A 280,665-nucleotide genomic window follows, 5' to 3' on the forward strand; every position below is an offset into this window, starting at 1 on the left:
GAAGGGGACAAAGAGCTGCCCTGCCGCCGGGGAGAGCGACCCCTGTGTCAGAGTCCTATTGTTCCTCGTATCTCAGACTATGCTGGACTCTGGTGCCCCCGGGAGGGAGAAGGGGAGCTGTCCTCCGGACCGTGGGTACAGTATTTGTCTATCTGGGGCGGGGCAGGGCGGGCGGGGTGCGCGGGCCGGGGAAGGGGCTCGGCGCCCATTTCCGCGCGTCTCCTTTAAGGGAAGCCCTGCCCCACCTTTCCCACCTTCCCCCTCCCCGAAGCCGTACCTGCATTTTAAAAGCTCCCTGTAGCCCTGGGATTGGCCAAGGCCGCGTCCTCCGGGCGCAGAAACTTGAACCGCCGGGAGGGGGGTTGGAAGCCCAGGGGTGGACTGTACCATCTCGGCGGCGTCCCCTGCGCGCGCCCCGCCCCTCCCACACACCCCCGGAGAGGCCCAATCGGACGGGCAGGAGGGCGGGACCGCGGCTCGAACGCGCCTCTGGCAGGGCGCCGAGCGGGCGGGCGCACGGAGCCGGGGGACGTCGGGGGCTTGTGGCGCCTCTACACCCGCTCGCTCCCCCGGAGGCGGGCCCGGGCCGCGGCGCCCCGCCCCTCCCCGCCCGGAGTGGGCGGGGCGGCCGGGGCTCCGGGAGCTGGGCGGGGGGCGGGCCTCCGCCTGCTTCGCTTCAGCCGGGAGAGCACCCGGCACGGCGGCCGCCGACGCAGCTGCGGTCCCCGCTCGCCGAGCCCCAAGACGCGCGGGTTCCCGGGCCGCCCGGGCGGGCGCTGCGTGTGGGCGCGCGAGGCAGTGCAGGGCGGGCTGCACGCGCCCCCGGCCGCCCCCCGCCCGCGCGCGGACCGGCCCAGCGCAGCACCGGCGCGGGGAGCGCCGGCCGGGCGAGGGCGCGGGCGATGCCGCGGTGACGGCCCCGCCATGGCTAAACCCCCGGCGGCGACGGCGGCGTCGGAGGAGCTGAGCCAGGTGCCGGACGAGGAGCTGCTGCGCTGGAGCAAGGAGGAGCTGGCGCGGCGGCTGCGGCGCGCCGAGGGCGAGAAGGTGGGCCTCATGCTGGAGCACGGCGGCCTGATGCGCGACGTGAACCGGCGGCTGCAGCAGCACCTGCTGGAGATCCGCGGCCTCAAGGACGTGAACCAGCGCCTGCAGGACGACAACCAGGAGCTGCGGGAGCTCTGCTGCTTCCTCGACGACGACCGGCAGAAGGGGCGCAAGCTCGCGCGCGAGTGGCAGCGCTTCGGGCGCCACGCGGCCGGCGCCGTGTGGCACGAGGTGGCCCGCTCGCAGCAGAAGCTGCGCGAACTCGAGGCGCGCCAGGAGGCCCTGCTGCGCGAGAACCTAGAGCTCAAGGAGCTGGTGCTGCTGCTGGACGAGGAGCGCGCGGCGCTGGCGGGGGGCGCGGGCGGCGCGGGGGGCGGCGGCGGCGCGGGCTCCCGCAGCTCCATCGACAGCCAGGCCAGCCTGAGCGGGCCGCTGGCGGGCGGCGCGGCGGGCGCGGGGACCCGCGACGTGGGCGACGGCAGCAGCACGTCGAGCGCGGGCAGCGGCGGCAGCCCGGACCACCACCACCACGTCCCGCCCCCGCTGCTGCCCCCCGGGCCGCACAAGGCCCCCGACGGCAAGGCTGTAGCCACGCGCAGGTCCCTGGACGACCTGTCGGCACCGCCGCACCACCGAAGCATCCCCAACGGCCTGCACGGTAAGGACAGCACGGGCCGGGCCGCGCGGGGCTCGGGGCCACAGCCTCTTCCTCCGGGGGCGGCCGCCACTCCAGACCCCTTCTCCAGCTGGCATCGGAACCCTGGGCAGGGAGATGCCGCGGCCACCCACAGTGGGGCTTTGGGTGGTGTTTTTCTGGTCAAGTGGTGGAGGTGTCCCTGCCCAGCTCCTAATCTGCAGCCCGCCTGGGACCTGCCAGACCCCAGAAAAGTTTCTCTTCTGCGGAGTTGTCATTATCAGTGTCCAGCACCGCAGGGCTGGCTGGGGGCACTTCATTCCAGCCTTGGAGATCCTTGTCTGGGAGCGGGAAGTTCTTCATGGAAAAACTTGAAAGGTCCTCTGAGCGCAAGAATTTCCCTGTAATTTGGAGCAACAGGCGGCCCCCAAATCTGAGCAGCGGCCAGTGTGTGCCGTGGCTGGAATGCCACCTGGGCTTCCCCGGCCCTGTCTGCAGTGATGGGAAGGAGCACAGGCAGCCGGGTTGAGAAGGGGAGGCAGCTGGGTCAGAGGACCAGGGCTAAGAGGCTTCCTGGTTTGCTATGAGTCCTGCACTGCTCAGGGTGGAGGGAACTTTCTCAACCGAGGCTTGGGGACTTTCCAGGGGGATATGTGCTTGGAATGGATCTTGGCTTTTCTTCTCTGCCTGCCTCAGTTTGCTTATCTGTAGAATGGAAATGATGGTTCCTGCCTTGGGGATTTGAGGTGGAGATAAAGCCCCTGAAGGGATTTGTAAACTGTTGGTCACCTTATAGGAAGTGCCACGGTGGTCACTGGGAGGACCTTTGACCTTAGGAAAGCCCAGGTACTGTCTTCCATGCCTGAAACTGTTGGGCCCAGTGCAGAGGGCCCCCAGCTTGGTCTGTGGAGCAGAGCAGCCGGCTATCTTGCCCAGCCCTCAGTCAGTCCCTCTCCTCCCCACTGCCCCGCTCCTCTCCTGCCTCCCTGTTCTTCCACATTTTTGGTGGCTTGGCTCCCAGTTCTGGTGGCAATTGCTGCTGGAGGTGGAGATTAAACAGCCCTTTCTGGCTCTTTTAAAGCCTTTCCTCGTTCAGAGAAAATGTATCTAGGCCTTAAATGACTGTGCTTCCCCAGGTGACAGCCTGAGCAGGGGAGAGACGCTGGGTCTTTGGTTTGGTGGCCAAGTGGCCTCTGCAGGTGCCCTGGAGTGGGGGCTGCGGTGGGCACTGGGCCGGTGGAGGTGGGATGCTAGGCCAGCACAGTTTTTCCTAATACCCTCCCAGCTTGTGAGTTCAGGCCAGGACTGGGCTGAGAGGGGTATTTTGTTACTGATTAGCAATCTACCGCTGCAACTCTGGTTTCTCTTTGTTACTCTGTATCCACCCCACCTCCCACCACAGGCTCCTTAAGGCCAGTCTGGGTAGCTCAAAAGTTAGGTGGTTTAATTTGTTGGGGTTTCAGGGTCTGGGGAGTGAGGTCCCAGTCCCAGCCTCTCCAGCCTTGCCTCCTTGGGGGCTTTGGGAGGGCCAGATTTCTGGGCCCCAGTTTCCCCAAGTACAACACAGAGGAGGGGATTGCTGCAGTCCTGGGCCTGGGAAAGGAAAGGGTTCTGGTTTTCAGCTGTGTCATAGTGACACTTGGCCAGAGTGATTCTCTGCAGGGCACTGAAGTGCTTGAGTGTCATAGCGTAATCTGCAGGAAGTTCTGTCGTGTTTTGGACCGGGAGACGTGGCCCCTGTCTGGCCCAGTGTTTCATCTGCAGCAGTGAGTGGTGCAGGACTGGGGGACTGGGCTCCACCTGAGGGTTTCCACCCCACTGCGGGGCGGGAGGGTTGAGGTGTAGGGTTTCTTACAGAATCCATGCCCCTCCAAGTCCCACGCACACTTGGAACAGGACTGCTGTAGATTTTGTGGTGGCAAAGCTTTGCTTTGGGGCGAAATAAAAATTCAGCGTCATCATCACAAATTTCAGTTACAGATGGGGTTGTTATTGTTTAGGTTTGTCCCTTAAAGTCGTGCGTGGCCTTGAGATGTTCTTCCAACAATATGAATACGATACCTAGAAACAAGGAGAGGCCCTTCTCTTAGAAACTACTTTTCTGTACTCAGACCTGTAGTTTAAGTTGAGTGAAGAGTGAGCTGGAGATGAGAAAGATAATGAGCTTCAGTCGGATGGTGGAGAAAGTGGAGTGGGATAGCGGCTGGTGCCTTACGGATTTCATCTCAACTCATCCTCACAGGAACCCTGGGAGATAGTATTATCCCCATTTTACAGACAAGCAGGTGGAGGCTCAGAGAAGTTCTGAGTGTTGCCTGGGAAGACAACTGAGATTGGAAGTGTCTCAGTTCCAGTGGCCTGGGTGGGGCTGCCTGGGTCACCTACTGCTCATACCCTGGGCTGGCTTGCATCTCTGGCCTGTTGTCATTTTGGCTGATACTGTTAATCAGCAGAAACTGGTAACTCCCTATTCTTGGTTCCTGACCCAGGTTTGCCCTCGTTCTCCCATCCTGGGAAGTGTCACTTCCTTATCGGTGACCACTAAGCAGATGGCTGATAACCCCATTAGCCGGTGAGGTCAGTCTGTCTTGCCTTCAAATCTCCACTCTTCTTGTCTTGGCAAGTTACTTAACTTTGCTGAGCCTCTCTGCTCTTCTTCTGTAAAGTGGGGCAAAACCATAGTGCCCCCTTTGTCCATGTGAGGTCCTGGGATGCCAGGAGCTGCACGCAGTAGGTCTCAACAGTTGTCAGAATCGTTGTCATTCGTATTTCTTCCAAGACTCCTCTTGAAAAATGATAGAGACCCCTTTGGGGGCTTGCCAAACAGACTTCTGTGTTCTCTGCACAACTCTGTCTGCTGTTTAGACAGACAGCTCGCCTGAATGTTTGTGACCAAGCCTGTGTCTGGCTGCACCTGCCGAGGAGTGGGGGAATAGTGGCCCTGTGGTCCTCTTGGGAGCCACGAAGTACCTGTAGCCCTGCTGGGTGCCCTGGAAGGCCCCAAATGGCTGTGGTGGGAGGTGGCCCATCTGTATTCAAGACAGTCCCGGGCTGGGGCTGGGCCTGGCGGGCCTGTGAATGCATATGCAAATAGGCCTTTCTCCCCGCTGTTTTTGATGGAGGTCTGGGCTGGGCTGACTGAAGTCTGGACTAGGGTGCTCTTTGCTCTAATCCAGCGAGGCAAACTGAGGCAAGTGAACCCCAAACACCAGAAAATCAGGTTTGCCTCCGTGAACTGATGCAGTTTTCAAACAAAAGCATTTTCAACAATTTCTCCCCATCTGTCCCCCATCCTGGGTGCCTCACCTTCATCCAGCTCTCTCCCTGCATGTCCCCTCCCACCAGCACCTTGGTTCACTCCCCTTCAGCTAACCTAGGGACACCGGGGCCTCCAGCAAGCCTGTGTAGGGGCATTGTTTACTTTTAGAAGTTTGGATTAAGAATTTGAGCTTCTCAAAATAAGATGAGTTTGTTCTCTTGCTTGTATTTTTGTTGGTTTACAGGGAGGATAGAGCGAGGGTGGTCTGGGCCTTTAAAAAAAGACAGAGCGTTCCCTGAATAGGTCTTTTATGAGGGGCCTCCCAGCTCAGCGCCTCCTGGGCAGGACCGGCTAAGGCGGCTTTTCCTAAACCCAGCCAGGCCCAGGGAGCAAAGGTCGGGGAAGACAATGGGGTGGGTTAGATAAGCCTTCCCCGCTCCCTCCCCAGCCTGGCCTGGACCATCCATCATGGGCACTGAGGTGCTGGGCCCCAGGGTCACGCACAAAACGAGGGCTGGCTCTGAGGAGCTCACAGGCAGGTGACCCAGGGGAGGGCCAGGGTGTGCCCAGCACTTCACAGTTTACCACAAAGAACTTCCCAGTCCCAACTCCATTCTGTTCAGAGCTCCCACATTGGTCTCATATTGTAGATGGGGAAACTGAGGCTTGGAGAGGTGTGCTGACTTGCTGCGGGTCCTGTGGCACTCAGTGGGGGGCCTGGGATCAGTCTTGGGTCTCCTGTGTCAGAGTCTGGGCCTGCTGCCCTGTGCCTGCTGCCCCTCTGGGCTGGGACAGTCTGGCTGTGTTGGACTGGGAGGGACTCCTACAGGAGGCTCCACCAACAGTGGGCGGCCTCCCCAGAGCTTGGTCCTTGGCGGGGCCCTGGTGACCTGTAGGTGGACACAGGGAGGGTGGGGAGGCCTCCAGGGGCGGGACCTATGTGGCAAAGGTGTGGCACCTCTTTTCGGGAAGCCAGACCTGAGCCTTGGTTCTGCTCTCCTGTTTCCTTGCATGAAGCAACACGGCACACAGAGATCCAGAGACCCATCAAATGGGGATGGGGGGGGGGGAGCGTCAAAGGTCTCCATGCACCGGGAGTCGTTCCTCACTTCCTCTTGTGTTTTCATTCCCTCTGTTCTCTGTGCCAGGCTGGCGTCCCTCTGCTGTGGTGGCCCCAGCAGACCCCTCACCCTTGGCCTGGCCTTGGAGCTCCTAGGACACAAACTTGGTTTAATATCGTCCTTGGCGCAGCACGATTAGCAAGGAAATCCTCTGTTGCTCATAATCTGTGTTTTCCACCCATGGGGACTTTCTGCACCGTGCCTGTCAATGTCATCAGCACAGGAAATTGGAATCCTGGGACCTTAGGCGAGTTCTGGAACCTCTGTGGGCCTCTGTTTCTTCCTCTGCAAAGTGGGAAGCCGTTACCAGCCTTTGGGTTGTGAACTGCACAGCGTAGCTATCTCCCAACATGCTAATCCCCCTCCTCTGGGCTGGAACTCTCAGCGCTGGGTGTGCCTGGGGCAGTGTCTCCTGCTAGCTCCAGGTCAGAGGGACCTGGGTGAATCCTGGCCTCCCCACCTGCTTGTGAGCGTGGCAGCTCAGAACCTCTGCACCTCAGTTTCCTCTTCTGTGTCCTGAGGATAATCACACCCTGGTTCTAGAGCTGGGCCCTATAGGATGGATTCAGTGACCCTCCACTGTCACTTGGACCCCTGCAGATTTGCCTCTTTGGGGTGGGGATGGGGTTTCCCCGACACATGCTTATGAGGGGAGCCCCTTGCGCCTCCGTGGGTCAGAGCCACATGAATCCTCGTCTAGTTGAAGGGAAGGGAAATGGCATTGCAGCGGGAACAAGCAGAGTAAGGTCTATAAGTGGGACTGGACCATGGGTGCTGAGAGCCCGGAGCCTATGAGGTGTTCTCACAACGTGTGTGGGGAGCTGGGGAGGCACAGAGACTGGAAGCCTCCTCACGTGAACAGAAAGACCTGGAATGTTGAGCCAGGAGAAGAAAAGCCATGGGGCCGGGGAGCTGCTGCCAGGTGGGGAGGGCTGTCGGCCTCAAGTGTTAGCGCTGTGTGCAGCCCCCGGAGGCAGAGCCCCAAAGTTCCAGTAGTTCAGACCTCAGCGCCCACAGACAAGACAAGAGTGGTCTAGTTGGACTAGGTTGCATCTTGAGGTGGGGAGCTCCCCGTTAGGGAAGGTATGCAAGCACTGGCCTGGGCACCTGGTAAAGGGCATTCCTGAGCCCACTGCGATGGGTTACCTGGACAGCTCTGGGAATCTGGTTGTGCAAGTAGAGAATAGTTGGGAGGCGGGAGGGCAGGGCTGGGTTGTTGGGGGAATTTGCCCTTCAAGCAGGGAGGGCTACATCAGCTGGTGTTTATTGAGCAGTTACTCTATCCAAGTCCCGAGTGCTATGCACACAGTGATTCATGTCACCTGGCTCGGGGAGTGGCGGTTCAGGAGCATTAATCTGGGGTCCATCGTGGTGTCGGCTGGGCTGGGGGCAGCAGGGAAGGAAGCTTGGGGCCTCTGAGGTGGCCGTGGTAGTGACAGTGGCCAGGGGAGAGAACCTCTGCAGGTTCTCAGACCAGGCAGGTCTGCTCCAAAGCCCTGCCCCCAACCTGTCTGCCTCCTTGTGACCTTTGACCTTGGGGGTCAGTCAGTCCTGAGCTGCTGGGGGGCTCAGGTAGAGCAGCACCTGTGGACGTTGTGCTCTCTTTGTCTGCAGCCTCACTGTGTACCCGCTCACAGAACAGTCACGGCCCATGGCTGCTCTGCCCACACCTGCAACCTGGGTTCTGGGTATCTGTGCCCAGGATCCATGCAGGGACCGTGATGGGATTTCAGAGCTGGGAAGGAGGCACTTCCATCACCCTGGAGCAGAATGACAAGGGAACCCCAGTGGCCTCCCCAAAGGTTTGGCGACAGAGAAACAAACGTGTCTGCTAAAGGAACATGATGCTCCTTTTGTCATGGAAAGTCAGGAATGGTCCCCCTCCTAGCAAAGGTCACTGTCACATTCCCCTGTCCCCGCAGGCCAGCAGGGGCAGGTGGGTAGAGGGTTCTGGGGCAGGTCTGGAGCTAGGTCCCCCAGTGATGCATGCCTGCTCTTGAACAAGTCACTGCCGATCTCCAGCTCTCTGGGGAGCAGGGCAGAAAGATCAGGAGTTTTATTGATTCACCTGTAAATGTTCTTGGGCTCACCCTGCATATGATGTTTAAATGGAGGTGTGGGGCGTTAACTAAAGCTGAGGCTGGTGGCCCTGGGAAATAGATGTGGGTCTGCTTCCCTTTCCCCGTTCCTGCTTCCCCATCAGCCAGAGGCTTTCACCGGTTGGCGTGTGTTATTTCCTGAATTTGAAGATGGGCGTCTTCCCTTCTCTGTTGCAGTGTAGGGTGTGTCTTAGAATCAGTGTGTGCGCTTGCTGTAGGGTCTTCCCCTCTGTCACTCTGGAAAAGCTGTTGTTAAGTATGTGGGCATCTGTGGCTGATGGTATCTTAGAATGGAGGAAATGCCGTGCCTGGGAAAGCCGGAAATCCCAGAGCAAACTGCATGGAGCCCTAAGGGCACTCACGGGAGACTAGGCAGGGAAGGGGACCTGCCCCAGGCTTGGCCACGTGGGTGCTGGAGCCCTCCCTGACCGCCCGCCTGGGCCCTCTCTGAGCTTGCAAGGCCAGGTCCCTTGTCCACTTGATTCCCAGCCTTGGCACAGAGGGGTGGGTTCCACCAATGTCTTCTGGGTGGAATGAAACATGCCTGCTCCCTGCTGAGAGTTACCATGTTTATATCATCGGCTTCCCACCACGGTCGCTGGGCCCTGGCCGCCATTGGGATCCCGGCTTCTGCTGAGGAAGAGGCTCAGGGCCGTGAGGCAAGTCCTCCAGGTCATGTGGGGGCAGGGCCAGGAGCTCTCGTCCATGTGACCCTGGAGCCTGCGCCCACCTGTTCATGCCCGGGTGGCTGTCTCATCCTGGTGTGACTGTTCATCATGACCTTTTCACTCTCAGGAGTGCCCTGGTTTTGCCGTCAACTTCTTCATTGTGCTGGGAGCTCAGTGGGTGGGTGGCTGCAGTTGGGAGCTGAGATGGACCTCGAAGGTGGAGCAGGTTACTACCAGCAGAAGAGAGCAGTGTGGGGAAGGCCAGGCGTGGCAGAAGGAACAGCTGGAGCACAGGCACATCTGGCTCAGTGGGGTGATGGGGGCTGGGGGATGCAGGATGAGGGGTTGGATAGTGGGTGGGGCTGGGGCAGGTAGGGTCTGTGTACTCCCACTGCACCTGCGTCTCCCCCGAAGTCCCTGGGTTGGGCTTTTCCTCAGGCTGGGGGCAGTTCCAGCTGTGGCCTTTTCTGATGGGCTTTTCCAAGGGGATCCAGAGTTATTTGTTAGGGGTCCACTCAGAAACTCGATCCTTTGCATAGCAACATCCCCTCTCTTTCTCCCTATTTCCTACTTGATAAATACACGGGTGGATTATCTGCTGGGCTTGAGAGTGGCCCTGTCAGCTGACGTGTTCCCCACATCTGGGGGTTTTGGGGGTACGGTATGTCACCCAGTGCTGTTCTGTGGATTGGACAGCACAGAACCAGTGGCTTCAGCCCACTGGTGACCTGTGTGCAAGTCCCTTCCTTTAACTGGGACCTCACCTTCCCATCTGTAAAATGGGTGGCTTGGATGGGCTGTGCCGAGGGTCCCAGCGACCCTAGTAGCATCCTCTGGCCCCTTGACCCACAGTTCCTATGAGAGACAGAGCCACAATGAAAGGGCCACCTGCCCTGCCCATCCTACCTTTCATCGGTCACATTTGTGGTCCCGCCAGCCAACTCTGTTTTGTATTCCTGGGGATTCTCCCCCCACACCCTCCATCCCAGGTTTAGTTTCTTTCTTGGTGGTTGGTCCTCAGCTTGGGGCAGGTCTCAGGATTGAGTACCTGGGGTGGCGGAGGTGGGGTGGCTGCCTGTGGCGCACAGGTACTGCTCTGCCCAGCGCTGGCTGAGGCTGAGTCCCCTGTGTGGCCAGCCTGTCCTTGTGAAGGGCCACACCGAGAGCCCCGATGGAATTACCTGCCTCTGTTACCTGATCGCCTCTCACAGGACTGGGTAACAGGTTTGGTGCTAGGGAGAGCGCTGAGCTCCGGTTCCCAGGGCGGAGTTTGCCCAGGACAGGGCTGCCTGTTCTGGACTTGAGGTTCCTCCGCCTGCCGTCCTGTCTCTCCCCCAGCCCATAGCCTTCTTCAGGGCAGGGTCCTGTCCTCCCGGCCCGTAGCAGGTGCTCGGTAAATGCTGGCGAGGAATGGGTAGCTGGGAGGCGCTGGATGAGGGACTGTCCCTCTTGTTTTAAACCCGACAGCGGTCAAGCCACTTTGGCCACCTGCCTTTCTTTTTTCATTTGCTCCATTTGGCACCAAATGGCCTTCAGCTAGTTCTAAAAAAATCAGACCTCCCCCCGAGTGGTAACTTGCACACCCCACTTCCCTGTTTCCATTTAACAATTACTAAAAAATACACACTTGGTTTTACCCGAGGTTCCTAACCGTGGCCGCATGTTAGATATTACTCGGGGAACTTTAAAAACGCCATGACTGGACCCACCCCCAGGGTGGCGTTGGTGGTTGTAGAAGCTCCCTGGGGTCCTGCTGGGTGGCCAGAGCCACAGTGGGAAACTCCGCAGGGGCCGCCCAGGCTTCAGATGGCTTGTCAGCAGGTTAGCCCGAGGCGAGGACGCTGCCCCAGGCTGGGGCATCACAGAGCCTGGCCGGCCCAGGCGGGGAGGCTGGTGTCAGCTCACGTTAGCAGTGAGGGAGAAACAGGCCCGTGTGTGGTGTCCCCTCGCCGACCTTTGCCGCGTGGATGCCCAGAGAGAAGGCGTCACTGTGCCCAGCGGGGGCTGCCAGGCAGCAGCGGAAAGCTGGGTTTGAACTCCGCGGCCGTGCATTTCCCAAGCACCTACCCCAGCCCTGGACACACCCCGGCATGCTCCCCCACCTCCTGCCTGGGGAGCTAGAACAGATTGCCAGGCATCGCCAAGGAGACACCGGCCTTCACCACCCCCATTGGGGGGTGCTGGGACGCCCCAGACGGGGTGGGGGCCTTTTCAGGATGCATTCAAGGGGACAGATGGAGGCAGGGCCGGTGGCACCGAGATGGCAGCTATGGAGAAGAGTCGACCCATTTCCAAAAATAGCCCATCCACTGTCAGGGGAAGCATCTCTTTGTCTCCCCAAATCTGCCTTTCCGTCGTCTCCCAGGTTGTAAGGCAAGAAGGAGGGGCGCTCTTGTCTTGCAATCAGAGGCTCTGGGAGCACCCCGCCCCCCGTCCCCCACAAGGGTCCGATTGTATGCAGGCCCTGAATGCGCTGGCCTGTCACCGGCTCTTCTCCCTAATGAGCCCGCTCTGGGAGTGGCCCTTTGTGGTGGGTTCCGGCCATGCTGCCTGTGCAGGGATCTCAGAAGGCTCGATTTCCTGGTGGCCTCACATCTCTAGCTGGTGGGACAATGGGAAGCTCCTGCCCTGCCATTTCTCCTTTTTCCATGTTTTACTATTTTCTGGAATGTGCACCCACCACTTTTATCCAGGACAGAAAATTAAACAGCAGGTTCCTCCCTCTTTCAGTGCCTTCTGTCCTGGCTGGCCAGGGCCTCTCTGACCCCTCCCCGTCCCCAGCCCCTTCTGTGGGACCTCCCCCCACCATTGTCTTCTTCCTCTTGTTCCTTTGGGCTCTCCTGGCTCCTTCCCCTGCAAACAGGCTCATGTTTCCTAGTCCAAAGAGGATAAACAAAATCCTCTCCCTGTGGTCATCTTGCCCATGCCCCCAGTCTTCCTCCCTTTACCACTGAATTTCTCTGAGGAGCACGGGGGGCCGAGCCCACCTGCTTCCCACCCATTGCTTCTTGGCCCTGCGGGCAGTCCCGAGCCCAGGAAAGGCGGCTCCAGCTTGGTTCCCCGGCCTCTTCTTGTCCTGACCTCTCGGAGTGTTTGATGCCCACTCTGGGCTTGTCTTCTAGAACAGGGCCTCTCTCATAGCTGCTCTGGCGCCCTCTCCAGCCCCCTCCTGCCCTGTGCCAAGCCCCCGTCTTTCTCTACCTCTCGCTCCTGACCTTGAGGCCCATGTTCCCAGTGTCCTACTGGCCACTGTCCTGTTGACTCTGTGCCCTCCGCCTTGCTGGCGGCCACCCCCACTTCAAGTTTCCTGGCTCTAGCCCTGAGCTGTCCACTAGCCACAAGTGGCTGCTTCAGTTCCGTTTAATTAAGATGAAGTAACATGAAAATTTCAGTTTCTGAGTCACACCAGCACCCTTGCAAGTGCTTCGCACCTTGTTGACAATGCAGCGAAGGAACACTTCCATCATTCCAGAGAGTTCTGTTGGGCAGCACCAATCTAGACAATTCCTCGCTGGGCTGTGCAACTCTCACTTGTCTGCACAGGAAGCTTTGACACCGGAGCATGGTGTCAGGGGTCCCTCCCTCCCTGCCAGCCTCCCTGGACCTCAGCACTGGCTGCAGGACCTGCTTGCCCCAGGCACACAGCAGGCCCTTAGGGCTTCTGCATGCAGGACTGCCCTTTCCTACCTCCCACACCCGCTGAAATCCCAGCCTTCCATTGAGGCTTAGGCCAGCCCTTGGAGATGGACAGTCACAGGATGTGTGACCAGTAGCCCTCGTCCACTCGGCGTCTGGAGGAGCCTTGAGCCAGGCTCTTGGTGGTTGCTCTGCAGCCGTGGATGTCACTTCTGCTGGTGGCCGTGTGTGTGGGCTCACATGGATGTGCAGGAACCCAAGCTGGGAGAGGCCACGTGGCTCCAGGGGGCTCCAGAGGTCTTCCCTGCTGCGCCCAGCCCCCTGCTCCCGGCTGCCAGCTCCTTATCCTCAAAATGAGGCCAAGAGACCTGCAGGATCAGAAAACAAAGAAAATGGCTCTTAAAACCATGGGGTGGGGCGGGGCGGGGTGGGGCAGGGCTGCAGGGGAATGGACGCAGGCCAGCCAGCACTCCCTCCCTTCCCTCCCCTCCAAGGGAGGGGGGCATCCTAGAGAGGCTACAGACCTGTCCTGGCTGGGCTGTTACCAGCTTTGAGCATGGCTCCCCTCCTGCCCTCTGCGCTTGGGTTCTCCAAGGTGGTGGGGGCTGTGGCAGGCTGCCTTGCCTCTCAGGGTTAAATGAGCTGCCTGGGTCCAGCTGCGGGTCATTACTCCAGCTGGTTCCTGGCTGATGAAGCCATTACGCACCACACCTGGGGCTCTGGCCCTGGGCTTGGCCTCACTGTCCTGCACCTCCTTGTGTCCTGGCCGTTGAGCCTGCTGCTGCTACTGCTGTGTGTGTGTGTCTGTGTCTTGGGCAGGTCATGGCGACCTTGGGGAGGTCACAGAGGGATGGTGTGGAGAGACTCCCATCCCTGCCTCCTGCAAGGGCCTGGGTGAGGCGCTGGCTCCCTGGGAAGAGGGGCTGGTGTTCAGGCTTCCCTGCCCCTGGGGCTGGAGGGTCAGAGGAAGGCCCCTTCTAAACCACCGTGCTCTGGAAATGCAGTGACAGTGCTGATGGTGGTGGGAGTGTGGTGGGTGGGGTTATCCCTGAGTCAGTGCCCTGGAGGTCCCCCCTGCTCCTTCTGCCGCTCCCCACCTCCTGGGGGCATTTCCTGGCCGAGGCCGGGGTTTCCTGTGGCCGTCTCTGCGGCCTGTGCCCATCTCAGAATCCCTCCTGCTGATGGGGTGGGACGGAGCACTCGGGTGTAGTCGGGAGGCTCCACGGGTGCTCCCTGCCCTCCTGCCCCAAGGTCCCCACCTCCCCAGGCTGGTGCTGCTTTCATCTTGCGTCTCCCCCTGCAGAGTCCTTAATCGCTTTCCACGAGTTAAGACCTCGTTCTCCTGAGTGCCGGGCAGGTTGTGGGCAACGTGATCCTGATCCGCTCTCAAGTGTGTGGGGCTGAAATGCTGTGGGAAATGCGGGATGAAAAGACCCCTTGTTTTTGGTGCAACCCAAACTCTCTGAGCAGGGGGGAGGCAGAGGGGGAGCAGCTGCCCCACCGGGTCTGCCCTCCTCCCGTGTGAAAAAACGGGGCACAGGCAGGGTCACAGGGACCTCCTGGCCTGGGGCTTTATTTTGGGGGTCGTGACAGGAGGGAGACCCCTGGGCCAGCTCAGGGCCTCCTCCGGCCCCTGGGTGGTCCCTGCTGCCTTCAAAGCCAGCTGTGCCCTCCTCTCTGCTCTGACCCATCAGTGGGCATATGCTCAGTGGACACCTTAACCGGGGCCGTGATAGGAGTCAGGAAACCCCTGGGCCCTGCAATGACTGTGCACTCATGATCTTTCTGTGGACACGACCCACAGCTTTTCTCAGAGGTTGAGAGTGGTCTGTGGCCCAGGGAAGCCCAAGAACCACAGTAAGAGGGTTAGTGAGCTTCCTCCCTGAAGCCTTTAAAAAATAAAGATAAATGGCCTTAATGCCTGCTCCCGGCCAGGAAGCCCCATGCGGGGCGCGGAGGCGCCCAGCAGACTCCACAGGTCTTCCTCCCTCGGCTGACCGGGCCTCTTGGACACTTGACAGTCGCAGCTTGTGCCTGTTGTCCGGGTTTGGGTGGCATGCTCTGGCTCCCCCCCCCCGCCCCGCCTGCGTCCTCAGAGGCCACACCTCTTGTGTGTCCTTCCTGAAGTTGTTCGCGTTTATGTGAGGGTTTTAGGGTTGGGTGGATGTTTTCATGCAAACCTTTGCTTCCTAGACTGCTCACTCCACATCCTTTCCCTTCTGCCTTGATCTCTCCCTGTTTTCTCTGGGCCTCAGTTTACCCATCTGTGAGATGAGGCATTTGGACCAGATCCACAGGGGCTCAGAGACTCCGGAGGAAGATGGGAAAGTTCTAGATGCCTGGGTCCTCCCTGGGTATCAGCCTCGCCCAGGCGGCAGTTCCCAGCCTGGCCCCTTCTCCCATCCAGCCAAACCAGTGCCTTTTGGGGTTTTTAGACATTCCTGCTGCCCTGGGGCTTTCAGGACCCACAGTGGCCCAGTTTCTACCCTCGGGCCCTCACCTTCCAGGTGCTCGCCCAAGTGGGGGAATGATCTGACCCAGAATCACAAAGCAGCAGCCAGGAGGGATCATTTGCCACTCCCCCCACCCCAGGCTTCGCTTCCCCAGCTTGCCCCCCATAGGCCTCACGTGCCAGCTCCCCGCGCTGCCAGCACAGCAGCCGTTGCCAGCGGGAGCAGAATAAAAATGAGAAAGCCTTCTAATTTTCTTCTTTTGAATTGCAACCTTGATCCTTCCTCCCTACTCCTACAGACCAGGCCTCTGGTGACTTTTGAATAGGTCTGTGGGCTCCCTTTTCTCTGGCTAAATATACATGCATTGGCGCCTTAATGAAAATGACAGGCTTGGGAGCATCCGAGGGAGGCCCGGGGGCAAGGAGAGGGTGGTTCATGGGCTGGACTGATGGGCCAGTGCCCGGCCAACGACGTTTGACTCTGAAAGGTGCTAATTTACTTGCATGCCAGCTGCTGTTTTTGGGGCAGGCTGGCTTTGGGTGCAGGGGTGAGTCCTGTGTCTAGCTGAGATGCCCGTCTTCCCAGCGTCATCCCCGCTCGGCCCTCAGTGGTTTGCTGATTGGTAGCTGGAAGAGGCCGGAAGGATGGTCCCAATCAGAGAATGAGGCCGAGGAGGCCTGTGCAGGCCCCAGGTGTGCAGAGGGGGCCTCGGGTGAGGGGTGGGCAGAGTGAGCCGGGAGGCTGAGGGGGGATGGAAGGGATGCTGGTCTGGGCTCGCAGCGCTCTCTGCACGGATGGGGAAGCAGAGGCTCACAGACGCGGTTTTGTTTATTGTAGCAGATATCTCTGAGACCTCCTGTGGTGTGGGACGCCAGATGAGAGTGACCGGCTGCTGCCCTGTCCTACTTCTGCACCTGGGAGTGAGCCTACGGGGGAGGTGGGGTTAGCCTACCACCACCGTAGGGAAATGGGGACGGGCCCGGAGATCCTCTGGCTGCGTGGAGTGGAGGGCAGTTCTGCTGCAGGTGCGCCTGCTCTGCCATGACCTCCTCCTGCCGAGCGCGGGGCGCTCCGGGCACCCAGACCTCTGGGCCTGTGGCTCTCCACCCCGCCAGGCCCACGGCCAGTCCAGTGTGGCCTGGGAGACCCTCAGGCAGGGGAGCCGTGAGTGGCAGTCTGATCTTGTTGAGGCGCTCAGAGGGGATGGGCCCTCCCCTATGCCTCCCCCTCCTCCCCTCTCCTCCCTGCTCCTGTTCCCCAGCTCTGCTTTGTGGCCTGTAAGGTGGACCCTTGGATTAGGGGTCTCTAAGGGCCGCCTGATAGGAGGTTGGAATAAATCCATGTTTGTCGTTCTTGGTTTTTCCTAATAAATAGAAACGAACAAACACAACCTCCCTCAGAGGCCTTGATGAGACTTAGTTCTAACCATTAACATCAGGCTCTGGGGGCCGGCCCCGTGGCTTGGCGGTTAAGTGCACGCGCTCTGCTACTGGCAGCCCGGGTTCGGATCCCCGGCGCGCATCGACGCACCGCTTGTCAGGCGATGCTGAGGCCGCGTCCCACACACAGCAACTAGAAGGATGTGCAACTATGACATACAACTATCTACTGGGGCTTTGGGGAGAAAAAGGGGAAAAAAAAAAAGAGGAGGATTGGCCATAGATGTTAGCTCAGGTCTGATCTTCCTCACAAAAAACAAAAAAAACCCATCAGGCTCTGAAGCTGTTTTTATCAAGATCCGTAGAGGACGAGCGGGGAGAAGGTCTTGGAAGGGAGAGTGACCGATGGCAGTGGGGTGTCGGGGCTGAGGGGGTCCTGCTCTGAACTGGGCACTGGGCGCCGTGATGGCCTCTCCCGAAGCAGGTGGCTGCGTGGGGTAACATGCCCGGCGCCCTCCTCCTGTGGTTAGATTTTACCTTGTGAAACCCTGGTGGCCGGAGCCTCCATTGGGCGCAGGAGGGGCGTCTGTGGGAAGGGCAAGGCCCCAGGGGAGAGGCTGCCCGGGCGGGGGGATGGCCGGTGGACTGTGAGGGGCTGGTGGGCCTGGCTAGGCTCTTGGCCACTGCTCTGCGTACTCCTGTCCTCTTGGGACCGTCCCTCCCACCCCTGCCCACAGGAGCGAGCAGGACCCTGGGTCAGAAAGGCAGGGGACCCTCGCAAGCTCTGGAGGTTTGCCTGTGGCTGTGGGGCTTGGCTGTGGTGTGTCAGTCCTGAGGCTGCCTAGTACGATTTGGTCAGGGGACCTGGACAGGCAGCAGCAGGGATGGTGGAAGGGGCAGCCAGTGGGGGCCGGGGCTGGGGGTGCCTCACTGCCGCGTCACCATTCCCCTCGGTGTCTCAGACAAGGAGATGCTTGTGAGCGAGAGAGTGACGAGTTGGCATCTGGAAATGATGCGTCATTAAGGAGCTTGCTTCCTAAAAACGTGTGTGTTTGTCACTAAGGGGCTTCAGGAGGAGGGGTCTTGGGGCTGCTGGGGTCTGAGGGGAGGGGGTTGGTATCGGCCCCATGGCACAGACAAGGAAAGGAGCCCCCACGCCCATGGGCTTTCACAATTGCCCTTCATCCCGGTGCCTCAGTTTCCCGCCTATGTCCTGGGTGGAGAGTGGAGGTTTCGGTGGTCCAGCACCCCAGGCCTTCTCAGCTCCGTGCTGTGCCGTCTCCAGCGGAGGGCCCCCAGCTCTGAGAGGTGTTAGCGGCAGCCGGGACCTGTCCCTGTGGTGCCTGCTGACCACTGCGTCCCTGCTCCCCCAGGCTGCACCCTGCTTGCCCTGCTTGGGGGACAGACGGGGTTTGGTGTCTCTCTGAGTTGGCTTGTGTGTGTGTGTGAGGGGTGCTGTTGTCAGTGGGAGCGCTGGAGGAGGGTCAGGGGCCTGGTCTGGCCTCACTGTGAGACTTTGGCCAGGCCCACCCTCCTCGGGTCTCATCTGTAAGGGACCCCTGAGGTCCCCCAGCCCTGCCCGCCTCTGGGCCTGGGTGTCATGTTAGGTCGTCATTACCACTTGGTCTGGGTGCCACCCAAGGCAGGCAGGGGCAACTTGGAAAGAAAGTCCATCCAGAGTGGAATGGCAGCTCTGTACAGAGAGGTGGAAGGAGGCCACTGGGTGGGCAGTAGGCCTGGCCCCTGTGCCCTGCACAGGGCACTTCCCAGCCTCGGGCCTGAGGTCCAAGGGAGAAGGGGCTCTGGCCCTGGCGTCTTGCCCACCCCTCTGCCGTGCTGGGCAAAGGCCACTCACCGGGCGGGTCCCAGGTGAGGTGGTGATGCAGTTATCTGACCAGCACCCTGAGGGTCTGTGCCGTCTGACAGGGTCCAGAACCAGGGTCTCGCACCTGAAGTCTGGTCATGGGTCTACGTCCGGGTTGTGCGATCCCAGACAAGTCATGCAGACCCACGTGCCTTACCTTCCGTCTCTGTTAGCTGGAGTGACTTCATCCGTTTCAAGTTATGGGCTGTTGAGGATGGAACAAGACAGGTGCGTAGTAACAACAACAACAGCAGTAACAGTAATAGCTAAGAGATACTCAGCACTTTCTGTATATTCTTTCATTTAACCCTCACAAAGCAAAGGCATTTATGTTTTCCCCATTTGATGGGAAGAGGAAACCGAGGCACAAAGAGGTTGAACAGCGCAGGGTCCAGTGTAGGAAGCGCAGAGCTGGGATGGATCCGCAGCACTCGTGCCCTGGGCCCGCGTCCCTAACCACGACGCTGTCCTGCCTCTCTTTGCAAAAGCGGCATTTTCCCCATCAGTAACTTTTTCTTCTTCTAAAATGACTACCTGCTTTTTATAGAAAATTTAGAAAAGTAATCACCTTGCACCCCAGTACCCAGATGGCCTCTGGGTACCATTGGGCTGTCTCTGGGTACCACTGGGATGTGGCCAGTTGTGACATTGTTATCAGTAATTGGTGGGTTTTCTCACTTCCCATGGGAAGACTGGCTGTTGAAATGGGCGGGTTAAGGAGACAGTTAGGAACATTCTAGTTTCGAGTGTGATTTTTCTCTTCTTCGTGGGCAGTGGGGTAGTTATGTGAAAGTGGAGCACCAGCAGAATGCTCGTTCTGGAGTTTCTTGGCTCCAAACGCATCAGGATTTACTTTTGCAGCGTGCCCACGTTAGATTTCTCCTGGTGCCTTGTATGCCCCAGATGTCGTCTCTGCCTTTGGTTTGTTCTGAGACTTGCAGCCCCCCTTGCCAGCCTGAGCTCAGCCTTCCTAATTTATCCCGGGATCCCCTGACAGCAGCTCTGGAGGCTGGAATGGCTGCTGATGTGTGAACTCCACTGGGGGTTGGGGAGCAAGGTGGCCCCCTCCTTTGTGCTCTGTGGGAGGAAGTGTGTACAGGGAGGCAGGGGAGGATGCTCACCCGGGGGTGGGGGACACCCCTCCAGCTGCCATCTCACCTGGTCTTTTCAGGCCACAGGCTCTAACCCATCCCCCAGGATTTATCACTGCTGGAGATGCAGAGTATTGCTTGCCCCTAAATAATCCATTACTCATGGAAAGCTTAGAAGACACTGAGAAGTTCAAAATTGAAATTTAAAAATCATCTAGAATCCTACCCTCCGGAGAGAACTGATGTTAACATTTTGTTCTGTTCTTAGAAGAGGAAATGCGGATTCCAAAGCGGGATCTATACACAGCTTCTGTTAACTTGCTGTTTTGAAATAATTCTAGAATCACAAGAAGTTGTAAGAGTAGTACAGAGGGCTGCCTTGTCCCCTTCCCCACCTTCCCCCAGTTGTGACATCTTACGTAGGTATAGTGCCTTGTCAAAACCAGGAGGGTGACATTCGCACAACACGATGACCAGACTACAGCCTTAACTCACATGCGCCTGTCTTTCCATGCACTCATTTCTCTGTGTGTGCATAGAGTTTTATGAAATCTTATCCCATGTATAGAGTTGCTGTACACACTTTTGAAAATAAATTTTGCTGTTTAGAACCGTTTTTAGACTTATGGAATCATTGGGAAGATAGTATAGAGAGTTCCCATAAACCCTGCACCCGGCTTCCCCTGTTACTAACTTCCTGCGGTGGTGGTATGGTACATTTGTTACCATTAATGAGCCAACACTGATACATTGGTATTAACTGGATCCACCCTTTAGTCAGATTTCCTTAGCTGTTACCTAATGCCCTACTTCTGTTCAGGATCCTATCTAAGACACACTTTTTACAAAACAAATTTGGCCACAGTGTGTTCCTCCGGTTTGTGATCCCACCTTCTTTCACGTGGGCTCGTTGAGATTATCTTTCATCTCACCCACTGTTCTTTGGACACACAGGGGTGTCTTGCTTGTTCTGTCAAGGGATGTCCCTGCTGGGCACCTTCAGGAGGGATGCTGTGTTTGGTCTTGGCTTCCTCTGTCCTGTCAGCCCCTTCTGGAGGGCAGTCCGAGGGGCAAGTCTGACACCCCCTCCATGTAAGGAGGGGACACAAGCCTCTCCCATTTGCTCCCCTGGCCGCCACTGGTCCTGCCCTCCCCGCTCCCCAGGGGCATCACCTGGGACAGCTGAACCCAAGAGAACGCGTGTCTATGACAGACCGGATGAGGTCACGCAGAGGGGCAGAGCCTGGCAGTGGGATGGGGGAAGAGGTTAGGGCTGGCTCTGCCCGCACTGGCCTCGCGAACTGGGGCAAGTCCCGCCACCAGCGTACGATGACGCAGCCCCAAGATTCTCGGGTTAGCATAGTGACTCGCATCTGGGGCCATTTCCAAAGAGTCATTGTCCCCCACCCCCTCTGTGGCCTTCCGGGGCCAGGCCCTGAGCAGCGGGTCTCGCCAACAGGATGTTTCTCCAAAGCCCATTGAGAAATCCCTCTGGAAATCCTCCTACGGCCCTGGCGCAGACAGGCGAGAGAACTGAAGACAATGGGGACGAGAAACAAAAGGCGCGATTGTGGGGCTGACTGGCAGGGTCAGTGGACGCCTGGGCCAGGGCAGGCAGACCTGTTGGCAGGTCATTGGGTTTCTGCCCACCAGGAGGGTGGCCGTGAGGGAGGGGAGTCGAGGCCACACCCCAGGCCTGAGGTGCTCTGTCCTGCCCACAGCTCCCTCCAGACGTAGAACTTGCAGTTGAATTTCAGTGGCCGAATCCTTTGCAGGCGGGGTCTAGACACCCAGCGGGTCTGAGCAGCTTGGCATGGGCTAGTTGGTGGCCTGCTTATGGGGCCCCGTCCACCCTGCCTTGCCCAGGTCTTTGCCCTGCTGAGGGTGGTGGTTTCTGGTGACCCCGTGCCAGTGTGAGCGTGGTCCTGTGATCGTGTGGCATTGGGTGTACCTGCTGTGTCCATCCCTCCCGGTGTGGGAATTTCATCCTCACACGGCCCCCTCTGCTCCAGTGTTCCTGGAGCTGGCCTTCCAGCTGGCCTCTCTGTCTCCGGGGTCTCCACTGTCACTCTGGTCTTCCAGAATATTCTTCTTGAAACATAGTCCCCGACTCTGCAGGGACCCTCAGGCTCAGCACGGAGTTCAGGCTCCTGAGAACAAAGTTGGAGGCACTCTGTGATCTGACCCTGACTCCTTTTCCATACCTTCTTCCATCTCTTCCGGAAGCTTCTGTGACCCCAGGCCAATAGCAGTTCCTGAATACCATCCCGGCATTTCCATACCCCGCTTTGCCCTGGCTGTCTTCTTGGCCTCTAATTCCCTTCCCCTTCCCTCCCCTCCCTTGGAAAATACTGCTTGTTTTCAAGCTGCCGTTGAAGTCCTACCCTCTCTTTTCACATTGCTAACCACGCCCTCCCCCAGTGTCCCCCAAATCCCCTCTTTCCTTCATCCTCAGTGCTTCATGTGGCTCTCTTTGAGATGTGTCTCATTCTGTCTGGGCTGTAACTGTTTCCACGTCACCCTCTGCTGTGAATTCCTGGGACAGCGCCATATCTTAACTGTGGTTGACCTGGCACCCACTGTCTGCCTGGAGAGTGCCCATGGGTGACCAGTGGGTGCTGGGGACGCCCTTGGCAGGACAGGCAAGGCTAATGCCGAGGACCACGCCCAAGCTGCCTGGCCTCTCCTTCCTCTGGGCCCGGGGGGCCAGGCCTGCTGCTTCCTTTCCCAGTGGCTCTGGCCGTCTCAGTGACCGAGTTCCTGGAAGGTGTCTGCTCTCCAGCAGTGGCCCCAGGAATGTGAGGCTGAGAAGGAGGGGCCGGCCCTGCCCCAGTGACTCACTCTGAGGTGGATGTGGTTCACTATGGTGGCCACTGCTGGGGTCACTCGGTGCCCTGCCCCCCAGGCTGGGACACCCAGAGCTGTGGGACCAAGTGAGATAGGGTGGGCAGGGAGGTCTGGCCTCAGGCCACCTCTGGGCAGACAGCTTGGCCACCTGCTGTGTCTCAGGGTCCTCATTAGTAAGATGAAGAGAGCCATCAGCCCCCCTACTCCTGCGTGGGGTGGGGGGGGTCAGGAGAGGTGACACAGGCAGGAGTTGGTGTGTGAGCCCCTCAGTGGGGTGGGGTGGGCAGGGCCCTGAGAGTCACCAGTGGCGCTCGTGGGTTCTGGGGGCACCCTGGTCAGCCTTCAGCAATCCCAAAGCTGTGTCCTTGCCTTTCCGGCCCACCCTGTCCTGTGTTTCTTCCTTGAGCTGTTTGGGGCTGGGTTCCTGGGAAATGGGGGTGAGTCAGTCAGTGGGTCCTGTGGGTCCTGCGGGGTGAGCTGGCAGGAGCCTGGGATTTGGGGCCCCCTCGCCTGCCCCTGACCCCCGGTTCTCCTTGACTGTGGAGTCAGCCACCAGCTTCTTGGATTAACTGAGCCGCAGACGAAGATGCAAGAAGCCGAGGTGGGGGCGGCGCATGGCCTCTTTCAGCATTCACGTAGACCAGGCTCCCCGAGAACAGGGCCCAGGTTCCCTCGGACCTGCCCTGGGCCCTGCATGGGGCCAGAGTGAGGAACGGGGCCCTTGGTTTGTAGGGGAGCCGAGGAGATTGACTTGGGGAAGACGCAGGGTGGGGCAGGAAGGAAGGGGCGAGGTGTGTGTGTGTATGTGTGAGTGTGTGTCTACATGAGTGTGAGTGTGTGAGAGAATGTGTCTGTGCGAGTGTGTGAGAGAATGTCTATGTGTGTGAGAATATGTCTACATGAGTGTGTTTACAAAAGTGTGTCTACGTGAGTGTGAGTGTGTGACAGAATGTGTGTGTGTGAGAATGTGTGTCTGTGTGAGAGAGTGTGTGTGTGAGTGTGAGTCTCCACAGCCTGCCCGTACAGCCGGTACCTGCTCCTTTAGTCACATTCAACGGCTTAAAAGCATCCGTCCCCACGGCTGCTAATTTTGCTCTCGACCTTTAGTTAAATGCTCACAACTGCTGGGCCCTTGGCACGGTAGTGAGTGTATCACGTGTAATTGGGGAAGAGGACCATTTTGTTTCTTTTAATATCATTGCTGCCTCCCCACCCCTCCCAAGAACAGAGCTGACTTCTCTAAGCTCTTTCCCAGGGTGAGTGTTTAATAATCCACTGGGTAGTAGGACTGCGCCCACGGGAGGTTCTAGGTGCCAAGCGGATGCAGTCTGTGTCCGTGTTGGCGTGTACATGCTCACAGTGCCCTCCTTCCGTCCATACCCCCTGCTGAGTGTGGAGGAGGGCGATTGCGGACCGTCACCCCCTCGGTGCCCTGGGCAGGGGTCGGGAGCAGCACCGAGAGCCCACAGCCCCTTCTGCTCCATTGTGTATGAGCCCTCATTGCAGGTGAGGACACTGAGGCTCGGGGCATGGCGGGAGCTGCCCAGGTCATACAACAGAGGCCTGTCAGACCCGGGCAGCCCTGAGCCCTCAGGTGCCTGTGGGCTGCCTGGTAGGCCGCGTCCTCGCTGCGGAGTCCCCGTGGCACCCCCGTGGCACACCCCTGGAACCTGCTCGACCAGTGGAGGAGGAGCGCGGGGGACGTGCCAGGGCCGCCTCGTGTGCCTGGCTGCCCACTTGCTGGGCAAACTGCCCCCTGTCTCTGAGCCTCAGGCTCCCCAGCTGTTGAGTGGGCTCAGGGACCCTCGGGTGGTGCTGCATAGGTCGGGACATACGCCCTGCACACAGCGGGTTCTCAGATGGTAGCGACACCGTCTTTTATCCAATTGTGTTTATTAAGTGCCCTGAGCAGGAGGGACCAGCAAGATGCAGACTTGAAACCGGGAGGAGACAGGCCAGGGTATAATTTCTGTGGGTGTTGGAACCCGCCCCGCTCGGTACAGGGGCAGCCGCTTCCTCTGCTGATGTCTGCTGTGACACATGAGGCCTCTGGGCGGCCGCAGAGCTGAGGGGGAGTGGTGGAGCTGGGGTTCCCGGGGCATATGCTCATTGGTGCCCTCTGTGCGCCCAGCATGGGTGGGGTGGGAGAGCTCATCGGTGGGTGTGGGAGGAGCTCTGATGAAGGCATCCAGGGCGATGGGGTGTGGAGGGTGACGTGGAAAGAGTTGCTGACTTGCTGTGTTACCACGGGCATATGGCTTACCCTCTCTGAGCCCCAATTTCCTGCAGAATGACTGATAGTCTGTCCCTCCCCACCCAGTCCCCACCGTGTTGTGGGGTGAGAAGATTGTAAATCCCAAAGAGGCCTCTCCAGATAGCCCTCATCAGGAGCCTGTTCTCACCAGGTTGGGTGGGAAAGGGCTTGGGGTGAATGTGGGACTCTAGGGGTGCTGCAGGTGAGCTCTGTGACCCTTTGCACCCCTCATGCCTCTGGCATCCCTGTATGGACGTGGGCCTTGGTTCCTTGTTGAATACTCCCTGATCTCACCCAAAGAAGACATACAGATGGCCAACAGGTACATGAAAACGTGCTCAACGTCTTTAATCATCAGAGAAATGAGGTTCTGGAGGTGAGGCTGCCAGGCCAGAGAGGCAGGTCCCACAGGTGAGGTTCATGTCATGTGTGTGGACGATGCCATCTTGTCCCGGGGTCAGTGCAGTACCAGGCAGAGTTGGGGGTGAGCCTTCCGGGAGCTCCTTCTCCTGGGCCAGCTTGGTCCTGTGCGTCAGAGTAGGACACCGTGTGCCATCTGGCTGGCTCGTCCATTTGCAGTGACCCTTGGGACCACGCTTGCTGTCTTGGGGCCTCTGGCCCCGGGTTTTAGATGTGGTCAGTGGGAGAGGCTAGCAGCCACGCTCTGAGTTTTACTACGGCATCTAGAAATCCCCACCAAATATCGCAGCTTGACTTTGTGATCTGTCAGCCCCCGGGACGTGCCCTGGGACCCCTTTGTGGGGTTGTGGTTTCCCTTTGGGGATGGAGGGAGGTGAGACCATCAGTCTAGCCGTCCCTAGGAGAGGTGCATGGACAGGAAGGTTTGTGGGGTGGGCAGCCAGTGAAGCTGGTTTTCCTGAGGGTTTTCCTTTACAGCTTGAGTTCTGGATGGAATGGAGGGGATCATCTTGGTTCACAGGTATCTGATTTGGCCTGGGAGGTGACTCCCAGCCCCCTGCCCCCAGCCAGCAGCTGTGAAACACAGATGGTCTGTGAGGGTCGGCCTGTAGGGCAGCATGCCAACCTTGGGTCCTGGGTGTCCTGGGCCCCCTTGTTCCAGAAGCCGCCTTCCCATGGGTTTTGTTTGATCTCTTATGGCCTGTGAATGTCCTGGCCACTCAGGGCAGGGCCAGGAAGCCTGGAGTGGGCTGGGAGCCTGCTGCAGGGCCGGGAGTGCGAGTGATTGCTGTGCACGGAGCACGGCTCAGAGGGCCCGAAGCAAGTGGGGGTGTGCGGTCTGCCACTTTGTTGTCCATTTAAGAGGAAGAAAGGCTGCTGTACAAACGTTTGTGAATGGATTCCTCTAGTGCTGGCAGCATGCACTTTTGTAGTGCTTTGAGCTCTACTGAGTGATTACTGGGTGCTGCTGCCTGCCCAGCCCTGCGCGGGTGGCACTTCCATGACAGACGGGAGCGCTGAGTCCCTGCAGGGTGAGCGGCGTGCCGGCAGGGCCCTGATGGCAGAGGGGGGCCCAGGATCTGTGCTCCTGAGTCACGGGGCCTGAGGTCTTTGCCACTCCCCTGCACAGTCAGGGCCGACTACTGCCTGCTGAGCATCCTAATCCCTGCCTGCTGGCGGAGAGTCAGGAAGCGGGCCCCACCCCATGGCTCCTGTGTCAGGGAACTCGGGCAGAACAGGCTGAGCCTGGGGGTGGTGCCAGTTAAACAGGAAGGAGGAGGCACCCATCATGCCCGGGAGGCTGGGTCTGAGCCCCATTCCGGATGAGATCCAACAGGCCACCCTCTGGCTGCAGGCCTGACCCTCCAGGAAGCCTTTCCTCCCTGTCGCTAGTTGAAGCCATTTGCTCAGTGACCTTGGCAGTCACTCGCTTCTTGGGGGCTCTGGGTGTAAAGATGGGATGACCCACGGGGTGGCCAGTGTCCCACTAAGCAGCTTCCATGGCCCGTCCCTGGGTGAGGACCTGACTCGTGACCCCATTAACCTCCAGAATCCCCCACGACAGGCCCTCTCTTGTTCCTGCTTTGCAGATGTGGAAACAGGTTTAGGAATGTGCACAGGACACGGAGCTATGAGTGGTGGAACCAGCAGGCAGACTCCTGCCCGCCCGGCTGGTGCACCCCTCGGGGCAGGCATGAGGACCAACCAAATCATTTCATGCTGACAAGCCCCTGGCTGGTGCTTAGAACCCAGAGGATGTGCCAGCAGCACCAGTTGCCTCCCTTCTCTGCCCTTATCTCCCTACATTCCCTAAATTCCAGGCCCAGCCTCCCTGATGCCCCATCACGTGCCGGGTGAGCTTCCGGGCTCCTTCGTCTTTATCCCCGCACTGCCTGGGTCTGGATTGAAGTTTGTAGGATTCTCTGTGGTTCAGCCTGGGAGGAGCAGGGGGAGTGCCTGGGGCTTGTGTCAGGCCCTGGTGGGGGGAGAGAAAGCCGTGGTCAGGATACTGCACAGCCAGCATCTCTGCCGCCCCTGATCCAGGAAAGATCTGACTACTTCTACTGTGGAGCACAGAGAGAAATCCCCAGGATCTTCACTTCTTCATTGAGCTGCCCGGGGGGCAGGGCTCCCTAGTGCTTGGCTGTGGCTTCGAGGTGGTGGGAGGTGAGAGGGCACAGCCAGGGAGGGAGGAAAGATCAGATGCTCATGTGTCTCAGAATTGGACTCCTGTACAAAGCTGGCAGCCGAGCGTGCCCTCTGTCAGCGAGGATGTCCAGTCACAGTCTCGGGTTCCAAGTGGCAGCTCCTGAATCCAGCCATCCCATCTGTCCTTCATATCCCAGGATGATGAGGAGAATTCCAACAAGGCGGGATCTGGGAATCCCCCTTGGACAGCCTTTATTTGCATATCGGCTGTAGGGCGCTTGTAGAGACAAGAGGTGTCTGCAGCTGGGAGGCAAGCATTAGTGTTTCCAGAAATCTGAGGCTCAGAGACTGCAGGGACTTGCTCAGGGTCACCCAGCAGGTGCAGTGGGCACTACAGAGGCTCGTCTGTCTCTGTCCCTCTCCCTTTTACGGGGGAGGCGTAGAGGGTACTGAGGGTCTTGTATGGGGTCGTGGTGAGGGGTGCATTTGGGGACAGTGGCTGTAAAAACTAAGTCCTGCTGGAAGGCTGCCATTCCCCACCTCGCAGCAGCACATGCCTGCCAGGTGGTTGTGGAGGGCAGAGGACCCTGTGTAATGGGGGCATGGTGCTGCGCAGGGCTGATCAGAGTGGTGGGATTGGCATCAGTCGGGGCTGAATGCTGCTGCTGAGGGTCCAGGAGGGAGGTGCAGGCTCCTGGCTGCACATGTTCCTTGGAGCCGGAACAGCCGAGCTGTGGGGGCCTCATCACTGACTGTCTGATGCCAACAGGGCCCTGTTTAGCCTGCTCCTCTGTGGGGAAACTGAGGCCCAGAGCAGGAGGAGGGGCCTTGAAGGCTATGGCCTGAGCTGGTGCCTGCACGCTGGTGACAGCTGAGGGTCCCGTGCTTATATGTGAGACCAAAGCACCTTCATTGTGCTCAGCACAACTCCCCTACGGGGTTGGAAAATGAGGGCCTGGGAGCAGCATCCCTTTCTCAGTCTGTTCTAGCTGCTGTAACTCTCAGTCTGTTCTAGCTGCTGTAACAGGATGCCACTGACTGGGTGGCTTATGAGCAACAGAAATTTATTGCTCACAGTTCTGGATGCTGGACGTCCCAGATCAAGGCGCCAGCATGGTCGGATTGTGGAGGGCCCGCTTCCTGGTTCACAGCTGGTGCCCTCTTGCTGTGTCCTCACCTAGTGGAAGGGGCGAGGGAGCTCTCTGGAGCCTCTTCTGTAAGAGCACGAATCCCATTCCTGGGGCTCCACCAGAAGGCTTAAGCACCTCCCCAACGCCCCCCTCCTAACACCATCACCTGTGAGGGTTAGGAGTTCAATATAGGAAATTTGGGAAAATGCAAACGTTCAGACCATAGCAACCCCCAACCCACAAACCAGGCAGAGCCAGCTCCCTGGGGGCTCCCATTAGGGTGTCGGCCACCCATGGCTCCTTCCTCTGCAGGGAGCACCCAGGGGGTCTCTGCACTGCTGGTGTTCACTCTGGGTGGTCGCCGAGCTGTGGGCGTGTTGGACAGTGGAGTAGCAGGGCCCAGCTGAGGATGCTACAGGAGACATTAAGTGGTGTGTGGGCTGTGGCCGTCTCTGCCTGGCCTCTGGGCTCCCCCAGAAACAGTGGCAGCTTTACTTATCCCCTTTGGCACCAGGCTCCATCCTTGGTCTTTACACGTGATGTCTCCCGTGGTCACCATGACGTCTCCAGCTCTGAGGTTGCTGTCATCCCATCTTGTACCCGGGGAAGGTGGGCTTAGAGGTCCAGTAGCTTGGTCAGGGCAGTCCCGAGGCCATGAGAGAAGAGGGATTGGAACCCAGGCCTCCTGCCCTTCACCCTCTGCAGGACTCAGGGCGTGCGCTCATTGCCAGCTGTTGATTGATTTCATGTCAGGTCTGCTCCTGGGATGCTTCCAGGAGCAAGACATACAGAGGTCTCATTGGGGAGACAGACAGACTAGCAAACAGATCAGCGGACAGGATGGTTTCGTATACTGGTGCGTGCTGGGAAGAGCGTACAACAGATGGTGGCAGGGGTGGTGTCTGGGAGGAGGGCCACCTGGACTGGGGCTTGGATGATCAGGAGCAGTCCCTGGAGGTTTCCCAGCTGGGGGAGCATGTGGAGGCTGGGGTGGGATGAGCCTGTGCTTTCCGGGAGCAGGACAAAGGGCACTGTGGCTGGAGTCTGGTGACCCAGCAGGCAGAGGGGGCGGAGCTGTTGGCCTTAGGATTTTGTCTAAAGCTCGGCAGAGCTGACATCATCTCATTTACACTTCTCGCTGCTCTCGGGTTTCCTGGTGGAGGACGGGCTTGGGGTGGGGTATGGGTGCCCAGATTGGAGGCCCCTGCAATGTCCCAGTAAGGCCACACGTACAGCTTTCAGCATCCTTGTGAAAAGCGGGGGGAGGAGATGTTAGTGATGGCCTGAACAACCCCAACAATCTGACCTTCGGACTTATGTGTTATTTCTTGGAAAAAACAGTTCATTTCTGAAGGAGGTGTGGCAATCCCCCGGTGTTGGAGGAATTCCCAGGGAGGGCTGTAGCTTGGCCATCCGCAAACGTTGCTGGGGCCCCCCAGGCTGCCTGTGGTGGGGCCAGGGTCCCAGAAGCCCACCTGCTTGGTTCCTCCAGGGTCCACTCCCCTGTGAACGTGAGCCCATGGGCTTGGGAGAGTATGTAGGGAAAGTGACTCCTGCTATTGACTTCCAGAGACTTCCAGGGGCTGGGTTAGGGTTGGGTTATAGACAGCATGTGGGGAGCCTCTGGACCTCATGCTCCTGGAGACACCCTTGTGGGGCTGGGATGCCCACACTGAGCAGTTTCTAGCTCCATTGCCTGTGCCGCTCACCCTTGTCCCTGTGGCTCTGGGCCAAGATAAAGGGGCAGGAGGCTGGGCAGGTGTGAGGTTTCCAGTCACCCACATGTCAGAAGACAGGAGGGAAGGGGTGAGTGGGATTTGTTCTAATCAGCGGGGCGGAGCTGGGCTCATGCAAACAGTCGCAGGGGCCTGGAACCTGGCCTCTGCTGGCCCAAAATACTTACCCCTGCCAGGCCCCAGACAGGCCACAAATTACCCTGTGCCTGTGATTCAGTTTCCCGTCCACCTTTCTCTCCGAGGAGTTCCTGGCATCATAAATCTTGCTGCAAACGGTGGGGAGGAAAGGAATCCGAGGTGCTGCAGAGCATGCTAACATCCCCGGTTTGATCTTCCCTGCGGCGGAGGCTCCGGTTTGCTCCCCTCCTGAGCGTCCCTCCCAGGGACGCTCTGTACCACTGCCTTGGGGCCATTCCTTCACTCTTCAGAGCTCCTGCTCATCCATCAGATAGGCTGGCGGTGCAGCTCAGGTGTGCGAATTCAGCACCGTGCGTACAGGAGGCACGTGGTCATCACAACACGCCCTGGGAGGGGTGGGTTCCCACGTGGTAGTTCTGGACAGCCTGGTCTTTGGTGGCCCCCATATCCTCCCCCATGGCCGCATCGCTGGTTGACCCTGCATTTGTGAGGAGAAGGCCTGGTGGCCCCTGTGGCTGGGCTTCCTCTGTCTTTGTCTTTGTCCCTCCTTCCTGTGTTTTGGGGTGAGGTCTCCGTGGCATGGTTTGCTGGACGGAGCGTGTCCCCGGCAGTGGGGCCACCTGGGCAGAGGCCGGGACGGCAGGGCGAGGGGCTGAGGAGGGGGTGGTGGTGCGAACCTGTGGCGCCAGCCTTGCTGCTTGAAGTCCGGGAGGCAGGAGGGAAGGAGGCCCCTTTCCATCTCCTGGGACCACCCAGACTGCTTGCCAGCCCAGGCCAGGGCATGTGCCCACTCCGCTGGGCCTCTGCCACCTCTCTCCTTTTTTGCGTTTTCCCTTCCATTTGTTTTCAGGCCTGGTCTTTCTGCTTTTCCTCCAAAGCCGCATATGCCGATAAGGTCTGTGTTTTCTGTCGTCAGTGGCTGAGAAGATTAATGTCTAGATGAGGTGCCTCTGGCTCCAGGGGGATCCCTCATTCCCAGGGGCCTGCGGGGCATATCTCGAGGTCCTGGAACGCATGCTTGTTTCTCCTGCCTTGCCTGGTGGGTTATGGCCCCACGCCCTCCTCTGACCCTCCCTGCTGGCCCGTCACCACCTAAGAAGTCTCAGCTTGGTATAACTGTCACAACCTCCCCCTCAAAATAAAAGAGCATATAAGACCCAGTCCCCAGCCCCTGCCGCCCTGGACTCTACCTGGGCCACTTGTGGTCCCTGCTGCTTCCTCATCTGTGAAGTGGGGTTGATAAGGGAGCCGTATCGTATGGTCAGTGAACAGTAAGGGGCCAGGCATGCAGGCCACTCTGAGCCTGGTAGGAGGAAGTTTTGTTCAGGGCTCTCACCAGGGTTCTCAGTGGTCCCTAGTGTTGGCTGCTGTGTGGCCTTGGGCTGGCCCCTTAGCCTCTCTGTGCCTCTTTCTTCATGGGTCAAGTAGGGGAATGCTAGGGCCTTCTTTATTGCAGGGTTGTGGTGAGGCTGATTGGGATGAAGTGTGTAAGGTGCTCAGGTGTGTAAGGAGCGAGGCCACGAAGGCCGCACATGGATGCCACTCCCTGTGGGGGTGATTTGGTCTTAGGAAGGCACATTTCCGGTCCCATGTCAAAAGTCCCCTATTGGGAGCAGTCCCTGCCCTGCAGATCCCATCCTACTCACGTTGTGAGCCGCCCGATTAGGGCCGGCCCTCGGCTCCACAGTGGGTGTCCTAAATGAGTCTGTGTCTCTGTTCGGAGCCCTGCCCTGGGACAGTAACCGTAATAACGATGGTCACCACATCTCAGCACCCTCTATGTGGTACCTCGGAGGTGTGGAGGACTGACCGAATGCCTCAGGCTGGACTGAGGCCACCTGGGGTGGTGTGGGATCCTGATGTGGCCTGGGGCAGCTGACCTGTCTCTTGTCTTCTTGGAGCCTCTCTGGATGGCTGGCCTTGGTTTTTGTGGCTGGGGTTGTCCCAGCACCGGGAGCCAGCCTGTAATTGCTGAAATCCCCAGCAGTGATGTGCCGCCCTGGACTCGCGCAGCATTTTGGAATACCGTCCTGTACCGCTGAGCAAATGCCTCCTGGCCCAGCGGCCTGTTTACTCGGGGACATCAGCGCTTCAGAAACCAGAGCCCTGTGTCTGTGGTTCCCGGTTCCTGCTTCCTGGTTTTAGGCTCCTTGCTGTAGGGAGCCCCCTGGGAGTTAGAATTTGGATCTTCCTTTGTGGATAAGGAGATAGGTCGCATGGTCTTTGTTAAAGACAGAGGTTGTATGGCTGGGTTTCAGGGCAGGGGCTGGACAGTCAGGCCTAGAGCTGGGATCTGACCTTCCCGCTCTGCCCCTGCCCCCCAGCAGCAGCCTCTCCCTCCCGGATCCCCCGGGACCCTCAGTCAGCCCAGCCGTGTTTCTGAGGCCCATGTTCCTGCTGCTGTGCCAGGCACCAGCCTCCCCAGGAAAGAGAGAGCCCTGCCTGCCTTCCAGGACCACGTCCAAGGTGGAGCGAGGGCGGGGACCCCCCAGAAGTCTGTGGGAACCCCTCCCCCACCCCCAGATCATTTCTAGTTCTGTCTGTGATGTGGTAATCCTCCCTTTGTTGACAGCCTGACTGAAGTCACGTTTTATCTGCCCTTTTCTCAGAGCCTGTGTCTGGCTTTTGGCCAAACCACTAATAATAATGCAACTCCCAGTAATCCTTACATTTGTGGGGTGTGTGGCCCGGCCTGCCCTGTCCCTCGGCCCCAGGAAGGCCCACTCTCGTCATCCCTGAGGGACCTGCCCCTGCACCCCTGTCAGCTGATCCGCGTCCCCCTTGGTGTTGGCACAGGGTCCAGTGGCCACCTCGCTCTTGAGCAGCGTCCTCACGTCCTTGTCCAACTCGCCTGCCAGCCCTTTAGGGTGCTGTCCTCTGAGTGTTTGCATATGTCTAGGGGAGGACCTCACCCCACAGAGAAGCCAGGGAGGCAGGATGTGCCTCAAGACACCTGGGGCAGAGGTTCCAGTGTGAGGAGGGGCAGAGGAGTTAGAGAAGCATCCAGGGGACCCCAGCCCAGCCACCCCAGCCCCTCAGGCGTGCACATACCTGGCTCGCAGGCCTCCACCTTGGCGCCGGGGACCTGGATGCTCAGGGTGCAGCAGCACAGCAAAGAGGCAGCAGGCCTTTCCTGCTGCAGCTCTGTTGAACAGCTGTGGATGCCCCCAAATACACAAGACTGGCCCTCCACTCCCAGCAGAAAACAGGCTAAAAGCATCCAGGTGGCAGAGGCAGGACTAGATGCTGGGACTCTGGGACCCTAGTCCTGGGCCGGCCCTCCCCAGGCAGAGGCAGGAGGGGACAGAGGCTGGCGCAGTGCCCCAGTTTGGACGGGTCTGGTCCAGTGGCCCTGTGCAGGCTAGCCCCAGGCCAGTGAGGCCAGGAGTTGGGGAGCGAATTTGTGGGCAGCAGGGAAAGGTCACAGATGCAGGCCCTTGAGGCCACCTGCCCCCGTCCTAAACGAGCTTGCATCTGTGGTGTCCTGGGCCAGGGGAAGAAGGGCTCTTGTGGAGCTCTTCATGAAAGCCCAGGTGCCCCGACGGGGCCTTAGCACAGGTGGCTCCTCTCCTGGTCGCCGTCCCCCCGCCCCGTCCACCTGGAGAGCTTCTGTCACTGCTGCCGCTCCCTGGGGTGAGCTGAGGCCCCCCTCTGCTGCATTCCCGTGGGTCCCGTGTGCGGCCGTCTCATCAGTCACCGTGCCGTGTCCCAGTGCCTGGGCCGGAGCGGGCCTGCAACGTGACTGCACGTGCGGGAACAAAAGCTCTTTTCCAGGGATCCCGTGACTGCTCCTGTCATCTCATCCTCACATCAACCTGACCGGGAGTTGGGGCGGGGCTGCCTTCCCCATTTCTGACGAGGGAGCTGAGTGGAGGGGGAGCCAGGCTTGGGCAGCTTGGGCACTTGGGGCAGCTCTTAGTGTGGCTTTGGGAGGGCAGAGGGGTGTGGGGTCTCCAGGCCTGCCCTGCCATGTGGCATCCTGGGTGTGTTAGATGTTACAGCAGCTCCCTGACCTCCGGAGGCCGTGGCCTGGAGAAGTTCCAGCTCATCTTCTGCCTCTGCCACCTCGGGGATTGGAGCCACCTGGGCCCCTTCCCTTAGCAGAGGGTGAGGGACGGCGAAGTGACCGAGGAGCCCCATGAGAGCCTACCGCCGCCTGCGGGATGCAGGCACCCTAGCTGGGAGGGACAACATGGTGTGGTGTGCCGTACTGGACTCCTGTCCCGGTGCCAAGGTGGCTGCTGGGCGTGGGGTGGGGTTTGCTCAGAGGCCTTTTTGGGGCAGTAGGTGGGCAGTGATACCACAAGGCTCCCCTACTATAAATGGGTACAGAGTTCATAGGGCCGGGCAGGGGGAAGGGCATTTTCGTCTCGGGGAGCTGAGGGACGGACCTTGGCACCTTGCTCATTCTCCAGGAAGGTGTAAACAGGACGCCACACCTACCTGGAGTGGGGGGGGTGGGGTGGGGGATGGGGAAGGGAGGCAGGAAGCCTTAGGTTAGTGATGAAGAGCCCGGCTCTGAGTGAGTCAGCCCTGGATTCAGTCTTAGACTCACCAGGTACCATTCTGAATGATGTGGAAAGTTTACACTGCCACCTGGAGCCTCAGTTTCCCCATCTGTAAAATGGGGCAATGATAGTGTGCACCTTGTGTGTCTGAGATAATTCGTGTGATGTGCTGGCAGAGTGCCTGGTACGTAGTAAGTGCCAAGTAGACTCTGGCAGTGGTGGTGATGGGCGTGAGCGAGCTTCCACGCAATCGGTGCTCAGGAAAGACCAGTTTCGTTTTAAAATAGCATTCAGTATGAACGCACAGCCAGGAGAATGTGGATCCCTGCAGCCTCCTTCCCCTATCCCCCTGACCCTCTGTAAAGTTGCCCCTCACTGTCGGAGTGGTCTCCATCAGTCTGCCTCGGCTGGACGCAGCAGCCACATGGCCATCAGCTGCCTTCCTTAGCCTTGGGGTGGGCGGGCCACCAGTGTGCCCTTCATGTGTCATTATGCCTCTTCTTTGGGGTCCCCCCCAGCCTGGCCTACTGGACGCCTGTTTATGTTTGTGGCTGTTCCAGTATCTCTTCTGCTTGGGTTGGGACGCCCAGTTTAGGCTCCTCCGTTAATGGAACAGCCAGACAATGGTTATTAAACAGCGGGGGCTGGCGGGGCGGGCGCTGGCATCCTGCTGGGCTCTCACGTCCAACCCATGGGGGGAGGAGGGGACAGCCCTTCCCAGCTGCCCAGCCTGGGCACACTCGCCCCCCTTCTCTCTGGGGCTACATAAATCGTGGGGACACACACTGCCCTGGGTCAGTGCACGATCAGTCTAAGTGTTAGGTCCCAGTTATTCTAGAACTTAGCTTGTCCCAGGCTAGTGCTACTCAGGTTTTGCATTATCTCTCTTAGAGGGTCCTAGGTTGTCTGACTTGTACGGGGAGATTGAAGCCCCTTCTCCACGTTCCTCCCTCTCAGCAGAGTGTGGGACATTGCATGTCAGAGAGGTGCCAGGCCTGGTGTCAAATCTCGTCCCGGCACTTGAATGCTCCATGATCTGGGAGGTCGTCTTAGAGCCTGAGTCCTGGGTGGCAGTGGAGGAGGGGGCCACTGTGAAGAAGGGGAACAGCATGTCAAAGCACACGGGGCGGGTGTAGAGGCCACTGTGCTGGCTGGTTGTGTGGGGGTGGTTGATTGTTGCTTATGCCTCTTCCCGGGGCTCCTGGAGGCCCCTGGTGCCTGGCACGGCCCTTCCAGCTGACATTTCAAAAACTATCTGCCACCCGCTCACCGGAAGGTCTGCGGAATTTAGAGGGAGCCCCCGGCTCAGCCCCTCAGCGGGACTCAGCCACCCTTCCTACTTTAATTTCCTTCTCCCTCTGGGCCCCTCTGTCCCCTGTGTCAGGGACTCTGGCCCAGCAGGTGGCCTTTGGGGCTGGGGTTTTCTTGTGACCACCCCTGGTTCGTTTTTTTTTTTTATGTGAGGAAGATCAGCCCTGAGCTAAGATCCATGCCAATCCTCCTCTTTTTGCTGAGGAAGACCGGCCCTGTGCTAACATCCGTACCCATCTTCCTCTACTTTATATGGGACGCCGCCACAGCGTGGCCTGACAAGTGGTGCGTTGATGCGCGCCCAGGATCCGAACCCGGGCCGCCAGTAGCAGAGCGCACGCGCTTAACTGCTACACCACGGGGCCAGCCCCCCACCCCTGGTTTTTAACTGCTGGACCTTCCGTGGAGACAGAGGGGTGTGCTGAAGCCATGCTCTGTGTGCAGGCTTGTCGTGTTCACGTGGCCCTGCCCCTCCTTTTGCAGTTGTGTTTGCCTCGATTGGCAGGCAGATGTCTGTCCCAGGCCACGCGATGCTCTTGGTGGAGCATGGAGCTCTGTCTGGGACTGCAGGCAGACGACCTGGGCACACATCCTGGCGCCCTCATTTGCAGAGTGAACTTGGTCACGTGGACTCTCTCTGGACCTCAGTTTCTTTATCTGTAAGGTGGGAGGACTTGATGTAAGCTGGTCAAGGGGGTTGTTGCAAGGCTCTGAGGAAGTGATAAATGAGCTTTGTAGCTATAAATCTTCAAGATCTAAAGAGCCACAGAACATCCCAGCTGGGGTGTACATTTGATAAATGGACACATACCCCGCCCTGAGATGGTGAGCTGCTGAGGGCAGGAGCCATGGGTGCTTCATCCTCGAGTGAGGCCTGGGGAAGGTGGGTGGTACACCTTCGTCTCTAGACCCCCGGTCCCCCCCCCCACAGCACCCCTTCTCACTGCCCACCCAGGCCTACCCTGCACCTTGGCTTTTTTTTTTTTATAATTTTATTTATTTTTTCCCCCAAAGCCCCAGCAGATAGTTGTATGTCATAGCTGCACATCCTTCTAGCTACTGTATGTGGGACACGGCCTCAGCATGGCCAGAGAAGCAGTGCGTCAGTGTGCGCCCGGGATCCGAACCTGGGCCGCCAGCAGCGGAGCGCGTGCACTTAACTGCTAAGCCACGGGGCCGGCCCTGCACCTTGGCTTTTGAGTTGAGGCCCCCAGGATGCAGGGAGGCCCCTTAGCCCAGTGTCATGGGGTTAGCTCTCCCTTGGTGACTTTGTACCCACACACTCCCTCCGTGACATTGTACCCGCACGCTCTGAGTCTTGGGGACCTGGTCTGGTCCTGCGACTGCCACTATCGTGCAGTGTGACCCTGGGAGCCACTTCCTCGCCCCGTGACTCACTGTCCTCCCCACCAGATGGGCAGGCAGCCTCTCAGCCTGGGGGGCTGTGAGAGGACTGTGGGCGGGCTGGGCCGTGGGAGGAGGGCAGGGGTGGTGGCAGTCAATGCAGCACATGGGGACCAGGGACCCCAGGAACAGGGTCCCCAAGTGGCTGTGCTTTAGTTTGAGCCAGCTCTCGTTGGCGAAACCAGCTTGGGGACAGTGCGCTCAGTGGCCCGTGACTAACCCCGAGTGCAGCCGCTTGGCTGTGTGCTCACAGGCCCCGGGCTGCCTGGGGAGGGTCTGCTTCCCCTTCTTTGGAACTGGTTGTCCCCTGCTGCCGCCCAGATTCCTGGCAGTTCCAGAGCAATATGTGGACAAGCGCACGTTCCTCAATGACCGTTTTCTCCTGCATCGGCCCCCACCTACCCTTCACCCCCACCCAGTCTCCCCCTAAGCCGACTCAGTCTGTCCAGAAGGTCTCAGATTGGCTGGATGCCCATCTTTCTGTAGGGACAATTTAATTTGGACAGTCACCAAGGGAACCTAACAGGCTGGACGTTGTTCCCAGTGTTGTGAGATGGGCCTGGATGAACGAGCAACCAGCCACTGCCTCAGCTTCCTGATGGCCTTAACCAGATGCTTCCCACCATCAGGACCCATGCTAGGCACCTTGCCACACCCGGGGGATGGATATACACACACACGCACACTGGCACACAAGTCCCTGCCCTCAGGAAGCTCACAGTCAGATGGTGGAGGCTGATGGGTGGGGGGCGTGTTACAGGATGAGACAAGAATCAAAAAGACCTTGAGGTGCTGGTGCAGAGGGCAGGTAGCTGGAGAGCATGCAGCCCCGGCAGGGCAATCCCAGAAGGCTCCCTGGAGGAGGGGGCCTCAGGAAAGCACTGACTCGTTCCTGCTGAGCCCGACCCTGGGGTGTACCTGGCCAGCAGCAGGTGGGCCCAGATAGGTGGGGTGTGTCCTGGGGTTAGCCGGGTCCTGCTCCCCCTTTCCAGCCAAGACATCCTGTACGTAGTGGGGGATTTGGGACAGAGGAGGTGCTTCGTGGGTAAGAGGACCAGAGAGCAGTGAAGAGGCAGCATGCAGAGCTCAAAGGCCTCCAACTGGCTAACTCTTTCACTTCAGAGAACAAAGAACAACACAGAAAACTTTTCTCCTACATGCTAATGGGAGAGGATACTCTCGTGCATGCTAACAGGCGTGTGAATGGATCCAGCCCCATGGAGGGCAATTTGGTAATTTTTAGGAAATTGCAAAGGCATGTCCCCTTTGGCCCAGCAGTCCCACTGCTGGGGATTTATCCTACAGATGAACTGGTGCATGTGCAAAACGGTGCATGCACAGCCTGCTCACTGCAGCAGTGCTTGTGATGGCCAAGTTTGGAGACAGCCCAGGGTCCACTGCTGAGGACTGGTGCCCGCCACTCCCATGCACTCTGGAGTCTGTCCTCAGAGGGAAGGTGGGACTCGGCCCGCCTGGTCTGGCTCATGCCCAGCAACGGCACAGCCCACCGGCTCCCGCGTGTGCCAGTCACAGGACCCCTCGCCCACGGAGAAGCACCCTGAGGATGCTGGCGCAGGGAGACCAGGGTGGCCCATGGGAGGGGGTGATTTATGTCTGCCTGCTGGCAAGCACTGCACTGCGCCTTCTGCCAGCGTCGGGGGAGCATGCTGCCTGGCGTCTCCCTGCCCGCTCTCTTGCCCTCCCCATTTCGTCCTGGTGTCTTGCAGATGCAGAGTTACCACTGAATCACTTGGTGCTTCTGCCTGTTCCCCTGGGAGGATGCACCTGCCCGAGGTACTCCTGATGGCCCAGCCATGTCCTAAGCCGCCTGTGCGCGTGGGCTGGGGACCAGGAGGCAGTCAGGGCAGGGGTGAGCTGGGCGTGGCTTGGGGCAGGTCCCACAACCCTGCTGGGTCCTGACAGGATGAGTGATTGGCTTGAAGAGGCTGTTCGCCACACCGCGCCATCTGGCGGGGCTATTGTAGACCACACAAAGGATGGAGCGCAGAGGGACAGGGGCCGGCCAAGGAGTGGACGGAGAAGCAGGAGGGAGGACGCCGGCCTCCCAGCACACACCCGGCTGGCGGGAGCCGGCCCCATTTGTTCCTGCTGTGGCCGTGGCTTCAGAGCAGAGAGCTGGTTTGTCACTTCCTCCGGGGCCGAGGGATGACTCCCCACCTGCCTGGATCTTCGGCTAGGATGCTTTAAAGAACTCCGGTTCTGAGCTGATTGATTGCTCTGCTAAGATGCAAAGGCAGTTTTATGTACTAGGTAATTAAGTGGCATTATAGATGGCTCGAGAGTAAGTGACTGCTGTTTTAATAATTAAAATAAATGACCCCTTGATTGCTCCCTAGCTCGATACTGTTTTCCCTCAGTGTCGAGACCCCGGAGGGAGACAGGGCATGACCGCGTGAGAGTGCATACCTGTGTGTATGTGCGTACGTGGGTGTGAGTGAGTGTGAGTACGTGCATGTGTGTGTGTGTGTGTGTGCATATGTGCATGAGTGTGAGGTGTGCGGGGGGAAGGGGAGGTCCCTTCACGATCTCTATTTTCCAGGGCAGCTCTCAGGCGTGCACATCAGCTGGAGTGGACAGTGCCCCATCCTGGATAAACTGCCCTGCCCACGAGGCCAGGCTGACCAGGGTGTGTTTGGAACATCGTCTCCCCTGTAGGGCAGCCCTGATTTACACCCCAGCTCTGGCCGTGTGTGGCTGTGCCCATCTCACACACCGCGTGCCGGGCATCCAGGGGCGCATCAGTTCTCCTTTGCCGATTGAGGGACATCGAGATGCAACTCTGTGTGGGCACTGGGTGAGGGCTTGGGGAGGTAGAGAGATGAGCCGGGCCTGCCACTGCCCTTGGGGCCTGTGTGACCAGTAGGGATGCCAGAGTGGCTACAAGGGCAGCAGAGACAAAATGGGGAGCAGGACCCGAGGCCTGGGGAGGGACCTTGCCTCGGCTGGCTGGAGCGTCTGTGGCTCTGCACATCTGCTGCCTGTTTGGGTCTGCGCAGGCCCAGTGGGCAGCGGGCCAGCGTGCCAGAGAGTGTCATGCTCTTCTGCCTCAGATCGTGCTTTTGTTTTGTGGACGCGTGACTTTCCCTAAAAGGTATGGACAGCAGAATAACGCGTCCTCACCCTCGTGGGCCCACACTGGGCTGGCTGCCTGCCGGGCATTGCTGGGAAAAGATGGAGATGAAGGAAGCAAGAGGCCCAGTCAGCGGCTCTTTGCTGAGGTCCTCACGTGGCTGCCCAGGAAGAGGGAGAGGAAGGAGGGGACACACACATCACTCGGGGTCAGGCCTGGTACTGGGCTCTCCACGTCCTGTGTCCTCCTGGGCGAGGACAGAGGTGCTTCTTTTACGGGTGGGAAAGTGGCAACTCAGGGACATTCAGGTGCCAGTGTCACCAGGCAGGGCTGAGCGTAAACCCCCTTCTCTCCTGCCCTCCTTTCTCCCCGCTGTCCATGCATCTTCCATCCATCCTCTCCGCTGATGTTTCCTCGGCATCCCTGTGTGCAGGGCACGGTGCCGGGAGCTTGTGGGTTCTCCCACAGCTGTGCCAGGCTGTGCCGACTCCACACCACCTCACAGCCCTTGCCCAGCCAAGAGCCTTGATGTGACATTGAACTTGCAGCCCAGGGTGCCAGGTCTTGCGCTGTGCCTGTGTGGCCAGCCAAGCACCAGCCTCAGTTTTTCCTTCTGAAACATGGGAGTGTCCGAGGCAGCTTCTTACCTTTGCTGTGCCCAGCTGTGGCCACGCTGTGATGCGTGGAGGGGTGGCAGAGGGAGTCTGTGGGACGTGGAACATGACTGGGCTGAGCCGGGCTCCCAGGCAGAGTCACGTCCTGCCCGAAGCAGGCCCTGCTGGCCTGGCACAGCCCAGCCCTTGGAGGGCGTGTGCTGCCCCGTCTGTGGGTGCCGCCCCGTCTGTGGGTGCCTTACCCTAGCACCCTCCCCTTTGCTGCTGCGAGCTCCTGAGGCAAGCCCTTGTCCTCGGACTCTGTGACTCCAGGACCCAGCATGGAGGAGGCACCCAGTGAGCATCTGTGCCAGGGTCTGCCCATCCGTGGGGCAGCTGTGGGTCCCCGGGGTCTGTGGTTCAAAGCCCCTACTTACTCTGACCCTGCCGTTTTAGGAGGCCCCGGCCGGCTCCTGGCATATCTTCCCTGAGTGAACAAGCGAGCGTCTTTTCCAGCCGGGTAAATGGAATACTGCCAGTGTGGTTTGGTTGCCAGAGTAACTCACCCAAGCTCGTGTCCCACTGCTCAGATCCAGAAACACCGTGGCTTAATTTTGCCTATCACAGCAGTGGCAGCTGTGGGAAGGTTGCTCTCGGGCGCTCCTGCTTCCTGAGGGACCCGGGGCTCTGGGGGGTGTCACTCTGAGTGGCCACAGCCTCCTGATGGTGCCCTGTGGGCGCCCCTCCCCATGGAGCTGGAGGCCTGGGTCCTGCCTCCCGTGGGGGGAAGGGAGGCACCTGCGGGCCCAGGAGGGAGGCCGGCGTGTGGGGCTGACCCGGTCAGGCCTGCCTCCCTGGAAGGCTCGGCCTCTCTTGGGACCTTGCTTCCCTTCTGCAGTAGGGATTTCTCAGGCTCCCACGGGCCCTGGCATTGGGGCAGAGCTGGGCTGTGGCTGTTAATTAACCAACCTGTGCCCTTGGTGGGGGTGTGCGGCCAGCGTGACGACTTTCTCAGCTCGGAGTTTCCCTGTGTGTGTGACCTTTCTCCAGGCTGTGGGGCTGGGGTGGCAGGGCAGGGGGCATGCTTTGAATTTTCTGAGAGCGCACCTCTCCTTTGCACCCCCATTCAGTGGCATCCAAAGGTCCATGTGGAAAGGGCCCAGGCAGGACCCTCGGGACATCTCTGAGCCTCTGCTCCTCCTCTCCAAAGTGAGCCTGGCACCGTCGCCTCAGGGGGCTGCTCTGAGAGTCAGAATTAGGGGTGTGGCATGCCTGTCCAGCGTCTGGCATTGGGGGGGTGGCTCTAGAATTTCTGCGTGAAGAGTTTGCCATCCCCATCCTGCCCCCGTGGTTTCATTCAGGTGCTTTTCCGGCACTGGTACCTTCCAGTGATCTCGCCGTGTGTGTGACTGTCACCATGTCACAGGTGGGAAAACCGAGACTCAGGGGGCTCATGGGCCGCCCTGGGGTGTCCACTCCAGACCCTCTGCCTGCCCCTTCTGCAGGGAGGCCTGACCCTGGCTGCAGCTTCTGAGCTAAGATTCCTCCCACGCTGCACGTGAGGGCAGGTGTGAGGTCTGAAGACCCTTCTGCTGGCCGAGACACGAGGGCAGCTTTCAGTGGCATCCGCTCAGGGCCAGCTCTGGGCTGGGAGCTCCTGGGTCCCCGTCCCTAGTGTCCGGGGCACATCTGCCCGAGGAGGCGTGTGGCCTGAGCCGGTTCCTACAAGCAGAGGCATCCATGGCTGTGTGCAGCGGGGGCGTGAGGCCCGGGTGCAGGTTTGATTTATTTATTTTTTAATTTCTAAGAGGATTCATACTCATTAGAGAAACTTAGAAGACATGGAAAAGTAGAGAGAAAACCAAGTGCACATTTAGCCCCATCTCTCAGACCCTGCTCTGAAGACTTTTCCCCCAAGGCTGAACCGCTTATTTGCGGCCCCGGGCGTGAGTGTTCTGGCTGCTGCTTATCTGGCTGTGTGTTCAATGTGGAATCTGGCTTTTTTCACTCAATGTTGCATCCGATGCTTTTTTCCTCTTGGTCTTTGTAAACCTCGTTGTTGTCCGCACAACATCCCTTCCAGTGGGTTAACCAGAATTTATGTGACAGCTGTGCCGCGGCTGGTGAGCGTAGGTTATTTCCTGGTGGCAGAGGCGGCTGGTTGTCTCCACGGCGGTGGTTTGGTCAGTGGTCAGCCTCCGGCAGGGTGGAGTAGCGATGGGCTTTGGGGCTGTGGTGGGGGCTCTGAGTTACCTCTGTGGAAGTCACTCTGGGAAATATGGCAAAATAGTGCTTAGGATGGCTAATGTGGTGACACAGGGTGACTGGAATTGACTCAGCAGTTTCCCATTTTTACCCTTAAAACTCTCTAAGAGAAGGTGTATTGTCTCCTAGGGTTGCCATAGCAAGTGACCACAAACTGGCTGGCTTAGAACAACAGAAATTTATTCTGTCACTGCAGGAGGCCAGAAGTCCACCATCAAGGTGTCGGCAGGGTTGGTTCCTTCCGGAGGCTCTGAGGGAGAGCCCCTCCTTGTCTCTTCCAGCTTCTGGTGGCCCCAGGTGTTCCTTGGCTTGTGGCCGTGTCACTCTAATCTCTGCCTCCATCTTCACACAGCTTCTTCCTATGTCTCCTTTTCTGTCTCTTATAAGGACACTCTCATGCATTTAGGGCCCATCCTAATCCAGAATGATCTCATCTGGATCCTTACCTTGGTTACATCTGCAAATACTCTGAGCTAATCTCATGTTTAAAGATGGACCCCAGATGACCCTTGTATTGCAGATGGGGAAACTGAGCACAGGCAGGGAGAGGCACTAGCCCACCTGTCTAGGGTCACAGAGTGAGCCAGACAGTGGCCGAGGGGCCAGTGTCCCTGGGTGGCTGGGGTGGCCTGTTGTCCCAGGCCACAGTCAGGGCTGCAGCTGGCGGGCTGTCCCCGAGACCACGAGCTCTGGTGGGGAAGAGCGTGCATGGCCTTGGGTTCCCATCCCGGCTGCACTGCTTCCTGCTTTGTGACCTTCAGTGAGTCATCTCGTCTCTCTGGGCCTCAGTTTCCCCACTTGTACATGGAAATAACTGCATTTCCCTCAAAGGGTTGCTGTGAGGATCAGATAAGATAACAGCTAAAGTGCCTCCCATGGGGTCTGTGGATGGTGGAGAAAGTGGGTTTTCTTCTCTTTTGAAGTAAACTCATACTTACAGAAATGGGGCAGGAATAGAAGACTGCCCCTCTGTACTTTCACCCAGAACTGCCGGTGGCCTCGTTGCCCCCTCCTCTCTCTGTACGTGGACTGCTTTTTCACCTGTACCGTTTGAGAGAAATTGGAGTCAACACACCCCTTTTCCCCTAAATACTTTGGTGTGCGTTTCTCAAGAACAAGGACTTCCACTTACGTAGGGACAGTATGGCCATCAGGAAGCCAGACACTGACACACTGCTTGTTCCCACACGGTGCTTTAGAGCAATTATCTTCCAATCCAGGGTCACACACTGTGCTCTCGTTAGCCTTCTTTCATTAGGAACCGTCTTCTGCCTTCCTTTGACATTTCCTCGACGTTTTAAAAGAGGACCGACCAGCTGCACATCTGGCTCTGTCTCACGCTGGGCCACGATTGGATTCAGACGGTGGGATTTGGGGCAGGAACAGCCCAGAGGGGGTGCTGTGTTGTTGGCACGTGCTGCCAGGAGGCACCTGTTGTGTGCCCACAGTTCTCCCCACTGTGCGCTTAGTGCACATATCTTGGTAATTAATAAATAACCTGTGGGAGGGGGGACTATGCAGGTGTCTTGATCCTCACGCATGCTCCCCCGCTAGGTTAGCATCCCCTGGGTACCACTCTGGCAGTGGTAATGGCGACTCTTTAACTTCTTCCATCCTTTGACACTTAGCAGTGACATTCTTCTGTGAGGGGCCTTCCCCTTCTCCCTCACTGGCCTGTGTATGGACACAAGGATTTTTATTTTATCCAATGCAGTTGTAATCTCTGGCTCTTATTATCATTGTCATTGTCACCTTGCCTGGGACAAACAGCTGGCTGTGCGCTGGGGAGGAAAAGAGAGTTGGGGTTTGATGTGCATCTTCATAGGGTCACTGCTGAGCCTGGGGGTCAGGCTGTCTGCTCTTGTCCTGGCCAAGCTGCTGACAGCCTGTCGCCTCAGAAAAGTTGGTGAACACCTTGGGGTCCCCGGTTCACCCCGATGTTAGGAGGAGAGGTTAGGACAGGCTGACCTTTAAGGCCCTTTTGCCCCGACCCCCGAACCCCCCTTGCAGTCACCTCCGGGGCCTTGTGCTTTCCTCTCGCTGAGACCGGGTGTTGGCTGTGGGGCAGTTCCTGGCAGCTAGCTGTCACCTGTGGGAGTGCTGACACAGACGGAGGCTCCTTAGCACCCCACCCGGCCCACCTCACTTCCCTGTGGTGTGTCTCCAGCAGGGCCCTTCCTCTGCAGGAGCGAGGCCTGTTTATTCTCGTTAGTAACCAAACATTGACCTCATCCTGGCACCGCTCTCCTGACTTTCTGGTCTGTTCTCGTTCATGTCTTTTTTAAAGAAACACGGCTGCGTGGGCAGGCGTGGTGGTGTGCTGCGGTGAGGGGCCCAGGCCCACTGTGCCCAGCATACCCGCCTGTGCCCACCTGTGCCGGAAGGGCCCTTAGAGGCTTTCAACCCCCTTGTTGTACAGAAAGATGTTCTGGATCCCAGAGAAGGGACAGGAGCTGTCCAGGGTCACACAGCAAGTGGTCGCAGGGCAGGACTTGGGCCCAGGCCCCTGGTGCGCAGACTCGCCTCCCCTCCCTGCAGGCGCCCTGGGCGCCCTTTACAATGCTGAGCTTCACTGGTCATCTCTCAGAGTCCGAGGTGGGTGTTTGGTCCTGGGGAAGGGCTGATGCTTCCTGCTCTGTCCTGGGGGAGCTTCCAGGATTGAGCACAGGATGTGGGGGTGTGACAGTTGCCAACCTTCTCCAGGCACCAGGCTTGCTGTGTGACGCGGCCCTGCAGGGACTTGCAAAGGGACATGCACCCTTCAGTCTAGAAGGCCTCCACGGCGCTGGGCCCAGCACATTCGGGTGGAGGGACTTGCCTCCTGGGGCGGGCTGGGGCTGGGGGTCTCCCCACACTGGAGGCTTGGCCGGAGGCACCATGAAGGAGCTCATGTGTGGGGACAACCACGGTCACCTTCAACAGAGGGCTGGGAGTGAGGGCACTGAGGAGCAGGGGGTGAGGCTAGGGAGGGTGCCACAGGGGAGTCTAGGCGGGAAAGCAGTGGGGCAGATTCTCAGCAGGTGGAACGAGACCAGTCCAGCAGCTGCGGTGGGCCACCCTGGGGGAGGCATCCAACGCAGCTTCCTCTGCAGGATAGCTCTGAGAAGTAGGCCTCCCTCTCAGATGGTGATGCTCAGGCTGCAAGGGAAGTCCCTTGTTCCAGTGCCACGCAGAAATTCAAACTCTAAGCTTTTGTTTATAAAGGTCTGGAAGAACCTGTGAGAAGGTAGTTAACCGCCCCCCAGATTCCTGAGCTGCAGTGGCCTGGCCTGGGCGTTCCAGAATCCTCCCAGCAGCCCAGTGAGGGGGCATCATTCCTCCCATTACAGATGAGGATGCAGAGGCTCAGAGATGTTTAGTCACTAGTGCGAGGTCACACAGCTGAGATTACAGAGAGGCCCGCTGACCCCTGGCCTCTCCTGACCTTCTACTCTGGCTCTGCCAGGGGAGGTCCCTCTCCTATTGAGATCAGATCCCCTGGCCCATCCTCAGTGGTCTGGGGTCACCAAGCGCCTGGCCAGCAGGACAATGGGCTCCTGGCCTGTCAGTCCTATTTTGGGCCACCCAGTGATGTCACGGTAGGAAGTGGAGGGTTTTCCAAGCCCTGCCCAAGGCGAGTAGGTGACCTTTGAGCCCTGGAAGCTTGGGCACCCCCTCCCTGGTGGGGAGAACTGTGCGTCCAAAGGGCAGTTTCAGCTGCATTTACTGGGTGAAAGGCCACCCGGCCTGAGGGTCACTCGGAGAGCTGAGCTGATGAGAGAAGGCAGGACAGGGATGGAACTGGGGTGAAAACTGGGCTGAGAGGCCCCCTGCACCCCAAACACCGAGGGCCCCCCATCAGCACCAATGCCTGCAACGCTAGTCCATCTCTGGATGGGTGTTGTGCAGGGCGTGTGCCTTCCTTTTGGGAGGCTCTGGGAACCTGATCCGTCATCCCCGCTGTACCGCGGGGACACTGAGGCTCAGGTGGGGACACTCCTGCCTGGCACATGCAGCCAGCCCGGACCTGCCGACTCCACCCCTGCGCTCTCCGCAGCACAGTGAGGATAGGCTCTGCCCGCCTCCTCTCTGCAGCTGTAGCGAGGGCTTGGCCCAGTCTGGGGCCGTCCCTGCCTTCCTGGAGCCAGCCCCGGTGACCTCGGGTAGACTGGCGGGCCTATTAGCTTTCTCAGAGTGGTTGGGTCATGTGGCAAGATTACAGCACACCCAGCGTCTTTGGAGGGACCATAGCCTGCCGAGTACAGTTAGCAAGCCCAGGCTGAGATCTTTATCCAGAACGAGGCCCTTGGGATGCCATATGGGAAAACTGAGGCCCGAGGTTGCGTGGAGAGTGCTGCTGAAGCTGGGACCTTTGGCTGGATTTCTTCCCCGAGCCACGCCACCTCTTCCTAACAGAAATCACGGCTCGCGCATGCATATGGCTTCTGTTGTTTGCGTTGCTGGGCGCCAGCTTTCTCCTTTTCAACATGCCCCAGGCGCGAAGGAGTTGGGCCTTCGCCATGGCTGGAAGGACACGCCCTCCCTAGGACCTCCGGGAGGCTGGCATCGTGAAGCCTGGCTTGTGGGTGATCACCCTGCTGTGGGTTTTATGTGAAATGGGAAGCGCATTTGCTGTCCCCAGGTCGAGTCTGTGTCATTTCTAACCGGGCGGGTCCTCGCCGCCCCGCGTAATTGCAGGGATGCTGACTCGCCGGGCTCTGAGTCGCGCCTCTGTCCTGCCCTCTGAGCCTTCTGGGTCACCTGGGCCTCCTGCGCCCATTTCCGTGGGGCCCAGGCATGGGAATGGGCTTGTCTAAGGTCGCAGAGCAGGTTGGGGAGAGAGGGGACCCGCTCTAGTCCCCTAACTCTCTGCAGAAGGGTGACTTCCTGCCCCTGCCAGCTCCTGATCCCTGTGGACCCCTCCTCTCCTCGCGGGCTCTCCACCTGCTGTGGTCGGACTGCTCCCACTGAGGGTGGTGGCACCAAAGGAGGCCCACTGCCAGGGATGTCTGTGAGGTTTTCCAGAGACAGCCTGGGAATCGGGCCCACGGAGGGGCATCTGACATCAGGAGTTTCCAGGGTCTTTTCTGGAAGGTCTGTTGTGCTGCTCTGACTTTCTTCCTTTTACTTAAAAGGCATTATTTTTTATTAAGTATATAAAAAGCAATAAGCTTAGAGAATAATGAGACAACTATTTATTCATCTGCCCACCTTTATCAGATTGTCACAATAAAGCATTTTAGCTTCAGATCCTTTCCTTTTAAGAAATAAAAGTTACAGGTAGAGTTGAGGTGCTCTGTGTGTCCCCTCCCCTCCCCTCCCCATAGAGAGCTACTGCCTGGGATTTGGTGGTTGTCAATGCCCTGCATAGATTTCTTTTCTTTTCTTTTTTTTTTTTTAATTTTTCCCCCAAAGCCCCAGTAGATAGTTGTATGTCATGGTTGCACGTCCTTATAGTTGCTCTATGTGGGACGCGGCCTCAGCATGGCCGGAGAAGCGGTGCGTTGGTGTGCGCCCGGGATCTGAACCTGGGCCACCAGCAGCGGAGCGTGTGCGCTTAACCACTAAGCCACGGGGCCCGCCCCCTGCATAGATTTCATTTCTCTTACTGGTCATATGTCCATTGACAATGTATGATGATGCTTTGCAGGTTTTCAAACTTTATATAAACTATGTCACATTTATATGTATCCCCAGTAACTTGCCACCCCATCATGTTTTCGAGTTGTATCCCTGTTGATGCGTGTCACTCCAGTTCGTTCATTTCTGTCTCTGGATAGTATTTCATCCCTTGGTTAAACCACAATTTATCTGGTCCTCTGGGAAGGACATTTAGGTGGTTTCCAACTTTTCACTACTTTAGCTGGTGCTGGGGACGCGTTCTTGTACCTCCTCTTGCACCTGTGCTGAGGTTTCTCGAGTGCGTGCGCATCTTCAGCAGCAGGAAGCCGTGCCAATTGCTTTCCGATCTGCTGTGCCAGCGGGCACCCCACGTGCTGTTCCCTGTGGAACAGTCCTTACGCACTTGCTGTCACACCGAGTTACCACTTTTCACTTTCTGACCATCTGATGGCCGAAATGGCATCTCATCGCCTTGATTCGGGTTTCCCTGATTACGCATGCGGTTGGGTGTCTTCTCACACATTTCTGCCTGTGACTCACCTTTCCTGTAGCCCGTGCCCATTCCATGTATTTCCTCATTGGTTGTAGGCATTCTGAGTGTGTTCTGTCTGATCCTTCTCTATTCTGGGACTTGCTCTCAGCCCTCCAGATGGCAGCCAGTCTTCTAACTGGGCTCATGGATCTGTTGTCTGTTCACACAGTCGGGGTTGACAGGCTTTCCCTTTATGATTTGTTTTTCTTGTTTCTTGATTAAGAAATCATTTCCTTCTATGCAGAAATAGAAGTACAATGATGTACACCTGAAATTTTTACAATGTTATAAACCAATGTTACTGCAATAAACAAAAAATTAAAAAAAAAAAAAAGATGGGCCGGCTCCGTGGCTTAGCGGTTAAGTGCGCGCGCTCTGATGCTGGCGGCCCGGGTTCGGATCCCGGGCACGCCCCAAGGCACCACTTCTCTGTCCAACGCGAGGCCGAGTCCCACGTACAGCAACTAGAAGGATGTGAACCTATGACATACAACTGTCTACTGGGGCTTTGGGGGGAAAAAAATGAATAAATAAAATCTTTAAAAAAAAAAAAAAAAAGAAAATCTAAATAAGAAAAAAAAAAAAAAAAAAAGAAATCATTTCCTACCTGAGAGCTCGAGTTGTTCTTTTCAATAACAGTTGCATTGAGAGAAAATTCACTTAGTTTACCTATATGTAAAAGTATACAATTCAGTGTTTTGTGGTATATTCACAGAGTTGCATAACCATCACGACGACCTAATTCCAGATCATTTTCATCGCCCCAGAAAGAGAGTCTGTACCTGTTGGCAGTCACTCCCCATTCCTCCTTCCCCTTGGCTCCTGCCACTGCTGATCTACTTTCTGTCTCTGTGAATTTGCCTATTCTAGACATTTCATATGAATGGAATCATACAATAAGTGGTCTTTTGTGACTGGCTTCTTTCTGTGGCATAAAGCTGTTAAGGTTCATCCATGTTGTAGCATGGATCAGAAAAGCCCAAGTTGTTTTTTCACGTGGAACTCTCTGACCTTCTTGGAACTGCTTCCTGTGTGTGGTGTGAGGTTGGGATTGAAGTTGACTCTTCCAGATGGCCAGCCAGTTGCCACAGCCCCGTTCATAAAACACTCTGTCCTTCCCCCACTGGCACAGAGTGCTACATGGGCCACATACCAGGTGTGCAGAGCTTCTCTGGGCTCCCATCTGCCCTTCCATGTGGCTTTGTTGTCTTTCCATGGAGTCCAGTCCACGTGGAGCTCTCTTCTCTGGGACTGCCACCACCCAGGAATCCCACCACCTGGCTCGTGATGATTTCATCTTATTTTCACTGCATCAGTGAAACACTGTGCAGATGTGATGTGCTGCCAGAGGTAACTGCCTGGAGCCCCCTCTTTATCTTGCTCCCGAGCCTTTGAGCCCCACCACTGCTGCTCACCCATAGCTCCTGCTGAGGCCTCACCTCCAGCCCATCCCCTGACACCTGGATTTTCCCTGTTTCCTGAGTCTGCTCCACCTGCCACACCTTCCACCTCTGCCCGCACCTGCAACGTCCCCTGGTGTCCTGCCTCCTCCCACGCCTCTCCTCTGTTCCTGCCTCCTCTCCTGGACAGTTGGCGCTATTCTGGCCCCACTAGCCCCTCGCTTAGGGCCTGGCTACTTGGTAGAAACTTGGTTGACACCTAATGATGAAAGCAAACCCCCATTTCTCCTGAAACCAGCCAAGGTCTCCCCTTGTTACTACCAGGGCACTTGGCACATGCATTCCAGGCTCAGTAAGTGTCTATTCCCCCACCCCCTTCAGACTTCAGTCCTGCACGTCCTAGCCTCATCATAATCCCTGTAGTTCAGTTGTGTTTTCGGGAGTTCAGCCCCACCAATTATTAGTCAGGGCCAGGTGGGCGTTGGGTCCCTTGGGGGTGGAGCCTGAGAGGTGGATGCTTTGAACAGCCACTGCTCAGCATAGATCAGGGGGTCCCAGCCTCGTATGTACATTAGACTCGTCTGAATGTGTCTAAAATGTATATGGACGTCCAGGCCCCTCTCCCAGAGTCCAGTTCTGTTGGTCTCAGGGGAGAAGAGATCAGATGTTAAAAGGTCCCCAGGGAGCTAAGTGAGTGTGTGGGCAGCACTGTTGGGGTGACTCGGCCTCTGTGTGGATAGGTGTCCCTGCCAGGCAGAGCCAGGGGTCATCTGCTCTCGGCCTCTAGCAGTAATTCTCAGTTGGGGTTGGGAAGGAGGGGACATTAACAATTCTGTCACCTGCTCCATTGCTTGCACACATAGGTTAATTTCTGGGTGTGAAAATTGAAGGCACAGTGTAGGTATAATATTTTACACAGTGTATATAGTATATTGTTTTTTTCCTCTTTTCCTCTGGTATGACACAGTTTCAATTTGGCTTGTCAGGTTTCCTAAGCAGTAGAAATGAGTTTGAGGTTTTGGTTTGAGAACAGCGGAGGCTACCAGGCAGATCCAAACCAGGGCCCGTCCTAAGTGAGGAATGGGACACGGCGTCGTGTTTGGCTGCTCCCCCGAGATTTGATTGCGGGTAGGCAAGCCTCATGGCCTTTCCTGGACTTAAATGCTGGTGCCCCCACAGGGGAGGGGGCTGAGCCGTTTCCTTCGAGCCCTGCGCACAGCACACCAAGGGGTGGATGGCAGCCAGGGGACACCATGCACCTCGTCAGAGGAGGCTGAGTGGCCAGCGCGGAGAGATCCCAGTTTTTATTAATGCAGTTGTTTGTCTTTCTCTGTGCCCGTTAATTTTCTTACCTCCGCAGGCTCTGGATGGAGAGGGGGGCAGGGCTCTGGTCACAGCCGTTGTTTCATCACTTGAGCTGGTGAGGTGGGATTTGAGGTTTCCATGATCTGCATCTCCCACCATGGAGGTGGGAAGTCATCGCTGAGTTTGCAGCAGGCTGTCTTAGCCGTGCCACCCTGCAGACCTCCGCGGGCAGCTCAGGTGGGCAGGCCAGGCTGGAGGAGGGAGTGACAGGAGCCAGCGTGCCCAGCCCTCCCAGCCTGCCTGGCTCGGTGCTGCCACCGCCAAGAGGTGTCCTCACAGGAACCTGATGCTCCCCTGATAAGCCTTCCTCAGCTCTGTCTTCTTCATCCATAAATAATACCTGTCTCACCTTCAGCCCGAGCCTCCCCGAGCTGCACTGTGTGCCAGGAGGCAGATGCTAATGGGTACCGGCTCAGGTGCTCCTGATCCTGCCTGTCACAGTCCCACCTCTGTACCTTTGCTTACACTGTGCCCTCAGCTTAGACTTGCCTTCCAATCCCCATGCCACTTGTCTGCCTATCAGAGTCCTACTTGCTCTTCAGTGCTCAGCTCAGATGCCGCCTCCTTCAGGAAGGAGTCCCTGATTTCTCCCCATCAGCACATCCTTGCTCTCTGCCCCCCTCACCCTTTTGCTGCACCTCTTCACTCCACTCTTTGCCCTTCAGCAAACGTGGTTATTCTGGCAGCTCCTTCATTAGGCTGAGAGATCCTTACAGAAGGGGACCATGCCCTTAGACAAGCATGTGTGACTGCTGGTCCTGCTGGCGCCTGGCTCTGTGACCTTGGGCAGACCCATTCACTCTCTGAGCAGCCTTTCTTTCCTCTATAAGACAGGTTTTCTGCTGCCCACCTGGCAGAGTCCCCAGGAGGATTAGAGGGTAGCAGAGTGAGTGCCTCTGCACTGAGTTGATAAGCAGCTTCCCGTGCCCTCCTCACAGCTACGTTAGGAACTTTCAGTGTTCCAGAGGTTTCCAACCAGCAGAGGTTTCCATCCAGAGAGGCCCAAGAAGAGACCATTCAGCCTCTGCTTGCTTTCCGCTAGTGATGGGGAGCTCACACCCCACTGGTAGCCTGCACTGTCATGATATTGGTAACTCTCCTCGCCAATCTCGGATTTGGAGACCCTCTGCTCTGCAAGAATTCCATCCTTTGGTGACCTCTGGGATTGCCTGGGGTCTGAAGAGTAGGGGCCTTGGCTTGGAACACCCTCCAAGGTCCTCTAAGAAGACAGGACCGTTTCCAGGCTCCGCTGGATCAGTGCCCTGGGCTTGCTGGGGGAGACCTGCAGGCGCTCATGTGTCAGAGGCGAGGGCAGCAGGAACGTGTAACTCCAAGACCTGCCGAGCCTGGCTGTGGGAAGGGCGGGTGGGCAGCGGCCACCTGGGGACTGGGCACTGGCCAAGGACTGGAGGCTTCCCAGGAGGACTGGGCGCTGCAGGAAGTGTGGCCTTTGCTGCCGTCTCACGCCCAGGGCTGCACTGAGCCAGGGGGAGGGAGGGAAGCCTGCTTGGGAAGAAGAGGCCGCTTCACCACCACCTGGTCTGAGATCGTCACTTCACCTCCCTGAGCCTCAGTTTCATCATCTGTACACTGGGGGCCGATTGCCTGCTGACAGGGAGAAAAGATGAGGACGAATGTGTGTAAGGCACACTGTTGGTGCTCACTGAGTGTGCATGGTTGTTGACGGCTCTTGCTAGAAGGACCTTGACTTGCTCCATCTCTGTCTTTGTCCACTCGGGCTGCTATAACAGAATACCACAGACTGGGTGGCTTGTAAACAAGAGAAATTTATTTCTCACAGTTCTGGAGCCTGGAAGTCCAAGATCAAGGTGCTGGCAGATTCGGTGTCTGGTGAGAACCCGCTTCCTGGTTCATAGACAGCCATCTCCCCGCTGTGTCTTCACAAGGTGGAAGGGGAGAGGGAGCTCTGTGGGGTCTCTTTTATGAGGGCACTAATCTTGCTCGTGAGGGCTCCACCCTCATGACCTAACCACCTCCCGAAGGCCCCACCTCCTAACACTGTCACAGTGGGCGTTAGGTTTCAACATGTGGATTTTGGGGGGGCACAGACATTCAGACCATAACAGTGTCCGTCGTGCCTGGAGCTGGTCAGAGCTCCCTGCAGTTGGTTCTCCCGGCTGGCGCTGCCTGTGTGACTCGGGGCATCACTGCACCTGTTTCCGTGCCCATGGTGGGATGGCGATACCTCTGCGTGGGGGTGAAGGGTCTGAAGTTACCTGTGGGAGGAACCGCTTGCTTGAGTCAGGGGGACAGCTCCACTTCTCGAGGGAGGCGGGAGGCACGGGTGGACACTGAGGCTCCGTGGTGCAGAGTGGAGGGCATCTCCTGGGCCCGCCCTGCTCGGTTTCTGTGTCCACGACCCACAGATATGTGCGGGCACTCGCCTGCCCCATGGAGGGGTGAGTCCTGGTGGGGAGGAGAAAAGAGAGAAGCCAGGAAGGCAGGCATTCTCAAGAGCTGCTTCATCCTCTGGGGCAGAGAGGGAAGGGAGCCATGGGACGATGAGGGTGCTTCTGTTTAATGAGGCTCTTCTGCCCGATTGGAGCCACCCGCGCTGACGCCGCAGCCGACCCCTCTTAATGAAGTGGACGGAGAGGGGAGTTTAATCAGCCGAGCAGCGTCGTGGAAATGTCAGCCATCTCTCAGCAGAGCCGCTGGGTGTGAGGCCCCACGGAGGAGGCCCAAGGCGTGATGTGGCTGGGTCTCCTGCTCATGACCTGCCACAAAGCCTGCCTGTCCCCGAGACCAGCAAGAACCCCGCTCAGCGGGAGAGGGCTAGAAGGGAGGCAGGGCTGGTGGGGACCCTGGAAGGGGCAGCAGCTGGAGAGTCAGGCTGGTGTGTCACTGTGTGTCACCGCCCCCCCACCCTCCAGCCTCCCTTCACTTCCTCTTGTGCAAAGAGGGAAAATCGTCCTTCTCCTGAGCCGTGCAGACACTGTTGGCACCCTGCCCAGCTCCCCGCGGCACTTCCTGCTTCCGTGCCCACTGTCTGCTTCACCTTCCCGCGCCTGCAGCGCTGCCTGGGAGCTTTTCCTGTCCCCTCTCTGGGTGGGCAGTGCTGGGACATTAATACCCCTGTCCCACCGGGACCAGCCCCCACCAGTGAGCCCCTGAGCAGGCAGGGTAACTCTGAGACCCCCAGAGCTCCCAGTGGATTGAAACCCCTGCCATCAGCTCCTTCTGTTCCCCGCCTCACTTCTCCACTCCCCCACCTGGCTTCCCGAGGTCGCCTCCCGCATCACTCACCTGTGCTTGAATCCTTGTCTCACCCATAGAAAGAGGAAAGCTCATCTACATGCATGAGACAGCAGCGTACAGTGCTGTGGAGTGAGACCTGAGGAGCGCTCGCCCTTAGCCTTCTGTGGCCTTGGCAGTTCCGGGCCTTAGGGGTTCCCCCGCAGGGTGCGGGGTACCGTGTCATAGTCACAGGCTGTGTGCTTCTCACTCAGTGTAGCTGCTGCTGGTGGGAGCCCGTTGGACTGAAAACCGACTCCTTCGGAGAAGCTAGTCTGACCCACCCGGCAGGATGAATTCCTGTTAGGTCTTCAGACCTTTTCTGAGGGCCTACTGTGTGCTGAGCTCTGAGCTGGGGGAGGAGGGGTTTCCAGGGGTGATTGGATGTGGCCTCTGGCCCCCAAAGTCTTAGTCTGGACTGAAGGTGAGGTGGGGCAACATTGCCTAGCCAGGGAGGAAACCAGGCCAGGAGGGGAGATGTGAGCTGGGTCCGGCCTCACAGCTGCCGAGAAGGCAGGGTCGTCTAGTGATCAGTGCCAGGAGCTGAACAGCGCCAGTGGGGAGGGGCTTGCAGACCCTGCAGGCTCCATGACTCCTGCCCACCTTTAGGCCGCCCAGGTCTCCACACTCCCCAGGGAACAAAGAATCGGTGACAAGGGGCACAGCAAGGGCTGATGTTCTGGCTCCTGGCAGCAGGAAAGTTTCAGGGAGCTCCCCCTGACCCCTGTGGAAGCTGGGTCATGAATCCCCCAGAATCAGTCCAGTGGGAAGGTCCAAGGGCACACCTTGGCCAGCCCAGCCCGGAGTCCCTTCCGTAGTCACCTCCCTCATTTTCCCCACCAGCAGCTGAGCCAGGAAATGACGCTTCCCTCCCTTGTGGCTCCACTCCTCATCACTGCAAACCCCGGTATTAATTTAATTACACGCTTGTCTTTGAGAGGCTGGGGCTTGGAGGCGCCCAGTGGGATCATGAGTTGCCCGAGGCTGCTGGGAAGGATCGTCCTGCTAGGGAGCCAGGACCTTCCCCGGGGTCTCCTGTCCCCCTGCCCCCCCCGCCCCCCCCCCCCCCCGCCAGGGTCCACCTTGCTCACATTCTTCCCCACTGCAGGGCACCTGCTCTGACCCACAAGTGACCAGGTATCTGGCTCCCCAGCTCCTGGCGGTGTGCAGAGCCTAGTTTGGGGAGCAGAGTGTGGGTTGGGGTCTGGCGTGGCAGGGGAGGCTCATCTGGGACTTCCAGGAGGCAGCCTCGAAGCCTGTTAAGCTCTGCAGGAATGGGCGAGCTTGGGGCTGGGCCTGGGTCTCGGGAAAGGCCCCCAGACCGGAGCTGGGAGAAGTGAGCAGAGGGTGGCTGGTGGGGCCCGCCTATCCAGGCCATCCTCCTGGCCACTCTTCTGCCTCCCTTGGACTAAAAACTTCACTGACATCAATGTGAAGGCTTTTTTTTTTTTGCAATGTGAAGGTGCAATAATTTAATCTGTTCTCCTTCTTTATAAAAGAAAGATTTCTCCCTATTCTAGAAGTAGATTATTTGAAAATTAACAAGAAATGGTGTGAATAAATAAAAAATAACTTGTTCCCTTATATGAGCAACATCACTGTCAATGTTTCCATGTGCCTCCTCCCTGAATTTACTTCAACGCATAGATGTTTTTAAACAGCAATTATATGTATAATTTTTTGTCCAGTTCTTTCCACTAGTGTTACGTGTTTTTTCGTATTGTTGAGGAGAGAAGCTCTTACCAAACATCGTTTGAATGACGACAGGGTGGAACTCTCTGCTATTGTTGGACAAGTGGTTGTTTCCAGTTTGGGCTGCTGTAAGGCCGTCTGCATTCTTCATAGTGAGAGTTGATTCTTTAGGATAGGTTCCATTGGAAGCACCGGATGATTTAAAATATTTTAAGACTCTTATATTGTTCTTTTGAAATTGGAATGAAAAAAACCAACAAACCCTGGGGTCTGAAGTGTACTTTGTTCTCTGCAGCTGCTTGGGGTTTGGGGGTAAACCCAAACAGACGAGTTGAGTGGGGGGAGCTCCTTGGTCTGGGGCCATGGACGTGGCCTCTGGTCTGTGCCCAGGTGTGGCCTGTTAGGAGGCCTGTGGGCTGTGGCCTGTGGGCCCTGAGGTCTGGTGCTGCCGGTGGGCAGGTGGGGTGTTGTTGGGTCCTTTGTGGCATGGCCTATGTCCCTTACCCTGGTGCTGGCTCTGTCCCTGCTCTTTTCTCTCATCTGCCGTCCTGGGACGTGAGTGTTGGACCCGGCTGTGGCCGAGGGAACCGCTGGCTCACACAGGAGCAGTGGCGTGCCCAGCTTGCTCGCTGTACGGTGAGGATGCTGAGGCTGGTCGGCATGTCTGTGGCCTCTGGTCCCAGGCCGTGACTCTGACTGTGCTCTGACTGAGAAGGGAAACGCTGCTAGCTCCTGGCTCACCCTATAGAAATGGCAGGGGGAGACAAAACCGTCCCCATAGCCAGGAAACTGGGCGGGCAGCATGCACACCTTTGGAATGGCTCTGCTGCTGTACAGGGCAGTATGTGAATTAGTGACCCGACTCAGGCCACTGGTCACACGCGTGGCTGGATCATCCACTGGGGTTCAGGGCTGTGTCTGGGAGTGCTGGCCTGTGGTGGGGCTGTGGTGAGCAGGGGGCCTGGCTGTGCCCGAGGACGGGCAGTAATGGAACATCCAGGAGAGAGGCTTGACCAAGAACCGCGTCTTCTTTCTGGGAGCCTCTGCCAGCTTCTCTCAAGGGCATGGTGCTGTCAGTTCTGCTCAGAGTGGCCAGATGCTCAGGGTGCTGAGCACTGACCTGTGGGGTTGGGCCTGCATGATGGGGAGAGGGGCTGGAGGGCTGGGCCCTGGATCCCCTTGCTCACTCGCCAGTAAGTGGGGACACTGCTCCTCATGGCCTCCTGATCTGGAAAATGGGGTGATGCCTGCCTGGCCTTTGCAGGGCTTCAATGAGGTGCCAGATTCAGGGGCTGCCGTGCATCACACACGGTGGTGGGGTCTCCCCTCCACCGCCTACCTGACCAGGGGTCGTGGTTTCTCAGGTCTCCTGGTCTTCCCTGTAAGGACGAGAGGGCTGGGAGGGTCTATGGAGTTTATAGTGTCCACCGTTTCCCACTGGGCATGCCAGGGAACCCTCTTGTTAACAGTGTGCAGGGCACACTAGGGTTGGGGAGTCCAGGCTGCACCCCGTCTCCCTCCCTGTGCTCAGAGGGGCCTAGCCCACCTTGAACACTGAGGCCTTTCCCGTCTGGCCTGTTTGCATGGGTGGGACGTGGGGACTCCTTGTCAGTTTTGGCTGATTAATGAGTAAACGGGCTGGGGACGGGCATGGGGGTGGACTATAGTGACTGCTGGCCAAAGAATGGTGTGAGCCAGGCCTTTTTAGATCTGGAGCCACCAGCCTGGCCCCACCAGCCTGGACAGGGGGGATCTGCCCAGCACTGGGCATGTGCACAGGGTCCGAGTGGGGAGGCCTTTGGGGTCAACCCCTGGGGTCCGATCCCACAGCGGCTGCCGCCCTGCATTGTGCCGTGAACAGGCCACGTCACCTCTTGAAACCTGGAGTCGTCAGCTGTGAGAGGGAGCTGTACGGGGCCAGGGGAGGCGAGGCTGGTGTGGGGAGCACCTGGCCCCCAGCAGGGCTCCCGGCAGAACTGCCCTGTGGCTACTGGTGTCATCCCTGGGGGTGAGGGTGGACCGGCCTGGCGGGGAGCTGCCCTTCTCCCTCTCTAGGAGTCTCCGCATTCCTGAGAGGTGACTGATGTGGACGGGAGCGGGGAGGAGTCGGTTGTGTAATTCCCCAGTAGTGAGTGTGTGGGGCCGGGCCACCCCCATTCCTGCCAGGGGCTGAGCCACTGCTCCTGGGCCTGGTCCAGGGCTGGGTGGATGGGGCTCCTGAGGGTCCTTCTAATGTACTTGGGGAACACAGTGACCCACAGCAGGCAGGTTGAGGGACAGACAGACACCTGTGCGGGCAAGCTGCCTCCCATACCTGGGGGGCGGCCTCAGAGGACAGCGTTGCTGATGGGCAGGAGCATGTGAGGCCTGGGCCAAAGGTCATGGCATTTTGGGAGGGGGCCACCCATGGCCCCATCCTCACCGGAACCAGTGGACTCCTCATCTGCCTGAGGGCTCTGTGGTGGAGGGGCATGACTTCTGTGTCATACGTGAGGACACGAAGGACCTGGGGCTCGTCTGGGGTTGCGCCAGCCGTGCTCTGGGGGTGGACAGATGCTTCATTATTCCCACAGTTGCATAATGGTCCCAGCTTGTCCTCTGGCAGCACCCAAGCCGCTTTGCCCACACAGGGGTGTTACAAGCCCCATGGGGTCCATTCCCCAAGTCCCCGGAGGTGGCGTGTAGGGGATCAGACAGCTGGCTTTGGTTGAAGGTCTGGTGCCTTCTGAGATAAAGCGTTGGCTGTGTGGTCTGGGAAGACCCTGCCTCCTGCTGGCGGGCGGGCAGGTACAGCAGGAGGAGCAGTGACCAGCCTGGGGCCAGGTGAGCTCTAGCCAGGTGCTCCTGTGGACAAGTGGTGCCTAGCCCGTCCCTGACAGGAGGCTGCAGACCACCTGGGGGAGGCGCCTGTGTGTCTGGTCTGGGACTTGACTTTCCTCCCACCTTTCCTCCCTCCACACCTGCATCTGCCCCATACCTGCACCTGCTGTGATGGTTTGGTCCCCTTGCCGGCCCTGCCCTAACCTTCCCTGCCTAACCTTCCCTCCGCCTCCCTCCCCTTGACCCCTCTGCCCTGGGTCGCCCTTGGCCTCCACCCAGGCAGGCTCCCTTGTCCTGGCCTGGAGTGACCTAGTCATCACTTTTCTCCTCTGAGCTGATTTCCGGTCTGATGGGGAGGCAGGACCAGGACTCTGGGTGGCTGGGGTGGTGGAATTTTGCCTGCTGTCGGATGTGATTATGAATCGGGGTCAGCGTGGCGAGGGAAGGTGGATTTCACCCCCTGCTGCATTCAGAAACTAGGGGCACGTGGTTGGAGTGTGTCTCCCTGGCCTGGCCTAGGGCGTGGCTCCTGACTGCTCTCTTCTGTGAGTCCTGCAGGAAAGGGGGTGGCTTACCTGTGCTGTGTGCCCCCTCTGCAAAGTCATCAGGCAGGGTGCAGCAGGGGAACCCCAGACGCTGACTTGGCATGCTTAGGAGCCTCAGTTTTCCCACTGTGTGGGGGGGGGGTTCCTTGGACCCCAGGTCCCGGGGCCAGCTGCCTCCTGGTGTGAGGGTCCCATCAGCGGGGTGTTTGGGGGAACGTGAAGCATTGCAGAGGCTGAAGGCATTGGCCCAGGACAGGCTGGTGAGGAAGCCCCTCACTTCCTTTCTACAGGTCCTGGAAACCGAAGCTCAGGGCCCACCGAGGGGGTGTGGGGGAGGTGGGCTCTCCCGCTGGAGATGGAGTCTGTGATGGTTAATGTGGCCCCCTCGTGTCGTTACAGATCCCTCGTCCACCTACATCAGGCAGCTGGAGACCAAGGTGAAGCTGCTGGAGGGTGACAAGATCCTTGCACAGGTAGGCCTGCTGTGGGCGCACTGTGGGGACCGTGCCTGCTGCACCTGAGGGCCAGCGTGGGCCCTGCCACCCCCCACCGCTCCAGTGCCACCCCGTCCCCAGCTTACCTGGGGCTCCCTTCCCCCTTCACAGCCGTAATCTCCCGCCTGCCCCCCACTCCCGCCCGGAGTCACCTCCTGGAACGCTGAGGACACAGACCTAATCCTCACTCCACGGCCTCCAGGGCTTCCCTCCATCACAGCCTGTCACCGTCTGCCCCTCCAGTGGTCTATGAGCTTCTTAGGGGCCAGCAGTGGGCCTGTCCCAAAGATGGTGTGGAACACACAATTGCTGGAGAAATGGGCTGCTTAGCTCCCCTGCAGACAGGCAAATCAAGGCCCAAGAGGTGGGCTGCCATGCCCTCACTCAGACCCACACAAAACCTCCCCATTCCTCTCCAGGCTGGGGTCCACCCTCCTCCCTCCTGGGCCTGGCCAGTGCCCACAGACAGATGAGGCCATGCCTCATCCCCAGCATGTCCCCAGACAGGGATGGCAGGTTAGAGACTCAGGGATGAGCGCAGTGCAGGGAGGAGGTGGTGCAGGACAAGAGGCAGAGCGGGGGGGACGGGCCTCTGTGCTCTTGCTGAGTGTGGCTGGAGCATGGAGGGGGCGTGACTGCCAGGACCAGGGGCCTTCCTTACTGTGGGTAGCAGTGATGGGAGGCTGTGGTCAGCCCTGGTTGGGGTGCCTGGGGGCCAGCTGGCTTGGCCAGCCCTCCACCCTCCCTTGTATCCATCTCTGGCTTAATGTCCCCTCCTCCTCCCCTGCAGTGCCCCTGGCCCATAAGCATCCAGCCGGGATGCCCAGAGCGTTTCTCTGGGAACCAACCCTAGGGAGGACTCAGCTGCCTGGCCCCGTTGCTAGGCAACCAGGGGGCTTGGTGCCACTGCCTGACTCCGGAAGCCTCAGCACCCTCTGCCTGCTGGGCGGCTGCTGGGAGGCTCATGGCCCCAGGCAGGGAGCACATGACCCGCCCCTGCACGGCCGCATGGACGGTTTCCACAGCCCTGCAGCACTCCGCAGAGTACGCCGTTCACGTTTGGGTTCCCCCTCTCTCCTCCACACCCCACGGCCACCACACCCAGACCCAGGTGTGTAGCCAGGCGTTGAATTGCAAGGCCAGGTTTATAACTGTATATGTCAGTTTAAGGTCCTGTTTGGCAGAAGAGTTTGGCCACAAGACGTGCTGGCCCCTTGGGGCTATGAGGGCGGGGAGGGGTTGGGGTCTCCCCTGGCTGTGGGCTGGGGCTCCTTAGACCCAGACATTACACGTGGGCCTGACCTGGGCCGGGAGTGGTTTACGGGAGAGTGTGGGTGGCTGCAGGATGTAGATGGAAATGATGTGGGTGGCGGGGGCACATGAGGGCTCGGGGCCTTTGGTTTGGAGCAGGTCCCCATCCAGCGAGTAGGAGAGTTGCCTACTCCAGCCACCGTGCAGCAGTATGAAGGCCAGGCACATGTTCCCGTGGCTGAAGCCTCGGGCTGGTGGGCTCAGCGGGCTTGCGAGTCTGTCCCGATCTGGCCATTCTTGTTACATTGTTCCCGGGGAGAAGCAGGCTGAGAGCTTAAGCCCCGGATTCAGGTTGCTGTTGGCAGTGTTGTGGTCCTGTCTCCACCAAGATGGGAGTCTCCCTGACCCCATGGCCCCTGCTGTCCTGGGCTACATTGTCCCACTGGGAAAATACCGCCCAGTTGCAAGTGGTGGACCTGGCTGTGGACTTGTGGGAAACATGTGCACACTCAGGCCGTGGAGTGGCAGCCTTTCCTCCCTGTGGGCACACCCTAGTCTCACGAGGGAGCCCTCCATGGCTGTGTCCACTTGCTCCACAGCCACATGTGCAGAGGTGGAGGTGGACAGGGGCCCTGTGTTTGGGGCATCAGGGAGATGCCCAGACGCCTCCCACCAAGCCTGCTCTGACCGGCTCCCGGGGGTTAGACCTGGGGCCTTGGCCTAAAGGCAGCAGTAGGATTCTATCCCCAACCTGTGCGCACGCCTGGGCCGGGCACGGATATCCTGATGGGGTCAGATGGGGGGATGCAGACCCTCGCCCGGACCCAGGCTTGCTGGCCGTAGGTAGTTAGATTGGGATTTCAGGACGAGAGTGCACCTTTGCCCGGCTTCTTGCTAGTACAGGAGAAGCGCTGGGAACTGAGACCACCCAGTGCAGAAATGTCCCAGCTGTCTGAGTTCTCTGGTGGAACTTTTATTCCTCCCACGACAAAGCCTTGTGGAGCCAAGCCGCTCTGGTGGTAGCCGTGTGTGCTTGTGTGTGTCATGGGGGACAGGACACCCAGGTCCCATCTCTGTCTTTTCCTCAGTAGGGACTCTGCTGGCGGGCCGCGGTCTTTCCCAGGGTCTCCCAGTGAGTGGGTGTCAGGGCTACACCCAGCATCTCGAGAAGGGGGCAGCGTGTGGTGCTGGGGCCTTGGCCCCCCGGGTGCATAGCCTGCCTGCCTTCGTCCCCTGGCTGCAGCAGAGGCACTAGCCCTCAGCCTACAGTCAGCAAAAGCACCCAGGGGCCAGCAGCATTGGCAGAGCATCTCCAGGGCCATGGATGGGGCTCCTGCTGCCCCTGTCACCTGCCGCCCCTGTCACCTGCTGTTGCCAGAGCTTGGCCTTGAGGGTGGGTGGGTGTTGCTGGTGTGGAGGAGGGCACTGCTGTTCTGAGCCATGCAGGAGAAATGAGAGACAGAGAGGCAGGGAGAGAAGGCTCTCCCCCCACCACCCCACAGGCCTGCTCAGGGCTTCCTGGTGGCAATTCATACCTCGCTTGCCTTTGGATTCCTAGGGTGGCTCATATGGCACCAGCTTAATGAGGATCCTAAGCCACTTCCTCTCCCCCAGTCTCCATTTGCTCGCCTGTAAAATGGGCACTCACTCACTGTGTGTGATTGGTCCCCTGCTGTGTGCACAGCCCTGGGGTGCAGGAGTGACAGGCAGAGGCCTGCCCTCAGGGGGCTCGCCATCCAGTCTCACTCTTGTGACTGCCTGACCACCTCCTTGTCCCAGCCAGCAAGACTCACGTGCACAAGGGGGCTGCTGGGGGACAGCAGAGGTGGAGAGAGCCTCCTGGCCAGGGCTCGGCCCACGATGAGAGTACTGGCCTCATTCTAAGGAGGTGCAGGGAAGATGGCGCTTACTTAATCTTCTTCCTTCTGGCCTCCTGCAAGTCATGGGCCCCCAGCTCGGGCACAGCCTCCTGCAGACAGCATTCCCCAGCCCCACCAGGTGGCTCGGCACTAGCTCTGATCTCTCAGCCTGTGGGCTGCCCCCCTCCCTTGCTGATAGGGTGTGGTGGTCCTCCCTTGGGGAGCCTGGCCCCCACCCCTGCTGGACTGTCAGCTACTTAAACACTGGGCTGCAGAGTCTGAGTGCTCACATCTGTGTCTCACATGTTCAGCATAGGTGGACTGGGTGGATGCATCTTGGGGAGCCCCTGGCTGCCCTCCACCCAGAGTCTTAGACCAAGAGGGGAGGCTAGTTCTTGCCCAGAATAAGGAAGGACTGCTTAACCAAGGGAGTGAGGTAGTGAGCATAGCATCTTGGGAGGTAATCAAATGATGAATGGATGACCATGTTTGGGAATCTTGAAGAAAGAGATTGGTGCTGTGGGTGGGATTCTGGCCTCAGCCTCACGGGCTCTGGCTTATGAGATTTTATGATTCTGGCACTTAAGTCTTGTCATTGAAATCATATTGCACAGAAACCTCCAGCTCTGTGCAGAGTGGGGAATCTGCCTGTTGGCGAAAAGCGGGAGAGAGCAATATTCTTCTTTGAACTATCTTAAGGGGGTGTGGCTTTGGGGTTTGGGTGGGAGGGCAGGGAGCCTCTGTGGATTCCCACTGCCCCACCCCCTCCCCCCATGGCCTCTCTTTAACTCCAAAATAGCTTTAATTAAAAACGTGCCAGAGTGTTCACTGACTAAATTACTGTATAGCAGCTCGTATTTTCTTTCTCATGTCGGCTTTAAAATTTCATCAACACAGCTGCTCCCTCTGCGATGATTCATCTTGAGCCCCCATGCACGTTATTATTTTTCCTGTGGATTCTCTGTGCCCGGCCAGGCTGAGATAGGGGTGGCTGTAATTGATGCCGGGGCCTCTGCTCTGTCTTTCCCTGGGTTCCTTCGCCCGCTGGGCTGATAAATGAAGTCTCCGTGTGTGCCCAGAAGCCAGCTTTACAAAAGAGCAAGAAGCAGGGCCGATGCTGCCTCACACTGGGCGACGGGTGGCCCTCTGGGGGAGTGGAGGCAGTGGTCCAGGCCAGGACTGTGAACAGCCCTAGCCCGCCACCTCCTCCTCGCCCCTGTGCCTGCTCTTTCCCGCATCCTGCCATGCCACACAGGGTGGCCGAATGCTCAGGTTGGAAGTGACCCCAGGATTTACACCCAGCACAGATGGGGAAACTGAGGCCTGGGCAGAGGAGGCTCTCCTAGCACGGGTGATATATTAGTTTGTGAGGGCTGCCATAACAAAGAACCAGACACTGGGCAGCTTAAACAAGTGAAATGTGTCGCCTCACGGTTCTGGGGGACAGAAGTCCGAGATCAAGGTGTGGGCAGGGTTGGTTCCTTCTCAGGGCCGTGAGGGAAGGGTCTGCCCCAGGCCTTTCCTTGGCTTATAGATGGTTGTTGTCTCCCTGTGTCTTCACATGGTCTTCCCTCTATGCATATCTGTATCCCAATTTCTCCTTTTTATGAGGACACCAGTCATATTGGATTAGGGCCCACCCTCATGACCTCATTTTAACTCAGTTACCCCTTTAAAGACCCTTCCCCAAATAGGTCGCATTCTGAGATAGTGGGGGTTAGGGCGGCAACATATGAACTTAGAGAGGGGCGCAGTTCAACCTGCAGCAATGCTGCTGTTGGCTGATGGTGTAAGAGAGTAAGTTTGGGCCCTGAGGGATCTGGGTTCAAGGAATCCCGGCTCCGTGACTGCCCTGCTGTGTGGCTTTAGGCAGACACCTTATGTCCTGCTGCCTCAGTTTCCTCACCTGTCAGAGGGGCTGACGGTGATGCCCACTGCATTGCACCCTGCTGGCCAGAACCCGCACCTGGGGAGTGCCTCGGACAGTGCCTGACTTCTCACATTTTCCTGGTCTGAGGACCCTGGAGTTTTCCAGGTCTGGCCGACTGTGCCCACCTGGCTGGTGGCTTGGGCCTGGCCGTCCCCAGGTGAACCGCTCCTCTCTGTCCTCCATCTGAGTGTTGACCCATCCGGGCTGGGGGAGAGAGGAACACTCTGCAGCCCTCTAAGCCCGTTGCTGGTGCCCCGATTCTGTTTCCCAAGTCCCCAGCGAGGATGGGCCATTCTGGTAGCGGGTTCCCTTGCCCCAGCCCTCGGAGATGGTGGCCTCATGGTATTTCTCTGGTGGTGCTCTCCGGCATCTTCCATAATGTGCAGCCTAGTTGACAGGCTCTGGGCTGTCCCGACTGTTTGGTGTCTGGGTTTGGCTGTCACGTCCCTGCCCCTGTCCTGGGCGGCGTGGTCTCTGGGGGGCTTTAAATGCTTCGTTAGCAGAACCTTAGAACCAGTCCAGCCTCTTCCTCAGCCAGGGAGGAAGCTTCCTCTTTCCAGCATCTGAGCAGACGGTCAGTCTAGCAACGTGGGCAGAAAGAGAGACTAGGAATTCCACCTCTGTCCCCTATGCCTGGGGCTTAACCAGTGTCCACTGTGAGCCACACGCTGGGCGAGAGTCAGCGTGGCGAGAGGCCCAGCCCAGGACTCCTGGTCCAGGCCGGAAGTCCTGGTTCAAATCCCTGAAGTGCCGCTTACCAGCTGGGTGGTGTTGGGCCAGTGGCTAAACCTCTCTGTGCCTCAGTTTTCCCATCTGTAAAATGGGGACACTAATGGTGCCTGCCCCAGGATTAAAGAGCAAGTTACAGAAAGTGCTGAGGGCCGGGGTTGGCTGGCCGTCTGGGTTGTGGGTCAGCCTCTGTGATCTTGCCTGTGGGCCACCTGGCATCTGAGGGTCCTTCTTGACCCCAATTTACTTGCAAGCACACAGAGACCCGGAAAGTTGGTGAATTGCTCAGATCCACCCAACTGTGGCGGGATTTGGATTCTGCAAGTCTACCCGCCTCCAGCGTCCCCTACCTCCTTCCGCGGAGGTCCTGCGGCCTGTCCCTTGCTCACTCCATCAGAACAAGCAATGGGCCTGCCCAGGGGACCTATGAGGGGGCGCTGGTCACTGTGGTGGATGAGACCCCGTCCGCGTGTTACCCGTCAGGCCCAGGCCGCGTGGTCCTGGGTGGTACACACACCTGAGTTCCAAAGATGGGATTTAGGGCCTGAAATTGCACGGGGGTCGGGGACATGGGGAATCTCCCTGCCTAATCCGAGGACCAGTTAGGAAGAGCCCTCTGAGCCTCTGGCCATGCAGCGGCCCCGTGGCTCTTAATGGCCTGCACGTGAGGTCTCTTAAAGGGAAAAAAACCAAATCTGTTGGTACCAAACAGATACTATTGTGAGGGACCTTGCTGGTCACTTTCGCCCTGAGGACAGAGCGGAGGCCAGTCGGGGTGCATTCTGACGCAGCCTCTCCCTGCTGGGGTCCTGGGGTGTCTCTGGCTCGAGGCCTCTGGGAAGGGCAGCCGGGTCCTGGTGTAAGCCTCAGGAAGTGGGAGTGGGTCCCTGTGCCCGCGTGCGGTGGTCGCGGTCAGTCCTTGTTGAATCTGGAGTTCCTAAAATGTGGGGCTCCTGTGGGGCGCCTTGGGGACTCCCTACCTGTGCCCTTGGGCCCCTCACTCTGGCCCAGCCGAGGTCCTGGTGGCTTTGGGGTAATGGGTATCCAGGGGAGGGGCAGCGGTGAGGGTCATGCTGGTGTTTGTGGTGACACCTTCTCTTCCCTTCCAGCTGCCCCGCCCCTACGGCCGCCCGAGAAGCTGGCTTCAGGTAGAGCTGTGGGGCTTGTTTGCAGTGGCGTTTGGGGGAGGGGGTGCTGCTTTGAGTGCTGTGTGGTGCCTTGTCTGCTCCGGGTCCCCCCTTCACTGCCCCCCCAGCACCCTCCCACCCCTTCCTGGGAGCTGACGGCCACCCAGGGTGCACTGGGCCTGCCTTAGGTTCTTCCTGGCACCTGCCCTCTCTCTGAGCTGGCGTTAGTCTCCAGCTTTACAAAATAGCAGGAAAGGAGTCAGGAGACACAGGCCCTTCTCAGTCCCCTCTTGCTGGGTCTCTCGGCTTGTGAGGTGGGCAGGGCCGGGCAGTGGAATCCCCACTTTGCAGGGAGAACGCCGCCGTGCAGGGTGGGAGGAGGGTTTGCCAAGGCTGCATGAGTTAGTGGTGGCTCCTGCTGGCCCAGGTCCTCGTGTGGGGTTTCCGGGGCTGCCTGGAGGAAGGAAGAGCCCCAGGGGGCCCAGTGCTGGGCTCCCACCCCCACCCAGCCGTGCAGCCCTGCCCCCCTCAGAGGTAGGCATTACTGTCCTGTGTTACGGTTTTGGAGACCAGGGCTGGTAAGTGTCACTCAGGATTGGAGCCCCAGCCCCACCCTGCACCGTGAGGGCCCATGGGCTGAGGGACGAGTCCAGAGTGGCTCGGGATGGCCGCCTCTGAAGGGGGTCCTGCCCTGGTCACTGCATGCAGATTGGCTGGGGCCGTGGGTCTGCTGGTCCCAGCGGTCACTTGCAGGCTGGCTGCAGTGGGGACACTGGGCGCCCCTTGTCAGTGCTCACCCTCAAGCCCCCACCCCACAGTCCTCGCTTCACCTATCAGGTGCTGCCTCCCTGCTGGAGTGCACACAGTAGGTGCTTCTGGGACACAAAACGGCTGTCACAGATGGTCCTGAAAGCCCTTTGGGAGCAGGAAGGAGGGGTGGGAGCCGCTGCCCCTGAGTAGAGCCCAGAAAGGGGCCGGCATGCAGCTGCTGGGCCCCCAGCAAAGAGCCCGAGTGGACGGCCGGGATTGGGTGGCCTCTGTCTCCGCGTCCTGCCCTCAGTCCTTTTCAATCTCAGCACCCCTCTGACAGTGGTCCCAGGTGTATCCTGGGGTGGCCCCAGGCTTCGCAAGCTGGAGCCCCGGGGAAGGCGGTGGCTGGGGTGCTCCTGCTGCCAGGAGCCTCGCTGCAGCCCCGCAGAGGCCTGGAGAGGTAGCCTGTCTCCCCTGCGAGTCCGCAACTGGCTCTGCGCTGAGCTGCACTGCGGGACAGCCCAGGACAGAGGCCCGGGGTTTCCAGAACTCTCGGGGCCCCAGTGGACTGGGGGCCCTGCAGCCTCCTGGGTCTCTCCCTGTGGTCCAGAGCTCTCATGCTGCCCTTGCGGGGGGGGGGGGGTGGGGGCAGATGGGGAGGAAGGGGCAATGCTGCGTCTGCAACACTCGATCGTTTCCTTCCCTTCGAAGGATTCGGGAAATCCTGTCCCAGCTCTGGGCAGGCTCTGTGTGTAAGGTCCCTCTCCCTGTGTCCTGAATGACCCACTTAAGGGAGGCTGCGTGCGCCTCCCCGCCTCCTGAACTTTCCTTAGCAGCACGCTGCCCCCAGGTGCAGGCCCAGTCACCCCGCAAGGCCATTTCTGCTCTGCTTCTCCTCAGCAATGAAAACCTAGGGACTTGCTTCTTCTGGGGCACCAGCACGGCAAATGCCAGGATTTTTAATTTGGATTTAAGTGCAATTATGGTTCCTCATTTCGATGCGTCATTAGTCACATTGCCCCTAATGAGAGATTGTGCATTTTTCCTGCCAGCTTTGTGGCTTGCTAATAAAGTTCTGCGACGTGCAAATATTGATAGACGATCATGGAAGGCAGGGGTGGGAATTGCGTGCTGCTAATTAAAAAACTCCCCCATGATCTTGCACACACCTCCTCCCCAGGAAATTATCTGGGAGGAGGGAGGAGACGACACAAAGCAGTCTTTTCAGTAACAGCACATGGGCTGCTTCTGAACCCACTTGGTCCAGGGCCAGAGAAGCTGTGGGGAGGTGAGACTCGGCCCAGCACAGAATCTAGGTGGGGTGTGGGGAGGGAACAGTAGCTCAAATCCCTGGCCATGTGGCCAAATAAATGTCAGTGTGTGTGTGGGGCCTGGCTGGGCCTTACACCTGGTCTCGTAACTTTCTCTCGCCAGCCTGGCAAGGCTGGTGGGGGATGTTCCTGCAGAATGGTGTCGGAGGGCAGGTGAGAGTCCGGTGGCACCAGGTGTGGACATTCAGTGTGTTTGGGTTTAGGACTTTCCATTGGAGAAGATTTGTGACTGTCACAAGACCTGGCCAGGAAAATAATATGGTTTGGGATCTTCACCTTTGAGTGGAGCTGGGGTGACCCCCCCCCCCGCCCCCACCTAGGGGATGTGAGCCAGGGAGGCAGGGGTGCCCTGAAGAGGGGGATCACCGTGGTTGGGGAGTGAGTGCTGGGCGAGGGTATGGGGTGGGGGCTGTGGCCTCTTTCTCTTTTTAGTGCCTGGTGGTAGGGGGCTCCACCTGATCGGACCCCTGGCTGGGCCAGTTTTTAATGCCTCTGGTTAACCCAGGCCATGATCGGGGCATCCAGTCCCATTGTACGTCCCTGGTGAGACTCTGCCACTCTTCCGGGGCCTCCGTGGGAGGGTGGGTCCCCCCACTTCTCCCCGCTCCATGCCCCTTGGTGACCTTGGCTCACACTCAGGTCCTCTGGGAGGCTGTGGGAACAGTTCTCAGCTGGCCTGCGGGTCTCTGGTCTGGCCGGCGGGCACTGGGGGTGTAAATTGGAGAAGTGACTGCTCAGATCTGTGCTTCCTGGTGTCCCCCTGGCAGCCTCCGTGGGGTGCCTCCCTAAAGGAGCCTTCACGCCATGTCCCACAGACTCGAACAGGCCACTGCTGTGTGGTCCCTGAGCCAAGGCCTGTGAGGCCTGGGGGTCTGATGGGGGTGGAGAGCAGAACCCAGGGAGTCGTTGAGGCTGGAGACCCTATGAGAAATGAGGGGCCTGGGCTGTCGGGAGGGGAGCAGGGCGTGTACAGATCCCCCTGAGCTGGGCAGAGGGGGCCTGATGACCTGGAGGAGGGACCCCAGGCGTGGTTGCTGCACCATCCTGCTTTTCCCCCTGGCCCCTGCCAGGCCGGCCTCCTCGCCTCCAGGGTTTGTTTGGGAAACTCAACAGCCTGGTGATTGATGGACATTCCGCTGCATTTTGTCTGCCCATCAGGGTTCCCTTGGTTCCTTTGAAATGGAAAAGGGCGGTTGGGCCAGAAATGCCACCCCAGGGTCCTAGTGACACCGGGGCCGGAAAGGCCTGCTTCTGCTCAGCAGGAGCAGGGGGCCTGCGTGGGACTGAGCGTGGCCCCTGGCCCTCTCCCGCTCTGGGTCCCAGACCCAGTTTCTGGGGGGGTTTGCTTTGCCCTGAGGGAAACACCTGAGGCCAGATATGTGTGTGTTCATTCATTCTTTCTTGCACTCATGCATTCATTCACGCCTCCCTCCCTCCTAAGCGTGCACTAGGCATTAGCTATGAGCCCAGCTTGCGCTGGTTCCTGTGGATACAGAGGGGTGAGACCCAGGCCCACATTTGGGAGCTCTTGTCCCACCGTGGAGGCTAATGGGTAACCTGCGCTAAGCACTGTGGCGGGCTCACGCTGCGGGGAGCCCCAGCACCTGTGGGAGGCGGGTGACTCTCCCGCGGACGCAGGCCCCAGGGGCTGGAGAGGGTGTTCCCTAGGCCTGATGTGCAGGATGCTGGAGCAGAGGAACGAGGGTCGAGGGTGGGAGAGCCCTGCACTTGTTCACTCATTGCTCACCTGTTCATTCAGCCGCTCAGCAAACGTTTATAAAGCATACAGCGCGGAGAAAAACGAAGCCTCTGGCCTGGTGGCGCCAGCACTTGAGTGGGGAGAGGGATGTAAAGAGCTGCTAATGGTGGCAGTGAGGACCGAGGAGGGTAGGCAGGGAGGGAGGGTGGGTGCGAGGGCAGGGCTTCAAGCAGGTGCAGGGAGCAGAGCCATCCGGAGGACCCGGCAGCGTCTCGTCCAGCTGAGGGAGCAGCGTCCCAGGTCGTGACAGGGACAGTCCTTGGTCCCCTCAGCCAGGCCCGTCACCTCTTACCTCTCCCCCTCTCTCCCTGAGCAGGCAGGCCCTGGAGAGTTCCGGACGCTTCGGAAAGGCTTCTCCCCGTACCACTCAGAGTCCCAGCTCGCATCCCTGCCGCCCTCCTACCAGGATTCCCTGCAGAACGTAAGTGCCCTCCCCCAGGACCCCACGGCTCCCGTGTGGAGCCAGCGCCGCCTCCGAATCCTTGGTCCACGTTCCAGTGGAGGGTGAGGCTCAGACCAGCTGGCGACCTGCCGGGGGTCCCGTGGACAGGCCGTGGCTGGGCTGGGATTGGGACCCTTGTCTTCTGCCCAAGCTGCTTCCAGGTCAGGCGGGGGCAGGGGGTCAAGGCTTGTGCTCACAGCCCAAGTGGCCCTCCTCCTTCCCCCACCTTCTTCCCCGACCCTCCCAGGAAGAGGCCTGGGCTCCCCACCCTCGGAGCCTTGTGGGGGCCCAGCGTGGTGGTGAGAGGTGGAGGCCTGACTTGTGGTGACATTGTGGGCAGTTCAGGGCATTGTCCGGAGGCCCTGAGAGCGGCTGCCCAGGCCCAGCTGCTGTCCCTCTGCAGCTCGTCAGCCTGTGCCACTCCACGGACACGGCAGGGAGAGGACGCCCGGCTGGTGCTGGAGCTGGGGGTGGGGGCTGCGGTGTTCATATGTGCGGGGTTGTGTCTTCAAATTATCAACAGAGGGCCTCCAGGGCTATCCTGGGCTCTGACCTGCCCTGAATGGGAAAGGGAGGGGCCGCGTGGGGCCGGCTCTCTGGGAAGTGGGTGCCCAGCTCGGCCCTGCTCCCCGTGGGTCCGTGTGTCTGTCATCCCTATGTGACATCTTGCATTCAGAATACGCAGATCTATAGAAGCAGAAAGGACATTAGTGTTTGCCAGGGGCTAGGAGGAGCCGGGAGTAGGGCTAGATTGCTAATGGGGATGGGGTTTTTTTGGGGATGATGAAAATGTTCTACTGGGATGATTGCACAAATCTGTGAATACGCTAAAATCCACCGCCCAGGAGCACTTACTCTCATGCGCCCTGTAGACGATGGTAACCAGAACCCCAGCGGTCACTGAGTATCTGCTGTGGGCAGTGCGTGCAGGGAGCATAAACCTCTCCAGGCGCATAAGCCCTCCAGCGAGGCAGGGACCCTGGCTGTCCCCATGGGACAGACCAGGAGCTGGGGCTGGCCCGAGGCCGCTCTGCAAGGTGGGCAGGTGGGCCTGGCCTCTCAGCCGGGGTCCTGCCCTCTGTCTCCCTTCCACCGCGGCCAGCGAGGACAGCCTCAGGGTGCCTTTGCAGACCCTCTCAGTGCTGGCAGAAGTGGGCCGGTGCCGCCGCTGGCTGCCGGCCGGCGCTCTGTTCTTTCTCTTCGGAGGCCTCACACCTTCTCCAGGAATGTAGCTGCTGACGCTGCGCAGGCTGCAAAGCCTGCCGATAGCAGAGAATCCAAATATTTATCCAGGAGCCCTGTGGCCGAACGAGGCTCCAACTGCTTCGTGATGAAGGGCTGTGAACAGCCGGTGACGCCTGCTCAGGGGCTGACTCCACTCCTCCATGCAGTCTGATCATCTGTGGGAATCCTGACGCTAATAGTTATGGAGTGCTGTGCGCTGAAGTCCTCTCCACGATCTGCAAACTGTGAAGTGCTGTGCAAACCTGGCTGTCTCCTGTGATGTGCCAGGCCTGTGGGATGTGAGCAGAGGGGGCTGAGTTGGGGCTCGCTACCCCCAGGCCTCTCTGGAGATAATGCCGCACAGGCTTGGCCTCTGAGGCCTCGACAGTGCTGATCAGTGTGGTCAGAGGGAGTGAGGGTTCTGGAAGGCTTCCTGGAGGAGGCCTTGGGAGGGGTTCCATGTACCTCACCTCCTTTCATCTTCTAGACTGCCCTTCTGCACAGTAGGGGCTCTCACCCCACTTCAGGGGGGAGGAAGCCAAGGCCCAGGGGGATGGGGTGGATTGCCAGGGTTGCATGGCTAGTATGTGCTGGTGCTGGGCCACCCTGAGCCTGGAGGCCAGGGGCCAGCATGAGGCTCCACCAGGGCTGGGGGGCAGGTCCCTGGGGTGGGTGGAGAGGGTTGGGGTGTCTTGAGGGAGGGGCAGCCTGAGAGGCTGCTGAGGCGGCAGTGGAGGGGCGGGGACCGAGGAGGAGGCTCAGATGCCCAGCTTCTTGGGGTGTCTATAGGGCATTGAGCCCTTGCTGGGCCCTGGAGTGCCTTTATCAGGCACGCAGGTCCATGGGGAGAGTGACGGCTTGGGTGGGGAGGACCCTCTGTGCTCTGATGCGGCCAGGGGCACAGGCTCTTTCACACCTGAGCGCGTCTTCTATAAGGCTACCCGCAGGTCCACGTGCCACAGGGTCCCAGGTGACTGTGGGTTGGGGACACCCCCTACCTGCCCGCCCTGCTGGCTGTCAGTGGAGGGGGCGATTTGTGCTCAGCAGCCTCCTGAGAGGAGGATCAAGTTTTTTTTTTTTATGGTGAGGACGATTGTCCCTGAGCTAATATCTGTTGCCAATCTTCCTCTTTTTGCTGAGGAAGATTGGCCCTGGGCTAACATCCGTGCTCATCTTCCTCTACTTTGTGTGTGGGACGCTGCCACAGCATGGCTTGATGCGTGGTGCATCGGTCTGTGCTTGAGATTTGAACCTGCAAATCCCAGGCCGCCGAAGCAGAGCACGTGACCTTAACCACTATGCCACCGCGCCGCCCCCGAGGATCAGATTTTTGACAGGCCCCTCGGGGAAGCTGGTCTTCCCACTTTTTTTTGTCCATTGACTTTATTTTTTAAGCATACAGTTCAGTGTTTTTAGTATCTTCACAGATTTGTGCAATCATCACAATAGAACATTTTCATCACCCCAAAAGAAACCCTGTACCCGTTAGCATTCCCTCCCCATTCTCCCCTCCTCCCAACTGCTGGCAACCACCAACGTACTTTCTATCTCAATAGATTTGCCCATTCTGGACATTTCATAGAAATGGAGTGATATAATCTGTGATCCTTTGTGACTGGCTTCTTTCACTCAGCATGATGTTTTTGAGGTTCATCCACGTTGTGGCACGTGTCAGTATTTCATTCCTTTTCATTGTCGCATAGTATTTCCTTGTGTGGCTACACCGCATTGTGTTTGTCCAGTCATCAGTGGCTGTACATTTGGGTTGTTCGCTTTTTTGTCTGTTGTGAATAGGGCTGCTGTGAACATTCGCGGACAGGTATTTGTGTGGACGGATGTTTTCAATTTTTTGGGGTATACACTGGTCTCCCCACTTTTGCACCAGCTCTGGGGCCCCACAGACCTGGGTTCGAGGCCCAGCCCTATTTTTACAGCTGTGTGGCCTCCGGTGAGTCATTCAGCCTCACTCTCATCTGTAAAATGGGGATGTAAAAAGGTCGTGTCTGACCAGAGGGTTGTTATAAACGCCCGTGGGCTGCGCTGCTCCAAGTGGGCGGGCGGGAAGCGGGAGGTGTCACTGGGCTGATCCAGACTGTGGTCCTCCCCACCGTGGCCGTGGGGCCCTCAGGAGTGTGCGGTGCTTGGGGGTGCCCTGGAGGTAACAGTCCTGACTGCGTTTAATCACTCCTTACACTTGTTATTTGTGTAGTGGCGGCTTCATTCACAGGATTCCACAGCTACACTCGCATTGGCAGCCTGGTGAGCTGGCCGGGACAGGGCTGGATTCCCCAGCCTACCCGGGCCACTCCTGGCTTCCCTCCTGCCTTTGCTCGAGGCAAAGGGAGCAGGAATCGGCCCCCTTGCAGGGCAGGCAGTTCTGGGAACCCCAGGTATAGACAGGACCTGAGGCGCGAGGTGCCGGGGCCTCCCACGGCTGTATGTGTGTGGCTGTCGCCCCCTGCTGGCTAATGCGGGAGTGCAGCCTTCTGCCTAAGGTTGGGCACCCGTGTGTGGCCGCCTACCACCTGTACCCCGTGCCCCCAGAACAGTCCCCACCTGCCGGTCCCTGTTTGGTTCCCCAACGTGACAGACCTGGCCTGGGCACCAGAGGCTGCTGGTGTTAGGAAATAGCGTCAAGCAGAATCCAGGGCTCTGCACACACCCTGGGACACAGGGACTCTTTCTGCTGTCCAGACAGGGAAACCGAGGCACAGAGTGGGTCGGGCTCTGCCTCGGGTCACAGCCAGCAGAACCTTGCCCAAGCCCAGCTTTCCCAGACCCCTGGGGCCAGCAGCAGGTCCATGCCAGGCGGGTGAGTAGGGAGAGTACAGGGGGGTGGGCTGCTGGTGGCAGAAGGTTCTGGGCCCTGAGGGTGCCTGCCCTGACGTCTGGCTAGGCAGGATTCCAGGGTGGTGGCCCCATCAGCCAAGCCCCCTGAATCTGACCTCTTGGCTCCTGTTAGCCCTAGGGGGCTCCATCTGTGTAGGCCTCCTTGTCTGTGAGCTCCTCCATGTGGCCCTGAATCTTGAGTCCAGCCAGGCCTCTCTGCAACCTGAGGCAGAAGCCCTGCACCCTGGCCCACAGCTGCTGGGGCCAGTGACCCTTTTTGGCGAGAGGCTGAGGGGCACTGGGCAGACGCTCGGCCTCTGATGCAGGTGGGCAAGGAGCCAGGAGGCGGGATCCTCTCCTCTCCTGGCCTTGTCTCCTGCCCCAGGCTGACGTGGAGCTGGGAACCTAGTGCCAGTTGGAGTGTTTCCTGAATGAGGTGGCATCCCCCGGGTGGCTGGACAGGGCTGGGAGGCAGGGCTCAGGGCTGGAAGAGATGCCCAGTTCTGGGAGTTCTAGGTCGGGGGAGGGAAGGCTTTGAAGTCAGGCAGGCTAGGGTTCGAGTCCAGGCCTTCCATGTCTCCCTGGGTGAACTGGAAAACAGATAATAGACGTTCTACGTGGGCTGTTTGGAGGAGCCCGTGGGATGTGGCTGGGGGCCGGGTGCTGCCCCTCTGCCCTGGCCCAGTCCTCACGCCCCTCCTCCACTCCCGCCTTTCCTCCTGCTGGGTCCTGGCCCCACAGCATCGGGGACCTCTCTCAGCTGCTGGTCACACCTGTGGCCGCCGCCTGGGAGCCAGCCAGGGTGAGCTAAGACGTGTGATTGCTTCCTACAGGGCCCAGCCTGCCTAGTCCCCGAGCTGGCCTCGCCCCCTGCCGGCTACAGCTCTGCAGGACAGAAGCCTGAGGCGGTCGTGCACGCCATGAAGGTGAGGCCCCCCGGATCCCTGGTGCACTTTGGGAGCGTGGGACCTCTGACCGCACATTTGCCCTCTCTGAGCCTGGGGGCATCTCAGCAGCAGGGCAGGGCTTTCATCGCTGTGTGGGGGCCTGGGTGGCCGTGACTGCCTGGAACACTGAGGGGGAGGGATTTGGAGGTGCCGGGTGGCAGCAGCAAGTGTGTCCCCTGTCTGCCATCCCTGCAGCTGAGGAAACTGAGGCATTAGGGAGGTAGAGGGCAGGCAGGCGGTCCCCCAAGGTCAGCTTTAGGGGCAGGCCTGCAGCTGGAACTGAAGCTCAGGTCCCCCAGCCCAGCCTCTCCTCTGCGGGCAGCTGCCTCCCTCTCAGGGCCCCTGGGTGCGGGTCCCGACAGGCGCTTGTTTCCCCTGGGACAGCTCACACACCTGGAGCGCATCTCCCACTGCTGCGCCCCTCATCTCTTCACCTGTCCATGCACCATGGACACCACACACGTGTGCATGGACACAAGCTCACAGGCGTGGGGGCCCGGTGCACGTCTGCACAGACACACCACACTTGCACCTGTGTGGGCCGTGACTGGGACACACACACACCCACACACACCCTACATGCATGAGCCTGTGTTGTCCTCGAGTCCTTGTGCCCGTTAATCATAAGCCAGGGGCTCTGGGTTGGAGTCCACCTGTGCGAGTGTGGTCCCCACCCAACCTGTCTGCCCTGCCCCCAGGTGACTTGTCCTCAGCTCTGCTCCCCGTGTCAGTGGTGACACGGGGATGCTGCTTCCCTTGTGTGGTGTCCACAGCGTCACTGGGGTGGGGGGAGAGGACACAAGGGAGGAAGGATGACCTGCCCCTCAGGTCTCTCCATGTCCCTGATGCCACGACCCTGGTGGCTAGGGGTCCCCAGCTTCCGTTTGCAGCAGGGGAAGCTGAGGGTCAGGGTGACTTGCCCGGTGGCATCTGCCCCTGACCCTGGGACCTGTTCCCTGCAGGTCCTGGAGGTGCACGAGAACCTGGACCGGCAGCTCCAGGACAACTGTGAGGAGGACCTGAGCGAGAAGGAGAAGGCCATCGTCCGCGAGATGTGCAACGTGAGGCGCTTCCCGCAGCCTTGGCGCGAGGGAGGGCATCCTGGGCCTGATCTGGGAGAGTGGCCACAGGCTTCCCTGTGTGGGAAGGGCTGGTGACCTGGAGGGCTGGGAGGAGGCACTGGAGCCTGGGGAGCCCTGGCCTGTCTTCACTGCACACTGCGCCCGCCCCCCCCCCAGCCCCCAGAACAGCGTCCCTGATCTCTGGTCTTGTTCGCCCCTGGTTCCCCGGTGTCTGGCTCTGGCCTCCCAGCTTGCTGGTGCCCCTGGTGGCTGCTGGCCGCACAGGTGGTGCTCAGACTGGAGGTGCAGGCAGGACCCCTCTCCTCTGTGGGCCCAAGGCTGGGGCTGCCTTTGCTTCTAGAAGCTGGGCTGCCTCTGGGTCTACCTGGGAGGGAGATCTTCATGCCTTGACCCACCTGGCTGATACGTGTCATTTCTTTGGACCGTTATAGGAGCCAGCAGGGAAGGGCGGTTCGGAGGGGCTGACCTGGGCCTCACTCGGGGTGGGGGATGTTCTGAACCCCGGCCTGTGCTGCCTCCTGGGTCTCTGGGCTGCACCGGACAGCTGTGAGGCTGAGCCTGCACGCCAGCGGTGACCTGCTCAGGATGGCAGGCATGGTGATGAGGGTGGACTTGTAAAGACCTGATCTGAGCGTGTCCTGGCCTCATGTGGCCTCAGTTTCCCCTCCCGGCCCCATGGCTCTTGGGACGTGGGTGATTTTGAAGAGCAATGAGGCAGTATGTGTGCACAGGCCAGTAGGTGGGCTCAGGGTAGGCCTTCCACTCACATCTCGCCCCTCCCTACAGGTGGTCTGGAGAAAACTGGGAGATGCCGCCAGCTCTAAGCCCTCCATCCGGCAACACCTGTCTGGGAACCAGTTCAAGGGGCCTTTGTAGGGCTGTTCCTCCATGGATGTGGACTGGCCCTGCCTGGGGGTCCCCAGGGGGAGTGTCAGGCCCCAGACATGGGCAGGCCCTCATGCCGAGCCACTGTCTTCTTTTTCTGTGGTGAATTGTACATAGGAAGCTGCCCACTGTGGCCCGGCTGCCATGGGTCCAACATGCTGACGGCCCGGTTTCCATCTCCCGCCTCTCACACACCAGCAAACTGGGAAGACGGGACGCTGCTGACTGTCCCCTGCGGCAGAGCGGCCTGGACAGCCTTGTTCCCGCTCTGGGCTCCACTGGCGAGAGACTGAAGGCTGCCTTACCCTGAGATGCCAGGGCCAGGAGTCATCCCAGGCTGTGCCCAGCTTTGATGGAGGGGCACCTCGTCAAGCCCTCCACGCCCCTGGCTGCCACCCGCACTGGACAGAGGCCACTGGCAGCTGGACCTGATGCAGGGGGCCCCACTTCTCGCCCACCCGCTGTGGCTGAACGCTGGCTCACCGAGCACTGGGTCCCCTGGAATATGGACCAGGAAACTCACCGTGTCCAGGGCTGGCTGGCGGCTCTGAGGCCCTTCCTCTGGACCCCGTGCCCAGGCCCCCTGCGGCCAGCTGCTGCTTGTTTTGAGAGTTGATGCCCCCACCCCCAAACACACACTCTCTCTGCAGTGTCCCCTCGCCCTGTGCCAGGTGGTGTCCTATCTTGGGTTCCTCCTGCCCAGTGCCTGAGGCATCTCCATTTCTGTGGTTCACATGACAGGCCAGGCCTGGGTGCAGGTCCTAAGTCACTCAGCCTCTCTAGGCCCCTGGTGGAAAAACGAGGTCTCAGAGGTTCTTTCAGCCGTGCTCACCGTTCTATGCCCATCAGCTTTAGTCAGCATTCACAGCACGAGCCGATGGGCTCCGCCTGCTGGAGAGGCCGCTGGGCAGAGCTGAGGCCCAAGCGGAGTTCTGCTGCCTTGCTGCCTCATCACGGGGGACGCTCACCTCCCCTCTCTGAGCCTCAGTGTCCTCCGCTGTGGAATGGGCAGCATAAGGCCTTCCTTGCAGGGCTCTGGGGATCAAAGGAGACCTTCAGTGTAAATGACCGTGTATAAACTGTAAGGAGCGATAAGTCGATTTTTGTGTGTGTGAGAATGAGGCCCAGGACGGGTAAGTGACCTGTGGCACATTACAGATGAGATCCCAGACCCCGGAAGGAGGGACGGCCACCATCAATGCTGTTGTGACCGGCGCTGGCGTCAGCTTTCATCCAGTTCCTCATCCCTCATCCGACTCTGTCACTCTTCCCACAGTACTTAGTGCTCCACGCAGTGAGCACTTGAAGAGCCCAGAGAGGTGCCTTACATCAGGGAGGCCTCATCGGGGCCAAGTGAGGGATGGGGTCCAGGCATGGGGGTGGAAGTGGCCACCCTGTCCCTCTCCCCAGTGGGGACTCTGAGTGGTTCCTGCTGTTTGCCATCGGCACCCTGGGGTTGTACACTCAGGTGAAAGGCTCGCGGCCCTCATCGTGCCCAGGGGATGCTAAGTGGGTGCTGCTGACGGTGACAGGTTCGTTCCTCTTGCCCTGGGTGTGACAGGGAGCTATGGGCTCTTTCTGGAAGGAGCTTGCCCTCAGGTCAGGTGGTGAGCTCCCTGTCACTAGGGATGTGCACTTGGAGCTGGTGAACATCCTTGGTCATGGTACTGGGCCACTGCTGCTCAAGTGGGCAGTGAGCTGGGGGGCAGAGGTCCCCTCTGGGTCTTGGAGTCCAAAGAACCACAGAGCAGCCCCGAGGGGGTAGGGGTCTGTTTTGGGTGGGAGCCAAGTCTGGGAGCCCATTTGTCATGTGTGGATTGGGTTGTCTTGGCCACCAGTGAACACAAGCAATAAGTTAAGGGCTCGTGGGGTCTGCAGACCTCCTGCGAACGAACCCAGGGAAGAACAGCCTCAAAGGGCCCTTTCCCCTCGGGAGGGGCATGACTCTGTCCCTAATGCTGCAGTGGCTTCGGGGGATCAGGGGGAGCAGCATAAGCTGGGTGCAGACGTCTCCTTTCCACCCTGCTCGTGTCCTTGAGCCAATGCTGCACGAGGATGGCTTTCTAGGACAGAACTGTACCTGGGGCAGTCATCTTGCTAATGTAGTAAGCTGTTAAAAAGAAGCCAGCAGCACCTCTGCCTGACCCCACACGCCGGGGACATTGGGCAGCTGCAGTGGGAGCCGACAGGCTGGGGAGGGTCAGGGGGCCTCACCACAGGGGCAGCCAGGGGCCAGCTCAGGGCGAGTCCCAGCCCTGCCACTAACAGAGCGTGCACGGGGGGACACGGGGTAACCCTGCCCCCCTGGAGCCTTAGCTCTGGAAGCTCATGGTGGGGGTGGGGTGGAGTGTTGCTGAACTTGGCGTCCTTTCATAAAGGCCCCTTTCTGTTTTACAAACTGATTCTCGATCCTGACGCCCAGTGTGACACCTGTGCTGTGGCTTCAGTTCCCACTGTGATGGATGCCACCCTTCCAGCCTCACCCCAGGTGGCCAAGCCCATCCTGGAAGCGGAATCTGCTGAGCACATTTTTTAGGGTGGCACATTTTTATCCAGAAGTTATTAGCTACACATCAGTGTTTAAAGAGAAAAAAGTGACCTTTCATTTTTTTTTTTTTTCCTTGACAACTTGAGAGGAAACAAAATACATACTACTGATTTTTTTTTTTTTTAAGATACAGACTAAATGCATGACTGCAGAGCGGTAGAGGTGTATATTTTTCATAATGTGGGGAAGTATTTGTGCTGCTTTCTGGAAACGGGCTGGAACGTCTGGTTCCTGTCCCCGGCCGGCAGCCATGCTCTATTTTCTGTAGAACGTGAGGCCGTAAGAACGGGCCAGCCCCTCCCCGGCTCCAGGCCGAGCTGGGACTCCTGTGCCCGTTTCTACCTTCTATTGAACCACTTTGGGAAGAGAAAAGAAATAGAACTTTTTGATAGTGTGGTAAAAACATTGATTTGAACTATTTTAGTAAAAGGAGTAACAGAATTGTGATAGTGTATACTTTGCGCTAGATAAATAAAGGCTCTTGGCAAGCCTCTGCGGTGGCTGCGCAGTGCTTCTTTGTCTTGGGCAGAGGGCTGTGGCTCCTGGGAGCACCTCAGATGGCTGTCCAGTGGGGCACGAAGCCGCTCCCTTAGCAAGACCCAGCCCCTCAAGGTGGATGGGGGAGACCCCCAACTGCTACTCCAATGGCCTCTATCTAGTCACAGGCCAGAAATGGAAAGGATTTCAAATCCAAACCCTGGTCTGACCTAGGAACCTGTGCTCTATGCAGGGACATTTGATGGTTCCAAACCAGTGTGAACTCAACCGATTCTTCCAAAGAAAGCCGGTGCAGGCACAGGATGTGGGAGGGTGCTGCCCTGAGAGATGAGAGGTTAGGGTTGGCTGGCAGTGGGGCTAGCTGCCAGGCCTAGGCCTCTCCCAGGCAGCGTTCCTCCACTGCCCACTCCTCGGCCCTCTGGGGCCAGAGGGAGATCTGCTTCTGGACTTCACACCCAGGGGGGCTGCTTTCCGCCTATAACAAAGGGGTAGTTTCACAACTGATTTTATTTGGCTAACTGACTGAGTCTCATTTGTAACCAAGATGCAATTCACAGTATGTTATTACATTCATACTTAAAAAATATATCTCTATGTACAGGAATTTGCAAATCGATGTAAATATACATTACTTTCCAAGTACATTTCTCCCCTTCTCCCTGGAGGAAAAAGAAAAAGGCCATCCAACAAGGCGACTCCTTCAGAATAACTTTAATACAAAGGAGTAAACATCTCTAAACCAATGCAGTGGCTCAGAAGCCCTGCTGGGTGTCACGGAAGAGAATGTCACAGAATGAAAGTGGTGACAACAGCTTGACTTCAGATGGAGCGGGACTATTTCAAATTGAGTATCCAGGAAAAGGAGGCACTGATTTCTAGAAGGAAATTTACTCCTTACTGAAGCTATTTATTGAGCCAATATGGCTGGTTAACCTTTTCACTAGTATAAAGGAACCCAGTGCAGGCCTCAGACAACACCAGCTGAAACCAAGGACACAGTCTGACCCCTAGGCTACCCTGAACGCCGCTGTCCCCGTTCTCCAGATGTGGAGGACCGCCCCAATTTCATTTCATGGGTTTGGTCCATTTCTTCCCATACTGCAACTGTTTAGCACATACAAGGTACCCTGCTGCTTACCCACTTAAACTGCTCTTTAAGTTGATTAGAAAAACTTTTGTTAAAAAAACAAAGGGAAAAAAGCGTCATGTTATCTCATCCAGCCTGCCCGCCCCAGCCCCCCGACTGGAGGCATGCCAGGTGGCGGGATGGGTGGGGGCACAGGTGGCTGTCCTCCAGGGGGGACAGCTGGAGGTGGGTAGCTAGCCGGCGGCAGGCCCAGGCCTGGAGGAGGGTGAGGTGGGACTGCGTGGGTGGGGGGCAGGCGTGGGGGTGGGGGCGGGAAGTTGGGGTTGTAGGTTGGTGGAGGTGGGGGGTAGCTGGGAGTGGGGAGGAATGGCAGGTGGTGGGAAAGAGGTGGGGGTGGGGGCACAGGCGGTGGGGGCGGGTTGGGGGGGTAGACGTGTGGGTGGTAGGGAAGGTGAGCTGGTGGGCCATAGGCTGGGGGCAGGGCGCCGTAGGAGGGGCCCTCGGTCTTCATCATGGACTGCAGGCTCTGGTAGCCCTCTCCGGACATGTAGGAGCTGGTGGTGGACATCCCAGTAATGTAGTTGGAAGGCGGCGGTGGTGGTGGCCGGTGTGGCAGCGGCGGTGGCTGGTGCACGGGGGCCGGGTGGGCCGGAGGAGGAATCTGGACTTTGGGAAGGTCACCGGCATCCACAGGGCCCGGTGGCTCGGCCTCCCCTAAGGCAGCCGCAAGTGGGGGCTTCCGGTCTGCAGGGAAAGACAAGTCACTGCCCAGCCCTACGAGGGCTCCCATGGCATTCCCAGGGCTGCTTGTGCAGGGGCGTGTCTGCTGCTTGCCGTGGGGTGGGGAAGCCCTGTGTCAGGAGCCCCACACAGCGGTTCTGACGGCCACCCCCCGGATTCCTGGCCCCCATTACAGCAGGTGGGTTGCTGCTGTTCCCCCAAGGCCATCTTCACAGAGGAGCAGTGAGCAGCTGTCACCTTCATGGTCAGACAGCAGAGGCCCGGGCCAATGTCCAGATGCCATCAGTGGATTCACACAGGCCTTCACCGCACCACCAGCTCCCCTGGGTCTCCCTCCCTCAGCCCTAACACACCAGCCACAGGCAGTCCCTGCAGTGCAGACCCCCTTCCACCCCAGGCCCCCAGCCCCCTCTTCCTAGTATGAACAAGTGCGGGGCCCCTTCTTTCTGCCTGCTCTGCCCCCAGAGACTGAGCTCAGGGCCAGGACCACATCGCATTACTGTGTGCAGCACTGGCATTTAGCAGAAAGCCTGAGGGCTGGTCAAGTGAATGATGTGGCATTGAGAAAAACAACGGACAAGTCTCTGACATTCCCAATGTAGCCACCAAAGTAGCAATTCTGGTTCTACTTTACTAAAGAGAAGCGAGATCAAACCCTGCTGCGTCCTCTCAGAAAGAACTCCTGAGACACCCCTGTGCTCAGAGCCCAGCACAGGGCTGTCCAGACACAGCCCTCACACTCCCTTCCTCCAGAGCCTCATCTCACACGGTTTTACCTGTGGTTCCCCCTCCTCATTCATGGTCAGACACCAGAACACCCCACCAGGGGTAGCCAAACACCGAGAAAGTGTGTCTCTCCCCAAAGCAGCCCAGAATTCAAAGACAAATCATAGGAGCAAGATTTCTGGTTCCAGAGAACACAGAAAAGGAGAAGTGAGGGAAATGAAGAGGGTTTCCAGTCCCCCAGTACTCTCCCTCATGTGCCCCCCAGAGCTCCATGCAGTCTTGGTTGTGTAGACACAGACATGCGACGGCCAGGGTCACGTGGGCAGTGGCGAGGCTGGGGCACCAGAACAGAGCCACAAGCCCACTGCTTTTCCACCCCCACGGCGCTGTGGTGTCCGCTGTTCCCTCAGAGTTATCACCAAAGTGAGCGCGAGCAGAATTTCAGGTTGGCTAGGACATCCTTCAGAACCAGACATGTCCCTGGGGCTGCCTGTGCTGACCAGCATACCCACCCACCACGTCAGAAGGTCAGACACGCCTGTGGAGACACTGCTTGGGCTCCAGGGCAGGGCCGGGGCCCTCTGGTTCCAGAAGCTGACCAGATACACAAAGTATGAAGCCAAGGCCTGTGCAGAAAAGTGCCCAGCACCCTGAATTCCTCCGTGTGTCCCTCCACGCAGAGGCACTCTTCCATCTTTAAGAAATCACCTCTTGTAACACGCAACTCTGTCGCCTCCTCATGTCACCAATGCATCTGCCCCGTCCCGTGACTGAACTCGGGACCAGCAGTCTCTCCTCAGCCCTGCGCTCCCTCTCCCCACACTCATTCCTGACATCCGACCACCACAGCCACCCTCTGAAAGGTCACTGGTGACCTCAACACCTCCTCCCGCCTCCTGTGCCTCACAGGAACTGTGGGTCTAGCTCTTCTTTTCTCCCTACACCATAGACTCCGGCTCCGTCTCTCATCTTCCCTTCCGTCTCCCCATCTGCCACAGACATCTACAAAACAGTGCGGGACTCTCCCCGAGAGCTCCTGCCACCCTGGCCCACCCACCCCTTTGCTTCCACCTCCACCTTCAGGCCCTCGGCTGGCAGGCTCTGCCCCACCACACTCCTGCCAGCCCAGCTGGCTCCAGGGTCCAGCCCGCTGCCCACACTGGGCGCTCCCTGTACTCTGCGGGGCTCCTGCCTCTGAAGAGGCCCTCTCACTGCCCTGGCTCCCCAAGTGCACCACACCTCTCCTCGGCTGGTGGTGTGCCGTGGGGCCCAGGGGCGGGGAATCTGCACCTGCTGAGGAGATGCTCCATAAATACTGATTGACCAACTGCAGGTGTTTAAAAGCAAACTTCATATTGAACTTGGGATTGTAGGATTTGTCCCAAAGTGCAAAACGATGCCTCTGTTTTCTCAAAGCTTATAGACTACCGTGACTGACTATAAACGGAAAGAAACCGAAAGAGCTGACACTGATGGGTTCAGAGAAGTCTCTGGAATATCTACCACCCTTTAGAAAACACACATAACTCCTGCCTTCTCCAGTTTAAGGCTTTGTCTCCCAAAACACTGCCACAGGGAAAGAATGACATAGTCTTTACAACTTTTCTACTCTATTTTAACTATGTCAAGGAAGCTTCCCAGTTCACTGTGTACCTGTTGGGAACTTTTCATTCTTTAATTTATTCTCCATGTGACTCTGTGAATAACTGCTTATTCTTCAAAATGTACTGAGAAGATATCCTGCCAACAGGAGGCAGATGCAAGAGAGTGGAGTCTAAGACCTACAGCAGTCCCGCCCGGATCTGGATAAATGTGCATAAACTTGCAGGGCTTTGCTTTCCTAAAACTGATTCTAAATTCACTTTTCCTGGGTAGTGTAGCATTTCCGGATCTGAGGAGTCAGAGAACATTCAGATATACTTAGAATTTACAACCTCAAAATACCTGGTTTGTAAAAAAAACAATTTTTGAAAGATCTTTGGCAATTACCTTCTTTTTAAATTTTGGCTACCAAGTCTCCCTCCAATAAACTTTTCCTAAGTCTGTCCTTCAAAAAGGCAGAGGGAAAAGCTGGCATTCCCAAGCTGCTTTCAGCAGACACTTACCTGGAGGTGGGTGGGCTGGAGGCAATGGAGGGTGAGTGGTCTCAATTTTGGGGATTTTAGGTGGTGGTGGTTCTAAAAAGAAAAAGTAGATTAAAAGTAGCAGTAGATTCATACCTCTTCCTGTGAATAAACATATCACAGAGAAGAAACAAACAATGTCCTGTTAGAAGAAAGAGCAGATACGACCAAAGCTTTAGGGAACGTGAGGAAGGCCTCAGCCACACCATTAAGTACTAATCCTTTTAAAAGAACTAAACAGATGCCCCCGCCCACCTGGTGCCCTCTAACCCCCTCTCAAACTGACATACAAAACTAAAAAAAAAAAAAAGACGAGAAAGGACATTACCTGCTGCTTTGTTCTCTTCTTTGGGAGAAACAACCTGTGACGAAAGAAAATACACAACTGTTAACCCAGACCCTGGGTGTATGGAGCAGAAACTGATTATGCAGGCACTAACACAATCATAACAACAAAACACGGCCTAGACAAAAATTATTTTTGGCCTAAAGTTGCAGGACAAACCCGGCACCTAACAGAGCATCATTTCTGCTTCCTTCTTCTTTCCCTTTCTCCAGTCGGACAGAACTACAAACTGTTTTGAAGAGTGCGTTCTGAACAACACCACGTGTCAGGCCCTCTCACGCACTGTCCTGAATTTGATGAGCAGTGTCTGCTGACGTGCGTTTACCCCACATGGCTTCCTTTGGGGCTGTGTATAAACAAATGGCTTCCTCCACCAGCCGGGTTGCTACAGTGGGGAGAAACTTTGACTCTATGTCACTTAGGGCACCGAACACGATAGAGTCAGAGAGAACCGGAGACACCTATTCCAGCAGTCAGTGTACAGATGCAGAAATGACACCCTGACGGGTTTTGGGGACCTGTAGGAGATGACACAGGCCGTGGTGGCTGGAGGAGGAGGACAGAGTCTTCCTGGCTCCCAGAGGCACGGCTCCTCTGAGCACATTAGTGTTCAGGCTCCCCGTGGACATGTAGTCAGAGGGTAGGGTCAGGTGCGTCACGCCCTGCATTGGTGTTCTGTGAGATCCCTCAGAAACAGGAACCTGCGCAGGCGGGCTGTAGCCGCCTGGAAAGCTGGCTCTGCCCAGGGCCGTCTGGCCCACTCACCACGGCGCGCTTCGCCTGTCGGGGAGGACTGGGCTGTGGGGATGGCTTCTTGGGCTGCTGGGCTGGCTGCGGCGGCTGTTGCTGGGCTGGCTGCTGCGAGTCCTTCTGCTGGGGCTGCGGTGGCTCGGGGCCTTGCGAGGGCTGTGACTGTGGCACTTGTGGCACTTGTGGTGTAGACTGGAGAGATGGGGGCTGCTGCAGCTGATGGGGTGTGTGATGAGGCATCTGCTGTTTGCCTTGTGAGTAAAGATCCAGGATCTGGTGGCAGATGTCTAAATGACAGGCAACAATTATATTTACCACAAATTGATATTTAAGTAAAATTTACCTAGGAAAAAAAAATCAGCCCATTTCCCTTCCAGCTACAATTCCCCTACAAAGACCAATAAGCAGGGATCATACCTGCAATTCACCTATCTCCGTTACTGGGCACAGCACTGGGGTGTATTTTTAGTTCACCAAAACTATGTGCTTGGACAGAGTGAACACTATTATTAAAGAATTTAATTAAAGATGCTTCTGAAGAATAGTTTACATACGCCTATTTGGGAAAATCCATTCTCAGGACTCAAGGTTCCCAGGAAAGAATGACCTAAATATGGAACACCCTTGCAGAAAGCTCAGCATGCCCAGTACCTTCCAGAACATCCACAGGGACATCTTGCACAAACTGCTCCCACCATCTCCTATACATGGGTTTGGAGGTCCATTCTTGTATTTCAAATTTGCACAAACGTCCTGCGAGATACATCACTGCCACTGCTATGATCTCTGGTTCCCACTGCAGTGACAAGGTCGTGCAGAGACTAGTTCAACAAGAAAAAGAGGTGACTTGACTTGCATGAGCAAACACTTAACGATTAACCCAATGCATGGAGATTAGGTGCCATATCTAAAGGTCAATTTGCTTATTCTTCCCTAAACATCACCAAAAAAAGTATTATAAATAGAAGAAGCAAGTTTTAAGTCTTCCAAAGGTATCGAAATAAGTTACTTTAACCACAGTTACTAACTTGTCCGTCCCTTAAAGAATAAGAATTCCAGCACATTCAAAAATTGCTGTCATGAAATACGAATGAAAATGGTTTATGTTCTACAAACCTCTGAAATCCTAGCCACTGAACTGTTTCTTCAAATGACAGCAACTCCACTCATAGGCATTCTGTTGCCCACGTGGCACCTCATTAGATCCCTGGGCTCTAAGAACATCAAGACTCTAAAACCACTGCAAGGAAGTATATTTGTGCAGAACCGAATGGGTTCTAAGCACTTAGTTGGCAAAATCCTCCAGTATATGGTTTTGGACTTATGTTTCAAACTGGTGATAAGATTTCAGCCTCTTACACTGCTGTGACATGGCAAGGCATCCTCTCTGCTGGGAAGCAGATGACCTGGACTTTAGCCCCAGCTCTGCTATTAGTTGGCTCTTCAAGGTGGGGCAAGTCAGTTTCCTCAATACAAAATAAGGGGTTTGGATTAAATGACCCATAAAGTCCCTGCCTATTTTAAAACACTACAATTAAGTCAACATTTGAACACGTGTACCTGTCATTTACAAATGTCCATGCCATTTGAACCAACTTTTGAATTTTGTTTTTATCACCTAGAAATAGGAAGAAAAGGTAAATTAGTGGTAATAGGGGGGGAAAAAAAAAAAGAATGCACATGAAGCAACAAGTATTTATTTAAAGTCTGCTGTGTGCTCAGCACCATCCCAATGCACAGCAAAAAGCTCCCGCCTGGAAACAATCGGGACCAAGTCCCGCCTCTTGTCCTCATCCACATGACCTACGCTGACCCACCATTTATGGAAACCTGGCTCAAAGGCTGATTTTATTAGGCTTTTTAAAAATCTGACTCATTTTCCTGCCTCATATCACTTGGCCACTGGATGACAGAATCTGTTTATACATAAAAGGAAACAGTATTAACGGCTACGGTATTGAATTATCAGCCAGCTGGGTCCCGGGGACTTGACACCCTGGGCTGTCTGCTTTCTTCTTGTGAGGAGCAAAATCTGAGGGTCATCAAATTAGTACAAAGACTTGATTTCAGAATGAAATAGTGCTTTAAATAACTTTTTTCCCCTTACCTTTGAGTTGTTTTGCATACTTGAGTAGAAATTGGTATGGATGTTCCACTTGTAAGTCAAACTTTATGGTCTGTAGTAAGATTCTCTCCAGAACCATTACTTCTTCCTAAAAATAAAATAATGAATGTTGGGGTAGTAAGTTCAATCACAGGTCTGAAAACAGCACTGAAAAAGTGAGCTTTCCTATTTATTCTCTCTTCAAGTTATATTTTAGCAACTATTTTTTGTTCCTTTTCTCCTCTTTCCCGCTTAGGCTTTTAACATGCTCAGAGACAATGATAAATTCTGATAAGAACTAAAAGTAGGAAGACGAAAAAATCAGAGTTAATTTTTAAAAAATACTGGAAACAAAATAAACATTCTTAGACATGTTATTACTTTCCATACGTATGAGTCCTCCTTTACAAAACAGACCTTTACTTTATAGGTAATTGAACTGAACTGTAGTTTCTTTCCAGACCTCCACTAAAAAAATGCAATCCCTGAGGAAATTACACGGAAAACTTTAAGCAAGAAAGAGATTATGATAATGGCAGCTTCATGCAAACTAGAACAGTGAGTTGTACCCGTTGGGGGGGGAAAAATATATATATATGCATATATATATGTATATATAGCGTGTGTGTGAATGGGGGCATTTCATTTTTGTGTTTAAATCTTTCATCTATCTGAAATAAGCAGTCCCATCATTTACTGAATAAATCATTTTCAAACCACATCCTAAACTATCTAAGCATACACACACACATAAAAGCTTTTCTGTTTATTGATCTGTTTGTCTACTTCTGTTACCAGGATCAAAGGGACGTAACATTGGAAGAGATAGTTCAATTATTACTCCTCTATTTCAAAAAGTTTCTTGTTTTTGCATGTCCCCCCTCCCCACCTGAATTTTAATATCATTTTACTTAGTACCATTCTAGAAAAAAATGAAAACTATTGATGTTCTGATTGGGAACTCACTGAATTTACAGAATAATTTAGGGAAATGGACACTTTTAACTATATTAAATGTTCACATGAAAAATTTATTTATTTATTAAAGTATTCTTTTCAGTCTGTTAGTAGTTTTAAAGTTCCTCCCTTCCTACCCCAGCATGGTTTCCACAAATTTCTTATAAGGTTTATTCCAGGTTATTTTATTTCACTGTTGCTATTGTAAAGGAATCTCCTCTTTTATTATACTTCCTAACAACTAGTTAATGTCCATAATAGATACTTCTTGAATTCAACCTCTGTACAGCCTGACTGTACCCAGTACTTAAAGACAATGTAAAATACAACCCAGACACTCTGTGCGGGAAGAACAATTAGTGAGACTCACTTGTTTGCATCAAAGAAAGGGCTGTGTAGAGGATTGACAGTCTCATCATTAACAGCTGTATAAATCCATTAACTCCGGGAAGAGACAATGTGTTAAGTAACTGGCTTTTACTTTGAAGTTTGGCATTACTTCACAGAATATAGAGATGATTCTGTCATGATTTATTATTCCAAATGGCATGGCAAGACCGAGGTTCTTCTACCCAAGTTTCCCAAGCTTTCTCTCAGGAAAGCTTCTGAAAATCTTAGAAACTTTCACACAGTATAAAAAAATACTGCTAACATTGGTTTTTGTTTTCCTGCTTTTGTCACCACCTGTTTCCCAGAAGTTTCAACATATCTTCTAATTTTAGAAACAATCTTTTTACCAGTGTGCCAGGCTGTAGCCCATATAATATTTCAAGATAGCCCAAGGCCTGCCTTCCCTTTGCATTTCAAATATTCAAGTAATGGGGTAATTATAGGTCTGTGTGCAAACACCATTCCTCAGGGAAGTGTTCCTCAGCCCCACACCAGCTGTCTGGGGGATCTGTCTAGGTTCCCAGGTTGAATGCCCTCATCGCATCTTTAAATAACTTGTTGGAACAAATAACTGTTGAATACGTGAGAAATTAATATAATGGGAGGAACCGTATGTTAAAGTAAAGCTAACTAAGGCAAAAAAGTTCCACATGATTCACAATCTTATTTCTCCTAATTGCTTATATTGCCTCCTCAAAATAACTGCCCTGCTCTCTTCTCGGCCAAGGAAAATGTCCCCCACAACGTCTTCACTGCTCCCAGACCCAGGGTCCTTTCCTTTGGGCCTGACACCCCAGATCATGTCTGGTGAGACCGCACAGGAAACAGAGGAGGGCAGGGTGCAAAGCCCCTTTGCCCGCTCTGGTCCGGCTGGGCCCTGGTTTCAGTCTGATTAGCGTGGCCATTCCCTCTTCCTCTCTTCTGGGCACTGGAGCTACAGAACTTCTACCTCACTGTGCCTGCACCGGGGCTCGGTTTCCTGACGTGATGGCACAAGGGGTAACAGGGGACTTCTCTAAGGCACCCTGCAACAGCACACACCAGCTGCTGCCGCGCCCTCGTCCTGTAGCTGTGCAGATCTCTGCGACGCCTTAGCAGTAACCACAGCTAATCAGCCACAAGCTCCATCTGCCCGCATGACCGAGACCTGACCAAGTACCACACTCTCCTATAACCGTCTCCCTGCTCTGTAAAAACCAAATACCCATGGGCATCGAAAACATTATCTGAGGGTTACATTACTTTTATAAAATTGCATTTTTATCATTGTTTATGAATTCCTAATAGGTTCACATTTTTATAAACAGGGAAATGGATTTACAAATAAGTTCAAGGGTCAGAGTTACCCAAAATGACAATACTTACAAAGTATTCATATTAATCACAACCACAATACATGCAAAAAGCCTCTGAGCCTCTGTTAATTCCTCAAAGCAAGGAGGAAAACTAGCACACACATTTAAAATACACACATATAAATACTGCTTGGCAGAGAGAGGGTAACTATTGTGGGTGGCAACACCAGCTAGTTAGGAAAAACGAGACCACAAATGGCGCTGAACTTCCTCATCTTGATTAGCTTTGCTCTAACTGGGATTTTGAGTTTCTCCCCATAACACTAGTTTGTCATTTATTCGACAAGTGTCTGTTGAATGCCTACTCTGTCCAGGCACTGTGCCACACAAAACAGACACGGTCTTTGCTCTCATAGACCTTACAGCGGAGAAGAGGAGAGTTCTTTGTGTGATTATTTGATTAAAATCTATCTAATTACGAGCTGTCATAAACGTTATGAAAGATAATTAACAGTGCTATAAGGGTTACAATGGGGGGAACTGGACAAGAATGGGGACGAAGGAAAGCCATTGGTCCCGGAAAGTGGTCTTTTTAGAACATAATAAAAGCATGTGTACAATCATTTTAGCACCCTTTCCTGACATTGGCAGGGGTTGTGGGGCAGGGACAGGATGGATGGATATGACCAATATTAATGCAATGCAGATGTTACTACTTTCCAACATTCTTGGGAAGCAAAAGACACAAAGCATATGTAGATGCATGTCATGTACATATAATATTGGTACTTTCTGTCTACCCAGAAGCTGGCTGGAGATGTGGCCCTGCCATCACTGCTGAACCTAAGAAGCCAAATTGCTTCTGGGTCTAATGGCAATGAAAGGATTTTTGCTCATATCCATGAAATGTGCTATTGCCCCGAAAGTGCTCAGAACACGGCTTGATACATGAGGAAGTGTTACATAAATGTAGGCTACATTATCTGCCCTCCTCTCTTACAGAAGCAAGGAAGGTACCTTCTGCATAAGGCCCTCTTAGGGACTCAGGGGACTGGCAGATACAGTGGCCACAGCCACTGTCAACAGAAGGGACTCTATCATTATGCTACCATGAAGAATCAAGATTTCAAGGCAGGAAGTTACAATTCTTACCTTTGGGTCATCTCCAAACTGGCCAAATTGTACATCATTTAATAAACTACGAGCAGTTTTGATGATATCTTTACATTTTTTTGGTGTTTCTTCTACCTTCCCAGCCAGAAAGAGACAACAAGCTCCTGTCACCTAAAAGAGAGACAAAAGCTCCTGAGATACTGTTATCAGAACTCACAGAGAAACAGAAGCAGCGATCTTTGGCCTTTACAATAAACTGGTCCCCCTCATTCTCCTACCTTCCTTTCTCACTTACTCTGACACCCTAAAAGCTTGAAGGAAATGTCACATACACATACACTCCTCCTCCCAATTGGGCTTCATAAATTATTTTAAATTTAATTTTCTGAAGAAAATATCATGTAAACAAAGTAGATGCCAGAAAGGAAAAAACTCACAGAAACCGATTTTCTTTTTTACATTGCAAACTTAACGATAATGACTCCCTGAACAGTGAGCTCTACTACAGCAAAAGCGCCCCACTAACCGCCTGTCCGGGGATCCATCTCCACACCACTGCCCACACTGCCTTTCCTTTCCCTCAAGCTGCCTGGGGCCTAGGCCAGTTCCGACATCACTGGCTCTTCTCACTGCTCTATCTTCAGCTTTTCTTTGCCCACTCCGACCTCTCCTACATGCCCCTCCCTCTACACAATCCTGATCATGTCAGATCTCAGACACTGTGTCAGGGGTACAAAGCCAATTCTGACACAGTCTCCTTTCTCTAGAACTTCACAAACTAGTGAGGAAGACGTGCATACAAAACTAAGTAAAGTCTTAGCAAAAGGAAGAACTCCCAACAGATTAACATCCTGTTAAGTCTAGTTCTGTCATCTTCTTCACGAAACCCTTCAATCACTTCATGGTTTACCTATTAAAGTCAAATTTCCTTAGCCTGGCATTCAAGACTCACTATGGGCGGATCCAGTCTACCTTTCCACCAGGGTCCCACCATTCCCTTCCTGCCAAACGGACCTCCTGAATGGCTGACATTGCACTGCATGCTCCTCCCAGTCTCTGGTCATGCTAGTTTCTGTTGGGAGTATTGCTCTAGCCCATCTCAGCACTTCTAAGCCCTACTTACAGTCAAGGCTTAACTTACTGCTGGCACCTCCCCACTAGCACCTTCCCTGATCCCTCCAAGACGTAACTAATCTCTCCCTTGAATGCTACAGCCTTCCTCCGTGCCACTCCTATGGCCTCACTCTTTACCATGTGTTTTGTACATGTCATTTCATCTATCCCCGACTGAAAGCTACCTAAGGCAGGTTCCCTGTCTGAATCTCCCACACAGCACATAGAGCACAGTGCATGTTTAAGAGGTAACTGAAGAATCAGTGATACGGCATAAAGAATATCTATTCCATCTTGGCCTTTGTTGAGTCTCAATTATAAGCCCACATTTATCTTGGGAAAGGTAACAAGGAAGTAAACTTTCACACAACGTACAATATGATTATGGTCCATACTGGCCCAAAGCAAAAAAAAAAATTGAATATAGTTAATTGGAAAAAAACAAAGCTCAAACTTGACTTTGTTTATATACAGTATGTAGCATATAAAAATAAATACTTTCTGGAAAATACGATAAGAAGACTACAATCAGTAGTAGTAGTAAACTGCATGGAAATAATAACGTGATAGAGAATTATGATAAAATTCAAACACTTACATATCTTGGGAATTGCTTGAAGGAATGAAACATATAGAAGCGATGAAAATAAATTATTCCAGTTGCCAGGGTATCATAGTGTCTGTTGTTCTGGTTAAGGACTTTAGCCAAGAATTTTTACAGGTTATGTTCTTAGTTAAATGTGGAAAAACAATAAAGACAAACAATAACAACAAAATCAGTGGTAAACACTATCAGTGGCAAAGCAGGCAGATGGAATCTCAGGGTGGCAGAATTCTGGTACAAGAATTAGCAAGTTGAAGTTTATGCTTTTAACAAGGCAAGCCTTCACCATCCTGTAGGACCACCTCCACTGTGATCACTGGGTGCTCATTTTCCACCTGGTGGCCACTTGCTCAATGGCTAAGTTTATACATTTAAACCATAAACAGGAAATAGAAAACTCCTGAAGAGCCAAGCAAACCAGAAATAACATTTAAATAACAAAGATATTTAAGAGGCATTTTAATACAGATATATTATTTTGTCTATAGTATCTAATTTAATTCTTGGTGGTGGTGGTGGGGAGCCTATCTATATTAGATTCCAAGACTCAGGATACAGTCCCAAACGCGTGCCCACATCAAAGATGAAGCGAGCCCCCTCTCGGCGGTACCGGGCCTCAGTGGCTGGATCGAGTCCTTCTAACTGTGAAGGTGTATGAGCCAAGTCTTTCTTATCCCAGTACCAACATGGTTTTGTGTGGTCCAGGTTTGCTGAGGTTACTGAAGGGCTTGAATTTTCTTTACTCTCCTTCATTTATTGAAGTAGACTTGTTCTTTCCAAAAGATTTTCTGAAAATGTTAGAATCCTAAGAGAAAGAGCAGCAGCAGCAAAGTTGGAAAGGGATACTCCACATTAATCAATCCCAACATTATAAACAATCTACAATCACAGACTGTACCTGATTTTGGATTAAAATTTCCCATAGAAGCACCACTACTGACAGGCAGTTAGAAGCCCAGGTTCACCTCCAAAGCCAATTTAACACCTAAGTGACCCACAGGATAAGTCCCAAATTTCATAGCTTAAAAGGAAGAGCATTTCCATCTCACTCTTCTTTCTGCCTTTTTTCACCAGACTCACTTCCCTCATGCTGGACTAGAGTCCATTCTTCAGTAAAACCCAGGCCTGTCCTGACCCCCTAAAAAGATTTACTTTACTCCAAAATTATCCATCTCTTCTAGCCAGCACCCAAATTTTCCTTTACTGAGTTTACTTGATTTCAGTTAGGTACTTTCACTTAGAAAAGCCAACAAATTGGACTCATTCCCATCTGCACTGAATTGTGCAATATGTTGAATCAGATATGAGGGAGAGTGATTTTGGGGGAGTGGATGGAGGGAGGGGTTTCACAAGGGAAGGAAGGAGCTCCTTTAAAATTTTCTTGCTTTCTCATCCTCTTCTCTTTCATTTTCATTCAGAATAAAGAGATTCTCTAAAAGCTGAGGAAAGAAAACAAAAAACAAGGACTCTCATCTAGAGGCCACTGTAATATGTAAATTGTTTGTAAACTGGATCAGAGAATAGAAATTTTCAAATAAGGCAGCAAAAGCATTCTAAAAGAGGCAGCTAGAACCAGGTTGGTCTGGTTAGCAAGAAAATAGCAGTTCAGTGGCCAGGCTTTGGGCCAGGGCCATCAATTAATCTGGAAGCCTAACTTTTCCTGTGTGCCTGCCTCATTTCTGGTGCCGTGGCAGGGCTGAGTCCTTTCTTTCTTTTTGCACTTGGGAGCTCTAAAGAAAATCGGATCTTTCCTCTAACAGGAAGAATTAAGTACCTGGAGAAAAGCAATCTTCTTAAACTAATTTGCACCTCTGTGTGCAATCGAACTGGGCAACAGTTGGGGGTGGGAGACGACCAGTTAACTAAAGCCTCGGTAAATACGAAGAGTTCATAATCAGATGCTCAGTAAATACAAAGAGTTCATAGTTAGATGTCATACTGAGATATCACGTCTCACCCATCAGATAGGCAAAAAATCCAAAAGTTTGATGATATACTCTACTGGCAAGGCCAGGGAGAAGCAGGTGATCTCATATATTGCTGGTGGGAGTACAAAATGGAACAACTCGCACAGAGGGGAATTTGGCAATACCTAACAAAATTACATGTGTGTTTGCTCTTTGACTTAGCAATCCCACTTCTAAGAATCTACTCTGAAAATACCATCACAAGTATGTAACAACATATGCACAAGATTACTCCCTAAAGTGTTATTTATAATAGAAAAAATTGTAAACAACTCATATGTCCATCAATAGGGCACTGGTTGAATAAAATACGGCACATTAACATAAATGGCATACCATGCAGCTATTAAAGAGACTAAGAACTTTAAGCACTGGTATGGAGACAGTTCCAGGATCAGCAAGAAGCAGGACAATGTACATAATATGTTAGTATCTACTTAAGAAAAGAGGGGAAATAAGAACAGACATCTCTATTTTTTTAAACTAATAAAAGAAATGGTGACCAATAGAGAATGGGGAAGAGCAGAATGGAAAGGACAGGAATGGGAACAACACTTCACTGAATGTATCTTTCTATGTAGCTTTGACTTTTTAAAAAACCTTTTATTTTAAAATAATTATAGATTTACAAAAGATTTGTAAAGACAGTATAGAGAATTTTGTATACTTTTCACCCAGCTTCCTCTAATGTTAACATCTTATATAAACATGGTACATTTACCAAAACTAAGAAATTAATTTTGGTACATTATTAACTAAACTATAGCCTTGACTCAGATTTTGAGTTTTCCCAAAAATCCCTTTTCTGTTCCAGGATCTAATCCAAGATGCTACATTGCATTTAGGCGTCATATTTCCTTAGTATCTCCTAAGATGTAGCAGTTTCTCAGTCTTTTCCTTGTTTTTCATGACCCTGCCAGTTTTGAAGAGTACTAGGTAGATTAAAATGTCCCCGATTTAGGTTTGTCTGACGTATTCTCATGAATAGACTGGAGTTTTGAGAAGAATGCCACGGGCTGGCCCCGTGGCTTAGCGGTTAAGTGCGTGCGCTCCGATGCTGGCAGCCCGGGTTCGGATCCCGTGCGCACACCAACGCACCGCTTCTCCGGCCATGCTGAGGCTGCGTCCCACATACAGCAACTAGAAGGATGTGCAGCTATGACATACAACTATCTACTGGGGCTTTGGGGGAAAAATAAATAAATAAAAAAATTATTAAAAAAAAAAAAAAAAAGAGAAGAATGCCACAGAGGTGAAGTGCCCCTCTCATCACATCACATCAGGGGGTAGGTGATATCAGAATGACTTCTTACTGTTGATATTAACCATGATCATTTGGTTAAGATGGGATCTGCCAAGTTTTTCACTGTAAGTTATTGTTTCTTCCTTTTCATTTTCTATTATTCCTTAGAAGTAAGTCATGAGGTCCAGCCCCTACTCAAGGATAAGGGAATTAAGCTCCACCTCCTGGAAGAAGTATCAAAGAATGTGTGGACATATGTTAAAACTACCACAGTGAATAGTAAACACTTGGGGGGAAATAGTTTGCAATGCAAAATACTATGCAAAGTACCTGTTTCTCCTTAAAGTTTCACCCATTAATTTCAGCATTAATCTGAGAATCTTGCCTGCAGCCATTATTATTGTAGTGTTCCAATGGGGATTTTCTATTTCCTTCCTTCCTTCAACTTTATTTGGAATTCTTTTGTAAGAAAGATCGTTCCTTCTCCTTCATTTATTCAATCATTTATTTATATTAGTATGGAATCATCAGTATTTATTTTATGCTTTGATTGGCTCCCGAATCTTTTTTTAACTTTGACTTTTGAATCATGGAAATATTTAACATACTCATCAACTGAACTAAAAAGAAAAAAGCAAATCCAAAAACTCAAAATAAACCCATTGTACACCAAACAGGCAACATAACCACACAGAAAACCATTATAAGTAATATCTGATCTTGTTCCATCCTGAGTGAGATATATTCTAAGGACAAAAAGAACTGCAAAGAAATCTTAAACCTCTTCAGCAATGCATTGTTAGTAGTTATGTTAACATGGTAACTGTCAAACCATTTTTTTGTATATTGTAGGATAAAGCAAATACATAAATGTTAATGGGATTAGGAATCAAGATTTTCAGTGCAAAGGAAACAAACATATATATATATGCACAAGATCAAAGGTTAAGAAAAAAACCTGTCATGTTACATTTTAATTGAAAATATCAAAATAAATCACGGTTAAAAATATAAACATATAGATCCCAGCTCTGTGCATTTCAAATACCTGGAAGCAACAACACTCTTATAATCAGGAACACATATAGTGCCCAAATCTTAGCTTTCCACACTACTATCCTCGAAAAGGAACCAGGTCTCCTCTCTTGCCTGGGGTGTGCTCAGACGAATGGAAGCTTATCAAAAGACACAGGAGCCAGCACTGACTCTCCCTGGACAAATTCAGGGAATCTGAATATTAAAAAGAAAAATGACTATGACTGATCGTAAAGAGTGAATAAACAATCCACGAGTCCATAGTAATATTAAAAAAAATTATACATACACATATATATATATATAAAATGAATCCACTTGGCTAGCTAGCACTGTTAATAATTATTGTGAAAAAAGTACCTTTACCTTAACAAGAATGATCAAGCTTGGCATCACTAATAGGGTGAAAACTTGCCATTATGTGCCTCCTGACGTGATGAGATAGGAAATAAATATCAACCACCTATGTAGTATTCTTACCGCCCCAAAAAGTTAACCTAAATCCAACCAAGCCTTTAGACCTAACTTCCAGTTTACAGTAAATACTGGGAGTAGAGGAACAAGTTAAATGGCACAATAAGGAAACTATGAGTCACATCCAGAAAGTGTGACACTCTTACAAGACAACTGACCTGGTCTCTCCCAAAAAGTCAATGTCATGAAAAAAACAAAAGATGGAGGAACCATCCTGGATTTAAAAAGACTAAAGAGGCATAACAATCAAATGTAACGTGTGAACCTTGTTCTCTATTAACATCAATTAGTCTTGCCTGTTTCTGAAGGACTGTGGAATGATCTAGTATCTTTTGTCTACAACTGATTTCTTTTGCTCAATATTATGTTTGTGGGGTTTATCCTTGCTGTTGCATAAAGCAGTATTCATTCATTCTCACTACCGTATAGCAGTGGTTTTCAACCAGGGGCGAATTTGCTCCTCAGGGGATATTTGGCAATGTCTGGAGACATTTTTGGTTGTTATAATTGGGGGGCTGCTACTGGCATCTAGTGGGTAGAGGCCAGAAATGTTGCTGAACGTTCTATAATGCACAGAACAACCCCCTTCAACAAGGAATTAACTGGTTCAAAATGTCAATAGTGCTGAAGTTGAGAAACTTGGCTATACAGTATTCCACTCTACGAATATAACACAATTTATTTATCCATTCCACTGTGGATGGACATTTGAAATGTTTCTGTTTTTTGATTATTAATAATAGTAATGAACATTCACGTACATTCTTGTAGAGCAGAAGGCAACTGGCCAATCGGCTGAGGGAATCAATATCTCAGCATATCTGTAATTTACTCATGGTGCACTAGCTGAGAATCTCTACTTTAAGATATATTAACCTAACAGTTCTCCATGTACTTATTCATTCAAATATTTACTGAGAATTTACTATGAGCCAGGCCTCAATGACACAGCAGGAAACAAAAGAGGCAAGGTCTTTGCCCTACCAGAAGCTTCCAGTCTATGGCAGAGACCAAGAAACAAATATATTGGTATTTGTAAGGGAGTGGTAAGTGTCATGAAAAATAACAGAGCATGGTAAGGGGAGAAAGTGATGAGGAGGAGCTGTTTAGAGATTTGCAGAAGGAAGACCAGTTAGGAGACGACAGTAGCTGTTCAAGTAATGCCTAAAGGAGGGCCTGTCCCCACACAATGGTAGTGGGAGAAAGAGGGGGCATTATAACTGGCTGTGAGGCAAAAAACGGCAAGAGATGATATCAAGTTTGCCTCACTGACAGAGAAGAGTGATACTAAAAACAAAAATGGGGAAGAGAGAGTTGGTTTTGATGAGGGGAGGAAAAGAAGACTTTGGTTCTATAAACATTAGGTCTGAAGAACTTGTAAGACGCTTGGGTGAAACTATCCATCAGACAGATAAGCAGGCCTGTTGAAATCTGGTAAGATTTCCTTGGGATTCATCTATATAGCACTGACAACTAAAGTCATGGTGAGGGAGGGAGGGAGAGTGAAGAAACAAGAGGCCTGGGGACAGAACTCGAGGAAGCAGGAAGAATCACCAAAGGAGAGAAAGGGAAGGAACGGTGAAAGAGGTAGGGAAATGCGCACCCTTAATTGCAGAGGAAACCACGGGATATCAGCTTCAAGCCAGAGGTGACAGTCAACAGTGACAAATGCTAAAGAAAAATGAAAGGACAAGGAATTAAGGAAAGGTTACTAGAATTGGTGATTAGTTATCAGAGATATTGAAAATTGATTGTAGCCATGGTTACACAACTCTGAATATACTAAAAACCACTGATTTGTACACTTTAAATGGGTGATTTGTACGGTATGTGAATTATATCTCAATAAAGCAGATACATACACATACGTAAACAGAAGAACCCTTTCAGAAGTGCATTGGGGCAGAAGGAAGACTACAAGGGGTGTTAAGGAATGAACAGGCTATGAAACAGGTTATTCCTGTTTTTTCTGCATAAAGGAGAATGAAGCATGTCCGAAGCCAGAAGATAAGGTGCCACTAGAGGAGGCTGAACAAGCCACTGAGCGTTTACTTGGCCAAGGGATAATAAAAAGCACAGTAAAAAAGTCAACCTTAAAGGAAGTTCTTTCTCTGAGACAGAAGGGAAGGAAAAGTCTGAGGAACATATTTAAAAAATCATTTAAGGGGAACAAAATAAATCATGAAAGAGTATCTCCATTTTCTCTGGGAAGTAAAGTGCCAAGGCACCTGTTGAGATGAAAGGGGCAGAGGAGGGACAGGGTTAGGACCCAAAAGGGATGAAAAAGAATCTCAGTCCAAAAGTGGATAAATCACAAATATATTCAAGCCTGACCTTGCTGTCATTGGCTAAACCCCATGCTAATAATCTAGTGTAGGTGCCTTCAGACTCCGCAGCTGAATGAACAATTACACAACACACAGTGAAAATAAACCTACATAAACAGAATAGAAACAGTCCTCTAAATCATTCATGCCCCTGAAAAAGTTCTTGCCTCAGTGCTACAACCCTTTTCCCTACTACTCTTTATTTTTTCACAAGACCCTAAAGTTATAAATTTTCTCATTAGCAGCTCATAATTACTGTAAAAATGACAGAGATTTAAGAGCTCCACAAAGTAAAAATCTCTCCATACACAAGCAGCATGTCAAGGTATTTCAGTAACATCTTTCAGGAATGTGCTTCAGATACATCATTTCACATGATGAAAGATTAAATGCATTTTCAACATTTAGAATTATGGATACTTACAAATTGGAAACAATAGTAAGGTCACTACTCAATTTTTTCACCCAGTACAGAAATTCCCTCTAAACAACAGTAATATTTGGTCACTAACTAACCTTCATTTGGCCATTTTCATTAATTGGACCTTAATAATTTACAAAGCAGCCTATGACATTGCTGGGTATCAATAATTGGTATGCATATTAATTCTTGTATTAGTCATTTATTGGTTTTTATCTGTTCTGTTCATCCTCTAGATCTGGTACATAGATGGGACAGAATAACAAACGAATGACATCTACCTTACAACAATTCTCTGTAGCTCCCACCTAGTTCCCTCAGGTTTGAAAATACCTTTCCCTTATCTATTGATTGCCTTTCAAATATGTGCAGACAATTTTCCATTCCCTCCTCTTCTCCAGAGTAAACGTTTGTCTCTCAACATGGTTTTTAGTGTTTCAAGATCCATCCTAAACTCTAGCAATCAAAATGGAAAACAATACTCTTTATATGATTTGCGTGGTACCTGGGGGAAGGGAGGTTACTAGTATTCAACATGACCATAGCGTTTGCACTGAGTTGCAGCACGCCTGCAAGCTATGTTTTCTTATCCTCACAATTTATCGCTGAGGAAATGGAGCCAAAGAGACATGAAGCAACTTGCCTAATTCACACAGCTAGTAAATGCCAGAGCCACAATTTGTCATTAGACCGAGATATACCACCTTCCCTCAATCTGGGGAAGATTCTATTTGCTTCTATAAATGGAACATTACATCCCAGAACCATTTTTGTCAAGTCAGGTCTTCCTCATGTCAAATATGTACAACTGAGTTTTTGTAAATTTAATCATTCCTGGCAAATTTACATCTTGTTAGTTTTGGCATATTATTTCAGCCTTTAAGAAGTCTTTGAATCCTGCGTATCATCTAACGTACTGGCTATCACTACAGGTTTTGAGTGTATTTATTACTTTAGAAGCATGCCTCACATATTTAAAGTTGGTAATACAAAAGCACTAACCAGAGTAAGGGCAAGACCAGAGCCCTGCAGCTTATCTCTAAAAACCTCTCTTCAGGTTGACATCAACCCGTTAATCAGCATTTTGGGTTTGGTAATTTGAGTGGATATATCCATCTAACCAGACCCTATCCAGTGTATATTTATTTCTTGCATCTACTAGGACAGGAAGAGAGATTATGTTCAGTGTTCTAAGGAAATATAAGTGGTTTCATGTCCAGCAATCCCCCATCCACCACCAACCAGTCTAGTAAACTTATAACAAAAGGGAACATGGTTTGTGTCACCTCGCTGCGGCGGCTGCTTTTTTTTTTTTTTGGTGAGGAATTAGCTCTGGGCTAACATCCGTTGCCAATCCTCCTCTTTTTGCTGAGGAAGATTGGCCCTGGGCTAACATCTGTGCCCATCTTCCTCCACTTTATACGGGACGCCGCCACAGCATGGCTCGACAAGCGGTGCGTCCGTCCGCACCTGCGATCCGAACCTACGAACCCCAGGCCGCCAAAGCCGAGCGCGCGAACTTAACCGCTACGCCACCGCGGGCCGGCCCCCTCCCCTCCCCGCTTTCTTTTTAATTGAAGCTCTGCTGGCTTGAGGGAATAAGCTCTCCTTTCTCAAGTAGGCACAAACTCTCTTTCTGCTCTCCCAACAAGATTCTAAAACAGATTATTAAGAAGTTCTAGCATCCAAGAGCCATGTAATTGCTCTCTGCAAAAACTGAGACATTTACCAGACTCCAGTCTTCTATCAGTAACTGCAGTTTTAGGATTCCTCAAAAGCTATGAACAATGATTGTACAATCTTATCTGCAAGTACTCTGGTATATTATTTATCTGAGCCTACAAATATGAATTAGATTTAGCCCAATTAGATATTCTTTATAATCTCCTCAACCGCCATAAACTTAATTCCTCTTAATTTTGTTTGCCCTTACCCAGTTTTAGAGAAAACAAACAGAAAACATTTTTCTTCCTTCTAGACACTCAATGAACTCACTGCTTTCAACCACGATCTCCTGAAATGAACTAGTTCATTTTGTAGGCTATGATCAATTTTTTTTTATAATTTTATTTATTTATTTATTTATTTCCTCAAAGCCCCAGTAGATAGTTGTATGTCATAGTTGCACATCCTTCTAGTTGCTGTATGTGGGACGCGGCCTCAGCATGGCCGGAGAAGCGGTGCGTCGGTGCGCGCCCGGGATCTGAACCCGGGCCGCCACCAGCGGAGCGCGCGCACTTAACCGCTAAACCACGGCGCTGGCCCTATGATCAATTTTTAATTTATGACGTCAACTTTAGAAATAGCATTTAAAATTTAAGGATCTCATTAGCCATTAGAATGCGTCTTTATCACTTGTTCGTGAAAACCACGTCTTCAAAATGGAACAAATGTTATGATGCTTTATGCAAGAATCAACTGATACGTTTGAATGCATCACAACATAAACAGAATGAGACAAAAGCAAAGAAACCCCTAAAATTAAACACTAATGTAGTCCCTCTGAAAAAAATAAAACAATCCTGGATAAATAATCTTGACTATAAATGTAAGAGTTAACAGGCAAGCATCCTAAGAACATCAACAACCTTAACCAAAATGTCTATCAATACCACCACTACCATCATCCTATCCATTCTCCATTCAACAATATAGACAGCTACTATACGTCATGCAGTGTTCTAGACGATGAGGATACAAAGCTCCCTGTGGAGCTTTCATTTTAGCAACATCATTCATACAAACCTTTAACGAGCGCCTACAATTGCAAAACACTGCGCTGGATATCTCTCAAGAGCAATACACAAGCATTATCAGGTTTACCTTAAAAACATAAAAGGCCATCCTCAAGTAATTGCTCTGAGAAGTCGTTCCTAACTTCAGATGATTTAGCGAAAGCTCCGTTTAATTGGCAAGGCAAATTCACGGAGCGTTACAGACCATGCTTTGTGCTGGTAACTGCCTAAAAGCTTTTAGATAACCTCTCGACTTTCGCTTCAACTTTCTAAAGAACACTGCCTTTGGTAAACCAAATAACCCAGGAGAGGGTCGGTAAGGACAACGTCTCGGCAAGAACGAATCTAATCGCGGAAGTGCCTTTTCCTCAATCCTACTCTCACCTTTGTTACACAGCTCCTCAGACTCCAAAGTCCGAGTACACCAGATGTGGAAGAATACCCAAAGTCTCAGGTCTAACCAGGAGTCGGTTGGGACCGACACACTGCGAAACAGCTGGGACGACGTGGGTAGTCTGTGGTTGCGCGCGCGTGAGACCCCTGCCCCTTCTCCCCATCTGCTAGAAAGTCCCCGAAACCTAGCTGCGCCTCACTGCGGGGGCCGCTACCTGTTCGAAGGTCCGCGCCGGCCTGCCTGCCCCGCTCCTGCGCCTCAGACCCTTCCCCGAAACCCGTCCCACAGCCCCGCCGTCGCCCGCTAACTTCGACCTGCACCGGGGGGTAGCGGAGGGAGGCGGAATCCAGCAAGAAAGACTCCGCCAGCGGACGGAAGCAGGCGGCCATACCCTACTGCGACCTCCAGGAACTCGGGAGGTGAGCGGCGCTGCCGGCGACCCGTCGGTCACTCACCCCTCGCCTCAGGCAAGCCCTTTAGCAACGTCTCTCCTTGCCGACTGCGGCCATCTTGGGCGTGGAATGTCGGGGCACTACGTCATCACGCTGCGTCCGCGACGGAAAACAAGCGACCGGAGGGCACCTGTCAACCAATCAGAAGAAAGTAGAGCTCTCAAACGAGGAAAGAGCCGCCAATCTCCTGCTGGTCCCTCCCCGCGGGTCAGTGGTCGCTGCGGGCAGGAGGAGGGGCGGGCCGGGGGCCCATCCCGTTGGTCCCGCCCCCCGGGGCGAGAGGGAATTCGAGAGCAACCGAACCTGCTAACGGAACTTGGGCGCGAGGGGCGGGGCCCTAGCGCCCGTTCTCCAATCAGCGCTCGGGTGTGGGCGCAGTCTAGCCAATGGTGGCCCAGAAGCTGGCTGGGCCGAGCCCGCCGCTCTGGCCCCGGAGCCCGCAGGCCCAATGGCTGAGGAGGAACCCGAGCCGAACGGTTGGGGGCGGCGGGGCGGGGCCGCGCCCATGCGTCTGAGCCGCGGGCCAATAGGCGGCGGCGGCGGCGGCCCGGGGGCGTGGCCCGGGGGCGGGCGTAGCCGGGTTGGGCCGAGGCGGCGGGGCCGTCTCAGGCCGCCGTCCCGCCCCTCCCGTCCGGCCTCCTCCGCCGCCGCCGCCGCCGCCGCCGCCGCCTGGGGCTTGGTTGAGGCGGACGGTGGGTGCGGGCCGGAGCGTGGCGCCGCCGCCGCCGCCGCTGCGCGAAGGGGCAAGTGGGCAGGTGAGTGCCGGCGGCGACCGGTCCCCGCGCGGCCCGCGAGGCACACTCGCGCCGCCGCCCCCAGGCGCTGCGAGGCGGTCCTCCGCCCCGGCCGGCGCCCCTCGGCCGAGGTCCGGCCCGCACCCCGGCGGCCGCTGCGGGCCCGGGGGCGGGGGCCGGTGTGCGTCCTGGGGCCCGGCAGGGAGGGCTGGCTGCGGGGGGCCCAGCGGGGTCGGAGGCGCCGCTCGGCCTGTGCCCTCCGGCGTTGGTGGCGGACACACTGCCGCTGCCCCGCGGCCTCTCTTGCGCTCGGCGCTCCCGGCCCCGCTCCCCCCGCCCCGGAGGTGGCGGCAGGTGCAGAGGGCGCCCGGCCCCTCGGCGCCCACCGGGTGGAGCCCAGGCCCCTCTCCCTCGCGCTCGTCGGCTCGGCTCTGCGTGCGGCCGGCGCACGCTCTCGCTTCCTTCCTCCCTCCCGTCACCCCGCGAAAGGCCGAGCGGCTTTCCTGTTCCTCTCTCCAAACCCTAGGTGCCGGCCGGGGTGCCCGGGGACTAGCCCCTGCTTCTCTCTCACTTTCCAGCTATAAAAACAGTCGTTGAAAATAGGTCATCTTTCTTCCCACGCGCCCTGGCCGTCTTCCACACGTTCAGTGCCCTACTAGGGAGAAGAATTCAGGGCTTTGGAGTTTGTCATTCCGGCATTCAACTCTTCCTCCTCGTGGCTCCAGCCTGGCGATGCAACTCCGCCTCTCCCATTTTGCACTCGGGGAGAAGGAGCCGATTAGCGGGGGCCTCACTCCCGCCGTGTGTTGACACGTTTAGGATCACTCGGAGGGTATTGTTTTGCTTTTCCAAACGAAGGATGTGATGTTTCAAAAGCAAAAATACTTTTAAAGTAGGTTGACAGGTTAATTTTGCTTTGAAGAACCTCCGAAGAGTTAATCTGTTAGCGATGGACCTGTCCATAGCTTGGTGGTGGTGGTTACACAGCTGTAGGTGTTTGTCAAAACTCGTAGATCTGGAGACGGGAAAGTGTGAATTTTATTGTATGTAAATGATGCCTCTCTGCCCCCATTTTTCTTCTCAAAAATGACCCCACTGGTATTTCGAAACTGAAATAACCAGTAAGAGTCTTGGAGATGTTTTTCTTACTGTTTTAAGTGAATGCATTTAACTCAAGAATATAGCAAAATAGGAGCAGCTTTACTCTCCACGGTTAAAATTTGGCAAGACTTGCTTGCACCATATATTGTGTCTGTACGGGCTACTATGCATACAGGCCTGCGTTACCAAATTAGTCCCAGGGGCTGCTGTGATTGATATTTTGGTCAAGTTCCAACAATTTAAGGAGTTTTACTCTGGCCCAAGAAAGTGGTTTGCAAAGCCCAGTTCTTGAACAGCTACAGAACAACCTCTTTACTGGGACCCCAAACAACCTCAGTTTTCAGTCTTCTGCTACCCCTTCCTGTCTGCCCTCCTTTTTCTCTCTGTATTCGAAATTATAAGTTAATATCTGAAATGAAACCCTAGTCTGAACGTGTAAAGTGGTTGCTGCTTCTCATCTCTTCTCCAGTTTGCTAACATCTCTCAGTGCTTTTTTCCCGGAATAAGAAGGATGTTGGACTTGAAGATTAAAACATTTATTCCTATGTTTGCTGTAGAAATGAAAGTTTCTGTTCATTTGTGTCAATAAGAAAGTACCGCTTATGGAGCTCCTCTTCTATATGGTGAACATTTAGGCCACATTTTAAATGATGGTTAAACTTTTGCTTTAGAAGCCACTGGAGAATGAGAAAACTGTAAAGGTTGTACTCAAATATTTTTCCATTCTAAAGTTGAACCACTGGAAAACTATTTTTGGTTTGAGAGCTCTGATAACCAGTCACAACAGCCTCCTTAAAACTTGATGCTTTCATATCTAGAAGAGAATGACGAGATGACAGCTAGAGGAAAGTGTCAACATAAGCACAACAGGGGCTTGCTCATAGTCAATAGTTAGTAGATAATTATTGAATTCAGTGAAAACCAGGTACATGGTTTGGGCCGCGTGGAATTTTAGTAAAAATAGAGTAAAAAATCTCGCCTCCTACCTCAGGGTTACTCGCATTCTTCTTTACTAGATGTTGGTTTAGTTTGCGGCTTTCCAAGTCTCTTAAAATGTTTGAATTACATCATCCCCTTTTTTCTTATTGCTAATCTGAAGTAGCTTTTAGAAATGTAACTAATAATACTGTGTCTTTTTTTGTGTAGCTTGATGAATATCTTTCACTGGAAGGTTTTTTCTCTTTAGAAACTGGCTGCTGTGTGTGGTGCTTCTGTTGGGGGTGGGGAGGAAGAGTTCCAAGTGTGTTTCCTCTCCTTGTACCTAAGTCGTGGGAATGGAGCCTAAGATTTTGTTCCCCCACAGAAGAATAAGAGTCATTTATTGCTATGGCATTAAACGTTTTTAACAGAACAGTGAATATATCTTTATTCTTGTTACTTTGGACGTTGCTTGTGGCCAGTTATTTGTTTTCTCAATTAGCTAGCGTTATATTTGGGCCCATTAATTTATCAGTGAAGAATATTTTGATTTGTGAGTCCTTTTTTCTCTTGCTACGGTCATAGCAGTGTTTATCTTGGATATCAGTTCATTCTGAGTCTTTTTAACCAGTTAAGAGTATTAGACTTACACCTGAAATTTATACAATGTTATAAACCAATGTTACTGCAATAAACAAAAAATTAAAAAAAAAACAAAAAGTAAAACCACCCAGAATGTCAATGCTCAGAGAAAAAAAAATAGTATTAGACTAAAGATTCTTGACTTTTAAATTTTCCTAGTTTTCACTTTTGTTGCATTTACAGGTGTACCTTCCTTGGCAAAATTGACTTCTGTACACTGGATTTCCTTATATTATTTTCCTGTTTATAAAATTGGAGATGTTAAATATTTTGATCTACAAATATAATTAATTTACATAATGTTTATTCTCCAACGAAAAAGAAATTTCTAACAAAATATTAATACACATGATATGTTTTTCTATTACAAAGGAGTTGAGACTTTTTTTTTTAAGTCACTTGGTAGTCTTATGGAAAAAAAGCCTAGTTAGCAGAATTGGCCAGATTAGAAGTCCTGCTTTTGGTTGTTCAAGTCATCCGGTAACTCAAGCCAGAGATTAGCTGTGTGGACTCCATTTCCAGTTGGGAGCTTCCTCTAGGTTTTGGAAATAAACAGATCATAAAACAAGAGGTACAGACACAGGTACTGACAATTTTCAACTGAAATAAATTTGAATGGAAGAAAAATGATTCCAAGTGATTATAAAATCCAAATACCAAAGTTAAGACTTTGAAATTCTTTCTTTTTCAAGTAATTTCCCAGTAGAAGTTAATTAATAATCAAGATAAGTCCAAACACTCTTGGCTGACAATGGAAGACAAGTCTGACTCTAAAGTTAAGATTTTGAAAAAGATCTGAGTGATACTGATTTACTAAGCCAGAGTAAAATTTTAACCTTTTACACCCTTAGCCTCAGTAATGGGAGTGCAGAGGGAGGGGAGGACAGAGAGACAGAGCAGGAAGAAATGCCTTCATTATTTTTTAGAAGGAATAAAATATTGTCTAGAGAATGTAGATAATCAGCTGTCTATATAGAACTTTTAATAAATATGCAATATTTTAGGCTCACGATCCTGAGTTTCACTTTCCACTTTGTTTAGGATACAGTTCATTAGAACATAACAAGATCTAAAAAATCCTATGACTAAGTGCTTTAAAGGTTTCAGTCTCAGAAAACAGGCATGACTCTTCAATATCAATAGTTTTCTATTAAGCACAGTTAAGAGAAAGTAAGGATTAGTGTTGAAAAATACTCCTTGAAATTGCTTTTACCATGAAATATTTACTAATGACTAATGAGGTTTTTCATTTGTTGATTGTAATGGTTTAGCATTGCTACATGTCGTGGTCCCCTGGTTGGTTTCTACAGTTCTTCCACCCATGACAAGAGTGTAGCATTGCAAAGATTGGTGTGGGATTTGTGGGATTGTGGGGAAGCTCATTTGGAAGTTTTGCTCATGTCCCAAATTTAAGCCGAGGCCACTCCTATGTTTTTGGACAAGGCCAGCAAAATGGCTCTGTACTTCTAAAGGGCAAAGAAATAAAACCTTTACATGGTATATTTTACTACTCTATGGGAATACTGTGATTTGGAACTTCAGAGCCTTCATAAGTGAGTTGGTTTTGGGCTGAATCCATGAAATACTATTATCAGTAAAGTTTGCCATCTAGGTGTGCTGGTGAGGCTCTGCCACCAATCGAGTCTGTCATCTCGCATAAATTGATTAACCTTTGTAAACTTCAGCTTTCTTATCTGTAAAGTGGGCAAAATAATATTTGTCTTTATCTATTGTGTAAAATGCTTTCCTGAGTTCCTGATATAGTAAATGCTCAAATGTTGCAGTTGTGATGAAGATGATCATGTTGGGGACCTGCCACAGGACACTATATGTGGCAGGGATGACATAGTTTCAGCAGCCCAGAAACAAACAACATGATGTTGAGCATGAATAACTGCATTTAGGTTCAAAAACTCAGTTGTTTAATATAGCGCATCTGTCTCACTGAAGATCAGTTTATGTAACAGAAGGTTTTGGTTGAATACCATCTTATCCTACAAGGCTATGGGACCATGTCTCATCCTTGCATTTCAGATTAGATGCTCAATAAATGTGTCCTGAATGAATGTGTAAATTCACTAGTTCACTTGGCTTGTAGACAGGGTACGCCAGACTTAGGTATATGAGTAAAATCTTCTAGAGTTGAGTTCTAGGAAGGCAGTAGTCCCACTGAGCTGTGCCCCTCTCAGAGCACATGAAGGGTTTTGTTGACTTAGGAAAAAAACATTCATTGAAGTATACTATATCTAAGTGGTTTTGTTTGCTTTTGAGAAGGACGTGGTGAGAGGCGTGTTAAATCTGGAGAAGAGAAGACTTTGAGGGGGACAGAAAGCTGTCTTCAAAATTTTGAGGGGTTGTCGTTTCTCTTCTAAAGGCAGGTCAAAGAGGATTAGGAGCTTTCAAACAGTGCAGTCCTGGAGTGGCTCGCCAAGTGGATACGCTGCCACAGAAGTGGGCGAGCAGCAGCCGGCGGCCACAGGAAAGCGTGTTGGGAGCAGATAAGCAGCCAGCAGCAGCTTTGGTCTGGCCCCGCGTCTGCCACTTGGTAGCAGCCGGGTGCATTTGGTACCAGGGATGACACGCTCCGCCCTGTCTCTCTCACAGGGTTTTCAGACTTGAATTTGGCAGTGGATAGCAAGGCACTTGGACAGCCATAACTGCTGCATTACATTAGATGTCGTTGTTTTAAACGTGTGGGGTTGAGGGTTAACACACATAACCCCAAAGATCTTTTCCACTCCTGATATTCCACAATTCTAGAATCTAGAATATTTATGTGAGGAATGTGGGTGATTTGAAGGTAATTTTTTGACAGATTACAGCTGTTCTTTCACACTCACGTTTTTTTCTTTTAGATATAATAGGAAATGATTATTCCTAATACCAAATGATTCTCTGCTTTATGAAAGGTTTTTTTTTGCAACTTCCTTTGAATAGGAGCCTCATTTTTAATTTGTTTATTTACAACTTAATTCAACAGTATTTTAAAATTAAAACTTATGTATTGAAAAGTCAATCAGAAATGGTTTAAGCATCTCTAAAATTACCGTGTAAATTAGTGGAAGTATGGCGAAAACCATTGTAGAGGGCAAGAAACATCTGTATTTTTGTTAAATCTCAAGTTTGTGTATATCTCTGTCTTTCTGTGACAGCCAGACTGTTCTGTATAAAGATTGAAATTTTACTTACATGCAACTTAAAGGTGCACATTCATCCTGGTGCTTAAGTAGCTACTGAGTTGAAATTAATTCCACCTTCTTGCCTGCCTGCCTGCCTAAACTTCTCCAGACTTCTGAGTTGCTGTGCATCAGTACCTCCTTTGATAGAGATTGAAATGATGGGTGCTAGTTAGCCACTTAAACTGGTATAAGTTAGTGTGGCTTGACCCGACTGCTAGGCCCTGCTACTGTGCAAAGAGAGAATATGTTTCTGATACACTAGTTTGAGTTAACTTGCTACTATGCAATGCGAGGACTATGCCTTATCAGTTTCTGTAGGAGAGAAAACATCACACAGTTAAATGCTTTTCAGATTAGGGGTGCTTTCATTTCCCTAAACCATCATCCTGTAATTTGTGTATTTAATTCAGAATGTAGTCATCTGATTCTAATGGCCTGCGAAGTATTTTAGTGAGATTGTTTTCTTCCTACACAAAGATTAGGCAGGCTCTCACACTGCCTTCAAGTGCATTTTACAGCTGGGGGCCTGAGGTAGGAGGAAGCCATAGGACCCTTCTCTCCTTTAGTCAATCCAGCTGTCAAGTTGGATAGATGCAGGATATATTGAAAAACAGATGCTGTGTTTGAGCTAAGGTTTCCTGGATAAATTGCCAAATAAGTGTAATCAAAAATGTTTATTCTAGTTGTATTTAGTTGAAAGCAATTCAGGAAAAATACATGTATACATCCTTTCCATTTAGAATTTTTTGTTGTGAGGAAGATTAGCCCTGAGCTAACATCCGATGCCAATCTTCCTCTTTTTTTGCTGAGGAAGATTGGCCCTGGACTAAGATCTGTGCCCATCTTCCTCCACTTTATATGGGACGCCGCCACAGCATGGCTTGACAAGTGGTGCGTTGGTGTGTGCCCGGGATTCGAACCTGCAGACCCTGGGCCGCCGAAGCAGAGCGCGCACACTTAACCACCGGGCTGGCCCCCATTTAGAATTTTTGAAAAAAAAAACAAAAAACCACACAGCTGAATTCCATCTCAGTCGGTTCAGTATGTGTGAACTATGCTTTGTAAAAATGGGTTAAGTATGCAGCGCCCTCCCTCACCTCGCCATCAGCCAAGTTCCCTAAATGCGCTTTTATCTTATTTCTCCTGACCTATTTCTTCCGCTACACAGATTATATGTAAGAGAGTCACCTGATTGGTCGAAGTGGTTATTGATTCCAGATGCCACTTGAATATTAGTCAGCAATTTAAATAATGGTTGAGTGTGCCTATTATTTTACTGTCTTCTAATGCCTATTTTATCTGTTAGGTGGAGAGATCGTTGATGGACTTGTTGAATAGTTTATGGTATTTTAAAGAGACAGATTTTGAGGATTCTGTAGATTTTTAAAGTATCTTGATGGTGAAGAAATGTAGATATGTGTGAAACTCCTGGCTTGCCCTTCCTTTTTATAGACGCCCCTTCCTTTGACTACCTATCATTGTAGCATCCATTTGTCTGTCAGTCCTGTATTGCTTTTTTACATATTTTCTTTTATCTTAAATATTGTTTAAATCCTTTTTTTTTTTTTTACCGTATACTTTTGTTTCTCTTCAGATAATTCAGTAAGAATTTGGAAATTATACCTGATTTAATTCTAAACTTTGGGGAAAAATCTTTCATTTAGCATTGAACCTTCTGGCTAATATTTTGAATTTAACTTGAGAGAGTTTGTGTATACACGTATTTAATTTAGCATGTCTTTATATTTCTCTAATGTAAATATTTGAAATAAATATTGAAAATAAATATTTGGTCTTTATAGGAACTTGAAGAATTTCTATTAGGTAGTTTTTTCCACTGAGAGCATTAAGGATGTTCTGGAGACTTATTTGACTGGTTCATTTGTTGAAACTTGGAATCTAGCCCCAGATTCAGCTGAAATCACAATAAAAATTATTCGTTGTGTGTAAGAAATTTTTGAATCATAGGTGAAAAGGATAGGTGGTTATTTCAAATCCATGATGTTGGGGAAATCTTTTTTAGCTAAAAATGGCAGAAGCGGGTTGAATTTAGGAAGCCACTCACACTGGATTCTAACATCTTCTCAAAAGGAGTCTTAAAATTTAGTCACCCTTCTTTAATTGTACTTTGTTCCCTGCTCCCCCTGTTGAGTTACTTTTCTTACGTATTTGAGGATCTCCGTGCTGTGAGTATGGTTTCCAGCCTGCTTGTCCTGTTGCCACAGGCCTGGCCTTCCCTCCTTTCGTTGTCTCTGCAGCACTAGTGTGGGCTTGGGCACTTGGACACAGGAGGGCTTGTTGAATCGAGCACACCTATGTTTAGAGTCCGCCTGTGTGCCGGGCATAATACAGGATTTCAGGTTGGAAGCTGTGGGGCCGCTGTTGGTGGCTGCGGGCTCTGAGCCTCCTGACACAGCTGTGGTCACTGCCGGCCTCTGCGGGTGTGGCGGGCACATGTGTGACGAGCAGAGCGCTGTGCGCATGTGCAGCTGCATGGGCCCCTGGTCACAAGCGCCCACAGAGCTTCAGAATGTGTTCGTGCTGTAGCTCTTCCTTTTCTGTCAGAAACGGCCTCATTCCTGCTTTCTAGGAGACCAGAAACACTTAAACAGTTCCGGATTTCTGTTTATCAGAGAGTTTCTCTTATGAAATTTAATGTCCTACAGCTTTTCGAACAATGAACTACGGATTCCCAAAAGAAACCATCTTTTATGTGTGAATTTTATATATGTATAAATTTTATTTATTTATTTATTTATTTATTTATTTATTTATTTATTTATTTATTTTTGCTGAGGAAGATTAGCTCTGAGCTAACATCTGTGCCCATCTTCCTCTATTTTGTATGTGGGACGCCATCACAGCACAGCCTGATGAGCGGTATGTATGTCCGCGCCTGGGATCCGAACCTGTGAACCCTGAGCTGCCAAAGTGGAGGCACAAACTTAACCACTATGTCACTGGGCTGGCCCCTGTATTTTTATTTTTAAGAGTTGTTCTAGTTCTTTAGTAGAAGTAGTGAGATATTTAGTAAATGTAAATGTCTCCTTTTTTTTATTTTATTTTATTTATTTATTTTTTTCCCCCAAAGCCCCGGTAGATAGTTGTATGTCATAGCTGCACATCCTTCTAGTTGCTGTATGTGGGACACGGCCTCAGCATGGCCAAAGAAAGTGGTGCCTCGGTGCGCGCCCGGGATCCGAACCCGGGCGCTAGCAGCGGAGTGCACGCACTTAACTGCTAAGCCACGGGGCCAGCCCAGTAAATGTTTCCTTTTGACTACTGTTTTTTTTAAAAATAATTTTATTTATTTTTTTCCCCCAAAGCCCCAGTAGATAGTTGTACGTCATAGCTGCACATCCTTCTAGTTGCTGTATGTGGGACGCGGCCTCAGCATGGCCAGAGAAGCAGTGCGTCGGTGCGCGCCCGGGATCCGAACCCTGGCTGCCAGCAGCGGAGCGCGCGCACTTAACCGCCAAGCCACGGGGCCGGCCCAGTAAATGTCTCCTTTTGACTACTGTTTTAATCACTGCTGGGAGAATGTATCAGTGGTTCCTTGCCGCAAAACCTTACTGTCGTGATGGGAAGTAAATATTACCCACAAGGAACGCTAATATATCCAAATATGATATCCAGAGATTTCCCTTCATTCAGCAAATAGTTGACGCTGGACTGTGTGCATGGCACTATCTATATTAGACCCTACAGATAATGGAGAGATGGGGGCTCTGGTGTCTTCCTGCCATGAGACAGTGGGTAAATTAGGCACATAAGTAAGGTAACCTGCAGTGGGTGAGGCTAAGGGGGCTCCAGAGGCGTGCTCAGGAAGTTTGGGGAGGGGGACCTTGTTGGTGAGGTGGGTTTAGCCAAGACATACACACATTGCCCAAGGGGTGAAGTCATGTAGGTCACAGTGATGGAGGAGAGAGGGTGTAGACCAGGAGGGACAGCCAGGCCGAGGGGCTGAGGGAAGGCAGTGTGCAGGGAACTAGGAAACGGCGACAGGAAGGCCTGATGCTTTGTGGGGTGAAAACAAATGTGGGGCTTCTGCCTTCAAGGTACTTTTAGTTAGGGATGTCACACAAATACTAGAAGAATTGGTGCCAAACCATATTGAATCCAGAGGCAAATGAATCTTACAGACATTGATGGCCCTAAGAGTTCTGAAGAATGGCTGCTGGGCTATAGACCTCCCAGCCTCCAGAAAACATGAGTTCTTAAAGTAAACTTAAGGCTCAGCAACACATCACGATGGCCTCTGATTCAGTGTGCAGGGGGCTGAGTGCTGTGGCGGCTCCCGGACAGAGCGAGTCCAGGGCAACTGGGAAGCTTTCCTGGAGGAGGTCACTGTAAACCCACTTTCTGGGTGGCAGATTAAGAGCTGGCCTGGATCTAGGATCCTGTACCCTAGGGAAGTACATTCACTAGGGACAAGGACAGGCCACCCCCTGCCCCCTCCTTAATTAAGAAGTGAGTTAACACCTATGTGGAAGATGCTTCCTGCCTAACTTGGGGCAGCTGCTTTCTCTCCATTAGGGCCAAATCTCTGTGGGAGGGAAACAGTCCAAAGAAAATTCCAAAAGGCTGAATCTCAAGGTAAGCCAAGCCTTTAGCATCTGTTAGTCACCTTGAACTTGACCCATTCTTACTGACTCTCAAGGGAGTGAGGGATGCATTGGAGGAGCCTGGAATTTCCTCAAGGCTATTGGGGTTGTTTTGGCTGAGCCTTAAAGTACAAAAAATTTTGTCAGGAGGAGACAAAAGGGTAGCAGAGGGGAGCTTCATTCCGGAAAAAAGGGAGAATGTGAGCAAATCCCTGGGGCTGTGTTGTGTAAAGGGATGATGGGCCGAATAAAACTGGACAGGGGAAATGGGATAAGGCAGTGAAGGGCCTCAAGCGCTGTACTAGAGAGGTTGAGTGTTACCCTGTTAGCTGTGGAAAGACGTTGCATTGAGCCAAAGAAGCATACATATTGTATAAGTCCATTTATATGAAGTTCAAGAATAGGCAAAAGTAAGCGATGGTAACAGAAGTCAAAATGACAGTCACTTCCGGAGATGCCTGTGGCCTAGAAAAGGCACAAGGGTGGCGTGGCCAGTGCTGATCTGTTGGGTACCTTACCCGAGGTGGTGGCTGTGCACACATACAGATAAACTCACCAAGCAGTGTACTTTACTGTTTGTGTTGCATACCTCCCTTTATAAAGGCTATCTGTCGACAGTGTCGGGAGGAAGGAGACAGGAGGCAGGGAAATGCATCAGGATGGGAGGAAGGGGCTGGAGGTGAGGGTCTTCACTGGGAGTGGCTTCAGTGACATTTCTATAAACATAGCCCCCCCAGGGCATTTGAAGATTACCTTCCATATGTCTGCTCTCCCAGGTGCTGATTTACTGATGTGTTTTGAAGTTTCACCTGTGTTATATTTCTACACTTATTGTTTCTGAAAGCCAACAGGTTTCTGGCTTAAGGAGAAAGAAATCTTGAGAACAATGTGAATTGTATTACTCAACTCTAGAATATTACCACCAAAGGAATCTATGATGTTTTCCTTCCTTCCTTCCTTCCTCCCTCCCTCCCTTCCTTTTTTAATGGAGAATCCATTTTAATGTAGTACAGATCTTCCCCGACTTATGATGGCATTACATCTTGATAAACCCATCATAAGTTGAAAATATCTTAAGTCAAAAATGCATTTAATACACCTAACTTACCGAACATCATGGCTTAGCATAGCCTACCTTAAACGTGCTCAGAACACTTACATTAGCCTAGAGTTGGGCAAAAGCATCTAACACAAAGCCTGTTTTATAATAAAGGGTTGAATATCTCATGTAATTTACTGAATACTGTACTGAAAGTGAAAACAGCATGGTTGTCTGGGTGCAGAATGGTTTAAGTGTATCAGTTGTTCACCCTCATGATCACGTGGCTGACTGGGAGCTGCGGCTCACTGCCTCTGTGTAGCATCACCAGAGAGGATCGTACCACATATCGGTAGCCTGGGGAAAGATCACAATTCAAAATTCGAAATGTTTTTTACTGAATGCGTAGGGCTTTGGCACTTTTGTAAAGTCGAAAAATCCTTAAGTTGAACCATTGTTAGGTCAGGGATCGTCTGTAGTTAATTTATATGTTGAAAACAGCGACAGCAAAAGTAGTGTGCTTTAGAAACCCTTTCTTGGCCCCACGTGCCTCTTATATATTTCTTTTTTCTCTCCTACGCTTTTAAAATTCCACAAGTTGAAGAATATGATTTTTTCCCATTTTTTTTTATTGTGCTAAAGTTGATATACAACATTATATAGATTTCAGGTGTACAACATTGTAATTCAATGTTTGTATACACTGCATAGTGATCACCACTGTGAAGTCTAGTTACCATCCATCACCGTACACTTGACCCCCTTCACCCAGTTCGCTCTCCCCCCAACCCCCTTTCTCTCTGGTAACCACCAATCTGTTCTCTGTGTTTATGAGTTTGTTTTTGTTTTGTTTCTTTAGTTTCCACATACAAGTGAAATCATATGGTATATGTCTTTTTCCATCTGACTTATTTCACTTAGCATAATGCCCTCAAGTTCCATCCATGTTGTCATAAATGGCAAGATTTCCTTTTTTCTTATGGCTAAATAATATCAGCCATAAATCTTCTTTATCCATTCATCCATTGATGGACACTTAGGTTGTTTTCATATCTTGGCTATTGTAATAATGCTGTGATGAACATAGAGGTGAATATATCTTTTCAAATTAGTATTTTCATATTCTTCGGATAAATACCCAAATCTATTGTGTTTTCAAATCATTGTGACCAGATATTTAATGGTCTCTCACATGGAGCAGGAATTAGACATTTTCTGTATGTTCTAAGGAGAAAGAAACGTGGGTCCCCAGGTAGAAGCCTCAGGAATACAGAATTTGACCTGATGTAAGAACTGCCCAGAAGAGAGAATGCTTTTCCCTGGGAGCTCACACAATGTCCTGTGCAGAGCATCTGCTGTGTGCTGAGTTCTGGACTAGAAGTTGGGGACACACAGAAATAAGACAGAGAAGGTGACCTCAAGGAGCCTGCTGTCTCGGAGGAAAACTGATGTGTGAGCAGGTCTTTCAGTGTAGTGGGCTCCAGTGGTACAGAGGAGGGAATATTACAGCTTGGAGGGTCAGGAAGGCTTTTAAAGTGATGCCTGAGCAGGGCTTTTAGAGAAAGCAAGAGTTACTGAACGAGTGACTCAAGCATTGCAGGTGAGGGGCGGGATGGGGGAGGTGGAGAGACATGCGTTCTGGGTAGAGGGACAGGGCTTGGAGGCATGTGATGATACCTGTATGAGGGCCTGGGCGCCATGGGTATGGCTGGAGCATGACATGTGGTGGCGGGGTGGCAGAATGGGGGCAGATTTAAGCGGCAGGGTTGGGCCTGGGCAGGGAGACAACGTAAGAGGCTAGTGTTACAGTCTAAGCAAGAGATGAATTCCAGAGGTGCGCAGGGGCGGGTGACCTGAGACGCTTGGGGGCGGCCACTTGGCAAGATGTTGTCAAGTGTTGGGTCTGGAAGGCCTTTCAGCCCTTGTGCACCCTGTGGTGCCCTGTGCTTTTGCCCTGCATTTAGACGGGGGTGGCGGGGCCGTGGCTGAGCACAGGCTTTGCAGTCAGAGAGATCTGAGTTCCACTTCTAGCTGCACCCTTACCTGATGTGTGACCTTGGACAAAGACGAGGGGCCTCACCTTTCTGAGAATGTCAACTAAAAGATGAGGATGGTGCAGTGGTTAAGTGCGTGCTCAAGATGAGGAGGGCACAGTGGTTAAGTGCGTGCGCTCCGCTTCGGCGGCCGGGGTTCGCAGGTTTGGATTCCAGGCGCATGCCCTCGCACCACTTGTCAAGCCATGCTGTGGCAACGTCCCATATAAAGTGGAGGAAGATGGGCACGGGTATTAGCCCAGGGCCAATCTTCCTCAGCAAAAAGAGGAGTATTGGCGTTGGATGTTAGCTCAGGGCTGATCTTCCTCACACACACACAAAAAAAAGATGAGGATAATGTCTACTGATGAGAGGGTCTAGGAAGATCAAATGAGGAGGTATATCTTAGCCCAGCCCCTGGCAGAGGGTAAGTACTGCATACAAAGTCGCTGCTGCTGCTAATACTTTAATTAATGATCGTTATCTCAGGACAGGTGTCAAAATGCCAAGGGGTGATGGGAGTTGGGGATACCTAACGGAAGACTTGGGGAGGTAAGGGGCTGTGGGCAGAGCGAAGAAGCCTGTTTGTGGCCCTTGGCTCCCTGACTGAGGGCCAGTGCAGAGCGGCATGGCTGTCTGGGGCTCCCTTTCCCCCAGGCCTACTAAGAGAAGGGGAGGGTCCCGGAGCTCCTCTTCATAGGAGTTCTCGAGTTGTTGAGAGCCTCACACCTAGGAGGTCTGGCCAGCAGGGCTGCAGGGAGAGGCCAGGCAAGCCCATCTCCGATGGCAGGTTTCTACGGTCTTCCTGCCAAGCTATGTGTGAAGTGTGATTCAAGTCCTTCTTTCCAGACCTACGGGTGGTGTTAGTTATTTTGGAGTCAAGTTCAGCGGTCCTCCACAGGGTAGATTCAGAGAGGGCCTGAAATGCAGAGAAGAGTGGCAGGTGCTCCATCATTGGCCGTGAGGAGTAAACACGGGAGCTGTTTTCTCCTTTCAGAAGCTAGTCGGGAAGTGTAGGAAAAGGTGCTTAAACTGTTCCTCCTCCTGCCCACCCCTCCATTTATTTTTTTCTGCTTTTGATCTCAAAACAGTTAACTAATTCCTTTACTTGCTGCAAGAATTTTAGGTATTTTTACCTGTTCCCTTTTATTCCAGGATACTGTGTATTGCGCACTGAGTATTGTGTACTCACAATGCTCTCTTGCACACTGAGTTTTAGAAGACTTCTTAGATACGTAAGTTACACGTTCTGCTTCATACCTTAGGTACATAAGAGAAGACACGTGTCATAGCCCTGTAAGGATGCTGCTTTTTGTTATTTTAGCACATGGCCCATATTTGCGTGGATTCAACTACAGTGGAATTAGTGATCATCTGTGTAGTGGGAGAATACGCATTTTAATCCTTTTATCCCATCACAGTTTTCCACACTACAGTAGTCATTTCTTTTTGTAAAAAACAAATGGGCCAGGGTATGCTTTTTGGTTCTCCCTTGAGATCAGGTGTAACGTGGGAGGGCTCCGTGGAGCCGCGTCGTGGTGTTTGTTGTTGATTAGTGTGTGGATTGCTCCAGCAGCTTTTTGGCTGAGTACTTGCTCTCTCTCCCTGGGTTGTCATCCTAAGGTGCTTCTCTCTCTTGGCAAATGCTCAGATGAGACTCCTCAGGCAGTCTTATTATCTCCACTGCTTCCCCGAGACTCTCCCCATGGGCTCCGTCATGCTTCCCTCATTCCTCTCCTTGCCTTTGAACTGCCTGCCCTTTCTTCACACATCCCAATCCCGTACTTGCTTCAAGACACATCTCGAGACCCACTGTTCTAAAATGTTTTCGGATGAATGTTATCTCATTGAGGTCTTTGCCCAGCATGCTGTGGGTGCATCCTATGTCCCACCATCTCATCTGCTTATGGAATGCTCTTTATTCCGTTTCATTTCTTATATGATAGAATAAGAATAATAAGGGTCATGGGTGGTTGAAGTGCCAGATTGGGAAGTGCTGGGAGACCTCGGTCAAGTCTAGGGTCTGCCATTGACTTCCTGTGAAACCCTGGGCAAGCACGTTGCATTTCCCAAGGAACCAAAGCAAGGAATTAGACTAACTCTCTGAATTTCTTTGAGCTGTAAAGTGTCTTGAACATTTGTACAGGAAGCCTGATCTGTTGCTTATGATACAATTACTGTTAATGGGAAATGACTCTTAAAGCAAAGTGGGGAGAGAATATATAGGTTTTTATGCCCATATGATAGTTTGTGAGTACATGTATGTATACATAACTTTTATCTCTGTAGTATCGTGGAAAAACATTTTAGTATACACAGTAAAATCTGTGTAATTTGAAAAAGAATTTTAGAGTAAATTTGCTTCTACTATAGTTTTTATAGGTGAAAAGGAGCAAACTTTTCTTCCAAAGCCTACAAAGCAGATTTTTTTTTCATTTGAGAGCCTCCAAATACTTATATTTGTTACCCATTTCTTTCTCTGGAAGGAAACTTCAGGATATGGCACATATGAGGTAGGATCCTAGCGTCTTAAGGCTAAGCCACTGCTGTGCACATTTTATCACATGGTTTTGTACTTTGGGAATGTAATGTTTTTCTCTCTGTCTTTTCTTTCTCGTCTCTGTAGTCAGAAAATGGGTAAGAAGAGTCGAGTAAAAACGCAAAAATCAGGCACTGGTGCTACAGCGAGTGTGTCACCGAAGGAAACCCTGAACCTAACCAGTGAGCTGTTGCAGAGTAAGTTCCGCTCCTGGCCTCCCTGCCGTTACGTGGGACATGTGCCTTCTCGCTCCTCTGCATCCTCAGTGCTGCGTGTGGCAGACTCACTGGTACAGTGGAGCCTGAAGTGAAGCAAACCTGTGTTCAGTCCCAGCTAGTCAGCCGTGTGACCTGGGCACGTCACAGAACTTCTCTAAGCGCAGTCTCCCCTTGTGTGGAAATGGAGATACTGCACCTGTGGGTACCTGTAACTGTTAACGAGGCTTGGATGAAATAATGAACTTAAAGCTTCCAGCACAGCTTCCTGGAACACGGTCTTCCCTGGGCACTGGTGGGCAGGGACAAACTCGACTACTTTTGACCGTGTGGCCTCGGACAAATGACTCAGCCCCTCTCAGTCTCACTGTTCATGTCAGTCAGTAAAGACTGTCTCGGGAGTGTCGTGAGGGCCCCATGAGTGATGGCGTGTGAGGGTGCGTCACGGGCTGTCAGGCCCCAGGTGAGCACAGCACGCCTCAGAGAGCAGACCTCTGGAGCTCTGCTCCCTTACTAGAGCGGCTCACTTTATTTCCAGTGATTCACCCATGGTTTTCTGATTCTTGCATGCTCAAGTTATGAGTTCTTGGTTCAGGGAAATTAAATATCTATTAAGTGCCTATACTTGCTTTAGTAAGTCAGTATAAACTGGTAACTTCTTTATTTAATTGTGAATTTAAATTGGTCCTCTGTGTGTTTCACATTTAGCTGTGCTCACTCTTTTAACTGACTACATTCGTCTCATTTTCTTTGCCCCTTATGTTTAGATTATGTGACAGGCTAAACCCCAAATAAAAATTTAGCTTTCTCTCCCTGCCAGAAGCAGGCAGCAGCCAGACTGGGGCAGGTCCCTTCCCTGAATGTCCCGTGGACCCCCATGCTCCCGCCAAGAGCAGTATGGGCCCCCGAGCACTGAGGTACTGACCACTACCACCTGTTTGCCCACTCAGCTGTGGCAGCCTGAGGACAGGCCCTGTCTTCTTGTATTCCAAGGCCTTAATCTTGCTGATGGAAGATTGAAGTAAGACTGGTTAACCTTAACAGTTACAAGTCAACACATAACTAGTTATTGTTAATTATTTACCACATACACTCTGTTCCTTGGAGAACAAAGGGCGCCAAGAGGTTTAGCATAAGCATGGGAAGGGGGCTCTTCTTTAAACTGATACAGTTAATTAAAAAGGAAAGAGCTCCTGATAGGCAGAGTGCCCAGGGTGCAGCCTTCTGAAACTACCAGCCCATCACGAGCATTGGTCTTTCGGTTCTGGCCCTACAGGAGAAGCTTAGCTTCTTTTTTAGCAGCGACTGTGCTGTCTCTTTTTGTAACTCCCCCAGAATGCTTAATATAGAGCCTTACACATGGATGTGCAATGTTTGTTGACTAATTGTCCTTATGTCCAATGTAACTGGTTCCCTTAGAGAGCCATTGTTGTGGGGTTTAACGAGGAAGAAATGTTGACTGTTAATATTACCTTCTTTTTACCATCTAGAAGAGTTTTCAAGGAAGTGTTTTGCATTTTAGATTTGCTTTTTAGATTTTCCTGTTTATAAGTGTAATCTGAGGAAAATTTATCAGAGCAGCAAAAATAAGGCAGATACAAGCTAGGTGCTCACACTTAGGTTCTGGGGCCACAGTTGAATCAGTGGCATTTGAGAGGATTTATATGCTTTGAAAAGTACACCTGATTTATACTTCTCACATTTATCTTCATGCCTGTGGTGTCTTTGTCCTTTAAAAATAAACCAACAGCAATTACACAACCCAAATCCTCTTTCTTCTGAAGACTAACAGGTTAAGTTGTAAGAAAGAAATGTTTGAGTACCGTGGCTTTTATGTTACAGAATGCAGTAGTCCTGCACCTGGCCCAGGAAAGGAATGGGAAGAGTACGTGCAGATCCGGTCTCTAGTCGAGAAAATACGAAAAAAACAGAAAGGTAAATTTTCTAGAAGGATAACCATATTTTAATAAAATCGTGTAGGGGCGTGGCATAAGTTAGAAAGGTTTTGAGAGCAGTAAGGTCTCAGTTTCATGCATGCCTCTCTGAAGGGTGCTTGTGAAGGGGCTCCTAGACAGGGAGAGACCTTGCACTGGGAAACGGTCAGGATCTCTCCCATTTCTGAGGTGCTGTTACCTACTTAGAAAGGGGTAAAAATGTTGAGCTTTAGGGGGAAAAAGTGTTGTTTCTGGGGCTAAAATGACACAACTTTTATTTATTTTTATTTTGTGAAATATATATTTAAATCTGTTTTTCCATACTGTGTTTCCGTTAGGATTTGAGGTCAGTACATAGTACCGTGTATGGTCAACATGCAAATATATACTGATTGGTTAATATCTTATCAACATTTACAGTGAGCTCAAACATATCTTGATTAAATAAGAGATGTAGTTGTATTTCCCAAGCTGTGTTTTACATGGTGCATTCAGTAGACGTCTTAATGATTCTCAGCCAGGCTGGCGATGGGGCCAAGCATCCATTTGAAAAAGCTTATTCAATATACCTATTGTTTTTGTTCTGGAAAGCACAAAAAGTAAAGATTGGTATGCAGGGCCACAGGGAAGGCGGAAGGAGAAAACATAATAAGGAGCCTGCATTTAAAAGGATGAGAAAAACCTTCTTAGACTGTTTTTATTAATTGTCATGGAAGTGAGTCCCAAGAGGGTTTGTTTTTTATTTGCTTTCTGAAGGAGTAGTTGATTGCTCCCCTATACACATCTGCAAACACGCAGTCTTGAGGTTAGATGGTCCCCAAATGGTCACCAAATGGTGACAGGTTCCTTTATAATGTGTTTGTTTGCACTAAATGGTACACTAGGCTAATCCTGGCTCTCCAAATCAGTAGCTGAAAAATTTTTGTGTGTCCTGAGTGTCTGTTCTGAGTAGAGATGGTTTATTACAGCTGACCCTAAAGTTAGAGCATTCGTTAGTTCTTGATAAGTGAAGAGTAAATACTGTCTTAGAACACCCCTAACAAAATCATTTTCCTTCATTTAGCAGACATGTTTGCATATCTAGTATTGCACAACTCTGTGCCAGGCAATCCCACTTCTCAAATCCAGTTGACCGTTAATTATATCGTGGTGACATGGCCACAGGCACCTGGGCTGGGTTCTGTGCCCAGCTCCTCATGTTAGTAAATTTCCTTTTCCTCTCCCTATATTCATCAAAAAAATAATGTTTTTTGTACACCTGAAACTATTATAATGTTATATGTCAACTAATATAAATAAAAAACAATTTAGGGATGAAGGGTTATGCTGTGAGCAACTTACTTTCAAGTAGTTTGGACCAAGAATGAGAGAGAGAGAGAGAGAGAGAGAGAGAGAGGAGCGGGGAGAGAGAAAGAGACAGACAGAGAAAGTGCATGTGTGGCAAGTTGGTGAATCGAGACCAAATCTATTTGAATGTTCATTCTGTTCTAACATTCTTGTAAGTTTGAAAATTTCCCAAATAAAGAGTTGGAGAAAAGTAAAACAAAACCAAAAAAATGGTTTTTCCTGTGCACGGCTTTTCATTTTTTTCAGTATTTCAAACATGCTGAAGAGTCCCGACAACAGTATAATGACGCCTGAGAATCTACCTCCTAATTGCATCCACGTCAGGGTCTCACTGGTTCACGTTCTCCTGTCCTCCTCTCCCACTTGCGGGTCTGCTTCCCTTTCCCCACTCCGTGCTTTGCTTTATCTTGTATTGGTTTTCAAGAAAGAAGACGTTACACATTTAGCTGAGGCCCCACACTTCCATCGCCTTCCCTTCTCTCCCCTCGGGGGGTCTTTGTCTTTACTGTGAATGTTTTTCTGCTTCATGTATAACCTCACAAAAATATATGATAGTAATTGGTATTTTTAAAATTTACATAGGGCCGGCCCCGTGGCTTGGTGGTTAAGTGAGCGCGCTCCACTGCTGGCGACCTGGGTTCGGATCCCGGGCTCGCACCGACGCGCTGCTTCTCCGGCCATGCTGAGGCCGCGTCCCACATACAGCAACTAGAAGGATGTGCAGCTGTGACACACAACTATCTACTGGGGCTTTGGGGGGAAAAATAAATAAATAAAATCTTTAAAATTTACATAAATGATATCATACTACTTGATTTTCTTAAAACCACAGTGTTTCATTTATTGGTTCATATAGATCCAGCTCATTTAAATTGCTTGGCAGAATTCTCTTGAGAGCCCTACAGTTCTGTGCTCCTAGAGTCAGGACTGTGGTTCTCATCCTTAGTCATGTCTCCTTGGGCACATATGTGACCTGCTGATTGTTATTTTCATGGGATTTTTGTTAGAGCAAATGTGCATGTGAGAGATGGCAGGTGGGACGTGAAGGGGAAAGCTGCTCTCTGTGTCTGCAGTGGTGATGAAGGCTCCCCTTCCCATCATGTCACTAATAGAACCTAACAGTCAATGTTCATGTTACGGAGGATCAACAACTACTTCTCTGTAACCAACGGTGGGGTTAGGATTTTAATTTGCCCTTCCTGTCACTAAGATATGTATTGTGAGTATCTGGTGATGAGTTTTGATTTTTTTCCAAGATTGGAGCATTATTACTATTTCAGTGTAGTTATGGTTTATTTTTTACTTTCTGAGAGCAGCGTGAATGACATATATCCTTAAAATAGCTCTTGTTTTCTAAAACTTGGATTGATGTAGGTCTGTCTGTGACTTTTGATGGAAAAAGAGAAGATTACTTTCCTGATCTCATGAAGTGGGCCTCTGAGAATGGAGCTTCTGTCGAGGGCTTTGAAATGGTTAACTTCAAAGAAGAGGGCTTTGGTTTGAGAGCAACGAGAGACATCAAGGTGAGTTTATAAACTGTTGGTCTGGGAGGTCTAAGTGTGTTTGGACTGTGATGTGGAGGACACAGGATGTAGAGAGAGATGCCCTAGGCTTGTTTTGAGCCTTGTGGGCACATAGGCAGCATGCAGCCAACACTCCCTCTCCCTGCCAGCAGTCTCCTCAGTGACCACATGGGCCTGGAAGAGCCTTGCCCAGTGTTCCAGGCAGCCCCTTCCAGCTCGTCCTCCTTAGGAGCCGTGCTAATAACCAGTGACTGGGGGCAAGTCAGTTCACATTTCTGAGCCTCTGTTAGGAAACTATAGAACATACCTCCCAGGATTTTGAGATTGAAATAAAGAGAAGGATGTGGGCTCAGGTGGTTTGGAGGGGACCTTGTTATGGATTGGATGTGGGGTGGAGTGGAGGACAAGCATGTTGAGGATGCTCACCTGTTTGCTGGAATGGATAATCGAGTGGTTGGAGGTACCACTTAGTGAAATGGCAGCACCAGGGGTGATAGGGAAAGAAGAAGAGAAACATATATCTGCTAAGAGACAGTTGCTTTTTCTCCACTCTTGGCCCTTCCTTCTGGATGAAGAGAGCAGCAGCACCCTGACATTCCCGGCCTCTCTCTGCCCGTTACTCGGGCCTGTCCTAGAGAGGAGGTGTAACTTAATCTGTTTGATGGTTTGGCGAGAAGGAACTGGGCTTGGCCTTTTTCTCGTTGGGAGCTGGTTGCCCATATGCATTCATTCTGCTATGCTCTCTGCACGCTGTAAGTTTCACAGGGGCAGGCCACCTGTGGGGATGCCTGCGGGGCTCCAGTTCTGCCTGTAACTAGGTGGGGGAGTCTGTCTAATTCTGGGATTCAGTAGGTGATATTTTGGGTGACCATCTGTTGTAGTCTTGTGTCTCTCTCAGTTGGTTTAGAACTTGGGTGGAGGAAATGAGTGTCATTTATTTGGGCCCCCTCAAACCTCCAGCAACATTTTTGATTAAGTTGTAGTTAACCTTTCATTGATACATTGAAAAACCATACACTGGTTTATTAGGTACCTGTTAAATATCTAGTGCGTGAGTAGTACCGTGCCTGTTATTACACCAGGCTTCAAAAAAAAAAACAAACAGGGTCTCTTCCTTCATGATGCTTATAATCTATGGTAAAGGACAAGACACACATAAAAATAATTCAAATAGTAGACATTGGTAAAAGGCAAGAGTAAACAAGATGCCACACGTCTTCTCTTGTATCAAATGAGAAGCATCATTAGTGTGGATGCTGCCCAAAATATTTTAGCTGTGGTTTGTCTTTACTGTGTGCATGGTTTTTTAAGCTTTTTTGAGGTATAGTTGATATACAAAAAATTGCACATATTTAACATATACATTTTGATGAGTTTGTGTTTTAAGCAATATAGATACACACATAGAACATAACCGAAAAGAAGCATCTCGTATTGCCAAAAAATGAGATAATATTTTCGACAAAAAATTAGTAACCAAAATAGATCTAATGGGCTTGTGCTTTTGCTGGTAACCATCATGCTTTAAAGACAAGCATGTAGAGGAAGGAATGTTATTCTGGCTTCACAAACTCAATAGCAGGAGCAATTCACGTTGACAGATTAGAGTTTTTGTCAGAGGTAAAAATTTTGTTTTGTTTTGTTTTTAGAACTTAAAAATGTAAGTACGGGGGGCTGGCCCCGTGGTATGGCTGTTGAGTGCGCGCGCTCCACTGCTGGCGGCCTGCGTTCAGATCCTGGGTGCACACTGATGCAGTGCTCGTCGGGCCATGCTGTGGCGGTGCCCCACATAAAGTGGAGGAGGGTGGGCATGGATGTTAGCTCGAGGCCCGTCTTCCTCAGCAAAAAGAGAGGAGGATTGGCATGGATGTTAGCTCAGGGCTGATCTTCCTCACACAAAATAAAAAAAAATAAAACTCTAAATTAAAAAAAAATAAAATATAAGTACGGCAAAGAATAAACAAATACCTTTGTGCTCTACCCCAAATTCTATTTGCTTCAAATTAAAGTTGCAAGTCCTTTTTTTCATTATTTGTCTTGACAACTCAGTATATATACTTAGTTTTTCTATTGGAAATAGGGTTTTAAACCATGCTTCTTCCTCATTTAAATATAACAAATACTTACATTTTAAAATATATTTGATAATTAGAAACAAAGTGCTGATGTGCAACCTTGTGTTTCGTGTGTGATTGGATTTCTGACCATAGATATGGTTAGATTGAAGATTGTAACATGTTTTGGTGATTTTACTATTTTCTTGTTTTTCCCCACCCCAGGCAGAAGAATTATTTTTATGGGTTCCACGAAAATTACTGATGACTGTTGAATCTGCTAAAAATTCAGTGTTGGGTGAGAATAATTTCTGACTGTTCAGTACAGAGTGCAAATGATAAAAATATATAAAATTTCATTTTGTTGAGCTAAGGACCATATTTGGTTATTTTCTCAACTAGTGAAATATTCCCTCAACTCCAGATGAAGTGTTTCCGTGCTCGTAATCTGACATAGTAGAAGAATGTCAAAAGAAAGGTGCACGGTACTTTAAATGTTACAAGACGTTTTAATTATCTCCCTAACTTTAATCTGTATTTTGAATGAATATCTTTTGAAGAAGTTTGTGGAACTTATGCTATTAACTTCTGGGTTAATTCAGGGCCCTTATATTCTCAAGACCGAATTCTTCAAGCCATGGGAAACATCACTCTGGCCTTTCATCTGCTGTGTGAGCGAGCCGACCCCAACTCTTTCTGGCAGCCCTACATTCAGACCCTCCCCAGTGAATATGATACTCCTCTCTACTTTGAGGAAGATGAGGTTCGGTATCTTCAATCAACTCAAGCTATACATGATGTCTTCAGCCAGTATAAGAACACAGCTCGGCAATATGCCTATTTCTATAAAGTCATCCAGGTGAGCAGCTGGTTACTTGTATGTTTAACAGGGTGGCAAGAAAGGGAAATTGATTGCATAAATGTTCCTCTTGACATCTTATTAAGGATGCTTAAACATTTTGCTTTTTAAATTAAAAGGCCTTCTGGTCTGTTGTTTCCATTTTTACAGAAATATCACTGAAATATGGTTTGAACGTATCTGACTTCATCAGTGTCCAGTGTTCATATAAGCAGCAGTTGTTCCTAAGTCATGAAAGTCAGTATGTTTTTCTGGAAACAAAAGATTACAATGAAAATTTAAAAGCTATAAAATGTATCTAGTACAAAAGGTGCTCTGTGTATAGATTTTCCAAGAAAATGAAAGTCCATTTGTGGGTTCTTCATCTGTATTAGTAGTAAAATATTGACAATTAGTTTCCTAAATTATGACACTGATTTCTTTATGTTTTTCGCAGTGTACTGTGTATTATATTAATTTTAATTGGTTCTAAGTAAAAGTGTCATTAAAAATCTTTATAAGACTGTGAACAAGGCCTCGGTGCCTGTGGCTGTGAGGAGTAGTTTCCTCTGGGAAACAGGAAGGACATCGTGGTTGAAGCCACCTTGGCCGGTGCAGTGTGGTGATTGAGAGGGTGGGCTCTGGAGCTGGCCTGCCAGGGTTCGAATCCCGGCAGCAGCACCTGGAGCTGTGTCGTTTTGGGTGAGTCTCGGTGCTTCCCCTCCCTCCCTGTAAAGGGGATACTACAGCAGCTGACTCCCAGGGTTGCTGAGCAGATGAGATGAGTTGGTCTGTGAGTTGGTCTGCGTCAGGCCCTCAGTACGGTAATACTCGTTATAGAAATGCTCAATTTATGTGGCTAGTTTGTTTCAGTCCTTCTGGCCGTGTTGTTAGGTTGTTTTGTTTTTCATTGTTTTAAATTGCTTCTTCCCCGTCACAGCAGTACCTTATGTTAGTATTTCCTAACCTTTTCTACTAAAAAACTCCTAGTGGCCAAGGATAATGAAGAATATTCCTGCAAGAGCAGGGACCAACCCCAAAGTGACCCATCGCAAGCTCAGAATCACTTCCAAGTCTCGTGTTTTTGTTGTTGGTTTTTGGTCTCTCATTTTTAAATCTTAAAAATTCATGCAAATATTTGTTTGTTGTAGTTTAAAAATCATGTTAAATGACGTACTGTCAGGTCAGATTGGCATTTTAGGGAAACAGCCCAGTCTCTCCTATGACCGTCCATGCACTGGATGTCCCTGGGGAACCCACGTTCTGGTGGTTCCAACAGGAGAAGCACGGCTTTACGTGTAATAAACGCCGTTATCCTGACAACGTGGTCAGTCTAGGTGTTTTCAGTCTAGGTTCTTTTTCACAAGAAGAAAATGTGACATTGACTTAACATTAGTAAAAATAGGCAGCAGAAGGGAATCATTACAAATTAAAAATACATCATAATGAGCTTTTGTAGAAAATTTCTTAATCGGTGATTTAGTTTAAGAATGAGATGTGCTGCTGTGACAACTAGGAAGGTATAGGCTGTGGAGTAGAAGATTTTTGCATAAGGATTCATGACAAAGGAAAACAGATTTAAGCAAAAGTTATCTTTTTAAAGATCATATTTTGAGTCTAGCTGTTTTCCTAGTTTTAGAATATTCTCATTGCTCTTTAATAATTATTCAGAGTAAACACAAATGTTAACGTTGTTCTGCTGTCAGTTCATTAGTGTCATGTTTTCTCACCTCAGTACCAAACCATGTATCTTTCTCGTGCTTTTCTGGGGGCAGATGTTGGCCTTTGCTCCTTTTAGTCGACCATTTCATCAGTGCATTATCACTCAGGGGAGAGAGTGAGGAGTATTAGCATCACTTCATATTTAACACTTTCATTACAGTGACCTGCCCTCACTTTGTTTTTTTTGGCATTTGTGGCTCTTAACCTTTTCCTGGGTCATGGGAACCCTCTTCCCAGAGAAATGCACATGTGCACTGTATCATAAGACACTTGCATACCATTTGGGGGGGTCCAAATTCCAGAACCTGATATGCAGTTTTTACTTATGAGTTCCCATTAAAAGTCATTTTCCCAGGGCCTGTACCAAGCTATGTGTCTGAACTGAAACCTGTTATTACTCTTGTGAGCTGACTGCTGGCTTGAAGGTGTGCCAGCCATGGCTTTTGGCCACTGTCTCCTGGTGCACTAGCAATGTGACAGCAAGCACGATTCGTTTCCATGTGTCTATGGTGGCGATCCTAAGTCCCTGGGAGTGGGGCATGGGAAAGTGTTAATAGTCAATTCAGCCTTACATCTTGCTTCAGGCTTTAGGATTTTTATTCTAAAAGAAAAGTAGCGCTAGTACCAACCTTTACTAATTGTAAATTCCTTTAGGTAGATTTCTCTGCATTGCATTTTTATTTTAATGTTGCTCTTTCTCTCTCTTTGGTTGTTGTTGCTTAAAAGCTAGAAAAATAATTTCCTATGCTCTTTCCTCGCAGTGTATTTCCTTAGTCAAGGGCTTTTTAGTGTGGCCACTCACTAGTTCAGATTACTTTTTGTCTTTCACTTGCTTTACCTGGTTCGTTTAAAATAGTCTCTCCAGGCCTCTTCTGGTGCTTCTCGTGGTAGCAGGGGCTTGGGCTTTATGATCTTTTAAGTTTTTTACATTGTGTTCTTCTTGAGATGTTCAGTATACAGTGTGTCCTTTAGGTGCTCAACAGAGGATAGTATGTAACCAGAAGCCTCAAACTCAAGGAGTTCTGAGGGCACACCTTGTATTAAGATGTAGTACCTGCTGGTGAAACTGTATTCTGCAGCTTGAGGGTTGAGGAATGCCAACACCCAAACTCAAGGCTAAATTTAGAAACTGTGGCTCAGCCACGTGCTGGGAAAGCTTGTGTGGATTGAGAACCCTAAGTGGTGGTAGAATTTCTGTCAGTTTGTGAAAAGGGGGCCAGGGAAGAAGAGGGGATTAATGGCGTCAGGCAGTTTAATGGCATTTAAAACTGTTTCGGGGTTTTAAACCCCATAAAAATACTCCTAGCAGATCAAAACATTCCAGAGTTCGGCTCCACGTTGGGACTTTGACATGGAAATATACGGCCAGTTTTGTCATAGAAATCAGTGAAAAAGTAGGATTTGGCTTAAACCTAACTTTGAAGTAGCGTAATTGTGTGAAAGTGAAGCAAATTATATAGACTTGACCTGACTTAACATAGTTAAATGATAGTACAAATATTTCTCAACATAGTTAAATGATAGTACAAATATTTCTCACCCATGTCAACGAGAAAGAAATTAATAGATCCTATGAATGAACTGTTTGTTTAATTGATAATCCCGTCTCATGGACCCAGGCACTGTGATGGGGGGGTACCAGCTTGTTGTAAAGGTTAAGAGCTATCTTAGGGACATGCACATTTCCTGTGTTGTTGAGCTTGAATATGATTTTTTTTTTTTTTTTTTATGGGGACGATCAGCCCTGAGCTAACATCCATGCTAATCCTCCTCTTTTTGCTGAGGAAGACTGGCTCTGAGCTAACATCTATTGCCAATCCTCCTCCTTTTTTTTCTGCCAAAGCCCCAGTAGACAGCTGTATGTCATAGTTGCACATCCTTCTAGTTGCTGTATGTGGGACGCGACCTCAGCGTGGCCGGAGAAGCAGTGCGTCGGTGTGCGCCCGGGATCCGAACCCCGGCCGCCAGTAGCGGAGCACGCGCACTTAACCGCTAAGCCATGGGGCCGGCCCTGATGTTCTTTTAAGTAAACACAAGTGTACAGAGTTTAACAGAATAGAGACATATCTATAAAATTACTATTTTTCCCTTGATCTTATAACTTAAGTGATTTGTCCCATCTCACTTGGATTTCCTCATTAGTGTTGATGGAACAATTTGAGAGGCGCAGGGAAAGGTGTGTAGATGGAAATGCTCATTCGAGCCTAAACTGACATGAATTTTATTTCAAGGCAAGCATCCATTGCAGCGAGCTTCCACTTCTCCTGCCTGACGCTTCAGGACGGGGTCAGGCCGTCTTAAGTTGGTATCTTCCTTGAACAGGCAACGTCTCCTGCCTAGCCAGGGCTGTAGTGACAGAGGATTCGAGCAACCTTACTCACAACTTGCTGACAACAGGACCCACCAAGAGGCAGAGGAAGATGTCACTTTCCGTTCTCGGCATTCTGTGGCAGCTGTGGCTAAATACAAACAGTTGCTTCTGCCGTTTCTCGCTGTTCTACTTGTCTCTGACGGAGCCTCACAAGAATAGCACAAGACGTTGAATTGCCAGGATAGATTTAGCTTCTGTTTTCCTAAAACTCACATCTACATGGAGAAATCTGAGCGTACATAAGACCTTCAGGAACAAGCACCAAATTAGAGTAGAAACCTCTGAGCATGAGCTTCAAGACACCAAGGCCCGGAAAAGCCCTGGCGGTAAACGTCAACATCTAAAGCTGTCTGTAGACGTGTGCAGCTACATGTAGGTGAGCAACACTGAGGGAGAACACGCACACGCACACGTAACCATCTCCTCTGGTGGAGAGGTTGTGAGCTGGTGCCTCCCAGCGCATGCATGGGTCGTGTTCCACGTCGTCCCTCCGCGGCGGCTGGGGCTCTCAGCTTCCCTGCTCTGCTGTTCCTTCCCCTCCGCTTAGAAACCTGTCTAGGAGTCTTCCTTCCCGCATAAACCCCCTGACCCTGGATTTCCTCTCCTCTTCTTGTTTTTAGCCCATTGTATTCTCTTGATTGTTTAATGAATTCACCTCATCTTTATTGTGTGTCTCTCGAGTGTGAGGTAACACACCTGGGCACAGGGACTAGGCTCCCTGGGGATACAAAGATTTTCTTTTTTTGAACCTTTTATTATGAAATAAAGTTTTTAGACTTAGAAAAACTTGCAAGCAGCACAAAGTTGAAGGCGTGGCTATGGACACCGCTTCCCAGATACCATTCTCCTGACCTCATTCCCACTTGAGTTTTCCCCAGAGGCAAATGTGTTTCATATGTGACGTTTCTGTTCTCAGCCAACTTCATGACAATGTCACATCTGCTGGCTGAGGGGTGAGGGGTGTGAGTAGCTGCAGAAGTGAGGAGGGAAGGAGCAGCATCAGAGGGGACAGGCGAGCCAAGAGGCTGGAGGGGTTGAGGTCAGTGAGCGGTGAAGTGAGGTTGAGTCCTTGGGTTTGTGGTAATGGACCTGGGTAGAGATTATGGGATGTGGAGGGAAAGAATGTTTTCTGTTTTCAAGTTGTTCATCTGAAATGGCCAAGGGGCCTTTCCGTGTGTCCTATAAATGTTGTTCCTGGTGTTCTGAGCCGTGGGCCCTGTGGGCCAGGCCTGACGGAGAAGGGCAGGGCTAAGGAGGGTGGGATTGGCTCCTGAGGACATCGTGGGGCACTGAGCTGCAAACAGAAGATACTGCTCGGCAACAGGACCCTCACTGGCACCGCCTCCTCTCTCCTCTCAGGGCTTTAATCCTCACAGTCACCCTGTGAGGGAGGTGTTAGTCTTCCCTTTGCAAATGAGCAGTCGGAGCTGAGGGGCAACCTGCCGGAGGCTGAGGGCGCCCATGCCCCGGACTGGGTTCAGAGCGATCTGCTAGACCCACGCCCATGTCCTTTAGTCAGTAAGGTTGTTTCTGGTCTTAATTTTGGAACCAAGAACCAGTCTGGTTTTAAGGGCAGAGCAGTCTTGTTTAAAATCCCTCTCTGGGGCTGTTATTTACAGAAAGCTGGGCGTGACTTGCTGACTGCGAGGCCCCTTGTCAGGACCGTCCCGTGAGCCTGCACAGGGCTCGCCTGCTGGCGATTTTCCAGCTCCGTAAAAGAATGTCCCTCCTGTCAGCCTTTAGTCTCATGCTTAGAGATGAGAGAGATTCATTCATGGAGGAAGCCATAAAGCCGCTTGCTTTTCCCCCAAGCTGTGATGAAGCTGGTGGTCCCCTCTTTATTGCTGCCCTTACCATTTCGACTTTTAATGATATAAAAAATGTGAAGACACTGGAATTTAGGAAGATCAGTGGAGGCTTGCATATTCTCTGGAGAGTTGCCAGTGCCTTTGTAATCTTTGTTAGAGCCTCTGGCAGTCTGGCTGAAATGCCCTGACCTGTGTCCTCGCTTGTCCCCATAGCTGGCCTTGCCCACTATTGATTTGTGTTAAGTGTATACGTGTCGTCCTCATTGTGTCCTTATTTCAGCTTTCTGATTTTGTAAATTATTCATCGAAACGTGTGTCTAATTTTTAATCATTTTCATAAATAAAGGCTGCAGATGTGTCATTTAAAAAATCAGATTTGTGTTTTTACCTGTTTGCTTGTTTTGTGTACTATTACAGCAATTCAAATAGATATAGACTTTACCTTCTGAGAATCTGGTGTTCTTTGTTTCTTTTGTTTTTTCCAGCCTTACTTGCACCAGCCTCTGGGGGACTCAAGAAATGAAACGCCTTTTCTCTATATTAATGGTTCTAACTGGGGAAAGCCGTGCTTGCCGTCCTGTTGGTGGCACGTGTTCCTGTCTTGGCAGTTGAGGGAGGACACCACTGGAGGACGTTTGGTTGTGTGCCTGTACAAGGGGACAGGCTTGGCAGGCCCGTGCTGTGTCCTCTTGTAGAACTTTCTCAGGTACAGATGCCAGGGTCTCTGGTCTGCGGTGTTTGCTCGTGCCACTGCCCTTTCCTGCCCTTGCCCGCCCCCTCTGGCTCTTCTCACTAGCAGCCCTCCTGTTGAACCACAGCCTTCCTCCCCTTTCTCATCTGGTTACCTGACTCGGGGTCCTGGGCCCCTTTAGAAAACTTCCCACTTTGCTGATCAGAGTTAGGAACAGATGTCCAACAAAGCGATACACATAGGTTGTCCCCCATCTCCTGCTTTCGTATCACCCAGGTGTGCGTGTTAGTAGACGCACCTATGTGGGTCATGGCAAACAGACCTAAAGGGACGAGCTCTTACATACGTGTCCCTAGTGGTAGAACTCAGAATGGAAGAGGATTCGCATTTATGACGATGCCTGCTGTGTGTCAAGCACTGTGAGAGCTTTCTCCCCTTTTATTCTTTTGGTGAGGAGGAGCCAGGAACTACTGCCTTCCCATAAGAATCTGAGACAGAATTAACCAAATTAGATTCAGAAGAAACCTCCAATACCAGATCCAGATTGTTGGTATTTTACTTCATGTCCGAGAAGTTAAGGCAGAGGTCCAAGATGGGTCTCGCTCCTAAGACAGTGTTTACTGAGCAGACGCCTCCATGTGCCAGTGGCCAGCAGGGGGCTTGCCGAGGCTCTTCCAGTCCTCATTGTTACCCCAAAGCTGCGCATCACGCTGTTTTACATGTGAGGAGACAGGCTGAGGGCGAGAAGGCTGGCCAGAGCTGCTGATGGAGAGTCAAGATTGAAGCCTGGATCCGTCCAACCCTAGGGACTGTGTTTTCCGCTTCCCTCTGTCTCCCCAGACCTATCCTTTTTACAATTCCTTCTTTCTCCCCCTCCAGCCCCACTTTACCAGTCCTGGGTCTTTCCCACAAGTCTGATCAATAGAATTTTTTGTGAAAATCCCCACAAGTTTAAAAACAAAAGAAGCTTCAAAAAGATCTTTCTTGAAACCTGCTTTTTTCCCCAGCTCCCCTAAGGTCTATATTTGGTGAGTACATTTCCTATAGCCAGCCCTGGTGGTCTGGTGGGTAAGATTCGAGCTCTCACCACCTCGACACCACCGGTCTGTCAGTTGTCATCCTGTGGTGGTTGCATGTTGCTGTGTTGCTGAAAGCTATGCCACCAGGATTTCAAATACCAGCAGGGTCACCCATGATGGGCAGGTTTCAGTGGAACTTCTAGACTAAACAGTCTAGGAAGAAGGACCTGGCCCCCCATTTCCGAAAAAATTGGCCACAAAGACCCTGTGAATAGCAGCAGAGCACTGTTTGATATAGCGCCGGAAGGTGATAGGATGGCGCAGTGAGACCGGGCAGGGTTCCACTCTGCTGTACACAGGGTCGCTAGGAGTTGGAATTGACTCAGTGGCACTAACAAACATTTCTTATCCTTGGGACAGGATTTTGGGGTTTTATTTTTTGTTTTGAATGTGTATGCTAGAAGAGGGAATCTGCTTATATTTTTTGAGACCTCAGATAAGTGCCCTTATGAGAACACTCTTCTGAGTTAAAGACACATTTGTAACCACTCATGTTGATTGATATTGATGCCCAAATTCTGTTCCTTCTCTGCAGAACTATGCTGTTTTTGTAATTTCTTACAGCCTAAATGGTTGAGGCTACAACCATCCTATGGCCACTCTTTGTATCCATCATCTGCTCTCAAGGAAGAAAACATTTGTGATAAAAGCTTGAAAAGGGAGTAGAGACAGTGTTGGAACCTCCATAAAATCAGTGATTACATTATTAATATGTAATTCTTAATTGGATTGGGACTGGAACCTCTCAGCAGCTGAATGTGGAAGCATAGTCAGGACTTTTTGCCCCTGCTGCATTTTAACACCAAGTGGAAAAGTGGATTAGCCCACCGTTAGGTGAGCTTGAGTGAGTTTACAGACCTGCGTGGAGTGAGACGGTGAGAGTGATCACCTTAACAGAAGTGGTAGGTCAGTGAGTCTTCTCTGACAGGCAGCAAGGGTGGGGCACGTTCTGTTGACATTCGTATATAAGATGCTGTTGATTAGACACAGCCACAAGTCCAGGCTTCCTGACTTCCTTGGATTTGAGAGCCCGCGTGTGGGTGGGTCTTGGCTGTTGGTATTCGTTGTGGATATTTGCTTTCTGCATTTGCTTCACGTGTTAACTCTACCTAGGATTGATATGGCCTGACCTCTGATTTGAAATTTGGTGCTTCATTCTAGCCGTGGTGGGTTTACAGCCCACTACAGGTGGACCACATTTTTACTGTCATGGAAATGCAGTTTAGCAATAAGTTTCTGCTGCTATTGTTCTTTTAGCAATAAAAAAGTGCCCACATCATATCATAGTTTTAAAAGTAGTCTTGTTAACAGCAAGTTCTCCCAACTCTGCCCTCCCATCCATTCAGTGCCCAGCTTGGCCACTTTGACTTTTCCATCGATGTTTCCGTAGGATGCAGTATACTCTAGAAGAAAGAACAATTCCTCATCTTCTGGGCCTGTGACCTGCTAGGTAAATCTGATCAGATTGAGTTGGAGTCTGAGTTCTCTTATCTGTAGAAAGGGGACGTGGATGCCTGCTGGCTGGGCTGTGTGGAAATAAAGAAGGTAATAGCCCTGCAGGGCCTAGTACACAGGTGCCCAGCCCTGCACCAGACTCAGCGGTGTTGGCCCAGCCCACTTCCAGGACCATCCTCTGGTCTCTGTAGACCATGGTCCCTGCTCAAGGTCTGATTTTGCAAGGCAGCCCTTCCCAGTGTTAGAAGACTGTAGTTAGAGAGCCAGCCACTCTTTATGTGGAGGCAAAATATGCCTCCCTATAACCTTCGTCTCACAGTTTTTTTCTGACTTTTAGAGCAAAAGAGTAGATTTCATCGGGGCCGGCCCGGTGGCGCAAGCGGTTAAGTGCGCGCGCTCCGCTGCAGCGGCCTGGGGTTCGCTGGTTCGGATCCTGGGCGCGCACCGACGCACTGCTTGGCAAGCCATGCTGTGGCGGCGTCCCATATAAAGTGGAGGAAGATGGGCACGGATGTTAGCCCAGGGCCGTCTTCCTCAGCAAAAAAAAAGAGGAGGATTGGCGGATGTTAGCACAGGGCTGATCTCCTCACAAAAAAAAAAAAAAAGAGTAGATTTCATCTTCTGCCGCATGTCCTCCTTTCCCACCCCATCTCCTCTCCAGCAGAAGCATTCATTCAGCAAGCACCTTCTCTGCATGAGGCACCTGCTTGGAATCGACGGTTTACAAAATTAATCAGGAGCTTAAATTCTGGGCATGTATAATTAATTCAGTAAAAAAGAATATTTAAGGGCACAGATTAAAAAAATAATGTGAAAGTTCAGAGAAGGGAGAGGGCTTTCAGCTGAGAAGCTTGAGGAGGATTTTTTGTTGTTGTTTTTAAATAGGAGAAGTGGCATTTGGAGAAGATAATTATTACTGTTAATGATAACCTGTGTTTGTTTTGGGCCTTGTAGTTATGAACCACGTTCATGTCCATCTTAGCAGATCATCATCACACTGTGACATGGGTCTGTCATTTTCATCCCGTAAAGGGGTGAGGAAGCTGATGCTCAGGGGGCAGCCTGGCCAAGGTGAAGGGGCCCGTGTCTGCTTGTCTCACTGGTACAGCCCGCGGAGCCCTGTTCATTATCGTCTGCGGGCATCCCCATGCTGCTGCTCCGGCGTCTCAGAGACGTGTCCTGGCATTCACTACTCTCTTACCTTGCTTTCTTTGTCTCCTAAATCTTATCAGTGCCTGACAGCATCTTATATCTTTCTTCATTTGTCTGTCTTCCAACTGGAATGTAAGCCCACTGAGGGCAGGGACTTTGTTTCCTTCTCAGCGAGAATGTGCCCAACACACAGGAAGTGCTCAGTCATTACTTGTTGAATGAATGAAGCCGTCAGCCAGTGGCGGAAACAGCCACAGACAACATTTAATAAAACTCTGGTCAGACATCGTGCATTACTTCATTCCATTCTGTCAGCAGCCCAGTGAGAGGTGTGAGTACTCTGACTTTACTGTTGAAGAGCAGACACGCCGAGGTCTCACGACTGGAGAGTGACCAGGCTGAGTCTCAAATCCAGAGCAGACTCCAGAGCCCGGCGCTCAGTCGGCATGCTGCACTCCTCCTGCCCACTTCAGAGTCACAGGACTCAGGCTGCATGTCACCTGAGCTCTGCTGCTCCGATCATCTGTTTGATGGCTCTTCTAGAATCTGCAGGGGCTCAGGAGCAGACTTCTGTTGTCTGTGTTCCTTAGCTTAATTCCTTTCTTTTTTATGGAGAGATTTGCCTTTTTCTTGTGTTCAGACAGCTTTTTTTTTTTTTTTTTAGATTTTATTTATTTATTTTCCCCCCAAAGCCCCAGTAGATAGTTGTATGTCACAGCTGCACATCCTTCTAGTTGCTGCATGTGGGACACGGCCTCAGCATGGCTGGAGAAGCAATGTGTTGGTGCGTGCCTGGGATCCGAACCTGGGCCGCCAGCAGCGGAGCGCGCGCACTTAACCGCTAAGCCACGGGGCCGGCCTAGACAGCTTTCTAATTTTCCATGATTTGTAACTGATCCCCAGCAATGATTCCATGATCACATTTCTTACTGTCGTATCTTATTTTGGAATTCGTTTCCTTCCAGTGATGACCCTGACACCCAGGCCAGGCTGCTGTCCTCTTTTCCAGAGGGTCTGTCCACTCTTAACTCCTCCAGTCTAGCTCTACGTGCAGAGCTAGAGAGATCTTTTTGTAATGTTAAGTCATATCGTGCCACTTGTTTCCCATCACGCTGGGATCACCTCAAAGGGCAGGGTGGCTGAGATGGCCCCTCCTCACCTGCTTCAGCCACACCACGAGGTGCCCCTTCCTCCTCTCATTACAGTTGCTGCCTCTGGCCTTGGTCAGTTCCCCAGTCTTGCCCAGCCTCTTCTGGCTGCAGGGCTTTGCTATCTGCTCCCTTCCTGCCAGGGGCAGTCTTCCCGCAGTTCTGTGACTGCCTACCTCCTTCCCGGTCTTCTGGGTTCAGCTCAAACGTCACTTCCTGAGCGAGGCTTTCCCTCACCATAAGGTGGATCTCCCTTATCCTCTACATCAGTGTGTTAGTGAGGGTTCTTCAGAGAAACAGAACTAATAGGATGTGTGCGTATATATAGAGGGAGATTTATTTTAAGGAATTGGCTCGTGTGATCATGGAGGCTGACAAGTCCAAAATTTATAGGATGGGCCAGCAGGCTGGAGACCCAGGAAAGAGCTGATGTTTCGGTTGAAGTCTGCAAGCCACCTGCTGCAGAATTCCCTCTTGCTTGGGGAGGTCAATCTTTTGTTCTATTAAGGCCCTCAACTGACTTGGATGAGGCCCACCACATTAGGGAGGGCAGTCTGCTTTATTCAGAGTCCACAAATTTAAATGTTAATCTCATCCAAAAACAGCCTCACAGACACATCCAGAGTATCGTTTGACCAAATATCTGGGCACATGGCCCAGCCAAGTTGACATATGAAATTAACCATCACAGTTAGCGTGCTGTTTATTTCTTTCATAGCACTTGTCACTGTCTGTAATTGCTTCTTATTTATTTATGTATTTATTTATTATCTGTCTTCTCCTCTGGAGTGACCTTTCTCTCCTGGCAGGAGCGTGGCACTGCTGCCGGCACAGTTCCTGTCACACAGGAGGCTCGGGTAGAGCTTGTTGAGTGGGGGATCAGATTGCTTTCCAGGTCTCTTCATGTAAGTCACATGGCCAGGGCCTCGTGGGAGGTGAGTGGCCGAAGTCCCACCTGTCCTCCCCTCCCCGGGCCGCGTACCCGCAGAGCTGCAGCCTCGCAGACAGACAGGCAGCATTTTCAGGTTTGTAGAAAGGTCCCTGTCAGACAGGAAACCTGATGGGATGTCCGAGGAGCCAGCATCCGTGAGGGCTGTCCCGAAGATAACAGAACACACCATCACTGCTGCGGACTTCAGGGGCCCCGGATGTCTGTGTCCTGTCCTTCCTTCCTCTGTCTTCCAGGAGGTGAAATTGACAGTGAAGGAAGAATGTATCAGATCCCCTGCTTTTAGCAGATTTAGTCTAACAGCTCTCCAGATCGCTGGTTTAGGTTCTCCTGGGCTATTGTATTTCTCTCAGTTAAAAGAAATATATACCTTCTGTATTCTCCAAAAGTTGGGGTGATGTGAAATATCCTTCTACAACATGTCGTCTCCCCCTCCCCCCACGTTCACTGCCAGGTCTCTTACACGCTCAGCTTCAGAGGGCTCTCTGCACATCCACACAGTGACATCTTTCCTTGCCTTCTTACCAGATCTCTTTTTAGATGGTGCACACCCTCCCGCTGCCGTGTTGCACTATGAGCCGTCTGCGGTCAGTTCTTCCTGATCGCGTGGAGCCTTACGCTACTCCAGTGAATTACCTCTCCTCTATGTGCTGACTCTGCGTGCTGATGTGTAGACGTCTGAGGCTGTACTCCTCCTGACCCTCTCTGACTGCTTCTGCCTGGAAATCACTGGGTTTCTTCACCTCACTTAACGACTATAGCAGAAATGCCCTGCAATTATCAGCGGTTTAAACCTGAATTGTATTTTTGGAGAGCTTTTACTTTTAGGCCCACCTGTGTTCTTTAGCCCTCGAGCTTTGTTACATGTTATGATTCAGGTAATTTTGTCCTTTCACAAATAACTTGATTCTTTCAGTTTAAAAGAAAAAGTTCTAAAAATTAGTAATTGAAAACATAGCATTGATATTGTGTTTATTTTTATTTACATTCAGTCTAATCAGGAAAAAAATAGTAGTAGGATTCATTTTTTATTTTTTTAAAGTAGGTCAAATAAGTACCTATTTAAAATATCTTCTGATAATAATGGAGTTTTACTGAATGTTCGTTTCTCTTCCAGTTCAGTGGTAGGTGCTATAAGGAGATAGAAAAGTAATATGAGGTCCTTGTCTTCTAGAAGTTTATAGTAGAGATGGGAGGAAAACAATTGGCAGGAAATGTTGAAGAGCAAAAATGGTAAACTGAGGCAGTGACTGCTGTCTGAACTCTGTGATACTGGGGGCAGTCAGGTGGTACCTGAGTTGGGGCTTGGAAGGCAAAATTGTCTGGTTGAGGGAAATACTGTCAGCAAAGGTCTGGAGTTGGGGATGAGCAGGGTGTATGCAGAGGGGCAGAGAAGACAGCCTAAGCCTAGCAGAGGCCACAGCCCTGGAATTCAGGGAGTTTGCAGATTTGCAGTGAGAACCTGCTCCCAGAAATCTGACCCGTGCATCTCCCTGGGATGCCTGCAGTTTCTGGGGCTCAGGCCAGTGTGGAATGAAGTGGCTGCAGCTCTAGCAGTTCTGTTTACTTGACACCTGCTCAAGCGGCTCAAACTCCCTGAGCCTCAGTTTCCACAGTTACAGCCTAGCCTGTCTCACTTACAGACTTGGGAGTGCAGCTGAGATATCAGTGGATTTAAGTGTATTTTTAAAATGTAAAGCATTCTATTAACATAATTAACCAGAGCGGGATTTGAACACCCTTCAGCCATGTCGAAAAGGAAAGTTCCTGTATTGGATGTAAGAGGATGAGACAGAAAGGCTTGTTCACAGGAGCTGGGATGGAGAGTACAGGAGAGAGGGAGGGAGGACAAAAATGTGGCAAGAGCCAGGCCTGAGAGCCTTCAGCAGCCTCAGGATTTCTGTCCCCCCTGTCCCGTCTGTCTGTCCGTCTGTCCGTCCATCCGGGAGCCATGGGGAGCTGCTCACATGATGAGATTGGCCTGGGCGTGCCTGCATGCCTCAGTATAACCTTGCAGCAGGGAGGCCAGAAGACCACTTAGCCTGAGGAATTGGAGAGTATTTAAAGGTTGGATTGACAGTATCTGTGACAAACGATGTGAACAGTTTGGGAGAGAGTTAAGGATGATCTTGAGGTTTCTGGAATAAATTGCTTTTAGGTTTACCTTCTCCCCCTTGCTCCTAAACTGACTTGAGCAACCTTTCTCTTTTTCAAACCTTGATGGTCTAGAAAGGAAATTTTTGATCCTAAATTTCTAGCTTATTCTAACTTGTTTAAACCGAAGACACACCAAAAGTAATCTTGTATCTGAGTTTTCAGTCCAGACAGGTTTATTTTGTACTTTGGAATATATATTTCAAGCAGAAATCTTTTGTATGCAAAAGTCAAGCCTGGAGCAAATTTTTATTGTGAAATTATAAGCTTGTGAAAGTGAAGGTTTTAATGGAAGTGCTCACTCAACCTTAACCATAGTGACACACACACAATAGCATGTCTGAACAGAAAGCTGTCAGACGAGCAGCTTTCAATTTAAATGTGTCAGTGATTTCAAGACCGACTCTGAGTTTTAAAATCTTTGTGTCAGTCTCATGTTTTTCCTTAAATGCTGTGAAGTCATTTAAAATTAATAAGCCAGTTTTTATTTGACAGCATTTGCATCAGAAATGCTACCATCAGCTTTGAAGTCCTTGCTCTTGTGTGGTCTTTTCATTAGTCTAAAGTGAGTTAGTGGCTGTGGTTTTTAGAAGCGGAAGGACATCGGCTTCCCATTGGTGGGCAGGTAGACTAACCTGAGGGACTACCTAGCTACAGCTACTGTGTCTAACAGCTTACACTTAGTCACCTGAATGTGGGCGACATAGTGACAAAGGTAGCATTTCAGTTAATGTAGATGTGAAATGGAGTTTCCCTGAGTTAGTGAAGTGTTGGACCAGGGTATATGGAGGACTTACGGAGAGAGATCCATTGGGAAGAATCAGTCTCTGTCACACACACACACACACACACCCACCCACCTACTCACGTCACACAGTGACATAGAGGTCTCACTGCATCCAGGCCTTTTCTCTCTGGTGTTTACCACGTGTTATCAAGCATCACTGATATCTGAGGAACGTTGTTAGGTGCTGGGACTGCAGAGAGCTAACGATGTGGTGTCTGTTTTCCAGGAGCTTTCAGTCTAGTGGAAAACCCAGTCCAGTACAGTGATACAATAGCAATTGTGGGGACCTAGCCCCGAGGCAAGAGAAACGGCAGAACAAGTGGGGGGTCAGGAGAGGCTGCACAGAGGTGGAGGTGGCACCTGACCCTGAAGAAGGTCCAGGAGTTTGCCAGGAGGAGGGCAAAGGGCACAGCATGGCCACTCATTGCAGCTCGAGTGTGGTGTGCATGGGGACAGAGGAAGTATGGGTGGAGAGAGAGACAGAGGCTGGAAAGGAGAGAACAGAATTAGCTCGGTAGCAGTTTACTCAGTGCCAGGATCTTCATTAAGCACAATTCCATTGAATTTTCACTACAGCCTTGCTGGTTTGGTAGTTATTATTCCCATTTGACAGGTAAGGAAATTGAGGCCTATTTGCTGGTCTGTCTATTCCAAGCCTTAAATTCATACCTAATTATTGGTCCACCAGAACTTAAATTCAGACTTGACTCTGAAGTATTTTCTCTGTCTGTCGTATCATGCTGACTTTGTCTTGTAACCATCAAGCTGCTCATTCATTCCATGAACATTTATTGAGTGCCTAGTGCTTAGTAAATCTGATTATTTCAGCGCAAGCTGTTGAAATAATTTAAGCAGTGGATCTGTAATCAGAAGTCTAGCTGAAATGGAAGCACTGCAAAGGCAGGGGTTCACCTGTGTTGTTCGGGTACCTGGGCCACTGATTGCTGGACGTGGTAAGAACTCAGTAATCAGTTACTAGATGAGAAGTACAACTCCTGTATGGGGTCAGGAGTAGGTAGTGACCGAGTTTGCCGTGTCAACACTTTCAACACAATTCCGGGTTTTCTTTTGAGGGTGTGGTAGGTACTACGTTCCTGGAGAGGCCACTCTAGGAATTAAAAGCACCATAAGAGCATGACAACGGACCAAATCAAATTTGCGTTAAGAAAAAGTCATTCCAAGCCAACCTCACTGACTTGTTTTTCTTTTGAATTTGAAGGGGGTACTTAATCTCAGGAGGATGCTCATCCTGGTATTGTAACAGAGAGTGCCATCCGAACATGGTTAGAGAGAGTTAATGGACGGCATCAGGCTGCAGCGAGGCCTCAGGCCCGTTTGCAGGCTCTCTTACTGGCCCTGGCCTGCCTAACCTCTTTGTCGGGATAGAGATGAGGACCTAAAAGGCATGCCGATCACATTTCTGGATGATGAAGAACTGAGAAGGGGACTTCCTCTGTAGACTAAGCCTGTGTTGATTCAGAAGGCTGTCTGACACCCTAGAAGGATGCAGTTTAACAGGAGTCATTTGGAGGGCTGTAGGTGTAGTGGGAAGACCGATGGCTAGACATCAGAGCCTGGAGTCCTGCTCTCTGTCAGTAGCTTGTTTTGTGACCATGGACTAGTCATTCATGCTCTCTGAACCTCAGTTTCCACCCTTACTAAAAAGAAGGGAAACCTGCCCTGTTTCCCTACAGGCGTGTGGATCCAGGTGAAAAATAGAAGGAAAGATGTTTTTAGATATAGGGCATTTTACAAATGCATGTTTTCTAAAAGAAGCTACCTGTCACTGCCCTTCAGGGGTCCTGAGAGGTGAGTCTTGGAGGAGGTGTGAAGCGAGCTGGATGGGCTGTGATGGTTCCTCGAAGTTCAGTGAACTATTGAGTGACTGTTGCATTCAAGGCACCAGTGGATGTAAAAGGGTCAAGCTTAGCCCGTTTTATCCTCATTCCCTAGTCCACAAGCTGGTGGGGGACATAAGATAAGTGGGTGAAAGCTAAATGACACTAAAACGTTCGAATAACAGTTTATGGCAGTAGAAGGATTTCACTGGTTGATGTGGGATTAATTACCAAAATTCTAGGTGAAAACTGGTAAGAGAACTTCAGAAGTAGAAAAGATTGAAGTGATTTAAGAGTTTACCACATAAAAAATATGACCTTACTTTAAAGGCAGTAAAGATCAATAATCGCTTCCAAACATTACACAGTACAGACTGTTTTCTAATAAGATTTATCTGCAGATTATCTCACACATCGTACATGGCAAGTAATAGAAAAAGATAAAAATAGTATGTATCTATTGATGAATTATATCATAGTAGTAATGAATAGGCTTTGACCACATCAGTTATTCTTTAAAATAGCCAGTGTTAATAGAATAAAGATATAATAGGAAAAAAGGTAGGGTCATCTAGTAACCATCCATAGTAGTAACCCCCTGTGTAAAGATGAATAGTTAGGGAAATTTTCTGTTGACTTTTTTTTGTAATTGAGATTTAACTTACATAAAGTACACATGTATGAAATATAGATGAGTTTTTATCCTAAGTAACAACCAAGATCAGGATTCAGAGTGTTTCTAGCACCCTAACGAGCTCCCAGGCTCCTTTCCCACCCTTTTCAAGAGGGAACACTTCCCATCTGTCACCACAGGGTAGTTCTGCCTGCTCATGAGCTTCCTATCAGGAGAGTCATCCAGGGTGGACTCGTTTGCCTCTGGCCTCTTTTGCTCAGTGTGATGTCTGTGAGATTCATCCGTGTTGTGGGTGTAGCAGTAGGTTATTCTCTTTTTATTGCTGTATAGTTTTCCACTGTATGAATATGCGACAATGTATTTATCCATTCTCTCCTTGATGGGCATTTTGGTTGTTTCCAGTTTGGGCCATTATAAAGGAAGCTGCTATAAGTAATCTTGTGGACATATGCATTCCTTTCTTCTGGGAGTTCTTTTGGGAGAAGAATTACTGGGGTATTGGGCAGTCATATATGTAACTTCAGTAGACATTGGTAAACCCTTTTCCCAAGTGGCTGAACCAGCGTCCACCCCACCAGCAGTACATGTACGTTCTAGTTGCTCTGCTGTCTCGCCACCAGCACTGTCTGTCTGGCATTCTCACGCGTATGCAGTGGTGTCTCATTGTAGTTCTGACTTCCATTCCCTGATGACTGATGGTGTTGAGTGTGTTTTCACTTGCTTATTAGCTACTTGGATATCCTCTTTAGGGAAATCTCCATTCAAATCTTTTACTTATTTAAAACAAAATTATAATAATATATTTTATTTAACCCAATGTACATGAAAGATTGTCCTTTAAATATATAATCAATATAAAATGATTAATGATATATTCTACATTTTTTATCATAAATCTTCAAAATCCAATGTGTATTTTTTAGGGGGGAGTATATTATATTATTAAGTTTTTTAATTGTAAAATATATGTAACATAAAATTTGCCATTTTGACTTTTTTTAAGTGTGCAGTTCAGTGGCATTAATTACATTCGTTGCACAACAATCACCACTATCTATTCACAAAACTTTTTCATCACCCCAAACAGAAACTTTGTAAATGTTAAGCAATAACTCCCCATTCCCCTCTGCCCTACATTGCCCATTTATAATTTGGTGTTTTTTCCTGGATATGTGTCCTTTACAAGCTATATGTTTTTGACTATCTCCTCCTAGTCTGTGGCTTGCCTAGTCACTTTCTTAATGATATCATTTGATGAACAGAGTTAATGTTCATCATTTTAATTAATTTTAATGAAGTCTCATTTATCAGTTTTATTTTTTAAAAATGGTGTTTTTTATATCCTTTAAGAACTCTTTGCTAGCCCAGGGGTTCTCAACTAAGAGCAGTTTGCCCCTCGGGGGATGGAGACGTTTTTGACTCTCACACCTGGGCCCGGGATGCTGCTACACCTCCAGTGCACAGAACAGCCCCACAACAAAGAATAGTCTGGCCCAAATGTCGATGTGCTGAGGTTGGGAACCCTTGTGCTAGCACAGCATCATGAAGATGCTCTTGTATGTTTGCTCCTGGAAACTTGATTGCTTCACCTTGCACGTTTAAGTCTATGGTCCATCTCTCTTTAACCCTTGTATATGTGGTGAGAAGAATTGCGAGAAATCTTGATTCTTCCACATCTATGCCCCTAGCCTTTTATGTAAAACAAAGCTCAGTAGGTTGATCATCAGGAGCTTTATATGGAACATAATAACATATAGAACTCAAAGTCTGGTGTTTGGTGATTTGAAAGCCATATGTGAAGCATGAAGTAAGTGGCCTGGCATTGGCAGAAACCGAAGATTTTGTTGTTGCTGCTGCTTTTTAACTTTCGGGTTACAACCATAATGAAAATTCCCGCACAAAAGATTCAATTCATAAAGTAAATTGACTCTAAAGTGTGCTGTTTTTATCAGACTGTTATCTGGTTCTTTGCATATAAGTGTCATGATTAACTAGACATTTGCCAGACAGAAGGGAGTTTGTTAGCTTTTCCATTGTAGTGCAGTTGTATTTCCACTTGTCAGGTCTTCCATAAAACCGACTACTTAAATATACAAATCCTAGTAAAATAGGTTGTGTTTTAGGATAGTTGGAAGAAGGGGAAAATGCTTTCAGAAGTGGTGTCCTTGAACCATGTGAACAGCTGTTCTTCAGGAGGATAGCAAGGATGGAAGAGTTATGAGGACTTCTTCCTGTGTTTAATGGTCATGTGAAGTAGGTTCATGGTATTTTTCTGTTGATATCTAATTTTATATAAGAATTTGTGGCCTTAGAGTGGTCGAATGGGGGAAAAAAATTACCTTGTCCAGTTTATGTTGTGGGATGGTAATTGCTCTGCTGTTGAAACTGACCCTGGCAAGGGGATCAGTTGGTCTAGGGTTTAATGCTTAGATTTTGCTTTATAATCCTGAGAAATACATGTTGGTCTTTTGGGGCACCACTGGTTCCCCCTTTTCTGCATTTGTATGAATGGTATGCACTAGAAAGAGTGCTGGATTTGGAATCAGAACATCTTGATTTGAATCACAGCTCTGCCTCTAAATAACCTAAGGGATGGCAGGTCGCTTAGCCTGTTTCCCCATCTGTTAAAGGAGGCACCGGTAACTGCCTTATGTTGGTCCTGAGAAGATTAAAGGAGAAGTGTGAGAGCACCTTGGGAAGTATCAATCTTCACATAAATGTAAGGTACCCACTTTGTGGGTCCACCCAGGTTTTTTTTTTAGTTTCTTAGTATGATATATGTTATATTTATATAGAGACAACGCTTCAAGTGGTTAAATGAATGGATTCGGAAACTTCTCCACTTCCTAGCTGGGGGACCTGGGGCACATTTCCGCTGGGCTGTAGCTGCTCTATCTGTAAAATGGGGGTGATGGTAGCACCTTTCTTACAGGGTTACTGTGAGGTTTAGATTTTCTAACATCTGTAAAATGCCCGGGACATTTTATGTGCCTGGCGCGTAGTAGCTACTCAGTGAGTGTTAATGATTATTTCTATCGTTACTGCTGGAGTTGATGTGGATAATAGTGAAATTTGGGACCTGCCTCAGTCAGACCTTTTCTGCGCGCAGTGACCAGTCTGCTGAGAACAGGTGTGAGTAGTTCCTGTAGTACGAAGTTCTGGTTGTCAGCACTGTGAGGTTCATTCGGGGTAAGGGGTCACGGAGGGTCTGCCCTGGGGAAAGACAGTGAATCATGAGACACATGCACAGCATTCACCTGCCTCCGCTGCCAGCAGATTCAGAAGTTCAGTCGTTCATTAATGAGTCACCTCCCTAATTTCACTAATTTCTGTAACAAGGCCATTTTAGCGTTAGCCCCAGGAAGGCTAAGAACAAACTTTCTTTGTTTTGTTTTTTGCTGAGGAAAATTCGTCCTGAGCTAACATCTGTGCTAGTCTTCCTTTATTCTGTATGTGGGTTGCTGCCACAGCATGGCTGACGAGTGGTTTAGGTTTGCCCCCCGGGATCTGAACCCACAAACCCAGGCCACCAAAGCAGAGCGTGCCGAACTCAACCACTACGCCATGGGGTCGGCCCCAAGAACAGACTTTTGTCACTTTTGTTTCCACAGCTCCTAGCCTAATGTTTGGCACGTAATAAATGTCTGTTGAATAAATTTTCATTATTTGTAGGTCAGATCCAAAACTATATTAGAGATCCTGAGAAAAAAGAAATATGGCTGGAGTTAGAGATCTTTAGATTACTTCAGAGAAAAAAGTAATGTGGCTGGAGTCTTTTGGCCCTGGTATCAGAGACCTTTTGACTTTTTTTTTTTTTTAAGTGAAATTCTTTTTTAAATTATAAACCATACGTATGTATAATAGAAAATATTAGAAAATACACAAGAGGCATACGGAAGAAAATTAAAATTTTATTTCTTCTATTTGGCAGGGTTTCAGTGACCCAGAACCTCTGTGGGCAGATCTGGACAAAGATGGGGCCAGAAGCCCTAGTGCAAAACTTGGCTCCTCTCAGGCTGCATTTTGCCTTCATTCATACGTGTGTGCATGTGTACATGCGAGGGGATGGGTTTAATCAGAGAGCAAAGATCTTCACTATTCTCCCCCTTGGTGGCAGCTGGCAGTAAACCCAGTTCCTGGATTCAACTCGAGCTAGCATAAGTCACCTGGGAAACTTGTTAAAAATGGTGTTTCCTGGGCTCCACTCTTGGGGTCTGTAGGTCTGGACCGAAGGGCCGGATGCAGCACATCCAGAGAAAAAGCATCCTGGACTGTAGGACTTTGGGAGAGAAAAAGAGCTATTGGAGGCTGTCCGGAATTTTACAGTTTCTTTTACGCTTCACAATTTTCATCTGTTTCAAAGAACAAAAACAGATGTATGGAAGTGCAGAGACCAAAATAAATCCATAAGCATAGAAGGTAGGCCTTATGGAGGCCTTCAGATGGCCTAATTTTCATAAGTAACTTATTGCAGAGACTCAGATGGGTTTCTATATTGGATTTGATGCTGCTTAAGACTCCCAGTGTAGAAGCAACTGTTTATCACATTTTAACTCGCCAGTGTCTTTGTACAGAGTATGTAGCATATGTTTCAAAGAACTGGGATATCTCCAAAGCTATAATTTGGGATTGAAATAGAATATGAGTTCTCAGGTGACTGAGTGAATGCTGAGCATAAGCAGGAGAAAAAGGGATAAGAAATTGTGTCACCACCATAATGACAATCATAAAACAGACCAAATGCCCCTCATTCTAAGCAAAGTCTTCTGCCTCCAATTTGAAGGGAATTGAAGTGTTTTGTCCACCTTTAGTTTCCTTGGCTTCTCTTCATCCTTCTCAGAATTTCCCCTTACCTTCACCATCCTCTTTTGCTTCAACTTTCTTTCTTTGTCCAGACCACCCCTTTCACCTGTGACCTTGGTAGCATGATGCCTACATGTCTTTGTTCTGTCACTCCCTCCCCCTCCCGTGCATCTTCTTCCACTTTTCCTGCAAATATGTTCATTTCCTCTTGCCTAAAAGGCAGAAAGGCACTAACATTTGTTGCGTTCCTGAGTCCTGGAGTGAAGATGCCATGGAGCAGAGGCACAGCCAACCCACGGTGAACCTGCAGTGAGAAATAAAACTGGGTTGTTTTAAGCCACTGAGGTTTCCAAGATAGTTGTTACTACAGCAGATCCTAGTCTGTTCTGACTGATACAGTGTACATGTGCTTGTGTGCACTTTTTTGAGCAGTGTGCCCAGGTCCGTGGTTAGTTTGTTTGTTTTTTAGAGGCTTAAAACAACACGCATTTATTGTCTCTCAGTTTCTATGGGTCAAGAATCCAGGCATGGCCTTGCCGGGTCCTCTGTTTCAGGGTCTCTCTCAGGCTGCAGTCAGCATGTGGTCTCATCTGAAGGCTCGACGGGGGAAGGATCTGCTTCCAAGCTCACTCACGTGACTGGTGGCAGGATTTGGTTCCTCAGGGCCTCAGTTTTTTACTGGCACTTGGCCAGAAGCTGCCTTCAGTTTCTTGCCACATCAGGCCCATAGTTTTTATCAGATTTGCAAACATCACCACCCCCCTTCTCCCATTCTCTACTTCCTCTACTCTCTGTTTTGATTCATCCTTTGGTAGATTACTTTCTCTAAAAAGACCCTCTTCATTATTTCCATTAATTTGCCAATGTCTACTAAATTTAAATCCTTTTTCCTGGAAGGATACTAACTTATTGATGCCTCTCAAGTGCCAGCAAACCTAGGTGGTTGGTGTTCTTCATTTGACATGTGAAGAAACTGACCAGGTGGGTAGAGGCTGCTACAGGGCCTCCGCCCTGTGCACTGCACCCTCCTTGCGGGGCCCCACTAGCTCCCCGCCCTTCCACCCACTACTTCCCTACGTGCACTTTTTCATGCCACAATCGTCAGCTGCTCGGTTTCCCCAAACAAGCCCCTCCTTCTCCTGCACTGCCATTTCTGGGACTCTCTGTCCGGGACACTTTCTACCTTCTTGCCTGGAAAAAACCTGCCCATCTTTAGAGACCTAACTGACATGCTCCCTCCTCCATGAGTCATTACCAGATCTCCCTCTTCCCTACAATGTCTGCAGCCTCCTCTGTAATTCCAACTCATGTCGTGTACTCCACTGTGACACACCATCTTTGCCATCTGCCTGCGACGATGTCACCTTACTCACTGGTTCCCCCCGCAGTGCCTTACACAAGCAGACACTCGGTAACGTTTGGTGAATCAGTGGATGAAGCTTCACTAGAGTGTGCTGAAGATGCAGAAGTGTACTATAGCACATCTAGGATGAAATTATACCGCTTTTATTACTTTACTCCTTTATTATTTTCTATGAATTAATAGCTACTTTGATAACATTTCTGAGATCGATCAAAACCTTTTTTTTTTTTAAAGATTTTATTTATTTTTTTTCCCCAAAGCCCCAGTAGATAGTTGTATGTCATAGTTGCACATCCTTCTAGTTGCTGTATGTGGGACGCGGCCTCAGCATGGCTGGAGAAGCAGTGTGTCGGTGCGCGCCCGGGATCTGAACCTGGGCCGCCAATAGCGGAGCGCACGCACTTAACCGCTAAGCCACGGGGCCGGCCCCGTTCAAAACCTTTTTTAAAGTTTCTTAACACCTGCTCCTTTTCCTACTTTTTTGCAGATATATTTCATCACATAGTTCAGAGTATCGCAGTAAATAATACATTTGTTGCATTATATTCTTTTTCTTATGGACCTATTTTAAGCATAGTTAGGAGGCTAAAAGATGGGATTATTTTGGCTGTCTTTACAATGGGTGCCTATTTCCACTAAAAGTCAGTGGGCGGACAGTTGAATCTAATTTCTGTCTTTCTGTCCAAAGATATGTTTTCCTTGTTAGCACTGTGTTCCCATTAAGTTACTGTGAGTAATTTGAAGTACTTACCTTTATTTTTCAAAGTGAAAGGTTAATTTGCCAAACGACCACACTGGGAAAAGTTGGCATAAGAATAGGAGCTAGACCAGGAAAGTGCCTGGGACACACCCATCCCCACCAAGCTCCGGGATTGTCCAGCTACATTTCAGAACCAGCCCCTCAAAGCCAGGCTATCCACCTGTTCACTGTGGGCCCGTCCTGCTGTGTCAGAGACATGACCATGGCATGGAGGAAGGGGGCACGTTTGTGTGAGGGATGAGGTGGAGTCCATAGAAATGAAAGCACACCTCTGCCACTTGGACGGAGCAAGGCTGTGAATGGGCACGAGGAGGCCAGACTGACCCTGAAGCCAAGGTCACGGCTAGGAGCTGCTTTTCCTGGTCTTGGCCAGACTGCTCTTCTTGTACTAACTCAAGTGTGCTTCCACCTTGGAGATGCCCCTCTTTTTTTTTTTTTTTCTTTTTTTAAGTAAAGGGCTGATTTAAAAAGAAATCTCCACGTTGGTCAGTGATCACCACAACATAGGCAGTCTCTCACTTTCTCTCCAAACTAAGTTTATGACTAATGGGGAAAACCTGAAGCAGGAGCTGTGCGCCTGTATTAAGCTCCAGAGGTTCAGCGGGAGAACCTCTGGCGGGGAAGGCGGGGGGCCTTCTCCCTCCCCTGACCCCTGCAGCCACCTGACCCCTGCCGAAGACCACTCCTCTGTGCTCTGCGCTGTTCCTCTTAGTCGCTGTCATCCCAGCTGCGTCTGTCTCTGGTCCCTGCCATCCACCACACAGGAAGGTACGTGAGGGCGGAGACCAGGCTGTCTTGCTCGTTTGTTTTCCATTTCCTGCATGGCATTTCACTCAAGAGTGGGCACTCTGTAAATATTTATTGAATGAATGAACGAGTGCCACCAAGCTACTCAAGAGCAATTATAATATGGTGTGAAATCAAGTGCTAGGTGGTAGTTTGCAGACTGCGTGTGTTAGAACTTCAGAGATCACTGGAGGTCACATGAAGGTTTAAAGGAAGAGAGATCTTAAACTGTCAGAGTTTGGCTAAGGGAATCAGTAGAAGGAAGGGTAAATTATTCTAATTTGGAAAGTAATATCATATAGTTGTGGAGGTTGGGGGAAGCTATTTTCCACATTAGGTTTTTTTTTCAGGGATAAATAAGATTACTTCCATAATTTGCAAATTTTTTTTTAGAAATTAAAGGATGAATAAAAAAACAATGGTCATTTTGCCGAGCATAGAGTCTTAATTGACAAAGCTAATGATCTAGAAAAACCTATGTTGGAAATGTCGCTTTATTCTGTGTGTCTGGAAGTGCAGATGGGAAGACAGATTTTTTCCTTTTTGCAATAGATTCATTAAGTGTCTAGGAAGAGGTTCTCTTCTACGCCACCTTCCGCAGCCTGAGTAGTTTGAGACTAAATCTGAACTCCTCTTGCCTCATGTCTCTTACGAAGGAGACTGTTGCCCTTTACTAACAAGGCGTCTGCCAGCACCTCGTCTGGAGTCAGATGATCCTCCCTGCAACTGGCATGGGTAAAGTCAGCATGGTGGGGATGAAAAATAACTGCTGACACTTAGTGCTTACTGTTTGCTGAGAGCGCTCCACTGTGCACAGAAACCTTAGGCGCTTGCTACAGGTCATCCACGATCATTGCTGACTCTGGCTTTGAACTGAGGCCATCTGGACACAGAGCTGGTGCCCTGACTACTGTGCTGGGCTAGGCTGTGCTGCTCTCCTGTGACAGAGAATAGCTCCCTGTGTCCACTGAGTTTAACACCCAGGTGTGTGTGTTGATGGCACAGTCCCTGCTTGCCACGGCCTGCCTTGGAAAGGTCGTCTGCTCAGGACTTGTTAGGTCAGCAGACCTGGTGGAGTGTTACTTCCTGTGGTCGTGCAGCAGTTAACCCTGCACATGAAAATTATTTCTAGTCTGGTTCTTTTTTTGTCTGGTACAGTTTAATTTAAAAGACGGAGAGAGTATTCAAAGTAAGCCTGGCCTTGCCGAGGTCGCAGTGCATCAGCCCTTGCTTTGGGCTGACTCACCCCTCCTGCCTTCATGGTGGGCACCCCTCCGTAGCACTCTCAAATTTCTCAATCTTGAGTGTACTGCATATGTGATCGTCACAACCCCACGTCCTCCTCACCATCTACTTTCTCAGCTCCCAGGCTCCTGAGCGTCATGAGGAGTGTCGGGTGACAGCTAACTCCAAGATGTGTCAGACCTTCCCAGCCTGGCCAGAGAGCTGCATCGTCATGTCTTACTGACTTCTGTCTCACTCCCCTGGGAATTGTTTCAGAGTCTCTTTAGCTCGGAGCTGCTGCCAGGCTCCCCCATCCCTCCGTCACTGAGGAGACTCAGACCATGTGACAGGCACTTCTATTTCCCGTTGTCTCCATGTCAGAGTTTCTTTGTGCCTTCACCTCCTTTTGTCCCTCTGAGATAGAACCCCCACCCCCAGTAGCTAAGGCAAGCCCCGTGGCCTGTGTCAGGAGCTCTGTGACATTGCTCTGCCTGCTGTCTCTTCATTTCTCTTCAGTCTCAGTCTTTCCTCCTGTCCTAGCTTCATCCCCTTGGTTTACAGAATGTCCCTATGCTTTTGAGATAATGCCCTGTCCATCTTCGATCTTTAACCACAAACATATCACTCGGGAGCCTGGGCCCTCCCCACTGCCCTGCCATGACAAGCCCTCTGTGGGTCTCGGGACCGCCAGTTCACCGACTCCAGTTCTGGTCTCACTGCCCAGGCTCCTCGCCTTCCCTCACCTTCTTACTTCCCTCTGCAAGCCCTTTTTCCCTGGGCTTCTCTCACACTGCCATTCCTGTCCTCTGAATGTAACTGTTCCCAGGATTCAGAACTCTGTCTTCAAAACCCAGGTCTAAAATCTTTTCTCACCTATGACTTATAGCCAAAAGTGTCTTATATCAAAAGATGACTTAATTCAATATGTTGGATTTCTTGCTTTCTGTCCCAAGTGAACTGTTTAATAATTATCTATTTTATAGGTAGTGCACGAAAGATAGGCACTGATTAAACTATTCTTTCATTGAAAATTTGTTTCCAGAAATTGACTGCTCCAACAAAATAGTATTATTCTTAGAATGTGAGATAGTATTTCCTCTTGAGAATCAAGAGTGAAATCCATTTCATAACTATTGATCAGTAGAGCGTTTAATTAAGAAAATATAAGGCAAAGCATAATTTTTATGGAAAAGGAAGTAGTGAGGTTCACGTTTTCTGGCTTGTGGTGCTCGGCTTTCACTTGGCTTGTTCTCATGAGACGGAAGCCAAGCGAAGCTGGGTGCAGTCCTGCACAATTTGGCCTTGCCCTTTTCCTCTTCTTGATTTTATACCCAGTTCAGTTTCAAGGTAGACTCTAACGTTATTTTACAGAAGAATTTTTCTTTATGACTTCTTTTTTTTCCTAAGAAATTTTAATACTAATGGGGAAATAGCCAGTAAGTACTGATGACATCTTAGTGCCTGTTTGGTTTTTTTTTTTTTTTTTGGTAAAACAGTGCCTGAAGGAGTTCTGGTACCTATTTTGGACTCAGTGAAATGAGAGAGGGAAATTTTTATCAATTGAAGATGAATATAAAATAATTTTGCTTAATCAAAAAGAAAGCTCTCTGCTACTCTACCCAAAGGCACAGACATTTTAAATTACATTTGGTTACTCAAATGAGTGTCTTGACTTACTGTAATAATATTCTATTTTGACTCTAATAAATTATCACCCTATAATTCAGTTCATTGCAGCTGCAAGGGGGGCATATTTACCAGTAAGGTTAAAATATTTGTTTTACTTATCAAATCTCAGAGTAGTATGTTTGAAAGTTCCCTTTTCAGGAGATACAGAAAAAGTAATCTAGACCTTTTTGAGCAATAGCTCTTCGTTAGCGACTTAATATTACAAGAAGAGAAGTTTTGTTACCTCTTTTTCTCTATTCCCTCAGTTGGGACATTTGTAATTTCGCTTTACCAACAGTGACCCAGAGCAGTAGTGTTGGGGATTTTCTCTTTGATTGGTACCTTTTGAGCACAATTCAAGCACGGGAAATAGAGAAAAGGAAGGAATATGAGTAGTTCTGAGGTAGAGGAGGGACCAGTGGTCCCATGACTGGCCATGTCCAGACTCTCCCGGCAGAAGTGGCCTTGGAGCTGTGTTCTCTGCCATGTGTTCTCACCCACCTCCCTGTGACCAGCAGCCGGATGTGGTGCAGCAGAAACCTTTACCCTAGATTTCATCATCATTGGGATTTACCAAAGTAAACTCACGGCAGCTGGTGACAGAGTAGCACATGTGAGGTATGAATTCATCTGATGTGCCTGAGAATGTGGATGTTTCAGAGGTTCACTCAATTGTGAGAATTCTCCTGAATCGCTAGGACTGATGTATTACGTCAGCATTTGGCTCTTCTTTATCAGAATCCCAAGTCTGATATATTCAGGTTCTCAGATTCCGTGGTGCACCCCTAGAGTTCATTTCTCACTAGCTACTCGTAGACTTCTTCACTTCCTTTAGGCTTTAAGGCAGAACATTTAAGCGGCCAAGGTTCATTTCCCTAACAACATGACAACTAGGAGAGTTGAAAGTAGCAAAAAGATAATGCCCGTGTAAGAACTGGGAGATAATCTTGGTTTAATGATTGATAGAGCTGTGGGGTGTCTTAGAGCCTGTTTAGAATTATCATGAAAATGATAGGAATTCCAGATAGTGGAATATTGTAAGTTGTTGGGACACCAGTGTAGCATAATTCTAGTGAAGAAAATACTGGAAAGTAAATTCCAAATATGGTCCCTATGTTTTAAAATGTAATGAAGGAAAGGAGTATACACATCTACAGGTATTTGATACATATCTGTTTTCTGAGACTGGGGCTCTTCAGTCCAGAATGAAGAGAGTTGGGCCAGATGATCTCTAAGTTACCATCTAGGTTTGAGATTTTATGACTGTAGATAGTGACTTGTAACTAAATATGGTATCCTTTCTGGTGGTTTGGGAAATAATAGATTCATAGTCTTAGTTTTGCTACTATTGCCTGCCTCTAAGCTTTATAATGTCCTTTAAAATATCTCTGTGCTGAATTTTAAATGAGAGCAATATTTGCCAAGCATTTTTCTAGAATTTCACCAAGAAAAAAATATATTTACTGGGGCCAGCCCAGTGGTGTGGTGGTTAAGTTCGCGTGCTCCACTTTGGTAGCCCAGGGTTCGCAGATTCGGATCCCGGGTATGGCCTTACACACTGCTTATCAGGCCATGCCGTGGCAGGCATCCCACATGTAAAGTAGAGGAAGATGGGCACAGATGTTAGCTCAGGGCCAATCTTCCTTACCAAAAGAAAAAAAAATTTTTTTCCCATATCAGAACGTATGCTTTATTTATAAAAATAGGACAACTAGTTATGCTTTGCCTTAAACTCCAGAAAACTATTGAAATAGGTCATTATCCCAGCCCCATTATTTATTAAGTGCATAAGCTGGGACATGCTGTTAGCTTATTGGTCCCTCAGTTTTTGCGTAGTGTAGAATGGGGCTAATAATAGTGCCTATTTCATAGTAATCATGATGATTAAGTTATATAATACACGTAAAGTTCTCAAGAGTTTCTTGTATAGAGTGCTTAGCAAATAGCGATTGTTAATATCTACCTCCTTCCTTCCTTCTCTCTCAGTCTCTATTTTTCTCTCTTTCTCCTGGAGATACAGAGAGCTTTCCCATGTACCAAGACATGGTAATTCCTTTTCTGGGACAAGGGTTTATACATTATATGCATGCTCTGAATGTCAGTCACCCTTTCAAGGAGATGGCTTTCACAGTGGCAGTCATAATGCTCTCCTCTTATAAATGAGTGGTAACTGTGATCATGCTAGCTTGATTAGTTTAGCCAGAGTCCAAAGTCTTTTTTTTTTTTTTTATAAGATCAGCCCTGAGCCACCATCCATGCCAATCCTCCTCTTTTTTGCTGAGGAAGACTGGCCCTGGGCTAACATCTGTGCCCATCCTCCTCCACTTTATGTGGGACGCCACCACAGCATGACCTGACAAGCGATGCGTTGGTGTGTGCCCGGGATCTGAACCCAGGCTGCCAGCAGCAGAGTTCGTGCACTTAACCACTACGCCACAGGGCCGGCCCTGAGTCCAAAGTCTTTACCCTGAATTGTTGAAATCTGCAACAGCTGAAATGAAAAATAAAATACTGTGAGCTGATGGTAAATAATTCTAGCCTGCTTTTTATATGCAAATGTGTTTTCCTGAAACAATAACCACTTTTTACCATTGTGTTTGTTTCTAGTTTCCTTAATGATAAGTTTGGGGAGTCGCAGGTACATGTGCCTTAGGAATAAGCATTGATCACTTGGCGGAATTGTCTTTTTGCAGACCGGAGAAGAGGTTTGATCATGGCTTAGAGTCCTTAAATTAATCAGCAGATTGAGCTTTTTTGGGCGGGAGAGTGTCAAAAGGCAAAGAAACAAAGGATTTAAGAGTTTAAAAGAAGATAGAAGTTGCTTGTCTGACCCCCTTTTCAGATGAGGAAAGGGAGACACGGGGTTGGGTGATCTGAGATGACACCACTCAAAGGTGCACACTCTGCTGGGGTGAGCCGGGGTGTGGTGGAGGGAAATGGTGATCATTGGGTACAGAGGGCTGTTGGGCCTGGTCCATGTTGCTCCTCATTGGATTCTTAAAATAGAGTAGAGGTTTCTCAAAGAAATGTATTTTAAAGATAGATTGGGGGGGAGGGGAAGAGAGAGAGAAGATTCTCTGATCCCTAGATGGTGGAAAAATATTCTATTCGTAAGAGATGGAAGATAGAAGAAAAGGGAACCCAAAGCTGTTTCTCTGGAAGCCCGTGGGAAGTGCCTCTGCGCAGCAGGGGTTCCCACCCTGGCCGGAGCTCTTGAAGAGGGACGCGGAAACAGATTACCCTGGGTTATAATCTGATCACAACCAGATTACTTGGTTACCCTGGTCCTACCTCTGTCGCCTTCTGGAGTCATGGTGGTTTGGGAAGTTGTCACCTCCTATATTCTCACTTGTCAATGGTTTAGGCCATTAGTGGATCCACAGAGAGGAAATCTCCTGTGTCCACTAGGTCGCAGCTCTCCTTGACTGTCCAGGGAAAAGGGCGGGAGACGTGTCTCCTTCTCACTTGGAAGAAGAGGATCTCTTTGAGTGAGGCACCATGTGAGGCCTTGAGATTCCCTGTGGGTCAAAAAAGACGTGGTCCCTGCGTCACTGAGTTTACCTCCTGTGGCCAAAAAAAAAATCAATGCGCGCGCGCGCGCACCGTGGCAAGCTGAGGTCAGCCTGGGAAAGAAGGGCACCAGGCTGGGAGGACACAGCACAGAAACCTGGATGGTTGGGGAAGGGGGACACTCTGGCATCATCTGTTTTTTTAAGTCACTTACCTGACTGCTGCTTGGCAGAACCCCCCGAGGATGTTAACGTGTCTTTACGTCCACCTTCCACATGGCGCCTAGCAGAGTGCCTTCCACTTCAGAAGCAGTCAGTAAATAAAATATCTAGTCCTAACCCATTTTCAGTTTTTTTCTGAGTCAGTAAATATTTGTTGAGTGAATAAATGATTGACAATCAAAAATGTTGATTGATTATGACTAAATTTGGTTGCTAGTTGATTGTCCGTCCATCTTCAGAGTATACAAATGGTAACCAATGAAGTTTTTAAACAAGCATATCTTTTGCAGTGTTTTAACAAATTTCAATTTAATTTGAACTGGATGTAGGTTATAGATTTCATTGTCTTCCATGGAAAAAACCAATTCTTCCATCTTAAAGTAATTTCATAAATTTATTGAACAATGTTGATATTTCTCCATTAATCTCATTTTCTTTTAAAAATTTCATTAAAAATTTTTATTATAAGGTAATACGCATTTGTTATAGAAAAATTAAATATATATAAGTGAAAAGCAAGCAATTTAAATTTAATGTGTATTGATGTATTTATTTGATGTTATTGAGTGAATTCAATGAACTTTATGATGAAAAATTCCCTGAGGAGTTGGATGTAATGTATGTTTAAAAATAAAAGTCTTAAAAATTGATTTTTTTCCTCAAGAGCCAAATACATGAACCATGCTTTGATTCTGATTTATGGTCATCAAAACTAAATTCTAGATTCAATAGATATTTTGCAATTTGTCATTCTGTTGAACTGTGGTATAGCCACTTAGGAAATGAAATACAAGCAGAAGGGTTGATTGAGCTACTAGAAATGTGTTGCCTTATATGCTGCTTCTAATTAGCCTCGTTTGGAGAGAGGGGGAACCTCAGTGTTTTTAGTATGAATTTTCCTTCTGCCCACCCCTCCTCCCCGTTCTGCTCTTTCTTTCTACCTTCCTGTGTTTCCTCCATCTGCCGTCTGTTGCTGTCCCCTCAGTGCTCTGCTTTCTTCTTCTTGTTTCCCTTCTCCCACTTCTCCTTCACTCAGCTTCCTTCAGGGGAACCCTCTTCTCTCCCTCTGGCCCCTTCCCTCTATGATTGGTACCATCTAGGCCTTCAGGATGCCTCTTTTCTCCCCAGTTTGCAAAGAACCTAACATTTGCTGAGACATAGCATCCACAGTGAGCTTAAGCAGGATGCCACAGGGCTGCCCTGCAGAGGAATTTCTCAGGTGGCATTGAAAGCACCCAAGATCTCTCGCCTATGTGAGATGGGGTCACATTTCCAAAACTTATGATTACATCCGCCCCCAAATAGTCAAATCTCAGGTTCTGTAACTGATTTTAACCTTGTGGAAATGAGAGGAATGGAACCATCCCTAGAGTTAGGTGTGTCTCTCTACGGCTAGTTTACCCTACTGTCCCTGTTAATATATGCTTACAAAGTAAAGCCAAATACAATCTTAGACATATGTTAGAAAACTCTAATTGCATGCTATTATGGTTTTTTATCAGAACAAACTAGATACAACTTCTAAGTTATATTTTGTCATTCCTGATACTATAGAGCCATTAATGTCACTGAACTACATATATATATTTCAAATTAACAATTGATTATATATTATAGCAGGCTATAAATTCTTTAAAATATAGTATTTAGGGGTCATTTTTATGAACTGAACCACTTTCCTTTTAGTATGTTTAATGCTTTATTGAAGGTGATTATTAAATGTATTCAACTTGATTTCCTTGTAAAAATTGGTCTAGGTAGAGATGAGTATTCTTTAGAAAAGTAAAGATCTGATTTTGAGAAGTGTTTGTATCTTGGAGGCGTTTATGTGTTGTAATCTTTTTTTTTCCTTAGAGGGATTGAATCTTTCTTTAGGTTAAATGTGTTTCTTCTGAGAATTGTTTTAGGAAATACCTCTCCATATATTTATAGAAGTGCTTATCTTTATTTTATTTTAAAAATGCTTATTGTTAAATGTTAAAAACAAAACAAAACAAAAAACTTTAACTCAAATGTATTTGTTCCTGTGCAGAGCTGTTAATGTTTCAGAGCTGTTTCACATACTAGATGTTTCTGAAATAGGAATTCACATAATAACAAATTCTGCTTATTTCGGTTCTCCACAAAGGTTTGTTGTATCAGCTTAAAATAGGCCTGCAGCTGATTCGTGTAACACATATTAACTGTTTATTTAGTTTAAGTACATGTCTGTATCTCTCATTTCTGATCAACCTGAAAAATTTGCATGCCGCGCAGCAGCCATCTTCTTTTATACTTTATTAAATATCTGTCAATTATAAATATCAAGGTTTTACATTAATGTCAAGATAGTACATCAAAAATTCATGGAATATGTGACTTTTTCCAAGGGTATTTAATACTTAATGCACTTGTGTCATTTTTCTTTCCAGAGATATTGACAGGTTTTATTAAGTGTTTGTTAGGGAGATTTCATTTTTATCAAGGGACTATAAAGAGAAGCTGTATGCTAAATCAATTTTTTAAAGCCAGAATATTGTTCATTTTTTCATCTTCAAACTCTTGTAATCCATAGGTTTTATTTAAATTTCTTCTTGGTTTATTTTTGTTTTATGTGAGTTGATAGTTCAAGACAGAACTTTAATAAGGATCAAATATGCTGACTGTAGTGGTTTTTAATTTCCTTAAGCATAGCTTCCAGACCCATGCAATATGGTAAATTCTTCAAAATGTCATACTTACATATTTAGCAATATTACTTCTTTTTATTGAAGCCAAACAAACGATTTTAGATATTAATCTTTCCTAAACATAGTGATTATTTTGTACTCGGTACCATATTACTGTGTCTCCCCTGGAAGGCCTCCCTTTGGTGGAAAGGGGAGTGGAAGGATGCCTCCCTGGCTGGCCTGGCGTGGCGGAAGGGGACAGGCATCCTCTTACAAGTAAGCTCTTCAGGGCTTCCCGCTGACTGTGAGCTACAGCAACTGTTCGTTTCTCCAACTTCGAATATTATAATGCTCAAGAAAGGGAAAATATCAGTCACTTAAAAAGCCCGAGGAAAATCTGTGGCTGGTTTCTAACCCTGTTTTTATGGGGGGGCGATGCTTGGGCAGCCCCATGGCACTCCTGTTGGGCCCCGGTGCCCAGAGACCCTGGCACTGTCCTCTTTCTGACACTGCCAGACAGACCCTCGCCCGTCCCTTATGTATCCACGACTTGGAAACAGCTATCACAGATAAAACTAATTGGCCACAGTGAGTAAGTTTCCTGCTTTAATTTACATTTTTGTTTTTAAAGTACAGGTTAGGATGTCTTCTATTGGAGAAGGCATGTCATCATAAACTAAACCCTTAGAGGATTTTCTCTGTGAAGTGAGGAATGTTCATTTATCCTCCTTATAAAGTATGAGCTTAATGACATTCATCTAAGAACAGTTTAGGAACATTCAAGTTACTTCAGATTAAAATTATAATTTTTGGAAAATGTGTTTTTAAACCTTAACTTGGTCTTCATCAGAGAAAAGGCTTAGTGTTTAAAAAAAAATCATCCTGTCCAGAGTTTAAATAGTGTTTGGAATAGACATTTTTTAATTCTTGTTCATTTTTTCAGGATATGTGAAAATATTTATTTTTAAAAATAAATGTTCTTTGCATGCAAATTATTTTCAATATTTGAATGTCTCAAGATCCTTGTAAAACTATTATATAGTAATTTTAAGAGGTAGGATAGATTGTTTTAGAAACCAGATTTTGCTTAAGTAACGCTGAAACAGTAGCCCCTTTAGATAAACCCAGTTTTGGTTTACAACAAGTTGCTGTGAAGGCCTTGCCCTGGGAAACAATTCAAGAACTCCCTGGGGGCCTGCCCCGTGGCTCAGCAGTTAAGTGTGCGCGCTCCGCTACTGGCGGCCCATGTTTGGATCCCGGGTGTGCACCAACGCACTGCTTGTCTGGTGGCGGCGTCCCACATGTGGCAGCTAGAGGGATGTGCAGCTATGGCATACAACTATCTATTGGGGCTTTGGGGAGAAAAGGGGGAAATAAAAGGAGGAGGATTGGCAATAGATGTTAGCTCAGGGCCAGTCTTCCTCAGCAAAAAAAGAGGAGGATTGGCATGGATGTTAGCTCAGGGCTGATCTTCCTCAAAAAAAAAACAAAACTCCCTGACTGTAGCCTATTCTACCATGACGCCAGTAGGTGGCGTTAGTGTCACAGTAGTGACAGCCCTGTTGAAATGGAAATTATTTGCCTTCCTCCATAGTGTCACATTTTTCTTCAGTGTAACTGTTAAGTGCATGTGTCTGTCGCAGAATAGCTTTTTATACCAGAATTACGTACGGGTAGGCACACCCTATTTTTTTAAGCAGATAAGAACAACTATTTCTAACAGATTCTGCAAATATTACATAACTCTACAGCCAAAATAATCTTCAAAATTAATCTGAAGAAAGCATTTGCACATTTTTTTTCTTGAGTTTTCTTTACGACTTCATCAGGACTGTGAGCGTGAACTTATATCTTCAGTAAGAAATATATATAAATAGTAGGAAGGGAAACAGTTTGGAGAATTAATTTTCCTTTTTGGTCTTTGAGGAGGTCGCCCTCATCCGAATAGTTTTCATAGAGTCTATTTAAAGGTCTTTGAGTGTTGAAAGATTCTTCCTCAAGTCATTTTGACATTCAGCATTCCAATTTTGAAAATTGTCATCTTTTCTTCTATTGAATGAGTCAGACTTTTTGTGGGGGGAGGGTCAAATTTTTAATACTTAGGGGATTTAGCATTGGAATTTACCAGCTTTCAAAATACCATAATGCATTCCACAGTTTAAATGAATTAAAATATTTTAAAATAAAAACAACCATGCTGTCCCACCTCCTAGAGTTTGAAAAGAGATGGGATATGCAACATTCCCAGTAGATCAGATAATGTGAAATTTCATTTTATTATAAGTGAAAGGAAATTTTAGCAACAGAATTCCTTCTTTGAAGTTCTGACATTGTGGTACTTCTTATCATCAAATTAGTTTTGGGTGGAGGGACATTTCTTATCTGCTGAATTTGTACCTTTATGAGAAAAAACCTGAACACTGTTGTAGTTGTTTCATAATTAAATGGAAAGCGTCTTTAAGACTCTTACAACATAGTCTTGCATTTCATTTGTTACAAAGAAGAGGCAGTAAGAAGCTGCCTCTCCCATCTTCCCTATGGTTGACAATGATACTGCTTTGTTTTTTTTTTTTAACCCCAGAGGTAGGATTTCCTTATCTTCCTGTAGCAGCTAGAAAATGCCCCTGGGCATTATGTTATGTTATATATTGACTTAAAATATATCTTCTTTAATTTCATTTTTTTTATCACAACATTTAAAAATTACGTGCATATATTTTTATATGTTGACTTTTCTTCCAAAGGGTTAAAACCAGGCTAAGGATTAGAGGGGAGAAGTGGGCACCTGGGAGCCCACACCCAATTGGCAGCCTTTTGTAATACATAATTTGCCTAAAATTGCACATGGAGCACCAGCTTTTGTTTTCTAATTGATTTACGCTTTGAGCCACTTTTACCTCCTCCCCTACTGTCCTGCACACGGTGCCAGCGAGTACATTACAGTGAGCGATGATAAATTACCTTGCACTTGTGATGCTAATGCGTCAAGGGTAAAACCTGCATCCTACATCTCCATGCATTAACAGTGGTGCAAAGATGGTCCTGCAGAATTTCATCTCTCTCTCGGAAGTCACCATTTGTTCGTTTGATCACTTACTGCAGTCTGTCCATCAGACTGTAATTGAAACTCAAGATTAAAATTATACCATTACAGCTTTTACTTTCTTAATTGAGACGAAGTTTTTAAGCACCTGCAAGGTCTAAGGTGGGGCGGGTGTTGTGAAGAGAGGATATGAAATGTATAAAATTTTCTCGTAAGTGGGAAGTTTTGGATATTTTTACCAAATGTTCTTTTGTCCAGAAAAAACAGTAGTCAGATATAAATATCCCGATCTCTATTTTATCATTATCTTATTTGTTTGTAAAATTTATTTTGTGATTTCACAAAACTGTATTTTTCTTGATTTTCTGTGCGTGAGCTGCATTTACTGTGTGTGTAATTGATTTGTATGTAACAAGTTGATTCCCATCCAGACAATTTAAGTCAGAGATAAATGAAGGAACTTTCAATTTATTAGAGTGCCTTTAATTGTTCCTTTTATTGATATAAGGAGATTTGAAATCTATTCACAAGGGTTGTGCAACACGTTATGACAAAAGACATAAAGGAAGGCCAGACGGACACCTAACTTGGGAGGCTCCAGGTTTCTGTTTGGATCAAATACTCGGTGTGTGAGTGAGCCTACCTTTTGTAAAGTCAGTCCACCTTAAATTTTATTTTTGTGTGGTGTCTGTGGGTTCTGGTATCGAAATATGAAGAAGCAGATTTATGGCGGCTGCTGGGCACAACAAATTAAGTTGACAGTGATGTATGAGAGCATAATAGCACGATGATCCCTCAGTAGCGCGGCTGGATGCCTCCTGCTTCATTTGGCTCTTGTTAGGATCTGTTAGCAGCTAAATAATGGAATTCTGCTGACTGATTTCTGTTTTCCCTTTTTCTCTTCTCACCTCTGCTTTCTAAAACTTCTAATTCCCAGACCCATCCTCATGCCAACAAACTGCCCTTGAAGGATTCTTTCACTTATGAGGACTACAGGTTGGTGGGGGGGTATGTGTGCCTGTGTGTTGGGGGGGCGGTGTACAGGATTTCTGTGATGCGTGTGTGTGTGTGTTGTGGGGGGGCATGTGTGTGTGTGGGGGGAGTGTGTTGGGAGTGGTTTCTAAGTGAATTTGGGATCTTGGAAGTGAGAAATGCTTCCGTAAGAAGTGACCTGTGTGACCATTTAAAGCCCCCAAACAGAGCTGGTCTTTCAAGAAGTCATCATGGACAGCAGGGATAAGTGTCAGCATTTTAATAGCCACGTGGAAATTACTGTTAACCTGTGGCGGTCCGGGATTAGTTGAGAGGTAGCCAAGTGATACTTGAGATTAACGTTAGTGTGGGGCGGTCATGATGATTTTTTTTCTTTTTAAATAGACGATTTTAGTGTAAAGTGGGGACTTTTTTTTGAACAAAAAGATTTAATTTACTGCACAATGTTATAAAAAATAGCCATCCACATTTGTAGAGTTCTTAGAGGATTTCTGATCAGAAAGGAGTTATATTGTTTGCTTTTCATTGAGGCTTAAAATAGGTACAGAGTCAGCATGTGGGTAGAAGAGGGTGGGGTCGGCTTGGGGCTGGGGTCTGGGCAGCAGTGACACCCTGGAGACCACCGTCCACAGCCCACCTTCCAGACCCTCCTTCTTCCTGGGAACATCCTCCCTTAATCAGTCACTCCTTGATTTCTTCTGGCTCCCTTTTCCTTCCATTTCCCCCTTTCTCCCCTTAACCCTAGATTTAATTTTAAATGATGGTGAAGAAGGCCAACTATCCCCTTTGGTACTTAGGAAAAGATTTTGAAAATTCTCGAGAACTCAGACAAACCTCAATTTCTGGTTGAGTTATAACTGTGAGGGGCTTTTAAGTGTTCTGACCATAATTCACTTTTCTCATTGTTACAGGTGGGCAGTCTCTTCTGTCATGACTCGACAAAACCAGATTCCCACGGAGGACGGTTCCCGGGTGACCCTGGCGCTGATTCCTTTGTGGGACATGTGCAATCACACCACCGGCCTGGTAATGACACCTCTGTGTTGTGTTTAATCAGGGAAGGCTGTGGTGGTCAGGCTTTAAAGTGGACATTCGACCTCCAGACCACTTTCCCCCCTTATCACCTCCCTCCAAAGGGAACAAACAAAACTGAACCGAGCCACCCCTCCTGCCTCCCACAAAGAGAAGCGGGTATTTTTTCCTCACTATGTTTACTTAATCCTGAAAAAACAAGAACCTGAATCTTACTTATGTATCACTTTCAAAAACCACAGTGAACTGCATTTATTTGCTAAGCCATAATTCCAGCCTAAACCTTCATTTTCTTATCATATTGAACCACAAACTAAATCAAAGTTTCTTTCTTCTTATTCTTTTTAAAATACCGACTTATTGAAGAAAGCTTTCTTTCTCGTTTTTCATTTTATGTTCCTTGTTTTCTTTCTTTGCTGACTATGTTTCCACTTAGGTTCGTTCCTCTGATTCTTACCTGTCCCTCTGCCTTCCCCCGCTGTGCTGACACACCCCGTGTGTTAACCTGCTTTTGTTCGGTGGCGTCCCTGCTCTCGCTGGTGCTGGGCGGGAGGAGGGTGCCCTGGCGTTGTGCTCTTGGCCTTGGGTACAGGATGCTCGGTGTCGCCAGACACGGGAAGCACTAGTCGGAGACATTTAGAAAATAGGGGCGTTTTATGACGACTGTTAATTACGACGACGTGTAAGAGGAGGAAGCCTGCTCCCTGTTCCCCAGCATTCTTTGGATTCCAGGCAACAGCGGTGGTTGACGGGCTCTCTGTGCTGAGACGGTTGTCTGGGAAAGACTCCCTGATATTAGTAAATAGAAATATGACCGACTTCAAAATATTTTGGATTTTTGAACATTATGCTAGAATACTGGTTTGGTTGGTTTTTGTTCATCTTTTCTCAGTGTCGGCTTTCTTTGTTATTATTAGCAGTATTATAAATAGACTGGAAAAATGCTGTAAATGAGTATTTCACATCTAATTCCACAAAATGGCCAGAACACATGTACTGTGTGCCAGACATTTAAGATAGAATACCCTGGTGCTAATTGGGAAGGTCTAGCAGCAAGTACTCTTACATGGTAGAGAAGGAATAGTTCTACTTTTATAATGATATTTTTCTTTAATTTAGATATGCTTAATCTAGTTAGCCACTTTAAGAAATAGTAACGTGTTTTATCATTTACTTTCATTAATGAATAAACTTTTATAGTCTTTGTTCTTGATTTTTTTCCTTTAGAGCTATTTTAAACTGATCATAAGATTGAAGTTTTAAAATTTTTCAAGTAGCTTTTAATATTTGACTGTAGTATTTTTCTTTTTTGAGAAGCTCATTACTTCCCAAACTTGATTGATAATTAGGGTTTATTTTTTTTATTTCTAAAATTTAAACAGCACATACTTTATCATAAACAAAGAACCAATTAAACAACACGGAAGCCTATGTAGTAACATGTGGAGGTTCCCTTCCCCACGGGTTCCGGCCCCAGCAGCCCCATGGTCCGTCCACTCGGTGCCTCCCAGCTAACTGGTTACTGGCTTAGTGCTAATCTCTCCCATCCTTTTGCTGTGCACCCTCACCGTCTCGAATATACACTGGTTTTTGTGTTGCTTTCATGTAAATGGGATTAAACTATTCACTTTTCTCCCCCTAAAAGTAAAAAAAGAAGTTTATCTCAAAATAAAAATAATGAATTGATGACAGCTACTAATTCTGTAGCTTCTCTAATACTATTGATGAAGTCTTTAACCTACCACAGTCCTGGCAAAAACATTGTAACCTTTAGAAGGTCTATACTGGACGTTAGTGCTTTTTCTTATAGTGGTTATTTTCCCTGCATACTGAACCCTACACCTTTGGTGGACTGTTTCCCATTATCATTATAAGACTTTATGGGAAATTTCGTCTGGCAGAACTTAAGACTCTATTTTAACACTGTGAAGTTGTATATTATATGTATTAACATTTAATCTCTTTTTTAAAATAAGATAGTTTAAATTAGGGCTCGGCTTTGAGACAGTAGATTTTCTTTTGTGTGTGTGTCTATTCTGACAATCGCTGTCTGTCTATTCTGACTATCACTGAGGGAGTAGACAGAAATTTGTAACCCAGCAACACTGCGTGCTTCTAACAGTGTCCCAAAAACCTGGTTATGGGAGTAGAAATGGAAGAATCAAGTCTGTGACAGTAATTCCAAACCAGTAGCAGCAAGGAAAAGCAGAGGAAAATAAATGATAGCCTAGGCCAGAGATGCTGGCGAATGTGAACTAATTTCCCAGCCAGTGCCACTCGGAGAAACAAATTTAGACAAGTTTATAAGGCATAGTACTGAGCTGTAAGAAATAATATATCTTGAGATTCTGCATGACTTGTTCAAAATTAACATTAAGGAGCAGGTCTCCTTTCTTGAGGTTGTTCAGTTCATACAGAGAAGGACACCTCTAGGTGGTTTATAGGCCACTGTGTTAGTTTTGATGGTAAAGTGTGTTGGAATAATCAGCCTTTGTATTTGAATATGTGCCTCTGTCAATCAGGATGAAAGGGCATTGGGAAATTCAAGCAGAATTGAGGGAGGCTCTTTTTCAAGGTTTTTCTGTTTGAGTACTGAAAAATCTAAAACATGTAGGCTTAGGTGAGGCTTCTGGTCTCACAGTGAAATCACAGGTTTTTACAGTAGCAGACAAGGCCCCTGCTCAACCTGTCCCCCCTACACCCCTGCACACATGGGTCTGGTGCCTGCTGTTCTCAGACACTAGGGCTCGCCCCCTCAGGGCCTTTGCTCTTGCTGTTCCTCTGCCTGCAGCCCTTGTCCCTCAGCTGTCTGCAGGACTGTCACAGCCCTCCTCAGGCCAGGCCCCCTGAGCACCCTGTATAAAATCGCTGCATCTCCCCTCCCGTCAGCTCTTTCCTGTCCTCGTGTGTTTCCCTCCATCGTCTAGATCCTGTATTTCTCCCTATTTACTTTTGTACGTTGGCGGCTTCCCCCATTCTCCGTCCTCCTGCTTGTGCTCCCATCCGGTCCCTGTGTAAGCGCACTCCGGACTGCCAGCCTTCCCGGGCGGGGAGCTCACAGGCCATTCCTATTCCACACTTCATTATCAAGGTCATGGTTGGGGGTCAGAAAGGTGAACTTGATGTTGGGCGGGAACTTCATGGAGCTGATTTTAATCTGAATCAAGTGTTTAAACTGTTCTGTGAGTGAAAATGTGCCCGAGTACCTGGCTTCATTTATTTCTTATTGCCTTCATATTTCCCAATGGTCTTTGCAGATCAGAAGTATGAAGGATTTCTAGATACGTGGTTAATAAACCATTGGTTCTGGGGATATTGGGTTTAAAGATTAGCGTTACATGGCCTTCCATCCCAAAATGCCATTCCTTAGACTCAAAAGTAATCTTTTGGATCCAAGCTGTTGATACCTTTGTTAGCAAGCAGCCCTTGCTGCTGTCTTGAATTTTGATTCTCCAGGATAGAATGAGGAGGTCAACAGTAATTAATGGGCGTCAGTAGGTAACCTGAGAGATTGAGGGGCTGCTCTGAGGGACAGGCTTCTGAGAAGGAGCTTTTAATATACTTTGGGGACCTCTTCTTTCCCTGGGGGGGGGTCATGCATCAAGTGAATATTCTCAAAGGCAACGTCAGGTCTTAGGTACAGTGTGCTAAGCACTGAGGACGCAGAGGTGACAAGAGGGGTCCTGGTCTGACTGACGGGCAGGTACACAGGCACTGGTGTTGGGTCAGGGGGACGTCAGCATAGGGGCTTGGGGGTACAGAAGGAGAGTGGGGGGAGACGAGGTGTCCCCAAAGAAGCCAGGGCTCAGGCAAAACAGGAGCAGAAGGTGGTTCCAGGCACAAGGGAGCCAGAACAGTGGCCCAGAGTGGCAGGCGAGTGGTTTGTTGAGGCCGAAGGGAGACATGGGCTTCCTCGTAAATTGACCTTGGTCTGAAATTTGGATTTTTTCTGAAGGCAGAGTGGAGTGCCACTGAAAGGTTTTAAACAGGATATTGACATTGTAATGTCACTAGGGATGCAAGAGGGGCAGTACTGGAATCAGACCAGTTGGAAGGTTCTTGCTAACGATAAGCTAGGCAACAAAGAACAAGGACCTCAGCCATGTAGGGGAATGACGGGGAAAGAAATGACCCAAAAGATGTTTAGAAGATAGAGTGCTGACCAGTTGAGGCATGAAGAGTTTCTTTGTGACCTGTGTGCCAACACCATGCCATTGCCTAGCCCCCACCTACAGGGGAGATGTGGGTTCTCGGTGTAGTTAGTGGATTTTCTGTATTTATTAGTAACGGGCTTAGAAATTCTCACAGTATAGCTCTCAGCAGAAAGTAAGTGAATAGAATATAACTAAGTTATTTATTTTTCCTTTGCTTATCTGAAAGTTTTAACTTCTCTAATTTCAGAGTAAAATATGTACATAATTCAGGAACAGAGCTTTTCTTTTTCCCTAATTTTTTATCCAGTGGAAAACACACTTCACTTTCTTCATGGTAAAACACTAGATAAAGCCGGTGTTTGCAAGTCGATTCGAGTTCTCAGAGATCCTGCTTCCGTCTCTGGGGGCTCAAAGGCAACAGCCTTGTAATAAATGATTATGTATGGTGGAGACCAGCAAGTGATAATCTATACAATATATTTTCCTAAGAGTACGTCCTTTACTCCAGATATGAATCTTCCATATAAATTTCTGGTGTAAATAGAATTAATTAAAATAACCAAGCAGTTCTTTGCCCAGTTTCATAAAGCAGGCAGAATGCACCCTTTTAAATACCTTTAGATCTCTTTTATCCTCTAATTGCCAAAAAGACCCTCATGAGTGAGAGAACTGTGTCCTCCTTTCTCGTGGCCAGATCACCACTGGTTACAACCTGGAGGATGACCGCTGCGAGTGTGTGGCTCTGCAGGACTTCCGGGCCGGAGAGCAGGTGGGTGTCATTTCCTAGAGTCTCCTACAGAATGTGGGCTAGCCAGTGGGCACTGAATTAGTATTGTGTTGGTAATTTTAAAATGGTATTTAACTTGGACAGAAAAATTGGGAACTTATATTTAGGATTGTTTTGGGACACATCGTGAGACCTAAACCTGTAATGAACATATTGTGCTTTGAGTTGGACCTTTGGGTCCACAAAAGAGAAAGATTTAAATGCAGTTATATGCACAATTGACCTAATTTTGTAACATTGTCAACTGAAAATAAACTTTGTGTTATGACAGTAGAACAGATTTTTCAGTTGTATAAACTGCATTGTTTTCATTTCTTTTTCTGTTGATTAGAACCTTCTTTATGAAGAGGCAATTTGTTTAAGTGGCACAAACATAAGGGAATCAGGAACCATAAGATCTGTCCTCTTGTACTTTCAAAATAGTCTGAATTTTTATCTAATAATTTGGGCGGGGGCAGGGTTAAGCTTTTCAGTAAGTTTGAAAATATGCATCTAAGAACACCTGCGCTCTACGTAGCAGTGTTACCACCAAACAGATAATGCAAAAAACAGACCTGATGCAGACCATTGACGTTCCAATTGAGCCAAAATGAAAAAAGATCTGCTCTTTCTGCATAAAAGTTCATAAACCCTCCTGCTAGGTGCAGAATTGCCGTAGGATCTAGAAATGGATTTCTGACAGACATTGCTTTAAACTCTTCTAGAAGAGACTCTCTTGTACTAAAAGGAAAGGAAGACTGTGGTGAATTTTAAAGTGCAGTCGTAAAGTAATAGTCTTGCTGTCCCTCGGAAGGACAAGAGGATTATGAGAGAGGCCTGGTGACCCCAGGCTCCTTTGTGTACTAGTGAGGCCTACGTGGGTGGCAGAAGCCAAGGCTCATCCTCACCCGTCTCAGACAGTTTGGGAGGTTGGGGAGAGTGCACACCTTGCTGAAACCTTGCCCTGCTCCACATGATGTACAGAATAGGTCTATGATCACTTTAGAGCTGTTCCATCTCGTCAGTGTAAAGTCGAATTAGATATATGAGAAGTGATCCTTTGCCCTGCTCTGTGTTAAGAACGGATGTTAAGTTTCTTTTATGTTCCTTTATTTTTTCTTCACTGCATCTCAGATTTACATTTTTTATGGCACTCGGTCAAATGCAGAGTTTGTGATCCACAGTGGTTTTTTCTTTGACAATAATTCACACGACAGAGTGAAAATAAAGCTTGGAGTGAGTAAAAGTGACAGGCTCTACGCGATGAAGGCCGAGGTCTTGGCTCGCGCTGGCATCCCAACGTACGTAGAAAAAAATGGGTCAGCTCTTTCCTGTGGTACTTGAACTATTTCCAGTTGCATAGTGTTTAATTGGTGTGTTAATAAAACTTCTCTACAGCAGTTTGTCTTAATCCCTTTATCCCTGTTACACAGCAAATTTAAACCATTGCAATGCATGGTAATTTACCAACGTTTTCAGATAAACATAATTGTGTCGTTGGGAGCATTCACAGTCAGTTCTAGGGGATATGGCCTGAAATCCTCATCAAGTTAAATAAATACTTTAGTATCGTTAATGTCATTTACCTTGAAAAGGTTAATGACCTGGATCAATTTGTTTCATTTAATTCTTTGCCACCGTTAGTTTCTGTAATGAAGTCATGATCCTCAGTGATTTCAAGAATTTTTGGTTAAATTCTTTAAGATTTTCTTGCATTTGAGGTAAAAATGATAAGACAAGAATTATGATTTATTAGTTCTCCAGGGAATGGAGGAACCATTCTTAATGAAAATGGATTATCCAGACCTTTTTTTTATTGAACTTGTCAATATTTGATTAATGATTAAAATGTGAACTCAACATAAATTATTGTTAGCATTTTTTAAGAACCATGGGTATGCTTAATTCTCTTAACGTGTTGTATGCAACCTGAGATTAAGGCTATTAGACTGTAAGAATTGCTGAAGAGATGGTTAGTGCCATACTCCTCGGTCAGCCCATGCCTGCTGCATTTTGCAAGGACTGAAAATTGTGCCTTCAGAGTTCAGATGAGGCGTTGGAATGACTCGTGCCAGCTCAGCTCCTTGAGGACGCACATGATTGTAGATTTAAGTGACTTCACTTTGGACAAGTAGGTAACTCTACAGCAGGGTGACTGATCTTGTTTCCCGCTTTTGTCAGCTCCAGTGTGTTTGCGCTGCATTTTACGGAGCCACCCATCTCTGCCCAGCTTCTGGCTTTTCTCCGAGTATTCTGCATGACTGAAGGTAAAGCACTTCAGGAAAAAAAAGATGTTGACTTTTTTTCCTTAAATTCATGAAATTGTAAGGCGTAGGGATTCAGGTTAAAGAAAAAAGTGCTTAAAACTAAAGACTTTTTGGGAGGAGGTAAGATGGTAATATTGGAGAAGGAAGAAATTGATCTGTTTTACCCTGGAAACATTTTATTAAATCATCTATATGTTGCCAATATTCATTTGTAATAAACAATTCTTCACTGCATTGGAAGAAAACTTAAAACATCTTGGATTGTCTAGCTAGATAAAAATTCTACTTTTTTAGATGGGAGTTTTTGATGTGCTTATTACCCAGGACTGTTAGAACCTGATTTCACTCACAGTGTACTACTAATGTCTTTAATTCACCCAGAGAAGTGAAGGATCGGTTGACACCGAAGTCATGTGATCAGCAATGGCATATGTGGGCCACAGGCTTCATTTGTTAACCCCCTCTGTATTCTGTATGTGAAATTGCCAGCAGGCCTTTCAGTGCCAGGTATCCTGTTAGAGTAAATAACACTGCAAACAGAATCGGTTTAAATCACAAGATATTCTTGCCCACAGCCTCTTGCTTCAGGCGCAGAAAGAGTTAAATATAGGTATTGAGCATCTACCTTTACGTTTGCTGAAGACAAAAGATTTGGAGTTTCTTATACTGAGAGTTCACCTCTTGTGGTTCTATTTTCATTTTTCATCTGAAAATGTACTCCTGCAAATCCTCTGGTCCTGAGGTTTCATTTTTGATTGTGTCTGTGTTGCTGTTGTTGTTAACGACCTCAAATCCTGTGAAAAACAGATTGGGCAGGAGTGAGTGAGTGAGTGAGTAACTGCTGAATTGAACAGACAAATAAGTTTCCTTCTGAAGGAAGCTGCCTGAGCACTAGGGAGGAGTGGTTTAGGCCAAAACAGTAAATCGTGGCCCCTGGAGGGGAGTCTGCTGGGCTCTGCTGTGCTGAGCTCCCCGACTGCACGTCTGGATCCAGGAGGAGTTCTGCCCAGGTCCAGGGCACGGCATCAGGGTGGAAGGGGAAGAACGTAGGCCCCTGACACAGAGGGCAGTTTAGACACCAGCTGCAAAGCCCGAGGAGGTGCGAGATGGTCCTTGTCCCTGATAAGCAGCCATGTTGCTGTGGACTCACTGTCACTCCTGTGAGAGCCTTTGGTGATTTTGTACTTTGGTAGTGGTTCATCAATTCAATTTAATGAACACGAGCTAAGGGTTAACTGTGGGCTTTTCTTGCATCTAGTATAGGGATACAAAATCGAATGTCACAATTCATATCCAGAAGGAATTTATAACTAAGAGAGATGATGGTGATGATGATCCCTGTAATCTGTGAGCACCCATATGTGCCAGGCATGATTCTCAATGTGGGGCAGACTTGATGTTAATCCTCATCAGCCTTGCGGGAGGTAGCGATTCCCACTTTACTGATGTAGAAACTCTAGTTCAAAGAGGATGAGTAACTTGCCCGCTGAGTTCACAAGTGATGACTGACTCGAGCCCAGCTCTGCTCACTCCAGAGCACAGGGAATCCAGCAGGGTGTTGTTCCTTCACTAGAGGAAAGACCCGGAAGGACTCCTGCTCTCGAAGCCCTTGGCTCATTTCTCCGAGTGTTCCAGACAGGTCGTGTGGCGACACTGTCTTATTCCCCTTCTGTAGGTTCTATTTCTCCAGTAATGTGAAACGGGTCCAGTTTCACTGCTAGAAAGCAGCAGAGAGAGAACGCTCTCCGTCTGCCCCTCCGCTTTCCAGCACTGACGGGTAAGACTTGGGTGGGTTGAGGAAGAAAATGAAAATAGGAACCTCAGTATCGGGGCTTCTACAAAGAGATTTCTACCACTAAGGAAGCATTTTTTTTCCATCTTCATTATTTTATACAAAGAATATAAACTGAAGAATCAAAAATCTAGAAATCCTGAATTTTATCATGATCTTTTGCTAACAAATGCAATTTAATAAATTTCTTTTTTGAACATTCGATTAACTTCTATTTTCTTAAAAAAAAAAAACTACTTGAATTATTTTAGGTCCGCTGATTCTCTTTAGTTTCTCTTTAGTCATAGAAAGACAATTTGTCATGTCAAGACAATTGATGTATTCTTGGAATTACTCTAACTAATACTAATAAAAGTTTGGTTTGCTGGCAGCAGAAGTTCTTCAATTTGAATTGTAAATAGTGACAGCTGTGGGGCATTTTGCTCTGAAAGAGATACTGTCGCATAATTACATAAGAAGCATGGGTATATTTCTTGAGCATGAATAGGATCGGCGTGTTTTGGTCTTTTGAAGATAATGTGCCAGGAGATAAAATGCTCAGAGCAGTTGCTGAATTCTTTCCTCTTCTTAAATATATTTGAACTTAATTGAGATGTTCACTTGTGTTTATTTGTAATTCCTATTTAAATCCTTGACAAGTGAGGGATATAGGCACATTTTTCATTAACTAAGATTTTTACAGTCCATTTTCTTGTTTCTTTCAGTTTGCGGCTTACTTTATAAGATGAGATAAATAGCTTTGTCAGGTCCACTACTGGAATAAGCACCAATCAGACTTAAATTTAGAAGGATCACTGGATTGTTGTGCTGGCTTTCATTATTAATATTTACATTGATGAGCTAAATGTCTCTTTGACCCAGTTGGTGTGGCTTACAAGAAGGGTGTTGTGAAAATAAGGAGTATGTCACTATAGATTGTCTTTAAAAAGTATCTTATGAGACTGTCTGAAGGCTCTCAGCGTCCCTCATAAAAACAGTGAGAAATGGAGTGCTACGCCAAGCTTGGTCTTGATTCCAAATCAAGAAGATCTCATCTCTTTTTTCTCCCGAAATTTCATTCTATCTCTGTCTTAGAGAGCCTAGGAATGGCTGGCTGATTGATCAAGGAGAGCTTTTAACCACAGGAAAATGACATTGTTGGAGAATATATTTTGTTAGGTGGACTGCTTGTTAAAAACGAGAAGTAGTGCTGTTTTCCCCCCTAACAGATGGCTGTTTGTATTTCTTGTAGAAGAATTGAAGGAACATTTGCTAGGAGATAACGCTATCGATAGAATCTTCACCTTGGGTAACTCTGAATATCCTGTTAGCTGGGACAATGAGGTCAAACTTTGGACATTTCTTGAAGATCGAGCCTCGCTTCTTTTAAAAACATATAAAACAACTATTGAGGTAATTAGACGGATTAAATGAGGATTTGAGCTTTGTTATGTTTTAAAAGATGTTTAATAAGAGATTCCTTCCTAAATGTAAATTACTGTAATTCTTTAGCAAAATCATTGTGTATTTGACGTTTTTCATTCAGCTTATTAATATTTTTCTGTTTAACATGTTTATACTTAACCAAAGAATCATACTGAGGCATTGTTGAGAAGATAAATTTTTATTTATTTAATACTTTTCTATAATTTCTAATTCATGTGATACAACAAACATAAGTTTTCATTTGTGGTTTCAAAGTTTACCATTGTGTCACTAACTTCAAATACTTCTTGTTCAGTTCTTCATTCATTCATTCAACCAAGTGCCAACCCCTGGGGTTCCATCAGAGCAGGAGACAGAGAAGGATTAAAAATAAGTGAAGTTCCCTGTCAGCTCTGTTAGAGCAGCATTTGATGTAGGCTCTTCTGTTTTGTTTTATGATAGTTTTATTGAGGTATAATTATATACAATAAAATTCACACTTCTATTTCGATGTAAGTATATAGTCATGCAGCCACCTCCACAGTGAAGTTCTAGAACCTTCTGTCACCCCCAAAATTTCCCTCATACTCCCATCCCCAGCAACAACTGCTCTGTGTTCTGTCACTGTAGTTTTGCTGATTTAGACTTCTTTATAATTAATTTTGCTCCTTTTCATTTTCCAGGAAGACAAGGCCTTCTTGAAAAACCATGACCTTTCTGTTCGTGCAACAATGGCCGTCAAGTTGCGCTTGGGTGAAAAAGAGATTTTGGAAAAAGCGGTGAAGAGCGCCGCGGTGAACCGGGAATACTACCGCAAACAAATGGAGGAGAAGGCTCCGCTCCCCAAGTATGAGGAGAGCAACCCCGGGCTCTTGGAGAGCGGCGTGGCGGACTCGCGGCTCCCCCTGGTCTTGAGGAACCTGGAGGTGGAGGCCGGCATGCAGGAGGCCCTGACCCTCCCGGAGGCCGTCAGCAGGGCAAAGGCTGCGGAAAACGGGCTCGTGAATGGCGAGAACTCTCTCCCCAACGGGACCAGGTCAGAAAAGGAAAATTTAACTCCACAGGAAAGTAAAAGAGCGACTGAAGACGCCAAAGAATCTTCTTCAGACAGCACTGAGGAGGTGAAAGAGTAGCCCTGAGCTCTGTTGGGGAATTCAGTTTAGCAAAAGTTTATGAACGGTCTATTTACGTCGCTGTGTTTCCTTGTTCACATTTTTCTTTCTGCAGAGAGGAAGATATGTTTTTGCTGCTTTATATAAAAATGATTTTTTTAAGTTATTTAAAAAATCTAGCTTCCCTTTTTGATTAAGATTGCCATCTTGCTTCTAGGCAAAACAAGTTATCAAACCACGACATCAAAGGGGGAAGAGGTGCCTTGGAAGATTTTGCAGACCCATTGTGGGCAAATGTATTTTCTTCCTGGGGAAGAATTCAGTTCCTCGATCAGCTGTGCTTTTGTGGGCCTGTCATCTTGACAACCAGAATTAAAGCCTGCTCTTCCTCCTGCCAACAGGACTTGGTGCTGGTGCACTGGGTGGGGCAGTTAGTTGCACAGCGGAAAACAGGCTTGAGGTTAGGAAACTTGAGAGTCTGGGCAAAATTTCTTTTTTTTTCTCTAAAAAAAATAACACCCCAGTACCAAAAGAAAAGGTAAGGTGGCAACCTTATTTTTAATAGTTTTAAATGTTGATGATAATCCTAATTATATAAGTACACAGACACATATATCTAGTGATTTCTAAAGATTTGTTTACTTTTCGTGTTTTGTTTTACTGTCTTAAGAACTTGTCCTTTCTCCTTGAATCAAAGTAGGACATGCCTCATCCTCCTAATTTTACACGTTGCCTCTGATTTTGAAGTGGTGCATTTGATATCCAGCGCTGGTGACGGAGTTTGCAGACACACAGTGGCCCATAGCTCTCCGTGGTTGTGTGCCAAGCGAGGTGGCTCCCTGACTTTTCTGGTTTTCACAACAAGCGAGATTTTCAAAGCTACACTTTTGAGTAAAAAGCCTTATTAAAAGGAACACATGATTAATATTTTTGTCTATTCCTTTTCTTCGGAGCGGGACAGGCCCTTTGAATGGAGCTTTTACGCAAACCATCCTACTTACCCACCGTGCAGTTTTTGAACCTGACCTGTGTCGTGTGCTGTGCTCGCCCTGGGGATTCAGAGATGGGTGAGAGGCTGCGATCAGCCCTTTTGCAGCCCGCAAGGGGGTGCCCCGGGAGGGCCGCAGGGCAGCAGGAACACAGGAGGAGGGATGCTTAAGTTTTAGGGGAACTAAAAGCTTGGCATGGTGTCCTGGGGTAGGGGTGGGATCCATCCCCAGAAAGCCACCAGTTTTCAGGTTACCAATTACCAGTCTTCCTTAACTACAAATTTCCACATTGTTTCTGATGTCCTAACTATTAAGCACATCAATTATTTTGAAAAATGCTATGTAAATTATTCACCAAACTGTTTTGGTAAACATTGCTGCATACAGTAATCTTAGGATACTCCCATGTTTCTCCTTGGAGAAGACACAGCTCTGCAGATAAATTGCCTAATTCTCTCCTGAGGATACATTGCCTTCTAGAGCTCAGCAGGTCACGGTAACCTGCTGCAGCAGACGCTAGAGGCAGGCTCATCCTTACATGAAGTCGGCAACGTTTACCTGCCTTGACCCCGGTGACTTTCCTGCCTTTTTGGTGTGCACACAGTCTAAACTTATTACTAAGAGGACGCCTGTGACGGCCAGCTCTCCGATGAGCCTTGTACCTCAGATGCTTTACCAAAAATATGAATGAGGCTGTAATTTCCAAAGGGCAAAAGTGCTGTCTCACTCAAGGAGTTTCTGCTCTGCTATAGAAGCTCTCAGGACTAGAACTTGCATGAGTAACTTGTCTGTAGATATATTTTCTCACTGGATTAAAAGTTTTCAAGTCTTGTATTAAATACGTCCTTTGAAAAAGTATATTCAGTTCAGATGTAAAATAGTGTCATGAGATGGGTGGTTTTCAAAATATTCTCTGGAAAAGACTGGAGTTCAGATGGAGCTGAAGGAGCCATGGCCTGGAGTCAGGATTCAGACTTAGTTCTCACAGCACCGCTAATGGGCGTGTAACCGCCACACTCCGGCCTCAGTTTCTCCATTTACTTGTAGGGTGAAGGAATGGTACTAAATTATCAAAAGTCCCTGCTTAAAAATTCAGAGACCGTTATATCCACTAATTCCCTGTCAACAGGGTCTATTTGTTAAGATTACTGGAACAAAAAGTGATTGTATAAGTTATGCTCCCACTCGAGGACAGTTGCTCTGTTTGCGACATGAAAATGACGCTCATAAGAACAGAAGTCTCTCGATGTCAGAAGACAGAGTATCTGTTGAACAACATTACTTTCCTAAGTTGGGGAGAGTTGCCCTAGGACCACTCTTCGAGGTGGCAAGGGCACAGCACACCTCGTGCCCTGTTACAGCTCGGCAGGTCCAGTGCCGCTTGCACAGACACTTGGAGCCGCAACTAAAGCATCTGAAAAGTAAGGAAAGTGATTAGATGGGCATTGAAGAACCCTCATTGCCATCTGTCATGAACATAGACCTTTCTCTTAAATCATTTTCAAGTTTACTTTCTTCTTAATGCTTTTGGATAAGAGCTGTTCGGGCTAGTCATTGGAGACATGCCAGCTTCTGCTTCTGTTTTGTTGGTTCTGTGTGTGATTTGTGTAAACAGTTAGCAATTAGATTTCACCAGCCTAGAAAAACTACCCCATTTTTCCATGCAAACTAGCAATTGATAGGTGATTTTCCCCAATAGTTTCTAGAATAAGCTCACTAAAAGATGTGTTTAATTTTCTTTGAGAGAGAAGGATAAGATATTAAAAATATTCCCAGATTCCCAGTATGCAGGGTTGTGCTAAATTAAGCCTTCACTTAAAAATGAGAGAATTAATTTTCTGTAAGTCATCACCTCTATTTTTGGGTGGTTAATATATAGATGTTGGAGTAAAAGAATAAAAAAAAAATCCAAAGTAAGTACCTATAAAATAGGGAATCATGGTTGGTGGTGGTTGGTTTGGAGAGTGCGTTTCAGAGATCCCGGATCTTAAAGTGTTAGCTGTAACCATGGTAACGGAGAGAAGCTTTTTATGTGATATATTGTGCCATGTTCATATTATTATTGTTCTGGCAAAATGAACCCGTTTAATAGGACCTAGCCAGTAACCTGACCCAAGAATTTGGCTCACTTTTATTTAAATGTCAGTTTCAGGCAGGTAAGAGTAGTCTCCGATAACCTCATTACGGGTCACCCTACTATTTTAATCAGCAGCACCTTCTATAATGTATTCCTAAAATTCTGTGTATAAATTGAATTTGAGTAACTCGAATTGTATTTAAATGCACTGGCGAATTTGTTATTTAAATGAAGCTGCAGCACTGGTCCTGGGTGTGCTTGGGCTAGAGGGAGGAAGCCTTAGTGGGGACGTGATCCCTGTCGTCCTGTATTTGAAGAACTGTCGTGTGAGGGAGGGATCGGACTCACTCCAGGTCTCCGGAAGGCACAGCCAGGGCCCATGGGTGGGGAGGCGGGTCCCAGCCGAGTGAGGGCGTGCTTTCTAGCATTGCCAGCTGGTTGTGAGGGAGGGCTCACCCTCACTGCTTGGGACATGGACACGGACAGGTCCCCGGCCCTTGGAAGGGCGACTCACAAAAAGAGGGTGTTCTAAATGTTGGGCACTTTAGTTTTATTAATGATTTTACAGAAGACCAGGGAGGCAGTCCACGTGGCTGAGAGTGCAAGTTCGGAACACACAGACCTGGGTTCCAGCCGCACCCCTGCTTCTCTCCTGCCTGTGGGACCTGAGGACAGTCCTTGGATGTTTTTGTACTTTCCTTTAGGGTATCTCGTGCTTCCTGCCTCTGGAGGGTACTGGGAGGACCAAATGAGATAACGCATATATAAGCTTCTGGTACAGTGTCTGCCGCCTCTTAAGCATTCAGCAAATGTTAGTTATTACTGTTTTCTAAGTCTGAGCCCCTCCTGGGAGGCAGAAAATGTTAGTGGGACTGGAGATAGCAAAATTACCCCTGCTCTGCAGGCAGGCAGCTTGCGTCTGTCCACTGATGCGGGATCTTTAGACCCGCACTTGGCCACAGTTGTGTTCCTAGTGCAGTGCCGGGTTCTGTGGGTAACTCAGCAATTCCTAAGAAACCCTTGCTGCCCTCGAGGTGGTGTGACAGCCACTTGAACAAATAACCCGGGCAGAGCATGCCACCTGTCATGAGAGAGGGGTGGACAGCGCACTTTGGTACTCAAGGGAAAAAAGCCTGGAGGAAGTGGCATCTGGGCTTCAGGGGTTTGTTTGTGAGCAGTGGGGTGGAGGCCGGAGTGCCAGGCGTGTAAGGAGGGACCAGGATGTTCAGGCCTGGGGAGAAATCCTGCAGGAGACTGAATCCTGAGCACTGTTCTGGGGGCCAGCGACCCGCAGGGAGAGCTCCTGTGGAATTCCACCTGCCCTGTAGTGAATAAAGCTCTTTAGGTGGAAAAATGGAGCGATCACCAGCTCCTTTAAACACAAATGCCACCACTGGTATTTCCCTTAGAAACAGGATAAAAAGGCAGAGAAGCCTGTGTTTGTGGACTCTTTAGCATGATCTATGGAGCTGGGAAAGTTAACTTGATTGTGACACTCATATCAGGCTGGGCCCGGGCTCAGGCATGCCGGTGTGTGTGTGTGTCTACGTACCCATAAGTATATTTTATATATAAACACGTATACACGCACATAGATACGTACATATGTATCATATACACAAATGTACATGTACGTATGTACACGTACATGTGTGCAGATAAAATTTTCTCAAAACTCATATTCTTCAGTTTCAGGCAACAGAGAAGTTACTCGGCATGGTTTAGGCCGGACTTGACAACAGTAGTGCAGGGTGTGAATGCTGGTGCAAGGGAGGTGCTGGCTCATGAAAGCTGGGCTCTAGCGGTTCGTCTTTGAATTCCTAGTGCCCAGTGTAGTGACTGCACTGAGTGCGCGCTCTGAAGAGGTGTCTCTACTGACAGAACAGTCAGCCGTGGGAGACGGCGCCTCTGGAACGAGGACTGACCTGCTCTGGAGGAGTTCCAGGCTGACATTAAAACCTCACCCCTCTCCTCTGTCGCCGTTCTCCCTTTCCTGTTTTCTGCTTGTTCTACACTAGCTCCTCAAGAGTGTTATAGTAGAAAAGGATCAGGTGGCTGAACCTCACAGCATCCTTTTCCATCTTAACAACGCACGGTTCTAGAGGAGCTGCTTCAGGATGGCAGAGTCTGCTCCAATCCCCAAATGCAGCCAGAGTCCCTGCGGATGGTTGCCCTCGGGCTCTGCATGCCATCGGGCGGGTTGGCCTCATGCTCCTGTTTCCTTCCTGTCTGAAGATTGTGCCGGTACCCCCAGGAGCTCCCCATCCCCATACTCTCTCCACCTTTCATCACGCAAAACTTGCTTTTGCGAGAAGGAACTGATGAACAAATTCTCCCTCCAGTGTAAATGACTGGTAGGACTCCGGGATCCTTCCAGAGTATTTGCATTTGAGCCTACAATCAAGCTCTTTTCGCTCAGAGAAGAAACAGCTCATCCGAAAAGCATGGGCTTTGAAACCAGGCAGACCTAAGTCGAATCCTCACCCACCACTTTCTTCCCCCGGTCTGTGACCCACAGCAGGTTTCTTAATGCACAGGGCCTTGGTTTTCTTAGCTGCAAAATGGAATAACCACACAAGGTTGCTGGGGGGAGTAGCTGGGACAGTAGATGTAAATCCAGCATTGTGCTGGGAGCAGAGGAGCTATTCAATAAATGGTTCCCGGTGTGATTGAATGAATGATGGCAGTAAGCCTGCGAACAACTGACGGTAGAACTAAAAGGCTTTATATAAAGGGGGTAGGTCTCCTCATCAGCCCTGTGATGTCAGTACGTGGACCTCAGTTCAGTGTGCCGCTGTCACATCCACCATGCGCTGTCAAGACTTGGCAGAGATCTCACACTGAAAATATTTATTTACTTATTTCATACATATATATTTTTAAGTATGAAGAACCATCAAATGGGCACCTCTGAATTTCTTGGCTTTAAGTTTTCAAGTCAATCTTACAGGCAACTCAAAAAAACCCTCCCCTAAATGTAGATGCAAATGACAACTGATGGAACAGAGACAGAGAGAGAGAGAGCAGTGAGAATCGTGTGCCACCCTAACAGACCTAATTTGGGAAATAATACTCTAGCTGACTCCAAATCATGTTGTCGAATGAATCCTGAAATGATTCTAGAGACAGTTACTGCTTTTTCATGCAAAAATTACAAGAAAAGTTTTGTTTTATTTTGGTCAATGGTAATTGTCAAAATAACCAGCTTTGGGCTTCTGTTATCTAATGAATTAAGTGTTACACCATTAAGACTGCAGAGGAATTACCGTCAGGAAATTCGGTCAGAACACTCCTTGGATTTTAAAAAGACCAGAATGGGTGTTTTTGAAAAGTTGTATCAGGAAAAAAGGAAAACAGAATTGTATGCCCCGCTTGGCTCTTCTGCGCAGATCAAATTAAGGGCATGTTAATAACCTCCTTCCCTTCTCACCATCCATCCTCTGCCCTTAAGGAGCAGGTGGTATAATAGAAACACTGACACAACTGGAACTATACAGCTAGCTCTAACAAAGGTAGTGGTTTACATAAAAGCCTTTACAGTGTTATTGTTGCAAGGCCTGGGTGCTGAGCGGGTTCTAGGGTGGGGAGCAGCCTGGTTGTGTGCGTTTTTGCCGCATGTTTAGAAGCTGTGGGAGCTGCTGACTCATGCGCCAACGACATTAACAAGAGCTACCAACTCGGCACAGAGTGTTTAAGGGAAAGGGCCTGGCTATTTTGCATAAATTAACTAGGCTGAGCACTCAAAGTGCCAGAAGACAAGTAACGTGGCTTTCAGCTGGTACTTTGCGTTGACAGAGAGGCTGTCTCCTTCAGGTACTCACTCAGTGCCACTCAACATGAGTTGGCTGGGATAGGGGGCACAGGGTGAGAAAAGGCATGCACGGGACACTTGGTTTCCGCTGAAGGTTGGACACAGCACTTTGTCCAAGTCTTCGGGAGGCTCGAACAGCAGACTTAAGATCTTCAAGGTATGGGTTCTTCTCCCAAGAACCTAAACAGACTTGATCTGCTGCTGTCTCCTGCCTCCCCTAGGTGGCAGAGGCAGATGGAAAAGCCCTATTTCACAGATGACAAAACATAGGTCCAGTCTTGGTGTTGAGCCGATGGGAAAGTGAGACGCAGATGGTCACAGGGTCTCCTCCCAGTTTTTCTTCCTTAATGTGCTTTGAATCAGTGACGTCCATTGATTCACCCCGCAGTTACTGAAGTATCTGATGATGTGCTGGGCGCCGTACTAGGTTCTGGGGGTACAAACGTTGCATGAGACAGGTGCTTGTCGACAGAGCTAATGGAGGACTAGGATTGCCTCCCAGCCCATCCTGGAGGCTGCAGAGGGCCTCCCAGGGGAAGTTATGCCCAAACTAGGTCTTTATGTATGTTCCTTTTTCTGTTCTTAACAGAAAAGAGGCCAGAGTTTTTAATCCCGCAGTATATAAAATTGTGGATTACCTGTATGTTCTTTCGGTCTAACTTTACCCCCCCCAAACACACACCTACAAAGGTTCATTTCTATTACCAAATAATAGAGAATTTAAGTCTCTGATTTCTTTTCACAACTTCACTTAAGTGCTTTGAAAACATGCCTCAGGGAACTAGGATCATCTTCGTGTTTATAGATATTACATTTCCAGATTTTTTGAACATTCTGGGATCTTCCAAATGAATGATGGGGTTATAAGAGGAGACTCCAGCATCATAGCTTTGGGGTGACTTGGTAAATGACAGTGAAATCCCTTTTTTTTCCTTGCTGAAACAGACACCTGTTATGAGACTGGGGTGTGAGAGCCTGAATGGTGGGGATTTGTCCCTTTTCCCCAAACTGGTCTGCAAACACCCATCCCCAAATGACGGCATTTAAAAAACCACCTGTTAATCCTGTTTGGGGTTGACTTGACTGTCTACCAGTAACAGGAAAAATCACCCATCTACTTCAATCTATATTAAGTGAACAATTAACGAGGAAATGAGAGGATCCAGGCTCAGTGATAGACCACATCTGGGCATAAAAGCTTGTCTTCTGTTTCCACCTCATTCCTGTGACAAGTTTTGTTGTTTACTGCCCAAGCTGCCTTTGGTGGAAGAGGCTAGGCTCTCTGTCCATGAACATTTCAGTGTCTAGAAATCCAAACGAACAAATATACCTCCCTAAAACAAATATAAAATGACTCCCATAGGCATCAAATGATTCTCCAGGCTCTCTCTAAGGAAGCAAGAATTTCCAGCAGCAATTAAATTGCATGATTGGATACAGGGAAAATGTTATAATTGCTACCAGGTAGCAATTTATTAGGATAGATGTTACTTATGACACGTGTCAAAAAGGTCAAAGTTTATACTTCCTTGGACATTAACCTAATCTTTGAAACTCTAAAAGTTACACTTTTTGGCCATTAATTTTTTTTACAAGCAGAGATTTTGACAATTAACCCAGTTAATAAAGGTCAAATTTCAATTTTTTCCAATTTCTGGAGCACTTAACTTATTCCTTTTTGAAAATGGGGAGATAGAGGTTGATAAATAGTTATTAAATGAATACAAGGATGTAGTTCTGCTGTCAGGGTGATGATTATAAAACAGCTGATTCTGGAAGAATAGAATTGCTGTGTATCTGATGGGAAGGAAAGTAGATTACAAGCCGAGGAAATAGAAAAATTAAGCCCAAATAATGTGTGCAGTTCGTAGGATAATATGAGTATTTGGGCTTGTTAAATCATCTCAGGATTCTAGTCGTTCAATTATGTAGACTTCAGGCTTCAACTATTGAATCCGCACATTTTAAAATAAGTAATTTCTGCAAACTTGCAACAAAGTACAATGTGAGTTCAGAACCAAAGTGTCACCCACTAGGCTGCATCCTTCAAGTGAAGCCACAGACAGATGGGCAGACAGAACAATCAAGGCAGCTAAGTTGCTGTGACCAGAGGCCAAGGGCGAAGCTGAGTAGGGGAGAGCACTGGACTCGCCTTTCTCCACACCACCACCGGCGGGCAGCCCCCCAAGACTGGACCACACCAGTGTGGATGAAGGGAATTTTATCATCTATTCATGGCATGGGAAGCAGCAGAGACAGTCCACAAAGCCCTCCTCTGCCACCCAGACAAGACAAGCTTGACCTTCTTTTCCACCCCCATCAAAACCAAACCACTCACCTGCCTCCTTCCAGCCCTGGGTCCCAACTTCTGGAAAGCCTTGATGGAATCCTCATTCCCCTGCTCCATTTGCGCCCCCTGGTGGCAGTGCCTGCTGGGAGGAAACGCCAGCCAGGATGCTGCCCAGGGAAACGAAGCCGTTTCTTGCATCCCACTTCCCCTGAGAGCGGGTACCTCCCCAGACCAAGCTAAGAACCTGATCCTGAGGGGGGGGTTTGCACTGGGGGTATGTTTGGGGTTTATTGTTGTTGCTGTTGTGTTGTATAAATAAAGGCTTCTCGGTACAGATGTGCTCGATGTTAAGGAGCTAGTATATAAAAACCACATCTACATTGCACCTATTTACCCAACAAATACCTACCATGTGCAAGCAGGCGGCACCCTGGCCCTTCCGCCCGGTGCCCGCTGGTCCTGGATGTCTTCCCCACCCAGCTTCTTACGCTTGAACTTTGCGCTGAGGCCGTGCCCTTCCGCGGCCCGTTGCAGCGCCATAGCTACGCTGATTCCACTTGGCAGCTGATATCGGAGGCCCTGCTCACAGCCAGGGCTGTGTCTACCAAGCTCAGTGCCCGCTGTTCCTTGCACATCATAGGTGCCCAGAAAATGCTGAAGAAAAGGGAAGTCCGAGCCATTGAGCTCAGCAAGAGGGCTTGAAACTGTTTGTGAACAACAACAAAATTAGTCTTTTAAAAAATATATAATTTGGGAAATTGTTAGAACGGTAACTTGGACTAGAATGCATTATTCCCAACAATTCCACCAACGTTATGCCTGTGAACAGTGTGGACAGATGCCGTGATGGATAGAAACACCGGGTGATTACGTACTTTCAAGAAGGATAGATCACTTTCCCAGAGATTTGTAGTCGGAAGACAAAAATGTGACTCGGTTTACAGAACTCGGGTTAGCAGCAATTCCCGGGAACACATTGCGCGCAGTGAGTGCCACCTGCGTGGGGACACCACGGAAAGGAAAAGCAGGACTGGAGCAGCATCTGCCAATCCCGAAATACCCCCAGAGGCTGCAAACCTGTGTTAAATCTGAGCGCACCTGATGCTTTCAGCCCTTTGTGGAGCTTGGTGTTAAAACAGGCTGTTGGGTCTTAGCCAGGAGACTGTAGGAAAGGTGACTTTGGCCTTGCGTTTTTTCCCCCTTTTGACCTCCACCACTCAAAAGGGACCTGCCCCCACAGTCTGCAAGATGCCACCTTCCCGGCTTCCTCCTCTTGCCCGTCTCCCCTGCCTGCACCCTGGTCTCTCTTCCCTCCTGCTCCAGCCTGCCCTTCCTCCCGCCGCATCACCAGTGCCACGCTCTGCTACCCCACTTCTCCCCTCCTCACAACAGATTGTTTCAGAGATGTTATTGTACCTAGAATTTGCTCAGAGTTTACTGGGGGCCAGACCTCCAAACTGGATGGGATCAGGGCTGGTGTGGGCACATCAGAAGGACGAGTGCCCACATAGGGGGCACCCAGAGGAGGCGGCGTGGAGCCCAGACCCAGCCGACAGCAGCAGTTTTTTCAAAGGACACTGAGGCGGGGTGGTGCCTGGGTATTCTGGCGCTGTGGAGCTGAAGCCAGGGGCAGGGCTGGAGTGGAGGAGGAGCCCCCTCAGATGGGGACTGAGGCTTATCCCAGAGCCTCCCGTGTCAGGCAAAAGAAGCGTGACTTTTCTCCTCTGGGGAGGGGCTCTCTGAATTTCCATGAGATCCCTGTGGGACCCTACACGGTGCACGGTTGGGGGACCAGGCTGGAGTGGGGAGCCACTCAGGTGTCTGCAGCAGTGAGCCCCGGGGGAGGCAAGGAGGTCCAGCCCTCCGACAGCACCAGGAGGAAGGGCAGATCTGAGACAGGTGCCTGTCGGGGAGAGAAGAGCCCAGGATCACGCACGTCACAGCTTGGGGGCTGGAGATGCCATTATCCAAAATGGCTCTGAGGATGAGGAGCAGGTTTCCTGGGGAAGGAATAAACACCCTCTACCTCTGCAAAGCCAGCAGGCTGCAATGACAGCATGAGCCCTGGAGGAAGGTGGGCTCAGTCCCGCTCTCCCACCAGTTGGCAGGGTTATTTAACTGAACCTCAGTTTCTCTGTCTGTACAATGGGAGTGCAGTGAGCACACGGTAAGGTACCAGCACCGAATCCAAAGGCTCAGAGGTTCCCTTTCCTCACCCTCTCTGTGTACACCCAGGAGGGGCCCACGACTTGGTGCAGCTGTATCTCACCATGCAATAAATCGACATCTTCGTGAAGCATGGGTGTTTAGCTCAATTTTGGCAAATCCACCTAAATCTAAAACATTTGGGGAGACACCTGGGTAAGTGATTCCCTTTGTAAGCCTTTCAAGCTCCTCAGCGAGCTGGCCTGCCTCCTATTCCAGCAAAGCGTCCACATTCTCCTGCCTGCTCCTTCACCCTCCGTGTCCATGTTAAAGGATTGCACCCAGGTGTAGGAAGAGGCTTTCTAACTCTCCCTCAAAGCCCAGGGGCTGTACAAGATGGACAGATCTGACTACCTAATTTTTTTTTTAATTGCATGAAAAAACCCACCATAAAGTCAAAAGACTTTTTTCCCCAATAAACTGGGAGAAAATATTTACAACATTTACCATGGACAAAGGACTAATATGTCTATTAAATAAAGAACTCTTAATAATTGAGAGACAAACTTGAAAGATAAATGGGAAAAAGACATGAACAGACAATTCACATGCATAAAGTCCTGAAACATATGAAAAAATGTCCAAACTCACTCATCATTGAGAAATGCAATTTAAAGCAATGCTGAGATACCATTTCTCCTCTATCAGACTAGCAACAATTAAAATATGGCCACACATTCTGTTGGCGAGGCTGTGGGGAAACGAACCCTCTGGTGCACTGCTGCGTTTGCACGCTCATGCAAATTAGTGCAACATTTTGAAGAGAAACCTGGCAACACCAAACAGAATTACAATGCACTTACCTCTCAACGCAGCAATCCCACTTCTAGGAATCTATCCCGAGGAAAACACTTGCAACAATACAAAAATAGATATACACAAGGTTATTCATTATAACATTGTTGGTAATTGCACAATATTGGAAACCACTCAGAAGTTCACAAATAGGAGAGAGGTTGAATAAACTGGTACATCCACACAAAGGAGTACTATGCAGCTGGAATGGAGGAGGAGGAAGATCCCTATGAACTGATAGCGAGTGATTTCCAGAACATGCTGTTAAGTAAAAAAAGAAAAGTGCAAGAGAGTTTCTAAACATGTTACCCTTCCTGTGAGAAAGAAGGCAATCTAAGAAAATACATATGTATCTGCTCATTTGTGTAAAAGAAATAGAGGATAAAACAAACACTAAAGAGATTAGTTATGCGGAGTGAGTGGAAAGGAGGGGGGAATGGGACCAGGTGGCAGGGAGGGGAGGGGGCTGGTGGGGCTCTGAGTATATTTTGTACGGCACTGACTCAGGATCTCTGCAGTATTTCCCGGGCCTTCACATGTCCTTCACATTCCCCCTAAAATAGACCAAACAAGCCGGGTTATGGTGTGGGGAGACCAAAATGGAATAGAAACCCCAACAATGAACCAAAGCATATAACACAACTGCCCTGGAGCGGGTGGGGAAGGAAAGAACCAACCTGAGCAGATTTGGAAAGCAATGTCCTGGCGGGATACTGTCAGGGCCCAGGAGAAGGAGCTGCGCACAAATGCTCTCATCTCATCAGGGAGTGTGTTTCTCTCAGGGGTATGGGCCAGCAATTCTGAGACTACCCTCTACAACCACGAGAACTGAACAAATAAGTCATCATGTCGCAGAGCTGGGTTTCTCATTGTTGGAGAAAAAGGTTACAAATAAGGAAAAGGGAAGGCTAAAATGAACCCTGTGGTGTTGGATGAGAAGCCCAGGTGTCAGTATGAACTCACAGTCTTTACTTTATATAAGAGAGGTAGACGGGGAACCATGGAGATGTGTGTGCATGTGGCTTAGCACATATACAGCACTTGTGTTTCCTAGCTCAGTCCACTGAGTGGCCCTGGAAGCAGTGACAACCTGGGAACAATGAGCACACTTGGCACCCAATCTTGGTTTCAAAGCCCCGTCCTCCAAGAAAGGTTCCTTGGAGAAGTGGTCTCAGGACTGAGGCAGGGAACATACAAGATGAGCCTGGGGCATCTTGTGATGCTGGAGAGTTAGGAAGTGCTGAAAAAATGATGAGTCTTGTTGAGAGAAAACAGGAGCCAAAACAAAGAGGCTCCCCATAGCCAAACTGGAACAATTTGTGCAACAAAATAAATAATGATTGTATTGAATTATAACACATAGAGTACAATAAATACCCAGGAGTCCATACTGATATAAATAAAAAATTCAATCAATAAGTGGGGAGAAGGGACAGTTCTTTCGTACAGTTGAATTCCTATTATTCATGTAGAAGGCAAGAAGAAAACAGAAAGCCATCATTCGGCAGACACTACAGTAAGAATTGTTGTGGACAAGATCCACAGATGGATGCTAAAATTAGTGGGCAAAAGTTTGAAAAGGAACAGGATTTTCATGGTCTCAAAGTATCTCCCCCAGACATGTGTTCATTACAAAGGAAAGATAGGAACTGTACAGTGGAGATGCCTGGCAGACCACCTTAACCAACTGACCAAGGTAAACATCACCAGTGATAAGACATGGACGCCACGAACCCCCATGGGAGGCACCGAGCAGGACACAACATCGCCTCTGTGGGATTCTTGCCAAAAATGCACAGCTTTGCTCCAATCTTGACAAAACATCCGGCAAACCCAAATGGAGGGACATTCTACCAAAAAACTCAGCAGTACTCTTCAAAAGTGCCCGGTCAGGAAAGACAAGGAAAGACAGAGGGACTGGTACAGACTGGAGGAGACCAAGGAACCCCCATGACTAAAGGATGTGGGGTCCCGGAGGGGATCCTGGAAGGGAAACAGGACATTGATGGAAAACCGGGTGACAACGGAATACAGTCTGTGGTTAGTAATACTGGACGGTGTTAACTTCTTGGGTTTGCTAACTGCACTGTGGTCGTGCAAGATGTTGACTGGAGGGAGCTGGGTGAGGCGTATATAGAAACTTGACTATTTTTACAACTTTTCTGTACGTCTAAATTATTAGTTCAGAAAACAAAGAAATTGAAACAAAAACCTGTGTCCTGGCTGAGACCGCCTGGGTCAGGATAAAGCTGAAAGCCCCGCGTAAAGCTCTCAGGACAGTGTCCAGGGCTGCATTCTGGGGGCCATGGGGAAATCAGCTGTGAGACTGCGTAGAGAGATTTTTAATTCTTTTTTTAATTTCTTTTTTAAAAGTACAGCAAGGACTGCAGACAAATCTGGAGCAGCACATAAGGGTCCAATTGCTGCTTTTTTGTTTTTCAGATGAGATGCTGAGAGACTGGCAGACCACACAAAGGGGAAAGGACAGGGTTTTTCAGGGAATTTTTAAGACTCAGCCAATAGCAACCCCCGCTGGTCCTCATCTCCGGGGGAAGGAGAGTATGGTGCATGGAGCACTTCTCTGTGCACTAGCACTAGCCACTGCTCCCAGTCAGCCAGGGAGGGAAGGTCACCGTGCCACCTCACAGATGGCTTCCGCCAACACCCCAGCCCTGCCTCCCCCTGGCCTGGAAGGCCCTGGAATGCCCTTCCTGCCACCAAATGCCTAGCAAACCCCTCCGTTTCTGACTGCACACTCACTGCCCGCCTGGTGACCCTCCCCTCTGCCATGCCCTGCACCCCTCCAGCACTTGAGCGCCCCCAGGTGGGCCGAGCATGCCCACCACTATCACCAGGACTGAGGCGTCCTGGGTGCTGGTTTATGGTCTCCCTCTGAGGCCGCCTGAGTCCCCTCGGTGACTGGCAGAGACGGGAGGCAGAAGTAATGGGACGAATTACCAAGTGCTGTCCAATGTATTGGGCGCTCACCAGGTGCCAGGTACCCCCCTCGGAGCCTCCAGTGTTGTCTCTATTGACAGACAGCAAGCTGAGGCCCAACGAAGTTAGTGCACGTGTGTGCATGCATATGTGCGTGTGCATGCACATGTGTGCATATAGGAGTGTGTGTATGTGCACACACATATGTATGTGAATGTGTGTGTGTGTAAATGTGTGCATGCACGTGCAGAGCCTGTGCCCTCGCTCCCACAACCACACTGCAAGCCATGATTCCCACCTTTTTCCAGACAAGGAACTGGGCCCAGAGAAGCCTGGACTCACCATGGGCACAGCCAAGGAGAGGCCAAGCAAGGCTTCCCGCTGAGCGGCCTGCCCTCGGCTCCCCCCGCAGCCTCTGGCGGTGCAGGGGCGGCCCTTCCGACCTCAAACTGAAGTGACCAAGAAGCGACTTGCAGCGACACCTGAGATCCTTTCCCACAGGGCGCAGCTCAGATAGCACTCCTCAAAATCGATGGGTCCTTCCTCCTGCCTCTCCCGTTGGCCTTCTCCTCGCTTCTTTAAGGATCTGTTTCTGTGTCTGCCTCCGCCACTAAGCTGTGAATGCCTCAAGGTCAGAGACGCGTCAAATTCAGCTTTGAGACCGAGTCCATTTCTCAACTCTGGGTCCTACGTACCCCAGGGCCCTAAAGGATGTTCATTTCGCCACACAGGGAGACGTAAGGACGTAATGGGCCTTACGCCGCCTCCCTGAATCCTAACGTCTCAAACCCACTTCTTACTTCATCACATTGCAAGGATCCCTCCACCCCTTGAAGGATCCCTCCGTGCCCTTGAAGGACGATGCTAAATCTCTACACCCAGGGAGAAGGTAGATTTATCACCCCCATTTTCTAGAGGAAGAAAACTGAGGCCCACAGAGGTCAAACTTGTTCCCTCCCATTTGCCGGGAAGATGAAGCTACCACTTGAACCCAGCCTTGTACGCTGGTCCCATCCTCTCTCCACCACACTGTCACAGCGTGGAGAATTCCTTCCCGGGCTGTGCGTGTCCTCTGTCTGCCTCGGGAAATCTACCGCGAGGATGAAACTTCTCACCTCTCTTTTCTCTTATTTAAAAACAAACTAAACAGTTTTTCAGCGCCCATACGCTGCATCCGGCTATATTAAAATACTCCCTTCCTTGACCATATTTTATTAGGTGGTATTACTTTTCCACCAGCGATTTATCTTGCAAAAAGAAATCGTAATTCTAAAGAAGCTTACTCTCCATTACAGTAAAGAGGAGCTAAGTGAGTTGCCGGGACTGAAATTTATGGTGTGCACAGGAAGCCCGGGGACCAGCGATGGAACCTCAAACAACAGGATGAACCGATGTTTCAGAAGATAAACAGGCCTATAGAGTGCACACTGGGCGTAAATTGGGCATTGCTCGGCTTTCAATGAGCAGCTCAGAGAGTGAGCGCCAGGGTGCGGCTGGTCCGTGCAGGAGCCTTCATCCCCTCACACCCAGGGGCCACCTGCAATCCCGTCTGATCTTCAGCATAGCCCCGACATAAGCGGGATGCGGGGGGTGCGTTCATTTTGTGGATGAGGAAACTGAGGCTGAGAGAGAGGAGCTGGGGCTGGAACGCAGGACTGGGGCTCCCGCCAAGCCTGGGGCTGGGCTCCTTTGTTTCCCAGCTTGTGGGGCTCCCGCTGTGGGGTAGGTCCTGCCTCGGGGGGAGGGGGCTGCAGTCCCGGCCCTCGTGGGCTCCCATTCCATTGGGAAGGCCTCTCAGGGGAGGTGATGGCTGAGCTGGACTGTGATCCACAAGGAACGCCTGCAAGGGAGAAGGAGCCTGGGGGTGGGGCGGGGCGTGTGGTTTAAGGCACAGGAAGGCCATCGTGGTTGGGGCAGGGTGAGCGAGCCGGGCAGGGTGCCGAGCTGACGAACTGGCCCTGAGGGAAAGCAGGGGACCAGGGTTGGTGCCAGGTTTGGGCTGAGCCACTGGGTGGGTGGTGTGGATGCCATTTACTGAGATGAGGAGGACACAGAGCAGGGAAGAGGGGTCAGGAGTCCGATTGGGGCCTAATTACATTCAAGATGCCTGCTGGGTGCCCCGGCCAAGTGGGGACAGATGGAGGAGAGCGTCCCGAGGTGGAGCTGCGGTGGAAAGGTGGGAGTGTGGGAAAGGCCCTGGAGTTGACGGCGTGAGACCCTGAGGTGTCTGGGTAACCGCCCTACCCTGGTTTTGCAGCGTTAGGTCCAAAACGGTTCTTGGACCAGGCTGCCTCAGCCTGGAGAGGCCGAGGATGATAGACAGGGAGGGGCTCACTTCTGGGTGTCCTGCCCCTGCTCTGCCGTCTCCTTGTGAAGCTCACAGGTCCCAGAGAGGTGGCCCCACCATGCATCCAGGCCAGTCCCGGCTCCTGCATCCAGAGGTTCCGGCATAGGCTGGCTTCAGGGAAGGAGCTCTTGAGCTTCCTGAAGGTCCGCTGACCCTCACTCACTCAGAAAGCATCATCTGCAGCTGTGACCTGTCCAGGTGAGGAATCCTGGGGCCCAGAAGCTGGCACCTCTGGCCTGGTCTGCCCTGTGTCCTAACTGTGCTCAGTCCACGCCCACGACCAGCGCTTGTCAGGACAGCGGCGCAGAGGCGCAGACGGTCTGTATGGGCTCCTCTGGGAGGCGTTATGGGTAAGAGGCTCCAGGACTCTTCCGAGGCTGACACTTAGGCCTAAGGGGGTGGGAGGCATCGGACCAGAGGGCGTCTCAGGAAGAGCCGCCAGCTGTGGGGAGCACTGGTGGCTGTTCCACCAGGTAAGCGACCCCTGGATTTGCCCACGGGGAGCTTACTGGGGGGTGGGGGCAGAGTGTGGGCACAGCTGGGGGAGGTGGGTCGGCTTTGGGGAGGAGAGAGAGAGTACTGAGGAATAAGGCAGACTCCTCATTAGGGGCGCGAGGAGCAGGAGTGAACGTGGAGGGGAGGATGGAAAGGTGCGAGATGGTGGTTCTGCAGTTGGTAGCCGGCACTTGGGGAGGTGCTGCAGTGAGTGAGTGTGCAGGCTGCACGGCGAGCATGGATTTGAAGTGAAACCCGCTGGTACAAATGGCACACGTTTCTTTGGCCACTGTGGGTGCAGCCAGGGAGAATGAAGTTTAAGCCACTTGGCAAAACCCCAGCTGTGGTTTGGGGTTTGGAGGAAAAGTAAAGGGACACAGGTCATGAGGAGCATTGGAGACGTAATGTTGGGCCCCGGGGTCTCCTCTGGAGAGGACTCAGGTGGGCATGTGAGAGGTGTGGTGGGGGCTGATAAAGAGGCTGGGGTCTTCCGATCCCCAGAACTGTGGGGGTGCTGGGGGGGTGCTGGGGGCTGGAGGGGGTGGTCAGAGGCAGCAAGCTGGAGCTGCTATTTGGAGGGGTGACGAAGGTCAGGGTGTGGCCATGGACGTGGGCCTGAGATGAGGTGGACAGTGAGACCACGGGAAGCAGGAGGTCATGTTGCTGGGAAGCTGAGGTCTTGGGTGAGAAATTGTCCCCAAAGTGGCTGCAGGGGGGCCACTGAGGGGCAGAGAGCTGTCTTCCAGGCAAAGAGTTCATTCTTCGTTCACCAAGGACGTCATTCTTGGCTTGGCCGGCTGAAGCCGATGGCCAGGGCTCCCGGGGAACAAAATCCCTCCTCTTACCAGGAGGCTGGATACTGCAAACAGAGCTGGCCACCCCAGCTTTATTGCGAATCCTCAGTAATTTCTGGTAATGACCAATCAGAATTGAAGAACAAGCTCTCCTGAAAGGTCATTTATCCGAGAGAAGAAAATTATTCCTTTTCCTGGAGGCTGTCATCTTTTGCTTTAATTAATATCAAACGAGTACCTGCTTGGCAGTGGCTTCAAACGTGAGAGTGGACTTCCTGTGACATTTTTAATAAAAAAGTGTAAATCCTCCTGGGCTAACTGAAGTGTTCATCAGAGCCTTCTCCGTGGCACGGGGCCTTCCTGGCAGACAGACGCTGGCCCCAGCCAGCAGCCGAGCAAGGACTGCCTCACTCTGAGAAGGACGGGATCACCGCAGCAAGGGCTTCCCTGGTGTGTGTGCTGGTTCATTCATCACCTAGCTGGGAAGGCAGATGGAAGAACAGGATTGCCTGTGTTCACATCGTAGCTGCCTGGGCAAGTGAGTTTACCCCTCTGTGCCTCAACTTCTTCATCTGTAAAATGGGGCAGTTATAGCACCTGTTACCAAGGTTGTTTTATGGATTACATCACTTTATGTGGGCTGCTTATTGCAGAGCAGAGACTCAGCTGACTGCGGCCAGAGTGATTCATCACTTATGTCCGTCCCCACATGAGCGGCACTGTGCCAGCAACCAGGGATGCACGGCTGAACTGCACAGACGGGCCCAGTCTCGCAGTCGAGTCCAGTGGCTTGGCTCTTTGAACCCAGGGCAGCTGTTGTTCTCTCTTTTTCCTCACCAGGGGTCCCCAAGGCATGTGGCCCAGCGTCTTGTGGGTGTTTCTGTGTCTGCTGCCCCGACCAGACTGAAGGGGGGGCCATGTCTGGTTTATCCTCATCCATGGGTGTCCGGCTCAAGGGAGAGGGCCCTGGCAAACAGGAACCAGAATGAAACGGATCTCTGAAGAGTAGGAAGTGTGTGGTCCAGGGGTCCAGGTGGGGGTGTGAGACCCCTGAGAGAGACAGGGACTTCAGCTTCTCTCCTAGCAGCTGCCACAGATTGTGCAATCCAATTCCTTTTTCACTGTTTCCATTTCTCCAACAAGAAAATTAAAGCCAAGTTACAGGATGTTGCCCCAAATCACAAAGCTGACCTATTCCTCAAGGAGTCAAGAGGTGAAAACAGTCCTAGGAGCAACCGTTCTCTGATAAGCAGATTGGCTTTGCGATTTCAAAACTCGCCTTTCAAAGACCATCTATATTTTTATTCTATTTTATTTATTTATTTATTTGTGAGGAAGATTAGCCTCCAGCTAACATCCGATGCAAATCCTCCTCTTTTTTAGCTTAAGAAGATTGGCCCTGGGCTAACGCCTGTGCCCATCTTCCTCTACTTTATATGGGACGCCGCCACAGCGTGGCTTGATCAGCGGTGCGTCGGTGTGCGCCCGGGATCCGAACCTGTGAACCCTTGGGCCACCGAAGCAGAGCATGTGCACATAACCGCTACACCACCGGGCCAGCTGCTAAAGACCATCTATAAAGTGCGTGCTATGTGCCAGCACCTCCTTGGTGATTGAGACAGACCCAGTCACCCCTTCTGGAGCTCACAGAGCAGTGGCAGCTCTTCCCTCAGCCACACCCACAAATGCTCAAGCGGAGTAAGAATAGCACAGAGAACTTTCTTTTCCTGAACTCTTTGAAGGTGCTGATACAATGCACCATCAACACTCCCCCCGTTACAAAACACCTTCTTGTCCGTTTCCTACAAACAAGGGCATTCTCCTACTTAATCACATCACAACCACCAAAATCAAGAAATTAACGCTGATGCATTGCGACCACCAAATTCTCAGACCTAAGTTTCACCAAGTGGCCCAATAACATCCTTTACAGCGAAGGATCCTGGGTCGCACCTCACATTTCGTTGTCACTCCTCTTTAGCTGTCTTCAGTGTGGGGCAGTTTTGTAGTGATGCCCTGACTTCAGTGACTTGGACACTTTCGAGGATTAGAGATCCATTATTTTGTAGAATGCCCCCCAGCTGGGCTTTGTTTCTTGTTTCCTCATGATTAGATTCAGGTTCTGCCTCTTTCTCAGGAACATTCCAGAAGCGATGCTGTGTTCTGCTCCCTGCATCCTATGAGGTGGTACAAGATTTCCATTTGTCCATAGCCAGCGAGGGTGACATTCATTTGATTATGGTAGTTTCTGCCAGATTTGCCAACTGTGGACTTACTCTTTGTCCCTCGGTAATTAATAAGTATCTTGCGTGGGTGTGTGTCGATGGGGGGTGGTGTTACATTTTGTATGTGTGTGATATGTAAATATCCCCTTCCTCATCTATGACTACTATGATTGTTATTAATTTTTTTTTTACGGTTATTTATTTTGATACTCAACTTGTCCCTGATTTGGCCAGTGGGTTAGCCTTTCAAGCTGGCCCTGGTGTCCTCATCATGCTTTGAAACTTCCTTACTTTCTGTCATAACCAGATATTCCAGACACTTCTGTACTCTCTCTGCCCCAGCCCCGGATCAATGGATCAACCGTCTCTCCCAGGAGCCCTGTTTCTCTTTAGTGGAGTGTAGTATTGGCAGTCAAGATCTGGACAGCAGGTGTGCTCGTTCCTAGTGGGGTGTCGGTCTCCCAGGCTCTCTCAGTGGATGGTGCTGAACTCACACATGTTCACACACACTCTTTAACCTCTATATTTCTCTCTCTCTAATTCACACCTCCAATTCCATTCCAGCACCACAGAGTTTATCCTAGTCTTCTCCCTTTCCATAATTGTAACCCCCTCTATGACAGTGAGAATCCAGGCTCCCGTTATCCTCAAAATGTTTACTTATGGAGTCAACCCCCTGTAGGCAGCCAATCTCCTGTTGCCACCACCATCCTCCACGGGTGCCCTCTCACTCTGCTTGGGCTCCCACATCCCATCCTTCTGTACAGGACCCTCCTCACCCTTCTCTCTCTGCTCCAGCTCCGATACCCTGTACTGGGCTGTCCGGATGCCCTCTCACCCCACCGGGGCCTTTGATACCCCAGGTCATTGGCCCTTGACATGGAAAATCTCACCCAGCTTGGATCCGTTCAGTCTGCACACACACACTGGGCTGCTCTTCTGCCTCCCTCTGATCTGGGCACCTACCCTGCTCAGCCTGATCTAATAGCTTTTGGTCTGAATATTCCAGAAGAAAAGAAGGCAGGCAGGCTGCAGGTTAAATTTGAATAGGTATTGTCAAATTGGTCTCCAAAGTGACTTAACCTGTTTGTAATCTCATCCACAGTGTGTGAGAGAATTCCCTGTTCCCCACATTCTCCCCAACACCCGATGTTGACACATTTAAATTTTTGCCAATCTGATGGGAAAAAAATGTCAAATTAATTTGCATTTCTTTTTTTTACCAATAAGTTGAGCATCTTTTAATAGGTGTCTTAATCCTTTATAATTTCTGTTCTGCATCTTGTCTATTCACATCCGTTTCCTATTTCTTATTAAAAGAATTCTTTATATACTTTGGATACTAATTTTTAGTTTGTTATATATGTATATATGTTGTAAATATTTTCTCCTCATCTGCTACTTTTCTTTTAACTTTATATTATCTTTCTTCATACAGACTTTTAAATTCTGTAGTGAAATTTATGAATTTTGCTTTTCTTTAAATCTCGTTTAAGCTTCCTCAAGGTCACAGATAGATTCTCCTATGTTTTCTTCTATTACTCTGCAGGTTTTTAAAAAACATTTATGCCTTTATTTCCTTAATTTTTGTTGGTGGTATGAAGAGAGAATTTTATTTTATTTTTTCCAGGTAGTAAATTGTTCCAGTATTTATTGAATAATCCACATTTTCCCCACTGATTTGAAATGCCACTTGTGTTCATATACTAAATTCCAGTATATACATGGGTCTGCTTTTTTGATTTTCTATTTTTGTTCCAAAGATCTAGTTATCTATTCATGTGCTAATATCACATCATATTTATTAAAATTACTTTATAATATGCTTTGACATCTTGTCGGGCAAGATTCCCCTCTTTGTTTTTTCTTTTTTCAAGCTGTCTTGGCTATTCTTGAGCATTTACTCTTCCGTCTGAATATTAGAATCAGCTTGTCAAATCCCGTTAAAATCTTGATCAGGTTTTGATTGGGATTGTGTTGAGTTTATGGATTTATTGGGGGGATTAAAATGGAGTAAAATACTAATTCTTAGCATTATGCTATGGCCCCGAGAAAGTGTGCAGTCATGAATGGAAGGTGGGCAGCCTGTGCTCTCTGGACCACTGAGGTCGCTCCAGCCCTGGGGTCTAGTCACCTAGTGTGTGGCCTGAGTCATGCAGGGCCACCAGGGCTTCCTCCAGAGGGTCTGTGGGGGCCTCCCTGGGATACAAAATCTTGGCCTGGAAGGACCGATTCCAACACCATTCACTCACCCTCGTCAAGTGCTCACTGACGCCGCCTGCAGGGGACAGCCCAAAGGTGGACTTTGCAGGATGGGTGGGTTTCCCGGGCAGCACTGGGAGCGGAGTCGTACAGGGAAATGACGAGGCGTGCAAGACACAGCAGGTGGACAGGGAGTGGGTGGAGTGGGGTGGCCTGGGTGGAGGGAAGGGCAGCTGGAGAGGAGGCCCCCTCGGGTCATATTGAGACCTGTCTGGGTGTCACGTGTGTCATGCAGGGGGGTGCCCAGGGCAAGTGTGAGGTGGGAGGCTGGGGACTGGATGCAGGAGGCCCTTGAGGGTGGGGACACGGAGCAGACCAGTGGGCCTGCCCAGGGGGTAGCTGAGTCTGTGTGTTTCAAGGGCCAGTGGAATTTATTTCCATGTAAACTTCCATGTTTATTAGAGGGCAAGTAATGAAATGTGCTGACCTGAAGCTTATATATATTATTGAAACTCAATAGTAACTGCAACAGTTGTTTAGGACTTATTCTAACAGAAGATGTTTTTTGTGAGGAAGGGTTATTTATTACAGACATTAGAATTCCAGGCACATGATGATACTAGAAAGCAGACTGATTTTTAGTCGGCTTTATTATGTTTTAAATTCTCCACAAAGAGTGCACCTGGGTGGACCTGTCCACCAGTTCCCCCCTGGGGACCCACCCCCCCGACCCCACATGCCCTCCAGCTACTGCCTCCTTTCTCTACTCCTTTCACAGCAAACCCCTGCCTCCTCATACACCCCAGTCTTTATAAAGTATTTGCTTAGTTGACTAGTGAGACTAACAAAAGAGTATTTGTGGAAGTGCATAAGGTAGAAACAGGAACAATACACAAGCCCTCATGTACCCACCACCCAGTTTAAGAAACAGGACGATACATCAACTTGGAAGCCCTCTGTGGACCCTCCCAGGCCCCATCCCCTGCCCACCTTCCCTGAAAGCAATCACATCCCTTAATTTTTGTTCATTTATCAATCTCGTGCTGTTCTTGTTGTTTTACCTCATGCACGTGGCCCCAAACATGACATTGTTTAGTTTTGTGTGTTTTGAGCATTAGGTAATTGAGTGCGTGTGTATCCTCTGCTCTGTGTTTTTTTTGCTCCACATCCTGTTCCTGAGATTATCCACATTGTGCCTACAGCAGTTCATTCTTTTTCACTGCTGTGTAGCATTCTGTCTCATGAATAGACCACAATTTATGGATTCATTCTTCTGCTGATGAAATTGGGTGGGTTCCAGTTTTTTGTGTGTTTTTTGCTATCATAATGGTGTTGCTTGTACAAGGCCAGTCTTCTGGTGCTCGTGGGCCGGAATCCTCTAAGGTATATAACCTGGGGTGGTTCTGCTGGGTCATGGGGTGTTCATTTCTTCAACTTTATTACATAATGTAAAAAGTGGCTTTGGTGATTTAAACTCTCACCAGTATGAAGTTCCCATGGTTCCACATTGTTATCAATATATCGTCATTGCCTAGAATTAAAAATTTTTTAAATTTTTGGCACTTATATATGAATGATGTCATGACCAAGTACGGGAGTCTGTGGTCACTGCCTATTTTTTTTCTTCAGTAGAATCTCAAACATTTTCAGATCAAAAGTGTACATCAAGTTTCAGGCAGGATTAGCCTGGTGAAATTCCTAAAATCCAGGGAAAACTTTTTTAAAGCTTTCAAAATTCCAGACAGCGGGAAAAAGTTAACTTACAAAGAGAATCTAGACTAAAATTAGACTTCTTGTTTGCCACCCCGGAAGTCAGAAGACAGAGGAATAATGTAATCATCACAACAACCCTGTAAGGTCAGGTCTGTTATCTCCATTTTACAGATAAGGAAACAGAGAGACTGGGTAAGTTCTTTAAGGTTACAAATCTAGTAAGTAACTTACGATTCAGACTTACACTGTCTAACTCCAGAATACACACTTTTAACCTCTGTCCTCTTTTAAGTAGGATGGAATATAAGAAAACCACTTAAACATGTACAGGCCTTTTCCCCAAACTGAACAGCAAACAGAAATGCTAAAGCCATTGCCCTTCAAATTAGGACCAAAAGAGGGTGCCTGTTATTCCCGCTGTTATTCCACACTGTTCTAGCTAATGCAACTGGAAAAGAAAATGAACACAGACAATCCAAATATGTGAAAATAAGTGATAAAATAGTCTTTATTTGCAGGTTATACAATTATGTATCTAGAAAATTCAAGCAATTCAACCAAAAAAGCTAAGGTGGCTGGATATTAGGTAAATAAGCAACAACAAAATAGCTTTTCTTTGTACTAGCAATAAACAGAAATGTAAATGGAGAAACTATCATATTCACAATGGGACAAAACTATTTTTTTGAAATGTTTGAAAAAATATTCCATGTACAATAGCATCAAAAAGAATAAAATATTTAGGAATAAATTTAACAAAAGAAGCACAAAACTTATACTCTGAAAATTACAAAACATTGTTGAAAAAAATTAAAGAAGATCTAAATAAATGGAGAAACATTCCATGTCCATAGATTATAAGACTTAATATTATTAAGATGGCAATACTCCCCAAATTATCTGTGGATTCGATGCAATCCCTATCAGAATCCCAGCTCACTTCTTTGTAGAAATTGCCAAGATGATTCTAAAATTCATGTGGAATTGCAAGGGACACAGAATGGCTGAAACAATCTTCAAAAAGAGAAATAAAATTGGAGGACTCACACTCTTGATTTCAAAACTTACTACAAAGCAACAGTGATGAAGACTGTGTGGTATGGGCATAAGGATGGATATATAGATCCGTGGAATAGAATTGAGAGTCCAGAAATAAATCCATGTTTCTATGGTGAACTAATTTTTTTTACAAAGATGCCAAGACCATTCAATGGGTGAAAGAATAGTCTTTTCAACAAATGGTGCTGGGACAACTGGATAGTCACATGCACAAGAATGAATTTGGACCCTTACCTCACACCATACACAAAAACTAACTCAAAATGGCTCGATATGGGCCGGCTCCGTGGCTTAGCGGTTAAGTGCGCGCGCTCTGATGCTGGCGGCCCGGGTTCGGATCCCGGGCGCGCCCCGAGGCACCACTTCTCCGTCCAACGTGAGGCCGAGTCCCACATACAGCAACTAGAAGGATGTGAACCTATGACATACAACTATCTACTGGGGCTTTGGGGGGAAAAAACTGAATAAATAAAATCTTTAAAAAAAAAAAATGGCTCGATGAACTAAACGAAACCAAACGAAACCTATAAAACTCTTAGAAGAAAAGACAAAGGTAAATCTTCATGACCTCAGTTTTGGCAATGGATTCTTAAACACGACACCAAAAGCATGCGCAACAAAAAAAAGAATAGATCAATTGGACTTCATCAAAATTAAAAACTTCTGTGCTTCAAAGGACACTATCAATAAAATGAAAAGACAATGCACAGAATGGGAGGTAATATTTGCAAATCATATGTCTGATAAGGGACTTGTATCTAGAATATACAAAGAACTCATGTAACTCAATAATAAGAAGACAACCTAATTTAAAAATGGGCAGAGAACTTGAATACATATTTATCCAAAGAAGATATACAAATGGCTAATAAGAAGCTGAGAAGATGCTCAACATCGTTAGTCATCAGAGAAATGTAAATCAAACTACAATGAGATACCACCTCACACCTACTGAGATAGCTAAATTAAAAAGTCAGATAATAACAAGTGATGATGAGGATGTAGAGAAATCAGAATGATCATACTTGCTGGTGGGAATGTAATATGGCGCAGTCATGTTTAAAAACAGTCTGGCAGCTCCTCGAATGATTAATCATAGAGTTACCATATGACCCAGCAATTCCATTCCTAGGCATATGCCCAAGAAGAATGAAAACATTTGTCCACACAAAAGCTTGTTTACTGACACAGATGTTTATCACATCATTGTTCATAATAGCCAAAAGGTAGAAACAACCAAACGTCCATCAACTGATAAATGGATAAACAAAAATGTATATCCATTCAATGCAATATTATTTGGCCACAAAAAGGAATGAAGTACTGATACATGCTACAACATGGATGAACATTGAAATACTATGTGACGTGAAAGAAGCCAGCCACAAAAGACCACCTATTATACGACTCCATTTATATGAAATGCCCAGAATAGGAAAATCTATAGAGACTAAAAGTAGTTGCTTAGGGCTGGGGAGGAAGTGGGTGAATCGTAGGTATGGGGTTTCTTTTTGAGATGATGAAAATGTTCTAAAATTGACTGTGATGATGATTGCACATATCTGTGAGTGTCCTAAAAACCTTTGAATTATATGCTTTAAATGGGTCAGTTTTATGGTATGTGAATTATATCTCAATAAAGCTGTCTTGGCGTTTGTTTTTTAAAGAATGAGTTGGAACAATATATTGACCTGGAGGGATTTTTATGATAAACACTTAAGTGAAAAAAGAAAGTTGCAGAGTGTTATAGGTTGAATTGTGTCCTTCCCCCTAAATTCATACACTTAAGTCTGAACCCCAGTATCTCAGAATGAGACCTTACTTGGAAATAAGGTTGCTGCAGATGTCATGAGTTAAGATAGCATACTGGAGTAGGGTGGGCTCCTAATCCCATGTGACTGGAGTCCTTATAAAGAGGGGAAATTTGGACCCAGACACGTACACACAGGGAAAACACCAGGTGAAGATTGGAGTTGTTATACTATCACAAGCCAAGGAACTACCAGAAGTTAGGAGAGAGGCCTGGAACAGATCCTTCTCTAGCACCTTCAGAGGGAGTAAGGCCTGTGGATACCTCAATCTAGGACTTCTAGTGACATCAGATTTTTGTGATGATGTAATTGTGAGACAATTATGTCCTGTTGTTTAAGCCACTCAGTTTGTGGTACTTTGTTATGGCAGCCTGAGCAGACTAATAAACAGAATAACAATGGAAACAGAAATTAATTTATATTAATTTGCTTTGTTAACACTGGGAATGGACTGGGGTGGGAGAGGCTTTTAGGTTTTTAAACACGCTTTTATTGTTTGAATTGTTATAATGAGCATGTACTATTTTTTTGCATTTAAAAAACAAAAGATTTTTTTAAAGAGAGCTAGCCTGCAGGGTTTGGGAGTTCTCTTCATTTTTTCGTTTACCTTCCTTAATCAGACATTTTAACTTTCTTCTGCAAAGGTCCTCCTTTCCAGCCCCCAAATTTGTTGGCCAAACATATTCTCTGAAGCAGTCAGGAAAGTTCCATAGAACACTGGGTGTGGCGAAAGCAAGGCAGGAACGTGGCTCTTGCTCTTCTGGCGTGGGGAGTGAAGGCTGTCGTGGTGAGGACAAGGAGGATGACCATGGTGTTGGTGATGGCGATGGAGGCGGAGGAAGAGGATTAGAGCATGTTGAAACTTTCCCCTTCCCCATCCAGCCTCATTTAATGCTTCAAGGCAATATCTTCCATCTGAGGCTCAGCAAGATCAAGTGATGTGGGTAGGGGTGCACAGCTAGTAAGTCGTGGGGCTAGGATCCGAGCCTGGATTAGCCTAGCTCCACCCCTCTCTCCTTCCAACTCACAGATGCTTCAGACACTCAGAGGTTGGGAGTGGTATGGTACCCCCCATCCCTCTCCCCCCAACCCCACCCCATTATCAGGCCTCATCCCTAGCCTTGCAACAACCTCCTCTAGTTCAAAACAGTCATGGGTTGGGAGTATAAATTGGGGCCCCACCATGGACCCTTTGTCTCTGCAGTTTTCTAGCAGCCCCTATTGGTTTGTGGCAATGTTGGAGGCCTGCATTATTCAAGCCCATGGAATATTCAGGCTGCTGGGCAGAGGAGCTGAGCCTGTCTCACTAAAGGCCCCTGTGGGCCGGGGAAGCTGCAGGGCTCTGGGAGGCCGCCTGCGCCTGTGCGGGGACAGATGAGTCATCCTAGCCTGACCCAGGCAGGGGTGCCGGCTGCCTCTGCCACCTGATGGATGTCCTCATTTGGGGGGAATGTATTATTGAGCACACGGCCTCTTTCCAACCAGACTCCTGGACGAAATGGTTCAGCTGAGTCCCGCTGGTGGGAGCCCCAAAGAATCCACTCTCAGGGGGAGCTGGCCCAGTGTGCTGGGCCTGGGGGGACCTTTTGGGGTGGTGGATAGCCTTCCCTCAATTCCTGCAGGGAGGTGACCTCCAGCAAGAAAACCTGGAATTCAGGACACCCTGGTTTCAGCCCTGTGTCAGCTATGCGACTGCAAGCATGCCAGAACCTTGTTGAAAACCCTGGTTCTTTGTGATGGTTTGGTCAGTGATGTTGAGGTCAATATAAATGGGGTCCCTAAGCAAGAGGCAGAATACTAGAGCCCATGTTTCCAGAATCAGGGAACTCCTCCTTCCTGAACCTTTGCCCTCTTGAGCCCTAGGGTATGGTTCTAGAGTGCCAAAATGCCATGGTGTAAGTTCTGGAATCCCAGAGCCATTGGCTCTAGAACCCTGGTGGGCAGTACTGGAACCGTGGGGTAGAGGTTTTCCTGGACCTCAGAGTCAGTCACTCTAGAACCCTAGGGGTGGTTCTGGAACCTGGTGCTCCCCAGTCTGGAAACCTGAGCTCCCAGTCACACCGTGCAGAGCTCACCTGCCCTCTCCTGAGCCTTCTGGGACAGAGCCCATCTAAGGAAACATGGTTTATGGGGCCCCTGGCAGGAGTGAAGGCAGGTGCCACAGTTTGCCCTTAAAGGTATGATTAAGGAAGAAATACTGGAAAGTTCTTTGAACTGTGACACAGCTGCTCGCCATCAATTAGGACTGTCACTGCTCCTGCCATCCTGTGCTGATTTATGTGGGGGAGAGAGACCCTGGAGCACCCCTCTGGAGCTCAGGGGAGCATACCTCCCCTGGGAGGCACCGTTGCTCACGGCTCCCTCTTCCTCCAGCTGCCCTCTGGGTAATGGCAGGTTTGGGGGCTTGGAGGCTCTGACTCGGTGGGAGTCTGCCCATGTTGTGATCACCTCGTCCTCCTCCCATTTTACAGATGGGGAATCTGAGGCGCTGAATGCCCTCCTTGGTCTAGATCAGGGTTTCTCAACCTCAGCATTATTAACATTTTGGGTTGCGTCATCCTTTGTTGTGCTGTCCTGTGCAGTGTAGGGTGTTTAGCAGCAACCCTGGCCTCAATCCATTAGATGCCAGTAGTATTCCTCCAGCTTAACAACCAAAAATGTCTCCAGACATTGCCAGATGTCCCCTGGGGGACAAAATCTCCTCCAGTTGGGAACCTTTGGTCTATGGAATGGATTCCTGGGCCCCGTGTTGATTCCTGAGATGGGTCTTATAGCTGCCTTGCCAACCCTGCATGCTGTTCGACTGGTCTCTCTTCCCAACTGAAGATGCTCCATTAGGGTCCCAAGAAAATAATCCACTTATCCCAATTTTACAGAGAAAGAAACAGGTACACAGAGTTTAAAAAGAGGTTTAAATTGTTCAAGGTCACACAACAAGTCAGCAGTGGAATTAGGATCAAACTCATATCCGTTTCTTTCAACTCTAGCACACCGTCTCCCTCATTCCTGCTGAGACCCTGGGCTTGCTTAGTCATTCAAAAAATATTCATTGAGTACATACCATGGACCAGCCCTGTTCTAGACGCTGAGTGAACAGTGGTCAACAAAACAGACACGGACCCTTGTCCTCAGGAGCTGATCTTCCAGTGTGTGTGTGTGTGGGGGGGGGTTGCAACATAAATGCCTAGCTTGGCTTCAGTATTGAAGGCAAATGAGAGGACCCCATGGCTGCTCAAATGCCCCCTCCTCAGCTGCGCTGTGACTCAGAGCTATAAACGCCACCACCAATAATAAAACGGGCTGATCCCCTTTCACCCTGCGGCCCCAGGAAACCAGAGCCCAGAGAAGCCTTAGCTCTAGGCCTCTCCTCTAGCCCCCAGTGTTCAATTTCCCAGAGAACAGGGCTGAGGAGCCAGGCCAGGGCGGCAGCTCTGGGCAGGCCCCCCTCCGAGTGATCTTCCATTCTCTCACATCCGTCCAACTGCGCGCAAGCGGGCGCCCAGCCCGGCTGCGCAGACCCAGACCCCCATAAATTATGCACATCTCTCCCATTTCTAGATGGAGGCACTGGAGAAATTACAACTCCCATTAACTTACACAGGCAGCCCAGCTGTTTCTCCCGCTCCGGCCTTCCTGGGCTGGAAGGGACGGGTTTGGCCGTGGGAGGGCCGGAAACGCTCGGCTACTCTGGGCCCTAATGTGCGGCGCTTGTATCCCCTCGGCAGAAAGGAGCCTTCTGGCCACAGCTGGAATGGGGCTGGTGTCCCTCTAGTTGCTCCAATGCTTGAAAAGCCAGATGGAGACCAAATGGTCATGGAGAGGCAGAGGACGTGAGGCAGGGGCTGCCTGCCCGCTGTGTATATAAGGGGCTGGCGGCTTCAGGCCGCCCTCCAGGGGTCACTTTCCCCTCCCCTCTCCTCTCCCCTCCACTCGTGTCCTCGAGGTCCCATGCATATGATGCCTGACCTCTCCCGGATGCGGCAGGAACCAGTCCCTGCGCGCGCGTGTAAGGCGATTCGAGCAGGACCAGCAGGGGTTGTCCGGTCCATTTGCCCCATTTTGCAGATGAGAGAGGAAGTGACTCGCCCAGATTACCGGGGGGTTAGGGGCGGCTGAAGCCGAGATGACCGAGCTCTCCTGACCGCAGGGCCCGGGAGCCGGTGCCACCTGCGCTCCCGAGGACAGCACCTCGCTCTTACCTGCTTGCGTAGCTGATTGGACCAGGGCTCGGGGGCGGAGCCAAAGACAATCACACGTGGGGGCCGGGCGTAAGCTCTGTCCAATAGGAGCGCCCCATCCTGGAGTGCGGCAACCTGAGCCAATCAGAGTATCTCACGGGGGCGCTATCAATGCTCAGGGGGCAGTCTGCTCTGACTGCCAACGCGTCTCCTCCAGGGTGTGTGCTGTCCGCCTGCCCCCCAGCCCCCTGACCCGGTGAGTGAGTGCCGCTCCCTGCCTTCCTCAGCAGCTCAGGCACCCCGGCCAGTGCCCTGTGACTGAATTCCCAAATGGTGCCGATGCCCCCAGGTGAGACCTCAGGAGGTCCCCGGACCAGGTGGCAGCCGGCCAGGTGCAGGCTTTCAGCAACGTCACTGCTAGTGAGTTCCAGCGTCTGCAGATAGACGAAGTTATATGTGGCAAGGCTCAGCGATATTGATCAGCATCAATATTTATAAAAGAAGCAGCTGTTTCCGTATTGAAGGTGCCTGTCTGCTGGCCCTTAAAGATATTAATTCACAGTCCCGGGGATACTGGAGCTGAGGGCCTGGAAAACCCAAACTCCCCACCTCGCGGGCTGGAGATCTGCCCCAGAGAGGAGCAGAGCCCAGCCCCCAGCCAGTCCTGTGCTGGCTGTTCTCTTTGCATCTGAGTGACCTCTAGGGCCCCTCCCCCTTCACCTGATCTAAGTTCTGTGCGTGTCAATAATGAGAGTGCTAGTCACCGCTCTTTGAATGTGTACTGGCGCATTTATTGTGCTGGACGCTTTATATAAACTCTCTCTAAATATGTAAAGCCCTCAATGGTAAGGTTCCTTATCCTCTATAAGATGGGGAAGCTGAGGCCCACAGAGTTAAATAATCTACCCAAAACCATACCTCTAGAATATGGTGGAAATGGAACCAGCAATTCAACTTCTGATTCCAAAGCCCTGCTCTCGGCTGCCCGTCTGTCCCTTGAGTTGTCTTGAGGGATGAGGGTGAAAAACATTCATTCACTCACATGTGTACTCCTTCATTCATTCAGCAAGCTTGTCTTACAGTCCTCGTAATTTCCTTCTTAGCCTTCACAATCTGTCGTTTTCTTATTTATTCACTTGCTTTCTTGTTTGTCTGTGTCTCTCCCTAGAGCATGAGCTCCATGAAGTCATGTGTGTGCTTTATTCCCCGCAGTCTCCCCAGGGCCTAGCACAGTACTAGTCCTTAAGAAATGTTGGCTGAATGTTGAATGAATTATAGGGAATCAAGAAGTCAAGATTTATGTAGTTGTTGAATGAATGTGAAAGTGATCAAGCATGAATGAATGAATGAACTAGTCATGTCCTTTCTCTGAAACTCAGTCTTCTCATTTGTAAAGTGAGGATTGCAGCATTAATAGCTGCTCTCTATCTACCATGGAGAGGTTTAGATAACACATGCATGGAAGTGGCTGGTACAGACGTTCTAGATCCTCCTCTGAGTGCACATGAATGCAGTTCCCTGCCCCCTTGAAGTGAGATGTGGCCAAGTGCCTGGTTTGGCTAATGAAACGTGAGTGGAAGCGATGAGTGTCCCTTCCAGGTGAAAACTTTAAGAGCCAGTGAGAGATTCACTGTGTCCCCAGCCCCCTCTGAGAACCGTGTATCAAGGTGGACCCTCTGGCTAATTTAGATCCCTGAAGGACCAGGCTGACCGAGCTCCCATGTCGGATATACAGTGTGACTGAGAAGTAGATTTTATTGGGTTAAGCCATGAGAGTTTGTGTTGTTACTGCAGCACAACTCAGCCCATCCTGACTAACGGAGAGTGTGTGCCTGATGTGCGGTGCCAACAGCAGTGTAGGTGTTTCACAGGAGGCAGCTGGTCAGATTCTGCTGCATATCACAGTTAAGAGGGCCTTTTCTTTCCTGGATGATAGGGACGCTGTCTAGGGACAATGGAGACATTTTTCTCCAGCTCTTTCCCAGTTGGCTCTGCCACAGGAAAGCCGAGAAACCCAGACATGAAGTCACCGCTTGTTTTCTGCGAGAGAGCAAGAAAGAAGCCGCCACAGTATTGTGTTTGCCTTATTAAGGCTCATTTTCTCATTACAATTTTCCCTCCTAATTGATAATTTTTCCAGCTTCTCCAAGAGCCATTCGGCTTCTGCCTTGTTCCTTCCCCCCTCCAAGAGCTGGTGCTTCGAGAAACTGACGCAGATGGGCAAAGGAGAAACACACATGCTTGTTTTTAATTTACTTGAAATCCTCTTCTCTTGGTGCTCCTGGGATGGGCAGCTGCCAGGCTCTTCTGGCCATGTGGCTGGGGACTCCGCCCTGAGGACCGGCCCGGCGGAGGGAGGGCCTGCTCTGAGTCCGCAGCTCCATGCCCTTCCTGAGGGCCTGACTTTTTGGGGTAGGGTGGCTGTCTCCTGGCCAGGACTTCTGAGCCTCAAGAGCACCTGCACACAACAAGATGTGAGGTCGGCAGTCATGGGTCCTTGGACTCATTCCTTGCACTGAGCACTCGCTGAGTACCCCCTGTGCACCCAGAGCTGTGCCTGGGGCTGCTCCCCTGTCCCAGTGCATCCACTGTCCCCTCAGTGGGAGGGAGCAGTGGTCACCCCATTTTCCCCTAGGTTGGTCTATCTATCTGCTCCTTCCACACCACAGGCCTGCCCAGACCAGCAAGGAGCCCGTCACAGTGACAGGAACCTGTCTCTGATCTTCCCTGAGCCAGCTCTCAGTCTGACGTGGCCAGTGCCACTCACTGGCCACAGACCAAAGTAGCTCCTTCCCCTCCTCAGGGTCTTGGTCTCCACCTTTTGACTGAGGGGGTGGGATCAGATGATGCTATATGTCTGCTATGTGGGACTCCAGGCATGATATTCTCTCGGGACTCCAGTCCCTGTGAGGCAGGGAGCACGGGGGCTTTGGACATGACGTTATGGGTTGAAGGAGACTGAGAGTAGAGTGGCGTGGAGTTGTCATGCTGGCTCTGCCACTGGTGTGCTCTCTGAGTTTGAGCAAGCCACTTCACCCCCCTGAGTGTCGCTTCATCATCTATGAAAGGAAGGTAGTAATCCTACCTCACTGATGGGAATTAAAACACACGTGCAAAGTTATTGGCCTGGTGTCTGGTAACAAGTCAACATGGCTAAAACAGTAGTTGCTATTGCTGTTTATCATCATCATCATTATTGTTGTTGTTATACAGGTTTTTTTAGAATTGGAGAAAGTCATAGCTGTTACAGACCAAAGGTCACCAGTCCAACTTCTGTTTTGTTTGTTTTTGGTGAGGAAGATTGGCTCTGAGCTAACATCTGTTGCCAGTCTTCCTCTTTTTTAGCTTGAGGAAGATTTGCCCTGAGCTAACATCTGTGCCCATCTTCCTCTATTTTGTATGTGAGACCCTGCCATAGCATGGCTTGATGAGCGGTGTGTAGGTCCACAGCCGGGATCTGAACCCACAAACCCCAGGCTGCCGAAGCAGAGTGTGCAAACTTAACCACTACGCCACCGGGCCGGCCCCCCAGCTTCTGTTTTTCACAGATTGGGAAACCAAGTCAAGAGAAGGGAAATGCCATGCTCAACCCGAGATCAACAGAGAGTTAGCAGAACTCTGCTTTACCCTCCACCTCCTCTCCCCCACAAATGGAAAATAAAATCACCTGCATTTGAAAACAACCACACCAACTTGTCAGGTCCCCGTGGGAAAGGATCCGTCAGGCACAATTCTGCCGAATAATGTATTGTCATCAGAATTAGGAGGGCCCTGTGCTCCTTCGAGGTTACGCAAAGCCTGGGCAGCAGCAGAGGCCTCAAGAGTTGGATCCCGGTGGTCCACATCTGGGAGCTTTGGGGTCGGGCTAATGTCATGAGGCGAGAGAAGGCCCAGCCCAAGATGTCTACCTAGGACCACTCAAAAGAGCTGTTCTTCAAGGAACACAGACCCACATCATTGATCCCTGTTGAGCAGAGTCTCTTTTTCCTTCATTGCACTTACCCAATCCTAGCATTTATGGGGGTGATTGCACCTGCAGAGTCTGTCTCCCGCTGTGCTGCAAGCTCATGCCCACTGCTCGGTACTTCATAGGGACTTGTTAGTTAGGGTGAAAGAAATGACCCCGAGGTTGCTGGGTGGAATCCTTTGCATTTCTTCACCAGTTTTTAGTTCATGAAGTTCCTTTATATTCATTTACCTCATTTCATCCCTCAAATTTCCTGGGAGGTAGGGATTTATAGTCCCATTTTGTAGATTGGAAAACAGAGGCTTGGAATTTGAAGTGGGATTGCCAGTGGGGTAGCCCCATGTGGCTCCTTAAATTTCAATAAAATTTAAAAAGTTCCATTCCTCCGTTGTATTAGTCACATTTCATGCTCTTAATAGGCCCTGTGGCTGGTGACCACCATACTGGACGGCACAGTATTGAATATTTTTGACACTGCAGAAGGTTCTGTCAGGCAGTGCTGGTGGGAAGTAACCGTTGCAAGGCTATTAGTCATTCCGCAGCCGAGTGGGGCCCAGGAACCACGATTTTCTGACTTCTAGTCCAGGGCTCTCTCTGGGGTCCCCTGAGAATGGGGAATTTGGGGTGTGCAGGTGGGGTGGGGGTAGCTCTTGGAAGTTCCTTGTGCCTGGGGTTTCCCATGGTGCGTTTCGGATCTGGAGAGCCTCCTTGCTGGGCAGGTGGGCAGGCGTGAGCTTCGGGAATGGTCTTTCGTCTCTCCAACAAGAGCAATTTCTCTGTCCTGTTTTGTATGAAACTAGTCAGAACTGCTCCACAAATTCTGCTGCAAACGCCGTGGTGTCGCGTCATTTTTCCGCTGAAACGGCATACGCCCCTTCATCAACGGGATGCCTGGGGCCTCCCCTTGGACTCTGCTCCTCTTTCCCCAGCGTCGATCAAGCCTGGAGTGCAGGCATCCTGAAAGGGGGCCAGTTCGTCCTCCTTCTTTGTCCAATTGGACAGAATCTGGCTCTGAGCGCTGTGCTCCCTCCTGGGGTGGTCTGCGCTGCCCAGAACCTTCCTGTCTGTCTGCTGAGGATGCGGGGCCACCGCTGTCCAAGGGAGAAGGCCTCAGCCCCACTTTCGCAGGCCAAGCTCAGCCCCTCAATCCCGCAGGGGCCGTGGTCTGGGGACCCGCGGCCCCGGTGCCGCATCAGAAACAGGCTGGGCCCGGGCCCTGCGTGGGACCACTTCCCCCTCTCAACTGCCTGTCCCCCCTTTCCTATCCTTGAAACCCAGGAGTCCTGGTTTACCCCTTTCTGCCCACCCTCGGGGACACCCCTCTGCCCACAGGACAGGGAGCTCCTAATAACCAAGGTGATTCTCTATCACCTCTCACGTGAGCAGAGCTGGAGCGTGATTTTTAGTGGGACCTCTTTCTATATACTTAGGGGGGGTTGTGGAATTTGAGTAAAGGGCCCAACTGCTTGAAACAAACAAACTTGAAAGCCACTGGTCTGTCCATTTCCCTTGTTTTCTGGATGGCAGGCGGAGGCCCAGGGAAGGGCAGTTCTTGTCAGAGCCAACAGATGACCGAGATGCCGGCACGAGTGCCCGCCCTGGTCGTGCCTTTAGAGTCTCGGGAAGGTGTTTCCTGGACGCAGGTGACCTTACCTTCCTTCCCAACCTCCAGGCCCTCCGTGCTTATTTCATCCACCCTCTGGGCTGCCCGGGGCCCCTCTGCAGGGAAGGGGCCTGAGAGCTCCTCCCCAGGAGATGTGCGGCTTGAACCCCATTCCCGGGGGTTGGCTTGGAGATGCGGCGCCTGGATGGGTCGTAGTTCACTGCAAAGCTGCTGTCGGCCCAAACCGACCCTGCCCTCAGACCCAGGTGTGAATTTGGACTTGTCCCCAACTTCTCCTCCCCCTTGTCTCTGGTTTGTTACAGTGGCCTCCTAGCTGCTATTCCCGCCTCGTCCCTTGCCCCCTCCCAGCAGCGAGTGGTGCCCCCGCTAATGTGCAGACAGGACCAAGTGACCCCCTGGGGGCAGGGGGGTGGGGTGGTCTAGCTTCCCCGGGCAGGGCACAGGGATGGCAAATAGATTTTACCCCACATGTCACCTCCAGTTGTCCTGGCGCATTAATCCTCAGGAAGGATCCTGAAGCCATGAATCCCATCTTGGAGTGGAGGGATACTTGGGTCAATTAGAAGTGTCTGCCAGGGACCTGAGAAGGAAGAACAGTGCGCACACACACGTGTGTGTGTGCGCGCACGTGCTCACATGTTTTCTCCATGCCTGATTACAGACAAACGTTTATCCTTTAGAATGGCACTTAGGCCTTTTATGATCTGACCCTGCCCACCTCCCTAGCATTATTTCCCACTGTTCCCTTTCCCCCACCATGCACTTGGCGGCATGCCTATCTTTCCCGCCTCCATACCATAGATCACACTGCTCCTTCTGCACAGAAGCCCACCCTCCCCCTCGCCACACGTCCAAAGCTGCCCTGTCCCTCCCATCTCAGTTCTAGAACCACCTCCTCCAGGAAGCGCTCCCTGTCAGAACTGGCCTCTCCCTTCTCAGGGTGCCCACGCTCTCTATCTCAGCCTTCCTGTGACCCTTGTGGGCTCTGCCCACTGTTGTCAGTGGTGCATAGTCTCTTCTCCACAGTCAGGGAAGGATGAACAGGGCATTTTGGTTGCAGTGACAGCCACCAGGCTGAAGCCAGCTTAGGCAGAAAGGGGTCCACGGCCGAGCCAAACAGCTGAACTGTGGGGAGGGTGAGGATGCAGTAGGGATGTGGGGAAGATGAACCTGGGGTCTGAGAGGCCCCCAGAGTTTTCTCCCCATATCTCATCTCTGCCCTCCTTTGTGGGCTAGCCTCATTCTCTCTCTATCCAGACCACCTTCTCCAAAGGGTCACAGCTTACCCCCCTACACAAGAGGATTCTGTCTCTCTCTCTCTCTTTCTCTTGTTAGAAAAACCCCAGGGCAGGGCTCTGATTGGCCTGCCTGGTCAGATGCTCACCCTGGACCACTCGGCTGTGGCCAGGAGGTGGGCCGTCTAAGAGCATAGCTCCCGGGAGGGGGATGGAGACCCCAGGGGCAGGGGTGGAGAGCTGCACACTCCAGACCCAGGCCAAGCCCCCCTACTTCTCCTGTATATGCGTGTGGCTGTGCCCAGCATGCACTCAGAGTCCAGCGCTTGGCGAAGGGAGGCCAGGGGATTGAGTGGGTGGGTGAGGCCAGCCATGGGGGGTCGTTTTGAGCCTGCTGGGAGACATTGGGACTGGGGGCTCTCATATACTCTTGCGTTTAATCTTCACAGTAGTCCTTCCATGTGAGTGAAGATTCTCCATTTCCTCAAGATCAGGCAGCTAATAACAAGCCAAGAATTGCTGAGACTCAGGTGCTTTCTTGGGAGGCATTGTGACACTCTCTCCTTTACACATCGGGAGAATGGGACTCAGAGAAGGCGAATGACTTGCCCAAGGACACACAGTTAGCTGGTGGCCGAACCTGGATTCAAACCCGGCTCTGTTTGACTCTCTGGCCTGTGGCTCTTAAGACAAAGGAGCCAAGATTTTTTTTAACCCTGCAGCTCTGTGGCCCTTCAAAGCTTTGAGGGGTGGGGGGCTGTGGGAAGGTGGGAATGGACTTTTCTCCAAATCCGGGGTTACACTGGAGAACTCTCCTTCTAACTCTTGTTTCTACTGCCCTGGAGATTTCTCTGCCTCCGTATGTTAAAGAGAAAGAAAACAATTTAACGACAACAACACAAAAAAACTTAGATCATTTAAAAAAATACGAAAAAGTCTGACTTATGTGAAATTTAATTTAATTTATTTTTATACCAGCAGCTGTCAGTTCAAAGAACAACAACAAAGTAGCCATCTGTGCTTAATTTCATCAATCCACTGCCGATGGTCACGTGAGCATGGCTTTTGGACCGAGGCAGAGCGTGTGGCCAGATCCCAGTCCCCGCCCGCCCCACGGGCCCTCCATCCAGGGGGGTTCTGGCAGGTCCCTGCGGGAAGCAGAGGGCGCAGCCCCGTGCACATGGGCTGAGCTTGTCGCCAACGAGGAAAACCCAGCAGCCTCTTCTCAAGACGCAGTGACCCCCGCGATGTTTCACGTTTGCTTAGCCCTGTGTTATTTCATCAACTCCTCCTGCCAGTGAGTGGGCATCTCAGTCCTGTTACATAGATGGTGAAACTGAGTCTCAGAGGGGTCTCCTGCACAAGGTCACACAGCCGATAAACCTCTTCAAACCCTGGTTTCTTCCGTTCCAGAACCTGCCTGCCGAGTGGCCTCCTGAGCTGGAAGCTACTGCAAAACGTCCCCAGGGCGAGAGGATCAAAGGGAGACGGGGCCCAGGGCGGGGAGGGGCTCTCCCTGTCACAGACCCAAGCCCTCCTGCCCCACGGGAAGAGCGTGGTGATGATGGACCGCGGCTGACCTCTCCTGGTGCTTCCTTCTCCGGGACTCTGGTGAGGCAGTGCCGTGGGTGGCCGCACTCATTCCTCAAGGCCTTGTGAGGAAGGTGGGCACTGCCATCCTTCCCAGTTCACAGACCGAGCCGAAGCCTCCACGTGGGGAACCTGCCCCAGGTCATGCATGGAGTGTGTGGTGGAGGCAGGGTCCGCTCTTAAACACTGGAGCATGGTGCTCGCCCAAACCACTAGGAAACCTGTCCAGAAGAATCCGAGACTGCACCTCCCAGCAGTGGGCCCTCGGGGATTAGCCAGGCTCCTTCCTCCGCCAGCCCGAGAACCAGGGGCCAGAGAGGGAGAAGAACTTGCCCAGGGTCGCACAGGGTCAGCTGCAGAGCCCACCTGGGACGGTGCAGCCTCAGGCTCTGTCCACACTGCAAGGGCAGCTCATCACCCACCGGGGCGGCCTGTCCTCTCTGAAGCGGGCTGGGTTTGGGGGGCTTTCCCAGGCCCCAGTTCTTTGTGACTCGGGGAGCAAACCCTGGGGGTGAACTGGCCCTTCCAATGGCAGTCGGGAAGGGTGTCACCAATGCCCTGAAGCAAAATCGAAAGAAAGCCCAGCGGGGATTCCCGGGCCAATCGCAGCTTTATTTACCGCTGAATTAAGAGAAGGAAGAGCGAGCAAGTCAGAATCATTAAAATATAGAGCAAGAAAGTCACATTTTTCCATTTGCCATATTAAAGAGAAGGGGGGGATGCACGCCAATTGGCTTGTCATCTTCTCATTAAATAACAGATGGCGGCTGAGTCACTGCTCCCGGCAGGCAGGACGCTGCTGTCTGCCGGCTTCCTCGCTGGGGCCCAGCCGCTCGCTGGGGGACTCAGAGGGCCTGCGGGGGGCAGAGGAGGAGGAAGCCCAGCTCCTTCCGCCTGCTCCTGCATCCAGCCCCATTCCCACCCCCGCAACCCCCCAACCTCCGGAAAACCCATCCTTTCCTTCTCGAATGGTTCTGAGCGCCCCCGCGTGCCTGGCCCTGTGCACCTGTGCCCGCGGAGGCCCCAGCCTGGTGAGGGAGACAAAATGGGCAAGAACATGGTATCCTGAAGTAGGCATTATGGGAGAGGACGCCCAGGGGCTGTGTGTACCCAGCAGAGGCCGCTGACCCAGCCTGAGGGGAGCAGGACCGGGATCCACAAAGAACCTGGGCAGGGGGTTCTCCTCTCTAAGGACCACTGAGGCAGCCACCCCTGGACCCTCTGCTGCCCAAGAGGTCTGGGTCTCCTTGCCTGGAATCTGCTCTTTCCTACAGAACGCCTTGCCCCTGGGGGCCCTCCCCCCTCCCCTCAGTGTTCCTCCACTCTTCCCTTCCTCCAGCCCCCCCACCCCCCATATGCTTATATGCTTGTTGGGCACCTGCCCCCTGCCAGGCCCGGGGTGGGCACAGAGGAGCAGAGACCCTTTCCTCCAGCCATTTCTGGCCCGTGGACAGTTATCCGCACGTCCCTCTTGCTGGCCTGCTGACTCTTGTCACTGTTGCTTTTGGGGACTCAAGTGCAGACCCCACTGCTGTGGACATTTCTTCACATGGGCAGTGTGTTTCAGGTGCTCTCTCCACAGAGCTCTTGGTGGACCCAGTGAGCAGTAGCCATGGCTGCAGTCTCTTGTGGGTGGGAGGGGGGGCTGTGATGGGTGATGACCCTTTTTTTTTTTTTTTTGGTGAGGAAGATTGGCCCTGAGCTAACATCTGTTACCAATCTTCCTGTTTTTGCTTGAGGAAGATTGTCCTTGAGCTAACGTCTGTGCCCATCTTCCTCTATTTTGTATGTGGGACGCCGCCACAGCATGGCTTGATGAGCGGTGTGTAGGTCCACACCCGGGATCTGAACCTGCAAACCCTGGGCTGCTGAAGTAGAGCACGTGAACTTAACCACTATGCTGGCCCCGGGTGATGACTTTTAATGAGGTTCCTTTCAAGGAGCAATTTGGGGCATTGCTCCATTGGGGATTTTGATTGGGATTGCACTGAATCTGTTATTGGCTTTGGGTAGATGGACATTTTAACAATATTAATTCTTCTGACCCATGACCATGGACTATCTTTCCATTTGCTTGTGTCTTCTAAAATTTCTTTCATCAAAGTCTTGTCATTTTCATTGTAATACAAGAGGATGGAAAGGATCTTCCACTTTCTTGGTTAAATTTATTCCTAAATAATTTGTTCTTTTGATGCTATTGTGAATGGGGTAGTTTATTTCTTCTTCAGATGTTTTGTCATTAGCGTACAGAAACGAAGTTGATATCTGTATGTGGATTATATAGCCTGCAACTTTACTGAATTCATTGATTAGTTCCAACAGTTTTTTGATGGAGCTTTTAAGATTTTCTATATGTAAGCACATATCATCTCCGAACAAAGATAGTTTTACTTCTTCCTTTCTGATTTGGATGCCTTTTATTTCTTTATCTTGCCTGATTACTCTGGCTAGGACTTCCAGTACTATGTTGAATAGGAGTGGTTAAAGTGGCCACCTTTGTCTTGTTCCTAATTTTAGAGGAAACGCTTTCCGCTTTTCACCACTGAGTATGATGTTAGCTGTGCGCTTATCATATTTATTTATTTTTTTTTGTGAGGAAGGTCAGCCCTGAGCTAACATCCATACTAATCCTCCTCTTTTTGCTGAGGAAGACCGGCTCAAGCTAACATCTATTGCCACTCCTCCTCCTTTTTTTTCTTCCCCAAAGCCCCAGTAGATAGTTGTATGTCATAGTTGCACATCCTTCTAGTTGCTGTATGTGGGACGCGGCCTCAGCATGGCCAGAGAACTGGTGTGTCGGTGCACGCCCGGGATCCGAACCCGGGCTGCCACTAGCGGAGTGCGTGTGCGCTTATCATATATGGCCTGTATTATGTTGAGGTTTCTTCCTTCTATACCCAGTTTGTTGGGAGTTTTTATCCTGAAAGAGTGTTGTATTTTGTCAAATGCCTTTTCTGCATCTATTGAGATGATCATATGATTTTGTTTGTGTGTGTGAGGAAGATTAGCCCTGAGCTAATATCCCTTGCCAATCCTCCTCGTTTTTCTGAGGAAGACTGGCCCTGGGCTAACGTCTGTACCTATCTTCCTCTATTTTATATGGGACGCCGCCACAGCATGTCCTGACAAGCGGTGCATATGTCCGTGCCTGGATCCGAGCCTGCGAACCCCTGGCTGCCGAAGCAGAGAGAGTGGACTTAACAACTACACCACAGTGCCGGCCCCAATCATATGATTTTTATCTTTCATCCCATTTATATCACGTCAATTGATTTGCATATGTTGAACCATCCTTGCATCCTAGGGACAAATCCCACTTGGTCACAGTAGATGATCCTTTCATGTGTTGTTGAGAATTTGGGCCAACGGAGATTCCCAGCTCGCACCCCTTGTTCTTCCCTTACATGTGTCACAGACTCTATTAAAATCCAGGCCTTGTTTTTACAGGACACGAGACTTTGCTGTGACTGATGGTCGATGTCATAACTCTGGTTTCTATCATATTCAAAAGGAAATAACAGGCAATGCTGTGTGCGGAAAACAGCCAGGCACCCTTACGCCCCATCACAGGTACCTTGGGAACCAGTCCAGCTTAACAGAATGTACTTGGGTTTGGGACTCCCAAATGGGTCTTAATTGACCAGACATTCATTCTTTAAGCACTTTAGAAATAATAACTCACTTGATCTCCCGTCCTGACTCCAAAGCTTGTGTGGAAATGGGTTCTGCTGGGTCCCAGCAGTGGGAATTGGGCAAATTCCTTCCTGACCCTCAGACTCCCCCCAGGCAAATGGCAGGAGCGGTCCCTATAGCCTGGGTTATGGTGAGGACTCAACATGAGCCGGGCCAGCCCAGGAGAGGGAATGACCCCTGGGAGGGGCCTGACAACACCAACCCTCAGTTTTAGGTCACCAGTGCACCAGAGGAAGGGTATTCAGGGTGTCCGGGTCACCCAGGCTCCCTCCAGGAGCCCAGCTTTGGGACATTTGGATCAGATGTTGATGTTTTTCGTGGCGACATCTTTGCCCTCGGTGCAGGCATTTATGGAGGTGTGTGTCTGACACTGCCTGGCATCCATTGGTAACGGGCCGTCACACTCCCCACCCCCACCCTGCCGAGAGTTCCTGTCAGACCTGCAACTCCAGGCCGCCTGCTCTGATCTTAACAGGCTCTTCTTGTCTGCGGGATAAATTATGAAATTCTTTGCATTTTTGGTTCAGCAACATCTGGTCTCGTTGATCTGCAGCCCCTGACGAATGGGTGTTGAGGTCTTTTTCTTGTCCACCCTCGCTGGCTCGCAGTTTCCACCTGTTTGAAATCAGTATTCTCTGGTGTAAATCGTGACATGTCCTCTGCACAGTGCCATGGTTCGGGATCTCTCCAGACAGCTCTGCAGTGTGAGGGGTGGCTGGCAGGCACGTGCCCCGCTGGCTTGGTCTGCGAAATGATTTCTAGGATATCGGCAGGCAGCCTGGTGGGACCAGCATTGGTGGGCATTCTCTCCTCACCTGGATGTCCCCCAACACTGACAATTCAGCATGTCCCAAAAACCCATCCCTTCTCCCCAAATCTGCTCCTCTTGGCTTTCTGATCTCTGAGGGTCCCCACCACCCACCCAGTCACCCAACCAAGAAACCTGCCTGCCTACAACCCCGTTAACAAATTTTGTGGAGTTGCTTCCTAAAACGATCTAGAATCCTCCTTCTTGTTTCCTTGTAAGTACTATTGAATAACTGTTTCGCTTGTAAATACTGTTGAATAACTCTGATTTCCCAGCCTCCAATCTTGCTCTTCTCTAAGCTGTCCTCCAGTGGCCACAAGAATAACCTTCCTATGATACACATCTGATAATCTCGCTCCCCCTCTGGCTCTCTGTTGTCTTAAAGGTGAAGCCTGGGTTCCCGAGCATCGCCTGCAAAGCCCCCTTGCTCAGGACCTGCCTTCCTCTCTGCTGCATCTCCCCCTTCATCTCTGCCTTCCGGCTCTCGGTGAAGAATGCCCTCTTCGCCCTCTTGCGTCTGAGAGACTTTGGTGACTCTTTCAAAACCTCAGTCCTTTCCGGACTTAATCAGCTCTCTTCTGTGCCTTATAAATACTTCCCTATCACCTGTCTGCAGCAGAGACAGCCAGGTGTTCACCAAAGACCGTACTCCCTGCCTCAGCATCGAGTCATGGTCAGGAGGGGCTTTCCCAGGTCCCTCCGTGTCTCGGTGGAGCCTCCTGACTAGGTCTCACCACGGGACCTGAGGGGAAGTGGTGTGTGTCACTTCCAGGCAAGGAGCCTGAGGCAGGTCTCCCGTCCTCTCTTGTGTGCTTTCACAAGCTTGATGTCGATGAGCACGGCACCCTCAGAGTTATGCTGGAAGATGCTGCAGCCCCATTGTGGCAGAAGTCTAGGGGTCTGAATCAAAACTTAGAGGAGAGCTGCCCACTGACCAGAAATCAACGTACAGCAGCAGCTAACATTACCCTAAACCAAGGGCCAGCAAACCCTAGCCCAAGGGCCAAATCCGGCCCACCGCCTATGTTTATAAAGGAAGTTTCATTGGAACACATACTCATCCACTTACACATTGTCTAGGGCTGCTGTCACACTACCATGGCAGAGTTGACTAGGTGTGACAGAGATCACATGACCTGCAAAGCCCCCAGATAGTTACATGTCTAAACGTCACTCTCTGTCGTGGTCCCTGATCACCTTTAGGAACTTATGCCCAAGTGTGTCTACCTGGAATGCGGGACTTGGCTGCTCTGCCTTTGCCTCTGGCCTGGCCTGTCAGGGCCTCATGAAGGTAGAACCCCTTCCTTCATTGTCTTCTAGAAAGGCTCTAGTCTCGGCCCTCCCTCCTCATAGATCCTCCATGTAGACCCAGTTCTGCTCTTGGGACCTACGCTCAACCGCTCTTCCCCTGGATAACTGGCCTTGGCTTGGCCAGCGCTGAACCCAGCATGCTGAGCCCTTTACATCTACCACATTCCCAAACCTGGTCTTCTTGGTTTCCCTGTCCAGTTCCATCTGAGACCTAGTAGGGTCTCTCCCCCAGCTTGTGAGACGGTGGGCGATCCTCCACCAGCCTTCCTGGGACTCCAGTGGGGTTTCTGGGAAACCCACAAAAGTTGCCCAGAACATTTCATAGAACCCCATCAAATTCTGTGTGACAATACCAAATGTTATAAAACCCTGGCAAAATGCTGGTATTCTATGATGTCTTGTTTTACCCGTAGAGTACCAAAGTCTTATTTATACCCTTAGGGGACAGTCTTCAGGGGTTAAAAATAATACACTGCTTAAATAGGGTGATGGAATCAAAATGGACAGATGGCATAGGATTCACTTCTTTCCATCTACCTAAAATGGTTTACAACTCGAGCAAGCCGAGATGGACACATAAACAAGCTGAAGCTGGGATAAGCAAGCCAGATGCCTCCTCTGGGAACGTTTATTCATCAATGTGGCACTTAGAGTCAAATAAAACACAAACGTAATCATTTAGTGGGCAATCCTGAATACTACAATACAAGCAAACCCTGTCCTGCCCCCCCAGCTACCCTGCAGAGCTGAGGGGTGAGTTGGTGACATCAGCACATCACCGCGGTCTGTGCAGGCTCTGGAATGGGAGCACGCGGGAATCCAGCGCCGGGCACACCTACCTCCTGGGGCTCAGAAGGCTCAGGTGAGGCAGTACCTGGTTCACAGAAGAGACGATACAAGAGCGCAAGGAGGCTTTGGGCTCATCCAGTGGATGAGCCTCGCACTGCAACAGTGAGAAACAGAGGCCAGAGAGAAGGGGCTCATCCAAGGTCACAAGACTGGAGTCTCCATCCAATTAACTAAAAATCAAATTGAAAAAATGCCCACCTGTGCGTGGTGCTTAGTGTCTGACAGTTGGCAAAGCATTATGCTTCCATCCTAACAATAATCCTGTGAGGTAGTCAAGGCAAGGATTTTATGTTCATCTTGCTGATGGGGAAACTGAGGCACAGAGAGGAGAAAGGGCTACCTGGAGACTGAAATTTAGGTTCAGATGCTCAGATGTCCGGATGCTTCCCTTCCTCCCTCCTGCTCTCTCTTTCCTCTCCTCCCCCCTCCTCGTCCCCCACTTTGTCCCCCACTAGGCTGGTGCCTGTCCCTGCTGACTTCCCTGCAGAGAGCAGAACTCTCAGAGCCGCCATGGTCCCTGAGCTCGGTCAGTCCAGAGGCCTCGTGTCGAGGATGAGGGCACAGAGTCTCAGGGACAGTATGTGACCAGCCTGAGATTCCTCAGGTGTCCAGGCTCAGGTCCCTGGGTGCCTGTGCCGTGTCCTTTCCATCAGTCCACGTCCAGCTCCATCTCTGGTCCCTCAGGATAGACATGGAGGACTTTGGGACGCTGGGTTTGGCAGTTTTTCAGGACAGATCCATTTGTCCCGTGGTCACACATGGTCCCACTTGGTCACGCCCCTCTGCTCGGGAAGCTGGTTGGCCATGTTTGCATCTCTGCGGATTTCCCCATTTGCTGAAGTCCGAGCTGGGCTCCAGGGGGCGGGGCAAGCCTCATGGTGTGGCAGTCATCAGGGAGCCCCTCAATGGGCCCCACTTCTTCGGGGACCAGCTTATCTATCTTCAGGAAGAATCATCTCCCACCATCTTCCCCATCAAATGGCAGCTGGAGTTAATTTCCCCACATGTGTAGCCAGGAGGCACTCTCTAGTCCTCTCCCTGTCGGGGCACCTCCTGGTAACGGATTCCATCCTGGGCCACCTTGGCCACATCCCTCCCTCTCTGGCCTCCTTCCTTACCTGTAAAGGAAGGCTGCGTGTGCGAATGTGCGAGTGTGTGTGTGTGTGCATGCACGTGACCTGTACGTGCCCTTCCAGGCTCCATACCTGATGGTGCTGGCTCTTTCTATGCAGGATAAAGTGTTCTTATGCTAATGGTATTCCCACACGCAGACCTGCTCTATGTGGCCCCCTCACACCCTCCTGCTTTTGTGCCTGAGGATTCCCCGGCAAGAAAGGAGCTCACGTCCCACCATCATCCAGACCAAACTCCACACTGCTGCGTGTAGCTGATACTTTCTCTTTCAGCCGCTTGGGATACAAAATTAACACACATTGCTTTTAATATTCAAATTAATCAGACTCAGAGCCCCTCATCCCTGTGGGTCCTGGAGCGAAATGCTGTGCTTCCCTTCCTGAAGTCTGCTCTGGTCGTGATCCAAGACCTCCAGGCGTGGACTCAGCAGAGGCTTTGGTCCCTGTGAAATCTGACTCAGACACCCCGCCTTGAGGCCGGAGGTCTTCACAACAGCCGCTAGAGAAGGATGGTGCCAATAGATTGGCTGAGACTCCCAGTTGGCTTTTTAGATGCTCCCTTTGTGCCAGGGTGGCTGAATCAGACCATATTCCAGCAACAAGCCCCCCGACACCCCACAAGAAACCCAAGGTCACCTGGCAAGATCTCTTGTTTCTCAGCGTGCTTTCCACTTTAGGAGTCCTGGAATCTTTTGCCAGCTGACCTTAGATAGGGCCATCCCAGTATCTTGATTTTTAGCTCACACATTGTTACCCATCCAAAAGACTGCTTCTTAGTTCCCTCTGCAGTGAAGTGAATAATTTAATGCCAATGAAGGATGAGCAGAAGTGTCCTGTGGGACTTCTAAGAATTCATCTTAAAAAGTTAGGAGCATGTTCTTCTTCAATCCTTACTTTGTCCTGCTGTCTGGAACATGGATGTGACGGCTGGAACTCTAGCAGCCATATTAGATCACAAAGGTCACACTTTAGTGATGGGGGAGCAGTACGTCAGAAAGAGCTCGGATTCTTGACGGCCCTGTGTCCTTCATATCAGTCCTGTATTTCCTACTTCTGGATCTCTTTAATGTGAAAGAGAAATAAATTTTTATTGTGTTTGAGTCATTGTTATTTTGGGTTTTCTGTCACATGTGGTTGAACATGATCCTAACTGATACACCAGGCAAGCTCGATTTCTAAACAAAGAGAAACGTAGAGGGTATTTGCGGGCCTCACATGTTCCCTTCCCTGTTGCAGCTATAGAGCCTATCTTCTGTGAGGGGACATGCAGATCCTTGTGTACCTTGCTTAAGAACAAGAGACAATAGCAACAATCTGTTTATCCCATCTGTTTTCCATAAGAGGGGAAATGGTTACATGGTGATGACAGACAATCTCAGGCCCGGTGGAGGGGATTTTCCCTGAGTCTCCCACAGGAGGGACATTGGGGATGGAGGGGACACAATGAGGAGATACTCATGGAGCCAATCACAAGGGATTCTAGCGCTGAGAGAGTTAGTAATTTCTGAAGCCCATTTTCATTCATTATAAACACATTAGCTCCCACTCCTCTTTCTCCTACCAAGTAGCCCCAAAGACAGCATTATTGTCCTCACCTTACAGGCGGTAAACTTGAGGCCATCGGTGTGGTGTGGCTTGCCTGGGTCGTAAATGCCTACGCAGGTCAGCTTGGCTCCATTTTGTTATACTTTCTCTTAGTGGAGGATGAGCAATCTAGCAACCACATGTCCTAGGCTTTCCAGAAAAGTCCCAAGTTCATTAAGTGTTGGGGTATTTTTTTTTTTATCTCTCTCAAAGCACATTTGTTTCAGACAGTTTACACACACACTGAGTTTTGGTTTGGAAAATATATTGGTCATTGGGAAAACGCCTTTTAAAACCATCCTCCAAAGTAGCAAGTGTTTCTGAGAAGGATGGAAAAACTGCTAAAGAGTTCAGAGAAGTCAGAGAAGACTTCCTGGAGGAGATCGTCTTTGATCAAGGTATAGAAATAACAGTGAACTGGGATGCAGGAATACTCTCTGGCGATAAGTAGGGCTCTGGAGAGGAGGTGATGGTGAGGAGATGGCCATGGAAGGTAAGAACATTCTGGAAGAGGGAAGAACACATGAAATGCAAAGACTTAGGGGCTCCGGTGAAGCATGAGGGAGCTGTGAAGCATTCGATGTACCTGGAGTGAGCGTGAGGGGAGCAAAGTGGGACGAGACAAGGCAGTGGTCCCGTGAGGGATGGGGTGACCTCTACTAGGACAGGGGCAGGGGGAAAGGAGAGAGGGAGACAGGCTGAAGAGACCTCAGAGAGGCCGACTGGACAGGACAGGACTTCACCACTGATCAGACGTGAGTGGATGTGAGGAGGGAGGAGCTGAGAGTCCCTGGGTTTCCAACTTCAGCCTTGAGTGACACTGGCACCGCCACACAAGACGACAGGCTCCTTTCTTCTGCACAAGAGGCATGTGGCCAGCACACACAGGTTAGTAATTAATGTTGTGCCCCACCCCTAGGGACATGCTTTAAATATTTTTTTTTAAATTCATTTTATGAGCTCAAAGAGAAAGCGATTTTCTGTTAATAAAAACTGCATACAGAAAAAGGTTCACTTACTAATTGTCTTCCAAATAGGCAAAAAAGTTGAACCAAACATTTCCTCTACTTTTTTGTTTGTAGTTCTTGTTCTCAGTTCAGCTTGGTATATGTGATTGTGTCTTACCAGGAAAAAAACATGAAAAAGATGTGGACCAAAGTATGACTGGTCTTATTTACGTGTGATGTGCTCATAGGTGATTGGTTATTTTTCTTAGTGTTTCCCAAGTTTTCTTCACTGAGCAGAGCGATATTAAAAAACAGGTTACCTGAAAAGGAAGACAAAACAGCTTCGCTCCAGATTTCTCCTCTGAAGGCTACACTCTAGAAATAAAAACTTGCTTCGGAATTTTGAGGGGGAAAGTTTGTGGGCCAAGAGGTATGCAGCAGCCAAGTGTCTTTCATGAGTGAAGGCCACAGGGAAGTCTCCTTCAATGGGCCAAGACTGGGAGAAATATGGCTCATGGTACCTGCCCGGAAAAAATCATGCAAAGACTTACAGCCAACTGAGAGATGAATCAAAACGAAGACTCAGGAATGGAAACTAGTAGTGTAAAGGGACTGGCAAGAGACATGGAGGCCAACTAAACACACAGGTTCGGGTAGAAATGCTGCTGTCTACGATAGAATGAGAAAAGCCAAAACAAACCACGAAAAAGAGATTTATAAAATAAAATCTTTGTCTGAAAAAAAAAGCCTGGGTCTATAACCCCAAATGGAAACAACAAAGACTTGAGGGCCAAAGAGGAAGCAAAGCCTGATAAATTACCACAAATACATAGCAATCAGTCACGTGTCATTATACCGTTCTTGATTTTGGCAAATATAGAAATAGAAGGCTGAGTGTGCATTTGATTATCTTAAAGGAGATCATAATAGAACTAAAAATGTGCTCCAAAATTTGGAGCTCTCTGACATCTCTGCCATGGCAGAGAACTTTTGTGTGAGAAAGAGGAAGATACCTACACCTGTAATGTTTTCACAGAGCTGCATCAGTGCTGGGGAGGGAGGCTGAGGCCCCAAGAGGGTGGTCTCGAATCTTTTAGACCAATGTGGCAGGCGTGGTTGAAAACAGCTCTATTGAGGTATAACAGACGTACAATAAAGCTCACATATTTCAGGCGTACAATTTCATACATTTTGGCATAGATGGACACCTGTGCAGCCATCACTACACTCAAGAGAGTGAATAAATCACCACCCCAAACGTTTCCTCCATAACCCCCCTCTCCCTCCCCACTGGAACAGATAAAGTGAGCAACACTTTATGTAGACAGCAAGACAGAGAGAACGAAGAATAATAAGGGACCAAGAAACATAAAGCATAAAACAAGACAACAGAAATAAGGCTATATATGATTTAAATAATCTAATAAAAGGCAAAGACTCTCAGAATAATAATACCAATAAAGTGTCTACCTTTGTACACACAGGGAAAGAACTCACCTTATTTTCAAGTACCTGTGGGACGCTGACCAGAGCTGAGGGTGTGCCAGGTCATAGAAATCCTATTACATCCAAAAAACGAATTTCACAGATCACCTTTTCTGATCCAGACAAAATTAAACCACAAGTAACTGTAATTTTTTTTAAAAAGTCTTCTTAATAATGATGAGAACACAGGGAAATGAACTACATTTACGGAATATTTGGAAAGCAATGAAAATAAAAACACCATGTTTGATAAGAATAAAGCTATTCTCCAAGGCAGATTCGTAGTATTTAGTGCATTGTTTATCAAAAAAAGCTAAAACTTGTATATGATTTAAGCATTCAATTCAATAAATTAAAAAAGAGGAAAAAGCAACCTCAGTAAAATAAAAAAGATAAAGCCAAACATATTGCTGTAAAAAACAGAGCTGATAAGTAAACGTGAGTTTATTTGAAAAATATAGACGCTTCAGTAATCTGGCGACTCTAATTAAATAAAAAGATACAAAAAAACAACATGGCAAAGAGAATATAATTGCAGAGAGGTGGTTTACAAAAATAATAATATATATAATAATGCTTTGAAAATCTCAGTGAAAATAGGCAACTATCTGGAACACTATAAATTAACAAAAATCTTGAGAAGATATCAAAAACTTCAAAAATGTCAATGATTACAGAATACATTGAAATTTTTATACAAGTACTTTAAAAGAAGGTTGCTGGCCAGATAGTTTTATATGTAAGTTATTTATCATATTTAATGAGCAGATGTATAACTCTTCCAAAGCATAGAAAAGACCAAAAGCTAGCCAAATAATCTCACAAAGCTGAAATAATCTCGTCATCAAAAATCTATCAAAGCTAACCTCAAAATAACCGACCGACCTGTCTCACTTATGAATACAGATGTGAAAATTCTAAATAAAATGCTCACAGGTCAAATTCAATAGCATGTTAATTATTCATCATATTCCAGTAGACTTTGTCCTAGAAATGGAAGAATGGTTTAATGTTAAGGAAAATCTATTAGTATGAAAAATCAATAGGTTACACAAGAAAAAACTTATATGATTATCTCAATAGATGCCTAAAAGGCATTTGACCCAAATGAATATTTATTCCCATTCTTAAATAATAATATTTAACATAAAATAGTTTTTATTCTGTGCTGGCCACCTCACTAAGTACTTGACGTGGTTTATATTATTAAACACCCATAGCAGCTCCTTGAGACGGGTCCATCCTCCTTCATATGGCTGATCCCTTTACCTGTACATCAACCTTATCTCCTCCCCTTCTATCACGTGTGAAAGGATGCTCTCAAGGGATGAAGCACCGTCCTGTGTGGATGAAAACAAAGAAACACGTGTGAGTTAGGGTGAAGGCTGAGCTGTGTGAACACAGGTGCTCCCCAACACAGTGGCTTCATAAGACGGGAGGGGGTCCCGCTTTTCTTCATCGGTGGTGGGCGGTTCCACTCCTGGTGGTAACTCAGGGATTCAGGTTCATCTTTCCATCCTGTCTGTTATTAATGAAAACAATAATCCCTCATGTACAGATGGTGTTTTCCACTTTACAAAGCAGGAGCGTTTTACAAAGCATAGGACCCCTATGAGCTATTGATTATTATCCTGGTTTTGCAGATAATGAGCCTGGAGCTCAGAGGCCCACGTCAAGCAGACAAGCATCGCACAGCTAGAAAGAGGTGAAGCCAGGACTGGAACGCGGGTCCCGCCCGCTCTCCCCTAAGTCACTCTGCTTGTGACGGGACCCCTTTCATGTGTTTACAGCCCTGCCTGCCTCTAACCCACAGCCGAGGAGGGTGCCAGCAGGTGCCTTCCTTAGATTGGAGATTGCAGAACGTCTTTTGGAACTCTCGTCTCTCCCAGCTGGAGTTTTTCCAGAGGGTCTGGCAGCCCCTTCCCATATGCATTCAGGGTCCTGCCAAGAGCCTTTCAAATGTTCCCCAAGAAAAGGCCAGACCTGTTCATTGGGCTCTGCGGCTGGCCAGACACCACCCTCTTATATGCTGCATAGAAATAAAACACGGAGATGACAAACAGCTTCGAGGAATTGAAATGTCAGCGCGACACCCTGAAATCTCCTCTGGGCGTGTAACTTGGAGATGGTAAAGGTTGCGCAGAAAGGAAACTGTTAGCTGGGAACCAAGGGAAGTTCCTCCTCTGGCTTCTTGGAGCCAGCAGCTCCAGGAGAAACAGTGTTGATGCCAGGAGCCCACCCTGACTCTGAGGCAAGCCGTGGGCCAGTGACTGCAACCTGCCCCCTCTCGGTGCTCTAGCTGCGCCAAACCACTTGTAGCTCCTGGAAGCTCTCCCCGTCCCTGTCACCTCCCCTTCTCCAATGCCCCTCCATCCCTGCCCTCTGATCTGCCAGGGCGGCCACCTCCATTCACGCCATCGCCCCAGACCTCGAGCTCCTTAAGGGTAGACTGCATCTTCCATTTCCATACCCTGGGGCCCTGCTGGGGACAGAGGAGGGGCTCAATAGATATTTGTCCAGTGAACAAACGACACTTCCTGGAGCCCAGCTTTCAGAGTGGACAGAGGCCAAGCCCTGACATCCTTTCCACCACCCACTGGCAGCCAGCAGGAAAGGCCACCTGTGTCCTGGCCCCAGAGGCAAGGACACTGGGCATGGAAAGAGGGCCGGCCTGGGGGTGGGCCTCCCACATTCTCCCACTGCTGGGCCTCAGTTTCCTCATTTGCAGAATGATGGGGGTGGACCACCTCTAGGGCCCCCCAGGACCAGTGCTGTGCTCAGATGCAGAGCAGTTTGAATTCCTTCTTCTGGTGGATGTTGCTGCCAAATAGCCTTGCCCCGGCCTGACTTCCTGGCCCTTCTGCTGCTGCTCCCCCAAGCCCGCCACCTCTGCTCCTTCCAGACCTGAGGAAGAGCCCTGCAAGGGAGGGGTCCAGAAGTGTGAGCTCCATGCACTTCACAGAACCTCCACCCGGAGTAGATGCTTGTGTGCGCATATCTGTGTGCTGGTGGGTGCCAATCTGTGTGCACATCTCAGGTACCAGCGTGGGTGTGTGTTGGTTTGTGTCTTGTGTGTCATCCCATAGATCTGATCAGAGACAGATTAGAATCAGGATCACGTGCTCTGGGGGAATGGATGTAGGGTCAGGTTGGGGGTCACACTGAGGAGGGAGGGGTGTGTGTACACCTGCACGGGCGCAGATACACAGGACACCTGTCATGAGTCTGGCCAGAGGACGTGCCTGTGGGTAGGTGAGGGTGTATGTGTGTGTTCGTGGGTTTGTGGGTGTTTGTGAGTGTGTGTATGTTAATGTGCATTTCTATGTGAGTACATTTGCATTCATGCTCACGTGTGTGTGTGTGTGTGTGTGTGTGTGTGTGTGTGTGTGCAGGTCCACCTGGGACCTGTTCAGAAGCAAGAGGAGATGTGCTGGCTGGCAGACGAAGGCTTTGGTAAGCGGGCATACTGCTGGCATCACCGCTCACCTTTCCGTTTTTATCCGTTCTCGAGTATTGATAGTCATGTCTGAGATGTTGGTACGGCGGCCACGGTTCTCTGAGCCAGAGCACCGTGTGAACTGTGAAATCTGTCTACCCCACGTGGGAGGCAGAGCCGGCTTCCTATTTTAATCCTCTGAGACTCCAAAGGTTAGTGGTTTCTGCAGATCGAACCGCGGGGTCACACACACGAGCTCCTCACCAGTGTTCTTAGTGGCCGCTGGCTGGCTGAGGCTCCTTTGCTGAGTGTGAGGTGGGCCCGTGGGGGACTTTCACAATGTGCATTTCCTCCGGCGTCAGACCTTAGGCTGTAAGGGACCTTAGAAACTCGTAGTTGAATCTCTCTCATTAAGGACTGGGGATGGACGTCCAGTGACGCATCCGAGGTTACAAAGGAGCAGAAGTGTAAACCCAGATACATCCAGCCCCAAAGAGGTCATAGAAAGCACAGGACGTGCGTGCACGGCTAGCAGCAGGCACAGGAGGGCGGAAGGCCGGGGAAAGGAGTTGGGGCTTTCCCATCAGCAGTGGGAGCCGTGGATGGTTTTTGAGCAGGAGAGGCGTTTGCTCTTTGGCACATTTTAGGGGACTTCATCTGACCTCCGTGCGGTGCAGAGGAGAGTGTTGGGTGGGAAGGTGAGACAGAAGCCGGGAGGCCCCTGGGGCTCTGGGGAGCCTTGACAGCGGCTTTACAGATGTGAGGAAGAATCAAAGAAGGAAAAGCAGGGCTTCAGCAGGTGGAGAAGGGCAGGAAGGGCATTCTGGGCAGAAGAAACAGCAGGTGCAAAGGCAGCGAGCGGGGAGGTACCAGGTGCGTGTCGGGGAGTCACGCGTTCTGGTGTGATCAGAGGGTCCCTGTCATGACAGTGCTGGTGCCTGAAGCTGCAAAGCCAGGCAGGAGAGCCCTGGATGTTGTGGGGGCTCTGGCTTCTCTCCTGAGGCCCCGAGGAGCCATTCGAGGCTTGGGTCCTGCCCCCCCAGATCTACATTTCAGAAGGACAACCCACAGCGGTGTGTGGGGTGGGTTACGGGGTGGGGAGGAGCATAGCTGAGGGTGCAGGGAGAGGGTTACTTTCCAGGGGGACTTAAGGCTAGGACAGCACAGTCCCAGAGGAGGCAGGTGAGACCCCGATGTGGGAAGCAGCAGCATGGGGAGGTGGCCCAGGGGGAGGCATAAAGCATGCTTGTCCCCCCCAACTTCCCCCATTCCTCCCACCCTCTCAAGCTGTCTTTGGACAGGCCAGGGGGCCAGAGAACTCTGGGTGCACCTGTCCTTGTCCTACGACCCCCGAAGGAAGTCACCTCTGCAGGCTCAGGCCTGGGCACATCCCTCACCTGGCTCCTTTCCTCCCCACCTCTCAAGGAAGGCGTTGGTGGCTCCATTTCATAGATGGGGAGACGGAAGCCCAGAGAGGTGAGTCCCTTGCTTAAACAGCACAGCCAATAAGAGGCAGAGCTGGGACCCACACGCACCTGCCTGACAAAACAGGGAGCTTGCCGTTTAGGAGTGGGGGCTCTGGGGCGGGACGGCCTGGGTTCAAATCCCACCTCCCCCGCAGCAAGCCCCCAGCCAACCTCTGCTTCCTCAGCTCAACACCCTAGAGGGCGGTTCTAGTGCCCGCCTCGCAGGGGCAGGTGAGCAAACGTGAGTATTAGAGGATGTCGCTGTGTAAATGTGCTCACCCTTCTTCCTCAGAAGCAAGATGCTCTGCTGTGTGCGTTGCTTCCCACCAAATTCCTACCAACATGTGTATTCATCAGCCAAGGCTGCGGTAACAAGGAATCATAGACGGAGCGGCTTAAATAACAGAATTGTATTGTCCCACAGTTCTGGAGGCCAGAAGTGCAAGATCAAGGTGTGGGCTGGGCTGGTTCCTCCGAGGGCTGGGAGGGAGGGTCCGTTCCGGCCTCTCCCCTAGACTGGTGGTTGCTGGCAATCCTTGCTGCTCCTTGACTTGAAGCTGCGTCACTCTGATTTCTGTCTTCATCTTCACACAGATTTGTCCCCCTGTGTGCGTCTGTGTCCAAATTCCCCCTTTTATAAGAACATGGTCATGCTGGATTAGGATCCACCCTCATGACCTCAGCCTAACTTGACCCTATTCTGTGTTAGTCTCTGCCTGTGAGCATCATGGTCTGTGAGGGGATCAGACATGTCAAAGGCAGGTGCAAGATGGGGTGATGCATGCCCTGAAAGAGGGGGCACAGGGTCTTGAGTACAGGAGGGGGCGGGGAAGCATCGCTGTGCCCAGTTCTGAGGCCCCAGTGGCTGCCGGCACACAGTGGTGCTCACTGCCTCTTTGTGGACGGATGAGTGAATGAGAACAGATTAGAAGAGGGCACAGGGGTGTCATGGCCGAGAAGCACCGAAGCCACTTAAAGAGGCAGGAAGGAATTTATCACCCCAGGCTCCAGCTCCCTGGGTGTTGAAAGATCAAATTCCTGGAATTCATCTCCTCTGTATCTGGGCCGTCCCTTTATCAAGCACAGGGACCCGGGGAGATGCTGGCAGCGTGTTGGGTCTTGAGGGAGGGGGGTAGCTGGGCTCCACTTGAAGCCTGGATTCCAGAAGCCGCCACAGCCAGCTTGATGTATGTGTGGTCTCAGCACAGAATCTTTCCATCATCCAATTGCCCCTATCTACCAACTGGAGGGACAGTCCCTTTGAAATTGATGGCTGGTTTTCCAGAGCCATATGATTCATAATTACCGGCGTGGGGACTCCCATCACCCTGCAAACGTAAAAGCCCCCACGTGGCCTGAAGCAGGGCAGGCGGACATGGCTTTGCTGCCTGTAGAGATGCTGCTGTCACTTTCCGCACCGTCAAAGCTGGTGTCTTGGTTTCCCAGGGGAAGGGGTCCTGCGACAGGGCCACGAAGTGCTTTTAGCTCTTCATTTGGTTCAGTGACCACAGTAGTGGGTCCTCTGTCAGCCACCCCGCCCACCTGTGCAATCCTGGCAAGTCACTTTCCCTCTCTGAGCCTCAGTTTCCCCATCTGTTCAACATGGACTAAGATATTGGGCATAGGTGATTTATTGGAATTATCCCAGTTTGAAGTTTAATAGTTCTTTAGAGCTTGAATGACTTTTACGACTATTGTGGAGAGTCTGAAGACCTTATAAGCTGTTCTTATGGGGAACCTGGTAATAATCTGTCGTTTGAGGGAAAACTTGGCAGCACCAAGATGACGCTGAACTTCACAGCAGCTGGGAGGAATTGATCCTTGACCCACTCACTGCCCATCCAGCAAAGATTCATTCACTCCGTGTCCTGTATGGTACAGGCAGGAGGCAGATGAGGGTCAGACAGTTCTCCATCACCATCCCAGTCTCTGCCCTCGACCCTCTTTATTTCTGCCTCCATCCCTCAGTCTTCTGTCTGTTCCCTCTAAGCACAACACAAATAAAATGGCAAAATGTGGGCTCCCGCCAATGTCAAGATCAACCAGCCCCTTTTGGCATTAGCCAGAGCGGCGTGGCCAATGTCTAATCTTGGAAGACCAAACCTCTCTTTCCAGTATTTTCACCCTAAATTGGCATCCCTGGAAGTCGGCATTTGTGAGCATTTCAAGTGTGTGGGTGATTTGCTCTAAGCGCCATCAATGAGCAAATCTTCGCTGTTTGTTGAACAAATGGATGAATGTTTATTCTGGGGCAGATTGAATATTAGTTGAGCCTTTCTATCCTGCTAATCTTGACGCTAGTCAGATGATCTGCTTTACCCATGAGCAGAACTCCAGAATTTTGGATGGAGACACAAACTTTAGATTGACAAGCAGGACTCTGGTGATGAAACAAACTTGAAAGGTGAGGCCATCACTCAAGGTGGCACAGTAACCTCATGTGGAAGACGGGGCACAGACACTCTTATGGGTCGTCAAACACAGGCCAGGCGTGCCTCTCTGATCGGGTTTGAGGTTTGTAGGTCCCCTAATCAGAAGCATCTCGCTCACTGGGTGGCCATGACACTAGCATTTCCGTCACAGGCTCTTCGTGCCCTTGGCTCAAGCATCTGGTCTGCAGGTGCCTCTGGGGCCACACAGACACCCTGGGAGGGGTAACCGAGAACAGCTCAGGCCACTTGCCAGGGAAAAGGAGCAACAAGCCCTGCGCTGTGGACATGGATGACAGTGCTCAACCAACGGGGTCTGATTCAGAGCCGACCACCAAGGGAACGCCGCACTGCGCACTGCTGTCCAAGGGGAGAAGAGAGAGAGAACGAGAGTTCTCCCAGGGGGCAGGAAGCCACATGGAGGCCCTGCACACACAGTGGGGCCACACTGCGGGGGATTCACGCAGAGCGCAGGGCAGGGTGGGAAGCCCGGCCCCATTCCTACTCTCTCTGGTCATCCCTCAAACCTGAAAGAAGAGAGAGAATCAGAATAAAGAAAAACTGGTAGGAAAATAAGGCGAACTTAGGCAAATATTGCACAAGACATACTGACACTAAAACAATTTTTCATCATTTCTCTGAAATTCGCATTTAACTGGGCATCCTGCATTTTTATTTGCTAAGTCTGGCAAGCTACACCCAGAGGAGATGGAGTGATGGGGAGGCCAGCGTCCTCAAGGTACCAGCTCACCAGGAACCTTCCAGCAGCTTCTTATATTGTCTTTAACGTGGGCTGGGGGCACAATGCCCAAGTGCAGTCCAGCAAGGCCTGGTGTCCGGGCCCAGGTAAGCACCTGCTCTGATGCTGAGCTCCCCGGTGGGCCCTTGGCGGCTGAGATGGTAATTTTTTTTTTTTTTGGTGAGGAAGATTGGCCCTGAGCTAACATCGGTGCCAATCCTCCTCTATTTTGTAGGTGGGATGCCACCTCAGCATGGCTTGATGAGTGGTGCATAGGCCTGTGCCTGGGATCCGAACCTGTGAATCCCAAGGTGCCAAAGTGGATCACGTGAACTTAACCTAACCACTACACCACTGGGCTGGCCCCTGAGACGGTTAATTTTATGTCAGTTTGACTGCACTATGGGGTGCCCAGATGTTTGATCAAACATGATTCTGGGTATGTCAGTCAGGGTGTTTCTGGATGAATTGGTAGACTGAGTAAAGCAGATTGCTCTCTCTAATGTGAGTAGGCCCCACCCAATCAGCTGAAGGTGGAGATAGAACAAAAAGGTTGACATCCCCTGGGTAAGAGGAGACTCCTGCCTGACTGCCTTCGAGCTGGGACATCAGCTTTTCCCTGCCTTTGAATTCGAACTGAAACATCAGTTCTTCCCGGGGTTTGAGCCTGCCCACCTTCGCGTGGGAACTACAACATCGGCTCTGCTGGGCCTCCAGCTTGCTGACTGCAGATTTTGGGACCTGTCAGCCTCCATAATCGTATGAGCCAATTCCTTACAGTAAATCTCTTTATATATGTATACTCTCTTGGCCTGTCTGTCTGGAGAACCCTGCCTAGTACAGCAGCGATGGTGACAGTGAGTTGGAAGCTCCTGTCCCTGTTACCCCCTGGAGCTGCTGCTGCTCCCTGCGGCCTGCGCCACGTGCCTCAGTGTGCCTCGGGCCTCGCCGAGCACAGGGGGCTGGCTGCGGACAGCCGCGGCGCTGGGTGGCCCTGGCACAGGCTGCCGCAGTAGATGCTGTCACCTGCCTGTGTGATGACAGAGAGCTCTTGGAGCCGCTTCCAGGAGGAAACAGACTGATTTTCAGGAGGGAGACGTGCTCTCCGTCTCTTCTAAAATTTGCTGGGATGGCACAAATCTGCTTTTTAAAAGCAAGGGAAATGTCACATTCCAGGAAGGAAGACGGGAGGAGGCGTTTATTAAGTGCCTCCTCTGGGCCAGCTTCCTGCAGGCACCGTTTCACCCGTTTTAGTTCTTGTGAGGACCTCAGGAACGCAGGACCGGATCGTTATGGTCTCTGGTTTATGCCACACGCTCGTGAATGCCCCAGTGTGTTTACATTTTACGCGTGTGAATAATACATCGATGGACCCACCACCCAACATGAGAACCAGAACACTGTCCACAACTTCCTTCTCCCTGGGGCCTCTGCTCTCCCCCGCCCAGGTGACCACGCTCCTGAGTTTTGTGTCGGAAATTAAAAAAGAAAATTATACAGCTTTTCACATATAAGTATTAGAAAAGGTATGTTGTTTAGTTTTACTTTTTTAAGACTTCCTAAAAAGGCATCTCTTTTCACGAGCTTCCCAGGAACCACGTGGGGTCAGGCTGGCTGTGCCCATTTCACAGATGGGCAAGCAGAGTCCCGGCACAGGGAGTGGCCGGGCTGGGATCTGAACCTGAGCCTGTGCACTTGCAAGGCTGTGCTCCGTTAAGGAGCTCCAAGCAGCTGCCCCCTGAGAGGTGGTCAGCTCCCTCAGACAGGGCCGGGGGGTGGGGGTCTGCTTTTTTCACCACAGGATCACCAGGGTCCGGCCCGAGGAGGGGCCCTAGTAGATACTTACTGAGTAAACAAACAGCATCCTTCTCTATGGGTCTGTATGGAAGAAAGGGCACTGTAGTGGCCATCCTTAGGAGCACAGAGAGGTGGGAGGGCATGGACTGTCTCCACAGGAGCTCATATTGAATTTCTTGATTTACCTTTTTTTCCCCAATAAGGAAAAACAAACATGTTTCCCATTCCATAAAATCAGGGGGCACAAACAGAGTTCAGATTCAGGAGTCAGGCGATATTTCATTGGTCCAGCTCTCCCTGCCGCAGCAGGTAGGATATCTGAGTGCACACGTGGCTGCGCAAGTGTGCGTGTGTGTGTGCACAGGGACACTCCTGCATGTGTGCCCGGGAGGAGGCCCGTGGGAATGTCCTGGAACACCCCAGTGGTCAGCCCTTCCCCTCTCTGGGCTGAAAAGCCAGAGGTAAATGAGATGCTGACCAAAGACCCTTTGGGGGACGACTCCCTCTCACTTTCCCTTCTGACTCTCCCGTTCTGGGGAGGGGGCAGCATCCTGGTACCTGAGCTGAGCACTGGTTTTGGAGCCAGACCAACTGGGGTCTTCATTCAGACTCTGCTACTGTCACCAGGTACTATGGTCTGAGTGTTTGTGCCCCCCACAAATTCATATGTTGAAGCCCTAAAGCCCCAGTGTGGCTGTATTTGGAGGTGGGACCTCTAAGGAAGCAATTAGGATTAAATGAAGCCATAAGAGTCAGATAGGATCAGACAGAAATAGAGTCCCTATAAGAAGGGACACCAGAGCTCGCTCTCTCTCTCTCTCTCCCCACAAGCAGTGAGGCGTAGCCAAGAGAAGAGGCCTCAGAATGAAACCAGCCCTGCCGGCACCTTGATCTTGGACTTTCCAGCCTCCAGAACCCTGAGAAATAAATTTGTTGTTTAAGCCCCCGGTCCATGGTATCCTGCTATGGCAGCCAGAGCAGACGAATACACCAGATGTGATGTATACACCCCCATGCTTATGTGTGTGTTTTCTCATGTCTTCATCTCTGAGATGCGTTATTCCCAGAGGTTTGCACCGACCTGGGAGCTGTAGCCCCGAGTAGCTGAGATGGAGTGGCCAGGCCTGTCTCTGGCCTCCGTGGATGCCACCCCTCTGATTTCAGCCAGAGGCCAAGAGAGACTCCACGTGCGTGCTCCGGGGTCTCCATCTCAGCTCCAGCTGAGCCTGCGTCAGCTGGGTCTTCCTGCCATCACGGAATCGATGGTCTGGGCTCCTGCATCACCTCTGAGCACCTGAATCAAATTGTAGATCCAGAGCCACAGGGGCTGCTGCAGCCCGTGTCAGGCTGTGTCTGCCGGCCACTGTCTACACGGCCCTGAGGGGACACCTGAACTCACAGGAAGAGCCCAGAGCAGAGACAGGCCTGAGGCAGCCAGAATGGCCTAAGTCACTACAGCCGGCCCAGGACAGGGATTCAAGGAGGCTATGACCAAGTAGTCCCGTCTTCAAGGAAGACAAGCAGAAGAGGAAGAGGCCTGGGGTTCGGTTTTATTGTCTAAGTTGCCGTTTGTTAACACTTGCCATGTGTTGAGCCCAGGGACCAGCCGAGCGCTCAGGTGTGTCTCTCCCGAGTCCTCACTGCGCTCTGGAGGGCAGCGCTGGTTTATCCCCATTGTACAGATGAGGAAACCAAAGCTGAGACTGGTGAAGTGATTTGCAGCCCAGAGAGGAGAATTCAGGCTCCCCTGGACCCCCGAGGCCTGGGACACCCCCAGGCAAACCCCTTTATGGGCAGCATGCATTGCTTGGCCTGTGGGCAAAACCCCTCTTTGCCCCCAAAGAGGTTGGGAAGATGAGAAATTAATGAAAGGAGGAGCATGAGGAGGAGCAGGCAGGCTGATGACGCGGCCTTGATGCTAGGTTGGGGGGTCCGAGGGGAGAGCCATCCCTGGGCAACAGGAGGGCTTCCTGGAGGAGGAGGCACTAGAGTCAGGAAGGAGGGGAAAGGGTGGCCCAGGCTGGGTCTGGCCAGAGTCGGGTGTGGGGTGGGTAGGCTGGCAGCCTGTGCAGGGGAACAGAGCAGCATGGTGGGAGGGATAAGGACGGTGCGCATGCTCGTCTGAGCTTCCACAGCCCTCGCTGCGTCAGGGCCGCTGTCCCCATTCTGCACACGAGAACACTGAGGCCCAGGTCCCAGGGAGATGTAACAGGCCGAGTTCAAACTTTATTTGTGGCCCGCTCTCTTCACTCCAACTGGGTGGTTTTGGAGGTCAGGGGCCCGGGTCAGAGCTGCAGCAGGTGGGAGATTTGAGGGAGTACAGCCTCCGTGTGAGCCCAGGAGGTCAGGAGCCAAGGGTCAGGGCCAGTCCTGGGGAGGAGGGGGGCTGGGACCCCAGCGGACAGAGCCGGGCTGGCGGGACCCTCGGATGGGGCCAGGCTCCCAGGGCCTGGCCAGGCCAGGGGCTTGCGGCTCCGGCCAGCTGGCCCCTTCCCAGACATTCTTTCCAACATTTTCCTCTCCCGCCGAGAACTGAGGCAGGAAACAGGGGTGCCAGGGAGGGAGAGCCGCCTTGGGAAGGGGAGCCCCCTTCACAGAGTCCCCAGGATCCAAACTTCATCAGGCAGGAAGATGCCTCCTGGAGCCTTGGAAGGAACAGAGAGACATGGAGTCCTGGGGTCGCTGCCAAACCCCAAAGCTCTCTCCCCAGGCGATGCCGCGGGAGGGGCAGAGAGCTCAACATATGGGAACCCAGCACCTTCCACATTGCCGGAGAGGCGCCCGCCCCCCACAGCCTGCCGTTCCCAGCTTCCTTTCTGTTCCCTCCGGGACCTTCCAGGGACAGTGACGGGGGTCTCTGCAGCCCGGGTCTGCACGGCCTCCAGCGGTGGGCACCAGGGTCACACCAGCCCCTGCCCTCAGGGAGTCACAGCGTGTAGAGAGAGACACAGGAACAGAGGCTGGGCTAGGGGAGCGGAGAGGAGGCGGCAGGGAGAGGGGGAGAGAGAGAGCTGGGGTTCCAGACACATCACGCAGCAGGGCCTGAAAACGCTGACTCTTCTCTCCTGAGGCTCTCAGTGTGCCTTCGGGAGGAGGTGTGTGTGTGTTAACACAAGTGTGCAAGTATGTGAATGTGTGTGTCTGTGGGCATGCATGTGTATGTGTGCATGCATGCACGTCTGACTGTGTGTGTGTAATGCATATGAGAGTGTCTGTGTGCATGCGTGTGCATGTGTGTGCGTGTGCGTGTGTGCACACGCATGTGAGGACCCTCCATAAACCAGTGACGAATGAATGGACGCATGAAAGGACGAGGTCCAGCAGACCAGCCTCCGTGGCGCCCGCCCAGGGTGTGTCTGGGACAGACTCCCGGCGTGTAGAGGCTCTCCAGGTGGCCGTGTGCCCAGGTCTCGGGGGCAGGCCTGTGCCCTTCAACCTGCTGATCACCGGAGAGTGGGAGAGGACAGCCGCCGGGCAGCCGATGCCTGTGGTTTGGCGGCAGTGCCACGTGGCTGCAGCATCCGCAGGGCTGAGACCAGCGGGGTGTCCTCGGCTGGCTGACCCGCGGGCCCTCTGTCCTGTCTCCTCCGAAGAGGAGCTGGAGCAGGACGGGAGTCCTGAGGAGGTGTGGGGGTCTGGGCGTCAGCGTGGGAGAGGGCCCCGGGGAAGCGCCCCGACTCTGGGCTCGCTGTACTTGCAATGTGAGCAGGACGGCGCCCTCTGTCGAGCCCTGACGGGGGCGGCAGGGGAGGTGTGTCTGGGTGCGGTGCCCTCTGGCGTGTCTGCTCAGGGCAAGTGTGTTCTCCCTCCTGGATGTCCTCCTAGGGGCACGGACAGAGTGACGGGTCAGGGCCTGGATGGCTGAGGACAGTCGGGGCAGGAAGTGGACACCTGCCGCAGGGGTGGGCGGAGGTGAGAACCCAGCCCGGACTCAGCAGCTCAGGGGCGTTGTCTCACCTCCTCCACAAAGGCCCTGGCCCCGCCGCCCGTGTGGTCAGCCGGCCGGCCCAGGCTCCGAGTCCGGAAGGTCACCCTCTGCGGTCCCCCGGCCCCCAGCACTGGGGGAGGGGTGCTCCTCCGCAGGGCGTGAGTGACAGCTCCACAGGCCACAGCCGGAAGCTTTCCTGAGCCCTCGGGGCGCTGAGAAGCCGCCTGGTCTCCCGGGGACCGACCATTTCCTGCCCATCTGCCTCCCCAGTCCATCCAACCCAGCCCATGGGGCGAGTCCCGCTTGAGCCCCTCCGGGTGGGCCTTCCATCCCCCTCCGTGGAAGCTACTGCACAGGGCAGGGGGTCCACGGGAGCGCGGGTCCGCACACCTCCCCCTGGCAGGGCGCCAGGACCAGGGCTTACCGGCTAAAGTGGCGCCCCCGTGTGGCAAGAGCTGGAACACAGTTTACTGTGCCCCCTGCGCCCCCTCGTTGAAATTATGTGATTTCTTTGTCTTTCCCCATTTAAAAAAATTATGTAATTTCTTGATGCGCTTTAAAATGGACGGGTGGGGTTTCACCTTAATTCCACTTTTGTTCATTCACTGAGACTTCATCCACGTGGTTACATCAGGCTGCAGCAAGTCCTGGTAATTTGGGTTTCCGTAAAATGCAACTCACCCATGTGTTGTTTTGACCTTTTATTTAACAATCACAGCCCCAAAATTATTTATTAAAAAAGTAGAACGTTATTGTCAGAAAGCATTGACCTGTGACTTTCTCCTAATTACCGTATAAGACCCTCGGCTCGGGCCCCGCCCTCCAGAAGGTGCAACAGGACTTCATCGGCTTTTCTGTTTCACGTCAGGAATAAAAAAGAGGCTGTGTCTTTATCAAACTTTGTGAGTTTCCATAGTGATCTGCATGGAATGCATAGGGGTTCCTATTTTGATTTTTTAAAACAGTAGTGTCAAAAAACCCAAAGTCAACCCAAACGTTGTAATAATCCTATATTGAATACAACTATTGGGAAAAAATTACTATTATAAAAAATAAACAAAATAACCGGGAAAAAAAGTAGAATAACTGTGTTCATTTGCCCAGCAAACACTTCCTAGGGGTCCCCCCATGTCAGACTTTACCCATGGAGCTGGGGTGCAGAGATACACAGGGCAGGTCTGTGCCCTCAGAGGGTCCACAACCCATCAGGGAGACGTTCACAGACACTCCATGTCCAAAGCATATTGATCCCCTTAATCCTCAGTCTAAGACAGTCACGTAGGTATTATGAGCCCATTTTATAGATGAGGAAACTGAGGTTCAGAGACATGCAGTCATGCAGCAAGGGAGGCACTGGGACTATGGTGGGAATTAAGTGAGATAACGTGTGTAGAAGGACTCTGTACATAGTAGGTGTGCATTAAATGTTTAAAAATTGCAGACAGGTAGAGGACTGCTCCATACCCAAGTCTTCTGACTCTGAAGTTTAAACTCTTCTCTCCTCCGCGCGGTGCTCTCCTTACCATGGACTATACATGGCACAAGGTAGCACATTCTGTAGGTAACTCTGCTGTATTCGTGCAGTCATAGCGCTGACAATAGGGTCTATTACTCTAGGGCTGTGGCATTAACACAAGACAGTGGACTGGACGACATGTGTCCAAAGAGGGGACAGAAGACAGAGGGGAAGGAGCACAGGGGCAGGCAGAGGGTGTCTAGTCATTGCTTTATTTCCAGCTTCTCTAGTCGGGATGATTTTCTCTTCGGTTTTTCAAACTCTGCTGTGTAAAGCTGGGGCACCTGGTCCTTACGTGACTGTAATGGATGTAGTGACCAGTCCCAGCTGGGTGGGGCGCAAACACTAAATGGCTTTGCTTTTCTCCACTCTCTGGCCCCATCTGGACAATGTCACATCTCCCCTGCCCTCTTTAACCCCTTGGCCCCTTGGGAAAAATCCAATGCAGCTGAGATCTCCAGTCTCATACCCAGTGCAGGGCTCCCCTCTCACTTGGTGGGATACTTGATGTCCCTTGGGTGGCTGGCCCTGTCCAGACACTGGCTTTCATGGGGGGAATATGAGTGCAGGGATAGCCCCATGGCACAGCTCCCTGGCATGGTAGAGCTGGCTCTATTCAACCCTGTCCAGCCCGAAGCTGGCCCCTGGGAGCAGGTCATCCTATGGCCTCTGGCTGCCTGCCAGCGTCCCCTCTCCTCCAAGGTGGCTGTCTCGGGTGAGGAGGCAGCCAGAGCTCAGCCCTCAACACCGTGCTCCGTGCCCTACTGGCCTGTGGGTGACTTGCGCATGCCCCATCACGCACAGCTGGCTCTGCGTCCTCTCTCTGCCACTGTCTGCCCTCTTGTTCTCTTTCCCCTCCCCAGAGAGGCCTGGCTGGGGCAAGGCAGCCAGCCTGCTGCCCAAAAAGATGACCGACCAGGAGAGAGAAGCTCTGGCAGGCAGGTGGGGGAGGGAGGAGGTCACCTCCTGCTGTTGCCTGGGGTGAGGGTCAAGGGCAACCGGGCTGCTGCCAGCCTCTGCCTCCCCGAGGAGGGACTCTGGTCCTCACCCAGCCAGGGTCCTGCAGTAAGCAGAATCCCATGCAGGAAGGGAAAGTAACGCTGGGACGTTTCACAGAGGTGTGAGCCGGGTTAAAGGAACCCACAGGCACCTTGCCACACCGGGGGGCTGCAGCAGCGGGAAGCTGGGAGCCCCAGCTGCAGGGGGAGGGGGCCGCCTGACACAAGCTGCAGACATTCGAGGACAAAGCTGAGAAAGCCAAGAAACACCCCGGCCTCTCCCTCCACCCGTGCCCCCATCCCCAATCGGGGCTTTCACTGGCTGGACCCGACAGGAAGTCAGAGGGCAAGACTGCCCAGAAAGTGCAGGCTGTCGGCCCCTGGGCTGCAGAGCAGGACAGAGAAGGGCAGAGAATGGACTGCAGCAGGGGCAGGTGGTGGCACATGGAGAAGGGTGAGCAGAGTCAGTCACCGAACCTCCGGATGGCTCTGGGCCTGGCTGCCAATACCACGGCATCAGGAAGAGCCCTCTTCCGTATCCATGACCTTCCTACTTATTTCAGAAAGACCCTAGAGACGGAGGGCCTGAGGCCACCATGCCCACTGGCCTCTGGGGTGGTGTGAGGACCCTGCCATGCTCAGCCCTTGGCTGGGAGCCACCGGTGGGAAGCCGGGCCTTGGCATTGTTGCAAATGCAGCGACGATGGATTCCACAGCACTGCAGGGAGTGACGGGAGGCGTAGATCGATTGAGCCCCCTGAGATTGGAGGCCTGCACGGTGCATTCCCGCAGGCCCCAGATAGTAAGGCACATCTCCAGGCCTGTTGCAAGGATTATGATGAGTAATGACAACATTCACTATTTATCTTGCACCTACTGTGTGCTACGAGCTCTTGTGGATGCTGCCAAGTTATTCACAAAAAGCACAGAGCACCTGTCACATGGTAGGCCCCAGATCCCCTTTCCAGCAGGATCCTTGCAGTCCAGTCGAATTTTACACTGAAAACGATGACCCCTGACAGCTCGCATGGTCCAAAGAGAGTGAGGTCCTTGCCCCACTTGGACCACCACCTGCAACAGAGGCTGCCCAGGCCTAGAAGAGACCATATTTTACCGGAAACATCTAGGGCCATACTGTTCAGCAGCTGAGGGAGGGGGCTGACTGGCCCAGGGCCTTCCAGCCTGTGGGCAGAGCCGGGTGGAGCCCCTCCATCCTGGGCTTCCCTTTGCCGGATGGCTTGGTTCCCGCTGTGTGGCCAGCACAGCTGTCGTTTCTGAGGCCAGTGGTGGACTCTGGGTGATCATTTACAGATCCAGAGGGGGAGATAAGGCTGTCGCTGATGCCTGTTTATGTGCCCTTTATGGGTCATAAAGAGAGGGCACCACCGGGGGCCACACTCCCGTGCCAGCCTCCCCCTCACTGTCTCCTTCTGCCTATCTTTTATTGTCCACTCTTATCTCTTTCCCTCCCCATGCCCCACCCTGGAGCGGGTCCCAAGACCATAACCTTCTCCGAACTGCTGCTGGCTTCTCCTGACCTTCTGCCCTAGGCACAGAAGGTAACTTTATTAGTAGGGCTGGTGAGGGCTTGGCTGGGGCCCCAGCCCAGGATGGCCAGAGAGGAGGAAATTCTGCCAGCGCAGCAGAGACCTAGAGCTGCCCAGCTTTGTGGAGAAAGGGGATTAAGGAATCCGATCCAGACTAATAACATCCTGTCTACTTCTAGCGTATTCTCCCCCTGTCCACAGCCCCTGCCCCTTGCGGTTGGGAATGGGTGTTGAATTCTATCCATTCCTCCTTGTATGTCCTTTCCTTGCACAGAGACAGCTGCTTTGATCAGACAGCAAGGCCACTGACAGGGACAGGCACACCCACATCATCAGGCACTTTTGGGTCTTTGTCTTTGCACATTAAAATGGATTCAGGCCCTGGCTCTGTGTCTAAACCTTCTCATGATGGTGACAAGGATAGTTGCCCATGGATGTGGGCAGCCCTTCCCAGGTGGAGTGGAATCAAATGACTCAGGTGTAAACTGGAACCCACTGTTCACCTACACGGGGACCAAGCCTCATGCCCTCATCCTCCAAATGGAGCCATGATCCCTACCTCACAGCCACCATGAGCGGGATCAGTACATTTGCCAAGAGGACTCTTCACGTGCAGCCGAGTGGACAAAGGGCAGCTCGGGAATCACAGAGACCTGGGTTCAGATCTCGGCATCACCATTGGGCAAGTCCACCTCTCTGCACTCTGGTTTCCTGTTTGCAAAATGGGGGCAGCGAAGCCTACTTCTTGGGTGTTGTAAGAATTGAAGCAAAGCATGTCCTTGATGGTGGCAGTTGCTCAGCAAGTGGCAGCAGCTGGTACCAATGCTGAGAGGAGATGTTAGTGTCCTCTTTTCACAATTGAGGAAACTGAGGCTCCAGGAGGATGGACAAATGGTGGGACTGGGTCAGCCCCAGCCTGTCCGATGCCCATGCATGCCTCGCTCTGTGGGCCAGTCTCAGCCACAGGCTGGGGGTGAACATGGCTGGTGTGGCACCTGCCTTCTTTCCCTGAACCTTTAGTGACAAGGTAACAGCCATTACCCAGGAGTCCTGCGTTTCACCGCCAGCAAGGGAGAGATGTTGATGGCATCCCAGGGGACAGGTCTCGGGCATTCTTCCCCCAGCATTCGGACCAGCTGTGTGGGCCTAGGGGTGTTGGGAGGGCACGGGGTGGGTGGAGGGGTGCATTGCCTCCCTCCAGCCCTGGTTCCCTTGAGTCACTCAACTCTGGTGCCCCACCCATGTTTGTTTTGTCTTTCTGGGTTTCAGCCCTTTGGCCAGCGGGAGGTTAAAGATTACTGAGGCGGCTGACAATAAAAGTGCCCGGCGCACTGGCCTTTGGCCGCCCACTCGAAGGCAGCGGGATCGCACTCGACAGCCGCTGCAACGGCGAAAGTGGCGAGGGTGTGGGCGAGGGGCGCGCCCTCCTCGTATTAATATTAAGAGGACAGTCACTCCTGCCTGGGCAAGCGGGCCAAGTTTCCCTTTCATCTGAAGCCAGGGCCACAATGTGGCATTGTTCTCTGTCTCAAAGGCCACTGTGAGGCCCCAGAGTGGACCCAGACGGACTCCACCTGGCAGAGTAAACACCCACCCAGAGGTGGCTGGTGGCACTTGGGGAGAGGAACTTTCTTTTCCTCCAGGAACAGATATTTTCCTTCCAAATGAGTCTGGGAATCAGAGACCTCGAGGTGTCATTAAACCTCCTTCTGGGCCTCAGTTTCCTCCTCTAGACCATGGTGGTCAGCTTACACTCCACACCCAGCCAAGGTTCCTAATCATTTCTGTGCTGTGGAGCTGGGGACGTCGAAGGACCTTCTTCTCAGAACTATGTTTTCTTGAGGCATAAAATAGAACCAGAAGGTTATGAAGGAAACTGATAATATTGAAATATAGTTATCGAGATATTTAAAAACAAATTTGAGATAGAGAAATACGAGCGCTTCTTTATGAATGCATTTAAATAGCAAGATCTAGCCGGTTCCAAGGTCTACCAACTACAGTAATTTCAAAGTAGTGAGGAGTGGAATTAACTTGTAAGAGATCTATCACGGCAAAGTCACAGGCACTTCCTGGATCTCTGAGGTTGTTTGTTTTGTTGTTGTTGCCAGTATTTATTTTTTTTTAATTTTTATTTTGAAATAATTATAGACTCACAAGAAATTGGGACAACAGTGGAGAGGTCCCATTTATCCATCACGCAGCTTCCTGCCGTGGTGAAATCTGACATACTCATGTAAGTAGCAAGACTGGGAAATTGGTTGGCACAATGTGGTGAAGTAGGCTAGAAACATTAACTTGGATTTCACCAGTTTTTGCATGCACTGGTCTTTTGGGCCTGTTTTTGAGTATAAACCTATGACATTTTGTCACACGTGCAGATTCGTATCACCACCATCACAGTCAAGATGCAGAACTCCGCTCGTGACCAAGGACCCCCTCATGCTGCATATTTATAGTCCTACGCACCCCTCTTTCTTCAACCTCCCAATCCCACTAATCTGTTCTCCATCATGTACAAATAGTAACAGTTAAGGTGAGCCAGGCACCAACCAAGCCCTTTCCCATGCTCTAAAGCAGTGAAAACTGAGGCTCAGAGAGTTCGGGTGATTACCTGAGGTCACTCAGCAGTAAGTGGCAGGTAGGTGTCACTTGCCTCCTGGTCTTCTCCCTTTGGCCTCACCCACGAACCTCACAGTCTCTAGAAGAAACATCTCAGATACAAATCGGGAAACCTGGACTCAGTTTCCAGCTCTATCTCCTGGTAGCTGTGTGATTTGGGGCACGTTCTGAACCTCTCTGAGCCTCGGGGTCTTCACTTGGAAGACAAGTGTTTCAGTGTCCGGGTAACTCGAAGGGAAGGCGTGATAAGCTCACCTTGATGAGGATGCGCGCCGGGTGGACTTGGTGGGAACAGGCCTCCCACCTTGCTGGAGTTCCAAGTATGCCCTCAGGGTTAGCTACCACCACCCAGGTGTGTGTGCGTGTGTGTGTGTGTGCGCACGCCTGTGTGTGTGTGGTGGTGGTGATAGTGGGGGTTCAGAGCCAGAGCCTCCTGGAAAAGCTCAACTCTGCGCACACACATACAGGCGATGCTTGGGGGCAAGGTCATCCTTACTTTCCCATCATCTCACATGTCGCTTGCTGCCAGAGCACCTGGCCCGAGGTCCTGACAGTCACAGGAGGCTGGAAGAAGGGCCGGTGGAGATGACATCCGGCAAAATCTACCAGTTGCCTGAGGAAATTGGTGAAAAACTGCCTGCGTTTAGTCTACACAGTTAGACTAAATAATGAAGTTATTTAAGGTTTTGTCCAAATCGCAGCTATAAATTGATTGAACAAATAAATGAATGAGTGAACTCGTATCTTCGAAGTAACACACCACGAAGAGTTTTCTGAATTAGTTGAAATCCGTTTGATTGCAAATGACAGAATTCCAACTTCAGTTGCCTTACGGGGGAAAACAGTGTGATTTATTGGTCCCTATGATAAAACACCCTCCAGGGGAGGGGTACAGCTGACCTCAGGACCCCGGAGAAGGAGGCTTGGACAACACCGCTGACTTTGTCTCTGTCTCTTTCATTCTCTCCATCTTCTAATCTCTGTTCCACCTACACGCTGGGTGCAGAGCAGACCAGGAAGGAGTTGATGGCCTCAGGCAGTTCTGGAATCACATTCTTCCAGCTTAGCGACTTGAGAGCCAAGATGACTCTTCTCCATCAGGAAAACATTCTGGGGAAGGACTCCACTGGCCACCTGGCATCCCACCGCCAAATCTGGACCAATCACGGTGACAGCAGGCTCTGCCTGGGCTGTGAGCTTGTCCCCATGGCTAGGGGGTGGGATCTGTTCCCCAAACACCTAACTGGGGAGCTGTGCTGGGCTGAAAAAGACAGCGGCAAGGCAAGAGTTGTCAAGAAGGCAGATGGGTGTCCAGGGAATAGCCTGGGAATGAAGCTCTTCAAGGACAAGGGGGGAATTCTGGGACCGCCAATGAGTAGCCAACAACAGCATGGATCCCTCAGGGAACTCTGAGTGCAAGCTTGGAAATGGTTGTTGAAGTTATTTAAGGTTTTGTCCAAATCGTAGCTATAAATCCAGACTAAACTAGCAAAGACGTATTATATGGCCTCAATTTAAAGAGGCCAGGCCAATAGACTTCATTCATTCATTCATTCAATCATCCATTCATTTGTTCATCAAATGTTTGTTGAGTATCTGTGACGTGCTAGGTGTTGGATATAAATTGATGAGTGAAACAGACATAGTTTCTGCCTCAATTTGCTTGATAGTGTCACTCTCCTGCTCACGAACGTGCCAGAGCCTGAGGATAGAGTGGAAACTGCCCAGCCTGGCATTTAAGGCATCAACCGTCCAGCTCTAGCCTCTGGATGGCAAACCTCACCCATCTCTCCCCTCATGGATGACTCATGGTTCCCTGCATTCGTCATGCCTCTGCGGGCCTCTGTGCTTTTGTTCCTGTTGCTGGCTCTGCTTGGAACGCTCCCCCCAGTCTCTCCCTAACCCCACCTGAAGCCCTCTGCAAGGCCTGACTCATATGTCACCTCCTCTCTGAAGCCTGTGTTCCCCCAGCTCTTTGCTTGTAGGGAATAGAGTGTCACGGCATGAAGATGCTAGGGGTCAAGTGGGCAGAGCACAGGGTCCATGTGGCACCGAACGATGGCCTTTCCTTGGAGCTGGATTCACTTTGAGCCCTGGAATGCAGGCCTTCATGTGTGTCCCCACTGCTTTCTGAGGTGTTTGACCCTGGTTCCTCACAGCAGAAACATTGGTTTACTGCTTATTTTCAAAACTGTTAGCTCATTTGGTCCTTCTAATAATCCTGAGGGGCAGGGATAGTAGCCAATTTTAAAGATAGGAATACTGAGGCCCAGGAACTTCTATTTCTGGCAACACAGCGGACCAAAAGGACAATTCTCTTACTGGAAACAATTAAAATCTTGGATTGAAAAAATCTTAAAAGCATCCATGGGCTGGTGAGAAAATATTGTATACCCAGCCAGGAAATAAGTGAAGACAGAGACTCAGGAAGGTCAGCAGAGGACTAAAGCCAGCTTTTGACTTGGGGACATTTGTTGAACCAGGTGAAGTTCAGTATTGATTTTTTATATCCCAAGGCAAAGGAGTAAGAGGACTTAGTTCAGGACCTGCCCAAGATGAGAAGTTCGACATGAAGCTAGGAACACGAAGCTAGGTATACCCTCCATGTAAGAGTGAACTGGAGATTGACACCTGCCTCCTGAGACTGCGAGGAAAACTGCCTGTCCTGGACCTTGGGGCTGGCGAAAGGGAACATGAACGTTCCTCAGAGAATTTGTAACCAAGGATAGTTTGTAGCCTGAATTCATCCTGCCTGGGAGCCTGAAGAACTTCAAGACAAGACTTTAGCTTAAAGTTGTCCCTCCTAGTAGTGAGCCCAGGTACCTGACAGAAAAGAACTTAAATTCTCTCAGGAGGAAATCACTTTCATCCCAGGCTTTAAACACTTTCCACAGGGAAACTTCCATGGAAAATTAGCAACTCTGATTTAAAAATCGCTAGACACACAAGGAAACAGAAGAGAGAGAGGGAAAAGGAGAGAGACAGAGAGAGAGAGAGAGAAGAAGCAGATACTGCATAATAAGTCTTTCAAAAACTTCAGATATTAGGATTACATAAAGAATGCAAAAAATTATGTTTAATATATTTAAGAAATAAGAGGAGGATTACAATGAGCAGGAAGCAAGTAGATAAGAAAATGAACTCCTAGAAATGTAAAAAATATATAATAATTGGAGTTAAAAACTCAAAGGATGGATTTATAGCAGTTTAGACAAAGCTTAAGAGAGAATTGGTTAATGTGAAAATAGAAATAAGGAAATTATTGATAATGAACCCAAAGACACAAAGATATGGAAAATAAAGACAGGAGTTAAGAGGCCTAAAAGGTGGGGTGTGACAAGTTCAAATGTAGTCTAAGTGCAGCTGCAGAAGGAAAGGAGAGGAGAAAAGGGGAAGATAGAAGGGGAGGAGTGATGGGAGACAGGGAGAGGGAAGGGAATGGAGCAGAGCCAATAATGCGAAGAGATAACAGCTAAGAACTTTCCAGAACTGAGAAAAGAACAATCCTCAGAAGTCCCATAAATTCCAGGGAAGATAAATTAAAAAAGTAATAACACATTGAAACTGCAGGGCACCAAAAATAGAAAAGCTTCTATAAGCAGGAGAGAAAAGATAAATTATACATAAAAGAAGGACAGACAGACGGTTGACTTCTCAACAGAAACACTAGGAGCCGGAAGATGTGGAACAGTATCTTAAACGTGCTGAGAAAAAGTAATTGTCAACCTGGAATTCTATACCCAGTGAAAATATCTTTTAACAATGGGAATTAAGAACACTCATTTTCAGATAAACAAATTTCCACCAATAGACCCTTACTAAAGGAATTCTAAAGGATATACTTTAAGCAGACGGAAAATGATCCCAGATGGAAGGTCTCGGGTGCAGGAAGGAATGAAGAACGAAGAAAATGGTAAATTGTGAGCAAAAATAGTTTTCTATTGAATATATCCAACAGAGTAGGGGAGCACCTGGCATGTGCATATCGAGTAGGTTCTGATAAATGGTAGCGAGGAAGATAATGATGATGATGATCATGACGGTGAACACAACTTGCAGGATGGGTATATAGAAAGAGCACAGTATTAATATCAGAAAAACTTAAGTTTGATCATAAAACTTCCATTTATTAGCTGAATAAGTTTGAGAAAATTACTTCAACTCTCTGTAGTTTTGTTATATATTAGGGATAAAAATAGAGTTTTAGGGTTTTTGTGAGAAATTAGATAATGCATACAAAACACTAATCACGGGGCTTGGCACATAGTTGGAACCTTGATCTCAAAATTAGAATCTCTACTTCTCAGACAAAGTCTGGAAAGGCTGAGGAAGGTGGGAAGGGGACCAAGTGCTCATGAATGTTACTAACAAACGCTACCATGCGTTGAACATCTACTATACACTAGGCTCCATGCCATGAACTTTGTATACATTTTCTTACCGAATCTTTACAATATCCTTGTGAATAGGAAGCAGCATACCTAGTGTATTTAACACCTGAAGCAGATGATTTTTAACACTTTTCCTCTCAATATAATAAATTATTTCCAGTAACGATCATACAATAATTAGTAATAATCATTGTTTCTTTGATTGTTATTTAGTTCAAAAATAACAATTAAAAGAGAAATATCAATGTTAAATGTACAGTCATGTACCGCATAACGACGTTTCAGTCAATGATGGACCACATACACAACGGTGGTCCCACAAGGTTAGTACAGTATAGCCTAGATGTGTAGCAGGCTATACCATCTATGTTTGTGTAAGTACACTCCATGATTTTCACACAATGGCAAAATCACCTAAAACGCATTTCTCAGAACATATCCCTATCGCTAAGTGACACATGGCTGTTTAAATTTAGTAAAATATTTTATTTATAAACTAAAATTTGTACTTATCAAACAAAAATACTACACCTCTCAGTTTGCAAGCTTGAACGATTCCCAACCATTACGAACTTGTTTTCCAAATGAACACATGTAACTGAGTTCATGTATATTGGGTACAAGCCATTTAACTGGGAGTTCTTTGAATTAACTTCCCTAGGATACAGTATTCAATAAAGAGTGAGTAATGAAAATGTGCTAATTTGAAACTTGCCTCCATATTATTAAAACTCAAATGTAATAGCAGCATTTATTTAGAACTTAGACCAACAAAAGATTTTTTTTCCAGGAGGAGTATTTTATTGCTAGCATTATTTAGAATGGCCAATGCATAGTGTTAATAAAAAGCAGATCAACTTGTAGTTGGTTTTACTATTGTTTTAAAATTATCTCTAGACAATTGCCTGCACACAGGATGGATTACTCTCACGAGCCCACACTTGATATGCCAGGATACACCACTGCCTTAAATATTTCTTTTGAAATATTTCATCTTGGTTGGGACTCTCACTTTTGAATTTCAAATTTATTGTATCTTTATGCTTCCTTCAAAACTATCAATTTAATATCTATCTTTCTATCTATCATCCATCTAAAATGTATGTGTGTGTATACACACACACACTTAATGTATAATAAATAGATCATTCTAAAATTTAATGTCATGCTATATGATTTTTTTTCTTATTTTCCCTTAAGGTGTCTTGAGGAGATTTTCAAATTAGTACATATAGGGAAAGTTATCTCATTAAAAAAATGGTTACATGGCATTTTATAGTGTACATGCACCATAATTTTTTAGGTAACTTAAAAGATTGAAGTGCAACATACATAAAAAATCATACACAGACTGCAATTATACAAATTAATGAATTTCTTGAAAGCCAGCCCATTCGTGTAACCACCACACATATTAGGCAATAGAAAATTATCAGCACCCCAGAAACTCCCTCCTGTCCCCACGTAGTCATTGCTGTCCCTCAAATGTAATCCCTATCCTGACTTCTGTCCCCATGGCTTATTTTGCTTGTATTTGAGCTTTGTATAAATGGACTCATACAGTGTGTGGGTGTTGTATCTGGCTTCGTGAGATTAATCCACATTGTTGCATATATCAATGGTTCATTTTTTTTTCTCATTGACCCATAGTATTCCATACTTTGACCATATCACAATTTAAGTATCCATTCTATGATTGATAAATATTTGTGTTGTTTTCAGTTTGGGGCCATAACGAAAAATGCAGCTATGCACAATCTTCATCCTGTCTTTTGGTGCCCATATAGTCACATTTCTGTTGAGGAGTGCATGACAGGGTATGCATATATTCAGTTTTAGTCAACATTCTTGCCTTGTTCCTAACCTTAGGGGGAAAGCATTCAGTCTTTTACCATTAAGTATGATGGAGGAGCTGTAGTTTTTTGTAGATACCCTTTATCAGGATGAGGAAGTTTCCCTCTGTTCCTAGTTTGCTGAGTTTTTAATCGTGAATGAGTGTTGAATTTTTTCAAATGCTTTTTTGTGTTTTTTGAGATGATCATGATCCTTTATTCTGTTAACATGGTAAATTTAATTGATTGATTTTCATCTCTTATACCAACTTTTCATTCCTCTAATAAACTCTACTATGACTGTGATGTATTCTCATTTTTTATATATTGCTAGATTTGATTTGCTAATATTTATTAGAGAATGTTGTGTATTTTTATAAGGGATTTGGTTTATAGTTTCTTTTTCTTTTTTAATTTTCCCCCCAAAGCCCCAGTAGATAGTTGTATGTCATAGCTGCACATTCTTCTAGTTGCTGTATGGGGGACGCAGCCTCAGCATGGCGGGAGAAGCGGTGCGTCTGTGCGTGCCTGGGATCCGAACCCCGGGCCGCCAGCAGCGGAGCGTGTGCACTTAACCGCTAAGCCACGGGGCCGGCCCTGGTTTATAGTTTCTTTTTGTTGTAATCTCTTTGTCTGATTTTGGCATCAGGGCCTCAGAAAATTAATTAGGGAGTATCCCTTCCTTCTCTATTTTCTGGAAAATTTGTGGAGGCCTGGTATTATTTATTCCTTAAAAGTTTGATGTTATATTTGCCTGGGCATTGTTTTGTGTGAGAGAGTTTTTAAATTACAAATTCAATTTCTTTAATAGTTATTGGGTTACTTGTTTTCTCTTTCTTTTTGAGTTAGCTTTGGTAATTCATTTCTTTCAAAAAAATTGTTTATTTCACCCAAGTTGTTGAATTTATTGGCATAAAGTTATTTACAGTATTTTGCTAAGAATTTTTATGTCTGCTTTTGTGAGGGGTATTGATGTATGGAGCCAGGTCTTAAAGGCTCACTAGAGTCGACTGTGAACATTTCTTCCTAACATTGCATAGCTTGAAAGCAGCCACAGTGGCAGTATTTACAACATGGAAACTGGCAAACGCTACACATCAAACCATGATCCCCCTGCTAGAGAGAGCTGGTTTACCTGCGCGACACTGCTCGTTATCTTTTTAATGTCTGTGGGATCTGTGGTTGTGCCCCCTCTTTCATTCCTGAAATTGATAATTATGTTCTTGATTACTCTAGCTAGAGGTTTATCAATTTTATTGATCTTTTCAAAGAACCAACTTTTAGTTTTACTTAGTTTCTCTATTGTTAGCTTTTTATTTCATTGATTTCTACTCTTGATTATTTCTTTGATTCTGCTTACTTTTGCTTTATTGATCCTTTTTTTTTTTTTTGCTTTTTAATATAGTAGCTTACAGCACAGGCTTTAGGCCTTTCTTTTCTACTATACGCATTTAAAACTATAACATTCCCTCTTAGCATCTCTTTATCTGTATCTCACACATTTTCCTGTGTTGTGTTTTTCTATCATTCAATTCAAAATAGTTTCTATTTTGATTGCAATTTCCTTTCTGACCCGTGGGTTATTTAGAAGTGTGTTGTTTAATTTCCAAATACCTGGGGCTTTTCTAGGCATCTCATTGTTATTGATAACTAATTTAATCCCATTTTAGCCAGAGCACATACTTCGTAAGATTTCAACCTTTTGAACTCTGTTGAGACTTATTCCAAGGCCTAGTATATGGTCTATCTTGGAGAACATTCCATATACACTTGAAAAGAATTTGTATTCTGCAGATGTTGAGGGAACTGTCCTATAAATAGCAATCAGTGAATGTGCTTGATAGTATTGTTAAATCTTCCCCATCTGTGTTGATTTTTTCTCTTGTTGTTTTATCAATTACTTTAAAACTATATTTTAACATCTCCAGCTGTGATTGTTGATTTCTCCCTTCCTCCCTTTAGTTCTATCAGTTTTTGCTTTATGTATTTTGAGGCCCTGTTTTTAAGTGCACATATATTTATAATTTTTACATCATCCAGCTCTATTGATTCTTTTATCATTATGAAATACCCCTTTTCACTTAAGTAATACTTCTTTTTGTAAAGGCCATTTTGTGTAATATTAATATAGCCACTCCACATTTGTTACGCTCACTGTTTGCATGCTGTATCTTTCACCATCATTTTGCTTTCAAACTGCCCATATCTTTGTATTTAAAGTGCATCCATTGCAGACAGCATTTAGCTGGGTTTTGCATTTTTATCTAGTCTGACAATCTTTGCCTTTTGATTTTAGTGTGTGATCCATTTATATTTAACCTAATTACTGATTTGGAAGGATTTAGGTCTATCATTTTGATATTTGTTTTCTATATGTCTCCTCTTTCTTTGTTGTTGTTCTGTTTCTCTTTTTCTGTCTTCTGTGTTAATCAATTTTTTGATGTTTTATTTAAATTAATCTATTGGCTCACAGCTATATATACTAGAATTATTTTTTAATGGTTGTTCTAGAGATTACAATAGACACTTTTACCACTATTTATCTACTTAGAATTTATCTACTTATTATCTACTTATCTATAATATACTTATATTTATTTACTTAGAATCTACATGGAAATGCTTCAGATAAAATGTAGGAGGCTTGCAACAGTGGTTTCATTTAATGCTATCATCCTATATATCATATCTATATTCGTTACAAACTCAGCAATACAATGCTGTAAGTTTTGCTTTAAACAGTCATATGCCTTTTAAAGACATTTAGTTAAGAAAAAATATATATTCTAAAATTTATCCACATATTTGCCATTTCTGATGCCCTGTATTCTTTCCTATAGATCCAAATTACCATCTGGGGTCATTTCCCCCCAGCTTCCTTGGGCATTTCTTACAATGCAGGACTAATTAGCTCATTTTTTTTGGTCTTTATTTTGCTTTCATTTTTAAAGGACAGTTTTTGGTTGACAGTTTTATTTTTCTTGGTATACTTTGAATATGTAATTTCAATACATTCTAGTCTTCACTGCTTCTGATGAGAAGTCAGTATTTAATATTATTCTTTTTCCTGTCTATGTAATGTGCCATTTTTCTGGACTGCTTTCAAGAATTTCTCTCTATCTTAGCTTTCTGTCTTTTGATCATGGGGTGGTTAGGTGTGATTTTCTTTGTATTTATCCTGCTTAGGGTTTGTTTAGCATCTTGGTCTGTGCCTTAACATATTTTGCCAAACATAGAAACTTTTAGACCCTTATTTCTTCAGATATTTTTTTCAGACCTTTTCTTTCTCTGCTTTTCTTCTGAACTCCAGCTATATGTATCTTGGACTTCTTGATATTTTCCCATAGTTCTCTGATGTTCATTTTCCTTCAATCTTTTTTCTCTCTGCTTTGGATTGGATAATTTCTATTCACTTATTTTCAAGTTCACTGACATTTTTCCTTCTGCCATCTCCAATCAGTTGTTAGGCACATTTAGTAAATTTTTCATTTCAGGTTTGTACTTTTCATTAATAGAATATTCATTTGACTTTTTAAATAGTTTTGTTTTCTCTGTTAACATTCCTTATTTGTTCACTCATTAAGACCCCATTTTGGGTTAATCTTTTAAAATACCACATTTCCTCTTGTTTCTCTTAAATATTTATTAGAGCTGCTTTGAAGTCTTTGTTTGCTAATCCAACCTCTGTGCCTCTTTGGAGTCAGATTCTATTGACTGCCTTTTTTCCTGAGTATGCATCACATTTTCCTGTTTATTTGCATGTCTAGTACTGTGGTTTGTTGAAAACTAGACATTGTAGACAATAAATTGTAATGATTCTGGATTCTGCTATGTTCTTCCTAAGAACTGTTGGTTTTTTGTTCTAGCAGGCCATTAGTTTGCCAGGACGCAATCTTCAAACACCACTTCTTCCATCTTTAGTTTTTCAACGTCTAGCTATTGTAGTTTTAGCTTGGATCTCTGCAGTATCCCCTGCACCAGCGTAGTTTGGTGGTTAGCCAAGGATTTGGATAGAGTTTATACCTACATTTTGGCATTCCCTCCTTTTCTGATATTCCGGTTTCTATGGTTTCTCTCTTAAATTTCTGGGTGTTCTACCAACCCTGAGCTCTGACCTCTAAAGCCAGTAAGGATTCAACTTTCTGCTGCCTGAGCTCTGTATGCTGGGGAATGCCCTTAGTCAGAAATGCAGCAAATTTACCAATCTCTTCCAGTTCAGTCTGTCTTTCAAAGGTAGAGTCTTCTCAGATTTCTGCCTGCTTTTTCTCTGGTCTCCCTGGATTCTCCTCTGTGCATGTACAAATTAGCAACTAGCCAGGGATTTGGGCAGAGTTTACACTCAGATTTTTGACTCTTCTTCCTTCTGTTGCTGTCTTGTTTCCAGGATCTGCAGCCTGCGCCCCAGCTGCCCCCCCACCAATAAATTTCCAGCTACTCTGCTAGGCCTGAAATGTCTCTTCTACCTCCTCAAGGCTGTAAGTCTGAGGTTTTCTGCCATAGGATTTGTGAGGATTGGAGATTACCCTCAGTCACCTCAGGGAAAAAATCCAGGTATTTGCTATTTTTCCCATGGCAATGGCCATCTTTTATGACAAAAGTTTCCTCTGGTTTCTGCCTTCTTTTGATTGCTTTCCAATGCCTTTTGCATTATAAAACCAAAAAATGGGCTTTCTTTGAATAAATTTTGTCCAGACTTTACAACTGTTATCTTTGCAAGTAGTTGCCCAAACGATTTACTCTGCCATTACAATAAGCCAGAAGTTTAAGTGCTATCATTTTCAAAATTTTATTTTCTGCTTGTTTGCTGCTGTTACATAGAAATAAGAATGACAGTTTTACATTGAGCTAGTAGCTAGCAATCTTGCTAACTTCACTTATTAATTTTAATAGTTCGTCTGTGGATTATTTGGATTTTTACATATGCTGTTGTGTTGTCTGAGAAAATGATAATTTTATTTCATTTTTTTCCAATTCTTATATCCTTTATTTCTTTTTCATTCTTTATTGCACTGTCTAGGATCTTCAGAACAATGTTGATATAAATGGTGGTAGTAGGATCCTTGTCTTTTTTTCTATATTAAAGGGAAAGGATAAGGATGATGATAACTGTAGGTTTTTTTTAATATATTCTCTTTATCAGAGTATGGAAGTTCATTTCTGTGTTTGCTAAGTTTTTTTTTTTTTAGGAAAGGATGTTCAATTTTATCAAATGATAATATAATTGTTCTGCATTTTCTGAGAGTGTAGTGAATCAAATTGGTTGATTTTCAAATATTAAACCATCCTTGCATTTCTGAAATAGATCATATATAGCTATGACATATTATCCTTTTAATAAATCACTTGATTCAATTTGCTTAAATTTAGTTTAGGATTTTAGCATCTATCTTTCTGAGAGGAATTGGCCTGTAGTTTTCCATTCTTATTATGTCTTTTGACACCAAGATTATGCTGGTATCATAAAATTAGTTGGGATGTATTCTCTCTTTTTTTATTCCCTGGAAAAGTTTGTGTAATGTGGATGTTACTTCTTACTTAAATATTTGAAAGAATTCACCAGGCAAACTGTATGTGCCTGAAAATTTCTTTTTAGGAATATTTTAAGTTACAACTTAATTTAAAAATATTTATATACTAGCTATATTTTTAATTTCTTCTTGTGTCAGTTTTGAAAAGTTGCATTATTTTTAGGACTTTACACATTTCATTTAAATGTTCAAATGCTTTGGAAAATGGTCATAGTGAGTCCATAGGATCTGTAGTGATGTCCACTTTTCGTTTCTAAATTGGTAATTCATTCTCTCTCTCTTTGTTTCTTGATTGATTTTTTTCTCAATGTTTGTCAGTTTTAACCATCTTTTCAAAGGAATAATTTTTATCTTTGCTAATTTTCTCTATTGCATGTTTTTTTTTTTTTCATTTATTTCTGCTTCCTTCTTAGTTTATTAACTCCTATTTTGGTCTTTTAGCCTTTCTTCTTTTGTAACATCTGTTTGTAAGGCTATATATTTCCCTTTCATCACGGCTTTAGTCCTATATCATGTTTTTATATGTTGCATTTTTATTATCATTTCATTCAAAATATTTTCTAATTTTGATTTATTCTTGACCAAATGGTTATTAGAAGTGTTTTGCTTCATTTCCAAACATTTGGAGATTTTGTTTTGTTTTGTTTTCTTTTTGTTATTGATTTCTGGCTTAATTCCACCATGGTCCCAGAACAGACTTTGAGTGATTTCAGTCTTTTCAAATTCATTGAGAATTGCCTTATGGCCTAGATGCCTTAAAATTTTTTTTTTTAACTTTATCTAGATTTTCTACTTGTTCTTAACAGACACATTGGTCTCCTGAAAGCTATTCCATCTTAAATGAAAGCAGAATTCCACTACATCATAATTTAATTAATCATACTTCTACTGGTAAAAAATTCATTAATTTCCAGTCTTTTGTGATATTAAAGATCCTGCAGTGGACATCCTTGTAACGACTTTGTGCGTACTTTTGTGACTCTATCAGAGAATCAGAAGAGCATAGCATAGTGGTTGAGGACATGAGCTCTGAGCCAGAATCCTGAGTTTGAGTGCTGGCCCTTTATCTTGTTAAAAACGCACATTCCTGGGCTCCACCTCAGACCTGTGGAATCAGTATGCAGGAGATCCTCGGGATCCTACAAGTCTGAGAACCACTGCTCGAAATAACAGGTAGGAATGATGATGATACATTAACTGGAATTGCCAAAGCACAGCAGCTGATTCCAACTGTTTAAGGAGGGAGGAGAGAGAGAGAGAGGGAGAGAGGGAGAGAGAGAGAGAGAGAGAGAGGGAGAGAGAGAGAGAGGGAGAGAGAGAGAGAAAGAGAGAGAGAGAGGGAAGGGAGCAGGCATTTTCTCTGCTACCCTGACTTCCCTGGGTTCCTTTGCTTCTTCCCACATTGTTCTCAAACTTGTGGTATAAATCAGGCCTTCCTGGATCTTCCTTTGCCCTCCAGTCATGCCTACGGGGAAAAGCACTGAGTACACTCAGAGATAATATTTAGGGACATTTGACTCACAGTCCTGGGTCTTGGTGGGTTCTGGTGGATGCTGGAGAGTTTATTTCTATTTCACCTTTGGGAACTAAGGAGACCCACGTCTCAGGCATTTCTCCTGGAGTCATGCCAATAGCTGCTTCATTCCTGTTGGAGGCGGGAATAAACTCATCAAAACCAGGTTGAATTAACAGCACAACAAAGCAGGTTCCAGGCACAGGCTGTGGGGAGCGCTCTGTCAGGCTCTCCCCACTAATGTTTGCCATCAAATACTAATCTTGAGGTCCTCCCTGAGAGATGTCTTTAGCTAGAGAGACCTCATTTTTCAGGCCCAGCTTAATATTCATTTTTTCCCAATAATTCACTCAACAAATATATATTGAGCACAACTCTGTGCAAATCACTTATTTAATAAATATTTATTGTTAAAATTCTGCAGCCATCACTGTTCTAGTTGCTGGGGAAGAAGCAGTGAACAAAATCGATCCGACTCTCTGATCTCATGGAGCTTATATTCTGGTAGGTGAAGGCAGACAACAAACAACATAAGTAAAATACGCTACACTGATATGTCAATACCTGCTCTAGAAGAAAATAAAGCACAGGGAGGAGCTAGTAAGGGCCAGGAATGGTATTGCAATTTACCGCATTCATTGACAGATTATTTGGCATAATTTCAGATTACAAAAAAGCTACGAGAATAATACAAATACTTCCCAGGTACTCTTCATCCGGACTCCCCAAATGCTAACGTCTTATTGTGTTTACTTCCTCTCTCTCTTTCCATCCTATCTCTGTTTCTATCTCTCTTTCTTTCTTTTCTCTCTCTCTCTCTCCTAACTATCTAAGAACGAGATGTAGATATGACGACACTTTTCCTCTAAATATTTCAGGGTCGGTACTTCCTAAAAACAAGGATTTCTCTTACATAATCACAGTTCAATCAACAAAATCAGGAAACTAATATTGGTACACAACTATTACCAAACCATAGTTCTTGTTTAGGACTATTGTCCTAAATAATGCCCTTTATACTAGAAGAAAAACCCAGGTCATCTGTTGTACTCATATGTCACACCTCTTCAGTCTCTTATTTCCTGACACTGCCACTTTTGAAGAGCACAGACCAGTTATATTTTAGAAAGGGTTTGTTGATAGTTTCTCAAATTTAGATTCAGATCAGTTGTTTTTGGCAGGAACAGCATAGAAGTGATGTGTTCTTCTCGGTGCATCATATCAGGAGTCACCTGCTGTCTGTTGGTCCTACTGCTAGCGACGTCAACTTTGATCATTTGGTTAAGATGGCATCTGCCGGGTTTCTCCAGTGTAGTTACTATTTTACTTTTTGTAGTTAAAAAGTATCATGTGGGGAGATACTTTGAGACTATGCAAGTATTCTGTTATTCTTCAAAGTTTTATCCACTAATTTTAGCATCCTGTGATGATTCTTGCTTGAAATTTATTATTACTATTATTACTGCCAAATAGTGATTTTCTAATTATGTAATTCCTTCTACGTTTATTAGTTGGCTTTCTACTGTAAGGAAGAGCTTTTCTTCTCATTTATTCACTTATTTATGAGTCAGCATGGATTCATAGATCCTTACTTTATTCTGTAGGTTATAATCATTTGTTGTCATTATTTATTTTGATGGTCAAATTGCCCCAGATTGGTCCCAGGAAAGCCCCTTCAATCTGGCTCTTGTGCCTTTGTCATGCCTCCATCGTCTTTTTGAGTACTTCCTTATTTTTTGTCACAAGAAGATGTTCCAAGCTCATCTTGTACTTTCCCTGTCCCGGCCCTGGAATCAAACATTGATTCCTTTTAGTGGAGGATGGCATTTATAAACCAAGATGTTGTCTATACAAATGCTCATTGCTACTCAGCTTTGTTAGCAGACAGAGCTGGGAAATTTTGCACACACACACACACACGCTCATATACATATCCACACATATTTATATTTATATTTATTTCTATATCTAGCTATCTATGTGTATTAAAACCTATGAGTTCACACTAATAACTCCAATTCCAAACAATGCCTCATGGTCTATCTATCTTCCTCTCTTTCCATATCTGTAACTCACTTCTTGACAGTGAAAAACTTGGCTCCCACTATCAACAATACATTCAGTTATTTGTCCCTTCTTAGAATGTGCAGAGAGTAGTTTCAGAATTGCTAACCCATTTCTCTGCAAAAAGCAAGCCTACTAATTAGAATTCAATATTTGTTTAAAGTTCTTTTCTTCCATTGCCTGAGGGCATATAATGCAAATACTGTGTTCAAAAGTTACTGCGTTCTCTCCCTCTGTATAGCTATGTTATCTGTTTGGAATAGACTTCTGGATTCTGTATTCTAATTTAGTTCCCCTCCCCCATCACATTAATTTTGTTTGTTTGTTTGTTTTTTGAGTATGTGAAACATTAACATGGTCAGAATTATACAGAATATTAGAGTCAGAAAAGTGTTATTCCACCATTTCCCATCCCCTCCATTCTTCCCACCCTGTTCTCACTCAAGCCCTATAGGTAACTGTTATGGAGTGAATTGCATCCCCCACAAATCCATATGTTGAAGTCCTAACCCCGGTACCTCAGAATGGGACTGTATTTGGAGACAGGGTCTTTGCAGAGGTGATGAATGTAAAATGAGGTCGTATGGGTGGGCCCTAATCCAATATGACTGATGTCCTTTTCAAAGAGGAGATTAGGACACAGACAAGCACAGGGGGGAGATGACCACCTGCAAGCCAAGGAGAGAGGTCTCAGAGGAAACCAACCCTGCCGACACCTCGATCTCGGACTTCCAGCTTCCAGGCTGTGAGGACACAAATTTTAGCTGTTTAAGCCCCCAGTCTGTGGTACTTTGTGATGACAGCCCCACCAAACTGATAGAGTAACCAACCTCACTACTCCCCAGTTTATCTTTCCTGTTTCTTTTTGTGCAAAAGAGCAGATGTATGTATGTTTTCATATTTCTCCTTTTCTCTTATACCAAATATAATATGCTATAGATACTCTTGCACTTTCTTACCTGGTGCTATATCCTAGAGATTGTCCACATCAGGCCATCAATTGCTGAATAATAAGTCAACCACACATTCCTAGAAAAAAACCCACTTGGTCATGATGTGTTATCCACTTAATACATTGTAGTATTAAATTTTCTAATAATTTGTTTAGGATTTTCACATATGTGAAAAGATAAAGGGATAAAAGTCTGTAATTTCCTTTTCTTGTAACATCCTTGTCAGGTTTTGGTATCAGTGTTATTTGTCCTCATAAAACAAGCTGAGAAGTATTCCCTCTTTCTCTATTTCCTGGAAGAGTTTGTGTAAGATTGGTGTCATTTCTTCCCTAAATGTTTGGAAGAATTCACCAGTGAAGTCATCTGGGTCTAAGATTTTTGGTTTTGTTTTGTTTTGGTTTGGTTGGGTGGAGGTGGGGAAAGAGGTAGGAGGGGAGAACGGTTTTAAATTACGGATTCAATCTTTAACAGACACGACTGTTATGATTTTCTTTTTCTTCTTATGTCAGTTTTGATTAGTTGTGTTTTTCGGGAATTAACCCATTTAATCTAAGTTGTCGGTGTTTTAGTGTAAAATAGGTTGGTCCAGGAGAGCCTCATTGAGAAGGCAATATACAAGCAGAGACCTGAAAGAGGGGAGGAGGCACATCATGCAGATATCTGGGGGAAGAGCATAGCAGGGAGAAGAAACAGAAGGTGCAAAGGCCCTGAGGCCTGCGTGTGCTTGGTGTGTTGAAGAACAATAATGAGGCTGGTGGAGAGCAAGAGAGGTTGAGAGTGAGAGAGAGAGAGAATGATGGAGATGAGGTCAGTGAGGTACTGGAGCCCAGACCACCTAAGACCATCTAAACCATTGTAGGGTCTTTGGCTTTAACTCTGAGCAATTGAGGGTTTTGAGCAGAACAGTGCTGTGATCTGCCTTATGTTTCAAAATGTCAGACTGTCTGTTTGGAATAGACTCGAGGATGGAAGCAGAAAGACCAGATAGGAGGCTCCTGGTCCAGGGAGGTGGCAGTGGAGGTGGTGAGAACTGGTCATGTCTGGAAAGACTTTTAAGGTAGAACCACCAGGAGGTACTGATGAATTGGATGTTGGGTGTGGGAGAAAAAGAAATGTCACGGATGACTCTGAGGGTTTTGGCCCGAGCAATGACCACTTACTGAGTTAGGCAATATTGTGGAGGGGCAGATTTGGGGGAGGAAATTCAGAACTCAGTTTTGGAGAGCTCAAGAGTGAGGTGCCTGTTAGGCACCCAGTGAGGAGGTCGAGCAGGTGGTTGGGTGAATGGAAGCAGAGTTCAGGGGATGGGGACATAAATTTGGGAGTTGTTGGCATGTAGATAGCATGTAAAGCCCCAAGGGGGTGACTGTAAATTGAGAAAAAGTCCAAGGGATGAGCCCTGGGGCCATCCTATGTGCAGAGGTTGAAAGATGGGGAGACACCAGAGAAGAGATTGCTGACAGGTGGGATGGGAGCCCACCTCAGAGCCCCCGGAGAGGAGGGAGTGGTCAGCTGAACGCTAGGCTGCTGATGGGTCTCGTGCAGTGAGGACCGAGTGACCCTTGGACTTAGCAACATGAAGGTCACTGGTGACCTTGACAGGAGCAGTTGGGTGGAGCTGGAGAGCCAAAGCTGATCGGTGGCTTCAGGAGGGAATGGAAGACAGTAATTCAACAGAGTGAGTGTAGACAACTCCTTCCAAGAATTTTCTCTTCTTGGAGAAATGAGGGGGGGTGCATACCTGGGAGAGATGTGGGACAATCCTAGCGTGTTTTAATTACAGCCATTTACTCCATGCCTAGGATGTGTGACTCGTGTGGCAGCCGGGAGACTCAGAGGTGAAGGAGACACCATCCCTGCCCCCACGCAGCTCAGCAGCAGCGATGGACCTATGGGGATTTATAGCCCAGTGAGTGATGCACTGTGATGGATGAAGTCCAGGGGCTGGCAGGAGCCCTGCAGAGGCTGACCCAGCTGAGCAGTCAGGGAAGACTTCCTGGAGGATGTGATGCCGGGCTGAGCTTTGCAAGGGAGGTGAAGGGGACTCCACTTCCAGGAAGCCTTCTATGATCTGCCTAGCCAGAGTGATCTTGCCTTGTTTTTGCACAACATCTTCCACCTTCATTTCCTTAGAACTTGCTTCATTCTGCTGGTACTGGTCATTTATCTGGATTCCATTTACATGTATCAGGCAACTTCCACACCTGGATGCTCGGCTTGGTACTTTCGCATGCATTACCTCGGTGAGTCCTCAGAGGTCCTGCTACAACTCCCACATTACACATGAGCAAACTGAGGCTCGGGGTGAAGTACCTTGCCCAAGGTCACACAGCAAGGAAGTATCAGAACTCGGATTTGAATTTGGTTTGGTCTCTACCCAGCTACTCACATCCTCCACCTCACAGGCCTTTGCACACAGTAAGAGCCATGGAGACCCCCTCTGGGTGGCCTGTGTGCTAGGCAAGGCCCCTCTCCCGTGTGGGGATCTCCACGCTCATCCATGTGGTGCCGTGTGGAAGTGGACGGAGCTCTTTACCGCCTGGACGCCCACTTCCCTCCTCAGTCCCTGGTTTCCTGAGGACCCAGTGGCCTTCCTGAAGGACATACCTTGTCCGAGGTGAAGGCTGACCTCTCTGGCTTTGTGCAGGGCATGTGTGGCACACGCAGGAAGTCGTGTGGCAACGATGCGAGGAGACTGGGAGCGGACAGTATGGAAGGGGAGAAGCCCGGATTGCCCCTTCCTTCCCTGATGATTGAAGATTCCCCCCAGGTCCGCCATTTCCCTGTCACCCAGGTTCGTCCTGGGTGACTGGGAGCCATGAGCCTTGTCTAAGTCTTTGTCAGGCCTAATGGAGATGAAGTCTTATGGTTTCTCATTTGTTGATTGACAGATGGAAAAGGGATTTGGGGAATGTTTGGGGCCATGGCCATGGGCCTCAGAGTCAGGGGCAGCAAGGTCCACCCCCAGGGCTCAGGCACTCCCCCCGGGCTTGTGCCTCCTCCTCTGGCCTCACACTCCCTCCTCAGGTAGGTGGACGGCATCATCTTCTGGCTCCTCCCAGCTTAAAAGTTCTCTGTGCTAAATCCATCCATCAAATACTATTTTGAGGGTTTCGAAGTGAAACCTGGGTGTTTTACATTATCCCACACACCTAACTCTCACCTTCCAGAGTTCAAAAATCTCTTTTGATTGGCATGTTGAATGGACACGTTTCTGGACTGGAGGGGCCCCACCTGTGAGCCTCTTTTTCCAAGGAGCTGACTGGTCACCTCCAAATCCTGCAGGGTTTTTTACTCCTGATGGCAAGTTGCACAACCAGGAATAAAGTCTCCTGGATTAAGACCTGTGTATTACCCTGAAGGACCCAGACTTCTTCATGTGATGGGGGCAAGCACAGCGAGAGATGGTTCAAGAAACAGTGCGTCAGTAAACATCAGAGGATGGGGAAAAAACCCCAATGGCTCAGAATAAGAATCCTAAGTCCGGTTATGTAACAAATCAGGCGTGTTGTCACTGTCGTGCAGCCACACTGCTGCTCCCTACATTGACTGGTGAAGAAATTTCTAGTTAAGGCCCATTTGCCCCTTTAGTCAAGATGCTATATCTGAGCATGCACTGTTTCTGGATATGGTGGCCAATGTGCACAGCCTCCAACATTCCAGGCGCTGGTCCAGATTTCCCAGCCTCCCTTGCAGGTCAAGTCACATGACTAGCTCTGGCCAATGGGCTGTGAGTAGAAGTGATGTGTGTCACATGTCACTTCTGGGCTGAGGCAGTTAAGATCCAGTGTGACTCTTCCAGCTCCCTCTTCTGCTATGGCCCTGGAGGCCACGAGGTGTGGTTAGAGGGCTGCCAGCAGGCAGAGCATAGGACATCAGTGAAACTGTACCCTCTCTTGTGTAAACCTCTTAGAGTTGGAGATGAGTTTGTTACTGCAGCACAGCCTGGCTCATCTTGACTAATTGACTATTAAACTAATTGTTTAATAGAAATGAAGAGTATCCACACTGCTGGAAAACTCTGCCACAACTGGCTGTGCAGCAGTGGGCAAGCTGCCTAATCTGGTTTCCCTTCCTGTAAAATGGGACACTGATAGCTAACCGACATGGTGGGCGTGTCAGAAGAGCGGATGTAGAATGTCGGGCCAGTGCCCGGCACGTAGTAGGGACACAGATGGTGTCAGTTCTCGTCTGGAGACTCAGCCCCGTGACTCCACTCCCTCTGGAGGCTCACAGTCCAACAGGGAGACAGTCCCCACGTCAGCTCAGTTACAGCCACTTGCCATATGTGGTCAAAGTTGCAGACTCCTGGGTCTGGGCGTGAACCCAGCACGTCTCAGAAGTGTGAATTCTTCCTTCGCCTCCCCTGCAGCTGCACACACGGGACCGAAGGCGGCAGAGCCATCCAGAGTCAGTCCTGCCGCAGGCCTCAGCTTTCTTAAAAGGGTACGTGAGGGAAACAGGTAAAGAGTTTTCTCTCTGACCTTCCGCGTGCAGGAGCAGGGCTGGTTTTATTTGCCTGAATGATTTCGGGGTGGGAGGGCGTGGAGAGTATTGCATCTTCCTTCTATTACATCCAAAATGATTTTCAGTAAAAACTCAAGAGATCGGGGCCGGCCCTGTGGCTTAGCGGTTAAGTGTGCTCGCTCCGCTACTGGCGGCCCGGGTTCAGATCCCAGGCGCCCACCGACGCACCCCTTGTTGGGCCATGCTGAGGTGGCGTCCCACACACAACAACTAGAAGGATGTGCAACTATGACATACAACTATCTACTGGGGCTTTGGGGAGAAAAAGGGAAAAAAAAGGAGGAAGATTGGCAATAGATGCTAGCTCAGGGCCGGTCTTCCTCAGCAGAAAGAGGAGGATTGGCATGGATGTTAGCACAGGGCTGATCTTCCTCACACACACACAAAAAAACCCACAAAAAACTCAAGAGATCTGTCTTTCATCCAATTCCATTTCCCTCAGCACTGCAGGGTCGCTTGCTACCACGACTACAGAGTAGTCAGTTCTTTGTTGTCTGTTGTTTTTTATTCTTTGTTTGGTAAACCCAAAATGAAAATGAAACCCAACCATGCACCGAGCTGACACCTCAAGTGGCTGCAGAGTTTTGGAGGGATGCTGGCTTATTTTGAGTCAACCTTGCATAGATGCTGAGTTTGTGCTAACTTTGGGGGTTAGCACCCCCAAGGTTAGGATCTGAGGGCCACTGGGCAGGGTCTTCAGCCCCCGACTATTTCCTCCACTGACCTGTTGCTTTTCCTCCAGTTCTGTCATTATAATTGGAGTTAGAAATGTGTGCAAAGTAGCCAGCTAGGACGAGAGGTTGGCGTGGGCTTGCATGAGTGGGGGTTTAGGATGGAGGATGAACTTGCCGTTGTCTTGGCCTAGAGATATTTATAGTCCTGTCATTACTTCTCCTTTCTAGGGTGACAAGGAGGGCCAACAGTTCTCGTCAACGTTCTCTTTGCGAATGTGAAACGCTTGGGAGACTTTTCTCAGTGTTTTACGGCCTTGCAGGAAAGGCCTGTGGCCTCTGAGCCCTGGAGGGCAGATCTTGCTCTGCTCCCCTGTGCCTCGCTCACGGCCCGGCACGTGGCAGCAGTGGGCATTAGCTTCCTAGAGCCGCCGTAACAGAAGGGTCACAAACCGCGGGGCCTAAAACAACAGATATTGATTGTCTCCCAGTCTGGAGGCCAGAAGTCTGAAATCAAGCTGGTGGCCGGGCCACGCTCCTCTGAAGGCTCTAGGGGAGGATGCTTCCATGCCCTTTGTACTTCTGGTGGCTGCTGGGCATCCTTGGCATTCCTTGCAGCTGCATCAGTCCAATCTTTGTCTCTGTGGACGCATGGTCTTCTTCCCTGTGTTTCTCTCTATGTATCCTCTTCTTTTCTTATAGGGACCCAAGTCATATTGGATTAAGGGTTTACCCTAATCCAGTATAAAGTCACCTTAACTTAACTAATTATATCAGCAAAGACTCTGTTTCCAAATAAGTTTACATTCACAGGTACAGGGGATAGTACTTGAACATATTTTGGGGGGACACAATTCAACCCACCACAGAGCACAATCCTTATTTACCAAGTGAATGATCAGACGCTTGAGGAGCAGTCAGGGTACCGGAAAATGAAGGAGGGCTGGCCGCAGAGAGGAGGGCTTTGCATTTAAAAGGCGCTCATGTATCCAGGCATCATGGTGCCCTGTGATGCGTGAGGAAGGCGTGGTTTTTAGACAGTTCACCACTTTGCCGAGGCCCAGGGTCCTTCTCCTCTAAGGGCCATTGTGCACTTTTGCTGGCCATTCCTTCATTCCCTGGCTATCCTGAGGCCAGTCCCCATGCTGAGTTCTGATGAGACAGAGAAGGAAAAGATGCAGTTTCTGCCCCCAAGGAGCTCCCAGCCAAGCAGGGGAGACACCCGTGACAATGATAATTTTGCTGCCATAGACTAGTGGATGTAGGTGTAGAACTCTAAGAGGAACTTGGGGAAGATGTGACAGAGCAAGATAAAAAAAAATGCCGCCTTTTCCTTTTTTTTTACTTTTATTTTATCCAAGTCAGGACCACTGATCTGAACAATATTTGCCCTCACGACTGCTGCGGAAAATCCGGGCGCCCTGACTGGGGTTGGGATTTTCTTTGCAGATTCCGGGGCATGGGACCACTGACAAGAAGACTTCCCCATGATGCTCAGGGCTGGAAGCAACAGCATCTCAAACACTGGCTGTGAAGGTTCCAAGGAGAATGTCCTCTGCAGGGAGAACAAGAGCCACCCTGTAGCCTTCCCTGTTCTAGAAGGCTCCGTGGTGAATACATAATTAGGCCCTCTGTAATTACCAGTTTGAATCTGCCTAGGACACTAGGGCTCCCACCCCCTAATTTACCTTATAAATTTATTCTGCTAAAAAAGTCGAAAATGTCAGTCTTCTGTGAAAGCTGCATAAATGAATTATCTCCCCGGCTGACAGAAGGTGGGAAGGAGGGGGAAGCTTCAAGAGGACATTCTTCATTGTGAGTGTCTAAAAGTACCCCACACTGAGCACGTACCCCTCACAGAGCCCAGCCAGGCAGCTTCCGGAGGCCAAGGCCACGGCAGGAAGACTGAGCTCCACCAGGGAGAACAGAGTGAGCTCCCTGTCCCTGGCAGGTGGTGAGAGGTGGCATTTAAAACCAGCCCCTTTGGGCTTTAGAGAGTCCTGCCTCAGTGTGCAGTTTCAGGTGCATTCCCCAAACAGAAGGCACTGAAGAGATAAAACAAGGCAGCTTCTTACAAAAAGTCCCGTCCAACCTCATCCTGCAGTCCCCCTGCACCCAGGATGGTCCCGTGTCAGCACAGTGTCCTCCTGTGATCGCATCTCGAGGCTGGATGCCCCCACGGAGCTCGTCACAGCCCAGGGATCGCTCCCTGGCTTCTTTCACAAAACTTCATAAAACATGTATGGCAAGTCTTTGATAAGGTTTTAGGAGGTTTGGGAAATAAAGTTCTTTAAAAAGCCCCTTTAATCCCATCATCCTAACATACCAGTGGCCGTCATTTCTGTCCCTCCTTCGACTTTTCTTCATAGGTGGTCTGTTTATTTCATTCAGTGGCCCCCCCGCAGTACACCTACTACTTTTTTTAATTTTGGGGGGAGCTGATTATAAAAGCAATAAATGCTGACTCTGGCGAAATTGGAGACTAAGAGAAGGAAGTGGACAATGACCCTCTGGGCCCCATCTCCGAGAAGATGCCTGCTAACACAGCGATGGGCATCTTGCTAGCCTTTTTTTCTGTGGGTTCAGCTTTTTCGGTGCCCCCACGCCAGTTTGCAGATTCATTAGCTCTTATAATGAGGTCTAGCTGGCTCATTCCTTGATAATCGACTATGTGCCTGCCACCAGCAGAGGAGAAAAGGCAGACCACGGACGGGATATAGGAGATCGTGGGCTGCAGAGAAAGGAAGCAGTTTGCCTGAGGTCTCCCAGCTAAGAGCAGGCACAGCAGGGACTTGAACCCCGAGCCTCTTGGAGGTGTGCATCAGGCTGTTTGTACCCTGTCCTGCATATCACAAGGTTGCCAGAAGGACACACTCAAGCCAGGGAAGTGAAAGGGCGTTGTCCTCTGTAACACTCTGTACCAATATTATTTACTTGTCTGTTCCAAAATTTAACCAGCAGATCCTTCTGTCTACCCCACTCCCTCTCCCTGCACAAGCCCATTTCTTCTGTTCAGCCCTCTCTGAGCCTCAGCATCTCCAGATCCTCTTTGTCTTTCCTCCTTCATCCCATTTCTCTCTGCCTCAATTATTTGATTTCAGAGCCAGGGTCGTGTTTTCCTAGATTTTGCTGTTCCAAATGAAAAAAAATCTCTTCTAATCCCATTTTAGACCTTGTTTCTCTTTTGATTTTCTCTTTCTTCCTCGGTGTCCTGACCCTGCGCTGTCTTTGTCTTCGCCATCCTAGTTCTACATCTAGTGGAGTCTCCAGCTGCCCACTGCTGCCCTGCAGGATGGCTGGAAATTGAACCTGGGTGGACACCGGTGTAGTGGCTGTAGCCAGAGATGAACCGGAGTGGATTCTAGCCTGGCCTCTTAGCGACTGGCCTTGGCTTCCTTGGGATGAAGGTCCTTCTCTCCCCAGGGTGAGATAAGATAAACTGCCTAACAGTGTCATCGGACCATCTCTCTTTGACCTAGCTGGCCTGGAGGGTCTTGGAAACGTTCTGTAATCTGTGACCAGGACCCCTGCCCCTACCTCTTTGCTCCCACAGCACTCGGGACAGCAGGGCTTTTGGTGGGCTGCATTATAACTACTATAGTCCCATAAGGGTGTCGTTGACTTCTGCTTTACCTTGCACGTTCCTTGGAGCGGGGGTGGTGTGGCAAATTCAGATTCGTCTGAACGAGGAAGCTGGGTACTAACCACCACACATACTGCCATCTTTGGGGCCCAGCACCCCACTTTGCTTGGCACGTAGCAGGCACCCCATCTGTGTGTGTTGTTGAAAGAGTGAGTCACAGTGATGTTAAGAAGTGACTGCTGTGTGCCAGAGACTGGCCTGGGCGCTTTACACAGGCCCACTTACCGCTGCTTAGACAGTCAGCCCACAGGTGTTCGGAAGTTCGGAAGTCCCTTTTGACAAAGGAGATCACCGAGCCCGAGAAATGAGAGCCCTCTCTCCTCCTCTCAGACACCAGCCAGTGGGTGCATTTTACACAGCCTGAGACCCAGGTCTGAGCCCCTGGCTGCACACAGTGGCAGGATTTTGCAGGACAGGGAGAGAAGCCCTCATTGGAAGCAGCAGGCAGCCCTCATGGCTGACAACTGGCCTGGCTGTCAGTCCTGGCAG

The 280,665-nt window shown here is 49.5% G+C and overlaps 3 protein-coding genes across 3 annotated transcripts; 2 read left to right on the forward strand and 1 right to left on the reverse strand.

Annotated features, from left to right (window-relative positions):
* The first annotated feature begins 670 nt into the window (after positions 1-670).
* Positions 671-81,986, forward strand: CCDC85C (coiled-coil domain containing 85C). Its single transcript, XM_087447962.1, has 6 exons — positions 671-1,705; positions 60,706-60,779; positions 71,853-71,957; positions 76,865-76,957; positions 77,941-78,039; positions 78,847-81,986. Exons 1-6 carry the CDS (start codon positions 925-927, stop codon positions 78,934-78,936), a joined length of 1,242 nt encoding a protein of 413 aa, XP_087304088.1. The 5' UTR covers positions 671-924; the 3' UTR covers positions 78,937-81,986.
* Positions 81,987-82,687: 701 nt separating this feature from the next.
* Positions 82,688-106,542, reverse strand: CCNK (cyclin K). The gene is given in 13 exon segments (XM_004434251.3): positions 82,688-83,440; positions 83,442-83,466; positions 83,469-83,822; positions 86,651-86,722; positions 86,997-87,030; positions 87,780-88,051; positions 88,416-88,585; positions 89,325-89,382; positions 89,872-89,977; positions 93,663-93,794; positions 95,335-95,416; positions 95,897-96,145; positions 106,392-106,542. Coding segments are annotated over 12 exon segments (1,743 nt in total). The 5' UTR covers positions 96,094-96,145; positions 106,392-106,542; the 3' UTR covers positions 82,688-83,199.
* Positions 106,543-106,990: 448 nt separating this feature from the next.
* SETD3 (SET domain containing 3, actin N3(tau)-histidine methyltransferase) lies at positions 106,991-183,349 on the forward strand. The gene is made up of 13 exons (XM_087447961.1): positions 106,991-107,143; positions 123,265-123,374; positions 125,235-125,327; positions 128,048-128,196; positions 130,476-130,548; positions 130,853-131,109; positions 169,840-169,898; positions 170,807-170,921; positions 175,776-175,850; positions 176,982-177,148; positions 178,029-178,114; positions 181,138-181,298; positions 181,994-183,349. The coding sequence occupies exons 2-13, from the start codon at positions 123,272-123,274 to the stop codon at positions 182,441-182,443; spliced, it is 1,788 nt and encodes a 595-aa protein (XP_087304087.1). The 5' UTR covers positions 106,991-107,143; positions 123,265-123,271; the 3' UTR covers positions 182,444-183,349.
* Positions 183,350-280,665: the final 97,316 nt, after the last annotated feature.

This window comes from Ceratotherium simum, chromosome 24 (genome assembly GCF_057802395.1).
Source record: "Ceratotherium simum simum isolate JZ-2026a chromosome 24, ASM5780239v1, whole genome shotgun sequence".
Lineage (NCBI taxonomy): Eukaryota > Metazoa > Chordata > Mammalia > Perissodactyla > Rhinocerotidae > Ceratotherium > Ceratotherium simum.

Coding starts and splice junctions, on each gene's coding strand:
- CCDC85C (XM_087447962.1), top strand. CDS start 925: ATGGCTAAACCCCCGGCGGCGACGGCGGCGTCGGAGGAGCTGAGCCAG. Junction 1,706..60,705: donor CATCCCCAACGGCCTGCACG/GTAAGGACAGCA, acceptor GTGTCGTTACAG/ATCCCTCGTCCACCTACATC. Junction 60,780..71,852: donor GTGACAAGATCCTTGCACAG/GTAGGCCTGCTG, acceptor CTCCCTGAGCAG/GCAGGCCCTGGAGAGTTCCG.
- SETD3 (XM_087447961.1), top strand. CDS start 123,272: ATGGGTAAGAAGAGTCGAGTAAAAACGCAAAAATCAGGCACTGGTGCT. Junction 131,110..169,839: donor ATTTCTATAAAGTCATCCAG/GTGAGCAGCTGG, acceptor TCTAATTCCCAG/ACCCATCCTCATGCCAACAA. Junction 170,922..175,775: donor GCAATCACACCACCGGCCTG/GTAATGACACCT, acceptor TCTCGTGGCCAG/ATCACCACTGGTTACAACCT.